We start from the raw sequence: 242,542 nt of genomic DNA, 5'->3' as shown, positions 1-242,542 counted from the left end.
TTGCTTTCAGTGACTTTCCCTTTTCTCAACTCTCCCCAAACTCGAATAGATCTTGGTTCAAGGTTTAATTCTAAAATAAAACGTGATGTGAAGTTCCTCGGATGAAGTTTTCAGGTATTTTAGACTTTATAAATCCTTATTCTTAACCCACTATCGCCTATTCTCTTAGTCAAGCAAGCAGTTGCTTTAGGCTGCTTTATTTTCCTCTCTAATCGGAACACAGCCTTTTGCTATTCATTAATAATACTGTAAGTAGGAAGTAAAAAAGAAAAGTTAATGTGTTTTTTCCCCCATTTCTTTTATAAGCCTGTTCTTGAGCGTTCCGTTTTTTACCACTAGATGGTATTTGTATACCTGAGAGACGAAATGCTGATTCGGTTTACCTTCTAGAAAACTAGTGAAAGTAACCAATCAAAGGATCCGGGCATCGAGAAGACACTACCAAACACGGACTTTAAGTGATGCTGGGTCTAACTCCATCCCTAAATATTAACCTGACAATATCCTTTCTCTTCAGAGCAATGTAACTTTAAGAAACTGAAAATCAAACCACCTTTAAATCCCTGCTTGCCTTGTGCCCACCTGGCCAGCACCTGTGCTTTACCTTCACTTCCTTTGTTTTGCCTTCTAGTAAGATCTGAACCCTTCTAAGATCCGAAGCTGGAAAATGAAGCCCACCCTCCCTGTTTGAGCCGGTCAGCATCCCAGTGCCTTGCCTAATACTTTCTCTTCTACTTGAAAGAGGCACTCCCTCTCCACAAATTTTCCCCTCATCTCTAAGGCACTCCAGTCCGTCAGGGTACACTTCAGTTAGCACAGCTAACCAGGAAGTGCCTCTTGTTATTTGACAATAGCCAGGAAAATGCCTCCTTCTGATTCCATTCTATTCTTCAAACAGTTTGGTAATTTGTTTAATAATAAATGGAACATGTTCTATTCTGAAGAGCTACCTTGCATCTCGGCAGCACTTAAGGACCTTCTGTGTCATGGATATTTATGGGTCTTTCTCAGTCTCTGCATAATGCTTGCCTCTTATGTGTACATAATATCTTAGACATCAATATATCTTTAAATATTAAACATAACAGTATTATTTATGGAACTGATTTTAATAATCTCCACAGCACTACCATCCAATCTTCTTCTTTAAATTGTTTTATTTTTTTTAAGTGTGTGGGGGGGGCAGGTGCTCATGCGCACATGAGTACAGGTACTTGCTTGCAAAGTCCAAAAGAGGGTATCAGCACCCCTGGAGCAGAAGTTGTAGATGGTTGTGAGGTACCTGACAAGGGTGCTGGGAACTGAACTCAGGTCCTCTGGAAGAACAGTACAACTTAACCACTGAGCCATCTCTTCAAACCCTACTACCCAAAATTCAAAGAATGAAAACCAAATGACGATCAATAGTATTTCAGGTGATCTGAATGACACGTGTTGATAAAAGTAGCAAAACCGAATTGTCTTTCTACGTAGTATAGTGACTTGAAGCATAAACGTTAACTCAGAATAGAAAGCTCACAGCCTCTAGAATTCTGTAACCCATCAAAGCCACTGTACTAAAGGTCAGGAGTTGAGCATCCAGAGTCATTTTGTAGAAGAAGAAGTGTCCCTGGGACCCAAGGAGCTAGAACTAACACCCTTGTGTAAAGTCGGCCGGAGCCTAGAAAGCTTTAACTTCCTGAAGCCTCAGGATCTGGCTGAGAAACTCATATTTAACCTGGTATTTAATGCCCTCTTTCTGGAATTTGCAAGCAAGTAGCTGCACTACACACATACACACAGTCACACTTAAAAATAAAACAATTTTAGTGATCTCATTAGGGTGGGGCTCAGGTGATGGTTCCTATAAAAAATTCAAACTATCAACCCCTAGTACTCCAAGTTTGCATTATTGTTTCAAAATCGAATCCCAAGCGGGACACCTACAAAAGCAAATAGGAAGGTCCTTGTTTGATAAAGACAGCTATGTAACCCAGGGCACAAATGAATCCCTCACAATGCACAAAAATAAATAATTGCATTTTGAATACTCACAAGGTAGACGAAGCAAACACAAGAAACAGAAATATCAGTGTTCCCTAAATCTGTGTTTTATTTAAGCACATAAAATAACTTGAAAGTGATGACCATAGAAAAATCCATGAAATGATAGAAAACATATAAGAAGTAAAATAAAACTTAAATAAAAGAAGAGATTAGAAATGCAAATACTTGAAAAAGAATAGGGATTTGTCATTTTATTTATACAAGTGACAGATATTTGTTGAACATTCACTAAATTCTACTATTCTATGTCCTAGGAGATTAAAAAGATATAAATTTTCTATTATCCTGGAGCATTTTATTGCAAATTAAAGAAAACTCAACTGATGGCTGGCAAATAGATCTGAAAAAATTACTCAAACGGTATTTTAAATAAAATAAATTTTGTTAATAAATTCATAGGAAGATCCAACATACATCTAATGGAGGCTTTAATATGCAGAAACATCCAACAAAAAATTAGTTTAAAATGTTTGGAAAATTATATAAATGTTAACATGTAAATGCCATATTATAACAAAAAAAATTAAGATACTGTAACATGAAAAATGTCAGTTGAAAATACAGGATTCTATATGGTGCTTACCTTTCAGAGGGAGGTGAATCTATGAATTTGAGACCAGCCTTGTCTACAGAGTGAGTTCCAGGACAACAAGGGCTACAAAGAGAAACACTATCTCAAGAAAACAGACAGATGCCAGAGCACCGGCAGAGTCAAACAGTTCCTAAGTGGGGAGTGAGGATTGAAATCATCAAAGCAAGTCACACTACACACGGGATCAGCTTGAGACGGCTGTCAGTAAGACTGTAGCCACGAATTTATTCCACAATTCCTTTCTCTAGACAAAGCAAAAAAGCAAGTCATATCAATACAAGAAGTTCATAGAACTGCCAAACCTGTTTTCTTAAACTACTTCCCTGTAGCAGATATGGTCCAAGGTCACACAAAAAAGTTTTAAGGAACTTGGCAAAACATTGTCTTATCTCTGTCTCAAGGTGAAGGCCAGGGTAAAAACAAGTTTTTTGCTGAATACTCAATAACAAAGCAGCTTGTAAACAAGCAGCTCTCCACAAATAGATAGGTAGGTAGGTAGACGATAGATGACAGATAGATAGATAGATAGATAGATGATAGATAGATAGATAGATGACAGATAGATGATATAGATAGATAGATGATAGAGATAGATAGATGATAGGGATAGATAGATAGATAGATAGATAGATAGATGACAGAGATAGATAAAATAAATAAGAGTTATATTTCTAAATTTTGTCTTTTGATGGATGCCTATGGTTATTAATTTTAAATATATTGTAAGACATGATATGTATGTTAAAAATTTCAAGAGTGATTGACCATTGGTGGTGGCACATGACTTTAAACTCAGCAGTCAGGAGACAGAGGCAAATGGATCTACATGAGCTCAAGGCCAGCCTATTGTATAAAGTGAGTTCCAGGCTAGCCAGAGGTGTTTCAAAAAAAAAAAAAGAGAGAGAGAGAGAGTGAGAGAGAAAAGGAAGGAAGAGAAAGGAGAAAGAAAATTTAAGACTGCTTATTTGTATATTGCTGTAGCATTTAAGAATATGCAAAGGCTGGAGAGATGGCACAAAGGCTAAGAGCACTGGCTGCTCTTCCAGAGGTCCTGAGTTCAATTCCCGGCAACCACATGGTGGCACACAACCATCTATAATGAGATCTGGTGGTGCCCTCTTCTGGCCAGCAGGCGTACATGCAGGCAGAACACTGTAGTAGTAATAATAATAATAGTAATGATAATAATAATAGAATATGCAATTCTGAGGCTGAGAACGTGTCACACACCTTTAATCCCAGCTCCTGGAAGGCAGACACAGGTTGATCTCTGTGAGTTCCAGGCCAGCCATAGATAGAGTCACAGTGAGGCCCTGTCTCAAAACAAAACAAAAATAGAAGATTTGATTCTGAGCTGAGGATGTGGCCTCCGTAGCGGAGCAATGCACAAAGTCCGCTGATCAGTGGAGGGACCAGTCCTGAGGTAGAGATGAAAGAAAGCAACGGTAACAAAAAGTGCTGTACAGGTAATAGATTTGCACTAGACAGAGCTCAGGCGTGTTGAATATATAGACAGGAAGGAATGAGAGAACCAGGTAAGCACTAAATATTCATGAGCCATATGGAACACTAAATATTTATCAGGACTCGTCTCAGCTTAATGTGTCCTCTTTTTCAAAGTAGGTAATAAGTGTGGTTGATCAGCAAAGCCTGAGTGTTGCCAGGCACACGAGCCCATTATGTCCTTCTGGTAGTGCAATTAAGTATTGGCTCTAGGCACTTTCTACCTACTGAGCTTTCTCAGCTCAGCTGGAACACTGGCCTTTATAACCACATGGTTAGCATGAAAAAGTGATGCAGAAAGATGGGAGAGAAGACGTATACGAACATTTCAGGATACGGAATTCCAGGAATTTTGATCCCTTCTGTAACAATTTCATACTTCCCAAATGCACCAGTAGCAAAACCTGTCTTTCCACAGCTTTCAGCTCTGTGCTTTCACTGCTTTTGTAAAGGGTGATTTCCACATCTTGCTTTGGTCAATAAGTCCCTCTTAGTCAGTTGCCTTCCCCAAGGTAACTTCCTACTGACCATCAATTAAAAGACAGATACAGTACTTGTAAATTCGTGAAAGGGGGAGGTGTGGAGGAGGAGTCGAATGGCAGGCAAGAGAAGACTAACATTAAGAAATGAGATTTTTAAAAATCAATTAAACTTGATTCCTTTTTCTTTTATTTCAAGGATTGGCAATCACTTTCTCATTGACATGCTTCTCTGTGTAATTAATTACTAATTGTGTAGAATATTGGATGATTAGGACTTCTAAAGCCAGATCCTGCTTTTGTGAAAAGAGCATCTTTTTCTATTAGCCAAGTCTGCTGACTAGAAACAAGAAGAAAGAACATTTAAAGTTTCCTAAACTTAAAAAAGTCATCAATTCTCAGCTTTCAAACACCATTCTAAGGGCTGGAGAGATAGGTCAGTGGTTTAGAGCACTTGCTACTCCTGCAGAAGTCCTGAGTTTGATTCCCATCACCCAGGAGATCTGAGGTCCTCTTTTGGTCACTGTGGGCTCCTGTACTTTTGTGGTACAGACACATACACTCAGACACAAACATATTAAATAAATAAATAGTTTTTAAAAGTTAAATACATATTCAAATATGAAATACATATTTCAATATATATTAATTTTGTGCTTTTATACCTAATCATTTTCACAGATGGGAGAAGAGTTATATGAAATTCCAATTGAAATAGGAAGTTTAAAAAGCCCTCCATGTAATTCTGATTCTTGTCCAACCTTGAGAGTAATCAATAAATACTGTTATTAATACTTAGAAGAATGTGGCTTATGTTCTCTTACCTAACTCTCAAGGAAAAGAGGTGTGCTGCAATCACATTTTGAGAAAGTAAATTTTTGGTTGTGATCTTAGCCTTTAACAGCCGAGCCATCTCTCCAGCCCAACTTACAAAATAGAATATTGCCTGGCATGCACTCAGGAGACAGAGGCAGGCAGATCTCTGTGAGTTGAAGGCCAGTCTGGTCTATATAGTGAGTTCCAGGACAGTCAGGACTACATAGATACTCTGTCTCAAAAACGGGGGGGGGGGGGCACAGGAGGAGTGTAAGGCTGCTTGCTCACATGGGGCGATCAGGACAAAGGAAACAGGGAGTCCCAGCACTCTTCTGGTTGTCTTCTTTTTCTCTCTTCATTTGTTGGAGATGCTAGCCCATTGGACTGTGCCACCCGAATTAGGGGTGGATCTTTCCTCTTATCCCTCTCTAGAAATGCCACCACACACACACACACACACACACACACACACACACGCCCAAAGGTGTGTCTCATTAATGCACAGCTAAAGCTTCTTGCTCCAATCAAGTTGACATTTAAAAAAAAAAACAAAAAAACTGAACCATTACACATGGGGAAAGCCCTGGCACACCAAAGAACTCTGTGAGAAGATCTGGTGCCAAGGCCAAGGGGGGAACGAAGGGACAGAGTTTTTTTTGGTTTTTTTTTACTCTTTTTTATTTTTTTATATTAAATACAATTTATTTACTTTATATCACAGCTGTAGCCTCCTCCCTCATTCCCTCCCAATTCCAGCCTCCCTCCATTATCTCCTCCCATGCCCCTCTCTAAGTCCACTGATAGGGAAGGTCCTTCTCCCCTTCCATCTAACCCTAGCTTATCAGGTCTCACCAGGACTGGCTGCGGTTATTTTCCTTTGTGGCCTAGCTAGGCTGCTCCTCCCACGGGGGTGGGGAGATCAAAGAGCTAGCCCCAGAGTTCATGTGAAGGGATGGACTGTATATTTTATGAGCAATAGCTCTGTGGCTCCACCTAGGTCTTAGTGAAGTGGGCTAGGCAGACATTTTGCAAAATGAAAAAGAAAAAAAACAAAACAATATTCAAATTAGAGATCAGGGACTGGAAATCTTCAGTAACCACCACGTTGTTTCTTGAAGACCTAAGAGATTCTACCTTTCCATATATCTTTGTATGTACTTTTCATATTTTAGACTTCTTGAGAGTAGATTGTGTGTATTATTCCCTTTTGCCCCTTGAATGCTGAAGGCCTATTTTCTAAGACCAAGAGCAGTCTTAACACTGAAGGAAAAAAAAACTGCCTGAGAAAATCAGGGTTGCAGCTGTGGATGAAACCTACCCTGTCACAAATTAATCCCATAATGTTGGTATTTTGCTTGAAGATTGGGGTTTGTTAACCTCGAATTAACCCAAGATTTTTCAAAATACACATCACTTTCGATAGTCTTGATGAGCCTAAGTTACCATCCTTATGTCATGGCTTTATATTTGATGTTTTCTTTTGATGGGGAAGCCCTAATGCATTTAATTCCCCTTAGCCTGGGTAGAGTATCATGACATGGAATTGCCACTGTTTGCCACTTATCAAAGAGGACACAGTTTAGCCACCGAAAGTAGAAGGAATGCCGTCGGCTGATCTTCTACAGGAATCAACATGTTTTCTAATTTAAAATTTTATTTCTTTGTATTTTGTGCGTACGGATGTCTGCCTACATGTATGTGTGTGCACCTCCTGTGTGTCCCTGGTGCCAGCAGAGGGCAGTAAAGAGCTTCAGATCCCCTGCTGAGAACTGAACCAGGGCCTGCTGCAAGAGCTGCAAGAGCTCTTTTAACCATGGAGCAATCTCTCCAGTCCCTGTTCTTTGATTTACTTGTGAGTCTTTATAAAAAGTCTACAATGAGCCAGGTGCTCACTCGTTTAATCCTAGCACTTGGGAGGCAGAGGCAGGCAGACCTCTGTGAGTTTGAGGCCAGTCTGGTCTACAAGAGCGAGATCCAGGACAGCTAAAAAGCTACATAGTGAAACCCTGTTACAGAAAAAAGACGTCTACAATGAAAATACCAACAATACCAACAATTCTGAACCCACATTCACTGTGTTACCTTCTAATACAGAGTCAAGTAATTTTCTACAGAACTGAAAGACGTCATTTTCCACACTACAATGAGTAGAGCAAAGTACTAAATGTGAAACTAATTTAATTCCAGCTAAATGACACACACACAATTGCATGGACTCTGTTCTATCTAAAGCACATTAGACATTAGGTAAATTAGGATTTGCATACCTGCAGTTCTAAATTGAATGAAGAAAAGAAGAAGCCCCATGGCTGCTCTCCGTGTCTCTCTGACTCTGTCTCTCTGTTCTCTCTCTATCTCTCTCTCTGAGACAAAGTTTCTCTGTGTAGCAACTCTGTCTTAAGAACCACAGAGGGTGAAATTGGCATTTTTATTTCCTATTCTCCCCACTCCTCATTGCCCAATTTTCTGTTCCAATTCCTCAACTAAGTTGCTAGTTGATTTTTTTCTATTTATATAGTACACAAAAAACAGCACACAGAGTATAAAAATAACATTAAGATGCAAACTCAAAGTCCATAGAAAAAAATTTCTGGGCTGAGAACATTCCTGCTTGAGGTTTCCATGAGAAAGGAACACTGAGACAGACTTTTAGAGGTTGGAGAGATGGCTCAGCAGCTAAGAGCACAGGTTGCTCTTTTAAAAACTTTATTATTTACTTATTTACCTATCTATCTATCTATCTATCTATCTATCTATCTATCTATCTATCTATCTACCTATCACAGTTTATTCACTTTGTATCCCAGCTGTAGATCCCTCCCTCCTCTCCTCCCAGGTTGCTCTTGCCTACTTTCCACTCCCCAAAACTACTTAGCTGCTCTCAGTCATCAGCAGTTACAGTTCAAGAGGAATCTAATGCCCTCTTCTGGCCTCAGTGAGCACTGCATGAAGGTGAGGCACAGATACATGCAAGCAAAGCACTAATACACAAGAAATAAAACAAAAATAAGTAAATTTTTCCTTTTTAATTGGCTTTTGAAGTACCCTTTGTTTTACATTGGTGTGGCCTTTTCGTCAGCTTTGGTCAGCACAGGTGGCTATAATTTTTGTCTAATTATCAATTCTGTAGGCATCCCTTCCCCAGAAACCCAAGCAGCTTTCAGAGGATGCAGTGGGAAAGAATGGCCCTTGAAATGCTAAAATGGGGAAAACAGCTTGAGAATGTTATGAGGCAAGAGGATTGACGTGGGAGATATTTTCATCTCCGAAGACTTGGTGCCAACTCAGGGCAAAGTTAGGAAAACAAAGCATGGTTCACAGGAAAGAAGTACTGGATGGAGAAGGTGAGAGAGAAACGGAGTCAGAATGGAAAAGTGACTCACACACTGACTCACACCATTGTCATTTGTCCTTCCCCCGATGACTGTCAACAGTCATTATTTGTTAAGTTCTGTCACTATTCAATAGTAAAGAATCCATGCTGGAAATAGTCACATTTTGTAGGGAATTCAGTACAATGTTACTCTAAACCCAGGTGGGAAAGTGCAATTTAGTCCTATAAGGGAATAAAACTTCAGAAAAAAAACTTAAGAATAAAAATATTAAGAATAAAACTTGAATAATTTGTATCCCAGTTGTTGGATTGAGGGTGTAAGGCAGTGAGCTCCCTTACGTGTTGGTGGAATGATGCTTGTTTGTTTATTTTAAAGATGTATTTTGTTTTTATTTGTGTGTGTGTGCATGCTCATGCATGTGTGTAAGTGTGTGTGGTCCCTGGGGAGGTCTGAAAAGGACATTGGATTTCTTTGAGCTAGAGTTATAGGCGACTGGGAACCCCACCAACATGGGTCTTGAGAAAAACAAAACAAAACAAACAAAAATCCAAACAACAGCAAAACAACCAACCAACAACAAAAACAAACAAATGAAAGAAAACCCCTCAGGTTCTCTAGAAGGTCTGTATGCCCTTTCAACTGCTCCATCTCTCCAGCTCCAACCATGGCTTGTACTGGAAGTAACTTCCTAAAACTGACATATCGATATATGTCACACATGTTCTTTAAAATGTTTGTATTAGTCTGCTGTTGCTCTTATAACAAAACAACATAGATTAGGTGCCTTCAGGGTACAAGATCGAATCCCTGGGTGGTTTCATATCTGGTGAGGACTCTTCCTACTTGTAGATGGCTATCTGGGAAGAAGTGAGGGGGAGAGCAAGAAATATATTCCTTTTATAATAAAAACAGTCCCCTTTTGGTTGGGGTCCAGTCAGAGACTAAGATAACTCACAGTAGCCCTGTTAACAGATATGGTCATTTGGAGGCTTGGGTCTCCAATATATGGGTTTAAGGGCAGCACAGTTCAATCCAGGGCAATGCCCATACACTCTGACCTAGTAATACAACTTACCGCTTTATCCCTTGCACCTGAAACAAGATGTGATGGAGACTAAAGGAAGATACCAGACTGAAGCCCTAAGCGGAAGCTTAGATGTATCCTCTGAGTCTTTCTTCACAGATTCAAGGTTCAATGGCTTTGTCAGGAGGTAGGGAAATCTCTCCGAGCTAGAGTCTAGTTGGAAGATGTAGGTCATCAGAGGTGAGTTTGGGAGACTCTGTCTTATCCAGGGCCCCTTCCTTCCTGTCTATATCTGCTTCCCAGCCGCCATGAGAGCTGCAGATCTGCCCAGACTGTGCCCTCTCTTGACACAGAGCCCTCTTTTACCAGTCCAGAGCCAACCATGCAACGGAACTTCTGAGATCATGACCTGAAATAAATCTCCCTCTGAACTGTTTCAGGTATTTGTCACAGTAGCCAAGAGTCTGGTTGACACATCTGTAGTTCAGGCTGTAGTGAGACAGGGGGCTGGAGGTGGAAGGGTTCAGATAGCCATCATTGGCAAGAGTTTAAGCCAGTCTCAAACCTCTGCCCTCCACCAGCATCTCCTGAGAGCTTTGTCACTTTCATTGATTTTGCACTATGCCTCTGCTGCTATCTGCTCAGACTGACTCGTCACACATCTATTATTTTTTAAGAGGTTTATTTTATCCTTGTAAACCTGTTACCCACATGTATGTATTCATACCATGTATGTGTCTGTTGCCTAGGGAGACCAGAAGTGGACATGGGACCAGAGTTAGAATGTTTGTGAGCCACTATATGGTTCTGGGAACCAAACCCAGGTCGTCTGCAAGAGAAACAAGTGCTCTTAGCCACTGAGCTTCTCTCCAGCCCCGCAAGTTTATCATGTTGATACTTCATGAAGTTCATTTTCATCACAAATAAGTCCAGGAACAGTCTTTCAACATTCTACGGATCATCTAAGGAGAGGATTGGTCTGGTTTCAAGTCTCTGGCCATGATGAAAGACCTTCACCAAAAAAGCAACTTGAGGGAGGTAGGCCTCATTTGGCTTACAATTCCAGGTCACAGTCCATCAGTGAGGGAAATCAAGGCAGAAACTTAAACACAAGCCTGTTCAGCATTCCACGCAGCATTACCTCTGACCAAAGAACTCACCTCACAGTAAAAAGAAGCACAGCAAAAACCTTAAAGGTGATGCTTGCCACATAGCTCTTCAGGGTCACCCGCTTAGGGAATGGTGTCGTCCATAAGCACACCCACAGGCCAGTGTGACCCAGACAACTCCTCGAATGAGACTCTCTTCCTGCATGACTCTAGGTTTTCTCAGCTTGACGGTTAAAGCTACTCAGATTATGACAGCATTACTCTTGAACACCATTACACTCTTCTGGGTGGGAAAAGTGCCTATAATTGATTTACTTCATCCTCAGGCTTCACCTGGGAGGTAGCACAGGAGTCCTTTCTGCTTTAGAGTTCCCAAACTCAGAACTGCATCATCCAGCAGCTTCTCAGGAAGAAATTACAGAGGACAGGGCAGAGGACCCTTCAAGGGCTCCCTTAAGTCCAGGTTCACCATCTTACAGTTTGGGATGAGGGTGGAAGACAAAGTACTTTGGCTCTTCATCTAGTCCCTCCTTGCTACTTGTTATTTACTCCATTTTAAATCCTGAAACTCCAGCTGTGATTATGTTTTGGAAAAGACCAGCTCTGAGAAATAAAATTTAGGTTTACAGTAATATTCTTTGCACTGGGAGTATGGATCCACAGTAGAGCATTGGCACGAGGTCCCGGGGTTTTACAAATCTCTAGAACTACACACACCAACAAGAATTTGTTATTTGGATGTTTCAGGAGCTTACGTTAGAGTTCACATGCTATGACTCTGTCTTTTATATTCCTATGCTCAGCCCACTGACTAGGTCAGATTTTATACTTACAGGGATGGAGATAACATTAGTGGAATAACTCAGGCTGTTAACTGTCTTCATACAAGACTTCTGTTCATTAAACAGCTACTATGCACCAGGCTCTATCCTATATACCATATTTAAACACCAAAATATAGAAATGTAACCATTTATAAAATATGTTATAAAATATGTGAACTCCCTGAAGTTTTGTGAAAGAATTACCGGTGATCTAGATGTACGTTGATTGAGTCATTGTGTGTGTGGCATTCTGCAGGTATAGCTAAGATATTTAGACATATCATCTGCATAAAACTGAAAACTAGTACCAAAAGCACGGTCCTATCCAGTAGATTTCTAGAGGATCACTAAGGTAAACCAGACAGCATTATTCACCCACGTCAGGAAAAAAATGAGATCAAGGCACTAAAAGAAATCCAAGCAAGTTAACACAAGATCTAACACATGAGAAAGTCTGAAACAGACGGAAGAAAAGTGAGACGGGCATCATTCTTTCAGCATGGTCCTGTGGACCCACCACAACATGTTTTAAAGTTATTTTTATTCGTGTGTGTGTGTGTGTGTGTGTGAGAGAGAGAGAGAGAGAGAGAGAGAGAGAGAGAGAGAGAGAGAGAAGCTTGTATTTTGTGCGTGTGTCTGTGCACACAAACATATAGGCCAGAGGATGATGGTGTCCTTCTCAAGAACATTGTCCGCTTTCTTTCAGGCAGGGTCAACTGGCCAGTGAGCCCTGCATTCCACCGCTCTCTCCCCACTGCTGAGATGATACAGGCGCAGCACTGCACAGAGCTTATGGAGGCTCTGGAGACTGATGGGCCCTTGAGTTTGCAAGCGTTTGACCCACACTGAGGTGTTTTTCCAGGCCTACCAAAACACTTCTTTACTGTGGCGGCGAAGTCCTACGTGAACTTGCTGCAGTGACGGCTTCTTTAGTCCTTAAGACTTTTTTTTAAAAAGGATTTTATTTATTTCATGACTATGAGTGCTCTATCTGCATGTACACCTGCATGCCAGAAGAAGGCACCAGATCACATTATAGATGGTTGTGAGCCACCGTGTGGTTGCTGGGAATTGAACTCAGAACCACTGGAAAAACTGACAATGCTCTTAACCACTGAGCCATCTCTTTAGCCCACTTCAAAACACCAATAAGCAGTGTTTTAGGAAGACATTTGATTTTAGGAACAAGTTAGTAATATCTGTGTGTCGTCAGGGTCACAATATAGGTTTGAAACACATTGATTTTGGTTTATGCTACCTTAATTATTTCATTTATTCACCTGGTCTGAATCATGTTCTCAGTAAAGACAGTTCACACGTCTGTAACGGTTGGTGCCCTGACACATCTTGCAAAGACTGCCTACACACCCCATGTGTTTTCAGCCCGCTTCCTTCCTGACGTTTTGCGTGCTGGTTTGTTTGCTTTGTGATGCTGGAGACTACCCAGAGCTTTTCATGAGCTAGGCAAGCAGCCTACCACTGAGAACCTCCAGAAAACCTCTCACTGTTTCAACATTGCAAACTCATTATGTCCCGTGCGTAAATTGTCACCTTCCCAGAAACTGTCTACCATCCAATGACAGGATGTCTCTTCAGAGTGTCATTTCTCCCCCCTGTGGTCACATTACCATAATTTAAAGCCACAGATACAGGCTGTGCTGGCTAGTCTTAGGTCAGCTTGACACACAGCCAGAGTCGTCTGAAAGGAGGGAACCTCAACTGGGAAAACGCCTCCATAAGACCCAGCTGTAAGGCATTTCCTTAATTAGTGATGGATGGGGGAGGGCCCAAGCTCATTGTGGCTAGTTCCATCCCTGGGCTGGTGGTCCTGGCTTCTATAAGAAAGCAGGCTGAAGAAGCCACGATGAGCAAGCCAGAGGGAACAAGCCAGTAAGCAGCACCCCTCCGTGGCCTTGGCATCAGCTCCCGCCTCCAGGTTCCTGCCCTGTTTGAGCACCTTTGATGATGAAGTGTAACACGGGCATTACATTGACATGAACGCTCTCCCACACATGCATATACGTAGTTGAAATTAAAAACAAATCTCTTTTTTTAAGCCAGCATAAGGGCTAGAAAGACGGCTCAACAGTTAGGAGTAGCGGTTACTCTTCCAGATGACCCCAGGTTCAATTCCCAGAACCCACATCGTGGCTCACAACGTAACTTCAGCCCCAGGGGATCTAATGCTCTCTTTTGGCCTCTGAGGGCACCAGGCACACATATCCATGCACAGATACACATGCAGGCAAAACACTCATACACATAATATAGAAATAATGGAAGAATTGAAATAAAGCATAATAGAATGACTAACTCAACCTATTTTTTAAAAAAGTAAATATGTATACACACTTTTGATTATAATATATTAGATCTATTTTAGTTTACTATGTTATCTATATGACATAGATATATGTGAGACTTCCATTAAATGAATATTAGCTTTCCCTTAGTACATACATACAATAATTTCTTATAACAAATAATTCAGAACTTCATATAAATGTTTACATAAGAAAACAGTTTACAAAGTCAGAAATTTGTTTTAACAATTAAAAAATATTTATTTAGGGAGGAGGGAGGGAACCACGGGGGGGATACAAGGTGAATAAAGTATAATTAATAAAGAAAAAATGAAAAAAAATTATTCTTATGTGTATGAGTTGTTTTTGCCTGTGTATGTGTAGCACATATATGCAATACCCACGGAGGCCAGAAGAGGGTGCCAGAGCTTCTAAAACTAGGGTTACAGGTACTTGTAAACCTTGTGGGTATTTAAAACCAAAGCCAGGTACTCTGCATGAGCAAAATTAACTGCTCTTAAATAAGGCTCTCTTCAGCCTTATTTTTTAAACAATTTTTATGGAGATGATATGTCATCCTTAGCTGTGCCACCCTCCGCTTTGGCAGCACCAGCAGATCTACGGCAATTCTATTGAGAATGAGGTCTCAGCAACCTCACCAGGGCTATCCTGGGTTAGCACAATGCTGCTGTCTTCAGGAAAATAGGTGTGGTCCCTCTGCCCACTAAGCCGATAAGCTTTCCTATGACAAGTCACCTGACCAAGTGTGGCTTCTGAGTCTGAGAACACATAAAAGTCTCCAGGCGTGTTGAGCACATGGAATTTTTCCCTATGAAAATAAGTGTTTGCAGGGCTGGGAGAGATGGCTCAGCAGTTAAGAGCACATGGTGGCTCACAGTCATCTATACTGGGATCTGATGCCTTCTTCTGGCATGCAGGTGTACATGCAGATAAAGAATTAATTAATTAATTAAAACATTTTATTAAATAAGTGTTTGCTGTTGTCTTCCACCCCATCAGATGCTAACAGATGCTTAGTCCCTATTGTGTTCATGCATCTATTCTGAAAATAGTGCTGTCCGGGCCTGCGGTGTTCCTGAAACATCACAATGTTCAGGGGCTGGCCACTACTGAGCATCTTCAGAAACATCCCCGTGATGGGGAGTGGATAAAAAGCTGGTGGTGATCCTGAGGTGACTGGGAACAGCTAAGCTCCAGAAAACCAACAGCAACACTGCTTACAAGCATCATGAAAGACCCATAAGGAAGACAAAACAAGACAAGAAAACCATCCTGCTTCTACCCAGGTCTTCCAAAGATGTAGCCTTCACAGCAGCTCTCAGAGTGGGGCCAAGGTAGCTACTTTCCAAACTTCTTAGTTATTAGACCTAGAACCCAGTAAATGTGAGACTCTTCTGTGTCTGAGCCAATATATCCCAGAGTATCGCGGCTTCAAATTGGGCTGTACTGTTTCCACCCTGCTATAACTGAGGTAGGGAATGTGAGGGATGCTGGAGGCATCTTTAGTCACTTCTCTTTAATTTGTTTCATTCGTTTATTCAACAAAATATTTACTTAGTACCCACTGCCTGCTAAGCCACCCAGTACGAGATGCTAGAGAGGTAGCAGAATAGCAGGCAGACACAATACTAATGATAAAGAGAGGAAATAAACAACATTAAAAATATAGGGGCAGGGGAGATGGTCCAACCTTGCAAAGGAGCAGAGGTTGATCCCTAAGATCCACATCTGGAATTTCATAAACATCTGTATGTAGCTCCAAGTCCAGAGGCTCTCATGCCCCCTTTTGGTCTCTCTGGTTACTTCACTTATGTACACATCATCATAATTATCATCATCATCATCATAAATAATAATAATTATTTTTTAGGGCTGGGGAAATGGTCCAGAGGCTAAGGGCACTGGCTGCTTTCCCGAAGGTACTGAGTTCAACTCCCAGCAACCACATGGTGGCTCACAACCATCTATAATGAGATGCAGTGCCCTCTGCTGGCAAGCAGGAATATACATGCAGGCAGAACATTGCATAAATAATAAATAACTCTTTAAAAAAATAATACTTTTTTGAAGAAGTAGGGGGTGGAGAGATAGCTCAGTAGTTAAAAGTATTTTCTGCTCTTGCAGAGGATCTGGGTTTGGTTCCCAGAACCTACATTTGGCAGTTCACAACTAGCTGTAAGTCTAGTTCCAGGGAAGCTGAAGACATAACTTCACTGGCACCCACACACGAGAGTACACATAAATACACTCAGACACACACATATACTCGTAAAGTGAAATAAAACTTCAGAATCGTGTTTCTGTCTTTACAAAAAGAAGTTGATGCTTGCAACTTCAGCCAACCAGCCTGTGGAATTTTGTTACGTAAGCATAAACAGATTAGGACTATGTAATAAAATTCCTAAGCTCGTTTAGCATTGTTTTATTGGGTGCTGTTTTAATGACAGATGACAGGCTACAGCTTGGACATGCGCAGGTGTAACTTCTTCAAGTAATCAATTCCTTGTCAAGAAAAGCCCCAAGAACTCATCAAGGACGGTTTGAAAGCAGCTTTTCAAAAACGGACATGTGCAGAAGATTCTCCCACAGGTTTCTTTTCTCCTCATGCAAGTCCTACCTGGAAAGACAATCACCTCAGGTTGGAAAAGTCTGTGCCCTTTTTAGCACAAAGGGGTGTTTCAAGCACAGATTATCCCAAAGACAGGCACAGCACTGTTCCAAACGCAGATTGCAACAGTCCTTTCCCCGTTTGTCAGGTGACCATGAGCCTGTGGGTCATGTCAGAGAGCCATCGCTTCTAGGCCTTTGGGTTAAGACCAAGTAGAAAATTAAGCGATCTTTCTCAGTACTGTAGTTGACTGATAAGTGACTCTATAATGAAATAAGAAATGCCTTCCCCAGATCAGACTGATGTTTCTAAAAGAGAGCAAGGGGCCTTGGTGGGATAACTTTGAACAAGAGCTACTTCAACTGTCTGGCCCGTGGTTCTCCATGCATTTTCCTCATTATATTAGTAACATAAAACTGAAAAAGCACATCAGTGAGTCTATAGGACCTTCCAACCTTTTAAAACATATTGCCTGATGTCCTGTATTTCAATTCAGCAGCTTAACTGAGAAAAAAAAAAAAATGACGTCCTTTAATACAAATTTGATACAGAGGAGTCAAATCTGGTCATGATGGCATTTGTTTGTTTGTTTGTTTGTTTGTTTGTTTGTTGAAACAGGGTTTCACCATGTGGACCTAGTTGCTTTGGAATTCACCATGTAACCAGGCTGACTTTGAACTCAAAGAGACCTGCTTGCCTCCGTTGTTTGAGTGTTGTGCTTAAAGAGGTGCAGCATGAGATCTGGCCCATGGTTGAACTTGTAATTGAAGTTTTACAGCACTCTGTTGGATTAAATGTCAGGCACACCCGTAATTTTACAAGGCCAGCTTTCACATCTATAATTGAACTTCCTTGATAATGTATCTTTAAGCCGGAAGAATATTTTGACTTAATTAAAAAGAGAATGCCAGTTGATGAATGTGTCTTCCCAGAATATGTCTCCCTGCATATATAGTAAATCAAATCACTAGCTCAGTGCAAACTTGCAATTGGAGAACATATTCATAATTTAAAATGATTATAATTGCATAATTAAGTAATGAGAATTCATGATATTTGGTGTGATGGAAGAAAACAGGCTCCCTGGTCCCAACAGTCTCTGATCTGGCTTTACATTAAGGCCTCAGGGATGTTCTCTAACTGAGGTTTGTTTCCATTTATTTTTGTCTTAGAAGGGTAATTCATTAAGGGTAATATGCTTAAAGGTAATTTTAATACATGGGTTTTGATTTTTTTTGTTTCCTTTGGCTTACTAATGCTTCAAGAGAACACCCTGATTTCCTTTGCTAATCTCTCAGGTCTGCTAGTAGCCAGCTTTCTGATTTGGGGCAATCTGCTTCCCCTTGGAATGTGCACTTTGGTCTGTAATGTCTGTCAATTTCCAGTATTTTATGGCTACTCACTTTATTTAAAAATCAGGTTTGGGGAAGCAGTTGTATAGTATGTACAAAACCCTCAGTGCGACCTTCAGCACTGACAAATATGTAAGTAGGAGATGGCAAGGTAGCTCAGTAAACAGAGATGTTTGCCAGCAAGCCCGACAACCTGAGTTCAATACCCACATAACCAAAGGAAAGAACCAACTCCCACGGTTTGTCCTGTGACTTCCACATTCATGCCAGGCCAGACTTGTGTCCCTTTCAGATAAATTTATAATGCAAAAAAAAAAAAAAAAAAGAAAAGAATTTACAGACACAGAAAGCCAGGAAATAAATGGTTTACTTAGAAGAGAACGGTGTTTGTTGTTTGTTTGTTCTTAAAGTGTACATGGTATAAAACAGTACAGGGACCTCATGGGGAGGACCACACTGGTGGCACTTGGTGTGTTGTTTTCACAAGTGGTGAGGAGAGTATTGAGTAGGAATCACTTGACCGGTTCCACCTTTCCTACCGTAAAGCTCTAAATATCCATCCTTTAGGCTGTTGAGGCTGTGGTACGTGGTACAGTGAGGTCAGTTTCTAATAACTGCACAAGCATCCTCAGTGCAAGGTTATACAGTCATCACCTTGAGGGGGAGTTAAGGAATTGCCAACTCTATAGTTAACAATGACTTTAAAGATGCAAGAGAGCAATTGGGGCAGCTGGCTTTCTTTTCCTTATGATGAAGACAGTATTAATAGATTTTCTCCGATGACAGAATATACTAATTCAAGTCAAATTAACCATATAAAAGCAGGTGGATTGGGGGCAGCTCTCAGGCAGGTTCACTGGTCCCAAGGAACAAGGCCGGGGAAGTTGCTCGGGTCGGGGGAGAGAAAGAAAGAACATGTGCGCATTCAGGGAGAGGGAGGAAGGGAAGAGGGAAGAGAGAGGAGAAAAGAGAAAGAAAGATGTCCAGAGCCTCCGGAGACAGAGAAGCCCAGACCCTGGGCTGAAAAGTTCAGGGCAAGGGGTGGAGTATGCCAGCCATGCCCTACACCAGGTAGGGACTGATGGATGCTGGGAGAAGAGGAAGGGCAGGTCTGCTGTGATATGTTAAATAGGAAACTCAGCTACCCGCCCCAAGCCTGAACCCCAAAAAGTATGCTCATTGCCTGGTATGTAAACTAAGGAGGGTATAGTGCAATGGGGGAGCTGGCAACGGGCCCTGACTGAACTTCCTGCCTAATAACCCTTTCTCAATAGGTCAAGAAGGAAAGAAAGTGGATAGGTGCCTGTGATCCTCAGCTCAAGGTTGTGTGCGATAGGTTAAAGTGGCTGAATGGAACTCCTCTGGATATATCACTTTTTGTTAGAAATCTCACAAATAGGACTTTTTCTGACCATCATTAACTTATGATGGTTTTTAATGAAATCGAAACAATAGGGAGCCAGGAGAGGTGGCACATCCCTATGATACCAGCACTCAGGGAGGCAGAGGGAGATGGATCTCTTGTGAGTTCAAGGCCAGCCTGGTCTACAAAGCCAAGGCCACACAGAGAAACCTATCAATAAAAACAAAAACAAACAACAACAACAACAACAACAAAAAGGTACTTTGTACTTTGAAGGTATGTATATTAAACTTTGCCCCTTGCTGCTATATTACCTTACTGTGCATTTGTAAATTCACTTCCAGCTGCACAGGAGGAGTTTATAAATTTTTCCTTTGAATAGATTAAAACAATTTATGGATTTTCTTATTGTATAGTAATATTAATTACACAGGTTAATGGTTAATGGAACAAGTCTTGTATAAGGAGCTTTATTTGTGCAAAGGGGAAAGGGAGAGGAGTTAGAGCCTGAGTGAGCCACGACGGGGGATAGGGAGAGACAGAGAAAGAGACAGAAAGAGAGACACACAGACAGAGACAAAGAAACAGAGACTGAGAGACAGAGAGAACAAGCTGGGGTGGCAACAGACCCTTTATCTCCCAAGTACCTGTTGCAGGTCATGATATAGGCCCCTGAAGGCCCCTGAGGGCAGGCCACTTGAATCACCTGTACAGTCATTACTATCTAATGAGTCAATAAGATTTGGACATGTGTTTATTTTATGCATGTAAAAGAGTCATCATTTCAGTCTTTTAAAATGTATTCCTGGACTGAAGATGGAGCTCAGTGATAGGACACCTGCTTAGCTTATGTGAAGCCATGAGTTCAACCCCCAGCAATGAAAATAAAGTTTTTTAGTTTGCCTAAATCACTAAGCTACTTTGAGGATAAGATAAGATGGTGTATATTAAACACTTGGCACAGTGTCTAAGACACAGTTACGATAATTGTCAATTGTAAGATGTGTTTTGACTTTAGACTAAGTAGTCCTGACATCCAAGAGAGAGTTAGCATCATTATAGCTTCTACCAAAAGTGCCTAGGATTCAGAGGTTCAAGGAAACTGTTTACAAAACTGGTCCTGGCATCTGGAGGACACTTTCCCCCCTTACAGAAATCACCTGCTTACTGAAAATTAATTCATACTAGTGGTTTTTGCATCATGGCAGAAGTTAACAAGAGAAACAAGTGAAAGAATGAAAAAAAAAAGTAAGAGAGTCAGGGACTGACCATCCAGCTCCTTGCTTAGCATGCACAAGGCCCTGGCTTTGATCCCCAGCACAAATATATATATATAAATCAACTTGCCCAAAATGGATCCCTAGCCTTTGTGGTTATTAAGGAAGTACTCTGCCACCCAGCTACAACCCCGGCCTTTAAATGTCTCAATTGTCTTAAATTGTTTTACTTCCTAGCCTAATTCACCATCAAAGCAATACAGGAAACTTAAAAATATGTTACTTATTCTTATATATTAGTGTATGTGTTTCTCTCTATATACATATATATGTGTGTATGTATGTGTTTCTATATTTCCCCCATGGAACAAAGCACTCTAAGCTGGCTGTGGTTAGAGATGTAGTTTGGGTTGAGTAGGAAGGTTCTTGACCACAATCTCATTATAGTCTTGAACAGGTTTTCTTATTTTTTATTTTTTATTTTTTTATATTAATTTTAATTTTTATTTTTTTGTAATTTTTTATTAATTACACTTTATTCATTTTGTATCCCCCCATAAGCCTCTCCCTCCTCCCCTGCCGATCCCACCCTCCCTCCCCTTTCTGCATGCATGCCCCTCCCCAAGTCCACTTATAGGGGAGGTTCTCCTCTCCTTTCTGATCTTAGTCTATCAGTTCTCATCAAAAGTGGCTGCTTTGTCCTCTTCTGTGGCCTGGTAAGGCTGCTCCCCGCTCAGGGGGAGGTGATCAAAGAGCAGGCCAATCAGATTATGTCAGAGGCAGTCCCTCTTCCCATCAGTATGTAACCCACTTGGACACTGAACTGCCATGGGCTACATGTGTGCAGGGGTTTTAGGTTATCTCCATGAATAGTCCTTGGTTGGAGTATGAGTCTCTGGGAAGTTCCCTGTGTTCAAATTTTCTTGTTCTGTTGCTCTCCTTGTGGAGACCCTGTCCTCTCCAGCTCTTACTATTTCCCACTTCTTACATAAAATTCCATTCACTCTGCCCAACAGTTGGCCATCAGGCTCAGCATCTGCTTTGATAGTCTGCAGGGCAGAGGCTTTCAGAGGCCCTCTGTGGTAGGTTCCTAGTTTGTTTCCTGTTTTCTTCTTCTGGCTTTCAGAAGCCCTCTGTAGAAGGTTCCTAGGTTGTTTCCTGTTTTCTTCTTCTTCTGATGTCCATCCTCTTTGCCTTTCAGGATGGGGATTGACCGTTTTAGGTAGGGTCCTCTCTCTTGCTTAATTTCTTTAGATGTACAGATTTTAGTGGGTTTGTCCTATGTTGTCTGTCTATATGAGTGAGTATATACCGTGTGTATCTTTTTGCTTCTGGGACAACTCACTCAGGATGATCCTTTCCAGGTCCCACCATTTACCTGCAAATTTCATGATTTCCTTATTTTTCATTGCTGAGTAATATTCCATTGTATAGATGTACCACAATTTCTGCATCCATTCTTCAGTTGAGGGGCATCTGGGTTGTTTTTTCAGCTTCTGGCTATTACAAATAAAGCTGCTACAAACATGGTTGAGCAAATGTCCTTTTTGTGTACTTGAGCCTCTTTTGGATATATGCCTAGGAGTGGTATGGCTGGATCTTGGGGAAGCGCTATTCCTAGTTGTCTGAGAAAGTGCCAGATTGATTTCCAGAGTGGTTGTACAAGTTTACATTCCTACCAGCAGTGGAGAAGGGTTCCCCTTTCTCCACAACCTCTCCAGCATGTGTTGTCACTTGAGTTTTTGATCTTGGCCATTCTCATAGGTGTAAGGTAAAATCTCAGGGTTGTTTTGATTTGCATTTCCCTAATGGATAATGAGGTTGAGCATTTCTTTAAGTGCTTCTCTGCCATTCGGTATTCCTCTACAGAGAATTCTCTGTTTATCTGTTCCCCATTTTTTAATTGGATTACTTGGTTTGCTGCTTTTCAGCTTCTTTAGTTCTTTATATATACTGGATATGAGTCCTCTGTCAGATAAAGGGTTGGTGAAGATTCTTTCCCAATCTGTAGGCAGTTGCTTTGTTTTGATGACAGTGTCCTTTGCTTTGCAGAAGCTTTTCAGTTTCATGAAGTCCCATTTATTGATTGTTGCTCTTAGAGCCTGTGCTGTTGGTGTTCTGTTCAGGAAGTTTTCTCCTGTACCAATGAGTTCTGGGGTATTCCCCACTTTTTTTTCTAGCCAATTTAATGTGTCTAGTTTTATGTTGAGGTCTTTGATCCACTTGGACTTCAGTTTTGTGCAGGGTGATAAGTATGGATCTATCAGGTTTTCTTGGTACAAAGCTGCGTTCATGTAGAGCATGGGTTGTAGAAAGGACTGAGAAGAACAAAGGTGACGGTAGAAACACCCACAGAGGTTTTCTATTTTCCATATCATGCGAAGCAAGAAAAGCAAACAAATTCAACTCACACTGATTAAGTACCACAAGACAGGTATTGTATGATAGACAGAAAAACAAGGCTCTCATGAGGTTCACCCAAGTCGGGAGTGGGGAGTAGAGCAGAAGAGGCTGATGGGAAATAAAAGGAGGCAGTAATGGTAAGATGCACTAGAAAAAGACAGGTGTTGTAGAGAAAAACAAAAACAATTAGCAGAGAAAGGGTGGCAGTCAGCAGGGGTCAGGGAAAGTGACGTTTGAGCCAAGGCCTTAAAGAGAAAAAGGAGATATCCCTGAGGCCATGGGTGGGAGGGAAAGTTCTGAGTGGAAGACCCTGGGGCAGGTAAACACCAGCACTTAAAGTCTAACAAGGAGAATGCAGCTGAAACCACCACCTTGGCTCCTTTCTTTCTTTAGTAAGGCCAGCTGTCCCTCAATCTTTTGAATTTTTTTTTGGTAGGGGTCCAGTTAAGGAGCTCTTCCTTCTATTCTTCCAATACCTGCATTTTGTTATGTGCATAATTAAATGAGAGTCAGGAAACCAGAAAGTGGCCCGTGACAGGGGGGGAAAAAAGAGGCTTGAAGGAAGGTGGGGAGAGTAGAACACAGGTGATATGAAAGTAGGGGGGAAAGGTATAAGAGGAGGTGGGGGTGGAGGCAGGCAGGGGGATGGACAGGAATGGGAGGAGAGCTGATCAACCCAAACCACCGAACTTTTATGAGAACACCGTAAGGAGATATGTTAGTTTGCAAATAAACAACAACAAAACAACAACAATAAAGAAGAGCCAGGGAGATGGCTCAGCTTGTGAAGTTGCAGGTAATTTGTGTGCACACTGAAATCCAAGCATCTGCAAGCACTAATGGGAAGATGCCAGAGTATTTTGTTGTATTTGCTATGACAGTCTGTTTGTAAGGTCATCTGCTCAAACATAAAAGTATTTAAGAAGTAGCAATTACGAACTGTTCTGAATGCTAGACAACAAGACTCACATGTCTCAAAGAAGAAAAGAATTTAGGAACAAAGAAACAAGAAGTGAAAGTACGGTGTTAACTTTGAGACTGCCTTGAACAGAGTGCAACACAGCCTTGAAGATTATAGTGAAAGAAAAGAAAGTGAACGTAACATAGAGGGTAACATTAGAAATACTCAAACTCAAAATTAGAAAATGGGAGGAAGAACATGTCAATCTTTCACAGAAGATACCCCATGGATAACAAGACTGGAGTACAGTGTATTTTAAAGCAGAATATCCTAACAAGCAAAAAGTCATTGATTTATCACCAGCACCACAAACAAGCTAAATAAAAAGCCAAAAATGGCAAAAAAAACAAACAAACAACAGCAGAATGATTCTGTTTCCTTTTATACCTGCCTTTTTTTTTAACCTTACAGTCATATTTTAGGAAACAAGTTCTTTTGTGGCAAAGAAACGTGTGAAGTTTACCAATTTCTTCAATTTCATTTCCCTTTTTAAAAAAAAATCTTATACAGAATTCAAGACAGCTTACTATTTTAATTACAGTAGCATTAATAATTATTTTTAAAAGGAGCATTTCATTTTTCTTATTATCAGTTGAGCACCCATCCTTTATCTGAATATATGCAAAAAAACTTGACTGTGCGTTATATTAGTAGTGCCTGCACTGGTGTTTAATGTTGAAGATGTATGTGTGTTCCTATTTTTCATATATCTCCCTTGGCTTGATTGCTTCAAATGACTGTATATAATTGAGGGGGAATGCATCAAACATAAGAAATCCCAGTGAAAGGGGGAAAGGGGGCATGAAAACCCCCACCTCTGTCTCAGGACGCATGGGCAATTGATAGGTTCTGGGAAAGGGAAAGTCAGCCATGCTCCGTAGTTGGCCCCCCACACAAGAGCATTCAGGTAGCAAGGTAGCACAAACTGTACTTCCTGGGTAGAAGTGGGGGGCATGTTTGGAAAATAGGGAAGTTGGTGGGGATGGGGGGTGTGATACAGGAGGAGGTAGGGAAGGGGGACTGAGTATGATTGAAACAATCACATTATGTTCTCAAAAAATTAACCATAATATTGTTTAAAAAATAAAAATGAAAAGCCACACATTTTCCAAAATGGAAAACAACTCCTCTAACTTAGCTGAGTTTTTGACCAAATATTTTCTTTTTGACCAAAATTATTTGCTTTTGTATATCATCTTCTAGTCTTTTTCTGTTTTCACCAATTTTTTTCAGTTGCAAGAAACCAAGATTAATGTTAAAAAGTAAGCAATAAAAATCATGCACAATTAAGGAATTCAGTTACAAGAAATCCAACTGCTTTGCATTTTCATATAAAATGGAATCCATCAGACCCAGGGGGATTTTCAAAGGATTGTCAGCTGCTTCTTGGAATTCGGGAATTGCTGATAGCAATCTTTCAACTATTCTGTTTTTACAAAAAGCACATTCTGCGATTAGATACCACGCCTGCTGTTCACCTGTCTAAGCCAACATGCTGAACACAAACTGTCACCAGCTGACTTACTGATTTCAGTGAGTTTAGAATACAATTAGAATAAAAATTGCCCAGACGAAACTCTCCAAATAATCATATTCTTGGTATACAGTTTGCCATCTATCTATATGTGTGTGTGTATATATATACATATATATATGTATGTATGTATATATATATATATATGTTTGGTGCAAAGTTTTTTTATTTTTATTTTTTTCAATTCAAAGACATGAGTCTTTGTGATGAAATTTTGGAGCTTAGTAGCACTCAGGCTGAAGTGCGCAGCATTTAAGAATGAGGGCCTGGAGAGCTGGCTCAGCGCTCAAGAGCACCAGCTGCTCTTGCAGAGGAGTCAGGTTTGATGCACAGTAGCCAGACAGCAGCTCAGAAACGGTTAACTTCCACCTGAGGGGCTCCAGTGCCCTCTCCTTATCTACACACATGCAAGCAAACACTCACACACTTTAAAAAAAAGAGCGAGAAAGAGTTTTGGCTTTGGAAAGAACTGGGTTTAGACCTTGAGTCTTCTCTGTGCAACAATCTGTCCTAAGCTCCAGCTTTTTTCTTTTTTTCTCTTCTCTTCTCTCTCTTTCTCTCTCTCTCTTTCTTTCTCTCTCCCTCTTTCTCTCTCCCTTCCTTCCTTTCTTTCTTTCTTTCTTTCTTTCTTTCTTTCTTTCTTTTTCTTTCTTTCCTTCTCTTTCTTTCTTTTTCTTTCTTTCTTCTTTCCTTCTCTCTCTTTATTTCTTTCTCCCTTCCTTCCTTCCTTCCTTCCTTCCTTCCTTCCTTCCTTCCTTTCTCTCTCTCTTTCTCTCTCTCTCTCTTCCTCTCTTCCTCTCTTTCTCCCTTCCTTCCTTCCTTCCTTCCTTCCTTCCTTCCTTCCTTTCTTTCTTTCTTTCTTTCTTTCTTTCTTTCTTTCTTTCTTTCTTTCTTTCTTTCTTTCTTTCTTCATAGCCATGGCTATCCTAAAACTCACTATATAGACCAGACTGGCTTGAAACTCACAGAGATCTGCCTTCCTCTGGTATTGGGATCAAAGATGTGTGTTACCATGCCCAGCTCATCTTTCTTTAGTGGAGAAAACAGAACTTATTTTATAGGATGTATGAATGGGTCATATGACTAGGACAATGCTTGAATCTTAGGCTTCCAATTACTGAATTGATCAATTAAATATTAATTTCAGTAGTCAACCTGATATTGAACTGTTCATTTGCTGGATAAATTTTTAAAAAATCATACAGAGATACGATTCTATAGCATATATTCAGGTCACTTGAATCTTGGTTATAACAATCATTCTTGTCTACTTGGTTGTGGTATCTACCTTTAAAAACACTTGAACAGGCCTGGAAAGATGGCTCACTAGTGGGTTAAGAACACTTATAGAATCCAGACTTAGTTCTTAGCACTTACATGGTGGTTCACAACCGTCTAAAGCTCCAATTCCAGGACACTCAAAGCTCTCTTCTGACCTCCCAGGTTATATACCTGTGTGTATGTATACACATGTGCAGGCAAAACATTCGCACACATATTAACAAATCTAAAATGCTTCAAAATACTTGAATGGACACATTTACCTCATATTACTACCAGTCTATTTGGAGGAAAAGGCTCTTTGCAGGAGAATGGCATGGGCAAGTATGGGTAGAAAGCTAGGGTTTGAGTCACCTACTTTATGATGTGGCAAAACGTGATTTCACCCTGCAGATGGAAGTGCACAGGATGAAGAGCCAAGGAAACAAGGCTTGACATCGCCACTTAGCCTACATTTGTATAGCAGAAGCCGTGCAGCTAACAGTAGTCAGGAGAGGCTCCTCAAGTAGCATCCTTCCCTCCCTCTCCCTCTCCCTCAGCACAGTGCCTTCCCTGGAACTTCACAAATCTCTTCATTTTTTTTTTAATGCCATACATCTCTGTCTGCTTGTCTTCATTTATTTATTTGTGTGTGTGTCTTGATTAGATCATAAGCTCTTTAAAGGAAGCTACCATATTGCATTCACTTCTTTCTTTCCAGCTTGTCTAGAACAAAGTGAGCATGCAGGAGAGATAATCAGTGAGTGGTTCAGAGCATTTTTTATTTGTTTTTGGTTTTGTTTTTTTCAAGACAGGGTTTCTCTGTGTAGCCTTGGCTGTCTTAGACTCACTTTGTAGACCAGGCTGGCCTACGACTCACATCGTTCTGCCTGCCTCTGCCTCCATCAGTGCTGGGATGAAAGGTGTGTGCCACCATGCTACCATGCCCTGTGCATGTACTGCTCTTGTGGAGGATCCAACTTCTGATCCCAGCACTCATATCAGTTAACTGCCTGTTAACTCCAGCTCCAGGGAATCTGACACCCTCTTCTCACCTTCAACAGTACCTGCATATTTGTTTTGTGGCATACATACAAGGATTCACACAAGTATAAATAAATAATTTTTAAAATCTACTCTCTCCTCCCTCTCCCTCCCCCCTCCTCTCTCTAGGGAGGGTTTGAGTGTGCCTTTAAACTGAATAGTCAAAGAAAGTCTCCCTGTGTCAATAGAATATGAGCTTGAACAATGAAGAAGCAAGCTCTATGGGTATCTGGGTAAGGGAGCGATTATAAACAGAAAAAATTGAAAGGAAAGCCTTGACAGATCAGTGCGCGTGGATTTCAAGGAATTTTAAGGAGCCTGGTGTGGCTGAAACAGTGAATCCCATGTTTTGGGGCCACTGAGAAGACTCTAGTTTTTACTGTAAGGTGTGATGGTCAGTGCTAACTGTCAACTTGATGAGCTCAAGAATCACCTATGACACAAGTCTCTGGATACACCACTGAGGGCTTATGTAGGTTAGGTTAACCGACAGGTTAAAGACCTGGCCACTGTGGGTGATGCCGGCCCATCAGTTGAGAGCCTGGCCTGAAGACAGAGAGACAGACAGACAGAGGCAGAGTCACAGAGACAGAGAGAGAGCAAAGCACTACACTCTGACTCCTGATGGCTGATTTGTAATACAGTACTGTTATTTATATGTGTCTTAGTTGCTTTTCTTTTGCCATGACAAAACACCATGTCCAAAGCAACTTATGAAAAAGAAAACATTTAATTTGGGGGCATCCCAATTCCAGGTGGTTAGAACCCATGGCCATAATGGCAGAGAGCAGGCAGCCATGGTGTTGCAAGCAGTAGCTGAGAGCTGATATCTCAGTGTGCAAGGATGAGACAGGGAAAGCTAACTGGGATTGGCATGTGCTTTTGAAACTGCCAAGCCAGCCCTCAGTAACATTCATCTTCCAAGGCCACACCTCTTAACCTTCCCAAGCAGTTCCACTAACTGGGACCAAGTACTGAAATATATGAGCCTGGTGTTGTTCTCCATCCAGTGGGAGCCTGGGACGGTCCTTGGAAGGAAGCTGTCTCCTGACATTGTCCCCCTCCTCCCCAGCTGCTGCCACTACCACATGTGGCACTGGGGTGGCTGGATCCTGCCAGGCAGAATGCTGAGCTGCAAGCCCAGGCTTCTGGATGGATGAGACCAAAGGTCCCAGATCTCAGGAACACTGATAGAGTACATTAGGACAAAGCCCATGTGTACTAAGCCAGGGTGTGGAGAAGATTTTCATCATGTGTATGATTTAGCTCTCTTTGAGAACGAGATCGCTGATGGCAATGGTAACTCAGTTGTTCCAGAGCCTCTGGCAATACTAAAGTGTTGCAGCTATTGGGTAAGCTGCTGTGCTGAGCACAGCATAGATTTATAAACCTTGGGCAGTGGGAGAGATTTGCTGGGGTCAGTAGGTCAGGGATATTTGATTTACATGTAGTGGTACAGTGCCTCACTTTCCATGCAGTAGCTCGGCCCTATCACAAGATTCCCAAGATTCCCATCCTAGAGATGGGAGAATCTCCAAGTACAATTGAAGGTCACTGTTGAAGACTAAGGTACTTAGCAGGGTGGGGTATTTCTAGGAATAGACAGCTAGCTGAACCAGTTTCCTTATCAGGAAAGGCTCTGGCTTGTAATCTGCCCTGAGGTCTATTTTGACACTCCTTACAAAATTTGGGGCCACTCAGATCAGAGGAGACTTTTAGAACCTTGCTGAGAAAAGGTAGTCCATCATCATAGATCGAGCACATGGCTCTCTGGAGGTGTCAGACTTCAACCTACTCCAGCAAAGCACCACAGCCTGAGGTTAAGAGTGCTGTACTGTTCCCATACCAACATCAGACTGATCACAACTGCGTGGATCTCCAGGTTCAGGGAGCCAGTACCCCTCTGACCTCATTGAACATATACACAGACACGCATATACACACACAAATAAATAATAAATGTTTAAAATACATATATGTATATAAATAGAAATATATGATCCTATGGGGGGTCATTCTCATTCAAACCTCCACAAGATGCATATTATTGTATATTGTTACTGATCTCTATAAAGTTTTCATCTTACGAAACTAAGACACTACACCAGTCAAACAAGTTCCCCCCTTTTATTAGCACTGGTTCATGAAAACCATTTTATTTTCTATTTCTATTTTACCATGGTAGCAACTGCATAGAAAATAAATACTGCAGTATTTTTGTAACCAGTTTATTCCACACAGCAAAATGTTCTCAAGATTTATACATGTGGTAGCTTACCTCAGAATTTTATTCTTGTAAAAGGCCAAATAATATCTTACTGTACAGGAACACCCTGTTCTCTCTGTCTGGTTCTCTTATAAATTAATGTTTAGGCTGCCCCCCCATCATTGTGAATATGATACACTACAGATAATACAAATATTCTTTACGCTCTCGCTTTCAGTTAAGTATCAGGTTAGAACTGGGCTTCCCACGGTACATCTCACCCATAGTATACAAAAGATCCCACGACTATATTTTTGCCAGATTTTGTTTTTCTCAGGTTTGTTTGTTTTGAAACTGGGTCATATTTTGTCAGCCAGGTTGGCCTTGAACTTAAGATCCTCCAGAGTGCTGAGATTACAGGAGTAGACCACCATGCTTGCTCTGTCCCCTGCCCCCCGCCCCCTTTTGGCTTTGTTTATGCTTGCTAATGGCTACCCTGAAGAGTGTGAGCGTATGTGTCATGTGTCATTGTGGGTTGTTTTTTTTTTTTCATTAGCTATCATTTTCTTTTCCGGAAGGCTACAGTGTTGGTGCTAAAAGCTTTTTAGATTCCTTCCTCCCTGTCTGCCTTCTGCCTTCCTCCCTCCTTTCTTCCCTCTCTTCCTAATTTGCTTTTTTTTTTTTTTTTTTTTTTAGTAGTTGTTGGTTTATTTGGAGACTAGAGTCTTACTATGTAGCCTAAGCTGCCCCTCAAACTCACGATCCTTCTGCCTCGCCATCTGATCTTTCTGACTCCTGGCACTGCAGGTATGTGTCACCGCACCAGGCTTCAAAGTTAAGTTTTGCATTCCCCTCTTCCTCCTAGCCTGTACCCAGGCATTTACGGCTGTTACATAACAAGGTCCTGGGCAAGGGCACGGTGTTCCCACATGTAGAACTCTGCCCTGGGTGTGGAATGTGACAGAAGCAAGTTTGGGCAGGACTGCTCCCCCAGCCGTGGGGAAACTTCCGGGGAAGTCTGTGCAGCAGACAAACCCAGTCTCCCGACTCCGCTCCTGCAGGTTTGTTTTCACAAAAAGGAAGGAAAGCAGCGCGGCAGCTGTGCTTCTAATATTCGGGTTAGCACGTCCGATTATTCAAGCAGTTACGAACTTTACCGTGAGGGACTCAGTTCTCCTGCAAGACACCATTGTATTGGAGCAATTAAAACCAGCGTCACCGTGTAAGCATCCCGGAGAAAAGGCAGAGGGAGCCAAGGCTTAAGGCTACTCTGAACTTTGGAATCTCCTACATTACTACTGTGTGTTTGTACAGCACGCGGAGAGCCTGGGTGGAGTCACGTGAGGGGTCCAAGTGGAAGGCAGTTCTACTCAAAGCTCTACGAATCTCTTCTAAGTAAAACAAAACAAGCAAATGGCTATCAGATGCCAAAGGGATTAATGTATTGTCCTTACGCGACCTTCTCACTTCCATTTGAAGAAAACAGGTGGCTGCTTGCAGTCGCACACAGATTCATGCTCCGATCCCAACGCCTAGACAGAGGAAGGTAAACAGATGAATAGAATACTTGCTTCCCGAGAACGCAAGCTACCGGTGTTCAGAGCTACTGCCCACCGTAGCAGCCCTCCCCCGTCTCCAACACTCACTGTTGATCACCGCTGTCAGTGCTGCCTGAGAACTCTGTGGATCTCCAAATAAAATCAATACACACCGTGGGCATGCGTCCCGAGGCTCATCCTGGGGACTCTTCATTATGTAAATGAGGCGACGACAACAGGAAAACAATTTTCTTCCTTTGTATTTGTAAAACTCGAGAGTGCTCATAACCTTCAGGGAAATTGGCCTTTGTTCTGGGAGTATTTCAAGTGCATCGCATAAATTGTCTGTTCCAGTGAATACAGAAATAGAACCAAGAGTGTGCACATACAGCAACTTGAAAAATGATTTTACGTTAGTTGTCATCTGCCTCCAAGGCAGTACATAATATGGATGGAAAAGGGAACTGGAAAACCACTCACCACTGAGGACATACTACTCTCCAGTTCTTCATTTCCCCAATGAATTATTATTTGTTTTAATTTTAACTTTATTTGTGTGTGTGTGTGTGTGTGTGTGTGTGTGTGTGTGCAGGTACCTGTGGAAGGCAAAAGAGGATGTCAGATCCCCGGGAGCTGAAGGCACAAGCAGTAGTGAGCTGCCTGACATGGGTGGTGGGAATTAAACTTAGGTCTTCTGCAAGAACAACTCTAACCACTGAACTGATTCACCAACCCACCCCTGACTCATTTTTAAGTACCATTTTCAAGAGACAAGGCTCAGTCCATTTTTTAAAGGTGTGTTGATGGATATAACCCTGCTGATATTTTGTCTTTGATGGAATTTCAGTCATCCTGAGAAAATGCAGTCTTAATTTTTTTTCACATGTGTTTTCAAACCCATTAATTCCTAAAAATAAGTTGATCAGACTAGTAAATTGTTATTTACTTATTTTCGCTGAAGTAAGAAACTCAGCTCTAGAAGTCATAGTAACTAGAGAAAATGGTAATGACGTTTCAGAGAAATGTGGTAACATGCATGTTTTATTTATAATAGTTTGAGATTTTGAATGTTTTGAAGACATAAAAACTTCAGTATAGTACTTTCTAAGCTTCTGGACCTTTGAAGATTTTTACAGAAGGTTGTTTACAACTTTACTTCTCTTAGTACAGAAAAGGGAAGGCTGTTCGGTTTCCTTCCATCCAGAGTCAGCAGGCAGGGTATTGCTATGTAGCCTCATACTTAAAACTGTTGTCTCAGCCACTGGAGTGATGCGATAACAGGGCACATGCCACCACACCCAACTTCCATAAAGGTTTTAAAAACCCTATGTACTGGAAAATAATGTATTTAGATAAAGGAAAAATCATCTGTTTTCCCCCCTTCAGCTTTCTTGTTTTTTTTTTTTTTTTTTTTTTTTTTTTTGCCTGTGTTTAATTCTAAACACACTGTGGATTACTTTGGACAGACATTAAACAATTACTTTAAATACAGAACCCAATTGATCTTTAATGAAAGGCTTTACATTATGATTAATAATGAAACATTCCTCTATTTATCCTTTAGATAAGGACGAAACTGGGGAAAACCCATCTTGAAGATCTTAAAACACGCTTAATATAAGTTTTTGTGCTGAGCTAATTAATTGACAGGTTAATTAGCAAAAAAGGTGGCAAAGACTATAAAGGAAGGGCAGATACAAATGCAATGGCCATAAGAAATATGCAGATAAGCGCCACCCTGCTGAAATGCTGGCTACTGAAAGGTCTGGGGAGAGGGAGAAACCACTGTTTCGGTTGTGTGCTAGCTATGTGCCCACCAGTGAATAGCTCTGAACCCTTCCTTAGGACAGATGGCCACAGTTCAGCTTGATAGGACACAACACAACACAAAAAGACATGAATATGGGCAAAGGGTTTGGGGCAGGGAGACTGATGGGGCGTGGAAGGGAACACTAGCTAGAATGCACTTTATAGATGCATAAAAATGTCAAAGGATGAATTTGATAAGAAAAAAAAGGAGAGAGAAACCTATAGATAACATAAGTAAGACAGAAGCACGTAAAGTTAAGGTCCTGAAATTCTCAGGTGATCGCAAAGAACCAAAATAAATGTTACTCATTTAGTAAGGAAACCACATCCTAAACACTGCTGATGGGCTCTGGGCAACTTTTCCCGCCTCTCATTAACCACCACCACGCCCCCTGCTGTTTGCTCTGTTCATCTGACACCCTAAGGCCTAAGGCCTATGTGATTCATTAGCCCTAGCTAGCCCCTGTGTTTTTAAAATCCATCCCACCCTGCGGAATGAAATTTTCTCCAGATGGCCTCCATTTCCTCTAAGCAAGCATCCAACAGTGTTTTGATTTGCTTCTTTTTCTTCCCATTTGTCTAAGAGTTTCTATTCATATTTCCTCATGTTGGTAGTTAGGTTCTAATTTCAGAGTTTTCTTTCCTGTGGCTTTAAAATAGAGGGTTCCCGCCCCCTCTTACTTGATAGGATACAGATTTGTGCATCCTATATCAAATGCAGTGTCTTCATTCTCAAGAAAAGGAGCCTGTGCTTGGAAACACCACCATAACAGTCACAATTAAAACCCTCAACAGCACGGCTGAAGAGCATGGCTTACTTGGTCTGTTGCGGAACACCTGGGTTTTGGTTCCCAGCACCCACATAGTGGCTTACGACTGCCTGTAACTCCAGTTCCAGGGGATCCAGTGTCCCCTCTGGCCCCTGAAGGTACACAGTGGTACACAGACATACATGTAGGCAAAGCACTCATGCAAATAAAACAAACAAAACAAAACAAAGCAAAGCAAAAACAAAACAAAACAACCTCTGTGTAGGGTTTTTGGTGCACAAAAGTACTAGGTACCTTTCTCAGTGCTTTGAAAGTACTGAGTGAAGTACTCTTGGGTAGGTCCAGGTAGTACTGTGTTTCCAAAGGTGATTTACTGAGCCTGAAGTCATAGCAACCAGAATTGAATGAAAATCCAGCACAAGCTTATACCTCATCTGTTAAATTCCCTTCGCATTTAAAACTGAATATTTGAAGGAGAGAGAAAAAATAAAAAAGTACCCAGAAGACATCAGAATAATCTTTAATGCAACACGTGTTGACTCCTCATTTTAAAAATGGACGTGAGGGGGCTGGAGAAAAGGCTGTATGCAGAGAGCCTCCACGCTGCTCTTGCGGAGGACCAGAGTTTGGTCCTCGGCATCCATGTCATGTGGCTCCTAACCGTCTGCAGTCTCAGAGCTAGGGAGACCCCGCTGCTGCCTCTGAAGTCTGAGGGCATGTGAATTCATATCCACACCTGTGCACCATCACTACCACATGCAGACATCGCTAAAACTAACTAAAAAAAAAAAAAAAAAAAAAAAGGGGGCCTGAAATATAACCCCCAAACATATTATATACACTCTCACATTCAGCCGATGAATTACATCTCCTAGAGTCACTGGTGCCATTTGAAAAATAAATCCTCTTTGGGGCTAGAGAGATGGCTCAGTAGTTGACTTTGAGCAGTGTTCCTGCAGAAGACCACAGGTAAATTTCCAGCACCCAGACTGTGCGGCTCACAACAGCCTATAGCTCAAGATCGAGGGGAATCTGATGCTCCCTTCAGGCCTCCTTGGGCAACTGTACTTGTGTGTGTATACGTGAGACACACAAACACACTCGGACACACACGTACACACACAGAGAGACAGAAAGACAGACAGAAATGCATAAACAACATTAAAAAGAAAATAAATCTACAAATATGAAGTCCGTGTCGTAGAAAAGCTTGGACCCGAAACAACTGAGCAAGGTTTGTGTCTGGACTAGGAAGTGTCTTCATATTTTGGTAACATCCAGTTTGATATTCTTTTAGTCCTATTTTTCAAAGCCTTTTTGTTTTTCTGAAAAAAAAAATTAAATAGAAAAGAGACTAGTCAGCAACGATTTTTTATTTTATTGTTATTGCTCAGCTTGAGGTTATTTAAAATTGTGACATGAAGCTGGGAGATGGTGGCACATGCCTTTAATCCCAGCACTGAAGAGGCAAAGGCAAGTGGAGCTCTGTGAATTCTAGAACAACCAGGAATACATACAGAGAAACCCTGCCTCAAAAAAAAAAAAAAAAGTAAAAGAAAACAAAATAAAATTGTGACATGAGACATTTTAGTCTGCAAACTTGAACAGCACCTTTACCTTACCAAGCTAAAATCAGAATAAAAAAAATTTTTTTTAAGATTTATTTATTTAGCATATAATGTTCTGTCTGCATGCCAGAAGAGGGCACCAGCTCTTATGATAGATGGTTGTAAGCTACCATGTGCTTGCTGGGAATTGAACTCAGGACCTCTGGAAGAACAGCCAGTACTCTTAACCTCTGAGCCATCTCTCCCACTTTGATTCCCCCAGTACTGGCCAAACAGTAGGCAGCTATGAATATAGTGATAAACAGAAAAATGTTCTTCTTCTTATTATTATTATTTTACCCTAACTTAGAAAGTCTTTGGAACACAAATTTGCAGCAGTATAATTTCTTTCTTGAATCTATAAGAAGAATAATGCAAGGGCCAGCAAAATAGCTCAGTAGGTAAAGGCACTTGCCATCAAGCCTGAAGACCTGAGTTCAATACCTGTGCCCAGCACAATAGAATAAGAGAACTGACTCACTCCCTCAAACTGTCTCTTGACTTCATGCCCATGTTGTGGCATATGCATGCACACACATACCAACCGACAGACAGCAAATAAAAAGGAACATGTATCGGCCATAATTCTGTTTCCGGAGCTCCACACTTTCATTTGCTACCCATTACAATGGCACAGAATAAAAATGAAATGTGTGTAACTCCTCCGAAGTTTTTATATGGCATTAAAAAAAAATAGGATTCCATTGTGTGGAGCAGGCTAGCCCTAGCCTCAATCTTGCTATGATGTCCAGGATGGCTTTAAACACCTGAGTGGCCTGCTCTACCTCCTTAGTGCTAGGGTTATAGGTTATGTGTCACCAGGTCTAGCATACATGACACATTTTAAATAACCACTACTAGATGTTCCTATACGAAACTAATTCAAAAGATTAGAAAAGCTACATACTGACAAATTACATAATGGGCTTCCTAAATTTATGGGGGTAAATTTAAGAACACTATAAAAAATATTCAATACTTTTCTTAGAAAAAGTTAAAAGCATTTCAAAACTTATGCACAGTATCAGATGGTATTCAGAACCTGTATAGTTTCTTTATATACAATAGCATACAATTTGGCAATATATTCCTGAAAGGTTAACAAATGCTTCTTCATATTTATTTATTTATTATTTTTTGTCTATTTATTTATAGTTTTTCTACACAGGATTTCTCTGTGTAGCCTTGGCTGTCCTGGGCTTTCTTTGTAGATCAGGCTGGTCTAGAACTCACAGAGATCCGCCTGCCTCTGCAGGGATCACAGGTGTGTGCCACCTCCTGGCCTATCTGTTTTTCATCTGCTTGTTTTGTTGTTGTTGTTAAAAAATAAAAACACAAACAAGGATTTATAACATGGAAATCTCTGGTTGCCTTTAGCAAGAACACACAGGCTCTGAGGTTCTCTTCAGGGCTCTTCTAAAGGCAGTAAGATCTTACTGGAAAGAGGCCTAAAGAATGCTAGTGGCCACAGAGCAGAATGGACTACAGCCTGATGCTTTGCTCCTTATCCTGTAGACAGAAAGTGGATGTACATGATATCTAGGACACACTGTTGACCTCAGTTGACCCTACGTTTTATGGATGGTATGAAGACCACTTTAATCAGATGGTTTATATCTACATAATACTTAGAAAATATTACTCAGTTATGTAATATATTATGTAAAATAAGTTGCATTCATTTTTTTTCCTGGTCTAGAAATAAAATCATTATTTGAAAAAATCTTAAAGAAGTGGGGAGGGTTGGGAGAGATGGCTCCGTGGTTAAGAGAACTGGTTGCTCTTCAGAGGTCCATGGTCTGGTTCCCAGCATCGAAGTCGGGCAATTCATAACTGCCTGTAACCTGAAGTTGTCTCTGCCTCTGAGGGCACGTGCACTAATGTGCATGTAACCATAACCACCACCACTACCACCCATAACTCCACTTCCTCTTCTGACTCGTGTGAGCACACATGTGGTCTGCATATGTACCTTCAGGCAAAACATTCACAAACATAAATACATCTTTAAAAAGGATAGTAAAATTAAAAAAAAAAACAGTATCATTTTTAGCTTTTCTGGCATAAACAGTGTATACTGTCAGTTATAAAATATATCCTTTGGATCTCAACCCAAAGAAAGTGATTTTATGAAAAAAATTTATTATGCTATTTCTGTACAACTGTACTTTACTCAGTTTAACTTTCTGTGGACATTTATACCTTTTTCTATATCTTTAATATGTCATCTACCTAAGAAATTTCCCAGAATACTTAATAGTTTTTTTTTTTTTCTTTTTACAAAGTGCAGCAGGTCAGCATGACCGGAATAGTTTGTGTCTATGAATGGAGCCCAGAACCATCTATTAATATCAACGTAAACAGACCAAGGAGGCTTGAAGGGCATGACACTATGTCCTATATCAGTATTTCTGACTCATCCTCAAAAACTACAGTATTCACTGAGTTGTCACGGTGTCTTGTCCAAGGTACAGAGTGTAAAGAAGATATACAGAACTTGTATGGACTTAACTTGGTCGTGAGATGAACTTGGGTCATTAAACTATAATAAAATGACCCAAAGTGCTGCCATATTCCTCATAGCTTAAAGAAGGTACATTTTAGAGCTCAGATCAAAAGCTACCAATGAGACTGGAGTAATGGCTCAGTAGCAAAGAGAAATGCATGTTCTTGCAGAGAACCCAGGTTCAGTTTCCAGCATCAACATGGTTCACAACCATCTGCTTTTGGGAAAGTAAAAAGCAACCACATGAAGGGATGATAAGCCAGGATGTGAGGGCAATCCATTTTAGTGTCTTTAGTACAGAAATGCGATGCACGTTAACCAGAAGACTTTATTTATGACTTTCTTACCAGGACTCAGGCGTCATTTACTTCCCTAATCCACATTCCACCTATTGAAAGTATAGACCTTAGTCAAAGTCCTATTACTTTTTAAAAAGTAGGATTTGGCACATTGATTATAATACATGGATTTATGTTTCCTTTGGTCCCTGAGATCAAAAGATGTCAGCTCTGTCATATGTGTGGTGTTTTTGTGTGTGATTTACATCCTATTTAAGCAGAGTGCAATTCCTTTTCAATTGTCCTATATAGAACAAGTTCATGACTAGTTAAATGTAGAGTTGATTTGGTATGTTTCAAAGGAGCACCAAATTTGTATTTAATAGGAACCCCAGATTCAGACATTACCTTTATTTATTTGTTTGTTTGTTTATTTTACACAAAGCTGTGGGTTCTTCACATTTTTCTGAAGTCAGACAGAGCAGGGCTTAGATTCTGGTAGGAAATTATTTTAAAAATGTATTTATTTTTAATTTATGTGCATTGGTGTTTTACCTGCATGTATGTCTGTGTGAGAGTGTCAGATCTTGGAGTTACAGACAGTTGTGGGCTGCCATGTGGATGCTGAGATTTGAACCCAGGTCCTCTGGAAGAGCAGTCAGTGCCCCTAATAGTTGAGCCATCTCTCCAGCCCCTCTTGTAGAAAATTAATAAGCGTTTGTTGTGTGACACTATTCCCTATAGAGAAGTAAACAAACATTGGACTCACTTAGATAAGGAGCTGACGAAAGACCAATGTAAGGATACCACCAGAGTCCAAGTTGGTGAACCAATGAGTTTTATTAGAGTTACTCACAGCAGTATGGCTGAGGTGTTATTTTCAAGAGTGGAAATGACTCAAAGACAGCTGTACCACCAAAAGCCCGACTCAACATGGAGCTTATTACATAACTTTGGAAGCTTGACAGATTGGACAGTATTTCTTTCAGGAAACTTGGATAGTCTGCGATTCTCCCATCGGTCCTTAAAAGCTAAAATTATGCTCAGGGAAGGAGGGTACTGGTGAATTTGATCAGTTTCAGGGACTTCCTGGAGCATTTGAGTTGTTTGTTTCCTGAACTTAAGGTGCTTCCCTGAAGATTGGAATGTTTCAATTCCCTTTAGGATATCTTAAGTCTTAAGACGCTTCTCTGAAAGATGACGTTTCACACACACCCCTCCACCCCTACCTTTCCTCACCCTACTTGTAGAACATCTTGCATCTTAACACACTTTTCTCCAAGATAGAATGTTTTATCTTGGAGGAAACTTCTACATGCCAATACTGTATGAGAGAGAAAAATATGCAGATATATACATGCATATAAACATGTATGTAATATACATGTACATGTGCATACATATTTCCATATGAAAAGAGAGATAGATCAGGCATTAAGTGAAGGAAAGAGAAAAAAACATATTGCAGAAGTTTTGACCCCAAGTTTGTTTCTTGTGCAGAATTAAAGATTTCTGTGGAGCCCCTGCTAATTTTTGATAATTTGTGGTATTTTTCTACTTGTCATTACCTTAACACTCCACACAAATGTCACCCTGAAACATTTTTAGGGTTTCATGGCAGAGTAGAATAATTTTCACTCTTACTTTCCTAGAAACTGTAACTGTTTGTCAGTCAGCTCATGATAACGTTTCTATCCAGGACTTTGATTTGGGGGCAAAGGTTAAAATCATATTATATTGGAGCTTTACATGACTTCTGAGTTGCTAGGGAACATCCAGTATTCATATTATATATATATATATATAAAATCAGTCAGATGGGAACTGAGTAGCCTCTCAGCACTTTTCAAGCGCTGAAAGTTATGAAGGAAAGTTCATTTCCAGTTATTTGAAATGGTAGAATCTTTATAGGGGTCTTAAATATTTTAATTATATAGCATAATTATTTTTCTTCTGACAAATCCCTAGGCATGCATTTCTTTAACTCTTAACGGCTGATCTAAGCTAATCGTCATCTATTATGTAGGCAATAAACACATGGAGACATGAAATGAACAAGTATAGGCTGACCACATGCTTCTCCATGGCAACCTAGAAAGTCTCAAAGAAACCATTCCCAACTAAGCTTACAGTTAAGGGTTAAAAAGAGTCAAGCAAGAGGGTCTTCCCAGAGGAGAGGGTTAGAAATGTGCAGGGAATTCACCAGCCAAAGAAAATGTAAGATTTGGGAGAAGTGGTTCAATGTTTAAGAGCACTTAACTGGTCTTGCAGAGAACATGGGTTTATTTCCCAGCATCTACACTGGGTGGTTCATGATACTCTGCAGCTTCAGTTCCAGAGGATTCAATGCCAAAAGGCTTCCCTGGGTCTCTGCACACATATGATAAACATAAAACACAGACACACACAGACAGACATGGATACACACATGCATGCATACACACATACACATATGTAAATAAAAAGTCAATCTTAAGATTTGTACGTAAGATTTCTGTGAGATACTAGTTAATATAAGTCTCATGTTATATAAGCCTTTTATATGAGCTAAAATGGAGTTTGAATTAAATGGGGAGGATTTTTTAAAAAATAAGATAGAGGGATGACATGGTCAAGGACATCTTTATAGGGGAGATGACTTTGAATTTTGCATGGAGAGTAGAACACAGAAAATAAAGACCAAAATGGAGACCAGGGTAAAACTGAGCCATTTTACCTCAGCTGAAATACATAAAACTATTGGCGTGTAAATTCATGTCCAACTGGAATAAGAATATTATGTTGATTAGACTGCTGGCAGGCAGATAAGGCTAAACAGGTATAATTATGCCAAACTAGAGAGGACACTGACAGCAATGCTGAACCAAGTTTTCTGCTGCCAATCGTCATTCTCTGGGATGCTCTAAGTTAAAAAAAAAAAAAGATATACATGTCACATATATGAAACTCATCATATATATATCAAATATACATATCATATATGTATATACATGTAGGAGAGGTACTTCAGTGGTTAAGAGGGCTTGCTGCTTTCCCAAAAGACCCAAGGTTCATTTCTGACATCCACACTGGTTGGTTCACAATGACCTGTAACTCTAGTTTCTGGGGATCAGTCACGCTCTTCCGGCCTCCAGAGGTACCCATATTCATGGACACATACCCACACGCAGACACAGACGTGCACAAAGAATAAAAACTTACGAAGTCTGTACAAAGACAATGGAAATGAGTACTGGCGGGCCCCTCCCGATTAGGCTTCACACTTGACCCTTCAGCTCGCAGCAGCTTCAGCATGGCCACCTTCCTTTGCCTTGCCCCTGATATCTAGCAGACACTTAGGGAAACCCCTCAGAAGTGTGCTGCTCAGATCTGTACCGCTCCCTTGAAGGTCACTTTGCAAAATGTCACAGGAATATTTCTTGTCATTCTAACTAATGATTAGAAAGACATTTAGCTGATTTTTTTTTTTTTAAAGTTTCTCTTAAATCATTAGTGGCTTCAGTGGACGTGTAAGCTGGCTCGGGAGCTGTGGAATGTTAGAACTGGCAGATCCTGAGGCTAACCCTCCTTGTTTTACTTTGGGACCAAAAGAATCACAAAAAGGAGAAATGGCTTGCTTCAGCAGACCCAGCTCAGGTCTTTAGCCAGGACGAGAACTTAAATTTCTCACATCCATATAATTACATCTTAACAAAGCTCATTAGCTTAAATTAACTTAGAGGAGGGATGCCATGAGATGCTGTGCAAAAGCATCTCATCCTCAACTCTGGCATTTGAACCAGGTAGTTCTTTGCTGAGGGTGGGACTTCCTGCGTCTTGCAGCATGCTAACTGCATTCCTTATTGCCAGTATCACCCCCTCTTTCTTTTACAATAAAGCAGGCATTGCCAAACAGCCCCCGGAGGCAAAATGACAGAAATCTATCACCACTAAGTTAGAGCAGGTGCCTTTCTTAGCCTGTGGATTATTCCTGATACTTATTGTTACCACCTCCCCCACCAACCGCAATCTCTGGAAGAACTGCTTCAGAAACCAGTAGGACCTAACCTAAGGGCCTTCTACCAAAAATTTCACACTTTCAACCTGCGGCATAGGTGTTTTCCCAGGTGTCCTGGGTTTGCCCCAGGTGTTACCTCTGCTGTTGGAATCTAGTTATTCCAGGCTACCCCAACCTACAAGTCCTTACCCTGTGACTGCAGCAGAATGTGCTAAATGGTGTCCGGGGGCACTAAGAATGAGAGACATCGGTACTCTCTGATCTCTAGTACTCTAGCCGCCTACGGAGACACGTAGAGAAAGGAACCCTTGTCAGCCCTGAGATGAGTCTTAGGTGAGATCCATGTGTGAGGTATTACAGAATTAGGGAGTGCACCCAATGAGGTGATGGTAGGGACAGGCTCCCTACAGAGAATATATTGAGAGTGGTCAAGGACAAATCAGAACCGTTAGGTAATGAAAGAGTCTTTCAGGGAGAGGGGTGGGCGAGTGCATTCGGTAGAGCCAGAAATCCTGCCCTCTCCTGGGTATGGTATCAGCCTTCGATGAGGGTTGAAACTGGGGAGTATGCTGGGCTCAGGCCTACACCAAGGGGTTTGGATGGAGGTTCTGATGACAAGAAGAATCTATCGTTTTTTGTCTGAAGTTGGATCTGAAGTTGGAAAATCCCAAGGCAAACACTCGATATGCCTATAAAGAAGCTGCTGGGATTCCCTCTTGCTTTCCGCACACCACTGCAATCTGGTAGAACACGGGGTTCAGCTTCTTGAGTGTGCAGGGGAGGGAGGAGGAAGACACCCCTTCACACCAAGGGAAGGGCCTCCTTTTAAAACCTGATTTTCAAAGAGGTTGAATTCCCTGTCATTCCAGGTACCCTCCCTGCCCCACCCTCCCTCCCCCAGGTTCAGAACTCTAAGAGAAGTGGCCCACTCTGCCGTTCTGTGACTCGGGGGCGGGGGTGGAGAGCGAGTGGCAGAGTGACCTGCAGCATGTGCTCCGTTTTTCCATCAGTGCCTCACGTGTGCTTCTTCAGACAAAGCACAGGCCAACCCACGCCAGCACGATGTACCGCACCAGCTGAGATCAGAACTCTTCTCCAGCCGGTGAGATGGTGGTGGTAAAGGCACTCGGCATCAAGTCTCGTGACTTGAGTTTGACACGTGGTGGAAAGAGAGAACTAATTCCTGCTAAGTTGTCCCATGACCTTTACACGTGCTGTGTGTTGGGCATGTGCACAAATGCGGGTGTGCAGACACACATATGCACAGTAATTGCAACACAAGCAGAGAACTCCCTTTGTAAATGAGACCAGGACCAGGCTCATTGAAGAGCAATGCAGCTGCTGACAATGGACAGCTCTGGGTTCAGATCTTGTGCCTAAAACCATCTACATGAAGCTATCCCAGAGGCCTGTAGGAAACATTGTTTCAGAAAGAAAATGGGGTGGTTGAAGTGGGTCTGTACCCGTGGATCTCCCGGTTCAATGAGACCTAGAAAACAGGCTCAGGAAGGAGGTGCTAAGCCTGCCTGTGTGCAGAAGGCAGGCAGGCCGGTATAAAGCACAGATTAGACATGGAAGACAGAGAAAGTAACGGACAGTCCCTACATCTGGGCACGTGGGACAGAAAGTTAGGCTCTTACAGGCAGACGCTGCCCCTCTGTATATGAAGTTGCCTTGACCAGTTGAAGTCGCCTGAATGTCAGTAAAGGAAGCCAGGAACTGTGGGCCATGCCTATAATCCCATCACCTTGTGGGGCACAGAGGCAGGAGAATTACTGCAAATGCTACACACTGAATTCCAAGCCAGTTAGACGAAGGACAATCTCAAAGGAAAAAAAAAAGTTCTAGCCTGTCCCCCACCTACCCAATTCAACGCGTATTTATTTTAAGAGCTGATTTTCTAACTTGTGTTGGGAGGGGGCAGAGGCAGGAGGAATACAGATTCAGACGCTGTGTGCGCTGCAGACCGGATGCAAAGGCCAACCTGGGTAACTCAGCTAGATCCTGCCTCAAGATGAAGAAAAGGGCCGAGGCTGTGGCTCGGTGGGAGCGTGCATGCCTGGAATGCCTGAAGCCCTAGATTCAATCTCCAGTACTGCAGGGAGGAAAAAAGAGAGAGAGAGGAGAGTTGATTTGCAGCTGACACATGGTGGGTGGCCTTCTCTCTGATTCGTGGATCACTCAGATGGTCCTGGCTTCCTAGAATTCTTAATACAATTCCAGACATTTTCATTAGCAGCCAGGGCCTATGAAACATCTTTCAAAAGGGCTCCTGGCGGCTTCTCACAACCAGCCTCTCCCAGTTCCAACCCCACCTGTATCACTGGGGGAGAATTTACATTCTTAAAACAGTGCTTGGATTAAGTTTCCCTGCCTCAAAATCTTCCACCTCTTCTGTGTTTTTGAGTAAATGCCCTCCCAGCAGGTAGATTCTGACTACCACCACTCTTGCCCACCGGGCAATAAGGCATTCTTAGCGTCCCAGGAATGGACAGGTGGCCCTATTCCCCCACAGTAGCTTCTAGGTCCTTCCCCATCTGCCTGGAATGGACATTCCTGAAGGCGGTCTGCAAGGAAGCCCTAGCTCCCTGCTCACTCCTCCCTAACCCTTCCCCCTTCTTTCAGGGAATGAATGCTTGTGCCTCGGACTTCCTAATAAAGGGGAGAGGTTTTTTTCCCCCCACCAAGATACTGCTCACCTCTAGCCTTGAGCGCTGCAGGAAAAGGGGAAAATCCCCAGGTCTGGGAAGACGCCCGGCACACTCTGGGCTCCCAGTAAACATCTCTTGATGGTATAAAAAACATCCAAGATATTCGACTTTATTCACTTAGAGTACTGTTCCGACCACCCACCCTTTCTTCTCCAGGCCAGGGACTTTTCCCTTCATTCTCTCTTGCCTCAGGCAAGAAATTTTGTTCTCAAACATCTTAATTTTGATTAAAATTTGCTTTGATATATAAGAAGCAAAATTTCCTTTCTAACCCTGCAAGAAATGAGAGCTTCCCAAATCTCTCTCTCCCAGTCCTACCCAGCACTGAAATTTCAGGTTAAAAAGAACTGACCCGGATCGCTCTTTACTAAATAAAACTTTGTATCTTCTCTGAAGCGCCAGACCACTACCAAAATCCCCATTCAAGAAGAATGTTTGTTGTGAAATGAGGTGTCACGGTGAACGGTCTACAGGCAGAACAGTACACAGACGCTGAGTTGGAAAAAAAAAAAGAAAAAAAAACAAAACGCGTTGAACCTCGAATTAGACCTTAGCCTAGTGGTGCCAAAAGCGCCTTAGCTAACCCTGTGTTCTCTAAGCTGTTGATTCGGGGGCTTTTCGAGAACAAAAAGCCTCCTTTCCTGGACCGTGCGGTTTGTCACCCTTCACTTACTAAAGAGTGTATGTCCGATGTTTATCTGAGTGATATCTCTGTCGCGCTCAGCCAGTCATCCAGTTCAGCCACCGACAGGAGCACGTTTCCTTAAATCAGAGACCCGTGGACTCTACCTGAGAACTACATTACCCAGCGGGCCTCGCGCCTTTCGCAGGAAGGACGTCTGCGCACTAAGATACTCTGTTCCAAGTTTGGAGCTTTTAGCTGCCAGCCCTGGCCCATCATGTAGCTGCAGCACAGCCTTCCCTAACGTTGCAACTGGGAGAAAAATCACTTTCCAGACTGTTTTGCAAGGTGTGCAATTACATCTTGACTCCCTGAAAGTCCATCTGCTGCATCGGTCAAGAGAAACTCCACTTGCATGAAGATTGCACGCCTGCAGCTTGCATCTTTGTTGCAAAACTAGCTACAGAAGAGAAGCAAGGCAAAGTCTTTTGTGCTCCCCTCCCCCATCAAAGGAAAGGGGAAAATGTCTCAGTCGAAAGGTAAGAGCCTATTTGCATTAGTTGCAAAAAATGCAAAGGCTTATGCATGCATTCATGAATGCATGGATGCAATTTTCGCCCGGCGATTGCATTTTTAAGTTTGAGGTTTTCCACAGCTCAGTTGCATTTCCTGTTTAGTGTGTGTCTTTTTTTTGCAGACACAGAGAGTTCCTGTAAGGCAGGGCTTGCAGTTCAGCTGTGCGTTGACATTATTTGCATTCTTCTGCTAGGATTACCGAGCCTTTTTGCCTTTTGCACAGTCAGGAGAGATATAGCAGGTTGGTAGCGTCTAAATGTGCAATGCTTTATATAATAGTACATTTCTCTAGTGTGCACGCATATTCAAAGTAATTTTGTGTGCAACAGGAATCCAAACTTTCGAAAAGTCGCGAGGTGAAGATGAAAGGTAAAACTCGACTTAAACTACTAGGAAATTTATGTGATCTTATATTCTTTGAGGGCATGAGCCACTGCGGTGCCAGTATTCAGCTTACATTTGTATTGATTTCGTTTTGGACATTAGGCAACTTTTGATTTTTAAGGGAAGTGAAGGTGAAATGTGGAAAGAAGTGTATTACTGGAAAAAAAAAAAGCAGACAGGTCTTGCTCTTACGAGATTTTACACTTTGCTTGCAATGATGAAGACCTAAATGTGTTTGGCCATTTGGAAGAAGGTTTTATGCCTGGGGGAGGATTTTAGGGGGTAATCGTATTTTTAAGCATTGCATCGACACGAGACGAGTGCACTGTCTCTCTGGCAAATATAGTGAACTCTTAAGTGTGTAACTGCGTAAATTTGGTCAGAAGTCCTATAACAGGTCAGAAGCTCAGGGCTCTGGTTGCCTTTTTTTTTTTTTCCTCAAATTTATTTAATTAAAATATTTTGTAGGGTTGTTTTTTTTTTTTTTTTTTTTTTGCAGACTTATTGATGTTCTGTAGAGGGAATTAAAAAAAAAAAAAAGGATCCTAGCATGGGATCAAAGATGAAGGTGTGCTTAGGTGCTTGTGAGACCTTCAGTGACTTTTTTTCTGTAGCAATCTTCCTTACCGTACAGAAATCAGGTGGCATCTGAGAAATGCCCCCAAATGAGGAGGTGTGCTAGGCTACCTGGGGGTACCGCTGGAGTAAGACCTGGTGACGTTAAAGTATCCAATAAGCTTTTTGCCACACTTTGTTGGGTACTTTCCCTCTACCTGATAGAGATGGTGCGTCTGGCCTCATGAAGAGAGGGGTTGCTCTTCAGAGTTTAAAGTAAGCTTGTTTATGGTTGTTATCGCTTGTTTTGTGTTTAATATCAGGAGAGGATGAAATATGTTAACTACTTCAGAAATGTGCAGATGAACCTAGAAGTTGGCATTTTTTTTCCTAAGGTGTGGATATTCCTTAGCTAGGGAAAATTCAGAATCTTGTAATTGAGCAGAGAAATAAGAGTTGACAAGAGCCAGGCCATGCTATAGCATACTAGAGAAATGACTTCTAGTTACTTTGCGTTTGGTAAACATTCACTCATTCATTCAATTCAGCTTAATATTCGTATGTATGATATGCATGCTTATGTCTGTATACATGCTTGTTTATGTATGTACATGCATATGTATATTTACATGTATGTGTAAGTGCATAGAATCTAGGGGTGCTCGAGAATATTTAAAATGAAGTCTTTGTCTTCAAGAATTGCCATCTGGTTTGTGAGGAAATTTTTTGCGACACGGATTACAGCGCAGTCTGGGCCAATGAGATGGCTCCGTGGGCAAAGGCGCCTGCAGCCAGGCCTGACCAGCTCCATTCCATCCCCCAGACCCACAGGGTGGAAGGAAACTCCTACAAGTTCTCCTCCGACCTCCACACGTACACCGTGCACACCCCATACACACAGAGGAAAGAAATGAAAACATAATATGAAAAATTTAAACAGCCCCCTATTGAAGAGGACCAGGACCTCCAGAGTTTAGAGGCAATATGGATCCCTTCATTTGCGGAGCTGTCAGGAAGTTGCACGAAGGTTGTGTGTGTTACAGCCTCCCTGCCACCCCCACCTCACTTTGGACTTTAGGCTCTAAACTCACTTTCTTCCTGCATAGTTTTTGGTCCTACTTGTGAGATAAATCTCTTTCTCAGCGGGTCCCTTTTTTTTTTTTTTACTCTGGAAGCTAACAGGGGTGTAATTGTGTGGCACTTTCCCACTCTTGATCATGGTCTTTCTAGTCAGTTTCCATTCGATGCAGATGAGCTTTCTCAACCAGATCTTGCTTGCAAACTATATCTGCTATGAACATGAGGTTTTTGTCCTGAAGGAAAATTGTTGGTGGAAAGACGTGGGCAATCATTTTAGAAATGGCTAGGGAGTCTTGGCCTGGACTTTTTATGTGGAGTTGGCCTAGCTCAGCAGGGCTCTCCTCAAATGGCCAAAAGCACTTTTTTTTTTTTAAATCTTCGTCTTTTTCTTCTTTTTGGTTCCAAACTTCTTTTTAATACTTTAGCCAAATGAAATGGGAGGAAAAGTGAGAGGTGGGTACAATCTCACAGTATTGAAGAATTTAACAACATGTTCAATTCACGAACCTTTATGAACTTTTTAGATCACTATAATTCGGTTTTACAGACCTCTAATTTCAGGCATAGCAGAGGCAAAGAATTACAGACTGCCCAGGAGCTGGAGGGACTGGGCTCCTTCTTCCCTAGCCTTACCAGCATTGGGATTCCGAGAAAGAATTTTCTTAAAAAGAGATTCTGTTTTCCACAGTTGTGAGTTGAGGTGGTATGTTTCTCAGCTTGTTTGTATTAGCTGTCTGGGGTTGAGCTGACATTTTTCAAATGTTAAAGCAGTAGTGTGCCTTTTGAGGAAACCTGAACTGTAAGTTAACAGGAAGGGTACCAGAGTGTGCAGGAATTCCTGCACATTACAGGAAGGCAAGCCACAGGAAAAATGTGTCATCTACACTACCCAGGAGAGAGAACTATTGTGATCAGCCAGAATGGTCTTCTGAGGGAGGCAGGGTGGTCTAGCATCTTCTGGTTTTCCTGAAAATATATACATTTGGCCCTTTTTAGAAGCCAGTCTTTCTCACGTCTTCTTCTGGTTACCTTGTGAAAACAATACGAGCTTATTTTAGTTGAATGTAGTCATAAGCAAGTCATGTAAGCAATGCTTACAAGGCATGCTTCGGAAGGGGATGGGGACATGGCTGGGAAGATCTCAGCCCCCCTCCCCCGAGTTAACCTCTGCTTTTGTAATTCACTCCATCCTGGGGAAGCAGATGTGTAGATTTCTCATTCAGTGCACATGTCTTGTTGGACTGTACCACACGGACTTGTCATGCTTAGCCTATAATCTGAGCCAGTGTGTTTTATAACTCTGTCGGTCTCAGGACACCCTGTCAGAACAGGCACCTTGGGCTTCCTGCTTGCTTTGATTTGGTGTTGCTTTCAGTTCTTTCTAATATGGTGTGTTAGCTAAACTGGATGTGTGTGTGTGTGTGTGTGTGTGTGTGTGTGTGTGTGTATTGCTGATGCAGCTCCTTCTGGACACAAAAGTTGGGATCCTTTCATTTTTCACAGATTAATACCATTTAAAAAAAAACAACAAAAAAACAAAAAACAAAAAACAAAAAAAAAAAACAATCCCCCATCTGCTAAAACCTAAAAAAATCTACAGGGAGTATTTTTAAAATTTTAAAATGTTTATGAACAGGACTTCTTTATTATAGGAATATTCACTAGAAAAGAAAAACAAAATGACTGATTGCTGCAGAATGCATTGTGGCATGCTCTCTTCAGGCTTTTGGTCTCTGTGCGTGTATTTGAAATGTGCAAGGTCTGTGTACCACTAGTGTCTGTTAGGCTACTTTTTATTCCACTTACCAGTATGTTGTGAAGTGTGTCTGAGTCAGTGTATTTCTACATTAGCAATCTCCAATTCCATTGCATTTGCTTAAATAGACTTTCAATAACCGTTTCCTCCAGGATTATACTTATTGCCACATATTTTCCACCATATGGTGGCAATAGACTGAATTCCAGGGAGTCAACTGCAGATTATGGGTGTCTATATTTCTTTCATCCCCCAATATTTTCTCTATATTTCAAACCTAGGCTTTTATTGTCATTATTCTATAAATGGTCCATGTTCGTTAAAAAATTTAAACCAAAGAAAAATTCATGTTAAGAATATACATCTTGAGCCAACTTTGGTGATGCACGTCTTTAATTCTGGAATGAGGGAGGCAGAAGCAGGTGGATCTCTGTGAGTTCAAGGACATCCTGGTCAACATAATGAGTTCTAGGGCAGCCTAGGCTGCATGATGAGACCCTGCCTCAAAAATTACATTCGTGCACACATACACACACACACACACACACACACACACACACTTCACCTCAAACTACTCAGAGAGATAATTGCTGTTGACTTTTGATAACTATCTTCATAAACACAGTCTTACATGTGTTATTTTACTGTATGGGATATTTCCCTTAAACTCCTCCATGAGTCTTGGCTGTCTTCCAATATTAGTACACATACAGTAGCCTCATTCTTTGTTACAGTCGCGTACTTTAACTTATAAGAACATAGCCACGTACTCAGCCTTCCATGGACGTCCATAGAGTTGCCGTTTTATTTGAAGTTATAAACAACATTGGAGGGAATTTCTTGGGCACAGATTATTGCACATTAGCCCAATTCTTTCTTTCTTTCTTTCTTTCTTTCTTTCTTTCTTTCTTTCTTTCTTTCTTCCTTCCTTCCTTCCTTCCTTCCTTCCTTCCTTCCTTCCTTCCTTCCTTTCTTTCTTTCTTTCTTTCTTTCTTTCTTTCTTCTGTACGGTTTGTATTAAAAATATTTTCAGGGGCTGGAGAGGTGGTTTAGCAGTTAAGAGTGCTGGCTGCTCTTCCAGAGGACCTGGGTTCAATTCCCAGTACCCACATGGCAGCTCACAACTGTCTGTAACTCCAGTTCCAGAGGATTCAGCTCCCTCACACAGACATACATGTAGGCCAAATGTCAAATGTACATAAGAATAATTAATTAATTAATTAATTAAAATATTTTCAGACAGCCAGGCATGGTGGCACATGCTGGTAATCCCAGCACTCTGGGAGGCAGAGGCAGGTGGATATCTGTGAGTTTGAGGTCAGCCTGGTATATAAAGTGAGACCAGGCCAAACAAGGCTACACAGAGAAACCCTGTCTTGAAAAAAAAACCTTTTTTTAGATGATATACTTTGATGGTATTCTTTTCTCTCCCCAACCTCTCCCAGATGTTCCCCACCTCCCTACCACACAACTTCGTGCTCTTTTTCTCTCTGAAAGAAACAAAACAAAGTCAAGAACAACAAACTACAAAAATATAAAAAACAAAACGAAAAATACCAGAACAAAAAGAAATACACCCCACACACATGCATGCATGCGTACACACACACACACACACACACACACACACACACCCTGTAGTATCCGTTTTGTGGTGGCCAACTTCTTCTGGGCTTGGGGACAGCCCTACCGTGTGGCTGATCTACCCATATGTCCAAGTATTTCCTTAGGAGTATTCCTAGAATTGGAAGCCCTGGGTTGGGAGCGTGTATGGATATGTGTCTCGACTGATTTCTAGAGAGTCGGAACTTTCCCATTTTCTCCAGGGATATTTGGGAGTCTCTTTCCTTTCAAGCATAATGGTGAATATTGCCAAATGTGTCACTCTCCTATTTTTCCTCCTCTCGAGTATAATTTGAAAGAGAACCTTTGCCAATTTGATAAAATGTATTTATATTTGATTCCGACTTACATTTTTTTGAAGTGATAAGTTGAAATTTTTCACTTATCTTGACATTCCTGTTTAATTTGGTTTCTTTTTTTTTTCATGTCACATAATGTATCTTTAAAATTTTCACTTAAAGATAAAATTAGTTTTAAAGTTAAGCTAGAAAACCCCAGGACTGTAGGGGTTAGATAATCATGCGTTGAAAGCTGGGCTCTATACAACTAAACAATTTCATTCCTTGGTAAGTTCTAATTCTGCTTTTGACCAAAATGTCTTGTGCATATATCACATTTTATAATGTAAACTCAGTATGGTTACACTTTCAGTAGCTGTCCAGACTCACATAAAAATAATGAGAAGATTATAATGATCTGCTTTGAATTCCAGACTGAGAAATAACCTATTTCTGGGCGTGTCTGGAGTTTTAATTACCTCTACAGCGAAAAGTCGCTTTTCTTTAGTTTTCTAAGTAATTTTTATGTAGTACCTGGTTGTTTTGTGGACCTTGATAGAAAATAATGAATTGTTTCGGTTTTAATTACAGGGCTAATTTCAAGGAACAGTTGATTTCAGTGTACCTCATTAAAACAATTAAGGCTACAGTTAATGTTGTTGACCTCACAAGGTCTGTGTGGGGCAGGTGTGATGTGTTATTGGCTTACCCACCATAAGCCTCCTGCTTATGCATTCTGGTACTACCTGTTGAGGTTTAAGAGTAGGAAAGGGCACTACTAGCCCAGGTTTGTCACTCGGCCTTAGAATCAGTGAGTTGTTTGCAGAACCTACAGCCACAGATAAGCGTGACTTTAGTGATTCTTCACCCAAAGTTCTCTTCACTGAGCTACACACCAACACTGATAATCCACATTTATGCTCCTCCCCACTACCTCAGAATTTAGTGTATTTTACAGTTTTCATTTTATGTGTTTTGTGGGGAACAAGCTGTTGATGGGGAGGGGAGAGTGATATAGTCATCTAAGTTTATTATTCTTTGCCCAAGAAATGGTGATCCATGAATCATGGTGGTAGGATTTTTTGCTAATTCTCTGCCAAAAGATATTTTGCAAATGCTCTCATTCTGATTGCCAGTTGCCTGCAGAGTACAGCTATGAGTTTTAAGGTCTATAATTACTGTTTGCCTTTTATGGACTATCTCTTTTGGAAGATCTTGCAGGGTAGGTAAACTTCACATATGTCCTTGCTTCTGTAACTCTTTCGGTGTTCTGTTGTGTTTATCGATAATCGATAATCTCTGTTCAGTAAACACATTCTGAAATTATTTTTCATCAGTAAGCATAGTTGTCATTTTTCCCCTAAAAGGTTTGGGGTAATTAAACTATAAACACAGTTGCTTTTACTGTTCCTTGTTTGCATTCAAGGTCTCATTATCTCTTTGCTTGATCATTATCTCTTTACAAAATAGCATAAAGATAGTGGCTGAAGAAGTGTCATTCTTTCTACGAAGCCCTCTAAATGGATTTAATGGTTGCATGGTACTTTCCTAACTTTTTGAGGTGTTGGGGCTATGGCTCAGTGGTTAAGGGTGCTTTTTCTGCAATCATGAGGACTTTGGATCCCTAGCAATCACATACAAAACTGGGCAGGACTATTAAGTGCCTGTATCCCTAAATTGTTGGGTGGAGATAGGTGAATTCCAGAGCTCCATGGCCAGCAAGCGAGCATAGCTGAAATGGCTGCCTTCTGGTCCAGTGAGAGATCTTGTCTCAAGGCAATAAGGTGAAGAGTAATGGAGAAACCTGCCCTCCTGCGTTGAGTACGTGCCTGTGTGTGGCTATCTGAACCCTTAGGGACATGCCTCACACTTGTATAGCACCACACATGCATGTGTGTGCACACACACACACAACACGGATGCACACACAAACATACACAAACAAAACAAAAGGGACAAATAATCTGCTGACGATGTTGCTCAGTTTAGAGAAGGTGTTTAGTATGAGGCCAAGGTGTATGGTCCAAAGGAGCACGGTTGGAAGGACAGAAATGAATGTCTCCATGTCCCTTGCTGCTTTCGGTTTCTAGGTCTACGGAGCCTTTGAAGGGTTATTAGTGGCAATTGAGAAAATGTTAATAGTGGGCCTTCCTCCACTAAAACAGATCTGCAAGCGTAACCAGTCAATACTGCGATTGCTCGCTTCCCGCTTGAATACCACTGCTGCCACTGGCCACCCCTGCCTGCCTGGATTTCGTTTCCTCAGATCACCTTTTCTCCTACACTTGTGTGTGCAGTTTGATGTGTAGGCGACAAGACCACTCGTTCTGTTTTGCAGAGGAGATTCAGGGACGTCGATCACAAGTTCTCGTTTCTTGGTTAGCTGTGCTCCGAGACAAGTCTTAAGTCGGCATTTGGAAGATGCCCTGTCATTTCTTTTGCTTTCCAGCACGTACCTCTTGCTTCCATGCGCTCCACGGGCTCAGTCTTAGATGCGGATCCTTCCATGCGCATCCTTCCACAACACCGCCAACCCCTCCCCCGCCCCCATCATCATTGTCATTATTTGCTAGAGTCACTTTTATGTGTAACTTTTAAAAATAGCACATAAATCCTAGAGCTAGATACAAATGAGTAAGTTAACTATAGTATACCTCTACCCCCATGGACTGATGGGAAGTGGAGGAGGCAGGAGGCAAACAAAACAAAACAAAACCAACCAACCAAACAAACAAACACAATTTCCCTTGCTATAACCAGCAGCCAGGAAAGTACAGCCTCTGTACCAAATCCTATGAGCTAAATCAGATTCCCTGCTCAGTTTTGATGATGCCAAGGATCTAACCCAGAGCCTGATGCACGCTACACCTTGCCCTGAGCTATATCCCAGCTCCAATTTATTTTTTTTAAATCGACTCCTGACATTTAGAATATAATATAGTAATTCAATAAATAAATACAATGAGTAGTGATCAAACTCAGGCAATTGTCATTTCTTTCTTACTCCTCTCCATTTCTGCGTACTGAGGACTTTTAAACTCTGCTTGTCTAGTTGTTTTGAAATATATAGTAAAAGTCGAGCTCAGTGTCACACACCTGTGACAGAGGCATATCTGTGACTTCGAGACAAGCATGGTCTACAAAACAAGTCTAGGACAGACAAGGCTATACAGAGAAACCGAGTCTCAAATATATATATTAAATGTCTTTCAATTATAAGTACTTTACCTTGGGTCAGAAGAATGCAAGTAATTCTTCCTGAGCTGGGAATTTAGCTCAGCTGGTAGAGTGCTTGCTTGGCATGCACAAAGCCCTGAGCTGATCAGGAGCAGTGCAGAAAGTGGTGCATACCTGTATTGCCATCGCTTAGTAGGTGGAGGCACGTGGATCAGAAGTTCAAGATCATCCTTGGCTACACAGCAAGTTGGAGACTAGCCTTGGCTATATGAAACCGTATTCTAAAAATAGACAGACAGACAGATGGACAGACAAAAAAGCAACATCCTGAAGGAAGAGAAGGGATAATTGCTTGTAGAACATTCAGACTCAGTGTCCACAAGTAGAGTTACATTGTAGCGCAGATTTAGTTGCTTAGTTTCTGTGGCTGGTGTTTCATCTGGGGTATTGGGATTGGGTTGTTCTAACAGGGATTCTGGGTCCCACCAAGAAGAAAATATGTACTGTTTGTTCTTTTCTGAAAACATTTGCTCTGACTTTGTTCAGGTGAGTGGAGTCAGGGGGTTGGGGGGGGCGGGTCTTGTTATGACAGGGCTCCCAGGTTGCATTCCTGTTTGATTTAATGGGACATGGTTAGCCTGCCCTGCAATCCTTTGGTCACCTATTGGGCCCACCCTACAGGAAGTGTCAGAGTGGCCTTTCTCCTAGCTATGTGAATTCAGGTCATTGCTCTTTCTGCCCAAAGCAGCCACTCTTCTCCTCTAGCCCATCAACGGATCCCTTTCCCTTCTCTGTGCGCTTCCTGTTGCCTTTACAGGTTTTTTTTTTCTTTCCTTTCCTTGAGGAGCTACCCATTCCTTTTCCTTCCCACATTCTCCCATCCTTTCCTTGATCCTAAGTTTTGTTTAGAAAGTATGTTGAAAGCCACCCTTATGCCGCCACCATTGTCTGGCATTGTTGATCTTCATCATGACTCCATAGATTCCTTTGTATGAAGATGAAAGTCTTCCATGGTAGAACATTCTCCATGCTCCACAGAAGGCTTTCTGGTTCTCTGAAAATACTGTACTGTCTTCTTAGATTTGTCCCTAATCCTGTTGTATTGTTTAATGGTGGTGTCTTGGTTGTGTTGTGAGTATCCCTTTGATTATAGATCTACTCAATTAAATATATACTGTGTATGTTTCAGAAAGATGGCTGTCGTGAAGGTTCTGAAAGCGAAGGAAAGTGAAAGGGACAGGAGGACAGAGACATTTTGGCAGGATGAGACCAGTTTTGTTTTTTGTTTTTTGTTTTTTTTTTTTTTTTTCTTAACCTAGATTGATTAAGTGACTCACAGTGAAGGTGTTAGGTTCCAGGAGTCCAGAAGGGGTTGCTGCTCTGTGTTCTCTGTTTCAGACACTGTGCTTCATAATGCCTTTAAACTATATCAGCTCTCCCTCTTACTCAGTGAGGTGACATCCAGTTTTGTAAATGAGCAAACTGAGGCCAGAGAGGTTACGAACTTAGGTGTCAGTTAGACTAACAGTGGCAGAGCAGAGGTTTTAGGCAAGGTCAGCCTCAGTCCAGAACCCTGGCTCACATCTGTTCCACTTTAGCTCCTCCTCCAAAATAAAATTTTGAAACCCTTTGCACAAAAGAAATGGTTGCAGATAGGAAATCTGATCAGAGTCCATAGAGGCTCAGTCAATTTGAGCATGCCTGGGCCCAGTGTGGTAGTTAAGAAGGGTGACCTGTGCCTAGCTTTTTCTAAGTTCCCTTTGGCATGTCCCTTGAAGTGTCTGGTAAGCAGAGGATGCCAAGTCTGATTCATTTCTGACTCCACAGGTTGAGTTCCAGGCATACATTTCCATTTATCTGAAGGAGGCTGATTATAGTTGATCTGCTGGCAGATATGGTTAAACGTCTCCTGGAAGTTTATGTTAAAACATTGGTGACACATGGTTCTGTTCGCAGGTCATAGGCTGTAGAAACCGAGTGGACTTAAACCTTGGGCATGTCCTTACATGCCTGTGTGACCCTGCCTCAAACCAGAACACAGCCAATCCTGGTTCTCTTTTGGCTTCGTTGTTTCCTGGCTTCCTGGTTATTTCTATGTAAATATATCAAGTGCATTTTCCTTGAAGTTATGAATGAACCACTGTTTTCTTTTTATACTGGACTGTGTGAAGGGACCTGAGTAGGTAAGCCGAAGGAGTTGGGAATGAATATATATATATATATTTACTTAATTATCTGAGACAAACTCTCCCTATATAGCTCAAGCTACTTTTGAGCTAGTTACATAGGTACAAACAAGCTACTTTTAAACTAGAACAGGCTGGCGTTGAACTCATATTGGTCCTGTTTCACCCACCCTCACGTGCTGGGATGACAGATGAGTTCCACCATGCCCAGCTAGGAATCTCCCAATGACTTCCTTCTTATCTTTTTTTCTATCCAAAGCAGTGCTGTCACACCCATCCTTCAAACTGGGAACAAAAGATCTAGACATTGAACAGCTGGTTCTTTGGTCTCTTCCTTTAATCTTTCTCCTCTAATCATACATGAGATGGGGTGACTTAGGCGTAAGAACAAGGCTAGACTCTGAAGGACTATTGGAAGCAATGAATTTACAGCTTTTCTGGAGGTATTTGAAAATGACACATTGTAGACTTCCTTTTTAATTTGTCCCTCTGTTCTCCATACCCACTTGGACATTTGATGAACAAAGCAAAACCTAGAACAATCCAACAGACTCTGGACATACCTACAGAGGAGTCTTGGGTAACCGATTTATTTGGAGTGATTGGACATACCAGCTTTTGAAGACATTGTGCTGGTAGGAGAGGTGTGTGGGTGGGTGAGGGTGGCACTGGAGAGATGGCCCGGCAGTTTCCTCAGAGCTCTCACTGCTCTTGCTGAGGCCCTGGGTTCAGTTCCCAGCACACACACCGCCGTGTATACACTCTCTCTAGCTCCATCTCCAGTGTATCTCATGTCCTCTTCTGGCTTCTATCAGCACCAGTCATGCAGGCAAAACACTACACATAACCTAAAAAGAAACAAATCTTTAAAAAAAAAATGCTGTGCAGGGCAGACACGGAGAAAATACACCCGATTTTATTATATGTATTATTCATCAGGAAGCCTTGCAAAAATCTACTTTAACCCCAAGCTGCAGAGTCTTCCTCCTCTCAGTGGAGAGACTGAGGTTAATTCATGGTGCTATTAGGAAGATTAAACAAGGCTGTGCATATAAAATGCTTTGTTCCGTGCCTGGCCCTCATTCGTTTGACAAGTGCTCATGGAGTGCACGTCTGAGCTCGGGGTACTTCACTGTAATCGTCTCTCCATAATCAAATTTGTTTCCCTCTTCTTTCCCCTTCAGTCCTTAAAGGCATTCTCATGTGGGAGGAGATAAAAATGTCCACAGTTAAGATTTTTCTAGAGCTGGGGAGCCTTGTGCATAACAAGACCAGGAGAGGCTTCATAATTGGTGTGGGAGCATTCGTGGCATCTTCAGAGTAGATGAGGATTTGAGTCTTACATCCAAAGTAGAGGTGGGAAGGAATCTTGACTTCTAACATCCAGTGGCAGTGGCTGAGTGCTGGGATAGGCAGGGCAGTTCTTCAGAGGGATTAAAAAGAAAAAAGAAAACAAAAACAAAATAAAAAGAAAAGAGATATGGCCAAGAAAATACCCGGGGAAAGACTGTCTTTTCAAAGCACTTCCTTTTCATAGCAAGGTAAACATGGGCCTGTTTGTAAGTGGAGTGAATCCTATACCCTGCTTTTAGGTATGCTTTTGGATTGTAGACACTCCAGGAAGTCTGGAGGTTAATAGTTAAGCAAGTATATCATATCAACTAGGTTTATAGGCACACTGTAATGATATAAGCAAGCTGCTGGTTCAATAGGCAGCGTCTAGCTGGGTCAGGGAATATTTTCCAGAGCATGATTGCAGTGTAATTTTCATTTTTTATAACCTACTCACATGCCAGCCTGCCCTTTTAATTTCTTTGTACCTTTCTCTTTTCTAGAACCCATCTGAAAGAGGAGCAAAACCATACCATATACCTCTGAATTCTTTAGAACAGAGTTCTAGAAGATTCTTTGTTTTGCTAAGCTTATTCTCCCAAGAGAGACATATACGCACATACATAACTAATCTCTTAAGCTATATTTTTTCTGTGAATTGTATATCTTCTGCAAATTATCTGTGTATGTGAGAATTGAACATATAAGTTGCAGGTAGATTATATAAAGCAACACAATTTCTAAAAAAGTATAACTTGAAAAATAAATTATATATATTTTTTGTAAATGATAGATTAAATTATTTTCTTTTGCTAGTTCAGTTTCAGAACTATAGTAGCCTTCTACTCTGAAGCTCACAATGGGCCTTTTCTCCCAAGAACCCTGTACGTAGGCACCGTCTTTTCCTTCCTTGCCTCTGCTCGATCAGCGATCAGCGTTAGAACAGTGGCCATGGGGTGGTGGTAGGGGAGGAGTTTGATGAACCACCCGTAGTCAGAGCTGTGCCAACCATGGGACTGATTTCTGCCACCTTGATGAGTTATGGACAGTGTAAAACCCAGCCATGTTCACAGGAATGTGTCAGCCATATTGCTTTTTTCAGGTGTCTTTCCCAGTGAGCCCCGGTGAGATTTTGTTGTTGGCTGCACTTTGATTTTTATAGGGAAAGTAAGAGAGGGTGGAGATTACATTTTGATGTGGTTTCAGAAAGAACTGAGATATTTTGATATGTTTGGTTAGAACATTTTCTCCACCCAGAATTTTAATTGTGTGTGTGTGTGAGTTCCTTTGTGTATATATGTGCGTATGCACATGTATGTTGTGTACACGCGTGTGTAGGTGTGTTCATGTTCATGTGTACACATGTGGAGGCTGGGGGTGCACTTCAGGTGTAGTTGTTTTTCAGGAGTCATCTACCTTGGGGCTGGAGAGAAGGACTAGTGTTTAAGAGCGCTTGCTGCCCTTGAAAAGGACCCCAGCTCAAGTGGCAGCACCCACGGTAGTTGGCTCACAGCCTCCAGCCTCAGGGGGTTTGAGGCCCCTGGCCTCCCTGAACACCTGCACTCACCATGTACGTGCATTCATGTACTCGCACACGTACACATATACACATAATTAAAAATCAAGTAATTCTTTAAAAAAAAAAAACTTTAATAAAAGAAAACTCTCCCGCCTTGTTTTTCAGGAGACAATGGCTCTTACTGTCCTGGGGCTCAGCGATCTGTCTTGGTTGGCTGGCCAACCAGCTCTGGGGATCAGTTTGTCTCTGCCTTCCCAGTGCCCGTATTACAAGTGTGGCCCACTCCAACTGCCTTCTTTATGTGGGTCTTGGGGCTCAAGCCTTATTCCTCGTGCTTGTATGATTAGCACTTTACCAACTGAGGCTTCTCAGGCCTTGCATTTCGGTCGTTCTAGTGTTTTGTCTCTAAGGACAAAGCATGTGGTCAGCATTGAGGAGTGTGAGAACTGGAGGACCACGTCTCTCTTGGTTGGATGCAGTAAGCATTGCTGACCAGCTGACCGGATCCCGTGCCCCTTGTATAGTTCTCTGTGGACACAAAGACAGAGTCCTGTTTCTGCCCTCTAGAAGCCTGTTGTCTAGTGGGATGCATTTGTATGGTAGAGCTCCTGGGACAAAGTGTCACACGTTGGGTGGCTTGAATACCAGATATTTAGTGTTTCTTAGATGTGGAGGTTAGAAGTCTGAAGTCGAGCAGGTAGTACGTTCTGCTTCCTCCGAAAGCCAGGAGGGCGATCTCTGTCTCTCCTACCTTCTGCCGGCCTATTGGCAGGCTTCCAAAGGCCCTTCCTAAGCAGACTTACCACCCAGATCTTTGCCCTCCAAGTCACATGGCACTCTCCCTTGTCTGTGTGTCCGTATTCAAAATATCCCTTTTTATAAGGAAGCTAGTCATACTGGAACAGGGGCCCACCCTATTCCAGGGTGACATCATCTCAAGTAATGACATGCAACCACCCTGTTTTCCAGTTAGGTCACATTCTGAGGTGTTGGTAGCTAGGATTTCAGCATATTAAATCTTGGGGGACATAGCTCAGCCTATAACTTGGGTAAACAAAGATGTCAACAAACCTATACTATGCCATGTGACGAGCAGGTAAGGCACAGAATGGAATGTTTCAGGATACTGATGAAATGAGGCTTGTGGGAGATAGGGAAGCCTGTCAGTAAGGGAGGGCATTAATTTGGCACAGTAGAACTTAGAGTGGGATATTGAGGAGAATAAGGAGCTAAACAAGAATCTTGCTCACTGGATGTTGGATGCTTCTAAACTGGGATGTGTTAAATTAGAAAACAAATGTGCACACCCGTGTGTGTGTGTGTGTGTGTGTGTGTGTGTGTGTGTGTGTATGTGTGTGTATGTGTCTGTCTGTCCATACACGCTCTTGTTACTGATTCCCCAAACTGAGTATTTATTAGTAGTGAGACTAGGGAATCATTTTCAGTGGTTGCCTCCGGCAACTGAGGTGTAGACAGAGGAGTGAGATCTTAAAGGTTGGGGGAGAGGGTGTCCTTCTCATTGTAGCAAGAGGCAATAGTCTCGATGGAACAAAGCTTGGGAAATGAGAGTAAGATCTGTAGCCAAGAGAAACTTATTTTTAGAAAATGCCTGTAAGCCTTAATATAAAAAGGACTACACACGTGTTACCAAGCTTTTGCAATATTGATTTTTGTTCGTTTTCTTTTTTTCTTTTTTTTCTTTTTTTTTGGTGCCTGGGATAGAAACTGTGACCTTGCAAATGTGAGGCAAGGATACCTCCACTGAGCTACATCTTCAGCCCTTGATTATTAATAAAAGGTCTTTTAAATTGTATGCACATGTATTTAACAAGCAGCTTCATCACTGTAATGTAATCTGGGTAATAGGGATAAAGGTTATACATTAGAATGCCAAGAGCCAGTTCATAAGGGGAGGCAATACAGAAAGGAATGGTTAGTTATGGTATGCAACATGTTGAAGGTTAAAGTCAGTGGGAAATAGCTGGTGTGTGTGTGTTAGAAAGAGTGTTCATGATTCATCTACTGTCCCAGTGGCCCGTGATGGTGAGTGTGGAGGCCAAATGGGCAGCCTAGGGAATGTCATAGGGGGGATGTGAAGATAAAGCCCAAAGCTCAAAAAAATCATCACCTGTACTGTTGTCCACTTAGGGGTGCTGTGGAATTCAGTCTTGGGGAAGAGGGCAGACACGGGTCAAACAAATGGACTGACATAGTAAGCAGGCAGGAAAGAAATGCATGAAAAAGGAAAGAAAGAAAGAAAGAAAGAAAGGAAGGAAGGAAGGAAGGAAGGAAGACAGGAAGAAAGAAAGGCAGGAAGGAAGGAAGACAGGAAGAAAGAAAGGCAGGAAGGAAGGAAGCAAGCAAAGAAAAAAAAAAACAAAGCAAAACAAGCAGGCAAGCAAGCAAGCAAGCAATATGCCTGGCTAGACTTACATTCAAATGAGTTGCAGTGTGGAGTGTGAGGTGGTCTTGGGATAGGTGAACCAAATAACCAAAGAAACCAGGCTGAATGTTAGGAAATGAGTGAGTTCCACACGCAAGAGGAAGGAAGAATGAATGGAGAAATCAATTACAAAGCACTGAGCAGGGAGTGAAAGAATCTGAGAAATCAGGCTGGGTATGTGATAGATGGGCTGGAGAGATGGCTCAGTGGTTACGAGCACAGTCTGCTCCTCCAGAAGACCTTGGATTGGTTTCTAGCCCCCACATGATCACTCAACTTCCTGGGGATCTAATGCCCTCTCCTGGCTGTCATCACCAGGCTGGCATTCAGTATGCAGTCTTACATACAGGCAAAGCACCCATACACATAAAATAATACTGAGAGAGAGAGAGAGAGAGAGAGAGAGAGAGAGAGAGAGAGAGAGAGAGAAGGAACCAGGCTGAAGAATTTAGCCAATCGTAAGTGTTTATTACATTTGACCCCTGCGTGTGAAGAGTGAGCATCTACTTCGCTGGTCTCCTCCATCCTCAGAAGCAGGTTGTTCACCGGGCTATTGTGTGAGGGTGTATTTGGAAGAAGCCTGGGGAGGCACATGTACACGGATACGCAGAAAAAAGAGCAACAGAGACCAGTTTGGGACTTGTTCCAGACGAGCCCAGACTTATCTTCCGTGCTGAGTATGAGCGCACAGCCCTCTAAGTGAGACCAGTGGAGTCGGAGGCAAGGGGGAAGGTTTAAACCGGCTTGCATTGTCAGGTTTTTGTGGTCTAAGAAGCAATGCAGTTTCTCTCTCTTAGGTTAGGGGGTGCGCACAGTGCAATTCACAAAGAAGCCCCAAATCCTGAAGGCCCAGCAAGTGCTAGTGGGAGGACCTGCTGGAGAATTCTATCAAAAACTATATCAGGGTCTTGTAAAGAGGCTTGTAAAGATCCCAAAGAGTTTTCAGCCCTTTCCAGACAGCATTTCTGTGGACAGCACCTATCTTGTAATACTGACTACCAAGTGTCTATTCTGTTCGAAGCTCTGCCTCAAGTACTTTATTTTTAACTAAGCATTTAGGGCTTTGAGGTAGCTCCAATGCTTATAAAAGCCTGGGAAGTATATGGTGTTCCCATCTCATAAAGAAGGAAACTGGAAATCAACCGAATAGCTCATCCATCATCATACAGTTAGCGGACACGGAGCTGGCATCCGATCCAGTTCATTTAATTCCCTCCCTGCCTGCCTCTTTTCTCATTTTGATTAAACCTCAGATACCTTTAGTATCCTAGGCAAGCATTCTACTACCAAGCTGTAGTCCCAGCCCAAATCCTCTTAAATTTTAAAGTTCATCTGTCTCTGTGTGCCACTAGTATGTTAAAACAGTGGGAAAATGGAGAACCGTTTTAAGGCAGAGAGGGCTTGTTTGGACACTTATGTGGTAACTATGTGATAACCTGATAGATACCTGTGTGACATCAGAGATTATGGAGGAAGGGGAATAGCATTAGTGGAATGGATACTGCTAACATAGAGTGGATATAAACCTTTCTGGAGGATGATAACAAGTACGTGCATTTGTGTATTTGTTTGTACTTTGTTTTAGCATCAAGTAAAAGAGGACTCAAAGAATTTCATTGAGTTCAATAGAAAGAGCCTAAGCTGAGCCTGGTAGTTACTAAGAGATATGTTCTCTAATTAGCTCCCTTCTACCTTGCCCTCCCTTCAGTTTGCTCTCCCTCTACCTTGCCCTCCTCCTCCTTGCTCTCCCTCCTCCTTGCTCTTCCTCCACCTTGCTCTCCTTCCTCTTAGCCCTCCTTTCACCTTGATCTCCCTTCATCTTTCTCTCCCTCCTCTTTGCTCTCCCTCTTCTTTGCCCTTTCCCCACTTTGCTCTCCCTCTACCTTGCCTTCCTTCCTCCTTGCTCGTCCTCTACCTTGTTCTCCCTCCTCCTTCCTCTCCCTCTACCTTGCTCTCCTTCCACCTTGCTCTTCCTCCACCTTGCTGTCCCTGCACAGAATCCTCATTATGCCTTTCTCTGGGATCCTCTCTACCCTCTGCCTTCTGCTGTGGATCAGGATTTTGCCCACTCATCAGTTGCTCATGGGCGAAAACAGCCACTATCCCTGAACTGATTTGACTTTGTAGTTTCTTTAAAACTGTTATTATAAACTTACTTACTTGGTGCCATGTTAAATATGGAAAACCCAGGGATTGAACTCAGGTCTTCAGGCTTGTCAGCAGATGTTGTTGCCTGCTGAGCCATCTCACTGGCCCAACTCTATAGTTTCCATATGTACTATTCCTGAGCTACTTAGAGTCTGTGGTCTGAAACAGAATTCTGCATGTTTCAAAATGAATCCTTTACTGAGTGACTATTTGATTGTCTAGGTCTAAAGCAAATATTCATCAGAGTGCTCACAGATTATCACAGGCATCACTGTCCACTTAGGGGTGCTGCAGAACCAGGTTATTTGGGTAGTCAGTGGTGATGGGACTAGCAAATGGGTTGACCCAGCAAGCAGGCCAGAAGGAAGTGCATGAAACAAAGTGAAAGCAACCAGGATGCCTGGTTAGACTTACACTTATTTATGTTACTTTAGTAACACTGTTTTTAGATTTCTTTATTTTATGTGTGTGTGTGCTTTGGGTGCATGTATGTATGTACTCCATGTGTGTGTCTGGTGCCCGAGGGTATCTGAAGAAGGCGTTGGATCCCCTGGAATTAGAGTTATAGAAGGCTGCGAGTCACCATGTGGCTGTTAAACCCAGGGCCCCCGGAAGAGCACAAAATGACTTAACCCCTGAGCCATCTCTCTAGCCCCAACTAGAATTATGCTAAGTGATGTGGCGACAGTGTTGTGAGCTCTGAGGTTTCATATCACTCTTTTGTAATGAGTAGAATGTATTTATGAAGTTGAAAGTGGCAGTAATAGGACTTGGCTACTGAAAAGATGTATTTCCTTAGATTGGCTCGTGTTCACTGTTTGTAGAACAGGCCACGGGTGCAGACAGTCATTTATTCTGCCACCAGTTGCCTTTGCAAGAAGGCCATTAAAGTCACAATATGAATATTAATAAGGCTGGGGAGAGATGACTTGACTTGAAAGCATGAGGTTCTGAGTCTGAGCTCGAGAACCTTGATAACAGAGTCATGCCTGGTGGAACATGCTTGTGACCCCAGTGATGGGGAGGTAGGACAGGACTATCTCTAGGGCTTGCTGGCCAGATGTCTTAGCCTACTTGGCAAATTCCAGGCCAGTAAGAGATACTGTTTGAAAAACCATTGATGGATGTCTGGCATGGTGGAGCATACCTTTAATCCCAGCACTCTGGAGGCAGAGGCAGAGGCAGGTGGATCTCTGTGAGTTCGAGGTCAGCCTGGTCTACAAAGAGAGTTTCAGTACAGCCAGGGCTGTTACATAGAGAAACCTTGTCTTGAAAAACCAAACCAATCAATCAACTAAACAAACAAAACCCCTTTGATGGTGGCACCTGAAGAATGACACCCAATGTTCATCAGTGGCTTCCACATGCATGAATATTCATGTGCACACACCCATATACATGTACACACACACACACATGTATATGCATGCACACACCAATAATGTAATCTAATTAGTCAACTGAGGTCATGCCCCTGACCAAAGAAAAAATAAAACAGACAATGTCATTGGTGCTTTCTGATGCCTAAGTGGCAAGTGCAGGGCTGTCCGATGATGAGACAACAGTCTAAATAGTCTGCCCCACTGATGCCAGTAAAGACAAGACATTGGAATCAGATGCTTACATCTTAGAAACCATGTGGGCTGGACACATCACTGTAGAGATGAAGTCATTCTAACCAAGAGACATTAAGTAGAAATGCCAAGGTATTGGTGAGGCCCCAGTGGAAGGAAGCTAGGTCTTCTAAAGCTCACACCCGGGTCACTGGTAGCATCTCAATAGCATTTTGATGCTGAACTGACTTTGGCTGTTGGAGCAACCCTTCTAGTCCTCCCGCAAAAGAAGAAGCTTTGGTACGTGGACAGAATGAAGCGGCGCTAGAGCCCAGAAAATCCTAAAGTTCCGTGTGGTTGGAAGGGAGGGGCCACCAGGCAGAGCAGAGATGAGGGAGGAGCAGCGGACCAAGGGAGACGGATACTCACTGCGAGGCTGAGCTGTGATAACAAGTACGGCTAACACGGTCTCTTCCAGCAGCCTCGCATAATTCAGTACTTTGGATTCAACTGTTCATCTGCCTCCCCTGGCAACAGGGCTTTGCTAATACGCTGAGTTCAGTATGGAGCAGAGAGCCAAACTGGCTTTGAGGAGTTTTCTGTTGACAAGTCCATGGCTACGTTTATCAAGAGATCAAGAAGGATACCAGCCTTTAGAGGGAAGGGAGTTCATTCGGGCTGCTGCGAATTGGATGTGACTTTCTTTAGCCAGCGTTTGATGATTCAACTCAATGACACTATGCTGGCATCTCCCCAATTTGCGCTTGCCCCTGTTCAAGAGGGCATGCCTTGAGGTCTGATTATACAGCTTTTCATTTATACGGGCACGTCTCCCTCCCCACTTTTTGTTTTTCTGTGAACTGACTTGACATCTCTGCCTGCCAAGAGCCAGGGAGTTTGCTGCCCCCCCCCCTTGTGCTTCCTCCGTGAGGTCACTTTGGTGTTGCCTCATTTGAATGTCTGCCATTCTGGAGGCTTCACGAAGCAGAAACTCAGTGTATGTGTTCTAGAGCTGGTGACCTTTTGGGGCCTTTTGAAATCACTTTTACTCTTGGGGAAAAGCCAGTTCTAGAGAGTCTTACAAAATGTAGGACGGATGCTAAGGATGATAACCAGATTCAAAACCAGTTGTAAGATGATCTCTTTTGGATTTCATGGTTCCTTGAAGATTACTTTTGTGTTACTCTTTTTTAGCTTGAAATTTCCAAAATTGGTATCCATAGCTTTGCCTTGTTCTTAGCAACAAACTTAACAATCTCCCAAACACCAAAATGGACTAGTTACCTGTATTTTGAAAGTTCATTTTTAGATCTATTTATTTCATGTGTCTGAGTATTGGCCTGTGTGCATGTGTTCATGTATGTGGCCTATATGTAGGTATACCACATGCCTGTCTTGGTGCCCACGTAACTCAGAAGAGGGTGTTGGAATTTTGTGGATGGTTGTGAACCACCATATAGGCACTGAGGATTGAAACTTGATCCTCTGCAAGAGTAAGTGTTCTCAGTAATGGATGGATGTAGAATCTTATCCTATGATTTCCCAAGGCTTTGGGATTTGGGGCCTTCCCCTGTAACTGGGATGTCTCTTTATTCTCTGGTTCTAAAAAAAAAATGCTTACTTTGGGAGGACATACAGGAGCTAAAATGTGTGAAGAACACACTGAAATTCCTCGAAAATGTAGACACACAGAATCAAGATGCTTTTGTGCCAGTGGGTGAGATATGGTACTCATTTCATCTCTCTTTCATTCTAGTTTGACTCAAGGAAATCATGTCTCCTCTTATTTGTTACTGAAGCTTGGAAAAATGAGCTACTTATATCATAGTCTACTGATAACCTGAATTTTTCATTAACTGAAGTTGGCTGATTTTTAAAACAGATTATATGTTATCTGTCTTCACTCTGATGAGATAAAGGATAAGCCTTGGATTTAACAGAAGAATGGTGCCTATAATATGATCAAAAAGTGTGTTTGTGTGCCTGTGTGTGTATATGTGAAGTCTTCAAAAAAAAGGGGGGGAGGGAGAGGCAGCATCCCTTCAGCACTTGTTTCTCTCTTTTCTTCCTAAAGGTTAAAGAATAATGATCTAAAATGTATTTCCAGTCTTTGGAATTGATTTAATGGGATTAAAAAGATAGGTGCACTGCCAACAGCCTTAGATCCTTAGCCAGCAAACAACTCTTTAAAAGAAGTGGACAGCTGTCACCCTCTCTGTCCTGTAAGAGACTGAGCTTTGGAGAGACAATCACAGATGAACAGATCTCATCTACATATCTAGATTCCACTTTTTTTTTTTTCCTGGAGCTTCTGTCCTCAACCCTCCCCTTCAAGAGTAGAGCTTTTCATTTCTCTTCCTCCAGAAGACTCTGTTTTGCTTTTGTTCTTTTTTTTTGGATAGGTTTTTTTTGGATAGGTTTAGGGTTAGGATTATGGTTAGGGTTAGTGGGTTGGGATTGGGATTAGGGTTAGAGGTTATAGTTAGGCTTAGGGATCAGGGTTAGGAGTTAGACTGAGTTAGAGTTGATGTTAGGATTAGTATTAGTGTTAGAGGGTTAAGATTAGGAGTTAGAGGTTATAGTTAGGGTTAGGGTTAGAAGTTAGCCTTAGGTGTTGGAGTTAGAGTGGGTTAGGGTTAGGATGAGGCTTATGGTTCTGTAAATCTTGGTGAGAATTAGTAAGAAAAATGCGACCATCTATTTATTAATGAATTTAATAATATTTATGATGTTTTGAATGTCTTATAATGAACTTAATATTTATTAATGATTCTTTATGTTTTATTTTTATCTGGTTTTCAATTTATTATCAATGTACAGTTTATCTGTCCATGATAGCTTATACCTGTAATCCCAGCACTCATGAGGATGAGTTAAGAGAATCACCAAGGATCTGAGGTGAGCCTGAGCTATATAGTGAGTACTATGTCAACCTAAGCCACAGTGAGACTGGGTCTTAACTCCTCCTTCCCACCCTTCAGCCGTACATCATAAAAACTTTTTTATCTCAAAAATTGGTATAAAGTAGTGGTCAGCAGATATCTTAATACTGCATTCCTCTCAGTATCTAGGGATAGCTGTATGTGAACTTGTAATGCTGACTAAAGTTGTTTTGGTAACTCTAGCCTCTTGTTTCTGGTCTTTTCAATCTCATAAGCGAACCCCTTGTCACATGTGTAGAATTCCATGTATACATATGCATTCTATATGTATACTTTATTGTCATATATTCATATATCATGAAATCCCTTTTAGTAATTCTGGAGCATAGAATCTGCTTGTTTTTAGTAATGCAGAAGATAATGTCATCAAGGTCAAAACATTTTTCACAAGAGACAAAGGAGTCCCTGTGCCCAGTAAACAGTCATTTTTATCCCTTCTCCTCAGTGTTCCTGATAATCATGAATCTGTTTCTCTCTCTATGGAATTGCCTCTTCTCAATATTTTTATGGATGAAAATCCTATGACATGTTTGCTCCCCTTGGTAAAGGGTTTTATAGGATTCCTATATATTCCAGCATGGATCAATGCTTTGTTTCTTTTGGAGGCTTCATAACCTTCTACTATACTGATAAACCACATTTCTTTTCTTTGTATTTTGATAATCACCTAGAACCTAAGGAATTTCAGCAGAGGCAATTCATGAATGCATGTAAGTATAGCTAATGCAACTGAGCCTATCTATAAGGATTTCTGCCATTTAAGTAGAAAGTAGCCTAAAAGAAAGCAGCACATTTTAAATCTCAGGATGAGCAAGGTGCATTGGTGTGCATCTTTAGTCCCAGCACTGCAGAGGCAGAAACAGGCATCTTTATGAGGTAGAGGCCAGCCTGGTCTGCATAGCAAGTTCCAGGCCAGCCAGGCTTATATAGGGAGACCTTGTCTCAAATATCATCATCATCATCATCATCATCATCATCATCATCATCATCAACAACAACATCTAAGAGATGGAGGGACATTTTCAGGTGGACTTCCTCATGGAATTAGATAGTCTTCTTTCAGCAGTTGTGGGGCAAGAGGAAGCCCAGAATCAGTAGACAAGCACACGGGTTCTGATTCGGTTTAGCTGGTTGCCAGCTGCGTGGCCTCATTCTCCTACTCCCCAAACTGCCGCTTGTTCTAGTGGCTCTGTCTCCAACCTTCTGTTGAGTTTGTTTTACATGAATTACCTCATTTCATTCCTACAACCTTCGCAGAGAAAAAATAAAATTGTATGTTTCGTGCTCCAACAACGAAGGTCAATTGAAACCTGAGCATTTTACATATTGTGTTATAAGACTGGTTCTTTTCTAAAAAAAAAAAAAAAAGAAAAGAAAAGATTTATTAGTTATTGTGTATATGTATGCAGGTGTATGGGGTATCCAAAGAGGTAGAAGAGGAGGGTTTCAGATCTCCTGGAGAGCTGGGTGTGGTGGCACACACCTTTAGTCCCAGCACTCAGGGAGCCTGAGGCAGGCAGATTGATGTGAGTTTGAGGTCAGCCTGGTCTACAAAGTAAGTCCAGAACAACCAAGGCGGCACAGAGAAACCCTGTCTTGAAAAATCAACCAACCAATCAAATAAAAAGAGCAGACCCCCTAGAGTTGGAGTTACGTGAGTTTTAGAGTTATCTTATGTGAGTACTGGAAACTGAACTCAGGTTCTCTGGAGAAAAAAATAGCCAAGTATTCTTAAGCACTGAGCCATCTCTCCAGCTCCAAGTGGTTCTTCTTTGAACATTGCATTTTAGATCTCCTCTGCTGTCTCTGTGGTGTAAGGGCTGGTTAATTTTTTTTCTCAGCTTGAGACAAGCTGGAGTCAGCTGGGAAGGGGCAGCTTCAACTGTCTCCTTCAGGTTGGCCTGAGGATACATCTGTGGGGTCTTGTACAAGGACTCGGCTCAATGTGCGTGATGACATCCCTGGTCAGGCCACCCTGGCTTGCATAGGAAAGCAAGCCAAGCAAGACATGAAGAATGAGCCAGCAAGCAGCAGTCCTCGGTAGCCTCTGCCTCAGTTTCTGCCTCCAGGTTCCTGCCTGACTTCCTGCCTTGCCTTCCTTCGGTGATGGACCTGCTACCTGGAAGTAGCGCATGAACTAAACTCTTTCCTCCATTGCTTTTGGTTAATGTTTTATTACAGGAACAGAGAAACAAACTAAGACAGTGGGTAGAAGAGGGTACTTCCTTGCTACTGCCAGATGAAGGTCTAGATATGGATTTCTGCCTTGCTTTCACTGATGCCCAGAATGACGGGTACCTCTTCCTGCTGAGTGGCATTGGTCCAGGCTGCCTAATAGGTTTTAACTGATACCTCCATGGTTTGGAGAGGTACCTGGTTACACATCCAGCATAGTATTTACTGGTGCTGTAGAGGGCATGGCCCTGTTGTCATTTTATGAAGACGCCTGGCATCCTATGACCTTGTCCAACACCTACCCTTCTTAGTGGAGAGAGGAAGCGACTTTTTGAAACTTGATAACTCCTTCTGATTGCGCCGACTACCTTAACTTATTGGAAATCTGCTTTGTTATTTTGTTGATAGAATGCTCTTATTTTTCTATCTGTTGGATTATTGACGTATTACTTCTTCATGGCTCTCCCATCTATTTCCCTAATGGACTTTTTAATATTTTCTCCCAGAAAGCGTTTTCTCTTGAGGCAGGACTTCCCCCATGAGTGTATCACTGCGTCCAGTCCTCTGGGTTTGTCTCTTACCATGTGACTGCTAGAGCTGTCGTCTGAGATCGTCCCTCTCTTTGAAGCTTCGGCCTCAGCAGTGCCACTCCTAGAATGACAATTGTGCCTCTACCTCTGCTACTGCTTTGCACTTCACATCTCCAACACAAAATGTGTTCTGTTTCCTTCCAGTAATGCTTTGTTATCTGCTTCCCAACCTGTGCCCATAATGATGTTCTTCTTCTAAGCCTGTGCACATTAAATCGTCCTGTGCCTTACCCTGTCTCATCCATTTGTCCTTACCCATGGTTGTATTTAGGACAAAAAGCACACATTAAATATGCTTCTCTGCTCCTTGTGAGCTGTGCAACCTTGAAAGCTTTATTAAATTCAGCTTCCCTGTGTATGAATTGGGGATGATGAGAATAGCAACTGCAGAGACTTGATTCGAGGATGGAATGAGATCATTTGTGTGCACTATCTGAACATTCTCTCTCTCTCTTGTTTTTTTGAGACAGGGTTTCTCTGTTTAGCCTTGGTTGTCTTGGATTCACTTTGTAGACCAGACTGGCCTTGAACTCACAGAGATCTACCTGCCTTCGCCTCCCTGAGTGCTGGGATTACAGGCATGTGCCACCATGCCCAACTATCCAAACATTCTTCAGACCTTGTAAAGACTCAGATGTTGCAGATCTGGGCATCTAGCCTGCATATATGCACATGTATCACAGGTGTGCAGCGCAATGCCCTCAGAGGCCAGAAGAGAATGTTGCATTCCCTGGAACTGGAGTTACCAACTGTTGCGAGCAGCCCAATGTGGGTGCCAGGAGCTGAACCCCAGGCCTTTGCCATAGCAGCCAGTGTTCTTTATTGCTGAGCCAGACCACTTCTTAAAAAAAAAAAAATTACCTATTTTATTTCACTTAAATACACTACTATATCCTCCTTGTATTTTTGCTTGTTCTTAGAATGACAGTTCTCTTTTTCATTCAAATTTTGTTCATTTATGTGGTCTTAGCGCAAGTGCCAGAGTAATCTGTAGCCTCTCCCTCCCCTTATGAATCTACTTAGAACTAGATTCACCAAACTGTACACTGTGGCAATGTAAGGTACCACTTCCTTCTCGCTCTTAGCCAGGTGAAGGGGTTTCTGTAGGTTCACCCAATGGATCAGCATTAGTGACAGACTCTGCTGCTGAATGGAATATTAATCTCTGAAATCTGTGTGCTCTTTTGCATTCTGCATTGCTCAGTTGACCAAAGTCTGAGGGCTTGACCCTGGGAGGCTCCAAGGTAGCATTTAAAGGAAGATGGGTAAGGACCAGTTTGTGAACTTGCTTTGGAGAATGAGTTGTCCCTAGACCCTCACTTGTCTTAACTTAACTTCAAGTAAGACCAGTGGTTCTTGTAGTTTATCAACTATTGTGAAGGGGCTGGGGAAGAGGGTGAAAAGACACTGCAAGAGCCACAGTTGTGACCCAGCAATACCAAGAAAGTAGTAATTGGGGGGAGGGATTATGAAAGTCTCACCAGGGGACTGTCAGGGTACATCCAGTAGGTAAAGGATCATGCTCCCAAGCCTGTCAGCATAAGTTGGACTACCAAGACCCTCCCACAAGGTGGAAAGGGAGAACTGACTCCTACAGTTGTCCTTTTGATGTCTCTCCCTGCCTCTCTCTCTCCCTTTTTCTCATACACATACACAAACACACACATGCACATACGAGAGAGAGAGAGAGAGAGAGAGAGAGAGAGAGAGAGAGAGCAAGAGAGCTTCATAAGAGCCTGGGAAAAGCAAATTAGGCAGAGATGTGTCCTATACCATTCATGAATTCCTTGGTGTACTTTGAGATGGATCTGCTGTGTACTTCCCTGAGTGCATTGAAGGAGGAAATATACAGGGGGAAATGACAAAGGCTCACATAGCTTTTGAGCTAGAAAGCCCATAGCATTCTTGTAACATCCAATCCTATGTCTGTATGCAAAGTCTTAGTAGAGTTGGCCCTAAACTATTCTTTAGTCTAATCTAGATTTGTCTTTCTGAGCTGTTAAGCTACAGTGTGTTTACTTTCAGTTTTTTTCCCTTCTCTCTCAGTGGTTTTCCGATATAAATTGTGAATGGAGAAGCTCAACAGTGCCACCGATTTTTTTGTGAGGCCTCATTTGGACATCTCTGCATCCAGCAGAGAGCTCGGCTGGTCCCAGTTGCATGTTGTGTGACCTTCGGAATGATTTCTGGGCCAGTGAAAGTCCCCATAAAAGGCTACAAAAACAAACCTTTCTGATTTGGGGGGGGGGAACCCACCCAGTGAGAGAGTATAGATAGCTCCTCCCAGAAGGTTTGAGAACTAGAGTGAGGGGCAATAGAGCTACGATGAATCCCCGAAACACGCGATCTTAAGGGGTCTGGTGTAGAGTCCACTGCTGTCACGGTGTGTGCACGTATCTGCCCAGGACCCTGCTAGTGGATGTGACATGTCACCATACCAGGGATGCCTCCAGGAAAGCTTCCCCCAAACAGAGGGGGGTACTGTCATCTTTGCCGGGTGCTTAGATGGATCTCACGCTGTACCTTCTAGTGTTCTACTGTTACAGGCTGGTTTTTGACTTTCCAATGATTGCCCTGGGTTCATGCTCTCCCTCAAAGGATGGCAGGAAAGTGTACGTTAGCCTCTGTAATAGGTAGCAGGCTGTCGGCCTCAGTTAGTTGGGGGGGGGAGGTTCCCAAATACAGAAACTGCCATGTCTAGTACAGCAGTCACAAAGCCTGTCCTGTGTCAGCCGCCAGCTATCTCTCACTGGAGTCTCTTGGGAAACACCAAAGTACCTGTGCATGAGGAAGAGATTTTACCAGCTCCCTGAGATAGAGGGTGGAAACTTGACTAAGGAAAGTCAGGCAGTGGGGAGAAAATCTCTTTGAGTCTTAGATTACTTACTGACCTCAAAAGCAAAAGGGCTGGCTCAGCCTTAGCTGGGTTTGTCAGTGAGCTAATTCTGGCTCACTAAGCAAAAGTGAAAATGGAATGTGGACACCATCTCCTCTGTCTGTGAGCACTGCTCGGAGAACATGGGTCAAAATCCTACTTGCCTCTTGTTTGCTCCGCATTACAGACCTGGTGAAACAGAGCAATGCTTGCCCCCTGCTCCCTCCTCCGCCTCATTTTTTTCTGCTGTACAGAGGGGGGAACTGTTACATGCTGGTAGCTTGTTTGGGAGTTACGTAACTCCCAGGTGGCAACCCAAGGTTAGGACCCTGCATTTCAGTTCTCTTTCAGCGTTGTTTCTCATTTTGTACCCTGAGCACTTCCCCATAAGCGTCTTCTCTCCTTTTATGTAATAAAATAAACTGCGCTTGAAGCCTGAACTGTAAGAACATCTAGAGGGCCTCTGCTTTTATGGGTGGTAATTATGGATGAACACATCGCTTCCTGCGGATGGCTATGTGGATTGAGTGAAATTTTGCATCTTTAGGAAAAAGTAGACTCGGTTAAGGCTTCTCTTCCGAATTCTGAAGAACCGATACTATCGGTTTCCCTTATAAATGTGCTGATCCTTTAGGTTTAGTTCCAGACTTGTTTCCCAGTATTGAGAGAACCATGTCACACTGTGTGGGAAATCACGCAGGTAGTAGCCACCTGAGGAGTTTAGACTCGAAGCCAGGAGAAAACATGTTTTTGTTTTCCCTACCCAGCAACCAAGGTATTTTGGGTAGAGAGCATGTTGCCTCGCCAGCTGCTCCTTCTTGGGTGTTATATTTACCTCTATTGCGTTCATCTCGTGTGGTGATTAACAGAAATCGAGGTGCAGGGGGGTGGGTCTGTCACTTTAAGAATATCCAGTTTATGTAAGCAGGCCAATAATTGGCAATTGGCTCTTAAGCAGCAGCATTCTCCCAAAGAATGAGGGTGCCAGTCTGAGGAGACCGCCTTGATTTACTTTAGTCAACAATTTTTTTTTTCGAGCGACACAGGAGAAACCTGAACTTAGGCTAAATTTGGAGAGGTTGAGTTGCTGAACTCACACTCCCGTACACGGGCTAAGTCAGTGGCAGCAGGGATGATGGGGCCGAGCCGTCTTCTGTACCTCAGTTTCTCCAGTAAGGTTTACACTGAGTTGTTATGTATCTGAGTCTTTGGCTGGGTTAGTTCACGATTCCTTCATGACGAAACCATTAGGAACTTGTCATTCCCCTCCTCCTTTTCTTTCTTTTTTTTTTTTTAACAGAGGTGAACACCAAAGTGCAGGAGGTTGAGGAATTTTCTTGCAGCTCGAGCTAGCTAATAGGTGCAAACTTAGGTCAGGGTGCTGTGGAGACATGTTGCCTTTGACTGTCCGATGCTCTTGCTCATCCTTTTAGTTTTACACTCTTTCCTGGCAGACACCAGCACACTTGTGAATCCTCCCCAGCCTGTCACAGTTTCAGCGTTTGGTGTTTAGTGGGGGAATGGGTGCTTCAAAATAAATTGGTGGACTTCCCAGCGACATTTTCCTTTGAGACTCTGAATTACGCAAACTTCTGAAGCGCTTGTTAATTTGATACTTGTAACAGGTGTGATGGTGTGGGCGATACATGTAATTTCTTATTTTTATTGTAAACTTTGTTTCCGACATAGAAAGGAGTCATGTGTAAAGGTGGGTTTGGGGAACTGGGATTTTAATCATGGAAGGCAGTCTAGTAAAGAGGTAGGTGCTAAAAGAGGGCGGAGATGAGTACAGGATGAATTAAAGCTGTGGGTTTTCTTGGGGGTCCCCCGAGAACCTTTCTGAGGGGTGAGCGTTGGTAGACTAATGGGGACAGCCATTAACACCAGCGCAGCCAGAGCAGGAGGGAGCTGGGGACACATTGCACAGGCTCCCAGGCAAAGGAGTTTTGCTGAAGCAGAGCCTGTGTCAAAGCCAGAAAATAAAGAATTACCAGATGGTTGAGGTCACTTGGCTGGCCAGCCCGTTTCAACCCCATATTGAGAGGCTGCATCTGGAGCACAGCGGACGGAGGACAGGTGACTCTTAGGAAAGGGACACAGAACGGAGTCTCCTCAAGCTGCCCTTAGTGCTGCAACACTGTAGTTCTGATTGATCTTGCTGTCTCCAACCCCAAACCCCAGGTCTCCATACCCTCCCCTTAAATCAAGCAATGACTGTTATCTCAGCCTATAGGGAAATACCCCTATGGAATTGTTTCTGTACTCAAATTTAGCTCTCTAAACTCCAGGGCTTTGTTTGACTAATTCCCTTTTTGTGGTACTCTTTCTAAAAGATATTCATTCTTCTTGTCAGGTAATTCAGCTTATTACTTCAGAAATAGCATTCTCTTCTAACCTCATGGGTATGTGATGTACATGTATGTATAGATGTGTGCTTGCATGTGTGTGCACACATCTGTGCATATGGGGGCATGAGGTTGATGTTAGGAATTAACCTTGATGGCTCCTTCACTTTGTTCATTGAGGCAAGGTCTCTCAACCAAACCCAGAATGTGCCTATACGGCTAGTCTTCTTAGCCACCTTTGCTCTCTCTCCCAAGCTGGAATTACAGGCAGATCACCAGGGCCACCTGACATTTATTGGGCTCTGGGGATCTGAACTAGAAACCTCACAGGCAGTGCTTTAACCCGTGAGCCATCTTTCTGGTCCAAGAAATCTTATTATTTTGCTGGTATACAGTGCCCAGAGACACTGCTGAAGGCTGATGAGGGGCAGGCCTTCTGTTCCCAGCCTGGGCTTGGGTGTGTGCAGTATCTCCTTGTCCCAGTCAGACAAGGAGACACTGGCCCTGCTCTCAATTACTCTTTGTCTTCCCTAGTATTTCCTTTCTCCACTTTTTGTCCCAGCTGGAGCTCCACTCTGGACTTCTCCCAGTGACATTTGTAGCCATCCCCAGGAAATGAGAGGCTTCCAGGGTGAGCTGATGGCATGCGGGGCCTGGTGGGCTCCGGGTGCTCACGCTCATCTGGGCTCTTCATTCTGTGCCACAGAGGGGTTGTTCACACTGCCAGGGGACAAGTCCTTCTTTCCCTCTGATCCCAGGCTTTTGGCTTTTCCTCACACCGGGGCTGCTAAAAGCAAGACTCCCTTGACAGCTGACAGCTAGAGGTGCTTGCGGGCTGGTAGGATGTAGATGTTACTGTTATCAGGCATGTTAGGTCAAGGTGATGGGCAGAGGCCAGGGTTCCCATGATGTAGTCTTTGAAAAGGACATTGATCCTTTGATGGCAGTGCCCAGAAGTTGTATAGAAAGCTGCCTTTCTCTTTCTGTTAGGGTTGTCAAGGGCGTGGAGTTTGGAGCCTGGCTACCCTTCATGCTTACTAGCTGTGTACCTTGATAGCTGCTTTTCAATCATCAAAGAGCTAATACTAGAATTCAGAAAATAAGGTTAATGGGAGCATTATGTTATATGATATGCGTTGTATAGTATATACTGTATGTTGAGATGGGGGTCTCTCTGTGTAGCCCTGGCCGTCCTGGAACTCGCTCTGTAGACAAAGCTGGCCTTGAAGTCACAGAAACCCACCCACTTCTACCTCCTGAGTGCTGGGATTAAAGGCATGTGCCACCACTGCCCACCTATCGATGAGCAGTCTTTAGGGACAAGCTGTTATTCAGCAGGCAGGTGCCACATAGGGAGTCACTGCGATTTTTCTTTATGAAGGCTTTTCTGGGGGCACATGTTAAATTTTATTAGTTTATATTCATTGTACATTGTGCTGGCTAGTTTTATGTCAACTTGATCGATACAAGCTAGAGTTATGTGAAAGGAGGGAACCTCAGTGGATCCAGCTGTAATGCATTTTCTTAATTAGTGATTGATGTGGGAAGGTCCGGACCATTGTGTGTGGTGCCATCCCTGGGATGGTGGTCCTGGGTTTTATAAGAAAGCAGGCTGAGCAAGCCATGATAAGGTGGCAATGAGCAGCACCCCTCCGTGGCTTCTGCATCAGCTCCTGCCTCCAGGTTTCATTCCTGCAGAGTTCCTGTCCTCACTGCTTTTGGTGATTAACAAGAAAATGGAACTGTGAGTGAGATAAACCTCCTCCTCCCTAAATTGCTTTTGGTCATGGTGTTTCATCACAGCGACAGGGACACTAACCCTGAGACATACATACTAGTAGGTGTATTCGTTTCCTTTCTGTTGCTGCGATAAACAGCAGAAGCAATTTTCAGAAGAAAGAACTTATTTTGGCTCATGGTCCCAGAACATAAGCGTTTGCCATCCTTAAGGGAGGCATACCAGCAAGAGGCAGGCACCTCGGCAGGAGCAGGAAGCTTAGAGATCATATTTTCAACAGCAAACAGAAAACAGAATAAACCGGAAACGGGGCAAAGCTATAAACTTCCAAAGCTCACTTTCCAGTGATGTGCTTCCTCCCGCAAGCTCGCACCTCCCCATAGCGAGAGTGAGCCAACTGGGGACCAAATGCTCAACTACATGGCATTTCTCATGCAACCTCCATCTCTAGGTACCACTGAGATGTTTTCATTGAAGTATATCATGACCATACTCGCCCCTCACGACTTTCTCTTTCCTTCTTGTCCTGGACATTTTTGTTTTTGAACGGAAAGCAAGTCTGGCTAGCATTTCCCAGATGCCTCTGAGTGGCACATGATGTATCTGAACTTATCTTAAAGATGCAGGAATTTACAAGTGGAAGGTACCCACTGTGATCTTTAAGTTGAGGCCTGTCGAGTTCCTGGCCAAACTTAGAGACAATAGAATGTAAGAAGGTTGCTTTCCGGAATGCCTAGGTGGGGGCTGAGAAGGGGTGAACCTGTGCCCACTCCCTCTACCGTTCTTGTAAGTGCTTCTTTCTCCATGAGGGGTCTTCTGGTGAGGTGAGGCCTTAGATGCCTGTTCTGCTTCAGCCATTATGCCTGCATTGTCTCTCTGCAACATTCTGAAAGTAGAGCACCTGGAGCCCAAGCCTATATGTATAAAGGATGTGTAAAAATTCTGTATTCCACGGCAAAAGTGGGGGAGTGAGGTCAGTCCTGAAAAACATATTGCAAGGTCACTGAACTCTCTCTCTCTGTTAGTGAACATGTGTACAGGTATGTGGCGTGTGTGTGTGTGCACATGTGCAAGGAGGCAGAAAGTTGATACTGAGTGTCTCCCCCCATCTCTATCCACTTCCCTGAGGCACAGAGCCTCGCTGAACCTGCAGCTTCCCAAATCAGTTAATCTAGCTAGCCAGTTTGCCCCAGGATTTCCCTAGCTCCACCTCCAAGTGCTGGAGTTACTGTTGGGCTGTTGTGTCCCCCAACTTTTATGGGGGTAATAGAGTTCCAAATGCCAGTCTTCACTCTAGTGAGGTAAGCCGCTTATCTGTTGAGTCATCTCTGTAGGTCTTTGACACATTTCTTTTTATCATTTGTTTTTTGGTTGCTGTTATGGATAAGTGGATAAGTGTATGGTGTGCATGTATGTTTAAGTATGTGGGGGAACATGTGTATATGTTGGTGCATATATTTGTACGTGCACAAAGAGGCCTGAAGTTGATGTCAGGAATCTTTTCCAGTTGCTCTTCCAGTGGATTCTTTAAGCCGAGGTCTCTGAATCAAACCCAGAGATCACAAATAGGGCCTAGTCTACTGAGCCAACTTGCTCCGGGAATCCTGTTTTCACTTTCAAAGACTAGAATTACAAGTGAATTACTGCCAAGCCCATGCAGCAGTTACGTAGATTCTGGGGACTTGAACTTTGCTCCTTTTGCTTGTGTGGCAAGCATTTTAATAGCTGAGTCATCTTTCCTGAGATTGGAGTTACAGATGATTGTGATCCGCCATATGGGTTCTGGGAACCTAAACCGGGTCCTCTGGAAGAGCAGCCAGTGCTCTTAAACAGTGAGCCATCTCTCCAGCCCTTCTCAGATATATTAAAAAAAAAAAAAAAAAAAAAAAAACAAACCAAAAAACAAAATGGCAGATGCGAAATATAGAAACAAAATATGGACAAGATGATAGAATTCCAACAAAATGCAGCAGGAATACAATGCTGGGAAATGCTTTTTGACACATGTGGGCATAGAAGGAAGAGGGCTTCATTTCACTTTTCAGGGAAATGGGATGGGTGGAGGTGAATCCTGAAATTCAGAGAGCTTCATTTGAACTGAATCCAAAGCATTGAGTAGGTCTGCATGAGTCAGACAAGGAATGGAAACCCATGGGAGACAATGAAACAAGCAACAAGGACAGAGAATCTCAAACCAGGCTGGCATCGGAGCGGCATGTCTGTCCTGGCAGAAGTGAGGAGAACAATGGCCAGTGGCATGCTGGTGCTGGCTCATGGCTGGTTCTTGGGAGGCAGCTATTAAATAGCCAGTGCTTTTGTAAGCTGGTAGTTAAGCCATTAACAGCTTGAATGTAGAACGGAGGAAATATTTACATCCTGGCAATCGTCAGATTGGACATTCAGGGCCTTCTCCCCTCCTCTCCGAAGAGGAGGCATGCATGGTCAGCATAGCATGACATGCTATCCCTAGGGCTCCTCCTGGAGGTATTGGGCAGTGATCACGGAATGGTTGGTAAGGGAGCAACGTGGTCAGGTTTGCAAATAAGAAAGCCACCTCTGGGTTCTGGGCACTGCTCTTCAGAAAACAGACCCCGGTGTGGGAGATCTGCTAGCAGGAGCTTTAGCTGAAAGGCTGCTGAGGAAGCGGTTTGGAGCAGGAGGAGGGGGTTGGATAATGATGCAGCTGTGACAAACCCCTCCAGAAAGCTCCACAGCCCATCAGACCCCCATCCAGAGATACACAAGGCTGCCCTTGTGGGGGAGGGGGTCATGGAATGATGGTGAAATCTCTCTCTCCTACCAGGGTTCCTGGAGGAGCCTCAAGTAGCCAGAGGAGAGAATGGTTAGTTTAAAGGGGTGGGCGTGGGGGAGTTATCCCCACATCTGCTGTGAGTCCGGGGAGATGTGAGTTTCCAGGATATGTGGGACCCTTGGGAGGCAGAGCTTGGCAGAGACTGGCTGAGAGTGGGTTAGTCTTATAATCTGTGAGGAAGCTGTGGGCCTGAGCCCAGAGACGGTGGTGGGAATTCAGAAGGGTGGGATGGTGTAACAGGGAGAAGGTAGAGTCAGAGTTTGGACTGTTTTCCATGTTGCAGTAGTTCTCCACTGGGAGTACGGGGTTGCCCCCAGGGCGTGTTAGGCAATGTCTGGAGACGTGACAGGGGAGTTTCGTTTCTGTTAGTTAAGTTATTGTTGGGAAGGGAAGTCATTTTCTTCAGTGGTCCTGCCATTGTAAGTTACCCAGACTCCCATGAATACCTCTCTATCCATGCCTATGCCAGCAACCCTAATGAAATTCAGGGGGTTACAAACAAGCAAAGCAAAGCAAAACAAAACAAAACAAAACAAAACAAGATATTTTCAAAAGTATGAGGGGGCGTTGTTGAGAAGGAGAAGGGGTTCCGTGGGAGTGAGAGAGGGTGATGGGGATGAAAATGACTGAAGTACATTAAAACCATGGATTGCCAAAGGACTTTTAAAAAGTTTCAATGCCCCCATTGAGTGCAGTAAAATAACTTTTTTTTTTTTTTTTTTTTTTTGCAAAATTAAGAAATGCTATTTTGGAAGGAGATGAAAGCAGACAAATAATAAGGGATGTGTGCTCCGAGCTCCCTCCCCGCTACTACAGGGCAGGGTTTTTTCAAGAAACAGAAGTAGAAGGGTAAATTTAAAAGACACTTATGCTGTGAGTGTGTGGCAGCGTACAGAAAGGCCCAGGTTCAATCTGCAGCCCCAAGTAAGTATACAAAGAAAAGGTTTAACAAGCATCAGCAGGGTAGGGAAGCAAAGGATGGCAAGGAAATGAAGTCTTGGAAATACTGAAAGGGGAAGGGAAAGCTGGAATATAGGTTCTGGGGAAGCACCCACCATGCAAAACGCTCATGTCGTCTGCTTCCTTATGCTGCCTTTCATCTCCCTGAAAGCTGGTTATTTCAGAGTGATAGGCTTTAGCCAGAGCCACTGAAATGCTGTGGGACTCCTTGAGACCCTGGGAATGATAAGTGAGGAGATCTTTGGCAGGGGCCAAGGTGGAGATGTCTGGATGGACACCAGTAGGAGGAGAGGAAAAGGGCAAGGCAGTAATTGCTTGACCAGAAACGACATCTCAGACTAGAGAAGTGTGATCTGAAAACCTTTTCTCTACATGACTGCGTAGGAAATGCTGCAGGGTTTGTAAGCCAGAGGGTCTGGGTTGCACTTCCTTTGCAGTAATGGGAAAGCACACAGATGACTCGAGAATGAAGTTGAGTGTTTTGTTCCAATAAATATTTACTTTGCAAGAGAAGCGGTGGGCTGGATTTGTCTGTCGGTGGTACTTGGCTAACCCGGGAACAAAGTCCTAAGAAGCGTGGTTTGCTTTCAAAGCTGATGGGTGCTGCTGTCTGTGGGAGGTGTGCAGACAGGGGTGGAAATCCAGGAGTAAGGTTAATAGTTAAGAAGGTCAGGCACATTGCTTCCTTGTGTCTTTCTTCTGTCCATGTCTTACCTTTCTTAACTGATAGGAAATGCCTGTATTTGTGTGCTAGTTAGTTTTATGTCAACTTGACACAAGGTAGAGTCATTGGAGAGCAGGGAGCCTCTACTGAGAAAATGCCTCCATAAGATCTGGCTGTAGGCAAGCCTGGAGAGCATTTTCTTAGTGATTAGTGTGGGTCGGGCTCCCCCTGGGCTGGGGGTCCAGAGTTCTTCTCATAAGAAAGCAGGTTGAACAAGTCAGGAGGAGCAAGCCAGTAAGCACCGTTCCTCCATGGCCTCTGCATCAGCTCCTGCCTCCAGGTTCCTGCCCTGACTTCCTTTGATGCTGAACTGTGATGTGGAAGCAGGAACCAAACAAACCCTTTCCTCCCCAAGTTGATTTGGTCATGGTGTTTCATCACAGCAATAGTGATAGTAAGACAATATGTACATTAAAATGAATTTTTAAAACGTATATGGTCATTTTGCCTGCATGTACGCATGTTGCACCATGTGCATTCCTGGTGCTCACACAGGCCAGAAGAGAATGATGGATTACCTGAAACTGGAGTTATGGATGGTTGTGAACTGCCCTGGAGGTGCTGGGAATTGAACCTGGGTCCTTTGCAAGAGCAGCCAGTTCACTTAACCACTGAGCCATTACTCCAGCCTTGATAGGTACCTTTCTGTATAAGCAGTTATACATTTGAATTGCTTATTGGTTGATGATAATTGATTTCCTATTATTTTGGGAGTGTTAGGCAGTAGGAAGAACTTTTTCTAATCCTCTGTCTTATCTCTTTTAAATACAGTTAGCTATTTTTCTCTTGGGTGTAGCTCTTAGTCACATTTTCTTCTGTTTGCCTTTGACCTTGGGTCAATTCTCAACCTTGACTGTGCATTAGAATTGCCCAGGGGAAATTTTAGACCTCAGAATGCCCAGACCCCTGTGTGAAACTATTAATCAGAGCTCTAGGGACTAGCCCAGGCATTGCTATGTTTTAAAGCTCCCTGGAAGCTGTGGGGGTGGGGGGGTGGGGGGTGTTGTCTTAGCCAAGGTTGACAGACACTCCCTGGTATTTTAGGAAGACAAAAAGACATTAAAAAAAAAACCTTTCATTTAGCTGTTGAAGAAGGAAATTCTGTGCTTGTGAGGGCCCCACAGTTATAGAAATGAAAACAGGACACTTTCACTTTTAAGGGCTGTTTTCAGGCGTTCTTATTTCCTAGAGACAAAATTGAAACTTTTTTTTTTTTGGTCCAGTAGGAGCAATAAAAGAACTACCGGGAAGCTTTTGTGACATGGCTGATGCTTCTATCCAGAAGCACTGTTTCCATCACTGAGTATGACCGCCTTTGAGGCTGGCGGAAGCATCCAGGTTCCTTTGATTAACCTCTTACTCACAGGAGCCATCTCTGTCAGGGCAAATGATGGGGACAGATGTTCCAGCCTGAAGAGAGGAGGCTTACACTGTCATGGTGCTTGCCTGTCTGATGAGCTTTCTTAAGAAGCGCTGAGCCGACAAGCTCATGGGGGAATTTCTGTTCATGGCGAAACGTAAATTCAAGGGAGCATTTACAAAAATTAAATTGAATTGATTTATAAAATAAATCGAGGTTTATCTGGAAATATGGAGAAAAGCGCTGTGTCTTGTGAGTGGGATATTTTTACATGGCTCCTCGCTGGCGTGTTGCGGAGAACAGTATCCTTTCCATGTTATATGCAAAGGCTGAATATAGCTCAGTTAGTGTAATGCTTACTTATACCTAGAACATATTGAAAACACAACCACCGTCTCCAGAATTCCCAGAACAGAAAGCCTCTACCCTGGTGTGGTGGCACATGCCTGTATCCCTGGCAGTTGGGGAATGGGAGACAGGAGACTCAGAAGTTCAAGGTCACCTGCGTTGACCTGGGAGTCTAAGGTCACCCTGAGCAACAAGAGACTGCCTGAAACACCAGCCAAAGAAATGTGAGGTTTCAACATGATCAGGTCCCATTTCAAACATCTAGTGCTTTTTCTTCCTAGGTGAGGTTGAATCGTGAGTGTTACTTATTGTGTGCGAAGCGGTCTTTCTCTCTCTCTCCCCCCTCTCTCTCTCTCCGATCTCTCCCCTCTCCCTCTCTCCCCTCTCTCTCTCTCTCCGATCTCTCTCTAGTGTGTGGGGGAGGCAGCAATGGTATAAAGAACTTTCCAGTTGGGCTGAAACCATCCTGTCTCCTCAGCTTCCATCATGCTAGAGCTATGAAGAGCAAGGACTATGGGTACACTTTCGACGCATTCGTTCTTTTTAAAAGATGTAAGTTCTGTTTTATTTTGTGCATACGACTGTTTGCCTGCATTGTAGTGCCCGTGGAGGCCAGAAGAGGGCGTCAGGTTCCCTGGAGTGGGAGATGCAGATGGTTTTGAGCTGCCATGTTGGTTCTGGGGATGGAACTTGAGTCCTCTGCAAGGGCAGCAAAGCTCTCAGCCACTGACTCATCTCTCCAGCCCCCTCCCTTAGGCTTCTTTTGAGTGCCTACAGCTGTATATGGACAGAAACAGTCATGCTGATAATTTTTTAGTACTTTTCCTGTGAAGACAACCGGACCATTACAATTCCAGGGTCGGCCTGGTTCTGTAAGGTGTCCCTGGGTTTCTTGATAACCACAGGATGCTGCTGTAGCCCTGTGTATCATGACATCAGTGGTAACAACACAAAGCAGGAAGAAAAGCCAGGCTCTTCTCTTTTGTTTCTCATTGTTATTTCTTTAAACCAGGGAGGAATGTCTTTCCCAGGAGTTCCGAGTGAACCCTTTCCTCAGATTTCAAACTGGAAGCCAAAAGGTTTTGGCTCTTGTTCCGGCTGTTCAACCCTTTGCTTGCAGTGGGGTGTCATTGTGTGTGGCATAGGGATTAGTGAGCTTTTCCTGCACAGTATCACACTATAAATGCTTTAGACCTTGTAGGTCATGTTTGGTTTCTGTTGCACAGTGTGCTGGTTAGTTTGTGTCCACTTGACACAAAGCAGAGGCGCTGGAGTAGAGGGAACCTGGATTGAGGACATGCCTCCATCCGATTGGCTGGTGGGCAAGCACCGAGCATTTTCTTGATCAATGTGGGGAATGGCCCAGCCCACTATGGGTGGTGCCACTCGCAGGTGAATGGTTCCAGATCTTTTAAGAAAGGTGGCTGAGCAAGCCACTGAGAGCAAGCTGGTGGTCAGCAAGCAGCATTCTTCTGTGGTCTCTGCCTCCAGGGACTTGATTTGTGCTCCTGTCCTGGCTTTTCCTACATGATGTAACCTACAGGCCAGACAATTTCTTTCTCCTCTCAATTGCTTTGGTTGAGTGGTTTTTCACAGCAACAAAAAGCAAACTAGGACACATGCCCTTGACCCTGAGAAGACACAAAAGCCATGATCAGCACAAAGCCTCAATATGGCTCTAGCATAAACTAACCACATTTCATCTCCTGAATCTGGGAAGGGGAGATGTTAACCAACATCCCTTCTCGTGACTGAAATTGTGGGGTTTTGTTGTTGTTTTGTTTTCGAGACAGGGTCTTACTATATAACTCTGACTGGCTTGGAACTCACGATATCAACCTGGCTGGCCTTGAACTCACAGAGATCCACTTGTCTCTACTTCCTGAGTTGTGGGGTTAAAGATATGTACTATCATGCATCATGGCTCCAAACTGTGATTAAAAATAGTTGTTTTTTTTTTTAAAAATTATGTGTGTGTGTGTGTGTGTGTGTGTGTGTGTAAAACTTTATACATGAGTGTGTATGTGCCCAAACAGTACAGAAGAGGCATTCTATCTCTTGGAGCTAAGTTTCAAGCAGCTGTGAGCTGCCCCTTGTGGGTGCTGGGAACCAAACTAGGGTTCTCCATAAGAATAGTGTATGCACCTAATCACTGAATCTCCAGCCCAAACCTGACTTTGTTAACAAATTGCATGCCAACAGTTTTTGATTGAGAATCTAATTTGTAAACAAGGTAACTGAATGTGATGTTTGATGTTGATGTCAGTTTAATGGGATTTAGAGTCAACCCAAGAGACATACCTCTGGTTGAGTCTAAGAGCCATTTTCTGAAAGGCTTAAATGCAGAGGGAAGACCCACTCTGAATGTGGGCTGGAGTCCCCAACCTAATAAAACTTCTTCCTGACTACAAATGCAATGGGACCTGCTGCCTCATGCTCCTGCCATTGTAATTTCCCTACCATGACAGCCTGTGCCCTCAGCCTATGAGACAAAATAAACACTTCCTTCTTTAAGCTTTTGGTTAGACATTTTGTCACAGCAAGGAGAAAAATGACTAACAAATTGAATAAAGTAAATTAGTTAGCTGTGAGGGAAAGAAAGCTGGTTTAAGAGTGATAGTTTAAGCAGTGTTTTCAAAGCAAAGACTCATGACCAAACCTTTGGCAGAGTACAGGGAATCATAAGAAAGAAGGGGAGTTAGTCTGATGGGGAAAGGATAGGAGCTCCACAAGGACCAAATATATCTGGGCACAGGGTCTTTTCTGAGACTGACATTCAACCAAGGACCATGTATGGATATAACCTAGAACCTCCACTCAGATGTAGCCTGTGGTAGCTCAGTAACCAATTGGTTTCCCAAAGTGAGGGGAACAGGGACTATTTCTAACAGGAACTCAATGACTGGCTCTTTGGTCTCCCCACCCCCGAAGGGAGGAGCAGTCCTGTTAGGCCACAGAGGAGGGCTTTGCAGCCAGTCCTGAAGATACCTGATAAAACAGGATCAGATGAATGGGGAGGAGGTCCCCCCTATCAGTGGACTTGGAAAGGGGCACGGTGGAGATGAGGGAGGGAGGGAGGGACTGGGAGGGAATGAGGGATCGGGACACGGCTGGGATACAGAGTTAATAAAATGTAACTGATAAAAAAAAATAAAAAAAAAAGAGTGATAGTTTAGATGCAAACTGCTTAAAATTCATCACGGCTACTGAGCCTGTGATTATTGGGTCTAATTTTTCTATCAGAGAGAAATGACCCACATTTATATAAATATTAATTTAGTTAATATGTAACTTTGTGGAGTCTCACTTTAATCAATAGCCAGCCAGGCAAGCGGTGCCTTACTCAGTGCTTCTGTCACCGAGCCACTCAGAGTCACCAAGGACTTCTTGAATACACAAGTCTGGCCAAAGCCCAGTTTCTCATTCAGGAGTGTGCTGTCCCCATGATCAAATACCTGATCAGAAACCTATAGGAGGAAGGGTTTGTTTTGGCTCATGGTTGGAGGAGACCCACCGTGATAGAGAAGGCTTAACTGAGGAAGTGGGAGGCAGCTGGCCATGCCGTGTCCCCACCCAGGGAGCAGAGAGTTGAACGTTGTCTCTTAGCTGGCTTTCTCTTTTTCTCCTCTTTATTCAGTTTCAGATCCATAGTCTACGGGATGATCCTGTTCACATTCCGAGTGTCTCTTTCCCCTTAGTTAATTCTTTTTAGAATGTTCCCTGTAGACGTATCCAAGTTGTGCCTCATTTATCCTCTAGATATCTTCTTGCTCTGCTCTCCTCTCTTCTCCAGTGCTATCATCCCTTCCCCTTCCTTCTCCCCTCTCCTCCCACCCCACCCTTCTCTCATCTTCCCTTCCCCTCTTTTTTCTTTTCTCTTTTGACCGTGAACTTTTGATTCTCTTGCCTCCCCATCCAGGGTGCTGAAATTGCAGTCACATATACTATCATATCCAGTTTTGCTCTGTGCATCTTTGTTTCTTTGTTTCTTTGTTCCTTTCTTTCTTTCTTTCTTTCTTTCTTTCTTTCTTTCTTTCTTTCTTTCTTTCTTTCTTTCTTTCTTTCTTTCCTTCCTCCCTCCCTCCCTCCCTCCCTCCCTCCCTCCCTCCTTTCTTTCTTTCTTTCTTTCTTTCTTTCTTTCTTTCTTTCTTTCTTTCTTTCTTTCTTTCTTTCTTTTGCTTTTCCCTCCCACCTCCCTTCACATACACAAGTACATGAATAAGTGTAATAAAAATATATAAATAAAATTTACATCCACAGAAATACACTAGACCTGTTAAACTAAAGCATAACTGGAGAGAGGGAGAGAGAAAAAAAGGGAGCGAGAAAGAGAGAGAAAGAGATAGAAACAGAGAGAGGAGAGTGGGGAACAAGCTTTTGCATTTAAAACAAATACTCCTGTAGACCAGTAGGACCCTGAGGCTATCTATCTATCTATCTATCTATCTATCTATCTAACTTTCAGACAGGTTCTCACTCTGTAGCCCTGACGGGTCTGGAGCTCACCATGTAGACCCGGCTGGCCTGGAACACAGAGATCTACCTACCTTTGCCTCCCAAGTGCTGGGACCAAAGGCATGTGCTATCATGTCTGGCCTTACCTTGAGCTTTCAGGGCAGATCTTAACTCTTGACTTGTCTGTGATTTCCTTTAAAGCTTCAAAATAAAGAAACCAAGTTCAAAATTAGTGTTGACTTTGTTGAGGTCGACAATCGTTCTCCTCAGCTGGCTCCCTGTTGCTGTTAGTTGTACCCTTGTTCTCCTGCTTGCCCCTGATTTTCACCTGACTTTCATTCCCACTTGCAATTCCTCCTTGCCAATTGCTTGTTAGGAAATAAAGCAGCTCTGAGGTTTGCATCTGTGTCTGTTACTAGAAACATCTATTTTTGTGTGTGCTCCCTTTGGGTCAAGTTCATCACGCATCTTTGCTGGTTTTGATTTTCTTTTTGTCTACTTATTTCTTAGTGTATGGAGCCAGGCTTCTCTGCACTTCTCTAAATACTTCTTGCGAGGGCTGGACAGATAACTCAGTGGTTAGGAGCTGCTCTTCCAGAGGGTCTTTCGGAGCTCAGTTCCCATCAGTAAGGACGTGGTTCACTATTGCATGGAACTCCAGCGGCAGGGGGTCTGACATCTTTGTCTCTTCTGCAAAGATACACACACACACACACACACACACACACACACACACACACACACACACACGCTGTCCACGTAGGAAAAACACAGATAAGCCTGGAAACAAGAAATAAAACAAAATAAAAACTATATATATATATTTCTTCAGAAGTCACCAGGGAAGTAGGACCTTGCAGAGGCTGGCAAACTTGTTTTAAAAACTCTGTATTTGGTTCTGAACTCCTTTGCTGGCGTGTAACACTGGGGGTGAATGTTTGTGTCCAGGCCAGGGGGAAGTTGGACTTTATTCTGCCTTTGTTTGCCAACCTTCAGGCAGCCAGTCCCTGAACATTTTTACATTGAAAACATGTCTTACAAATTTGGATTTACTGCCATTTTACTTTCCTTTTTATCTTTAATTTATTTTACTTTTAATCATTAAGCAAGCTCTTTTAATTCCTTTACTTGCAGAATCCCTTCAGATGAATTCATAATTTTTCTTATGATGTTTAATATTCTGTAGTTGATTCAGACTGGCATCTTCCTTTGTTTTTTTTTTTTTTTTAAGGCACCCCTAGCTAAGTGTCTTTTCCTCTTGCTGTGATAAAATGTCTTGACAAAAGCAACGTAAGGAAGAAAGAGTTTATTTTGGCGCCTGTCCATCACGGCAGGGAAGTCAAGGCAGCTGTCGATCATGGCAGGGAAATCAGAGCAACTGTCCTTTTATGACAGGGAAGTCAAGGCAACCGTCCATCACTGCAGGGAAAGTCAGAGCAGTAAGAACTTGAGGCAAATGGTTAAATTTCACGCACAGTTAAAAACAGAGCAACGAGTGCAAATCTGCCTGTGTTCAGCTCACTCTCCTCATTCCACACAGCTCAGGACACCCTGCTATAGGAATGTTCATACCCACAATTTACGTGAGTCTCCCAATGCCAATTAATTGAAGGCAGTCCCTTGCAGATAAGTCTGGTAGTTCTAGGTTTTGTCAAGTTCAAAGTACCAACCATCACAGTACCTTTATCCAGCGTCCCTGAGTAAGTAATTACCCCTTTAAGAACCTGTAAAGAAAGGGCTGGACAGGTGACAGAGCAGTTAAGAGCTGCTTTTCGAGAGGACCTGGGTTTGATTCCCAGCACCCACATAGTGGCTCACAACTGTCTATAACTCCAGTGTCAGGGAATTAGCTTCTTCGGCCCTGTGTGTCTGTGGTGCTCACATTCACATAGGCCAGACACCCAAACACAAAAAAATACAATTTAAAAAAGAATCTGTACAGTAAATCACTAAAATTTAAGGAAGGGAAAAGTAGTTAGATCAAAAGGAAGTAGAAAAAAAGGGCAAATTTAGAACATCTGAGAACTCTCTTCACTCACTCCCTCTCCCATTTCTCCTCTCCCCTTTTCCCTTCACTACTTCCTCTTTCCATCCCCATTTTTCCTTCTTTCTTTCAATCTTTTTTACATATGAAGCAAACACATTTCCTTTGTACATTAGGCACTGGCGATTGTACAACAAAGCAAGCTGGGTTTTTACCTCCCAGGGGCTTCCAGCTTAGCTCTGGGCAGCCATAAATTTTCAAAAAAATATGATGGATTGCTAGACACAGGAAAATTCAGAGCCCAGTGGTAGAGGGAAGGGAGTGCTGAAGATGAGGTGAAAGGTGTCAGGTCCAAAGGAAATTCCAGTTTCCCAAGCTCCAAAGGGGAGTCCAAATATCCAGAAATGAGCTCAACCTGGACCCTAGGAGGCTTGATAGCAGTTAGAGAGAAGATAGCTTTCCTCAGGAACTTGTGAAGGAAGTTCCATTTTACCAAGGGGATTCACTTCCCCTACTTCTGTCAGAAGTGACCTGTGGTGCCTATCAGCATATGGAAGCTCATTTTGGTCTCTAGGCCCCTCAGTATCACAAGTGCCTGTTATACCTTTCAAAGTCCAAGCTAGCTAGGCCTTCTCACTTCCTCCCTTACCCTAACCTCCCTCCCGCTCACAGCCTTCTCTCCCCTCAGCTACTCATCCTTCTTACAACCCTGCTATTTCTCTAGGCTCCTGCTGTTTTCACAATGCTTTCTCTATATTCTCTATCCCTTGCTATTCTCCCCTCTCTCACAGATCGTCCAGCCACGTCTAGTCTGCTGGCCGTTTTCACGAAGTCTACTTCTTTCTGCCCTTTCTTCTTTCTCTCTCTGCTCTGGACTCTCCCAGATGCATCTGGCTGTTCTCTCTCTCTCTCTCTCTCTCTCTCTCTCTCTCTCTCTCTTATATCTACAATAAAATCCTCCTATGCCGTGGAGCAGTCATACTGTCAGTTTATACAGTGGGGAGTGAGTGGGGTCGCATAAGAGAAGAGGTACTGTTTGAGTAGATGTTGAAAGGTGCCGTGGCGCAGGCTTGAAGGCAGAGCTCCTGCAATGCAGAAGGGAGATGAATGAATACGGCTGAGGAGCATCGGAGATGAGGCTGGGCAAAGGGAAGCCCCAGTTTGGATGGACGTAGGGTAACAGCATCTGTGTGACAACAAAGATGACATTGGTTTGGACAAGTGCTATCCTGAAAGGCGAGCGAGCTGTTGTAAAGAAGCCCTGTGCAAAAGTTTGGTGAAGACCCCAGAGACTTAGATTCAGCTGAGAGGAGGCACCTGAAGCCAGACCCTTCTGGACTAGGATGGGTTGGAGGGGGCACAGGGAGAGAGCAGAGGCTCCACAGAGGAGTGAGGGAAGAGCCACTTAGAGAAGCAGGAGGAAGGCTTGATGGGGTTGTGAAGTAAGTCCCATTAACTGACTGGTCGTCTGCTTGACTGACTGAGCCTTAAAGTGTTCCAGGCTTGCTTCAAGTAGTTGAGGATGAACTTGAATTTCCAGTCCCCCTGCCTCTGTCGCTCTAGTTCTTTGGTTGCAGCTGTGTGTGATATTATGCCTGGATCTAACCCAGGGTTCGTGCATGCTCTACCAATGCCTGGCTTGGAAAGTCTGTTTTCTTTTCTTTCTTTCTTTCTTTCTTTCTTTCTTTCTTTCTTTCTTTCTTTCTTTCTTTCTTTCTTTCTTTCTTTCTTTTTTTAAGTTCCTTTGATATACATATATTTTTCCACAACAGGTCACATTCCTGACTCTGCAGCCCTGGCTGGTCTGGAACTAGCTAGTTTGACCAGGCTGGTTTGTATCTCATAGAGATCCACTTGCCTCTGTTTCTTGAGTGCTGGGGGTTAAAGGTGTCCGTTACCCTGCCTACTTTGCGTGCCCTGGCTTTAAATGCCTTCCCTGCTATGCTGGTATACCCAGCCACAAATGGTCCAGACCGAGAGAGAAGAATGATACTTGGGGCTTGCTCTTGTCTTCACCCCCTTTTCCTTCTGCAGGCATTTCTTCCTGCCAATTTTTACAACAGATTCTCTGAGTTGTTGGGTCAATGATCCTGAGGGGTGGGGGAGAGCGGGCTGGGACCACTGAATGGCCGAGCTTTGTCTGGCCGCATGTTTTCCTGACTGTTTATGGTTTCTGACAGGGTTGTTTTTGTTCTGGGGAGAGCTGGCTTGAGAAAGCCAGCTGCTGAGAAAGCCATGGGGCTCCACTTCCCTCTGGGGTGATCTCCAAGGCTCCCCCACAGAGCTGTGATTTAGCATCCCAAAGCCATTCCTTATCCACAGAGGTCATCTGAGGCCTCTGAATCTTGACTCAAGTCTGATTCTTTTTTTGTTTGTTTTGTTTTCATTTTTTAAGATCAATTAATTCAATTTACATCTCGGTCATAGGCCCCTCCCTCTTCTCCTCCCAATCCCACCCTCCTGTATCCTTTCTTCCCTATTCCTCAGAATAAGGGAGCCCTCTACCCAGACACCCCAGCTCATCTATTCACATAAGGACTGAGTTCCTCTTCCTCTCCTGTGGCCTAGTAGGGAAGTCCCATCAGGGGGAAGTGATCAAAAAGCAGGCAAGCTAGTCCATGTCAGAGGTCTCTCCCATTCCCCTAACTAATGGGTCCCCATGAAGCCTAAGATGCCCATTGGACTAATCTTCTTGGGGTCTGTGCACTGTAGTATGTCTATCCTGTACTATATGACTAAAATCCACTTATAAGTGAGTGTATACCATGTGTGTCTTTCTGGGTCTGATTCTGATAAAGGAGACTTTGATGACTTTGGGAGCCTGACAGAATGCAGGGTTCCATTTCAACCACCTGCCACGCCTGAAACCCTTGAGTGGAGGACGGGAGATAATGAGGAAATTCCACTTTCCTAACTTTCCCTTTCTTGTTTCTAGTCACAATGCCGTCTTTCTCAGGGCATACAATGTCGATTTTAGCCAGAATTTATGTCTAGAAATTTAACAGAAGGCAGTTTGGAGAAAAGGGTGGAATGAGTGAGAGTTTCAGTTCATGTCTGGGATGAATCACGCACACCAGGGAATTATAACCCGCAAACATGAAGCTTCGGTCCGCAGCTCAGGCCTTGCTACCTCATGACCACCGGCAAGCTGCTGAAACCGTCCACGGGCAGACTTCGCATATAGCCAGACCAGCGCTGGCAAGGGAGTCTGGGAAACCATCTTCCTTAGTCAGCAGGGAGCTGACTGAGTTAGCATCTCCTCTCACCCAGAGATAGGACTCCGGTCAGCTGATCTGTGTGGCCAGGGTGTTCTGGCGGCGAGGAGATGCTTGGCCCCAGTCTCTGTGGGCTCCAGCACATCCAGTTCTCCTGCAGAGGGACAGCAACACAGCGTGCTCTTCACATCCGTGCTGCAGCAATTGTACAGGGCCATCTTTCTTGCCTGTAAGGCCTTTGCAGAGGTGGCTTCTTCAGGTGAACCACAGACCATCGTCTGAAGAACTTTAGACTGCAGCTTCAGTTCCTGTCTGGATTTGTTTTCTTGTTTCGTTTTCTCCATGTCTGTGACCCTGTGTGTTAAGCCTCAGCCTCCTTTCTGGGCCAGTCTTGCACCGTCTTTCTTCACACATTCCAGGCTTCACACAGGCTTTCCTCATGCCCTTCCCACCTTTCCGCCTCATGCTTGCCACATTCCTTTCCCTAAGAAGTCATAGGCTTGAGAGCACATATGTAGCTTTCTCAAAGATTTCTTACCAGTTAGGAATGCGTGTTGGAACATGTGCAGATGAAATCATGCTATGTCTGGGATTTGCTTCAAAGGGCTCTAGTACAAGTGTGGGGTGCGCATGAAGCAAGAACAAGTTAGGATTGATAATTATTTAATGGAAATCTTAGGTGCAGAAGGGCTCATTACATGGTTCTCCTGTGTGTTGGAGATGTCTTATAGTAAATGGCCGAGCAACAAAAACGTTCTCCTCATCACCAAGCCAGAGGGGATTTCTCCCACACGTGTTGGAAGCTTCCTTGTGGTAGGTTTTTTCTTTTCTTTTTTTTTTGGACATATGCTTCCTGTTACGGTTGTCGACAGGCAAGTCTAGTCCAGTCATCAGATGGCCATGCATCCTGGTCTGCCGAGGACAGTGCTGGAACGCTCCTGTGTCCACGTCCTGCGTTCTGTCTGGGTTAGCATTTACCCTAGATTTTTAAAACTCTCCCTCTCCCTCTCTCTCTCTCTCTCTCTCTCTCCCTCTCTCTCTCTCTCTTTCTGTAAGTGTGTGTGTGAGAGAGAGAGAGAAAGAGAGAGAGAGAAACAGAAAGAGACACACACGGAAAGAGAGTCCTGTTCTGCCATTTTCTACCTTAGTCTCCTGAGACAGTTTCTCCGATAGCCACCAAGGCCACAGCGATCCTCCCGTCTCCACCCTAGCATATAACGCTGGGGTCATATGCCTGATCATGATCACACCTGATTTTTTTTTTTTTTTTGGTCGTTCTAGACAAGGTTTCTCCGTGTAGCCTTGGCTGCCCTGGAACTCACTCTGTAGATCAGGATGTCCTCCAAGTCCCAGAGATCCGCCTGCCTTTGCCTGGGAGTGCTGGGATCTCAGGCGTGCGCTTACACGCTTTAATGTGGATGCTAGAGATCTGAACTGAGGTCCTCATGCTGGCTGTGCAAGGGCTCTTATCCACTGAGCCGCTTGCACTAAGAGCAGCAGGGTTCTTAGGGACTCAGCTGTTGACGGCCAGCATCCGGCGTTGTCTGTCTCTCAGTGTGTAAGACGCAAAGTACAAGGAACAGGATCTCTTTTCAGTGTGTGGGCACATCCAAACAGAAGCAGCAAAAACACGACTGACTTTTTTTTTTTTTCTTTTTTCTTCTCAGCAGCAGAGTACAGGGTGCCTGCTGGCTGATTAAATCTGTGTGGTCAAGGTTGGCTGAGCCATTCATGTCTTAGGAGAAGTATTTGACACCACCGCCCCTGCTGACTGCCAGTTGCACCAGCTGTTTCGGCTGAGTTCCAAGCTGAGCTCTGTGAGGCTCAGTGTTTAGAAGCTTTACAGTGACTTAAAGGATGTGAATGGGTGCCAAAAAAATTATTCAGCTTGTGTTATTTTATAGTGTCTTGATAGCCGAGAGGAAGTTTCCCCTACATTTTTACTTCTAAGTACACAGAGCTGTATATTCCACACGAGGTATATCTTAATGTGGCTGTTAGAATTTCATTTTTTAGAATAACTTTGAAAATATTAGAACTGTATAGGTTTATACAACAGAACCATTTTGTCGAACCACCCAATATTTAAATGCTGTGCAACCATTACGGTTTTTCATATCATCTTTCCTTTACAGAAGTGTGTTTTGGCGATTAAGCGTGTACTCACCTTACATAGTAGTAAAATAGAGAGACTAGAGTTGTGCTTTTCACCTATTCCCTGGTTCTAAAACATCTCCCTCTCAGAGACGTTCCTGGGGTCTCCCTTTCCTCCTCCATAGCCGGCGGTGGTTGGTTCAGTAATTTTCACAAAGCTCAAATGAATTATTGCTTGTGCGTTTGGCATAGCGTTTTCCCACCGTAAGCCCTTAATCGCTGCTTATTATTACTTTACCTGTTTTCATATTTTCTGTGAGATTACGTCTGTACTTCAAGAGACAGGAAATGTCTCGCCTAGTTTTTCAGACTTCTACAGAGCCCGGGGCACAGCAGCTCCAACAGTACTTGTGGAGTGGTTGAATGAGTGAGTGATAGACAGACATTCCAGAGGTTAGGCATGTGGGAAGGTTCAGGTTGTGATCTGTGTCTGTGAGATTGGCAGGATCTCGCTCATGCAGGGAGGCTGCTCCACCCTGTCTTCCTTAGCATCCCAGCTGAGCTAAAGGAAATACTCACCTCAGACGCAGGGGTGTGTGTGCGTGCGTACGTGTATGCGCACGCGTGTGTCTTAAACTCTCCTATCAGCAAGTGGACTGTGACGCACCATCTGCTTATTAAGGTGGACAGCAGGGACAGTCATGGTGGCACTTCCTGACAACTCAAACTGCCAGACCATTCCACCTTTCTGGCTCTCTGCTTTACTTGGAGTTAGTTATTTCTTCCTGTCACCATACTAGACAAGAAAAAAATGGGTGGCTCTATAGGGAGGAAATACGAGATCTTTCCATCTATGGAACATATTCCCAGGAAGGGGTTTGGCAGTGTAGGTGTGTGTTTTGATGTTTTTTGAGGAGAAATCCTGAATGGGTATCCCGTCTAGTGCTAAGACGAGATGGGTTGGCTTTGTGAGGCTCCCAGCCATGTGGAGCTCGTGGGCTGGTGTTTGTTAGGAAGTGGGCCATCTGTATCCAGGAAGGCTTGAGATAAGCTGGAGGGAAAGCGGGAGGACTGTGACTACCACCACGGAGCTTGCTATGCCATTGTGGTCCACTTCCTTCCATTGTGTATCGATCTGCGCTTGGACAGGCGGGTAAGGCTGCTGCTTTGACTATTGAACAATGGACGGAGAGTCAGGCATTTTGACCGGGCCATCTGAGGATCCTGGAAGCTCTCTACTATAAAAATGTTAATATGTGTATATTAATATCATAATTAATAATAATACATTCTGAAGTTTTGTTCATGTGTCAAACCCTTTTGCTGAAGCTTAAGGCTAGAATAGAGTTGCTTGTCAGGTTTCACCCTACTTTGGCCTGAATCAGCATCTTCCATCTTGCCAGGTTTGCTTCTCCTGTGATGTTGTGTTCAGTTTTTTTCTTAGAAAGACCTTTTCTGTATAATTGATGTTCCCTTTCCCAGTCTCTGCTGGTACTGATTAAGTTCAGGCTCCTTACTTCTCTCATTTCAGTCCCTGACAGAATCTCTCAATCTCTTTACCACTGTCCAATATTGCCCTCCATTTTGACCCATTATCCTGCCAACTAAAGGAATTTGGCATCCATCCACGGGCCAATCATTCTCTTTCAGAACTCAGAATAAAACACTGTTTTGTAAAGCACTGTTTGTGCTTCCACGGAACCTATTTCTCAGTGCTGATGACCATCAAAGCATCTACATAGACAAATAACTAACATGCTTATAAACTGTTGTGTAACAGAATAACTAACATGCTTACAAACCGTTGTATAACAAAGAAAACAAGGCTCTGGCGTGGAGAAAAGAAGGACAGACACACTGTGCACAGGGCTGATGAATAAGATTCTTGCTGATTCTGACATTTCAGCTGAAGGCTAAAGGATGAGGAGGGATTAGGAAGGAAAGATGGGAAGGAATGAGTGTTTTAGGTAAACAGTTTGCAGAGAGTCCTAGAGACATGTCAGCCTGTTGGATTAGAGGAGCTGAAACTAAGAGAATAACACACAGGGCAATTAAGAGAGTCTTGAATCGAATCAGAGAAACAGGCAAGAATAATATTACAAAGGTCTTGATAGCCTGATGTGAGGAGGGGCATTTCACTTCAGCTTCGGTGGGAAACCAACACAGGAAGGGCTTTAAACAGTTTACACTTATTATTACTCTTGCATGCTGATGCACAGGGCAGAAGAAGATGAAAGAGAAGGCTCAGAGACCAATTAAAAGGATGGTATAGAAGTCCAGGAAAAAGATGGTGATGATGATGTTGAGTAGAGCATTAGCAAGAGAGATGGAGAAAAGTGGGCAAGGTCAGGCTGTCTTGTAGAGATAAATTAGTAGATCTCCCGTTGCATTAGACATAAAGAAGACAGGCTATTGAGGGTAGCTTGTTTGAATGAGTATGTAGGAAGAACACAGGAACAAAAGTATCACGGGGCCAGAAAGATAACTCAATCAGTGAAATGCTTGCTGTGTAATCATGGGTTTCTGAGTTCAGACCCTAGGTCTCTGCTGAGAGCCAGGTGTGGCGGTACACACTTGTAACTCCTGTGAGGCAGGCGTGTGAGGATCTTGGGGACTTGCTGTCCAGTCAGTCCAGCCAGAATAGATAGACTCTAAGGGTGGGAAAGAATCTATTCTTTCTGATACTACCTGATGTCTATTCTAATCTATTCTTTCTGATACTACCTGATGTCTATTCTAATCTATTCTTTCTGATACTACCTGATGTCTTTTGGCCTCCAAATACACAGATGTGGGCCAGCCCACCCGCGATCACGGTGCACTGATGCGTATGCCACATACATATGCACACACACACACACGTGTGTGCACACACATCCACACTCACAGGGAAATAGAAGTTGCATTTGAATTCATAGATCTCTGAGAGCAATTGCTGTGATTTGATTTGTGTGGGATCAAAGCGTGGTCTGGGTAGTAGGTTTAACATGGGGCCACCCTCTGAAGTTAGAATTATAGCTATGGCAGTTTGTAATGAAGTAGGAAAAGAAGGGGGGCTAAGGAAATCGGGTATGAAGTGGAGCATGCTTCATCCCAAGAGCCCGGGAAGGAGTGGTCCGTAAGCTGGGAACAGAACGAGGTGCTAGCGGAACGTGTTTTAAAGAGCATGGCTGCGTGTGGCACAGCCTTTGGAGCATTTCTTGTTTTCTTCTGTGTCCTTTGCTATTACCCTGTCATTCAACTGACACAGCTGTACAGGTCTAGATAATATCCACCTATCGTTTTGGGGCTCTGTAGACTTTCATATGAGTCTCCCCAGGCTAAAACAAAGGTTCTGTCCCACTGTGTCCTATAATTGCAGCTTCTTGGGGAAACAGGCTCTTATTTCTTTCTGATTGTAATACTTTGATACCTATTTGCAGGGTTTACGTGTGTGTAGAGAAGAAGAAATGGAGCTTCTTTTTGGTGTTGATAGTTTGTTCATTTTGTTTGTTTGTTTGTTTTTAAATATAGGAACTTGCTATGGGCACAAGCTGGCCTTGAAGTTAGGGTTCCTCCTGCTTCAGCCTCCCTAGGGCTGGGATTACAGTTATGTGCCATTAGGCTTGGCTGGTGAAGGTTGTTTTAATGGAAAATACAAGAGCACAGTTGTTTACTGGTAGAGGTACATCAGGCAGGAGGAACTTGGTGGTACTAGAGAAGGTTCAAAGTTCTCAGATCTTTCCTCCAGGCAGTATAGATGCTTCAGCCATGAGGGAAGGGAAAATGTTCGCGCATGCTTCCTACGAGAGGGGTGGATAAATCCGGAGCCTGGTAGAAAGGCTAGCTTTCGACCAGGAGAATGTGATCACCTTTGTGTAGAGGATGTAGCATCTTGGAATATTTTGCAACTAATGAAACATTATAGGAAGACAATGAATGTCTACAGAAATTACTGATGATAAAATGCAGAGGGTTCAGAGCACACATGAACAATTGTATATGGTTGTGCGTCTACAAGATTCTATATTTGTGTAAGCATTCATGGTTATAGGTTTGTGTGTGAAAATTTTGGCTATGCCACAAATTTTTACTGTGCCAAAATTGTCATATCAGTTCTACCTGAGTTGTGAAATTTGGGTAACTTTAATTTTCCTCTTTATGCTTTTATTGTCTTATCTTTTATTCATCATCATCATCATCATCATCATCATCATCTCTGGGATTTGAACTTAGGGCTTTGAACATGATAGGCAAGTGCTCTACCACTAAGCTATTCTCTAGCCTGATTTTATTCTCTAGCCTAAACTTTAAATACATGTCTTTCCTTTAAGAGTTGTTTTTTTGTTGTTGTTGTTGTCAGTTTTTTTTTTTTTTCCTTTGAGAGAATGTCTTGCAAGCTAGGCTGATCTAGGCTGACATCAACGCTCAAGGTCTTCCTGCTTCAATAGCCCAATCACTGGGATTATAAGCATGTATTATTAAACCTGCATCATATTTTTTACTTGTTGATCTACGTTGATTTTTTTTTTAATGGTAACATTTTATTTTTTAAGCATTAGTGGTATAATAACTCTTTTTTTCCTTTTCTTGGGTTAATGAGTATAATAAATCTGGAGTTCTAGACATGAGATGATTTTAGCCAAGAGGACTAGAGAATGATAGAGAATGTTTATAAGTGAATATTGGTCAGAAAAGAGTTGAAGATGCTTTAAGATACAAAATATGATCATGGCTTTAGATATTAATCAATTACTTCCTCTCTCTCTTTGTGTGTGTGTGTGTGTGTGTGTGTGTGTGTGTGTGATATGTGCCACAGTGTAAGTGTAAATTTCAGAAGACAACTTGTGGGAGTTTTTTCTCTTCTTCCAACACTTGCGTTCAGGGGAAGAAACTAGGGTTGTCAAGCTTGGCAGTAAGCATCTCTATACACTGAGCCATCTTGTCAGCCCCAACTCAAGATATTCAGAAGATGTATCCTCCCCCCTCAATCATTTATCTGTCTAACTCTCCATCTCTGGCATATGTTCCAGTGGTTTATAAGTCAGGTGTCCCTCAATTCTCCATTGTGTGATGGCAGAAAGACTTTCTCAATGTAGCTTAATTCAAGAATGAAATAGATGAGTCTGAATCAGATTTAAAAAAAAAAATCAAAGCTTGCAAATAAGTGCTCCTAATGCCTTGACTCAGAGGAGACATGGAAAATTTGAATTTACTGGAATCAGAATGGATGTTGCTGAATGACAAGCCAGAGTGACATTAGAAGTAAGATGGGGCAAGGAATGCATGGTGTGGAGTGATATGGTAGGTCATCATTGAGATGCTGTTATGGTAGGTCATTGTTGAGATGCTGTTATGGTAGGTCATCGTTGAGATGAAGTTATGGTAGGTTATCGTTGAGATGCAGTGTGCCATTTCATTTTAAATTACTTCTCATGTTCTCTGTGATCTTTAATAATGTTGAGCACATACAAATCATTTCACAGATGAAAAAGATTAGAGCAGGACATAGTATTATAAAATCTGCCCTAAGTGGGGTGCTGAGTCTTGGGTTGACTGGGACTGCTTTGTCTTTCTTTTATTGTAGTGGTTTAGTTCTTTTCTGCTCCCCTACATTTTTTCTTTTCTAATTTTTATTTTTCTAATGGTGCTGAGGAGCCCTAGGCTTCCCGACGCCAGGCATTGGACCCACGCTATAGGACCATGCTCTTCCCTGGTCTCAAAAGTGTCCTCAAACGTGAGCTCTTTTGGCTGACCATAGAGTGACCCTTTGAGGTTATGAGGGAGATCTGGAGTCATGATTTCATGTCTGTCTGCACAGCAGTTGTCTGCCTGGCAAAGCTGTAAGAGCCACACCCAAGGGCACATGCTTTAGACTGCCCCGGCACCCATGATTGCTCTGGCATCATGGCTGCAGGCAATGGCTTTGTGTCTAAAACGGTGGTTCTCAACCTTCCTAATGCTAATGCTGTGACCCTTTAATACAATTCCTCATGCTGTGGTGATTCCCAACCATAAAATTAATTTTGGTGCATACTTCATAATTTTGCTGTTATGAATCATAATGTAAATATCTGATATGCAGGATATCCAATATTCGACCCCTGTGAAAGGGCTGTTAAATCCCAAAAGGGTTGTGGCCCAGAGGCTGAGAATCACTGTGCTAAGCCTTTTAAGACAGATAAATAGAACTGTTGAAGGAACCCTCATGGATTAAAGTACTGGGCAGGTCAATCTCTTTCTATTGCCACAGCTGTTCCAGATGGTGGTAAAACTCTTTGGGCTCTGAACACTGCTGTGTTTGGTCTAGTGGGTATAAGGTCTCAAGAGCACGTTGAAATGACAGGTTGCCTTGATATTTGTCTTCTAAGCCACAGACTTATTTCTTCTTCATGGCAGCTGGTGTGTCTGTTTCCTTTATTCCTGCAGGGACTCTTACTTAGTACCCCTTTTTCTTTGGAAGAATGAGAGCTGAAAAGGCAGCATGTCTAATTCAGAATTTAGTGCCCCTTAATTGCCTTAGAAGCTTGAAAAGTCTGTGTCTAGGAGCCAGCACAAGGAGGACTCAAGCTGAGATAAATATTTGTGTTTGGGCCAAGGTCTTAGAAGCAAAAGTGCAATAAATGAGATTGGGAGAACACTTGCGTTTTCTGAATTAGGGCTTTAGTTCCTGGAAATCTCTTGTGCTTTATAAACTGAAGATAGAAGACTGTGTTAAATTGAAATGAGGGAACTTCTAAACTTTCCTTGGGTCACAGCATGCTCTGAGGCAACTGTGATGATGGAGGATGGAGGGAAAGGGTTAGCATCTAACTTCAGAAGACTTACGTTGCGCTGCCTACTCTGGACTGTAAGTTAATTTAGTAGCTAGTGGTGGAGCTTCCTTGTTGGTGAAACTCTCAGACTCCCTTCCTTCCTTTCCATTAAAAACCCCACTGTTTCTGACCTTACCCCTGAAGTAGTGCTGGTGAGGGTTAAGGGCATGGAGTAAGCATGGTGGACCATGCTCTTGTCTCCACAGGTTGGTCAAGATATGAGTGTGCAGGTGATCCTCCCAGGAGAGTTGAAGTAAAGCGTTGTCACTCTTAAAAAGAAGTGCATGTAGCATCATGGATGTGGTGACCTTGAGAGAAGGCTTACCAGAAATAAAAACACAAAACCACACACCATGAGGTGAACTGGGATTGCATTAGTGTGAACTCACGGGTTCTAAAATGTGTGTGGTTGTCTGTATGTTTGTGGAACTGGTAGCCATAGGTATATTTATAACTGTGTGTATTTGTGTATCAGTTACTCTATTCACTGCTGTGAGCTGACCAAAGAGCTTCCTAGGGAAGCTGGGTTTTATTTTGGCTCACATCTCCGGTGACACAGCCCTTTGTAACTTGATGACAAGCGGCAGGAGAGGATCACAGCCTCTGTAGCTGTGGTAGCAGAAACTTCCCTATGTCTGAGTGGATCAGGAAGCAGAAAGAGAAGGAATGGTGGCACTTAGGTTTCTCCTTCCTTTTATTCGGTCTGGGAGCCCAGCCTGTGGGGTTGTGCTCCCCACATTCAAGCTGAGCCTCCCTTAAATTTCTCTGGAGACACCTTGAAAGACAATCCCAATGGTGCATCTCTCAGATGACCTCAAATTGTATCAAGTTGACAATTAAGAAGAAATATCATGATATGTCTATGCAGCCATGTGTTTCTAAGCCCTGATCCGTGAGAGGAGGAAGACGAAATGACTCCCCAAGAACAGTGAGAAGGCCTGGCATCTGGGTCTTGACATCTTTTCTCTCTCCAAAGAAGTCAGCCTTCCTGTGGAAATGCCAGAGTGGAAGTGCTCTGACCCTGGAATGGTAGGCTGCTTTCCTAAGCCAGCTCTTGGACTGAGCCTTGACATGAGTATTTCATTCTTTGATTCAGCTGGGTGCTTTTGAGCGACGAGGCACATATAAAATTACAGACAGCCCTGGGCATACAGTGGCATGACTAGTGGTTTCTTGACACTCAGTTAATGATGGTGTGAAAAACTCATAGGCATTCACTAGAAACAGTACGTTGAGTTTGGAGTTTTCATCTTTTCCACTGTATGGTACTCTTTCTCTCTGATTCTGAGGGTCTGTATGTGTAAGCATACACACACGTATGACACGTATGTGTACATGTTTGCCTGTCTGTACACCTATGTTTGGGTGTATATGTGGGAAGAGGGTAGAGGCTGACATCGACCCTCAGTTGCTCTCCACCTCATATTTGAGACAGGCTCTTTCATTGAACTTGTGGCTTGTTGCTTCAGCTAGACTGGCTGGCCAGCCAGCTCCAGGGTTCCTCCTGTCTCTTTCTCCCCAGTGCTGGATTATAGGCACACATCAATAGGCCTATTTTTTTTTTTTTTTAATATGGGCTCTGGTGACTGAACTAAGGCCCTTACACTTGTGTAACAAGCACTCTACTGCTTGAGCCGCGCCCCTAGCCTCGCCAGATGACTTTCTCATGATATGGAGCTGCAGCCGCCAATACTCGGCAGCCAATGCTCTGACCATATAGCATGCTAGTAAGCAGCAACGTTTGTAGGTTAGCCGTATTAATGGTGTTTTGTAATTTATGATGGTTTCAATGAGTTGTCTGACTCCTAGTCATAGCATCCACAAGTGGACTCATCGGTGTCCCTCCTTTGACACATCAATCTCCTGTCTGAAGGAAAGTTATAAAGCACCATGAAGCAGATCAGGCATTCTTATGTTCTCAAATAGTGGTGCTTACAGAGGTACCACGGGCACACTTGTATTTGAAGTAGGTGTCAGTCCTAGTAGTCGATCCCTCCTCTCCTGGGTGGAGAGGTCTTCTGTGAACAACCTTCCACAAAGGGCTGACTCATCTCCTTGCTGTACGAGTCTGTGTACCTGTTTTTGTTTGGTTGGGGGCTAAGCATCGACAGTGGCCAGGTCACTGATAAGAGGGTCTTGTAGCGACATACTCATGACCAGCCTCTATCCCTGAACCTACTCTTGTGGGAGCTTCGGGAGACTGAGGCAAGGAAGCTAGCTGACACCAACAAGTGGGTTCCCACCCCCCATTAATCACCATCAAATCTACTGAGCTATATAGCATGAGTGATGAGGCAGACTGCACCAAGGCCCAGATTGCTGCTCCGTTCACACTTGCTTCCCATCACATTTCTCTTATCTACTCACTCTAGAGACAGAACTCTAAAGAGATTTGTGTGTAGGAGGTTTACGTGTCACAGAACTCCTAAGAAGTGAGAGGGATAAGGAGGTTGAAGGGGAAGGAGGGAAAGCCAGTGCAATGTCAGATATTAGAACCTTTGGAACAGATCTTAGATCTGTGTGTCCAGAAGACTGACAGGACTCTTCATCAGCCCCTGTCTGTCATTATTCAAGGATCGCAAGTGGCCTTGCATACTTTAGCAGTCAGGCTAGGCATGCCAGCAGGCCCCACAGCTGCTTTCAGGTGTTCAGGGAACTTTTGGAACAGGGATGCAGAGACAAAATAGGTCCTCACTGTAGCCAGAGTGAGGACTTCTCAAGTTGCATTTATTTGGAAGCTGATCAATACCCATGCTTGCCCGGGAAGTTCCACTGCTTCTGTGTACTGGAGCAGAAGGTGAGCAGGAAGAGATTGGGGAAGTTGCATAGATTATATCCATGCGCATGTCATACTTTACATAGCCCAGTGAGGAAAATGCTGGTTGGGGGCCTGGCACACCTGGCTCCACCCTTATCTCGTCATAACACTGTAGTCTACTTACCTGCCCATTCTAAAGTTCAGTTTCTCATCTGCCCAGTGGGAATAACAACTCATGCAAGTGAGAGGTTAGCACAGGCAGCATCTGCCCAGTCCTTGCTTTGGGCCTTCTGTTACTGGCACTAACCAGTTTCCTGCCTGTGCACAGCAGCAAATACTCAGATAACTCTGTCGTCTTGTTGGAGGGAGGGAGAGCAGAGGAGAGAAGGGATAAGGGACTAGTATGTGAGAAGATGATAGCGCTAAAATGCCAGAAGACTCTCTCTCTCTCTCTCAATCTCTCTCTCTCTCTCTCTCTCTCTCTCTCTCTCTCTCTCTCTCTCTCTCTCTCTCTGTGTGTGTGTGTGTGTCACAGAGGAAACAACTAAAGATATTCCAGGACATTCAAGGTGGTAGGTGCAGCCTGGCCTGGCCCAAAGGAATACAGCCCAGACTGAAGTTAGGTGTTCTGGTTGGTTGATGCTAGTTGCCAGCTTGACATGAAGTAGAATCCCTCAGGAAGAGTCTCAAGAAGGAATTGTCTAGGTCAGGTTGGCGTAGGGGCACGCCTGTGTGGGACTGACTGTCTCGAGTGCCTTAATCGCTGTGGGAAGACCCAGACTGAAAGTAGGCAGCCACATCCCCCGCGGTGTGGCACTCCAGACTTTGAGAGTAGAGAGAGCTCCCTGAGCACCAAGCATCTCTGACTGTGGCCGAGTCGTGATTGGCTGTCTCCTGCTGCTCCTGCTGTGGTTTCGCCACAGTGGTGAAATTTAACGTGGGGATTGGGGACTGGCATCAACTCATTCTCCTCTGAGTTCTTTCTTGTCGAGATATTCTGTCACAGTGCTAGAAATGAAACCGGAACAAGTGCGTTTGGGAAATGGAGCTTTCATCTACCCGTCTCTTGGTTATTCCTTGGGGATCTGTATTAGTTACTCTTCTCATTGCCATAACCCTGAGGAAGGCAGCTCTAGGGAGGGAAGGTTTTGCTCCAGCTCATAGGCTCACGGTAGGAAAGGCATGTCACTGGACTCTATACCCGAGGAGGTGAGTGAGCGGAGCGCTTGGGCCGGAAGTGGGGCTAGCCTAGAATCCTCAAGTGCCACCCTTGTGTTGCCACCTCAGCCAGATCTTCCTTGTTTCCCAAGGTTCTACGGTGTTCCACAGCAGTGCCAGTAGATGGGTTCTAGGTACTGAATCCAGATCCTCCACAAAAACAAGTGCTCTCAGCCACTGATTCATGTCTCACTCTATGACTGTAAGCTGCTGAATGTGTGTGCGGAGTGTAAATTATAGGTGGTGGGCAGGTTGAAGGGAAGTGTAGGCATAATTTTTTTTTAGAGACTGAGAAGTCAGTCTTTCAATCTCAAGGTTTTACTCTCCCTTATGGTTCATTTAGGCCAGGAAGGAAGTGGCTACTTCATTTGTCCTCCCAGAAGTCTCTGGCAGCACTACCTGAACATTTTGGGAGAGGTATCTGGGGGCTGCGGTAAGGAGGTGGAGTGCTATGTAATGCTCTGTATTTCAGAACCTCTCTTACCGCTATCGCAGAGTAGGTGTCAAGAAGAAACTTAGCTGCAGATAAGATTATTTCTTCCAGTTTCCCTTGGTGGCACGGTTAGCATATGGTCCCTTCACTCAGCTGGTCTGTTTTCTAGCTTCCCCCAGGTGAGCCCTCCCTCTTAAATCCTGGCAGGTTTGGAACGTACGCCTATGCTGAATGCAAGTGCCTCCATTTTCCTTCCTTGCTCAGACTGAGCTATGGTTCAGCCTGCATTTGAACAGTTATTCAGCAATCTGAAAAATAATTTGGCTGAATAACTGTGCAGAAGGAAGCATGGTATGGCCAGTGAGAGCTCTGCCAGTGTACCATACCACAGGAAGTGCTTTGCAGCAAGAGAGACTGTTTCTGTGACTCTTTGTTTCATCTGAGAAATGCCCCAGCCTCAGTGAATGCTTATTCTAAGCATCATGAAGCTGAGTGGGGTTTTCAGGACTACAGAACCTCAGCAGTTTCTTGGAGGACTTACCCTGAGACTATTTGGGGACCTAAGCCCATCCTGTCTCTGACTGCACTGTTCGAATTTCTCCAATCAGAGGTGTTTGGAGAATTAAAATAAGGTCCCTGTGGAAGGAACGTTTTTCTTATTCGTTTATAAGACTTAAGGCATAAAGGTATATATTTCCAATCATTTAGCTATCTGAGGGCTTTTTATTAAAGGACCCAGAGTCATTCTGGGATGTTGTATCTCTCTCCTAGCTCCTTCACATGCATTTGCTCTTATTCCAAGCTTGAGAAACTCCATGGTCACAGCACCTAATGCCCTCTGTGCTCCTACTTTTTATCAAGGGACATTGTGTTCTTACCAGCCCCAACCTGTTTGCTGCTTGGCACATGTGGCGAATAGGGCCCTTTTCAGTCTCACCCTCTGGGATGGTATTGGTTTCAGTTTTTGTTTAGCAAAGCCTCTGGTTCAAGATCTTTGGGACTTAGATACAACATGGTAAGAGACTAATGTATGCAACTTTAGAGAATGTGATCTTTGGTATGGAAGAAGGAAGCTATCTAGGCAATCCTCACCAGAGGTGCTGGGTCTCTCTTCTCTTCTCTTCTCTTCTCTTCTCTTCTCTTCTCTTCTCTTCTCTTCTCTTCTCTTCTCTTCTCTTCTCTTCTCTTCTCTTCTCTTCTCTTCTCTTCTCTTCTCTTTTCCTCACCTCCTCTCTTGACAAGATTTCTCTACATCACCCTGGCAATACCATAACTCACTATGTAGACCATGTTGGCCTGTAAATTACAGAGATCAGTCAGCCTCTGCCTCCCAAGTTCTAGGATTAAAGGTGTACCTACCATACCTGACTTGAAACTTTTTATTTTACTCTTCTTTCTTTTGGAGCCTGCAATGAGAAGCCATAGGAAGAGCTGGGGGTGTAGAGATTGGCAGGTGAGAGAAATCTTTAACCCAGTGAGTAAAAGTGCTTATTGAAAACCATCTGAACTGGGAGGTTATAGGAAAAAGAAAATAATAGTTAAAAAATAATGTTCATTTTTGAGCTCTGTCATTGCAGTACTTGCCTGGTAAGCATGAGAATCCAAGCTTGAGCTCTGAAACTCATATTAAAAAAAAAAAAAAAAGATGGCGTGATAGTGTGTTTGTGATCCAAGTGATGAGGAGGCAGGGCATGTGGACCCCTGGAACTTGCTGGCCATTGAATCTAGCCCAGCTGATGAACACCAGGCTAGGTGGATAGAGCCTGAAGAATGATGGCTGGGATTGTCTTCTTGCCTCTAAACTCTCACATACATACATGTGTACCTGCACACCAGTCAGCGTGCCTACACATATCTACACACACACACACACATGAATACACACACACACTTGACCATGTTTTAGATCTAGGGGTTTACAGCTTAGATGAAGACTTACTAAATGTGTCACCTGTCCCCTCGGGCTGGGAACCCCTTCTGAGTCACTTGTGTCCGAGTGTCACAGTGCTCAGGTTTGGACTAGAGGAGACCCTGGAAGTGTGGAAGTTTCAGGGCACAGCTGTTCTGCTCTCTGTCCTTGCTGCACGGCTGCCTGTTTGACTTTTCGCTTTGGCTTCTCATGTAACACCGCTTGCTCCCTTGTAGGAGGACTGGGTATAGTTTCACTTGAAACTCTTCTGCTGGCCCATCTGCCCATTTCGGACCTGTTGTTGTATCATGTTTTCTAGGACCTCAGTGGAAATCTTGGCAGAACATGCTGTTACATGTCCACATTCAGTGGCTCTCTCAGCCTCTCCTCACGTGGGATTTTTTATTGTCACCGTTTTTAGACGCTTTTCCTTTTTGTATAAAAATCACTATCCCGAGCCTACCCCTCTATTGAATACTTACTTGGTCACAGCATGTTCATTGTCATATAACCACACCACTTTTTTGAAAGGCAAGGGAGGGTGCTAGGATTGGGATGTGAAATAAATAAACTAATAAAGAAAGAAAAGAAAACCCCCACAAATCTACAGCAACGGTTTTCCTTTGTTTGCCAGTCATTCGTGTAGAGCAGCCTGCATTGCTTTCATTGTTATTTGCATAGAATGTGTTTTTCTAATATTTTCACTTTCAACTTGTAGCTTTGGATGTGCAGTGTGACCTCTGTTCACATTATGAATTTTTAAGAATTCATCAAACTCTGCCTTTCACTTGGAATGCTTAGTAAAAAATCTCACTTAATATTTGTCCTCACAGGATTTTGCAATTTGTTTTCTGTTCTCCATCTCTTTAGAATCTTTCTTTTTTTGGTTACTGCTTTCTTTTGTAGTAATATAAATATTCTTGAATTAAATAGAAGAAAAAGTGTGTGTGTTTGTGTGTATGTTGTACAAGTAGGCACTGGTGCTCATGAAGTCAAGTCACTTTGACTTTTTTTTTTAAATACAGCCTTTTACTGGACCTGGAGCTCACTGATCTTTCTAGCCCAGCTCACCGGGAAGTCCCAGGCATACCCCTGTCTCTGCTTTCTGAGTGCTGGGATTACAGGTGCATGTCACCCTTCAGCTGCACCTGGCTTTTATGCAGTTTCAGGAACTTGAACTTATTTGTGTCACAAGTGCCTTACCAACTAGGTGATATTCCTGACTCTACCTTTTTTTTTTAATCTCTAATTTTTTAAACTTAATTTTACATCCTGTTTTTAATTGTACTTAATAGTGTTATTATAACGTTTCGCTCATGTGTTTAATATACTTTGACCACACGCTCCTTCTCATTCGCTGCTTTTATCCTTTTCTCCTCTTCTGCTGGTGGTCTCCTTCTACTTCAGGTCATTTTTGAACATCTGAATTATGCAAGTGACAGGAAATGTGGTATTTGTCTGAGTCTGGCCTGTTCTGTGTAACATGCTCTCCAGGTCCATTCATTTTCCTGAAAATGACATCATTTCATTCTCTACGATTGAGTAATTCTCTATTGTGCATATTTGCCATGTTTTCACTATTCATTATCTTTTGATGGGCTCCTAGGTTGTTTCTTTAATTTGCCTACTGTGAACAATGTATCAGGCCTCTTTTGACTCTTACTCAAATTTCAAATATATATATATATATATACACATATATATGATATATCATGATATATAAAATATATAATCATATGATGACATATATCATAAATATGACGCTTCTATAATATATCTGATGCATATAATGGGATGCATATATATATGTGTGTGTATATATATATATATATCAGTAACACATGTACAAACAAAGGTCAAACATCTAAACTCTCTGTAGTTCTCTATTTTCTTCTTCATCTACTATGTTCCGTTATTTCTTGTATTTAATGTTTCTGGGAGGTCTGCAGATTTTTTTCCCCATTTTTATTTATGTGAAGTCTTAGTGAAGATGCGGACAAAGAGCCTTGTGTTAAAATTAAGTCTGGAATGTGTCTCACCTGTAAGCATTTGACATACAGATGAGAGGTAAGGGGACAACCCTGAAAAGAGTAGATTTTTGGTTGTTTTTGTAGGAATTAACCTGGAACCCCAAAACCATAGTGGATGCTAGGAACAGTGAGGGTGATAGTTGATAAAAGGCTGTGGGTTTTTTTTTTTGTTTTTTTGTTTGTTTATTTTTAGGAACTAGAGAATGGAGAAAGTTCTTGGGGGAGAAATCAGTACTTGATATGAAGCACTAAGAAAGCCGCTTGCTTAGAAAGCTCAGCAAGAAGCGGTGTGGTGGTGCATGCCTTTCGTCCCAGAGGGGAGGCAGAAGCAGGAGGCAGGTGGATCTCTGTGAGTTCGAGGCCAGCCTGGTCTACGAAGAGAGTCCAGGACAGCCAAGGTGACACAGAGAAACCCTGAACAAAACAAAAGCAACCAACCAAACAGAAAACAAAAAAATAGAAAAAGGAAAAAGAAAATATAGCAGGAAAGTGAAAGGATCACTGAAATCTACTTTGTTTTGTCTGTTTATTTTATTCTAAATGTCCACCATGAAGCCAGATGTGAGTCACAGTGACTCTTGCTGTTTAGTCTCTTCTGGGAGAGTTGACTCTACTGACAGGAATCCAGAAAGTCTAGGTAATAGAGAATGCTGAAGAATAAGGCAGTCATTGTATCCATTAAGAGACCAGAACGCCTTTCTTTGGTATTGAAACAGGCTGTTGCCACCCAGCACACACAGGACACACACATGCCCAAGATATAGCAACTTGCAAGCAATGATTATGGACACAGCTTTCAAATATTCACCTGACCCCCACTTTCCTGCTAAAGCATTTTATGTCAGACAAGGTAGTAGGCTTATCAACATTATCAGAATACCCCAAGTTGGGGGGGGGGCAGGGAGGTGTATGAAGTCCAATAGGGATGCCACCGGGCTGTTCAAGAGCAGACATCCTTATGACCCTGTCTGTGAAGCTGATAAAAGTGCTTCTCTTAAATACCAGAGCGTCACTTACTGAGATTACCTGTTTGATTGACTGACCAAACGTTTTCCATTCTTGCCAGGGGGAACTAAAGTCCAGAGGGTTAAAATATTTTGAGCACAGCCCACAGCAGTAGACGGAGGGTTTTTTTTTTTTTTTTTTAATTGCGTCTAGAGCCTGTTGGCAGACCTTGGTCATGCCCCCACAGCTCCTGGCAAACAGCTTTATGACTTGCATGTGGTGTCTGGAAGACAGGTCAGAGGAGCAGAGAGCCTGCACCGTGGACCTCCTCCAGGACAGTCCTCTGTGGATCCTGGAATTTATATATCACCGGGACACAGCTCAGTAACAGTCGTCCCACAAGAACACACATGACCAAGAAAGATTTCAGTTGAAACGTGGAATGCAATTGTATTATATGCTAAAGCCAACCGCCCCTATGTGTTCTACATATCTGGACAGAGTCCTTGAAATAAAAATAACCCCTGACAGAGTTGCTATGATCATTAAATAAGTCACGGGGACTACTGAACACACAGTGTTACATGGAATAAATCCTAAGAGATGCAAGTTTTTAATTATTTTTTTCTCAAGAACAACCATTTCCCCCTAACACAGTGCCAACCTCGGAACAGCAATGCAGCTAGCTTGGTGATTTAGCTTTTGTTTTTGTGGCGTCTATTTACCGAGTATCAGTGCCAGTGTTGCCTAGCTGTCCTCGACCTACTGCAGTGGGGATGCTATTCCCATTTTAAGGATGAAGCTCTCGAGTTCTCACAGCTAATGAGTTTTTTTTCCCACTGCTGCTGCTCCTTCTTCTTCCCTTTCTTCTTCCTCATGTTCTTGTTCTTCTTCTTTAAGAAAAACAGGGTCTTGTTAAGTTGTATTCCAATTTTTTTGCATATGACAACTTTTTGAAGATTTAAAAATCATCAGACTATATATTATATATGTGTATTCACACACATACACACACACACACACACACACACACAATAAAATCTGGGGTACTTCCCCCAACCCTTCTTCATCGTACTCTCCAAAAATAAAAATGACAAGTTTTCTATTAGTGGCATCGGTGAAAATCAGTACATTAAAAATGTACCGTGAAGGGCTAGGAGACAACTCAGTGGTTAAGAGCACTAGCTGCTCTTCTGGAGAACCAGAACCTGTGCTCCGTTCCCAGACCCCACACAGTGGCTCACAATTACCTTTGCAGGAACCAGGCATTCAGGTGAAACTCTCATGCACCTAAGATAAAAATAAATCATTTAGAGAAAAACCCACAATGTAGAGGAAATCTTATAAGATTATTATATCCAGGCATAAGTACAAACTGTCTCCATATATATTTTTTGTGTGTGCACATATATATTCAAAACTTAAAACATAAAATTTGTATGTATTGTTATTTTGTGTCTGTGTATGTCTGTGCACTGTGAATGCAGTGCCCTAGGATGTCAGAAGCAGGCATTATGACCCCTGGATCTGGAGTTACAGATGGTTCTGAGATGCCAAGTGGCTGCTGGGAGCCAAACATGGAGTGATCTTTACCAAGGAGCCTTCTCTCCAGCCCCCCCATTTTTGATTAGACTTTGTAACCGTACTGGGAATAATCTTTAGGGAACAGTATATATGAGAAACTGCGGAGCATAGAGACCCTCTCTATTCCTATCTACCCTCAGCCCTGTGATCACGTAGGGAGTAGATCACTGTTCTTACAGCAGAGAATTTGTATGTTTTCTGCTTGGGTTCAGTCTTGGAGGTGAACTGATTTACATGTCTGAAGGTGACTACCCAAAACAATTTCTAGACTTATTACCCAAGACTAGAGAAAGCCACTTCTTTCGACACATTGAGCTATGGCCTTGCCTGAAGTGAGATTTGTTAATTACCGTGATGATGATTCATTCGGAGTACAGACTGAGGGATTTTTCCATTAAAGTACATGAGGGTCTGAAATATTAGTTTACTGGTACAAACCAAACCACACTGAAAATAAGTAATTTACTTTTATAGATTAGCTTTCTCTTTTCAGAAAATCTCATATTTCAGTTCTATGGCTTTCTAGGAGCCATTTCTTAAGTCTTTGCTGTGAAATTGTACGTCATGGGCCCCCTAAATAAAAGTGTCATCCATTAAAAGATGCATGAAGCCAGAAAACATATAGCAGAAGGTAGCAGACACAGACAAGCCAGGGTGGTCTGTTGCCAGGATATACTTTGAAAATCAGACTGTTACCAGGGTCTGGCCTTTCTACACAGAAAGTTGACTAGATAGTATACAAACCATGACAGAACAAAAGGATTAGATTGAGTTTGTTTGTTTGTTTTAGCTGGAGAGTTTGAGTTACAGGACAAAGATGCTGCCATATTTTCTGGCTACAGTTTCTTTACCTTCTTATTTTTCGTTGCCAGGGAGCATGAGGTAGTCCAGAGTGTACCAAAGACCCAGAGAAAAGGGATATATGTCTTATGGGTTTTCTGCCCATTTAGGATTGAATTAGAAAGACCTGAAAGGAGGCCAGCGTCTCCCCCTTTGCCCAGCACAGACTCACAGGTGACATTGAGATACCCATCTAGTCACGGAGGACAAGGGCAGGTGGCTCCTGCCTTAGAGAAATGTGGAGGACACAAAGGGGTGTCATTTCATTGTTATTTACATTTTGATAAGATTCAGATGTATTCAAAATAAAACAATCTAATGAGCCACCATCTCCAAACTTTAACAATCACCAGCTCCTGGCTACTCCCCCTTACTTCACTTCAGTCTCCAGTTCGCAGTTCTCTGCCGCCATCCATGTTCTTTTGAAGCAAATCCCAGAAGTGTGTCATTGTAAACATTTCCGTATTTATGTCTCAAAATGAACACTTTTAAAACTCTATTGAAACCTGGTGTGCATTTTGAAAAGACAGCCACATCTCTGTATTTCTTCGCAATCTGTTTCTGTATTTTTATTTCAGAGTGCTGTTTTTAACACCTTTGTGACTACACTTCCTTTTGATAAAGGCTCATGAATGGAGCAGCCCATAAATAAAGATGAGTGTAGCCAGACGCTGGGGATTCCCCGCGGAGCCACTGCCTGCCTCCTCCCTTCACACTGGGTCTAGACCGCAAGTAGAGGGCCTCACCGTGATTTACATTTGGGCTGTTTCAAGAGCATGGAGTCAGCACCAAGTCGCTAACAGGACAGAACATACTTTAAATCCACAGAAGTCTAAAAAAAGCGCTTCAGTCACATGGAGCCATAGGAGAACCGTTCTGGGTACTCACATTCTTGGCTTAGTCTCTGACAGGACCAGTGAGTCCCTGTCCGCCAACGACTCTTCTCTCTCTTTCCAAGTGTTGTTGCCTGGCTGCCTTCTTTTCTCTCAGTTTTCTTGTTCCTTTTTCTGTCTTGTTCATCTTGTCTACTTTCAGACCTCCACATTTTCCTGTAGCACACTGTCAAGCCTCATTTGCCCACTTGAAATCTGTCCTATGTTTTTCTTTAGTACTTTCCTTTAGTACTCATAGTAATTTAATTTTTTTTTTTTTTGGTTTATGGGACAGAATATAGTGATGGTGGTGATGGTGGTGGTGATGATGACTTTAGTGATGGCGAATACCTACCACGCTGAAGCAACTTAAGGAGGGAAGGGTTTATTCCAAACCACAATTCAGAAGCTCTATTCCATCAGGGCAGGGAAAGCACGGTGGCAGCGGCAGCTCATGGCTGTGGAAACTTGTTTGTGTTTGGATGATCTTGAAGCAGAAGGAATAGATCAGGAGGCAGGAAAGAGCCAGCTATACTAGATAACACGACCCCCTTCAGTGGCCTATTTTCTCCAGCAAGGCTCATGTCCCAAGGTTTCTACAGTTTCCCAAAACAGCATCACCAGATGGGAACCACGTGTTAAAGCTCACAAGCCTCAGGGGGACATTTTATATTCAAATTGTAACACTCACTATCTGCCTTCTTTCTTTTCCCTGTCTATCCTCTTTTGCTCTCCCCCCCCCCTTTTTTTTCTTTATTGAGTTTTCTTATTTCTGTGGAATAGCCAGATGATGATTGTGTAAGTGGTAGTGATGGTGATGATGATAATGGTGGTGATGATGTTAATGATGATGATGGTGGCAGTGATGGTGGTGGTGATGCTGGTCATGATGGTAGGATTGGTAATGGTGGTGATGGAGATGGTGGTGGGGGCAGTGATGATGATGATGGTGACGCATATTAGTCAGGTTTCTCTAGAGGAACAGAACTGACATACTAAATATATCTCACAAGGGAGATTATTAGATTGGCTTACGCGGTATAGGCTGAACTGAGTAAGTTCAGCTGTCTTCATGATGGAAAGGCTCAGAATAGGGTAACTGCTCCATCCTTTGGGACAGGTTCCTCAGTAGTACCAGGCGTGTGCTGAAGGTCTGGAGGTCTCCTGGAGAGCTCCTTCCTTCACTTCACCCAGGAAGCTGGGTTCTGACATCAGCCAAAAATGGCAGCAACAGTGGCAATAGCAGAGCTGACATACCCACCATCAATCAAGGAGTGAAGAAAAAGCAGTGCTGCTTTTCCTTTGAATTCCTTCATACTTGACTATCCTGGGTGAAGTGAAGGTTTCCTCCAGTTTGTTGATCCCCCAGGAAATGCTCCCACAGACCCACCATAAGGTGTGTTTTTCAGTTGGTTATAGATCAGGAGAAGTGGACAACTGAGATTCACTGCCACAACAGTGAACGCTCATATACTCTCAAATCAATGACTACCCATAATACCTTTGTGAGGCATTTTATTCTCCTTGTCCGACTTCCTCCTGTCTGTCCTCAGATTGCAATGCTGGTATCATCCACCACATATGCTCACTGCTATTGTAGTAATTGGACTTTCATATCTGCTGACCCCTTAAAAGCAGAATTTGCACAGTAAGGAATTTTACACCTTATAAAGTCTACTTTGCTGAATTATTGATCGTTTCGGTCCAGTGATTCAGTTAGCACAGTGAGGAGCTTAACTTTGAATTTAATTACTTGAAAAAGATTTATTTTTATCATTTTTGGTTATAGTTAATGTGCCTGTGTGTAAGTATGTGCATAGGAGTGAAGTGCCCAGGGAGTCCAGAAGAGGGTGTTTGTTGTATATCCTGGAGATGGAGTTATAGGGGGTTGTGAGCTGGGTGATGTAGGTGCTGGCAACTGAACTCTCTAGCCTTGTTTTTTTTCCTCCCTTTCTCCCTCCCTCCCTTTCTCCCTTCCTTTCTTTCTTTTTTTCCCAGACAGGGTTTCTTTGTGTAGGCCTGGTTTTCCTGGAACTCACTCTGTAGTCCAGCCTGGCCTCCAGCCTCCTAAAAGCTGGGATTAAAGGCATGCACTACCACTGCCTGGCCATGAATTTTGGTCTTATTAAAAGCAGTGTGTGCTCTTAACCACTGAGTCATCTCTCCAGCCCCCCTGGAATTTAATTCTTATGAGGCAGTTATAACTGTCTTGGTTGTAGGGGAAGTATCAGGAGCCTAGGAGGAAAGGAATTTTAGTATTATGAGGTGGGAAATGGTGAGAAATAAAAAACTTTATATAGACATACTCTATGTTAGATGTGGTTCTTGACCCTGGTGGAGCTTAAAGTGTGTGTGTGTGTGTGTGTATGTGTGTGTATGTGTGTGTGTGTGAGAGAGAGAGAAAAGTTGTGAGGTCACACTCTCAGAAATCCTGAGTCTGTAGACCTGGAATAGTCCCCATAGTTAGTGGGCACACTGGCTATTTGGTTCAAGATGTGTAAGCTGTTGAGAAATGTAATTTTAGCCCAAGTAACACAAGGGAAGAAGGTCAGAGGATGTCACTGGAAGTCACAAGATGCCTATGACAGGGCATTCTGCTTACTGTATCCTTTAAAAAATATAAGCACAAATGTAGGAGGGAAAAAGGGAGGAAAGGAGAGAGGGAGGGAAATATGATAAAACCCAAATGAAGTGGAATCATCATTAAGACTGTGTTTCGGATCCCACTTGTGATGGTTAGTGATAACTGTCAACTTAATCTAGAGTCACCTGGGAAGTGGATCTCTGGGTGTTCTATTCAGGGACTGTCTTGATTACATCATATGGCTGTGGGAAGAACCATTCTCATTGTGGGTGGGACTAGTGGGGGCAGAGCACTAGGAGGTATGTCTCCGTGGTTGTCTTCCACCTGTGGGTGTAATGTGGCCAACTGCTTCAGGCTCCTGCAGTCCTGATTTCCCGGGCACGGGAGACTGTACTTTGAACTGTGAGCTAACATAAGTCCTTGCTCTTAATTTCCTTGTATCTGGTTATCACAGCAACAGAAAAAGAAACCAAGACACCAGCCGTGCTATTCATTTAGGGCGTGCTCTGAAAGAGAATTCTTCACCACATGAGAGTTCTGAACCTGCAAACTAGAGCTGACAGCCAGCCACAGCACGCCATGCACAGATTCAAGGACACAGTGTGCAGACAGAACTGTAACAGTGCCTTTATAGACTGGGTTATACTTTTCCTCACCCCTGTTACCTCTTCCTTATCATTTTCATCTTCCTCTACTCCTTTTCCTTCCTTCCTTCCTTCCTTCCTTCCTTCCTTCCTTCCTTCCTTCCTTCCTCCCCCATCTCTCTGAGGTTAACTCTGTTCAAAACAGCCAAGAAAAGGACAACGAATGTTCAGTAAAATAGATATTTATGATGAGACACTCAGGTCAAAATTTTTGCTGTCATAGAGCTTACATTCTTGTGGGGAAGACAGACAATAAATCAGGAATGAGTAAATGTGAAATTAGAAGTAACAAAGATAATACTGTGAGGAAAATAAATGGATGTTGGTCCGGGAAGCTATTTTAGGAGAGTGGGGGAAGGTCTTGGGCGGGGTCTGCAGGTTTTCCATGAGCGGGCTGAATTCAGAGGGTTGACTCTGCTAGCAGCTGGAACTCTCCCTGGAGAGGGGACCAGGGCTGCTGAGAGATTCATGCTGCCTTCTTGATTAATAAGGTCAACGCGATTAGAAGTTTTCAAGTGAGCTTTCCAATTTTTCTTTTCTAAACTTTGTGCAATCCCCCCGAGGTTTTCCACTCTGTGTGGAGTCTTGGTGAGCAGTGTCTGGTGTTTGGTGGGGTTGTCGTGGTAGAGGCTCCTTGTCTTCTTCCTAGCGGCTTTTGTAAAGGCGGCTTTATTTCTCTGCACCCCTTGCCTCCTCTGTGCTTTGCTAGTGGCTTTGCATATGATCCTTGTAGCTTAATGGCATATAATGACACTTTTCTGTGAGCTTTGCTGCCAGCTACACTTGGAACCCAAGGCCAGATGCAGGTTGTTAGGGAGAGGGCAGCTGCGGCCTCCGGGTCGCTAGTGACTTGGCTGGAAGCTTCATTCACGCCGGGGGAAGAACACTAGGAAAATAAACTTGGAGTTGGCGACCCACAGTTCTTCCTTCTGGGAAGCCATGTCGGTAGTTGAAGACCTTCAAGAGTACAGCTCAGCAGCCTTCTGGGAGCTGATAAATGCTTAGACACCGGCTTATCTCACGGTGGCACCTTCTGCCAGCCTTGCGGGCCTGTGTGCTGTTTGGGTTGGCGCCGGAGCACAACCCCCTATTTTATGTAATAAGACACATCAGAAAAGGCCTTTGTGCTCACCCTCGGGAGCGGGCGCTGGGCGAGACCTCATTTGTACCCCATCATTTTATGTACGCTTAAAGCTAGGGTGTTTCTGCATGGCCTGGTGAGGTTTTTTTTTTTTTTCTCCCTAAAAATTTAGAAAAATTTAACGTTTCTCCCTCCCCTCCACACTATTTCTATTTATTTATTTATTTATTTTCTCAGCCTAGTGCTGTTTTACCTCGGGTTTGAATTCTCGTGAGGTGGCTTTGGTTTAAGGTGAATGTACCGAGTCTCAGAGTGTGCCGGGATGATATTGTTTACAGAGAAACTGTTTTGCTTTGTTGTTGTTGTTGTTGTTGTTGTTGTTTTTAATTCTACACACAGGCACACAAACACAGGCTGTGTGTACTCAGCCAGGCAGGCTCCCCTTTTCAAGTCTGTACCAAGAAAAAGGCACACAAGAAGCACAACATTCTCTCTGAGAAGCCCTGTTTCCTGTCCTCACCTAAGGTAAAGCCCATTTTCTGACGTTAGACAGTTTCTGGTTTGGATTATCAAGGGAAAGGTCCGTTAACGTTCTTGTCCGCTTAACTTTGTTGTTCCCAGCTCTCCTTCCCATTAAGTACCCGCCCCCCAGCAGTGTTAAATGTTAGCACGAGGTGTTGGCAGCCTCCTTGAGGGGAACAGATTGCCCTGAAATAAACACAGCTGGAAGCCGACCACCTATTGTTTTTCTTTCTGTTAGGAAAGAAAGAGCCATTTATCAAAAGGGCAGGGATCTGGGCTCCCAGAGTTACTTCAAGGATTGATAAGTACGGGGCTGGTTAATGATCAATGCCTCCCCTGGACGTCTGAATGGGCCCGCTGGCCGCCTTCCTCCCCTGGTGGCTTCCATTGCCTGGGGAACAATGAACTGTTCGCTGTTCGCTACCACACGAAGGCAGGAGGTGGCGTCTGCTCTGATCTCTGCCTCCAGCTGGAGCGAGTGGGGCTGGGGAGCTTTTGGAGGACTTCGGCCGGGGTTCCTCCTGCGGACCCCGTTTGCGGCTTTGCAAACCTCACGGGAGGCGATGAAGCTTCTGGAGATGCATGAGTAAGTTCTGGAAGGTTGGGACACGTGGGCAGTTTTCGCGTTACTTGCTTTACATCCTTCAAGAAGAGAGTTCATTCTTTCTAAGGGATGTCAGCTGGGTTCCGCCCGAGGTTTATTCTTGTTGCCGTCCGGAGTTGACTGTTTTAGAATTTTGCATCTGTGAAAACTTTGAACATCGTGAAGATCTCTAACCTGTGGTTAGTAAGATGTTAGAGGAGGTTAGGGGCCGGCCGCTTCAGCCAGAGGCTGCCAATGCAGGGTCGGAGTGGTGTGATGTGGGGTGCAGTAGCTGGGTGTTCAGGAGAAGTGGGGGAGCGCCAGAGGAAGGCTGTGTTGTTGTTTTGGTCATTTATTCTGTTGATTTCTGTCCTCAAAGATCTGTCTCTACCCACGTCTCCTCCTCCATCCCTCACTTGGCTTCCTCCCTATCTTTCTCTGTCTTTGGATAGATGCTTTGATAATGTATTGTGTTACGGCATCATTTAGTTGCTGTTAAAAATTGCTCCTGTTGTGTTAAGCTTTTTAAAAAAATACTTATTTTTGTTTCATGTGCATTGGTGTTTTGCCTGCATTTATGTCTCTGTGAGGGTGTCGGATCCCCTGGAAACTAGAGTTATGGACACTTGTGTGCTGCCTCGTGGGTGGGTGCTGGGAATTGAACCTGGGTCCTCCGGAAGAGCAGCCAATGAATGCTCTTGACCATTGAGCCATCTCTCCAGCCTCGGGTTAAGCTTTTTAAACGGTGACTTTCCTCTAAATTTAAACAGCGTTCTGTCCTCACGCTTGTCACCTAGGAATCAAGTTAGAAGCCAGGAAAGAGTAACTTCTGTCCCAGGTCTGACCGAATGACGACCGGGAGCCCTTAATACAGGCAGAATAGATTTACTTTGTTTCGCTTGAGGGAACACTAAGGCGGTATTTGTTGGGATTTCCTGATCACCTCTTTGCTTGTGGGGCAGGCCATTTGTCGTGATTTAAAGTGGCGCGTCTTGCATCTCCCTGGAGTGACTCCTTTCAACTGCATCTTCTTGCCTGTGTGGCTGCTCAGAGTTAAACTATCCATGTGCTTGGGACTCAAGGTCAGGCCCAGCACCGGGCAGCACAGTGAAAAGTTCTGTGCATAGTCAGTCCACATTGTATAGAGATGATTAACTTCAAAAAAATATGTGCTAAGTGGCCTCTGAGACTCAGGAGAAGGGAGTAATGCTGTACACTCATTGAGTCTTCTAGAACACCAGAAAGAAGTGAAGAGGGAGTTGAGAGAAGCTATTTACTAAAAATCTTCCCCAAAGGCATTCTCTGTGTTGATTGTTGACTAGCATTGCCTTTATGTTGCTTGCTGAATTGATATAGCTATGGAATTTCTAAAGAATAGAGAGAAAAGCTCAACTTATACACTATTCTAGGGTTCTAATAATATAGCCAGTTTTATGCATGGATTTCTTACTATTTTATGAAATGAGACATATAGATTACTTCTCTATATGATTGTAATGAAAAGGTTCTTTCTATAGCTCCATGTTTTTTCATATGTCTTGTCTGGTTTGATTCTTCCATTTGGTGTAGAGAGGTAAATATTGATGTTATTTGTGGATTTTCAACCAAGAAGACTGAGAACTGAAAGCCAATCCAGGGGGCTGGGGAGATGTCTCTGTGGTCAAGAGCACTGTCTGCTCTTCTAGAGGACCTGGGTTCTATTCCGAATACCCACGAGGTAGCTCACAACAGTCTATAACTCCAGTTCCAGGGGGTACTATGCCTTTTGGCCTCCTCAGACACTACATGAGTGTAGTACACAGACATACATGTGGGCAAAACATCCATACACATAAAAATTTAAAAATATCTTTTGAAAATAGTCTGTAGGCCATTTGGTAAGAGAAATAACCCCGTGATTTTTGAATTCAAAACTCCATCTTCCACCAACCAACTCCCCAACCATTTCTAAGCTTCTGCCCTGATAGAATAGTGGAAAGAATTCCACATCAGGTATGAGGAGACCCTAATATAGATGCTGACAAGGCTATTGCTGACTCTGTGATGTTGAACAAGGCACTAAGCGCTTTGGATGCATTTTTCCATACAGAGACCACTTTGATTTCTTAAGTTATATTGTGCCTTAGGGTCTACTGGGATCTCATCCAGGGCTTGTATCAGCACCGACATGCCCACTTGCAATACAGAGAAGAGATGAGAAAAGGAGCAAGACCGTAGGCATCAAATCCATTTCTCTGCTTTGACTTCTGCCAAGTGCAAATACCTGAGATCAACACAGAAAGAAACTCCCAGGCCCCTGACGAAACTCGTTTTCCCAATCTGCTTCTCCAGCTGACATTTCTTAGTCTGCTCTTTCTGACACATCAGCAGAAGTGCTTGAGTCAAACTCTCTTGTAGTTTCAGCCCAGGGATGAACAATGGCAGCCTGGGTTCCCATCTGGATCCCAGAGAAGTGATAACCTCCAGGCATGAGCCCATCAGTTATCCTTTTCTGAGCAGAGTAAATGTATGACTGCATGCTTCTGGTCCTAAGTCAGATGCGCTCTCTTCAGTGTTTCAGCCTCTCGTAGGTAGCTGAGGAATGAGTAGAGACAGAACAGACAAGAAGTGTTTCCTTATTCATTTCCATCATTAGTTGTAACAACTGCTCTCACACTGATTTAGAAAACTGTAGGATATTGAGATCATTTTATGGCAGTTAAAACAAAAACAAATGAACAACAACCAAAACATCCCACCTTGATCTGGAAAAGATCATCCTGAGTGAGCTATCCCAGAAGCAGAAAGATGCACACGGTATATACTCACTCATATAGACATATAATATAGGATAAACCTACTAAAATCTGTACACCTAAAGAAACTAATCAAGAGGGAGGACTCTGGCTAAAATGCTCAATTCCTATCCAGAAAGGCAAAGAGGCTGGACATCAGAAGAAGGAGAAAAGAGGGAACAAGTCAAGAGCCTGACACAGAGGACCTCTGAAAATCTTTGCCGTGCAGACTATCATTGTAGATACTGAGACTTATGGGCAACCTCTGGGCAGAGTGCAGGGAATCTTAGGAAAGAAGTGGGAAACAGTAAGATCTGGAGAGGACAGAAACTCCATAAGGAGAGCAACAGAACAAAAAAAAAAAAAAATCTGAGCACAGGGGTCTTTCCTGAGACTGCTATTCTAACCAAGGACTATGCATGGAGATAACCTAAGACCCCTGCACAGATGTAGCCCATGGCAGTTCAGTATCCAAGTGGGCTCCATTGTAATAGGAACAGGGACTGTCTCTGACATGAACTGATTGTCCTGTTCTTTAATTACGTCCCCCTGAAGGGGAAGCAGCATTACCAGGTCACAGAAGAAGACAATGCAGCCACTCCTGATGAAACCTAATTGACTAGGATCAGAAGGAAGGAAAAGAAGTCCTCCCCTATCAGTAGACTTGGGGAGGGGCATGCAGGCAGAGGGTGGAGGAAGGGAGGGATTGGGACGGGAGGAGGGAGGGAACCATGGGCGGGATACAAAGTGAGTAAAGTGTAACTAATAAAGAAAAATAAAAATTAAAAAAAAAAAGAAAAAGAAATCCCACCTTGTAACCTGTGTTGACTGTGATTACTGTATAAAAGAACAACCGAAGAAGTTAATGTAACAATTTCTCAGTTGGTAGGCAGGCACTGCCTCCTTAGCAAAATAGTTGACAGTTCTGTGGATTAAGCCACAATCTTGCACATTGTACACAATGCTTTGCCACTGAGGCACACTGCCAGCAAGAATTCACATTTCCACCATGATATGCTCACCTTGGGCTTATGGAAATGCCATTTTTGATCCCAGCCTGCATTTGAGAAGCTTTCTGGTATCCTCACCCCTGTCACTAACAGGCTGCTCCTGTAGCAAGTTATGTTCTGAGCTGAGAGGTGAGATCAGGTGCCTTTTCCCCTTTGCTTGGGAGTCTCTGTCCTTGCTCTTTTGTGGCAGAACAGACTCTAACTCTTTCTGTATGTCCTTCCCCATAGGCAAGAAGCGAAACCCTGGCCTTAAGATTCCAAAAGAAGCGTTTGAACAGCCTCAGACCAGCTCCACGTAAGTTAACCAGATGATGGTTCATTTCAAATACTTATGTTTTACACACTTGCTGTGGGGGCTCAATTTTGGACTAGTGAGCAAGGTCTTGACTTGGTATGTGGTCCCCCTCCCAGTCCTATCCTCCCGCCTGACCACGAGGAGAGTCATTTGCTCACTCTTCTGAGGTCTGAAGCAGTGATCCACAGGTTTGAGATCAATGTCTGGAATCACTGGCTGAGTGAGAGCTGTGTGCCACATGGTAGTTGCGATCCCATGTAAACCCTGCAGGTTCTCCAGGTGTGGACCGTCTCAACATTTCCCTGTAGACATCAGTGAACAGAGAAATAGGCCCATGTGTGCATGTGGACCACTACTCTGAAATTTGAGTCGAAGTGGAAGGTATTTGATGAGCGCCAGCATCCTGACACACCTAATCTTGTCTATAGAAACGATGCAAAATCGGCTAAAGGAATGCCTGTGTATTAGCTGAAGCGAGGCAAGCTCAAACCCTCCTCTGTGTCTGTGAGGTCGGCTGGGTATCTCCCACCCAGCCGGAGGTCCGAGAACCACTGCATCTGCCTGCAAGGAGCGGGGAATCCAAGACAGCAAACTCCATCCGAGGCCCTAGAGTGGCAGAGCAAGTACAGAGAGTTTTTACAGCTTCAAGTCACTGGTCTCCTCGTAAAGGAAATTTCACCTTAGCTGTGACACAATCTTATCACAAAGAGCACCCCCTAGTGTTGGGATGTGCTCATGAACATGACCAAGAGACCGCCCAGGACAGAGGCCCTTGCATTCCACGCAGCTACAGAAAGAGACTTTCCAGGGTAGCTGAGAGACGGAATTCACTTGGAATATTCCTTTCATGAAGATCCGTAGGAGGAAATTCTTCCCCTACCTACGTAAATATTGGGTTTTATTGAAGGGCATTCTTTTGTCTGCATAGTTTGGGGTTCTCTCCAACTGTAAACATAAAAAAATGTATAATTCTACTTTAAAAAAAAGACTTTTTTTCTCTTATTTTTAGAAAGCTTTCAGTCAGCTATGAGGTGTCCTAGTGCTGTATGTTCAGAACTTTATGGGATACACTTTGACATAATTACAGGGGTTGCAAAGGAGCGTGTCTGCAAGTCCTGTGTGCTCTTGTCCCAGGCTACACACCTGTTTGTGAACAGCTTATGCAACTATGGAGTGTTCTTATACTCAAGGAATCCACTTTGTAGTGGACCAGGGAACTTGTTTGATTTCACTCGCCATACAAGCACTTGTGTGTGTGTGTGTGTGTGTGTGTGTGTTTTCTTGAGTGACTATGGGACTGTTTCATATACTGAACAATTGTATACAGAGGACATACAGAGTTTCTCTGCAGCTTTGCCAGCATTTGAATTACCATCACTAAAAAGTATGTTTTAAGTCCTTCCGCAAAGTAATGGACGACTGTAGCTTTAACTTGAATGCCTCTCATAGTTAATTATGTAGAAATATGTTAGATGTTCATTTTCCATCACATGTTTTCCTCCAGTGGTTTTATTTATGCGTTGTTGTGGCTATTTGCTGACATGAGTATCATGCCTGTAGAATCTAGAAGGGAATATAGGATTACGTGGATCTGGAGTTACAGGGGGTTGTGAGCCCGCTTTTTTAGGGTCCCTGAACCCCTAAGAGCAATATACTTTCTTAACTGCTGAATCTTCTCTCTTGCCCCTGTGTCTATCTTTTGCCTACATCTCATTAGATGATTGCTTTCATTTTAAAATTAATTTTTGGTTAGCATTTCAAAGAAATGGGTTTCTCTGTGAAATTTTAATATATACATGTATATACACATATGTGTATATGTATATGCATATATATATAATTTCACGAGAAACCCATATATATGTATATTTATCATTATATGCTGTTCTTTCTCAGCACCCCACTGCCTTCTGTGATTGACCTTTTTTCTCCTTTTTATTACTCCTCCCTCTGTGTGTGTGTGTGTGTGTGTGTGTGTGTGTGTGTGTGTACCTGCATCACAGGCAGATGCAGTGGTTCTCGGGCCTCTCAGTTCTCTCTTTTTACCATGTGGGTCCCAGATATTGAACTCAGGACCCCAGGCTTGGCAAAGCAAAGACCTTTCTCCACCGAGCTATCCTGCTGGCCCCCTGATTGGCTATTGAGTTATGTATCCTAGGTACAAGAACTTTTCTAGTTACCTTATCTGAAAATAATTCTTTCAGTGTGTAATTCATTCTTTTCATTCTTTCTTTCATCAGGACTTCTTTGCAGGGCAGAAAAATTTGATTTTGACGGAGCACTATTTACTAGTTACTGTTCTTCATACAGGTTACGCCTCTACCACATCTAAGACCTTGTTGCCTTAGGTCCTGGACAGTCTCAGTGCTCCTGTTTAGAAGCCCAAGATCCATGTGGAGCTAAGTTTTTGTACAGCTTACTTTGCACTGAGGTTTTTTTTTTTTCTGTTGTTGTTGACACTTTTTGATATAGTTCACTTTGCTGTAACTTGTCCTTCCCTTGTTGAATTGCCATTTTCCTTTGTCTAATACTAAATGTGCACATTCACTCTGAGCTATTTCTGGATTTTCTGTTCTGTTCTATTGATTTATGGACCCGCTCTCCCTCCAGGCTCACACTACCTTGAATAATGCTGTGGGGAATGTGGCTTCTCTCATTTTGTTCTTTTTATTTTATTTCATTTTTAAAGGTTTATTCATTTATTATTTACACAGCATTCTGCCTGCCTTTTTCACCTGATCTCACTATAGATGGCTGTGAGCCACCATGTGGTTGCTGGGAATTGAACTCAGGTCCTTTGGAAGAACAGCCAGTGTTCTTACCCTCTGAGCCATTTCTCCAGCCCCTCATTTTGTTCTTTTTAAAAATTAATTTTGTTATTTTTAAAGCTTTTGTGTACACACACACACACACACACACACATACACACACACAAGAGTCTTTGCTTTTCTCGTTAGTTTTAGAATAAACTTATACTTGTTTGCAAAGACGCTGGCTGACATTTTGTTGGTTGAGCTTAATTGGGAAGTCAGCCGAGGGAGAGGTGCTATTTCTTTTACACTGGGGCTGATAGAGCAGGCTTTGAACTAATGAAGATTCAACTGTCTTTAACCATGTAGTGCTATTATTAAAGGCATGCACCACCATGCCCAGCACCTAGACTTACTGAGTTTAGCATGTAATCGGTGTTAAGGCACTTGTCTCGCATGTGAGGCTAGCTCTTTAGATCTATATTTGAACTTCAGATTTACCTATATCAACCACTCAGTTGCCTTACAATCCTTTTTTATTTTAAGATTTTTATTATTAGCTGGGTGTGGTGCCACACGCCTTTAATACCAGCACTCAGGGAGGCAGAGGCAGACTGTTCAGCTGTGAGTTCGAGGCAAGCTTGGTCTACAAAGTGATTCCAGGACAGCCATGGCTACACAGAGAAACCCTGTCTCACAGAAAACAAAACAAAACAAAACACCAACAGCAAAAAAAGATTTTTATTATTTACCTTTTCCTAATACTTACCAATTTTCTGAATTTTGAAATCATTCTTTGATATAAACAAATGAGCTGGAACCCAAAGCAAGGACAGAAATAGTTTCTAGTCTGTCTCTTCTTGGGGTAGAGCATACTTTTAATATATGGTTTTAATACACGGTTTTGTGCGACTCAAGAGCATCATTTTTAAGGACTTTAGCATCTTTGCTCATAGAACCTTTTTAATACTGAGGCTTAGATTTACCTCTAAAGATAGAACTTTCCACATTTTGTAACTTTTTTAGGCAAGGAGACTCTTACCATTCACACCTCTCCCATCCCTGGCGTGCTGGAGTGGAGCAGAGAGCCCAGGATGGGGCTCAGCTCAGCTCAGCTTGTGTGGATTCGTCACCTGCTCATCCTTGAGTCCCTGATGCCAGGCTGTCTTTGCCTCAGGTTTCTGAGTTGTCGCCTCCCTTGATTGGCAGTAACTTGTTCAAAACAAACTCCATGCTAAGAATTATCAGTTCTTGTAACCTTGACAAGAGACCTGGCATGTGTGGTGGGAGTTGTTCTTATTCACTTGAGAAGTGAAACAGTTGGGCTTCTCAAGGGGCAAGTGTGTGAAGTCTTAATTTTGGACTCTAAACTTCTGCAGTTGAATACCTTAGTTTGGGCAGGATTCCTCGTTGCACCAAGCTTCAGTTTCTTCTTCAAAACATTAGGGCTAAGTGACACGGTCTCTATTGAGATTAGGTGTCCTCACCTGTAACCCGGATCTTGGGTTACAGATCTGTTCTAATAACAGTTGCCAGTGAAACGTAGCTTCAGGTTGTTTAGTTTCGTGGCCTCGCTTTCAAGCATACAAGATAGCGTATAAACCTAGGGATATTGGAGGATCAGTTATCTTCTTAGCTATATGTGAGATCAGAACTAACAGTTCGTGGTTGGTAAACAAGAATTCTTGATCTCTGTAGTGAGAAGCTATCAGGGTGTAGCTCTGAGTTCCCATGTCATTATCTTATTAAAGAATATGAAATCATTTTATGTCTTTTGCTGTCCATTCTTTCCACTGATGTAGAGATACAGCACCTTTGAGTATCACAAAAGTTAAAGAAGCTGTTTTAATATAAATGATCCAGTAATGTTTCTGGCCCACCTGGGTGCTTGATAAAATAAGCAAATCACGCATGTAATAGTAACCAATGAGCTGATTACTTACACAGCAGGTGGGTGTGTAATAAAGTAAATGAATAAAACTTGTAATAGTAATGAATGAACTGGTTCCTTGCATAGAGTTGTAGATAACTAAATAATTATCAAACTAGGCCATCACTAATTGGTCACATAAAATACCAGTCAGAGGCGACCTTTGAAATACCTTTGGTCTTCCAGGGAAAGAATTTTCTACTAAGTTTGCTTCTTTCCCCAAAAGAATAGAAAGCTGAATAATTGACAAGAATATCCACCCACGGGTTTAGCCTTCTGTTGAGTCTCATCACCTCAGGCAAACTTATAGGTCCAAGCCTGGACAGAGGGAGCACAGTGTCAGCTAATCCAGCTTGAGCTGTCGCTCTTGGCCCCATCCTTTGATGCTTTTGGCAGACTTGGTGAACCCAGAGGCCCGAGGCTTGGGTGGATTAGTCATTTTCATTAGAGGCCTGAGTGTTAGGAACCCATCCCTTGATTCAGTCTGATCTGCATGGGAATCACGGGGCGGGTAAAGTACTTAATCCAGCTCTCTTCCTTTTTCCCTCTCCCTAGGTCAAGGCTGAGGATCAGGTGACAGGAGCTTTATACTCGGTGTAGTTGACAGCTATGTTTCTTCATAAAATCACCACACTTTTTGGTTTTCATTTGGAAAATGGCACCATGCCCTGTTAGGTTGAAGTGAAGTGTAAACAGAGTTCAGAGTCAGGGTTAGCAACCACTTGGGAAAGCTAGAGAGTGAAATATTTTGGGCTACAATGGGCGATGCTGGCATCAGTTATATATCCTTTGTTGATTATACTTAAAGAATATTGTAGAATTACTAAGTTTATGAAAGTCCTTTATGGCTGGACAGAAGGTATTAGATCTGGAAGAGGTCCTATCCTGTGATCTCACTGGTTGGCAAGAAAATAGATGTAGCCATAAATACTTAGTGACCTTTCTTTTTGTTCCATAGTTTTACCAAGGAAGGGTGTTAAACAGTTGCAAAAGATTTTATTGTTAGATTTCGAGTTACAGCTGTCTTCCTTTTAAAGTGCTATTATAATTAGTGCAAACAGATCATAACAACCAAAGAAAAAAACAGCTTTGACTGTTTTAAGAATAAGAAATTAGGGGCTAGAGAGATGATGCAGAAGGTATGAGTGCTTGCTTCTCTTGCAGAGAACTCGAATTCAGTTAGTTCCCAGCATACACACTGGGTGTCTCACAACCACCTGTAATTCCTGTTCCAGGGGATCTGACGCCCTCTTCTGGCCTCTGCAGGCACCTACAGTCATGTGTACACACCCACACACAGATATACATGCACATACACATAAATTTAAAAAATGCAATTAAATCTTAAAAATTGCCTGCTTGGAAACAGTACACACACATGACACAGGCCTCATGTGCCTCATGACACAGGCACAATACTTAAGTTTTGTTCACTTTCCTTCCCAGTCTCATGTTTACAGTTAGCCTAGAAAAGCTTTCAATGTCCTGCCAAACTGAAATGTTATTTGAAGTAAGGGAAGGCTTGCCATGAAGTCTTAGATTGACAGTCATTTTTGTGTTTGTATTCCTACTTTGTCCTTCATTATTTTATTTGTATATTTGGTTTCAGCAGAAAAGATAAAATCCTAGTACACAGGAGTTGGGGAAAATGCGCGTTCTGCAAGCGTTCTGGTTTCTTTTCTGTTCTGTTCAGTCTGACCAAAGGCAATTCATGGGAGGAAAGGATTTATACAGACTACACTTCCAGGTCATGCTCTATCATTGAGGGAAGTCAGGGTAAGAACCAAACCAGGAGCTTGAAAGCAGAAATCATAGCTGAACTCTGTTTTCTGTCTCAGCCACAGGCTCGGCCACAAGCTCATGCTTAGCTAACTCTCTTATGTAACCCAGGCCCACATGTGTAGGAATAGCACCCCCCACAGTGGTCTGGACCCTCCTATGTCAATTAATAATCAAGGCAATTCTCCACAGACATGCCCACAGGCCAGTCTGATCTAAGCAATTCCTAAATCAAGGCTTTCCTCTCAGATAAACTGTCAAGTTGACGGTTTGTTCAATCTAACTAGGGTGGCAAGTGATTCTGATCTCTCTGCCTTTCATCTTCTCTTCTCCTGCCTTTCCCTCTATTTTCCTTTACTTTGTTCTGCAGACAGTTCAGGCATGAATGTGCATCCTAGGAGACTTGAGTTCCCAGGCAGTTTTCTGGGAAGGGTAGTGCTGATACTCTCTGATGTCATCTGCTGTGTTCTGTTTGTTTGATCATGTTAACCACGTGTGTCTTACTTTTGGTGCATTTATTTTGAAAAGGTACTCTTCTCTGTCCCTGGGTAGGTACACAGCCAGACCCCACCCACCCCCCAAAAAAATAATAAACCTTTCTCTTCAGTTGATTTCTACCAACCCAAAGCATAGGTAATAAAAATTAATTCCCAGAAGGAGACTATGGAGTACAAAGTCAGCAAATCCCTGGGTCCTGAGACAACCCCAGAATGGAGTGTTCCCTGTGTTTAGGAGACATGTCTCTGTACTCGGCCCTGGAGATATGAAAGTGTGCTGAGATAGGAGAGCTGTGTTCTTCGTGGTCAGGAACAAGTCACCTCGCTCCTTAGAACTTTCAGTGAAGCAGGATGAATATTTTGGAGTTCTTGCATTCTATGAGTTTTGTGACTTAACAGGACTGCATTCCAGTTCAAGAAAAAGAATTATGGAAACAAATGGTGAACATAACTGAACACATTTGTACTCTTGAATGAAAGGAAGGGTCTAAAGCATATCACTGTAGCATTATTGTCTATACCAGGGCTTCTTACGCTTTTTCCACTCATGACTCCCTTTTGGTCAACAAATGTGTATGGGTAGTTCAGAGGAATACAAATTAGACATCTACTGATAATAAATTATAAATAAATAACTATTTCAAGATAATTCCATGGCGCATGTATATAACGTAACCATTCATGAATGATTAAAGCACATTTGCATACTAGTGGGACAGATGTGCTGCTTACTTTTACTAAACAATTTAATCATGGCTGAATATTCGATACTGCAGTGTGTAGAGGGTCTTCAGAGTTGATCGGTATTTTTATCTTACTAACTGCCAATACCCAGCGTGCCACTTGACATAACTAGGTATTGCAAAGCAGCAAGACTGTATTTAGGGCCATTTCAGAAATTGTTGGAAACTCTGTCCCAATCCCAAGTCGAAATACACGTATGAGTTGTTTTGTGAAACTCAAGTCAGCAGCTCAAACAGCATATTTCAAAATTCAGCATCACAACCCAAAACACACCACTTGGTTAAACACTGAGGAATAGCAGTAGGGAAGTGCGAAAGCCTTCTCATCATGAAGCCATTACATTTGCGTGAAAGAAGAACGGCCTGCGTGTCTAGTGAATACAGTAGCATAAAACTGCATCTGAGGTACGTCAGGCAGTTTTCATTGGTGTTTCGTGGTATATGACAGCACATGGGGTGACGACCCATGATTTTGAAGCTTTTTTTTTTTTAATGTGTGATACACACAGATCTTATTTATTGAGTATTTACTGTAGGATTTTTCCTGGGCGATCTCAATTAATACTTATTTCTACCCCACTAAGTGTACGTATTAGCAACCATATGTTAAACAAGAAGTAGATACTCAAAGAGATGCTGTGAGTAAAACCAAATGCATTTTATTTCAAGCCCCGCACTCTTCCCATTGGTCCTCTGTTTGCTTGGCTGTCAACCTGCACCAGTTTCCTTAGAGCAAATCCATCGGCTCCCCTATTTGGGAAGGATGTGGTTAACCAAATATCTCATGATGCTTCTTTTATCTCTAGGCCACCTCGAGATTTAGACTCCAAGGCTTGCATTTCTATTGGAAATCAGGTGAGAAAAGCCATGTGCTACTGATGGATACTTAGACCTCCTCATTTGTATGCTTCCACACTGAACACTGAAGAATTTGTTTCCTGTGGCCAACTGTCAGGGAATGGGCCAAAACAGGTTATGAATTAAAAGGGAATTGACTCAGGGTTCTTTTACTATTTTCAATTGTGAATTGCAGTCAAGTGATTGTGATCCTGCATGGAAGGCATTTGAAGGCGACAGATGGCTCTTTTGGGAGGGTGTTTCTCAAGGCCACACAGGTCTAGTTGCCATTAGCCAGTCACAGACTATAAGGAGCTATAGACAGATTCAGAAGCACAGTTTGAAATCCAGTTTCGGTGGAATTGCATTAGTTGCTGGGGGCAGGCAGGTAGTCTACCAGAAGAGCCTAAATGTTTCCTGGTCCTTCTTGATTTGAGTGGCACCTTCACATGTTAAAAACCTTATGGCCCGTTGGCTGGAGAGATGGCTCAGTGGTTAAGATCACTGGATGCTCTTCCAAATGGACCCGGGTTCAAATTCCAGCATGCACATGGCAGTTCACAACTGTCTGTAACTCCAGTTCCAGGGGATCTGACACCTTCACACAGAGATGCCTGGGGACAAAAATGGAGGCAAAATACAAATGTAAGTAAAATAACGCAATTAAACAAACAAATAAACAAAACGTATGGCCTAGGGATCACACCAAGGACACCAGAAGAAGGCAGGTACAGGGCAGCATACTCAGCGCACTGTTTAGTTTTTGATTTTCTCTTTGGTGACTGCTCTTCCTCCTTGCAGAACTTTGAGGTGAAGGCAGATGACCTGGAGCCCATAGTGGAGCTGGGACGAGGTGCGTACGGGGTGGTGGAGAAGATGCGGCATGTACCCAGCGGGCAGATCATGGCAGTGAAGGTAGAGTTGACGTTCTGCAAAATGCTTTAATTCCTCAGTGTATGCGCGTGCCCGTCTTGACTGTGAGCTGGCCATTTTTACAGAAGCAAAACAACCCACGATAGAACAAAACAAGAAGTACTCTTTTTATGGATCAGTATTTCACTTGAACTTTGAGCAAGGTTCTCCGTCAACCTCTGTCATATCTACTTTCTATTTATTTCTATTCACTTTCTATTTATCTTCCCTGTCTCCCACTTTTTAATTTTTAAAGAATTTTTGAGACAATGCGTATGTGTGTGTGTGTGTGTGTGTGTGTGTGTGAGTGAGAGTCTATGCACATGGATGCAATACCCTTGGAGGCTAGTAGAGGGCATCAGATATCCTGGAGCTGTAATGGTAGGCAGTTGTGATCTGGAGTCTAGGAACTGAACTCTGGTCTTCTGCAAGTACAGTATGTGCCCTTAACCCTCTCTCTAGTCATGTAACCAATTACACTTAAAGTAACTAGTAATATTTTAAATACCTCATTTGAAAGCAATCCAAATTAAAATTTCCTTGATTATCTCAAAGCATTGTTATTCTGTTGTTGTTTTAGGAAACCAGATTGTAAACAAAAGCCAAACCACTATAGCCACATACTGTGTTGTTTTAAAATAACTGACCTTGAAAATCAAGAAGTAAAAACTGAGAAACAAGATTGTCTGTATTTGTGGAAGAAAAAAAAAAAAGGATAAAGTGTGTCTAGTGTTGACTGGGTAGAGCTATGGGTAGAAGTTTGGAGCCAGCCTACTTCCCAAAGGTAGATTCTGAGTAGTCTAGAGGTGACCTTGGAATATGGGAAACTGTGACCTTAGAATGTCCAAATGATAACATTTTATGTTAGAGATACAGTTATCTGTGGCATTTGTGTCCAGTTTTATTCCAGAATGAATTCCCTAAGGATATCTATGGTTGACTATAGCTTTGGTAGCTATGGTATTCAACATTCTCCCAAAGTGGGGATTTTCACCTTTTCTGCTATTTTATTTTTGTTTTAAAGATTTATTTATTTTTACTGTATGTGTATGTATATGTGTGTGCCTGACTGCATGTATGTATACCATGTGTGTGCAGTGCCTACAGAGGCCAGAAGAGGGCATCAGTTTTTCTGGAACTACAGTTACAGACAGTTGTGATCTTCCACGTTGGTGCCGGGTACCAAATCTGATTCCTCTGCAAGACCGCAAAGACTCTTAACTGCTAAGCTGTCACTCCAACCCTGGGTGCTTTTCTTTTAAAACCTTGGAACCCTAGAGAAGCAGGAAGCAATCAGTGGTGTCACATTTTGCATTGAGCGGACATAAACCTTAAACCAGATTGATTTTGCAGCTTTGAAGTGCTTTCCCATATTCATGCCCACTCTCTGAAATACACTATGTGTTTGCTTCTAAGCATGGGCTTCTCAGGAAAGCAAGGGGTCAACCATATTCATTATTTTTCACTTATTCAAATAGCGAGTACTCAGGGGTGCTATAGGAGAGATTTCTGCTAACAGTGTGAAGTCTGATTCTGGCATTGGGATGGGGTTCTGGCGGGCCCCTGCCTTTTTGGGCGATTCTTCCTCAGAGCAGTAACCGAACATCTCCTGTTTGTTTCCACTCAGAGGATCCGGGCCACAGTAAATAGTCAGGAGCAGAAACGGCTACTGATGGATCTGGATGTTTCCATGAGGACAGTGGACTGTCCGTTTACCGTCACCTTCTACGGTGCGCTCTTCCGGGAGGTAGGTGACCCTTCTGTCCAAGGAGAACAACAGCCTGTGAGTCTCTGATCTCATAGTCTTACTGCTCTCTGCTGGGCTGCTTCTTGGAGATAATTTTCTTTGCTTTTAAATGATGTTATAATCATGAGGAGAGGGTAGTGGAGAGATGGCTCAGAGGTTAAGAGCACTGGCTGCTCTTCCAGAGGTCCTGAGTTCAATTCCCAGCAACCACATGGTGGCTCACAACCATCTATAATGAGATCTGGTACCCTCTTCTGGTGTGTAGGCATACACGTAGGCAGAACACCATATAAATAATAAATGTAATAATAATAATAAATCTTTTAAAAAATAATAATAAATAAATAAAGTAATAATAAATATTTTAAAAAAATCATGAGAAGAAAACATTTCTTTCTTCCAGAAGCTCAGTAAGAAATAGCCATTCGGGAAAATTGTTGGTTGTTTTTTCTCGTTTCCCCACCTCCTAATTGATAATCCCTGAACTTATTGGTGTCCAGGGCGATGTGTGGATCTGCATGGAGCTCATGGATACGTCACTAGATAAATTCTACAAACAAGTCATTGATAAAGGCCAAACAATTCCAGAGGATATCTTAGGGAAGATAGCAGTTTCTGTGAGTACATCCTGAACCCTGCATACTCAAGGAGAATGGGAGAAGTCTAGGCTTTGTGTCTTTGCCTGATAACCACCATCTAACACATATCAGTTGGGTACTGTGGCAGTGGGAGGCTAATGCTTTACTTAACAGTCTCTGTGTAGTACATTCAGCCATTGACCTGGTAAACCGCACCAAATGCCTTTATCTTAGTTTTGTTTCTTTGCCTGTGAAAAAAGCAAAGCAAAGCAAAGCAAAGCAAAGCAAAGCAAAACAAACAAACAAAAAACCCAACAGAAGCAACCTAAGGGCGAAAGGGTTTAATTAGCTCACAATTCCGGGTTACAGATCATCATTATAGAGAAATCTAGGTGTTAAGAACTTAAAGTGGCAAGTCATATTACGTCCGTAGTCAACGGGCAGAGAGCAATGAGTTAATGCACACATTTTGCTTTCTTTATTTTTATGCCATCCAGAATCTTCCACCCAGAGAATGGTGCCACCCACAGTGGGCAGGGCCTTTCCACTTGAATGAACATAATCAAGAGAATCTTCCACAGACAAGCCCAGAGGCCAACTTGATCTAGCCAATCTCTCCTTAGACTGTCCTTCAAGATGATTCCAGATTGTGCCAAGCTGACAATTTAAATTCACCTTCATGGCCTCCAAACCTGTATTCATAGTCTGTGACTGCCATTCCTCCATCTGCACTCAGACATACTTTAGTTCAACTTTCATTTGTAGTTTTTAATGTTTTCCTAACACTAAGGTGTAAAAGGAATCAGAAGACAAGGCAACCTTAAGGGCTGCCAAGGTTCAGGAAGGTGGAGTTAAAATGATGCTTAAGAGAGATGAAGGAGGTATCTCTGCAATCCTCCTTGGTGGGAGGAGTCCAATTTACATAACTTCCTGTTGTTTTTCTGATTAGGGCTACTACTCTTTGAGATAATCACTCATTCAGCAACCTTAAGGAAGGAGCATTAAGAGAGTTGAACACCCTTAACATTCAGCTTCTTTCCAGTGATGGGGTCAATAAATCTACCCTGTTTCTCTTGCAGATTGTAAAAGCATTAGAACATTTACACAGTAAGCTCTCTGTTATCCATCGAGGTAAGCATGTATAGAGCTGTCTTGGCAGCTGCAATTGCTAAGTTCATTTCTTTTTCCTGGTGTCTCCTCTCCCTCTCTTCCCTGTATGTATAGGGGTGGGGTTGAGTTAGGCAAGAGGGCTAAAGGGTTTTCCCATGGGACTTCAAAAAAAAAATGTCAGGAGTTGTGTTAATCTTCCGTTACCGTAACAAAACACTTGATGATATCAACTGTTAAAGAGGAAAGTTAAGTATGGATCACAGATTTGAAGGTTTCAATCTGTGGTTTACTACTCTTGCTGCTTTTTGGCCAGTGGTGAGGTAGCGCAAGATGGTGGGACCATGTTGTAGAGGAAGCTCGTTCACCTTATGGCTAGGAAGAAAGGGAGATGATGAGCCGGGCATCCCATAATCCCCTTCAAGGGCAGGCCTCCCTCAGTAGGACTAAGCTGAGGACTAAGCCTGTAGTACATGGGCTTTTGGAAGACATTTCAGATTCAGGCTGTAAGCCATGGATGTGAGGGAAAACATCAGCTTGAACTGGGCCTGCTGTGGGAGGAGGGGCTTAGATGAATCAGAACCTGTGTCTTAAACAAGATCCCCGGATGTGTCTGCGATAGTGCAGTGTGGAAATCTCCAGAACAAAGGAGAGCCTTTCCAGGGTGAGGGAAGTGCGAAAAAAATGATGTTGTCTCTTTCTTCTCATCCTTCTTCCTATCCCTCCTCTTTTCCTGTTATCTCTTAATTTTCATTTATCTTTATTTGTGCATGTGTGCAGGTATATTTGTGTGGGGGCTTATGTACAGACGTTTGTGTGTGTGTGTACACTTGTGGCTTATGTACAAATGTGGGTGTGTGCATGTGCGGCTTATTACGAATGCGTGTGTATGTGTGTGTGTGTGTGCTCATGATGCATGTATGTTGAGGAAGTCAGGATCTTGCTCTGTCATTCTGTCTCATTTCTTTGAGACGGGATCTCTTACTGAAGGAGCTGGCAAACCTAAGCCGCAAGCCGCAGTGATCCTCCCACCTTCTCCCAGAGCTGGGTCACTGGCATGCATCACCACGACCAGCTTTAATGTGGGTTTCTTGGGACTTGAACTCAGGTCCCTCAGCTTGGGTTGTACAGTGTTTGCTTTTATATGCTGAGCCATCTTCCCAGCTGTGCTGTTATGTTTTCATCTAGTCTAATCACCTATCCTTTTCTATCCATCTGTCTCATAAAATCATTCCTTAGGCTTGTTTTTTACTTACGTGTATATGCCATGTTAGTGCAGAGTCCACAGGGGCCAGAAGAGGGCATTGGGTCCCTTGGAGCTAGAGTAGCAGGCTGTTGTGAACTGCCTGATGTGGGTGCTGGGATCTGGACGTAGGCTTACTAGCAGAGCAGCAAGGCATCTGGCTGGTAAGGCATCTCTGTAGGCTCTAAAGCCACTTTTAGTATAGACGGTTTTAGTAATGTTAAGAAGAGCCATCTCGGAAAATATATCCCTTAAAAATTCCATATACCTCAGAAGCCTAACACAGAGGGCCTCTGAAAGGCTTTACCCAGCAGTGTATCAAAGCAGATGCTGAGACTCAGAGCCAAAGTTTGGGCAGAGTGCAGGGAATCTTATGAAAGAAGGGGGAGATAGAAAAACCTGGAGGGGACAGGAGCTCCAAAGGGAGAGCAACAGAACCAAAAAAGCTGGGCCCAGGGGTCTTTTCTGACACTGATACTCCAACCAACTACCATGCATGGAGATGAGCTAGAACCGCTGCACAGATGTAGCCCATGGCAGCTCAGTGTCCAAGTGGTTTTACTAGTAAGGGGAACAGGGGCTATCTCTAATATGAACTCAGTGACTGGCTCTTTGATCGCATCCCCCTGATCGGGGAAACAGCCTTACCAGTCCACAGAGGAAGACAATGCTGCCAGTCTTGATGAGACCTGATAGGCTAAGGTCATTTGGAAGGGGAGGAGGACCTCCCCTATCAGTGGACCTATCATTTTGCATGGGCGAAAATGAGGGAGGGAAGGTGGGATTGAGAGGGGATGAGGGAGGGGGCTACAGCTGGGATATAAAATGAATAAGCTATAATTAATTAAAAATTAATTAATTAAAAAACAAAAAATTCTATATAGGTATTCTCAATAAAGAGATAACTAGAAAAACTTCATTAAACATCCTGGAAATAGGAAAGTACCATATATGGAAGAAGTGTAAAGGACAACCAGGAGCTGACTATTGCTGGAAGGTTCTAGTCAGGGCAGCTTGCACTTTATAGAGTAAGTGGTTTTTGTGAAACTTAGCAGAGGTACTCATGGGTGCTAAGGCCTGAGCTTGGGGCCGTTCTTAATCTCTGTGAACTTGGATATGATGTAAAACCCTGCACAGTATACCTGCTATTGCTAGCATCAATTGGCAGCAGTAAATCTAGGAAAATGGGAGAGTGGAACATAGGAAGGACAATAGATGAGAACAATTATCTGAATGTGTGCAAGTTCTTTGAACTTCTTTTTCTAGAGCATACACAAAGCTATGGACGTAATAAAGTGATATTTGGTGTGTCATACAGTTTAACAGAAAAATAATAAGGGAATAGCTTAATTTTTCCTTTCTTTTCTTTTATGAGACGAGTTCTCCTGTAGCCCAGGATGGTCTCAGACTTACTATGTAGCCAAGGGAATATTCCTGCCTCTGTCTCGGAAGTTCTGGGCTTAGAGGCCTGCGCCATCACACCCAGCTGAAGGACTAACTTTAAAACAAAGCTATTCTTTTTATTTTATGTCATTTGTGGAAAGTGTCCCAGACAGCAGAAGTTTAGCTGACCTTTCTAATTCCGCCACCTAGAGAGAGTAAAAGTGCGTCTTCTCGGGCAGGCCAATGGGTGGGTTGTTTTCCTAGTGATGTTCACTTGTTACCCCTTCTTCAGCGACCTGCCGATGTCTGAGCATGCCTGGGTCTATAACATTTTGCACCTTGGCGACCTTTGATGAATCTCTTGTAGAGGTTTCAATCAAAATGTCTTGCCGCGGCCATACTTGGCATAGTGCTTGTTACTTTCTTCCTCTTCATTCTTCAGCCTCTTACTTTCACACTAACTCTTCAGTAGAGCGCTTTATGTGTGTGTGTGTGTGTGTGTGTGTGTGTGTGTGTGTGTGTGTAATGTGTGCGTTGTACGTGTGTGTGAGTGTGGGTGCTTGCGTGCCACCGCTTGCTTGTAGAGGTCAAGGGGTGACCTCAGGTGTTGGTCCTTGCTTTCCACCTCATTTGAGGCGGTGTCTCGTTCATTGCTGTGTTCATCGGGTTAGCTGTCCCATGGGCTGCTGGGAAGTCTCCTGTCCGTGTCTCCCTTCTCCCTGCAAAAATGCTGGGATTTAATGCACACGGCACACCAGGCTTTCTACACCGGCGCCAAGTATTTACACTCAGGTTACCGTGCCTGGATGACAAATGCGTTCACCCAGTGAGCCGGCCCTGATGGATCCCTTTGGTGTGTTTTTTTAAGCTCTTACTACACACATGGAAGCAATGAAATGAGAAGATGAGCAGAGGAGACAGGTTTTCCCACCTGGAGTTTCATAATCCTGAAAGACACAGACAGACAAAATGTGAAGAATTAAAAAGCAAGGGGAAAGGAGAGAGCTGTGTGCAGCTGTGAGTCAGGGCTGGTGTGAAGTTCGCGTCGGCCTGCTTGGCAAACCCAGGTGTGCAAGACGAGCGGAGAGTCTAGCGCCCTCTAGTGGCGAAGAAGCAACTCTCCGTTCTCTCTTTCAGATGTCAAACCTTCTAATGTGCTCATCAACACGCTGGGTCAAGTGAAGATGTGTGATTTTGGAATCAGCGGCTACTTGGTGGACTCCGTTGCCAAAACAATTGACGCAGGTTGCAAACCATACATGGCTGTAAGTACAACACCCAGAGGGTGTGTGGTCTGAGAAATACACCTGCCTGCAAAAACCAGGCCAGAATATGAGAAATGGATGGCTGAGGGAAAACTGGAATGAACCTCAGATTCAAAAAATGTTCTGCATGTGTCCTTTTTCTTAAAGGTCTTAGGTCAGAATTCATTACCAGTTGCTCATGTATTGTCTCCATCCTTTGAGGTTGCTGTAACAAAATAACATAAACTTGATACCTTACCGAACACAGGGTTTTTTTGTTTTATTTATTTATTTATTTATCTATTTATTTATTTATTTTATTATTATTATTTTTTTTAATGAGTTTCGTGCCCTGGGAAGTCCAAGATCAAGATTTTGGAAGATTCAGGGTGTGGTGAGGGGCCTGCTTCTCTGGCTCCTTTGAGGCTCCTTGCTGTGTCCTCAAGTGGTGGAAGGAGCAGGGGATCTGCCCGAGGCTTCTTTTATGAGGGTCCTAACCTCATTCATGAGGAATCTACCCCAAGCACAAAGTCATTTTTTTTACAGACACAACTTCCTTTTTGGTCACGGGTGGGTTAGGCTTTTACCACCTGGGTGACACAAACATGCAAACCAAAGCATACGTTTCAGAATTAAGCCAAAGCAACGTAGTATTTGGAAATGCACGAAAGCCATGCGCACTGCCGCAGTTTTACACACTTGGTTCCTGAGGATGGGAGACTGTGGGGGACTTCAGCTCCCCACACAAGGCAGCTGTGGGCATCACAGACCCCTCAGGATGTGTGCGCATTCACTGTCAACGAGCGAGAATGTGAGATCCTCTCAAATGCAGCCACACATCCGTCTTGGGATGGAGGACACGTGTTTTGGGGTGGAAAGCTGCTAGTCAAAGCCCCCAGGGTCTCTTAAATCGGGCGGTAGCTAGGAACTTCCGCAGGTTCTTTCTTAGTGGGTTCCGAGCTGTTGATGTTTGCAGCCGGCGATGATTTCAATGGCTAGAGAATTTTTTGAACCCTGGTTCTTCTTAAGGCAATTAAAATTTGTTACGAGGGATCTGAATTCAATTGTAACCACTAAGAAAGGACCAACGTAGAGAGGGAAGGCCCCATGAAGACATTTCATGGCTTGAGATTACCTAGTCTTTTGGCCCGGGAGGCACGTTAACAGAGTCAAATAACTCATATGGCAGACGGTGCTGTCTCCACCCCAGGCCCTATTGATTGGCACGTGGCGTCTCAATTGTCTTTCTATTTCTTTGCTGTCTGTCTCCTTTCCAGCCTGAACGAATAAACCCGGAGCTCAATCAGAAGGGCTACAGTGTGAAGTCTGACATTTGGAGTCTGGGCATCACAATGGTAATCTATGATCCTCCTTGTGGGCTGTGAGGTTTTGTGCATGAAACTGTGGGGTAGGCTTTGGGGACCCAGAAGCAAATGCCCTGGATATCACACTTGGGCACCCTTTCCCGTCTGAGGTGGCAGGTCGTTTTCCAGGGCTGACTGTTTCCAGTGGGGTATGGTAGAACCCCTACAGTGCGCTCTGGCAGTCCAATTTCTTCTTTCTGTCTTTGACTAGTCATATGACTTTTAATAATGCAGGTATCTTCACAGACTATCTTTCTGATAGAAAGGGGATTAACATTTCTTATAGTTTAAGACAAGAAGTTTAAGTTGCAAAAAAGAATGCTCTTGTGTGTAGACCCTGATAGGCCACACTCACTAAGCTATGTATTTTATTTTAATTTTTGAGACCAGATCCCGTGTAGCCTAGGCTGGCTTTAAAATCTGTATGTAGCCCAGGGTGACCTTGAACTTCTGATCCTCCTCTCTCCATGGGATTAGAGGCATGCACCACCATGCTTAATTTGACACCACGATGGGAACCGACCCCTGGATTCATGGATGGTTTCATTTCAAGCACTCTGCCAACTGGGCGCCGTCCCTAGCTCTGCAGGGAACATTTTCATGGAGGAAGTTTTGGGTATTGAAGTTAGCTCTCTCTTGAGAACACATTAATGGATGATGTACTTTCCCAAGCATGGTCCTAGGGCTACACACTCAGCACCTTATCTGTAACCTCTGGGATTATACATTTTCAGTGTATCTCTGAGGTCTGGAATTATCTACTGTGGTCCCGGCTCCTGCCCAGGGCCAGCAGCTGATTCTATCCAGTGAGTTAGCCCATGTCCTCGCCCAGAAAACATGTGATTCTGTAACAGCAGAGTGGCCTTTATTCAAGTCCAAAAAAAGATCAGTCGTTTGGTCCTGGGTAACTTTTTTTTTTTTTTTTAATTTTCCATTTTACCAAGAGAGACCTGTAGGTGGCAGCAGAGGCCCAGTGCTGACAAAGTCTTAATCATTCCTTTTCTGGCAGGAGACTTGAAAAACTGGTTGCTTCCTGTCTTGAACTTTAATGCCCTTGGCTGATAAGTTTTTATGAAATTGCTCTGGGTGCTATCTGGGTGTTATTAGGTAGGTTTTAAAGATCTGTTGCTGGTGAGATAATATTTAAGAAAAGCCAGCACTAAGATTTTGTGAGAACGGGTCGTTAGCTTTTTTTTTTTTTTTTTCCTTCCCCAATTACACTTGGCCTTCATCTCTAGTCGGCCAAAAAAGAAACACAGCTGCTTCCTAACAAGCCCTTCTTACATGGTTGCCTCCCCCTGTTTCCCTCCTTTCAGATTGAGCTGGCCATCCTTCGGTTTCCCTACGACTCTTGGGGAACCCCCTTCCAGCAGCTAAAGCAGGTGGTAGAAGAGCCATCCCCCCAGCTCCCCGCAGACAAGTTCTCCGCAGAGTTGGTTGACTTTACCTCACAGTGGTAAGAGAACCCTGCCCCCACCAACAGACCTAGGCCAAAGAAGACGGGTCGGTCACGTGACTCTCCTCCACGGGGGTCCGATCCATCACGTACGTTCGCCGATCCATCACGTACGTTCGCTCCAGGAGCGTCCACGGAGTCCGTCCTCCAGGCTGCAGGGCACAGCCTTTGCCCCTGCCCCGCAGCCCCACTGAAACTAGCAGTAGGAAACTCACCGAAGCCAATATTTATTCGACAGCGTTACGGTTGGGAAGACGAGGGCTGGAGAGATGGAGAGCGTATTTGGAGGGTAGAAATTCAGATGGGTTCTTTTTGTCGGAGGACGGTAGGGTCCTGAGCTGAGACCGTTAGACGCAGTTCCCCAACTCAGGTGAGTGAGGAAGGAGAGGCATCCCATAGAAGGACCGTGCTGTACGCCCAAGCAATAAAGACTTCTCCAAGACCCCGTGACGGCCAGTTAATTTTAACTGTCACTTTCACACAATCCACACGCTCTGAGGGATTGTTTAGATCAGGCTGTTCCGTGGGCAATCTGATTGGGGGATTACTTTTGATGATATTAATTGATGTGGGAAGATGCAGCCTGAAAGGAGATTGTGCTTTTCCCTGGGTTTGGGTCACGAACTGTGTGAGGGAGAGAGCTATGTAGCAGAAGCACGCATGCATTCATTTCTCTCTGCTCTTGACTGTGAATGTGATGTCGCAAGTTGTTTTAAATTCCCGCTGCTCTTACTTCCTGCTGTGGCTGACTATGACCTGGGACTGTGAGCTGAAGTAAACCCTTTCTCTTTCAACAGTCCCCTCTCCCGACTCCTCCAAAAACAAACAAATAAACAAACAAACAAAATGAAACTGGGATAGAGCTGTAAGCAATTTGGTATTAAGGTAGCAAGGCCTAGTGGAAGGCTGGGGGGGAGGGGCAGGTGTGAGATTTATTATGGGGATTGGGCAACACCAAACCACTCAGGAATGTTTACAAGTCCTGCAGAGCTTTGCCTTCTGCAGAACCCGTGTTGACTGTGGATGGACTTGCCCGTGCAGGCATTGTAGGGACTGTTGAGGCTTGGAGGCGCGTCCACAGAAAGATGGAGCACAGAGACGGGACTTAGTAGTGCGGTAAAGAGGGAAAGAAGACAGCATTTTCCAGGTATTCGCGTGATGCTTAGCATAACCTGATTGATGGTGCCGGTAGCAGCCGGAAGAGGTCAGGAGTACGGCATAGAGCAGAACTGAGTTAGTTTAGACGGCCATCCTGGGTAGGCAGATGGGGACCGAGAGGGAGTGGGTGGGTCCGAGGGTCTGGCCGTGGTTCAAACCATGTCTCTTGGAGCAAGCCGTCCCAAACCCACTTGCCACTGTGCGCTGACCAAGGCCTGGGAAGGCTCCCTGCAGTACAGAGGGTGCTGAAGCCACACGCCTTGGCCTCCTTGCTCCTTTGGATTTGCTCCAAAAGGCAGCCTTTAATGGGAAACATGATGAGACAGGGCATCTCTCGCTGCTTACGGCCCCCTGGACCGTTCCGTGGTGCTCGCCCCCTTCTTGCCCCTGGAGCTTTCCTTAATGTTTTACAAGGCTACCGTGGTGGTTTATTCTGCGTTTTCATTTTGGCTGAAAGGCCAGAGCGAGCTGCAGTCCTGGGCCCTAGGACAGTGCTGTTGGGTGTCTCTAATAAAAACGAACCCTCCCTCCTCTCGTCTCCTGAACTGTGTCCTGCTTTCCTTGAGTGACTGTGTGGGCGAGGTGGTGCATCTGCCAGGTTCAAACTGGGTCATGACTTCGCCTTTTAGATTCGAAAACTTGACAGTTCTTGTTGTTATTTTGTTTCACTTTTCCCCCCTTATCCTCAAGTGTTTAAAGGTCACATAGGAAAAGGCGTGAGTCACGGTGCATAGTTGACTTCAACAGCTCTCAGGAGAGGATCCCGTGTAAGGAAGTATCTCAGGCTTCCCTTTCTATTGCTCCTTTCCTACCTGGGCCTCCTCTCCAAGGATTCTGGGTATTTTATGATGCTTTGGGAAGAGCACGGCAGGTTCTAGGAGGCTGAGTCTCCCATTGGTAATCTGTGGTTTAACGTCACGGTTCTCTACTTTTCTGTCTCATTCATCGGTCAGTCTCTGTCAAGTCAGTGCCGATCCCTGACCCCTACCTTAGCATCAACACTTTTCAAGTGTTTGCACCCGTCTAGCATACATTTACTGCAATCTCCCTGCACGTGGTGAGAACCCCGGATTAGATGTCAGGGCTGTGAACCCGCCCTCAGCTACTGTACCTTCCTAAGTGCTTCTCATATGCAGCCGATGACACCATTCAATGACAGTTCTCTATCAAACTGTTTTTTTCCCTCCTGTTATTCAAATTATTTCCCTCCTCCCAAACAAAGAACCAAAGCATTGAAACTTTTTACAAATATTTATGAAAAATGGTGTTGGGGCTGAGGTGAGTAGAATGATTGCCTAGCAGGTGTAAGGTCCTGGGTTCTACCCCCGCACTGAGCAGAAGAAAAGACCTTTAGAGAGGAATGTATTCTAATGTTAATATGTGTGTGTATGCGTGGAGAGTCCAGGCACTTGTGTTATTGCTTTTTCCGCCGCCTCCTCCCACGATGCTCAGAGTCCTCACCGCTGAGAACTACTTTTCTGTCTCCTCTTCTCTGGATGTGAGCCCTGGAAACCGTAGTTTATTCAGCTAAGTATTTGGGGCTGTTGACATGTTGTGGCTTTCCTGTAAGTGTCAGAAGCTGGGAAACCCTGTTGACACTGCGCGACAATAGCGACAGCAGTCATAGTGAGTCAAAAGGCAGAGCCTCTTCTTTAAAATTACGGCAGGCCTGTTGATTTGCTTATTTATTGATTTTACAGATGTGCACGTGTGCCTGAGTCTATGTTTGTAGGCATGGGAGTTTGCATATATGTGTGTGCATGGGAGTCCATGGGAGCCAGAAGAGGGCATGAAATCCTCTAGAATCAGACCTAGAGGCTGTTGTGAGCTACCATGTGGGGGTACTGGGAACTGAATCTGGGTCCTCTGTGGGAGCAGCCAGAGCTCTTAAGCACTGAGTTTTCTCTCCAGCCCCACAGACCTCCTCAAAGTGGTCGGTATTGCAGTTGTTTTGGAATCGAATCCTTGGGAATCAACCACATAGAGGAGCGATTTTCTTTGCCATTATGGGGGTTGGGCAACACCAAAAGGGGGCCTGCCTGGCTGTTGTGAGCATCTTACGTGTCCTTGGCTGGACGTCAGGACAGTAGGATGGTCTATAGCTCCCTGGACAGTAATGCTTTCACCCACCATAGACCATCAAAGAGTTTACTGCGATACTAAGAATGAACATAAAATTAGGCTGAAACTATCCGAGTTGAAAGTTTCAACTGGTCCCCTTTCCCCCACCTTTTAGATGTTATGAGTGTCTTGGGCCTTTATAAATGAGATTTATATTATATACATTTATATGAATGTATGAGTTCATCGTGCTCAGGAAAAGTGTAATTTCATTTGCTTTACCATTGACAGTTTAGAACTGAGCCTAACGGAGTGGGAAGAACCCTCCACAAAGTGGCTATCCCTGAAGAAAGCCTTACTCTTAGCGCCCAGCTCCTATCAGTTCTACCTCTTCATCACATAGCTGTAGTACTGGTGCATTTTCAAGAGAAGACCTTTTTCTTCCAAGTGCTACCATTAAACTTGTCAGTCAGCCTATGGGTTTCGAGACCTTTCTTAGTGGCCCCAGATCTTTGTGGTGAGTAGAGAGAGGGGACTGTGGATTTCAGAAGTGATCCGGCCTAGAAATGATACTGTCTGGGGGTGGTGATTGTCAGTTCAAGAACTAAAAGGCAGGAAACAAATCTGAAGTGCAATGGTAGCAGCCAAGAAATCTCATGCGCTACGGATGGATCAGCAGTTAAGAACACACACAGGCAACAGGCAACAAAGAAAAAGAAAAAGCAGTGAGCATCTTCAGGAAAGGCATCGTCACGATAGCAGTTAACTCCTGAGCCCAGAGTGCTAGGTACTTAGTGTTTATTTTTATTTTTCCATCAGCAGCATCAGAGCAAATAGCACCTTGGATGAACAAAGGGAAGTGAAGGCTTTTATTCCTCATGAATGCCAAGATGAAAAGAAACGTTGATCTGTTCCTTCCCTTTCTACAATTGGTCTTTTGTTTAGGCGAACATACAAATAATTGGTTTGGTTGTGTCATTTTCACACACACTTTGCTCTTATTGTTTCCTTCCCTGTTTCTCTTCTGCATTCTCTTACCCCCTGTTGGTCTGTGTGCTCCCCCACTGTAGCTTCTCCTCTATTTTCATGTCACATGCGTTCCCTCCCCCATGAAGGTTGCTTCTCCTCTCATGATCCCTTTTCATAGTCACGACACCCCCAACATACCTACACAACACCCCTACATACACCCGACTGTATTAGTCATCACACTCTAGAGATCTGGATTAAAAGTGGGTCTTCAAACTTTAAATGATTTAATTAAGAACAAAGGAAAGAAAATCCCGTCTGAAGGTAACTGCTCCCCCCCCCCCCGGGTTTTAGTTAATTCCAGATGTGGTCAAGTTGACAACCTTGAAAAGCCACCACACCTGCACACATACACATACCCATACATACACAACAGACCCCTACACACCCATATAAACACATACATCTAACACACACTCACCAACACACATACATACACATGTATACATACATACACAAACTTTTGCCATCCATCCATATGGATAATAGACCTCATCTTAGCTATTGTGCCTTTTAGTTAGAAATATGCTGAGTTGTGAAACATCTGTGGTATTTGTGATGGGGCATAGGGTTCTTTCGGTGTATGTCTTGGAAGAGGGTGGCAGTAGCAGTGAAAGGGCTGGGTCCTATGGCAATACTAGTTTTAGTGTTGAGGAAAACCTCCATATTGATTTCCAAAGTAGCCGTACAGGTTTACATTTCTAGAAGCAGTGAGTAAAGCTTCCTTTCCCCCGACACCCTCACCAGCATTTGTTTTTTTTAAACATTATTTTAGTGTTTGCAATTTTCATACCTATCTACAGTGCATCTTAATCCTTTCTGTTCACCGCGTAGTGCGTCCACATTTTTTCCCTCCCTACTTTGTGTCCTTTAAAAATGATTATTCATAATCCCTTAAGTTCGGTTAGTGCTGCAAGTCCTGAGAGTGACTCTCCCTCATCCAGCACAGATCCTCCACCAAAGGTGGGGTCTCCAGGGACCCCTTCCCCATCCGCACTGGAACTTTGATGGACTGTTTCTTCTGCAGCCTTCATGTTGCTGTAAGTTGGTGTGTGTGGTAGCCGAATCATGTGTGGACATCAGCACCTCCCAGCACTCCTCCCTGTCCTCTGTTTTGTGCATTCTTTCTGCCCCCTCTCTTAGGGACCAACACGGCTAAGATGGTGTCGGCCATCTTAGCTAAGATGAGGTGGGAGCTCAGAGTCCTGTTCACTCGGAATTCTGGGATTGCTGAGGATGTGGAAAACTTTTCTAAACATCTATTGGCCATTTGTGTTTCCCCTTTTGAGAATTACATATTTAGTCCATGAGCCCATTTATTGATTGGAACATTTATTTATTTGGGCATCTAAAACTTGTCGTTATGCAGTACAGACAGAAATTCCTTGCCTGAGGTGTAGATGGCAAAGATTTTTTTCTCCTATTCAGTTAGCTGTCTTTTCACTCTGAAAATTGTTTCTTTTGCTGCGCAGAAATTTTTTAATTTCATGTAATCCCACTAGTCAGTTCTTGGGGTTATTTTTTATGATAGGGGAGTTTTTTTTGTCTATGTCAAGTATCTTGAAGTTCTTCACAGGAAAACAAAGAAATAATGATTCTTAGAAATACTTTCTTTATGTACTTTTTTTAAAATGGTGCAACTGAAGATGACTTCTTTTCCACAGTATATATTTTTATCAGTGAGATTTTTTTATTTTCAATAAGTTTATTGTTTATTTTAAAAATTGTTTATCTGTAAAATTTGTTTATTCACGTTGTATTCCAACTGTAGCTCCCTTCCTTGTCCCCTCCCAATCTCACCCTCCTTCTCTCTCTTCCTCCTATGCCCCTCCCCCAGGAATTTCTAAGGTGGGTGGTACTGACCTGTATTAGTTACTTTTTTATTGCTGTGTTAAAAATTCAAGGCCACTTAGGGAAGAAACTTGGGGTGTCAGTGGGATAGGTCCATCATAACAGAGAGGCGTGGGCAAGTGGCAGGCAGCAGGCTTGGTGGCTGGAGCAAAAGCCAGGCCTCACATCTTGGACCTCAAGCAGGGAGCCGAGAGAGGGAACAGTGAGTAAAGGGAGGTCCTACGTTCTTGAAGCCAGCCCCCAGTGCCTGGGACAACAGGAGGAGGGACATTGCTCATTCAGCCCAACACATGTCCAAATAGACTGTGGTTTTGGATGCCTAGTAATAAATTCTAATAGAAAATCCTTATAGTCTAGTGTGTAGAAGGTTTAATAAAAGAGTTTATTTGAAAAAATGGGCTTTTAACAGATGGATCATATATGTACATGTATATACACACACATATGCACATACATTACAAAAGTGTTTGTGTGTATGTTGACGGCTTGTATGCACATGAGGAGGGCAGAGGTCAACCTCAGGTGTCATTTCTTTGGTCTGACCACCATTCAACTAGGCTGGCTGGCCATGAAGCCCAAGGATCTCCTTGTCTACCTCCCCACTGCAAAGATTAGAAATGTGTGCTGCAGCTCTTGGCTGCAGCTCTGTGTGGGTTTTGAGGCTCAAACTCAGGTCTTCATGGTCACGGAGTGAGTACTGCTCACTGGCCCAGCAGCCTCTCAGTTGTCACTCCAACCTTTTCGTGTGTGTTCACACAAGAAAGTCACTAGGAAGAAGCCACCTGCTGCTAAAATAGTTAGACTTCTGTTTGCACTGCCTCCAGCCGTACTTTGGAGCCTCCATGCCAGGCTGAGCAGCATGCTGCCCTACCCAAGAGTGTGGAGGCCTGTCCAGATGTCAATACCGTCTGACTCAGAGTAACTAAAATCAAGCAGTGGATTAAGCACAGTCTGTTTGTTCAGAACAGGACGGTAAAGGGGGCGGTAGATATTTGTTTATCTTTTGACAAACGTATGGCTTCAGAGGCCCACTATGTTTTCATTCTGTGGACGCACCAAATAGCCCTTCTTGGAAATGATCAGGGGGAGCTCAAACAGGCAGAAAAGCTCTGGTCAGCATAAACTTCTAAGCTAGCATTTCTCAAGACAGCACGGATCTGTTTTCTAGTGTCGGCCATGGTCAGGAGCCTGTGTTGTGGCATTTGGAAGAGGAATTAGGGAAGTTAGCTAATTGTACACTTGCAAACGACAAAGCCACTTGAACACGCAAAAGTCAGACATTGATCCAAGAAGAAAGTGGTGTCCCTTTGAACTCCAAGGTGGTTATTTTATACTGAATTTCAAGTTTTTCCTAATAAACATGGAAAATTTTTCTTCCACCCCAACTTTATCTTGGGTATTTTACTATTCTTGATGCCTCCTTTGAAGTGTTTTTGATTGGAAAGATGGAGAGACTAGGTTATGTTCACTATACTAACTCAATGAATAGTCTTACTTTGATATTTTCCTTTCTCTCCCTTCCCTCTCCCTCTTTCCTTCCTTTCCTCACCCCTTTTCCCTCCCTCCCTCTCTTCCCCCTTCTCTCTCTCCCTTTCATTCATTTTTCCCCTCCTCCCTTTCATCCCCTCTTTCCTCCTTCCCTCCCTCTCACCATTATTCCTTTTTTTATTTTTTATTTCTTTTTCCTCTTTCTTTTTATATAGAGTTTTACTGTGTGCAGTAGGCTGTCCTAAAAGTCCCTCCGTAGCCCAGGCTGGCCTTAACTGTAATCCTCCTTCTTCAGCCTTCTGAGTACTGGAATTCAGGCATCATTACCATGGCTGGCTGCTGTGGAAGTCCTTTTCATTACAGCCCTGTAGGTGGCCGGCAAGTTTTCCATCCTGATCCAGGGTTGTAAGTCAAGAAGTAGCCTCCTGGAAAGTTGGGCAGCAGCCTCTGAGGTTTGAAGAATCCTGAGCACTTTCTCACCAATCAACTAGTGTGACTTTCCCCACTTTAAAAAAGTATAGATTAAAATAAGTGAGAAAGTTCTGCAAACCATTCTGGAAGAAAAAAATGTCCTGTTTCAAGGTTGCTTTTAGTTAAAGCTTCGAAGCCTAGGGTTGAGGATGTAGCCTGTAGGGAGAGTGCTTGCCTAGTCTCTGCAAGCTCCTGGATTCTCTCTTCCATGTCACAATGAGGACAACAAAAAAGAGGAACTTTTAAAGCCTTTGGGCCAACTGAGAAGAGGAAATTATTCTATTACACAGTAATTAGGGGCCCAAACACCAGAGCTGCCACAGAAATCATTGGTTGTTACAAGAATGCATTATTTCAACATTTCAAGAGCAATATATTTTTCTTGGCTAATCATTTCCTTAGTTCCGCTACTGAGTAAAAAGTTAGTCATGGGAAGGTGGGCCATAAGAGTATTTTAGATTTGATATATTTTAAACATTTTTATTCCTTCCCTCCCTCCCTCTCCTCCCTTCTTTCCTCCCTCCTTCCCTGTCTCTCTCTCCCCCTCCCTCTCTTTCTTTTGTGTGCTGTCATGGGGCATATATGGAAGTCAGAGGGTAACTTGTGGGAGTCTTTTCTCTCCTGTTCTGTGGGCACCAAGAGTCAAACTCAGAATTTCCAGTTTTGGCAGCAAGTATCCTTCCCAGTTGAACCATCTTCCTAAGTTTAAGTGTTTAACCATTGGTGAAGAATGTCTAGGTTTCGATTGGCTTTGAACACTAGCTGGATATTTAGAACTTCTGTGTAATTAAAAAAAAATCGGATCTATGAACAAGGAAGGCAACAATGTCCTCAGAGAATATTTCTTCTGTGCTTATTTCCTAGATGAACTAATACTTGGAAGTAAGACAACCTTTTGTTTCTAGGAAGACAGAAGAGAGAGGTAGGAGGTAGTCATGATGAGAACATAATCAAATATCCTATGAACCACCTGGACATGATTCTTACACTGGAACTCCATTTTAGAGAATGGTATAGGAAATTTAATAGAAAAAGGTCCACCCAGTAACACACAATAACTCTGAGGTCTGTACCAATGGCATTTTAAACTGGATTCTCTTTGTTGTGGAAATCAGTCAGGCTTGCACATTGAAGGATGCTTAGCAACAGCCTTGGCACTTCCAGGCTGAAACGTCTGTCCTCACCTCTACCTGTAGCCTGTCTCAGGTTCCCTGGCTTCTACCCACAGCATTGCCTGGAATAAACTGGTTGGCTGCTTTTAAGTTGTTTTGGTTCAAAGGCTTTCTCTCCTTTTAATTTTTAAAGAAAATTTCATTTTGCTTAAAACTGTTGTTCGAAGTCTCCCAATGACATCACTCTCCCACAGTTTTGGGTTTTGCACTTTGCATCATGTATGATGATTAGCTTCTGTGGGTGTGGCGGAACTCCTGTCACATGTGCAAGATCTCATTTGCTCAAAGGCCAGGAAGCTAATAGCCTGTCACCTTATCGGTCTTTAGCTTTATTGACAACTTTCTTTTCATTCACGAATGATTTCATGGCCTGGTGGCCTCAGGAAGCTGTAGATTGTTTTGCACATTACAGTTTTCAAGGCCATCCTTTTCTCCTTTCTATAACCTGGAACGCCAACACCAAGTAAACTCTTTCTTTTCTTTTTCCATTTTAGACCCAGGGGTGGAAAGAGAATAGGGGTGGGTTGAGGACAAGGGTGCCGGGTGGGTCTCTTTCATGTTGCAGTTTTATGAGGATTGCCTGTGGTATCAACTGTTATTAACTGTCTGGGTATTCAGAGAACCGAGTGACCACTAGGCAGTAGTGCATGACCACAAAATTATTTCTAAGAATAATTGCTAATTTGCTGACTGAATGTGCTTTCCTTTTTTATCCACTAAGACACAGTGAATGAGTAGCAGGGCCTTAGCAAAACATAGGTTTGTGGGTTCTGTCTCAGGCAGGTTTGGGTAGGGACATATAAAAGCAAATTATATATGAAAGGGAACCACAAACAGGGGAGGCCGTGCAGCTGAAGGCAGTGAAGAGTACTAGCTGTCCTGCAAGGAACATTTGCTCATTTCTTTTCCAGGAGGTGGGATGAAAAGCTATCCCGAAGGAAAGTACATACAGGTTTTGAAATGGCTATAGGTGTGAAAATTAGAGTGAATGTTATCCGTGACATAGTGAAGGAATCTCTCTGTGTGTCTCTCTGTCTCTCTCTCCTCTCTCTTCTCTGTCTCTCTCCACACCACATGCTACACACACACACACACACACACACACACACACACACATGTTAAAACAAGTCCAATGTGGTTTAAAACACAATCTGTAAGAGTTTATAATTTACACTAGAAGTCAAGAGAGGAGACCTGTTTTCTTTGCATTAAAGTTAGTTATGATCAGTTTTACACTGGTTCTAAAATCCTAACAGTGAAAAATGGTGTATAGATTTCTAATGCAGTTATTTTTTTTTCCCTTTAAGCTTGAAGAAAAATTCCAAAGAACGGCCCACGTATCCAGAGCTTATGGTGAGTGTGAACACTTTGGTGTATGTTACCAAACTTGCAGCTTCTGAAGCTGCCACAACTATGATGAATGAGCAACCATTTAGGAAGAGTTGATCCATTGTGATATAGTTGATTTCCAGGAATTGGACACAAGACAGAGTCAAGGCCTCCTCCTCACTGTTATTCATTCTTTAAAATATTTTATCTATTTTACGTGCATGTGTTTGTATATTTGTGGTTATACAGGTGTTGAAGGGCACTTGTAGAGAGGAGAGGACAAGAGTCAGTTCTTCCCTTCCACTGTATGGCTCCTGGGGATTGATCTCAGGTCATCAGCATTGGCAGCAACCGCTTTTGTTCACTGATAATTTCACATGAAATGTGTAGGATCCTGTGGGACTTGGAATCCGAACTCTCTTTTTTATCACTAATTTCTAATACAAGAACATTTTCTCTGTAGTTCAGCTATTTACAATGCAGAACCCCCCCCCTTAAAAAAAAAACAAACCTAAGTAGCTTCTTATCAAAAATTTCATCAGAAAACATTTGAGGAAAAGAAAAACAAGTTTCCTATACTTTGGCATCTGGTGTTGACATGTGCCTTCCCGCTACAATCTAGCTAACACTGAAGGGGGGTTTTGGCATGTCTATTAATGTTGAAAGATTGTGTGGGCAGCCCTCCCCCCTTTAAGGCATTAGTCTTTGTGGTCCTGGAAATGGACATGCCTTTTAAGACTGTAACTATTCCCTGCTTTCCTGTGGAATTGAGGTTTTTAAATGGAAACTCTGAGTCGGAACTCCGACTTCAGCACTGGGCAACACGTGCTCGTAGGCTATTGTTTTAATTTTAGGAATTTGTGAAGAGGTAGGAAGAGAAAAAAAAAAGACCATTTTTTTTTCCAAATAAAGGAATATTGTTATCAAGGCTCCAACCCAAACATATACTTCTTACAGAATCCCCAATACTTTTCACCCTAACTCAGATTGAGAGCTATACATTCCTCCAGCCTATCTGATTTGCATATTTTCTCAAGCTTCTGCTTTGTAGTGTTCATCATCCTCCTCCTCCTCTTCCTCCTTCTCTTTTTGTTTTTTTGAGACAAGGTTTCTCTGTGTAGCCTTGGCTGTCTTCAACTGTCTCTGTAGACCAGGCTGGCCTTGAACTCACAGAGATCTGCCTGCCTCTGCCTCCTGAGTGCTGGGATCAAAGGTGTGTGCCATTACCACCCAGCTAGCAGTTTTCTTCTACAGCAGATATTAACCAACTTTTTTTTTTTTTTTTTTTGATAAAGGTCTAGATAGTATTTTCGGTTAATGAGGTATGTAATTGCTATTAAATGAACTAAGCTGAAAATAGCCATATTATATATAGGAAAACAACAACAACAAAAAAGCACATGGCTGTGTTCCAATAAAACTTTATTTAAGAGTCAGACAACTATATTAGTAACTTTTTTATTTCTGTGGTAAAACACTATGACCAAGTCAACCTAGAGAAAGAAGGATTTATTTGGCCGTATAGTTCCAGAAGCTTAGAGCCCTTGCTTAGAGCCCTTGTGGAGCACAGGCGTGGTGGCAGGAGTGGTACCCTGAAGGCTCCCATCTTGAACTTCACGAAGGAAGCAGAGACAACCAACTGCTAAGGGCATGAGTCTTTCAAACCTCCAAGGTGTTCCCACTGACACACTTCCTCTAGCAAGGTCATACCTCCCAAACATATCCAAACAGCGCCACCATCTTGGGACCAATTATTCAAACATCTGAGCCTATGAGAGGTATTTCTCATTTCTCATTCAAACCACCACAGACAAGGGTTAGTTTTGAACTGTGAATTCTAGTTTGATGACTCCTGCCTTTAGATATTTACCATAAGAAATAGTAACCAGGTTGTTTAGGTGATTTCCCAGTGAAGGGATTTTCAGACATTCTTCAAATCTTCAAATATCCAAGAAAGTTCTAGATTTGAATTGCAGTGTGAGACAAGGGTAGCTGAATCCACAGTCTTGGAGGCTGAGGTGTATATGTGGGATGTTTTGGAGGCCTATTAGTGATTGTGACTTGCCTCTCTGCTTCCTGGTAGCATGTCCGTGAATCTCCATGCTTCTTTTTTTGACACCGTAGGAATCTTAAGTGGTACAGAGTCCTCCCTCTTCAGGCTTAGCACTTTTTGGGGGGGAGAAACTTGAACTGGAGCTGTACCCTGATTATTTGTGGGACCCCATTTGCCTACCTCCACACTGCTATTCTTTCTATTTTTTTTACTCCATTAATTGCTTGATGGAATTGAGTTCTCAACACCCTCAACCTCAATACCCCACACAAGGCTAGTGACACCTTCCATGTTGATTGGCTTGACTGCTTGCTTTCTCGTCCCTTGCCCTTTGACCCTCACAGTATTTTCTTAATCTGGGATAAACCGAAAGATACCTAAAGAATTGGTTTTTAATTAAAGATTTCAGATCATATTATTTAACTCATTCATGGGCTAGAACTCCATGTGCTGAGCTAGTAACAGCAGAATAAGAGTCAAGGTGGGCCTGGTAGGCATTGGACTTTTTCATCCAGACAATCTGAGCTCAGGCATGTCCTGTTTTGATAGTAAAAAAGCTTTTTAAGCACATTGAAAGATCCCCAAATGTCAAGAGGATGTGGGGAAGTTAGTAAGTATGATGGTTAAAATAAAACAACAAAAACAAAACCTTGGTAAGTGTGCCGTGTAAGCGGTCAGTAATGGAAACGGGTATCACTGTTTGGCAGATGGAGGAATTGAGAATGAAGGGCCCTGAATCAAACTTCACTTCGGGTATAAGGTTCAGAGCCAGCACTCAACCAATATCCTCTAATGGGCAAAAACAGAAGATCTTTCCATGGTCTGAGTCACAGTGCTCAACAGTGACCACCCACTTTCTTTGGGGTTTTTATTTCTTTGTTCCTTCCCCTTTGCATTGTTTCCTAAAACTTGCATGGGTGGGCATTCAGTTCCCCACAAAGCTGACTCATCCAGCCCTCTACTGTCAGGTTTCAAACAAGTATAATTAGAAAGCCTACTGGTAGGTTGCAAACTGAACCCCTCATCAGGGAAACAGTGAGTCATCTCATGTCTGCATGAGAAACACTCACGTGGAGCCATTCGAACTAGCCACTGAGAGTAGTGCCACCAGGCAGCCAGAGACCTGGGCGTGGTAGGTGAGGTAGAGAGGTGTGTGGTGCGGGGACCTGAAGGAGTTGTCCTTCTGAGGTTTTGTTTGGTTTCTGTTCCCACTGGAAGAGCCGAGGAACATGGGCTAATGTCTCTCTCTCTAACTGGAGACTGAAGGCTCTGTAGTCTAACACTTAGAACCCATGTTGTGTTACTCAGAAAGATGGCTTGGTCATTTGACTGCCATTAAAATATGTGGGCTCTTGCATCACGCCTCACCTTTTCTCCACAAAGCGTAAGACTTGACCTTGTACTTTTCTCTGTTTAAGCTGACTTAATACAACCTATACACAAAGTTTATTTTCTTCTTTTCAGTCTTTAATCTCTGAGTTGAATTTTCTTTGAACACACCAGTAGTCTGACAGTCTGTGTTATTCTGTGAATAGATCAAACTCTTTAGGACAGATGTAGTGTAACTCTAGCTGTGGTTGTGGCCTTAGAAAATGGCCTTAGCCGTTTTAGTTCAAACCAGTTTTCCAATGTCAAGGGCACGGAATGCCACCTTTGCTCATTTACTGTTCAGCAACATTGGTATCTTGTTCTCTCACCCTGCTCCTAGTCCCATGAAGTGGAAGAACCTGTATCTATGAAGTTTTAATTATTTTACTATTGCATATGTGTAAAATTATTTTGTAGAGATGGTCTTAGATTCCAATCTTTGTGTTTCTGTATAGATGGTGTTATGTAGCATACTTGGCATATGTTATTTAAACTAATAGACTCTTTGTATTGAAAACTTAGAGTACCAAAATGGGAGGCAACAAAGAGATATGAAATATGCCCATCGACAGATGTGTGCTTGATTGTCACAAAAGATTTGAAAAATCCAGTTTGCCTCGATAGAGATATTAACCCATTTATTAAACAAATAGATCAATTTGCTAATTTTGTACATTATCAATATCAAGTATTAATGTCATGTATTTTTCTTTTCTTTCCCAGCAACATCCATTTTTCACCCTACATGAATCCAAAGCAACAGACGTGGCATCTTTTGTAAAACTGATACTTGGGGACTAAAAAATCATGGACTTAACTGGTTGACTCTACTGTGGATTGGTGGGTTTACAGGGTTAAGTGAGTTCACTACAGCGCCAACAGAAAGTCATCTTGAGATCATTGAACCCTGCCTTTTTGAGAGTTTTCTCTTTCTATTTTTTTTTTCTTTTCCCTTTCCAAAGGGGGCCTTGGAATCTCTAGTATAGAATGAACTTTCTAGATGGATTAAATATGATAAAGGCTTAGGACTTGAAAAGGTGATTAAATATTTAATCAGACAAGTCCTCAAGCTTCTCAGATTTCTCGTGTTCTTCACAAAATGAATGCATTGGCCCTGGTAACAAGGTGCTACAGTAGTGATGAAATTGTAAAGTAGATTTGTAGTGTATCCCATTTATTATTTTAATATTTATGTTTCAGTGCTTGGTTGGAAATATTCCATTTTATGCAAGAAGGGAGATACAGAGACAAGGCTCACTTGGCAGTATTTATAGGGCTTTTATTTTTTAAGTTCAATCATGTCTGTGGTCCAGAGAAAGTTATTTAATATGCATTGTAAGAATATTATAAAAATCTCAGTGGAAGGGGCTCTTCCCGGGGGCATGGCCTGCAGCTCTCCCAGCTGCTGCTCCTGACCTTCAACTCGATCTTGGGTAATCACTAGCATCTTCCGAATGAAATGTCAAAGTATCTTGATCCTACCGCCCCCCCCCACCTTCCAACTTTGGAAAACATGAAAGTCACTTGTATTATGACTCAAAGAGTTAAAAAACAACAACAACAATGGTTCTCTTCAAATTTGTGGAATAGTTTTAGTGGAAAATGAAAACAATGAAAAGTGATGTGCTTTTTATATTTACTTACGCTTTTCTCTGTGTATGTGTTTGTATATGTGTGTGTGTGTGTGTGTGTGTGTGTGTACGCCTGTTAAACCAAGTCCTACCAAGTGGCTTCCAGGAACACTTATGTTAGTTAGAAGGACACCTGTCAGTCATGACAGGATACAGGAACTCACAGAGAGAAGAGAAATGGCGCTTTCAGCCCTCGTGCCTCCTCAATGGATCTGCCCCGAGGCCCGCCTTCGTAGTTCATGAACTGTCCTGCTTTGCTTGTCTGTTCTCATGCTCGAGGAAGAAGACTTATTATGAGAAGGGTTGAGATAGGAGAAGATAAAAGGCAGCAGTCTTTCGATGAAGTGAAATTTTAACGTGGAATCCTGCCTCGGAAAAGACTACCAAGTTGTCACAGGCTCAGGCCACGCCACATATTTCTACAGCGTCATGGAAGTAGCTAGCTCCACTGTCAAGTTTCTTGCCTGTTGTGATGAAGGGCCTGTTGTGTGAAGAATCTTTAATTCTTGTGATTAAAGATGCCATGAGTTCTCCAGTTTAAGCTTATGTGGTTCTCTAGAATTGAGACATTTTATGAGTGTCGGGGAAACGATAGACTTTTGCTAAATAGTGAGGAACAGTTGCTTTGGTGCAGGATTAATACAAGGCAGTTACTATTAGAATACCGAGATCAGGAACAGTTGCTTTGGGACAGTTTTAAAACAAGGCAGTTACTATGGGGATACCGGCACTGCGTGTTGATAAAAAATGGAAGAATGAAAAATACTCACGTCTTTTCTAACCCCTTCCCTGACCTCTTGGAATTGTTCTTTCTATCCCCTCTAGATTTTGAAGCACAAACATTTCAGTTTTTACTGCGTTATTTGCATCCTCAGGACTCTCTTGCACAGGACGCTGGCTTAGACTGTGTCTGACACTTCAACATCTCCTTCATTTTCTGTTTGAAGGGATACCCATTGGCAGGGCTGAGGAGGGCTGTCAGCAAAGCACTTGCCTCTCAAGTGTGAGGCTGTGCATTCAGCCCCCTGGAACCCACACCCAAAGTGCCCAAAGGCAATGTGGCACAGGCCTGTGATCTCAAGGATGGTGAGATAACAGGCTGAGGCAGGACAGTCTGGGGAAGCCTACGAATCACTTAGCCTGGCCGACTGACGTGCTGGAATCCCAGGCCAGTGAGAGACTGTCTCCAGAAACAATTTAAATGCACCCAAGGACAGATAACTGAGGCCGTCCTCTGACCTTCACAAGTGTGCTCCGCGTGGCACACTCTCCATACCCCCAAATGCTCACCCCATTCCTGCTTGATTAAGCATGGCTTCATCTCCTCTAAAGACACATCTGTTTTATTCATTTCTCACCAGAAAAGTGGTATTATCCTCGTGATCGTGTCCGTTCAATTTCCCACCCACCGTTCTGCATCTAAAAGTTTCCCTCTTTGACATAGAGAGAACTCACATATGCCTTCCTGCTCTGTTTACTCATCTTATAAGAATGGGAAGGAATGTGGGGAAAGCCTGGGGGGCCATCTTGGAGCCGTCTTGCAACGTCTAGCGAAACTCCTGAGGTAAATCATCTCTTTGCTCTGGATCTGATTGTTCGTCCTCAGTTGCCTGCTTTGAAACACGTCTAACAAAGAACACGTTTTGTACTATGTGCCTCTGTGGTCTGGCCTGTGAGCCCTGAGCAGGAACCTGTAAAACACCACAGTGCAAAGAACAGCTGGTTCAAACCTGATGCGCTTTGGAACCATTAAGGAGCCTGCGTGAGTGCCAAAGTCCTGGCCCTAGAAACTTGGAAATAATTGATATAGGTAGAGCCTTGGATTTAGTACATTAAAGAAGAAGGGGGGGGAGGGTCATGTGTTCCCAGTACACAGCAGAGTTGAGGGTGCTGATCAATGCTCCCCTGAAATGGAGGAGAGTATGTACGGTAGTCAAAATAGATTGTTTCTAGTCCTTGCCCATCTTCTAAAGCTAACAAGAATTTGCACATGCCATTCCAAAGCTTCCTTATATTTGCGGTGCAGTGGTGGATTGTCTCAGTAACTCCTTTTTCTTCCATTTGATGCTATACTCCAAGGCATTGAATACTTCAGCATATCAAACATTTAGGCCCAAGCTGCTTCACAGTACTCTTCTGAATATCACTCAGATGTCAGTATTTCTCCTGGAAATTCATAATATATTGCCATGCCTGGGTTATTTCACACAAGGCTTGTGGACACTGGGCACATGCAATGCTGAAATTTGCTCAGTCTTTGGCCAGTTGAGTTGTAAAGCTGAGTTCTTGGTCACAGTATGAGGCCCCTGTACTGTTTCATGATCTATGTTGTTGGTAGTTTGGTTTTGCCTGAATTAAAGGTTGAAACCATTCTTTGATGTTTGTCGGTTGTGTGCTGCCAGATGCCATGGTGTAGGAATGAAACAGATGGAGCTGGGGAGGTGGCTCAGTAGGTGAAATGTCTGCTGAGCCAGCATGGGGCCTTGAGTTCAGATCCCAGGTATTCACGTAAAAGCCAGATGTGGTAGCTTGTGCCTGTTACCCCGGTGCGGGGGCAGGGTGAAGAAGAGGCGGGCACCCAGGCAGATCCCTGAAACTCGTTGGTCAGCCAGTCTAGCCAAATCTGTTAGCTTCAGGTTCAGAGAAGGATCTTGCTGAAAAAAAAAAACAAAAAACAAAAAAACAAAAAACAAAAACAAAAAAACCCCCCAAAACAAACCAAAGTTGGGGAGAGGTTGAAGCGAGGCCCCTCACACCGACCTTTAATCTCTGCATCCTCACGAACATGTGCACCCCCCCTTCACATTTGCACGCACCCACAGCACGTATGTGCAATACACAGCACATATACATATCATGAACACATAAGATCTAGTCTCTTATCTAACCACAAAGGAGGTAGAGACTGGCTAAGATGCCCTGGTTTAACCCCCAAATGTTTTAACTAACCACGAGGTTTCGCTACCTCTGCTCAGAGGAATCTTTTCCAAGACTGTTAAGGAAGAACATGATTTTTGTCCTAAAAGTGCAACAGATATCTAGTTCTTAATTCCTATTAATGTTTTTTTTTGGGGGGAGTGGGGAGAGTTGTTACTTTCTCTGACCTTGAAAATAATAAGATTTGTGTATTCACACAGTTCATCAGAGTTGATGTTCTTGCTAGTGAAGTGAAGAGAATTGCTATCACACCATGCTGGGATTTTGTCAGAAATGACACTTGGATAAATGTCATCTTCATGGACTTTTTTTTTTTTTTTAATTTTAACTTTTTAAAAGGAAGGACCACTTTTCAATCAGGTCATTGGGGCAAAAAAAAAAAAAAAAAATGCCAGAATGAATCTCTGAAGAAACAGTTACCAAACAAGGTGATTGGACACGACATTTCATTCTGTTTCATTCTGGGGATGTCATGGTCCTCTTTCCTGGGACCTCTATAGATAGTCTTTGGTTTTCTTTCCTTTTCCTTTTCCTTCCTTCCTTCCTTCCTTCCTTCCTTCCTTCCTTCCTTCCTTCCTTCCTTCTTCCTTCCTTTCTTCTTTTTCTTTTGTTTGAGACAGGGTTTCTATGTGTAGCCCTGGCTGTCCTGAAACTCACTCTGTAGATCAGGCTGGCTTTGCTCCCATAGAGATCCACCTGCTTCTGTCTCCTGAGTGCTGGAATTAAAGATGTTTGCTGTCATTGCCTGGCAGTTTTGTTTTTTTTTTTTTTTTTAATGGCCTTAATTGGTTAAATTATAACTCTCTTGGAAATATGTTGAAAACTAGACCCTTTTCTCTAGGGCAATGTATGTCATGAATGAACCATCATTTTGCAAGCCTTTCTTTGTTGGGCAGGGATGGAAGTTTATGGGCCTCATGGATCAATAGACTGCTGTAGAATTGAGACCAGTCAACAATGTAGAATGTGGACCCTATCATTCTTGATGAAGTTGGAAAAATGTCTATAAAGGGCCAGGTAGTACATATTTTTTAGTTTTCTGTTTCATGGGATTTTTGCGGTTGCTGTACTATCTTCTTAGCTCTTCTGTTGAAATCTGAAAATGCCACAAAACAATGCCTAAGTGAATGAACCTTGCGCCTGTGTTATAATTAAACCTTATAAAACCAACCCATGGGTTGTATTTAGCTCACAGGGCACAGTTCGCCAATGCCCGTCTTAGACCATTGAACACAAAATTCTAATTAATTATATGCATGGAGATTTCAACTTCGTATTTGGCTTAGCTAATGAGGCCCATTAGGAAGATGGATATAGAAAAATAAAATCAGAAAAAGTGGAGAGATTTTAGAACTGTGTTTTCCGTTCATTTCTCTAGTAAGTATTTATTGTTCCAGAAGCTGATGGAACAATTCTCTGCAGGTTAAATGATTCCCTTTTCATTATTCTGCAATTGACATCATGACTTAGTTTAATTTGGAAGAAGTACACTCTTAGATATTAACTGTATCCTTGGCTCTTAGCTTCTTTGCATTTGCTTTTGCTCTGCAGTAGAATGTCCATGCAAGGAAAGTCACAAACTCAGACACTAACTGTTTTGTTTCTGTGTTCCCAGAACTGTAGCGGACTTGTGAGACCAAAGTTTTCATTACAAGTAGAAGGCAGATATGATTCTTTTATTTTACTTTAAATTTGTGTCTCTGTGTGTATGCATACATGTGGGTTGGATCCCCTGGGTCTGGAGTTACAGGAATATATGAGTTGTTTAATGTGGGTGCTGGGAACCAAACTCAGGCCCTCTGGGAGATCAGTAAGTGCTCTTAACCACTAAGCCATTTCTCTATCCTATTTTATTTTTTTTTGGTGTTTTTTGAGACAGGATCTTATGTATCCCACTCTGACCTCAAACTTGCTATGTAGTTGAGGATGACCTTGAACTTACAAACCTATTGCCTCCATCTCCCAAGTGCTGGGATTATAGGTGTCCACCATCACACCTGAGGTGCTGAGGATTGAACCAGGGCTATATGCATCTTAGACAATCACTCTACCCGTTGGGCTACACCTCCAGTCCTACATTTTCAGAAATGTGTCCACCTCATTCATTTACTTCTTTGCTTGTTTGTTTCTCCCCAAAGTAATCTGGGGTAGTGTAGGTTTGAAAGTCCTGTTCTCTGGCGGGCTTAGAGGACGCTGACCTTTTTGAGATTTGCCTCGGAATTTGGGCAGGGCACTCCTCTTTATTTACCCATTAGTATGTTGCTGATTCAAGAGACCTGTGCAAAATGCCACCTTTCTGCTGTGATTTCTCTCAGGTTTCCACCCCTGGTGAATTTCTGAACCCCCAGAGCCTGTTGGGTTCCTGTGTACGCAGAAATTGTCTGCTGTTGTGAGTTCTTTGCTCTAAGATAACTGTCACCCAGAGACCTCTGCTGTTTCCTTTATCTGCTTCTGGAACAGAACACGTTTTCAAGCTATAGTATCTTTACTACATACAGAATATCTACATTACCTACATCTCAAATCACACCGAGAATGACATATAGAGACTCCTTAAGAGGGCCTATTGAAATGTTTGATCAGGTAGTCTACCTAAAAGAATGTTTTTATTTCACCTGGGAAAACAAAACCTGAATTGCAGAATCTGCGGAACATGGTGATCTTCCCCGGGGGAAGTATCCCACCACCAAATCCAGAGGCGACCTTTTCCTGAGGCTTTGCTGTTGACAGCTATGCAAATATCATCCTCCCAAGGCAGGTTCTCTGGAGACAGAGCGTTAGATGGGGTTTATCTTTGCAGTTCATGACCCAAACTGTACTTTTCAGACAAAATTCCCATGGAAACATCTTCCTATTAAAAATGAGGAGGATCTAGTTTACTAAGAGGCAGAAATCAAGCTCAAGGACTTTCTTGTAGAGATTTTGTTTCACTTGTATCTTAATGTGAATGTGCTGGTAGAATTTACATATTTCAGGGTCTGGAGAGATGGCTCAGTGGTAAGAGTGCTTCAGGTTCCTAGCACCCACAGGGCAAAGCACACAACTGCTTCTAACCCCAGTTCCAGGGAATCTGATTCTCTCTTCGGGTTTCCTCAGGCACCTGCATGCAATTGGTGCATGTAACTCATGCAACTACACATTACATTATACATACACATCACATACACATTTAAAAAAAAAAGCCAGTCTTTAAAATAATTTACATATCTGTAGCCTGCTCTTGGGACTCTCAGAAATTTGTGACCATGGACATTTTCATATGAACTTGGCAAGTGGGTCCTTTTTTCTTGGGAGTTTGTAGTTAGGACTTTGGAGATTGCACCAACTTTCTTTCTTAGAGTTGTGAGTGTGAGTAGAGGTTTGCTTTTGTGGACAGTAATCTTGACAGACTCCATGGTTTCCTGTAGTCTGTACTTGTCTGCTTCTGAGGTTGAGGGTTTTACATCGCAAGGAAACCTCTGTGGGATGGTGAGCAAGGACATGTCACTAACTTGTTCTTGAATGTGTGAAACAACTATCTATGTCACCCGTAGACCGAGGCTTTCACAGGGACACCAACCATTTGTATATGTGTGTGTGTGTGTGTGTGTGTGTGGGTGTGTGTGTGTGTATTAATGCAATTCTTGTTAATCTCCCTTGGAATGTCATAGATGGCCTAGTCTGGTTTAATACCAGACTAAGCGTGGGTGGTTTTACATATCAAAAGTCAGTAACTGTAAAGCTGTAAAATAATGAGCCCCAACATTTTAAGTCCTTTTGTTTTTTAAATTAATTACTTTAAGCTTGATCTCAGCCCCTCTTGTCCCAGTCCTACCCTTCCCCCACCCTTCCTCTTCTCCTCAGAGAAGAAGGGTACCAACTACCCTGGCATATCAAGACACAACAGGGCAAAGCTCATCCTCTCCCACTGAGGCCAGACAAGGCAGCCCAGCTAGGGGAAAGGGATCCAAAGGCAGGCAACAGAGACAGCCCCTACTCTGATTGCTAGGGGACCCACCAAGTTGCACATCTGCTACATATGTGTAGGAGGCCTACGTCTAGCCCATGCGTGCTCTTTGGTCAGCAGTTCAGTCTCTGTGAGCTTCCATGGGTCAGGTTAGTTTCCTCCATAGGTCTTCTTGTGGTGTCCTTGACCCTTCCAGCTTCCTCACTCTTTCCTCCCACTCTTCTGTAAGACTCCCAGAATCCTCCCTATTGTTTGGCTGTGGGTCTCTGTGTCCGTTTCCATCAGCTCCTGGAAGAGGCCTCTTAAAAGACCGTTATGCCCGGCTTCTGTCTGCAAGCATAACTGAGGATCATTAATAGTGTCAGGGGTTCACTCTCTCCCATGGGGTGGGCTTCAAGTTGGGCCAGTCACTGGTTGGCCATTCCCTGAATCTCTGCTCCATCTTTATCACTACACTTCTTGTAGGCAGGACAAATTTTGGGTCGAAGGTTTTATGGGTGGGTTGCTGTCCCTCTCCCTTCACTGGAATTCCCATCTCGTTACAGGAGGTGGCGACTTCAGGCTCCATATCCTCTGCCCCTAGGAGTCTTAGCTAGAGTCACACCCACAGACTCCTGGGAGCCTCCCCTGTCCCAGAGATACCTCCTACCAATTTCCGTTCTCTTTCCCAATCCTCTCCCACCCTGTTCTCCCACCCCTGTGCCCTTCCTCACCCCATCTCCCACCAAATTCCCTCCCTCCATCTACTTCAGATGTCTATTTATTTCTAAGTGAGATTCAAGCCTCCTCCCTTGGGCCCTCCTCATTTCTTAGCTTCTTTGGGTCTGTGGATTATGGTATGATTATCCTATACTTTACAGCTAACATCCACTTATAACAGTACATACCATACCATGCATGTCTTTTTGGATCTGGGTTACCTCGCTCAGGATGATCATTTCTAGTTCCATCCATTTGCCTGCAAATTTCATGATGTCCTTGTTTTTAATAGCTGAGTAGTATTCCATTGTGTAAATGAACCATGTTTTCTGTATCTATTCGTCAGGTGAGGGACATCTTGGTTGTTTTCAGCTTCTGGCTACTACAAATAAAGCTGCTGTGAACATAGTTGAGCAAGTGTCCTTGTGGTACGGTAGAGCATCTTTTGGCTATATGCCCAAGAGTGGTATAGCTGGGTCTTGAGGTAGAACAGTTGTGAAGCAATGAGCCCACCATTCTAAGCTCTTACCAAAAAACAAGAAAGCAAGCAAACAAACCCGGAGAACTTTTAGCTAGCTCATAGAGTAGCTTGTGGCATTTTGAAAGGTGCTGTATTTTTGTTGAACCTCACTTATGTTCCCTCCTCTTCTCCTATCTTGGTGTTCCCCATCCTTACTTAAACACTTCTCCCCCAGTATCTTCCTTTCTACTTTCTTATTACTTTTTTTCTCTCACCCTATCCTCCACTGCTCTTCCTCAAAGCCTCTTTTTTTTTTTTTTGGTCTTCTCATGTGCCCATTTCTAGTCAGAGGACATGAGATAGTTGTCTTTCTGTGCCTAGGTTGTCTCACTTAATACATGTGAGTTCCATCTATCCTTCTATAAATTTTATTTTTCATTGTGGCTGACCCAAATTCCATTTGTATGTATACTGCATCTCGTTATCTGTTCATTTGTTGATGGAGATATGGAATGATTCCATATCCTTACTATTGTGATTACAGCAACAACAAGCATGGGTGTGCAAGTACCTCTGTAGAGAGATAAAGAGTCCTTTTCTAACCTTTATTCTTCTGGAACTTCCATTTGGACTTTTAAAAACGAGCATCTGGTTTGGGCAATCAATTCTCTTAAGTAACATTTACCAATACCATTGTTTACCTCCTAGGAGTTTTATGAGAGACACATTTTATGTGTAAATATGATTGTTTCTTTTCCGATGTTACACACCAGTTTCATTTGCAAACCAAGTGTATTCTAGAGGAAGCTCTTGGGCCAAAGCATAGAGGACTTGATACAACAATACAGTTCACGTGGATGGCTGTTTCTTTGTTCCCAAGATATTATGGAAGGAGATAATAGAAACATGCCCATCCATACTTCAAAACCCCTAATTCCAGGCCTCAAATTTAGTGTGTGGAGAGTTTTAGACTAGAAGAATGAGGCTGTGTTGTGGATCCCCTTAGAGACGCCTTCTTCTTTTCCTGCCATATGAACTGTGCTGCTGACCATCCTGGGTTAGAATCATCTTTCTCTTTCTGGGCTCCAGGATCTCTTTCTTTACAAATGAGGCAGGCTGCACTGCAGAATGTAAAATTCATTAAGAATTTTTTTGCAGGAAGGACCTCATGGAATGTTTCCATGCCTTTGAGGTAAGTGGAAAAGTTAAGTTCTGACCCCAGGATCTCACTTGTGATCTACAAAAGCAAAGGAGCTGTGGGCATAGACTTCACCTTGGGTTTTCCTATATGGAAACAGGTGGAGCTGACCTTTTTCCACACCAGAAACATTCCTCATCACTGCATGGTAAAAGGAAAGTTAGGAATATCAAGTAATAACCTCTATCAAGCCTGGGGATTGTATTCTCCAAACACCCATTTTGTCGGACAGCCCACTATTCTTTTCCCTCTTGTCTGAGGAGGCCTAACATACTTTTATGTTAGTTTAGCTTTCTTATTGTCGAAGTTGTACATGTGGGTTGTTTTTTTTTTTTGTTTGTTTTGCTTCTTTGTTTTAATGTAACAGCTTGATATAAGTGGCAATATTATCTCAGAAATCCTAAGATCAAGGCAATAAATAGCTCATGTGCAGGAATTGAAGTAGAAATAAACATGGATGTTGGTGTATAATAGATGTTAATGAAAGCCCCAGGAATATACCCAGTTGAAGGGTGATGTAGCCTTAAATACGCAATGTGTGTTTGTGACATTTGGAATAGCCAAATAGCCTTGGTTCCATTCTGAAGAAATCCATCTTTCACTGCAGCTATCGGTGACGAGGGTTGTGTAATAGCCTAGTGACTGGCTTCTGTCAGCCATGAAGCCGAGAATAACAATGACTTGCCAAAGGTGAGGTGGTTTTGTCTTAGTCTTATGTGTAGGTCATACGTATGGTGGAATTCCTACCACCAGATCTTGTGAAATGTGTAACCTCGTTTTCCTCTTTATCTCTGATCTAAGAACATATCAAGAGTATGTTTTTGATATGCTCTGAGTGATTTTTTTGAATCCATGCATTTGACCAGGAGAAAGGCAGAGAAGCTAGGCCAATTGTCATTAGGTGTCTCTCTCGGCTCCTCTGTTCTCTCCTCAAAAGGAAAATGAAACCGAGAGGGTTAGTCAAACTTGAATTCCTGTGCTAAGGAGGAGCGTCCACTCTAATTTCCCACCTCAGGATGTTCTTCAGTTCCACACTGGTGCCAAGGAAGAAGGTCTGAACTGCCGACACTGTAACTATCCTCTGCGTGTGTGTGAGTGTGTGTGTGTGTGTGTGTGTGTGTGTGTGTGTGTGTGTGTGTAAAACTTCACGCCGTGTGTGTTGTGTTCAGTGTCTTGTCAATCTGCGAACTGACTCGAATGATGGAGAAGACAGTGATAAAGGCAAAAAACAAAAAACAAAAACAAAAACCAAACAACCAGGCCACTTCTATCAATGTGCTAACCATGCTTCCATAGCTGGGACAAATAATGTCGGCATTCAGGAGTGATGTCCTTGAACGAAATGGTGTGTTATCTCATAAGAAAATGTACAATTAATAAAAGACATTTAAAAAAGTGCAGTGGGTCAGTATATTGCTTGAGTTGTTCATGAGGTGTGTTCTAGGAATTTAGAGGAAGATCTGGTGGACTGCAGACATAGCTCAGGGTTAGAGCTAGCCTGAGCAAGGCTTTGAAGATGAGCCACCACAGCAGAAAAGCAAAACCAAGTAAAACCTGATGCAAAAGCATTGCCTGCATGGTTTAATTACCTCCACATTCTTCTTCTGTTCCTATCAGACCATTGTAGTTTAATTTTTGTTTCTCTGATGATCAGCATGGCCAAAAGCAATGTAGGGAACGAAAAGCTTCATTTGTGACTTCCAGGTCACAGTCCCTCGCTGAAGGAAATCAGGGTTGGTATCCAAGGCAGACACCCATGGAGAAATTCTGTTTATAGGCTTTGCTCACTGGCTCCTGCTCAAGTTGCTTTCTTCTACAGCCCACGACCACCTGCCTAGGAAATGGCGCCGCTCACAGTGAGCCAGGCTCTCCTACATTGATCATAAATCAAGATGATTTCTCACAGGTATGGCCACTGACCAGTCTGATCTGTGAAGTTCAGCAGTTAATGGTCCTCTTTCCAGGTGTCACTAGGTTGCGTCAGGTTGATACAAAATTAGTCAGGACATGGCCCACTCCCCAAGCAGAACAGAACAGAGCAGACACATCTACACAACAGGTCTGCGTACTTACCACTTGGAGGGGGAGGGAAGCATTCCATTCACAATGTACTTTAGACTCAATATTCCTGTAGGCAGCCTTGGTTAGAAGGGAGGGCCAAGATCTCATGATTGAAATCAGATGGTTTAAAGGAAAAGACCAAGACCTACTTGCTTTTCTTTTCCGTGTGTTCCTGACACTGAACTATGCAGCCAACTAGTCATTCAAGTTTTCCTTGATACTTTTGGTGTCATATTAGGACATCTGCACTGTGAGATGTGGCGACACCATGAGTCAGATGGTCGGAGAGACAGAGAAGAAGAGGTTTGTTTAAGTAAGTACGTTTGGATCTGCAAAGTTTTCTCATTGGTCTTATAGTCTAGACCCTATTTGATTTATATTCACCTTAACGTGGTTTGGAGAAGAATTCCTAGACTCCATTGTGAACAGTTGGAATGAGCCGCTCATTGTATCAGCAAGTATGCATCCTCTTCTGTCTTGCCTCTTGGTTAAACATGCCACTGTTGAGTCAGGAGTGGACAAACTCAAGTGGACGTCAAATTGAACCTTGGATTTACATCATTTCAGAAATTAGACTCCAAAGTTGGGGGCTCTCTATGCTCACACACATCACCCAGATGACTTCCTGATGACCCATGTAGACTTCACTGTCTTTCTCCCACGGGACTGCTTGAGGTAGATAGAATCCTTTATTGTTATCAGAGAGACCTTGCTAAAAATAGAGGGAGTTGTGGATAGGGAGGGGGTGTTGTTTACTTCTCTCATTGTGATGACTACCTGTTAAGGAGAAACTTAAGGGAGGAAGGGTTTATTTGGGGGCGCAGTCCCAAGGCACAGACCATCACAAAGTGGAAAACACAATGGCAAGAGTTCGAGTCATCTGTGTCTCCCTGTAGATAAATGCCAATAAACGACCCTCAGATGCTTCTGGTATTCACCCAGCTGCCTTTCTATAGTCAGAAGGCAGAATGAGACGGATGATTGTGCTCAGATCCCTTTTATTCACTCTTGACTCAGGCCATGGAAAGATGCTACCTACATAACAGTTATGTTTCCCCATCTCAGGCAATCTAACCTAGACAATCACTCACAGACAGGCCCTGGGCCTTTTTCCTAGGAGACTTTTAGATCCAGTCAAGTTGACAATCATTGTTGAGCATCACTGAGGGTAAAATCAGACTTAAGATTCTCAGGCATCATAGTCATAGGCTCTTATTTTTTCTTTTTCATCATAGCCACTGTCACCCTCATACGAAGAAACCCTCAGATCTGAAACTACTTATCTTTTGAAGAGTGTAACACCTTTCTTTCTTTGTATACCTCTCATTGACTGGTGTTAGTTTGCCCCGTCAGAAAAATTTCCTCCTCACTCAATATGGAAAAAGGCAGCTTCTAGAAGCACCTTGGGTTTGTTTATTGGTTCTGTTTATCTACAGACATATCGAAAATCCCACAGAAGTTTATCGCTTTGTCTGGCATTCCTGTGCATCTGCTGGACTCAGCTGTGTGGCCTGCTGTGGTGTCTCTTATGCAGTTGCTATCTGATGGTTGGAGTAAGTCATGGAGGACTTTATTGCTGAGTATCTAGACTTGGATGACAGGGGTATTAGGGAGCTAATTTAGCGCTTCTCTTTCTCCTTACGGTGGCCAGCCTGGACTTTTCACAGGCCCTCTCTCTCGGGAGAGTCAGAATTCTTCCATGACTATTAGACTTTCTTCAAAATTAGTGATCTTCGAGGTCCATGTAGAATCATCAAATAAGTTATAAAGCATGGTCTCCAGTGCGAATATTAGAAATATATTTTGGAGGAGTGGGTCTTTGAAAACTAACTACCATGCTTGACGAATGCAACACAGTGAAAATAAACCAGTAAACTTAAAGAAAGATCTCATCTTATTCTCTTGTGTGTGTGAGCATGTGCACACAGGTATGTGAAAGCCAGATGATAACCTTGACCTTGAGTGTCATAAGACAGTACCTTCTATTGACCTGGAACTCATCAGTAGTTAGGCTGACTGGTCAGTAAACCCCAGGGAGCAATTAACTTTTAGCTCCCTGGAGCATGTGCCCCTAATCATGACATCTTCCTGCTGAGCCATCTGATACTCCTACCTTGCCCTTTCTTTAGGTGAGTTCTGGGGTGAGGGTGGAGACACTCAGGGCCTCAACACCTCTCTGACTGACTGCTCAGCAGTCAAAAGGCACCGAGAAGAGCTCATCAAAATGCATGATGAAATTAGTTCCTATTTAATCATAATCCACGATTTCACCAAAGGAAGCTATTTGATCAAAACAATGCTATCTGATTTGAGGGTGAGTTAGCCACCTCCGTGTGAAGTCAAGCCATAACTCGAGTTAAAGTGACACAGCAGAGAACAAAACATTGACAGGAGTGACTCACAGAACTGTCTGTGTTTCCCCACCACCCCAGATGGCCGGGGCTCATAAATACTTGCTGAGTAGGTGTTTTCTCCTCAAATGGAAATAGCTTTTTTTTTTTTTTAAAAAAATTAAAAATAATAAACTTTGTGAAGAGTTAGAGAACACATACGGAAAGATAAATATTCTGAGTTAATTGTTCATGAAATTTAAAAATAGATTGTTCCTTAATTTCCCCCGACACGTGTGAACGCTCAGAACAGACATGCACATTACAGACCTTGGTGGATACTGTTGCTTGCTGTAGTAGTTACCTTTGCCACTGCTGTGACAAGAAAACTGATAAGAGGGGCTTAAGGATGGGAGGGTTTACTTTGGCTCACGTTCTGAAGCTTCAGTCCATGGTGTCAGGGAAGGAAGACATGGCGGTGGGTTACATGGTATCCTCCATTCGGAAGGGTGGGGGCGGGATGCAGGTACTCAGCTTGCTTTCCGCTTTTCATTCAGTTTGGGAATCCACCCTGAATGTAGGTGACTCTTCCCTCCTTGCTAAATCTTTTAGGAAACACCCCAATTAGCACACCCAGAGGTTTGCTTCAATAATGACTTCAAATCCTGCCAAGCTGACTATAAAGATTAGTTACCACACTACCACACCTGCTTTAATTTTCAAATTACGTTATATGCATTCTGTCAGGTCATTTTTAGTGGCTGAGTAATATTCGAATATACACATGTATACATACATGTATGTTTAGCTGTTCCTGTATTGGTGAAATTTTTGGCTATTCTATTTTGATGACTGTTCATATCATACATATGATATAATATATATTATATCATATATATTTATAATGTATATATGGGCTACACTGCTTTAGAGATGCTTGAAAGACCCAGGTGAACCCCCAGTTTCCTTCAGGGCTGAACATAAACACAGCTTTACTTATTTATCTCATAACGGCCCTCTTTCATTCTTGTCTTTCTCCTCATCCACCTCAACCTCAGTTCCAGCTCCAGGCCAAGAGATCAGATTTGCCAAAAGGAGGGATTTGTACCCCTTGGAACCCACTTACATGATAGTGTCTTGACAGTCCCAAGGGTATATCTCCAGAGAAAAATGGAACAATGGGATGAATTTCAGGAAAAAATAATGTTCACCACAGAGGGAAAAAATTAATGGAAAAAAAAAAAGCCCCTTTAAAAAGCACAGGGTGTAGAAACATGAAAGTGAATTTTGCTTCTAAGAGGCAAAAAGTTTTTGTAATTAATGTCACTTTGATACTGTTAGCTTCATGTGCTATAAATCTGTATTAGTCGGGGTTCTCTAGAGTAACGGAATTTATAGGCTTCATCTCTCCAAATATAGATCTACGTATATATACATATAGGCATCTATCTGATTGCTATCCATCTATCTGTCTATCTATCTGGGATTTATTGGGATGACTTGCAGGCTGTGATCCAGCTAATTCAGCAATGGGCTGAAGATCCAAGAATCCAGCAGTTGTCTAATCCACGAGGCTGCATGGCTCAGCTGGTCTTCAGTATATGCCAGAATCCTGAAGAAGGAGGCTCTTGCTAGTGCAGGAAATGACTTGCTTGCAAAAGCTGAGCGCAAGCAGGCAAAAGCAAAAACCTTTTTCCGTGTCTTTATATAGGCTTCCAGCAGAAGGCATGGCCTGGGTTAGAGGTGGGTTTGCCCACCTCAGAGATCTGGATTAAAGATGTGTCTTCTCTGCCTCAGATCGAGCAAAAGTCCCTCACAGCTGTGCCCCTCCATGTTTGGGTTTTAGGTAATTCCAGATGTAGCCAAGCTGATAACCAAGAATAGCCATCACAGCATCACAATTTGCCAAATAAAAACACGTGCGTCGAAGACTTTGAAACAGACAAGCCTGGAATTTCCACATGGTTTGGTGTACATGTGAGATCACCTAAGTCTTTCTCTTCCCCACACCCTGTACGTGTGTGTGTGTGTGTGTGTGTGTGTGTGTGTGTGTGTGCGTGTGTGTGTGCGTTTTTCTTTGTGTGAGTATAGACTTGCATGGGCCTTGAAGTGTATGTGGTGGTCGGAGAACAACCTCGGTTGTCATTCCTCACTCTCCACCTTGTTTGAGAAAGGGTTTGTTTATCGGTTAGAAGCTGCGGATGCCAGGCTTCCTGTCCCCACCAGCCTCTGGCGATTCTCCTGCCTCTCCCCCGCCCCCCATCTCACCATAGGAGAATGGGATTACAATGTGTGTTATTGTGCTGGCTTTTATGTGGGTCCTGGGAATATGAATACAGATCTTCATGCTTGCGCAGCAAGCACCTCACCCATTGAACCGTCTGCCCAGCCCCAAGTCCCCAGGGGTCTTAATAAGGCTACAGGTAAAACTCCAGAATTATAATAACACAAACATACGAAATAAATGAATGGTCAGTGGTCATTGATGTTATCTGCCTTGACTGTTTCAGTGGAGACTGATTTCAGGTGCCTCACAGCTGTGCCCTTGTGTGAGGCTGGGCACAGACCTGGAGTTTGTCCTCTGTGTGCTGGCTCATCAATTAATTGCCGTCACCCGTCACCGGGGAGCCTGTTAGCAATTCACAGAAGGACATGGTATTCAGCACTGTCCTCCAGGAATTCATATTCAAATCTTTGTTTAAGAAGCATTGATCTGTTTAACAGACCCAGTTTTGAAAGTGCAACGGTCCGATACCAAACGTTATTGTAATGCTTTTGATATCTACAGAGAGAAGCTTCATCTAGAATAATCATGAGATTTATAAAATGTAGTAACTATATTGGACTGATTGATGTAAAATATGTTTGACAGATGAATAAGTATTTTTAAAGAGGGTTTAAATCTATTGGTACTCTGAGATCTGGTTAGATGCAGTTTCTTCCTTCCCATTCTTCTTCTTCATTGGATTTTTGTTGTTGTTGTGTGTGTGTTATGATAATAATTAAAGAAGACATGTCATGCTTGAGGAGTCATCCTCATTATGTTTTGAGTATGAGTCTCTCTTGCCGGGACTGCGGAGTGCTGGTTTGGCCGGGCTGACTGGCCAGTGAGCCCCAGCGTTCCTTCTCCAGCTCTGGGATTACAAGCATGGACCGCTCCACCTGGCGTTTTTAGATGTGAGTCCTGGGAATTGAACATATGTGCTCATGTTTGCAAGGCAAGCATTTTTCCCAACTGAGCTATTTCTCCAGTCCATATTGTATAAATTTTGAAATATTGGGAAGCAAGGGAAGCAAGACCCTTCTTAAAAACCCACTTATACCAGTCGTCGATAAAATTGTTCCGTAGATTCCAAATGGAAAGTTACTTAAAAATCCAGAACATGGTTCTGGCTTCAAAAGAAAGGAGGTCTAAGCAAGGATGACTACGTGGCTTGGAGCGAGACCTCAAAGGACGTTGCCTTGGCCGGAAACCTCCTTGGCAAGTGCTGTCTCCCTGTCATCCAAGAAGGGACAAGAGGTTGACTCGGAGCCCAACACTATCTGCCTGAGAGTAGTCGAGCCATCTTACAGCACTCAATTTTTCTATGATCGGGAACAACAGCCATGTGGGAGGCAAAGAATTCTTATTAGACAAACACTTGCTAAAGCATTTGACCTTTTCAACAGCTGCAGAGCTGTTTAGTGGGAGTGTGCCATCTCTTTGGCCCCTCCAGTTGGCAGCCGGGGATGTCAAGCTGGTGACATCGTGTGCCTTAGTAAAACGTCTTGCCAGTTCACAGCTTCCACCATAAAGTAACTAAATCAGTCTCACTGGGCAGATAGGGGCCTTCGGATGTTCATCTCTCCTGGAGCTGACTGGCTTTTAGGATTCCTTCGCTGACATCCAGTGAGCCGCTTGCCAGAGATGAACATAAATAGTGACTTGCCAGGACCTAGAGCTCCCTAAACCAGCTCAGAAAGCAGCATAGATTAGGTCTGATCCCAGCCAAACCTTTGGGCAAATGGCGATGTCATTTTGCTACTGAAAAAAGAACACAGAGCTCCTCCATTTATGTGATTTTTTTTTTTTTTTTGAGACTAAAGAAGGTGGTTGATAATCTTAAGGAAAAAGTGTTTTCTGGGCACGATGGACTCACAGTTTTGACAGCACACACAAGACCTTTGCACCTTCCAGCCAAAGTGCTGATGTGGAGCAGAGAAGGTGGACAGTCACTCCACCACTAACGAGGAGCTATCGGCATTTGACAGCTACTGGGAGAAGCTTCCCCTACTAGCTGACCTCACGTTACAGCAGACCTTATTCCCTGCCATCTCTGTCCCTACTTCCTCACCTGCCGGAGCACCCTTGATTATAACCAGGTGGATCCTAGGAGGGGGAGCAAGGCAGGAACAGCTGGGGTAAGCACGAGAGAAAGAGACTCCTTGGAGACAGCTTCAGTGAGATGTCTGGTTTTATTGAGGGCAACGAAAGCTATTCAAACCTTTGGAGGGTGAGTAGCGGACATCTGTGAATGTAGTTTATTGGTTGGGGCCAGGTTGCTGAGGATGCCTCATTTTCATAAAGAGGAATTCCAGGTGCTGCTGGATGTTACCTCATAGGGGGAAAGGAAGTTTAACCTGGCTGACAGTGACTTCCTCTACAGGGGAAGGGTGGGGACACATGGCTACATGCACTGGAGCATGCAGATCCAGTGAAGGGAGGCATTGGTCCCACTCCTGCACATCTCAGGATGAGATTTCTGGGCTTTGGACTTGTCTTGACCCCACTCTTGCTCAGGACCAGCTCACTCAGGTCTCATGGTTATCTGGCCCCACGAGTCCCCAAACTAGCCAGACAACAAAACCTGTACCTGCTGGAGAAAGAAGAAAAAGATAGTAATATCAAAGTTGGAATGAGAAGGAATGGGAAGGTCTAGAGAAGAAGAAATTGGGGGCATGCTCAAAATAAATTGTACACAATTTTCAAAGAATTAATACAAAATTTGGATAAAAAAATAAAAGACCCTATGAGTTTTATTTTACTTTATCTGAGTTTGCACAAAAAAAAAAATCCATGATTCATTGCATACCATTGTAGGATACTGTCAGCTAAAATATGACTTGATAATGTTCACAAAATGGGTGAGTAATTATTTCAAAACAGTGAGAGCAGATGAAGTAAGTTGAGTGAGCATATGTCATCACTGACACCAGAAGAAGGCTGTACTCTGGAGCCAGGGAGGCTGGGTACAGCTCTGTCTCTAGTAGCTACTAGCCTTGTGATCTTGGACACGCTCTGTATTAGTCAGAGTTCTCTAGGGGAACAGAACACATAGCATGAGAATACACCAAGAGGAAATTTGTTGCATTGGCTTACATGACACCGTTGGGTAGTTCAGCAGTAACTGTCTTTATTCTTGAGAGTCTCCAAGGCTGGATACCTTCTCACCGGTCCCAACCTGACACGGAAAGCCTGGAGGACTCCTGCGACACTGTCAGTCGTCAGCCCAGGTTGGAAGGCCAAAGAAGTTGGGTTTCAGTGTCCATGGAGCACGACAGCAGTCCAGTGTACCAACAGTGCAGATGCCCAAGCCAACGAGACACAAAGGCAAACTGGCGGAAAGCAAACACCTTTCCAGTTACCTCGTTTTGCCTTGGCTGCCACTTGAAGATGCTATTCACATTTAAGGTGGATCTTCCCACTTCAAATAACGTGATCAAGAAAATGCCTCACAGGTGTGTCCCACATCTGATCTCTAATTGCATTCCAGATCTAGTTAAGCTGACATTGGAGGTTAACCATCACATATACCTAACTCATCCTGCCTTGATTTACCCGTCCTTAAGTGTCAGGATAATAATAATAATAGCTATTTAGAGGGCTTGTGGGAATTAGATTACATGTCGTCTATAAGTATAAATAATACCATAATGTATTTGTCTCAGTATTGCCTTTTGATCACTTGCTTTTCTCAGCAGATATTATTAGATACAAATGCATATAAAGGAAATACAGTTAACAGCTTCAAATATGAAGATATTTCAGTTTCAAACCACCCAGCCCACTGTATCAACGCTTGTTTTGTTGGCTGAATGTGTAGGAGTGTACAGTTGAACCAAATCTTAGTGTCACAAACAAATGTTACTATTCTTTCAGTTGGATATTAGGTCACAAATCTTCTTCTCTTATTCACGGGAATGGTAAAGCCAGCCTTTGACTTGTAGGTGGCCCGTTTTGTGAGTTGATGACACGGTCAGCACAAGCCAGCAGAGTCACTGCGCACATGCAGGCGCTCTTACTGTGTGTGTTGAGGTTGGTGTGGGTGCTGGGAACCAGACGTGGCTCATCTGCAAGAACAAGCACTCTTAACCACAGAGCCACCTCTCTAGCTCCCGCGAAGATAATTTTAAGTGAAAAATCCTGATTTATCAAATGCTACAGACGTTAAGCTGTGTGGATACGAGGCTTAAAAAGCTGCATTCACGTTGTTATCCTACTTTATTTTCAGAGACTACTCTGCAGAATATGTCCAAGAGAAGCAGAGGCTGTTTGGCGTCTTCAGACTTAAGTTCACACCTCAGCTCGACTCCCTATTTATCTCTGGAGTCATCGATCAATTTCTTATACCTTCTGAGTCTCAGCCTATTTTAACCTGAACAAGTAGAGCCCAGAAATGTGCTGGGGAAGGGGAAATGGAAATTGTAAAGATAGGCAAGAATTGAGGGTCTGAGAAAACAGCTCAGTTTACAAAGCACTTGTGGTATAAGCATGACGGCCTGGGTCTGAGCTCCAGAACCCATGTAAAAAAGTTGGATGTGGTGCGAAGTACTATTATATGTGTAATTCCAGAAGTAGGAGGTAGAGAGAGCAGGTCTTGGAGGCTTATTGGCCAGCTACTTGGTGGGCCCTGGACCAATGAGAGTTGCCCCATCACCAAACCAGCAAAGATGTCCGGCTCCCAAGGAATGAGCCTGAGGTTGATTTCTGACCTTCACTTGCACCTACCCACCCCCCCCCCCCACACACACACGTAAGGCACACACACGGACGTGAGTTCATGTACACGAAGGGTCTAACACTGTCTGGTTCTCAGACTTCTCATCTCCTGCTGTTATAAAGCCATGCAGCGCAGTTTCCACCTATCACTCCTGCTTCGTAGAATTTTGATGTATGGAGAGCGCTACTGAGAAAATAACATTTCCCTTCAGAAGGAAATACCAGGAATGACATTATTATTACTAATGACTGAAGAACAACTCACGTAATCCTCCTAAATGCCATTGAGGCAGACGCCCCTGCTGATAGTCTCACTGTTGGTCAGGGGAATCTCACAGTTCCACGCCCCAGGTTTACACAGCCAAGAAAATGGAGGACGCAGACCGCAGGGGCTGGCCTTCCTTTTGTATTTAACTAAAGTCTCCTTTGACCCTGAGCATATTTTTTTTTTTCAGGGAAACCAATGTTTTAAATGGCCCAGCTAATGGCCCTGAGACACTGGTACTTTGGGTGATCCAGTGTCGCAGAGCATATCGTTGGGCAGCAACTTCCAGGATGGTCTGTCCTGCAAAAACTGTATAGGCGTGGGGTTACACATGTCAGGTGATGAGCAGGTGACACTCTAGGGGGCCATGGACAGATAACCAAGACCCCAGCGCTGCTTTAGAGTAGCAGAGCTTTAGAATAGAGCCTCATTTCACTCAGTGGAGTCAGAGAGAACAGAGGCTTGGTCTTGACCAAAGCCGAGTAAAAGGAGTATGAATAGAAACCTGGACGGTGGATCAACCAACCCAAGGGGGTGGGGAAAGGAAGTTCAGATGACCCTTCTGTACCCATGCATGCCTGATACTATGCCAGAGTTGTGGTCAAGGAAAGTATGGGTGTCTTAGTTACTGTTTTATTACTGTGAAGAAATACCGTGGCCTTGGCAGTTTAGAAAATAAAGCATTTAACTGGGGTCTTGCTCACAGTTCCAGAGGGTGAGTGTATGGTCATCGAGGTAGGAAGCATGGGAACAGGCTTATAGACTTGCAGGTATCCAGGAATGGCACGGATCCACAAGTAGGAAGCAGAAAGAGAGAGAGAGAGAGAGAGAGAGAGAGAGAGAGAGAGAGAGAGCCAATATTGGGGCTGGCTTGGGCTTTTGAAACACTGACGGCCATTCCCCCTCCCCCGACTGACACACTTCCTCCAATAAGGCAAACTGTTCTACCAACTGTGGACCAGGTACTCAAGTATATGAGCCGATTAAAATGTATGAGTTCATTCAAAGCACCACAGCGGAGGGAGAGATCAGGACCAGAGAGAGGCATTCCAGAAATCCAGTAGTCACTGTGGAAGGGCCACTCGGTCTGAACACGGAAGCATAAAGTAGTAACTCACCAACGTGCATGGGTGGAGCGAAGCCAGTTAGAGTAATGGAGGAGGTCAGGTTGGGACCAGCCAGCAGGCTGAAGGGGGAATGGGCTATTTGGTAAGAAATGGACCCTCCCCATTCCAGGAGTCCATTATTTTTATCTTATTGCAGTGGCAAGGAGGGGAAGGGAGACACACAGAGAGACACAGGGAGAGACAGAGGGACAGAGACAGAAAGAGAGGCACAGCAAGAGAAAGACATACACAGACAGAAAGAGAAAAAGGGAAAGACAGAGACATACAGAGAAACAGAGAGAAACAGACAAGCAGCGATGGAGAGACAGACAGACACACACAGGGAGACACAAGGGTTGGTTTTATTGCTCAGCTGGAGAGACAGAGTCAGACAGAGTCCACCTGTGAAGTGAAGATCTGAGAAGCTTGGGAAGGAAACACCTCTGGTCACGTGTTTATCACCTTCAGGAGCCCCTTAAGAAACGTGATGGGGGCCACAGTGGCTTCGTCCTTTGGAACTTAAGGTTGGTAGAAGGGAGCTGTGCCATTGCAGCAGCATGTAAGACAATCAGGCTGGTGGCTTCAGAGCCCAGGGCATGGTTATTTTTCCCACTCAAAACGAGAGGGGCTTATTCCTTAAGGACTACGAACTCACTGTCATTCAGAGATGCAAGCACGCCCTATATCAGAACAGAATACGGCAGTCCCCCGGATCTGTGGTCTCTGTTTGGCAGTTCCGGTGGCTCACGGTAGCCCGAGAACATTATCCCTCAGAAGCTTGCAGAAGTAGAAAGAACACAGTCACGCTGCAAGCTATTCTTCAAAGCGGCGTTACAAAGCTCCGGTTTTCCATCCCGCCAGATCCGCAAGGCGTCAGCTCATTCACTGTGGCTGGGCGGCGTGGACCCGCTGGGGTACAGTCTCAGAGTCCTCAGCTCAGCTCAGCTCAGCACCTGTGCTGTCGGAAGTGACGTCACACGTGATCCAGCCCAGTCTCCCTCCCCACACAGGACTCATCACAAGGAAAGAGTTAGTGTAGAGATTAGAGGGCATTGAAGAGAAGGTGACTATTCACTTAACCTTTATTACAGTATGCTATCTGTGTTATATTTTAGTACCAGCTGATAATGACTAGTTAATATTTTAGTGAGTTTAACACACACTTTAAGGTTGCCGTCGGTATACAGTTATAGGAAGAAACATGGTGCACAGGGCTTGATCTATTCTACTACAGTAACAGGCATTCGCTGCAATTTACCCTACATATAAGCGTGTGTGTGTGTGTGTGTGTGTGTGTGTGTGTGTGTCACACATTCTCAGCTCCTTTAACGTGTTTCAGTGACTGGCCCGAGATAATTACATTGTCTAGCATGGACTGGAAAATCTGGGGCCCGAGGCAGCGGTGTGTGTGTGTGGGGGGGGGGGCTCAGTCTGCGAAGGACCCGGGCTTGTACTGGGGAACAACAGGGAAACAGCTCCGAAGTCTCAGATGGTCTGGCGTTTAGTTAACAAATGTCTCTCGTGGTCAGAGGAAGTTATAGGAAATGTAAAGTTAATATCTTTTGCATGTGTGCAGTAAGCTCATTCAGAGTTAAACGATGCCAAATGTTCATAGGTGTGTGTCTGTGTGCGTGTGCGCATGCGTGTGCGAGTGTCAGGGGGGTGGAAGGCAGGGAGAGATGTGGATGGGCGAAGCCCCATCCCCACTCTCCATTTACTCCATCCTATTCCATAAAAGAGATTTGGGCAGTCTGCTATGGAAAGTTCGGGAGCAGATGGAAATATTTTATGATGTATAATATGGGCGCCTGTAACATGAATTTCCATTTTCCTCACAGGGGCAAACATGCAGGGTTCTGCATTAAACTTTCATATGTCAGCAAAAATTCCAAGGTGGAATGGCATTTTATGTGACATTTTCTAGACGCTCCAGGAACAGCTGCCTGGCTTGCCGGGCTGCGACGCTTCCCTTTATATTTCCGGGCTTCTGGTCTAGTGCCCATCGGGAGGTTGATCATCGCACCCTTTGTGAGTAATTCAGCCCCTTTGGTGAAGTTTCCCCGCCCCCGGCCCCCAGCCCCTCAAGGATTATGTGTTTTGAGGAAAGAAATGACTGAATTCATTGGAGATGGAGGCGGTTCTCTATATTGCCACCTTCACGCCACATTGTAAAATCGTCAGCTGTCCTTTTACTGAAATCTCTTAATCTCTTAGTGAGAGTGTAGCACGTCCTTAAGAAACATTTCCAGCAACCATAAACACAGTGGGATAGTTGTATACACCTTTTTCCTGGCTCTATGAACGGGGAGTAAGACTGTCTTCACACCAAACAATGATGGATATACAAATGTATCACCTTGCAGTGCCTCAGGCCTGCGCATGCTCTGCTCTGCAGCCTTCACAGGGACCTGTGGTGTCCTCAGCGCCGGGGTCCCTGTGCTCACTCCCTCAGCGTCCTAGCTGGTGTTGAGGACACAGCTCCGGGGATCATTCGACCCGCTGCTATCTCATAACCCATCCCTGGCTTCAGAGGAGCCAAAGTTAAGTGAAAACTGTGCGGTCTGAATATATGGCTGCTTTCTTAGAGAACCCGTGCGGGTAGGATCTTGCAATTCATTTAAAGGGCTCAAATCTGCGGCTTGTACTGCTTGGACATTTTATTAATACGTTCTGTCATGTTTCCAGATCTCAGAACTAAATATTTACCCCCTATTAATACATAGACATCCACACCAACTTTTTCACCCCATACTATTTCATGTTGTACTTTTATGTGGTATACTAACACATAATAAATTTATTACGTCACATACACACTTAATATGTTTAATATATAATTCATATTATAACAGAAACTGTTCTATAAAATAATTTCATTATACAGTGCAATAAATAATTATATGCTCTAATTATTCATAATGTATAATTCACATTATGTAAGACTATATCTTATAATAAATATGTTAATATGGCTCACACAGGTTTCATATGGTAAGTGATGAATATCCCTATTTGCTTAATATGTAATAATATATAATTTGTTATAGATAATACTCATGTACTTTATAATGGTTCTGCTATACCAAAGGCAATTTAGCATGCTGACATAAGTGAGGGTAAAGAAGAGTAAGAACTTTAAAAATATTTGTTTATTTTTATTTTGTGTGTATGCATGTTTTTGTTGCATGTCTATTTGTGCACCATGTGTGTGCACTTTCCAAAGAGGCCAGAAGAGGGCTTCAGCTCCCCGAATTGGAGACACAGTTGTGAGCTGCCATCTGGATGCTGGGAACCAAAGCCAGGTGGCCGGGAAGATCAGCCAGTGCTCATAACCACTTAGCCATCCAATTCTCCAACCCCACCAAGAGTAAACTGTGACAAAAGACAGAAAAATCAAGAAGCAGGACATATTTTCAAATGTTTGTTATTATTTCATATTACATATTTATATATTAAAATGTTTGTTTATAATTTTTTAATATTTCTAGAAAAAATCTATTAATGCTGTATATAGTTGAGGAATGGTTTGGATGAGAGTAAGCCCCAAATGGTTGCAGAGTAGAGGCTGAGAAAGCATTTAAATTCATTAACTTTGTGTTAAACTCCCTACTTAAAAAATGTCTCTTGGAAATTTCCAGGTGTATTTGGACCAACTCACATAATTAGTGGGTGTTTTTATTGCTTTTTGGTTCTGTTGTTCTTTTTTCGAGATCAGACTCTCAGTTACAGTTGGAAAATCTAACACTGCCTCAGTGCTGATGAATGAACTGTTTCAAAGTGACTCATGGATTCTCGTAGGATGCCTCTCCTTAAAAGTAAGATAACTAAATTGCTTATTTAAAATGTGTATCCATCTGCATCCTTTAAAATAGCAGGTAACACAATGAAATGCTTACATTTCTCTGTTTTCCAAATAAGGCAATACTTATGTTGACAACATGATAATCCCATTATTCTCTGGTAATAATTGCATATAATGGTTGCTACCTTTGGGAGAAATGAAGTGCCCTTTTATTCTGGAAGTTTCCATCAGAATAAATCTTTCAAAGGCAGTTAAGAAGTTAACCTTAAGAAAGTATTTGAGCACCATAGTACTCAGTGTGATACTGTGATAGTGTACACACACATTTTGCATCGATGGTAAGGTTGAGCAAAATGCAAACTTGGATCCTCAAATTTGAAGGCGTTTCGGTTGGAAATTTTCAGTCCGTGCTCCGGATCATCCGCGGAACAATTTAAAGTGGCCACACGGGGGCAGCAAAACACACCGGATTTTCTTTATGCGTCGTGGCAAGACCTTTCAGGCTGAGGCTGAAAGAACAGAAGTGCCTGGGTCTAGAGCCAGCCTTAAACACCGGCATTTCTAGCCAAACACAGTGAGTCTGGGTGGTGTGTGTGGCGGGGCTTTGCACCCTAAGATAGCTGGGTCTAGGAGACACCAGCTTTTCAAGTGTCTTTAGAAGGAACACCGGGGGCAGGAGATAATGGCCAGTGGTTAATTGCACTAGCGAGCCTTTCAGATTGTTTTCCCAGCGTTCACAAGGTGGTTCCCGAACATTAAGAGCTCCAGTCTGGGATGTTCTGATACCCTCCTCTGGCCTCCTCTGGCACCAGGCATGCTTGAAAACCAGTCATGTACGTAAAATAAAAATAAACGAATTCTTGAAAGAAGGACCACTGGAGATTTATGCCCAAGGAGGGCTCAAACTTTATATTTCTCATTCTATTTTTTTCTAGTGGGTCAAATTTTAAGTCCCTCTTCCCCCTCCTCTGGTTAGAATTTCAGTGTATCGCTGGAAAATAGTAACAGGGTCAAGTCGATCAGATTTAACTTTCAGAAAACAGGAAACAGACTTGAGTAAGACGTCGCAGTCACTCACGAATCACAGTTATCGGGCATGTTTTAAGAGGAAGTATTACAAAAATGCTGCTAGCGTCCAGGGTACTGGGCAACTTGGATTTTATTCTCAGACTTTCTGGCTGTGAGTTTGCACAGCCCTGGGCAGCTCTCTTAACCTCTTAGGCGTCTTCACTGCTCACAGGGAAAGTAGGAAGGATACAACAGGTTGTTTTGAAGATTAACTGAGGCAATTAGCTCATTAGCAACTTAGAAGGCTGGTCGCTTGGTTAACAGACATTAATCAAGAGCTGTGATTTGAACCTGTGGGTGTCTGCCCGTGAGCTATCGTATTTTAAACCACATTTGTGTATGTGGGTATTTAGTCTACTGTACCCCTCCCTCCCCCAACATATACTTCTGGTAACTTGTAAAGTCATTTGAATCTGTGCTGACTCTTAAGAAATGACTCTGCAGTTTGGTAAGGATGTCAGTGGACACAATCAAATGGCTTTTCCTACACGCCTACCACTCTCAATAGAGGATGTGAGGAGGAAAGAGGGGGCTTTCTGTCCATTGGGAGGAAGCAGGAACTAGTCAAGGATTCCAAGCCTAAACCATCTTCAGCTGGAAGACCAGCCTGGGCAGATACTTTATGTGTGGATAAGCCTCTTCACCTAGATGTCTCCTCCACCCCCCTCTGCCCTACCCCACACCATCCTTGCCTACAGGGACTAGAGACTGTAAGCATGACCTGACTTATCCACAGTGGAGACATTAAATAGATGTCTGGAATCAGCTGTCTTCTTGAGGTCTTTGTGCCTACACAGTAGATGCATAGATCTTGTTTCGCCCAGTCTCTCTCAATGTAGTGTGACGAAAACCTCTTTTTGTTAAAGGAGGCAAAAGCTAGCTGGACCCTGAGCTCCTGAAATCTGCCTGTCCCCACTCCTGAGATCACAGACATGTGTGGATGTGCCTGGGTTTTGTTTTTTAATGCATTTATTTATTTTTTGCATCCTGATCACAGCCCCCTCCCTCTTCTCCTCCTGGTCCACCCTCCTACCCATTTCCCCCTGTTCTCCTTCCCTTTTTATAAGAAAAGGGGACCTCCCCCTTACAAACCTACCCCAGCACAAGTCACATCAGGACTAAGGACATCCTCTTTCACTGAGGCCAGACAAGGCAGCCTAGCTAAGGGAACGTGATCCAAAAGCAGGCAACAGAGTCCAGGTCAGATACGACCCCCACTCTCCTTGCGAGGGGATCCACATGAAGACCACGCTGCCCATCAGTTACATATGTGCCGTGGGCTTAGGTCCAGGCAAGCATGTTTTGTGGTTGGTGCTATAGTCTCTGTGAGTCCCCATGGGCCTAGGTTAGTTGACTCTGTTGGTCTTCTTTTGGAGTTCATATCCTCTCCAGGACCGTCTATCCCACTTTTCCATAAGACTCCAGGAGCTCCACCTACTGTTGGCTGTGGGTCTCAGCATCTGTTTTGATCCACTGCTGGGTGGAGCCTCTCAGAGGGCAGTCGTGCTAGGCTCCTGTCAGCAGGCATAGCAGAGTTAATAGTGTCATATGGTGGCTTTCCCTTGTGGGGTGGGTCTCAGGTTGGGCTAATCGCTGGTTGGACATTCCCTCAAATCTTTGCTCCATCATTATCCCTGCACATTTTGTAGGCAGTGTACATTTTAGGTCAATGGTTTGGTGGGTGGGTTGGTGTCCCCCTCCTTCCACTGGGAGTCCCATCTGGCTGGGAGGTACCCACGTCAATCTCTATGTCTCTTGCAGCTCAGCTAGGAGTCTCAGATAGAGTCACCCCCATAACTTCCCAGGAGCCTACTCTGTCACAGGCCTACAGCTTTTATCAGAGATAGCCTCTCCTCAGTTTCCCTTCTCTCTCCAAGACCTCTCACCTCCTAGCCCCTGTGCCTGGCTTTTCGATGGGAGTGCTGGGGATTCAAACTCAGGTCCTCATGCTTGCATAGCAAGTGCTTTTACTCACTGAGCCATCTCTCCAGTCTGTTTGATATTTTATTTCTTTCAGACTTGTTTTATTGATTTATGCATATGTGTACATGTGTAAATGTGTGCTCTTTCTGTGTATATGTGTGTGTGCAGAGGAGGCCAGAAGAGTGTGCCAGATCCCCCTGGAGTTAGAATCACAGAAGGCTGTGAGCTGCCTGATATGGGTGCTAGGAACCAAACTTGGGTCCTCCAAAAGATCAACAAGCACTTTTTAACCACTAAGTCATGTTACCAGCTCCCTGCTTCTTCCATTTTTTGTAAGTGAGCTCCTTAGGTGAAGTTTCCATATAAGAACCTGTTCATGTAGAGTTCGTACATCCAGAAAGATATTTAATCAGAAACTTGCCCGAGTAATTCCTCCCTAAATTATCAGAACTACGTACCAGCCTGCTTCACATGGTGAAGTTCCCCTGTGAGATAAAACACCAGTAGACAGAGAAGTAGCAAGTAGGCACGGATGCATCTTCCTACCCTCCCTTCCCCTCTTCTGCTTCTTCTTCACCTTCCTTCCCTTTTGTTCTTTCCCACCATTCTTCTACCTGCCCCATCTCCTTTCTGCTTTTAGAAATGATTTCATTTAAGGCCATGCCACAGGAGACTCAAAACATATATTTACCCCCTCCTTAGGAGATGGCTTCAAAAGGAAGAACAGTGTAAAACAAGAAAACAAAAAGGTTAGAATAGATCACTCATGTCTTTGTGGGAACTATTATTTTGAATAGTGACACTGGGATTCACAGCTATAGTGTGAAGTTTACCAGAGGTTATGAGCTCATTATTGGGGGACAGTATCTGTTTGCCTGGAAAAGAGCTAAGGTGATTCAAGTGTGTGTGCATGTGTGTGAAGGTGTGTGTGTGTATGTGCGTGTAATTGGATTATGGCCATGACACCATGACAGTGGGTAAGTATGGACTTAAGGAACAGCATAAGAAAGTACAATTTTGGAACCAGGGGGCTTTGTGGTGACTGTCCAGCAGCCTGGAACTTCAGCTGTGTTTGTCAGGGCCTTCTCGCTGTAGAGCTAGCTGTGTCTCTCCTCTGATGCTTTCTGTACTCAGTGCAGGGGAGAATTGCTTCAGCAGGCTGCCAGAGAAATCTGAAACAGGATAATGTGGGAATCTTCTCGGAGGACCTCTCTTTGCTCCAAAAGTTGGACATATCCTGATCTGTGAACATCAGACAGATGTAAATAACAAAGAAAAAAAGCATCAATAATGATGGCAGTCAAACCAACCCGAATTCCAAGCCAGCCACTGTCTCTGAAATGAAGATGCAGCACAAGTTTAAAAAGTACACAGAATAAGATATTTTTATATAAAAAAAATGCAGAGGAGCAAAGAGAAGAAAATTATATCCACTCTCAATCCTACCATTCAGGGTTACCTTTGAACATTTTAGGGTTTAGATGTGCAATGGGTGTGTCTGTGTATATCTGTACACAATTGCAGATATATGTACACAATGTATATCTGTCTGTATGTCTGTGCTGTTATCAACACACATTCGATGTAATTCACTAAAAATTTCACAATAGAAACAGTTTAATTGGCATGGTCTTATTATTCATTTAAAATTATTACTGCTACTGTTATTATTATTGTGTGGGTGTGTGCGTGTGTATGTGTGTATCTAAGTCAGAGGATAATGTTTAGAAGTTAATACCCTCCATTCACTGTGGTTTTTTTTTTTTAACCTGTTGAGCCATTTGGTGGCCCAGCCTCTTCCCCTCCCACAGTGTTCCTCTGTGTCACTCCTGCTGACCTGAAACTCACTCTGTACAGTGGATCAGGTTAGCTTTGAATTCAGAGATCACCTTGCCTCTTCTGCCAGAGAAACAAACAAAAACAAGACGGAAGTAAAACCAAAAAAGTCTATCATTAATGTGTTAATTGATTGTTGTTGGATATAAGGTGTTTTGTAATTTTTTTTTGCTTCATACATGGATATTTATCACAATAATAAAGAAAAAGAGACTACCAACTTGACGGGGTGGGACTGACATGGGAGATGTTGGAGGGAAGGCACATGGGATGGGATGGAAGAAGAAAAGGCAGAGGGAGATTATGTAATCATATTTCAATGAAAAAACAAACAAATAAAGAAATAACATTAAAATGTGAAGTTCTAGGACATGTCTATTTGAGTTTCAGGGAGAAAGCCCAGGCCTGGGAAGCTGTTAAATCTCAGCACCTGCCCAGGGGAGGACGGAGGAGAAGACAGAGAGAGGGGGAGTGGAACTGTTTGAGTCAGGCCTAGAAGTGAGAGGGCCACTGGGAAGCAGCTGCACGGGTTCAAAGGGAGCATTAGAGATAAGGTGAGAGAGCCAAAGTACCAGAGAAAGCACACTCAGGCTCGGGCCAGCATCTACAAGACGAAGACAGGAGAGAAGAAAAGTGACCCAACAGAACCTCACGGTGAATCTGGGGCAACTTGTCTGTGGCTTGGTGTCCCTTCTCTCCACTGGAAGTCTCACCTGGCTACAGGGGGTTGGCTCTTGAGTGAGGTAACCCAGACCTGGAAAGACACACATGGCATGTACTCACTTATAAGTGGATATTAGCCATAAAGGACGGGATCACCAAGCTATGGTCCACAGGCCCAAAGATGCCAAGCAACAAGGAATGCCCAAGGGAGGATGTTTGAATCTCACTCAAAAGGGGAAATAAAATAGACATCTGAAATGGAGTGCGGGAACTGGATAGGAAAGAGATAGGTAGGAGAACAGGGATGGGGATCAGGAATGGGGAGGGAGAAAGGATGGGAGAGAGAATAGAAATCAGCTGGGGGTGTCTCTGGGATGGGGGAGGTTTTCTGAAGTTTATAGGGTGTCACTAGCACACACTTCTACCAGAAAGCTTTTTTTTTTAGTATGTCCAGATATCAAAAGGTCTTCACCACACATTTTTATAACCAGCAAAGTATAACAGCTCAGCTCCTCACTTTTTCTGAATACTATAATCATGAGCATTAAAGGAAACATCTAAATGTGGAATTTAAAAACAAAAATGATGAGGCAGTCTGATCCAGCTATTCTGAATTAGCAGGTTTCTCCTTAGCTTCAGATGTCAACTTGGTACAGCCTAGAATCTCACCTGGAAAAGGGAACCTCAACTCAGGACCTGCCTGGATCAGGGCTTGTCTGTCTGGAATTTTGAGCTCCCACAACAGAAAGCAAAGGAGAGTAAGGCTTTACTGCTGAATTTCTCGTTACCAGATGACTTAAAGCCAGACACAAGGCAGAGGCCCACAGAAGCAGCTATGCCAATGGTATTGTTCATCCAGTTAAAAGAAAGGTCACGTCTTTCTTGCATTATTCAAAGGGGCGGAAGCTGGCTTCCTTCCAGGTGGGATATCCTGATTGGAAGTTAACTCTGACACTGGGCTCTGCTTTTTCCTAGGGAGCATTCTGATACAAGTTCCTTCAAGAGTGTGATGTCTACACGTGCGGGTTTGCACACACACAATACACTGGACAAATGACCCATGTTAGTCATCCACTGTGACTTCAGAGTTCCAGGGCAGGGGGAGTGGAAAGAGTCTGAGAAACTTGGAAGTTCTTCCTGGTAAGTCTATATCAAAGATCTCATGAGCAGCTGCTGCATTAGTTATTCCTGATAATAACAATGAGCAATACATTTTCACAGACTCTTTAGTGCCTGCCAGCAGCACACTGAGCGCTATACAACATGCTTAGGTCAAAGTCCCTGACAGACCTTTGACGAAGCCTTTCTAACCGTATCTTAACATTCCCAAAAGTCTTTACAGTGGATCAGATGAGATCATGCATGGTGGGTGATCAGACTGGAGGGTCCCTCAGGATGTCTACCTTCATTTGACTAGCACTCACCTTCCTTCTGTTTCACTGATTTTGTTGTTGTTGTTTGAGACAAAGCCTCTCTGTGTGGTCCTAGGTCTAGGGTGGCCTAGACCTCGCAGTAACTTTCCTCTCTTGGAGTCTTGACGGCTGTGGTTACTGTTTTACTGTTTATTTACTTTAAGATTTTTATTCTTATTTTTAATTGTGAGTCTTACATGTGAATCCGTTTGAGAGTTTATGCACAAGAATGTGAGTGCCCTCAGAAGCCGGAAGATGACATCAGGTCCCCCAGAACTGAAGTTACACGTAATTTCAGGTAACTGTCACAGCATGTAACTGGCTGATGAGGTGGGTTGTAGGAAGGGAACCCATGTCCTGTGAAGAGCAGTGTATGCGCTTAAGTATGGAGCTATCTTCCCAGCCCAGTTTATGTTTATAATTTAAATCCTTATCTTTTTTTTTTTAAAAAAAAGAAAGTCAAACCTTTTATGACTTCCAAGATTCAATAAAGTAAAATATGTAAGTAGTGATTATGACACGTTTAAATAAGGGTAAGATATAAATGGCTAAACTCATAGCAAAACCCATGTTCACTTACTGCCTATGCCCTGTCCATCTTGGGTTAGAAAATCCCCAACTGTCTTTCACGCATGACTGGAAATGTAAGATGCAGCGTCCTGGCTCCAATCCAGTGCAAAGGGGAATTTGAAGAGTGGCTCACATATTTGTAATTTTCCAGTCTCAGGCACATACACTTCCTATCCCGAACCATTTGGGCTCCTCCCTCAGAGTAGCTAGTAGCACAAAGAAAGTTGTTTTTTTTTTTTTTTCGATATCTTAAAACCACGCAGCGCTTCGGGATGTTTTTGGATGAAAAGTTCAAGGAGACTATTAATTCTGTAACCATGTATCGTCATGAAGCCTAGCAAACTGGAGTGACTACAATTGGCAGAGGGCTGTGCAATGTTCTGTTTGCGTTTCACCTTCCTTTATGAGTAGCAGTGTTCTCTTGAAGTAGTACAGTGAGATCGGACAGTCCCCTCAAAGAGGTGCTGGTGCACAGGACCAATGCAGGAAACTTTAGAGAGTTAAGTGGCATTGAGGAGGTCTTTGAACAACAACAAAAAAATGGTTTGTAAGAACAGCAACAAACCATCTCGACCAACTGAAGTGGATGAAGTGGGGGGGATAATTGGTTAAAATAAAAAAAAAATTACCCCATTTGGTTCTACAGCTTGAAAGTAATTGTTAACATCTAGAGGTGCAACTCAGTACAGGATGATTTGCTCATCTCCTGACACTCAAATGGAACAATGCACCACAATCCTGAGCATGACAGCCCATGCCTGCAATCTTAAAGCACAAATGGCTGAGGCAGGAGGATCATGAGGTCCAGGACAGCCTGGGCTGCAGAGTGAGACTTTGCCATAAACAGCAGAAGAGTCTCATAGTTCAATGCTAAAGAGCACTCTCTCAAGAAAAAGGCACACGTGGGATGCCTTACACAAGTCCCACACCCACCAATGGGTGCCTCGTCAGTCGGTCATTGTGAAAGGCCGCCTTGCTCAGAACTAAAAGTTTCAGCAATGGCTGCCCAGCAGCTATTCAGAGGCGCTTTGGAAGCACTTATTCAAGCAGGGTGTCTGGAGTTGTCATCGTCCTTACGGCCTCACAAATGATCTCCAGGCTCCTGATGGCTACACACAACACCAGCATTTTCGCCACATCTGTTTAGCTTTGTCGAAGGCCCATGCTCCTTGGACATTTGAGTTTTCTGTTCATGGTCTCATGCTTTAAACGTGTAAACCAGAAATTGCTGGTGAGACAGCATCTGAAGCTCTTTCCATGTCTGTATCTCTGGGACCACCTTGTATTTTTAGATTGCTGTGCCATGTCCTATCTGATGGATACAATCATTGTATGTATCCACTTTTCTGTAAGAGGATGCTTCTGACGCTCCTTGTCTGATAATACTGCTGCAGACTTTAGCTGTTTGCTGTAATGGAACAGAAATGTTACCCTTAAAAATGTTTGAGATCAGTTGTCTCGTCAGGAAGACAAAGACTGCCAAATGCATCATGCAACCTGTGCTTACACGTGAGAAATCAACATCAGGCTTGCTATGGAGAAGCCAGTGGCTCTTGTGCTGCACTGAGGGATGTGTGTGCTACTGAGCATTTATACTCATTCCACAGATAGACTGTGTCAAATGATTTTCCTCTCCTTTTGGTAAAATTGAGGTTAAAAATAAATTTCATCATATATTGTAGGCATTATGAGGTCATTCTATAACATAAACACTCTTACTAATGTCTCAGTTTTTGTAAACTAGTGAAATGTCACAATATTCTTATAGACCACATGTTATTTATATTTTTTATTTAAAAAATTTATACAATATGCTTTGATCATGTTTTCCCCCTCCCTCAGTTTCTCCTAGATTCTCCCCATCTTCCTAGGCACTCAACTTTGTTTTCTCCCTCTCTCTCTTTAAAGCAAATAAACAAAAACCAAAATGAAACAAACACAAAATCAAAAAGGAAACAACCCCCTACACACAAACACAAATACAGAAATAAAAATAAACAAGCAAAAGACCAAGAATGCAAAAAAAAAAAGCCTTAAACAAAGCAAAACAAAACAAAAAGTCTACACAAATATGAAGTCTACAAAAATACCACTGAGCTCATATTTTAAATTGACTTTTTGCTGTTGGACATGGGGACTGCCCTTCAGTATGGCTTGTATTCCCACTGAGAAAGCTAATTTTTCTTTTGCAAGCAGGTGGCAACTGCAGGTAGCTTCTTGGTTAGGGACAGAGGCCTAAGTCCACTATCCTTCTCAGCCCTGGGACTCCATCCAGACTGACCCTGTGAATAGCAGGCCCTGTGCAGCTGCCAGTCCCTGTGAGTTCTTATGGACGTCCGTCCCGTTGTATCTGGGGTGAGGCACCCTTTCCTTGCAGTCCTCCAGCACCTCTGGCTCTGACAGTCTTTCTGCCTTCTCTTCTGCATAGCTCTCTAAGCCCTGAGGGGAGGAGTTTGATGAAAGACTATTGACGAACTTCAAAATTTCATCTACTTTTTTTCTTGCTTAGCAGAAAGGGAGAATTTAATATAAGACCAAGCAAGATTATTAAGGGTGGTCTCATTCTAGAATGACCTGTCTAGGGAAACATCTCATCTAGGGCATGAAGCTTTTTTTTCTCTATTACAGATATTAAGTGTTTCACAAGAAATGGAAAATATTTGTTTTATTGTCATGAGACTGGTTACTGATTCTTTTTGAAGAAAGAATAAAGGATTAGGTACAGGGTATGTGAGAGAAAACAATACAGGGGATGGGCTGCAGATAAATTCTGGATATCTCAAAGGGCGGAGTTCATCTGGTTTGCCTGCTCGAATTCACTTGGGAATGTCAGACATCTGAGAAGGTCCCCAGGGGAACTTCTGGGTAATTGACTTTAAATTTTGACACTCATCATAGAGATAACAGGTTGTTTTGGAAAACTAGTAATGGTATGTGGTGTATGTGCTTATCTGGGAAAGAAGATATGTGTTTGAAGGAAGCCGTGGAGTAACTCCTGATGGCATGGCTTAGACCGCACTCTGTGCCTTTCCTGAGTGCTGCTAGAAATCTTAACATCTCGGGAAACCTGCGTAGATCCCCTTGAGTTAGAGAACTGGCTTTGTCCCCAGCAGAGAGGTAAGGGATTTCCAGTCACTCAGGCTTAGGAAATAGAATGTTCTTGCTCCAGCAAGGGACAGGAGAGACTACATGTGACTTACTTTGTGTTTACAAAAGGGCAAAGATTCAACCTTGTCATCTCACAGGTGGTCAGCCAGTATTTACAGAGTGCTTATGGTGCCTTTTAAATTGCGTATATCCTTCTTGGGATATGAAAATGGATGATCAAATTTCTTTTTCTTTTTAAAGTTTCTTAGGTAAGATTAAAAGAATAATAATTAAAATAATTTAAAAAAAAGAAATCTTCTCAGTTACTCCACCCCCATCCTTCTCTCTCAACTAGACTTTCCTTTTATCTGTACCTAAAATCCCCAAGCCAGATAACAGTCATGCTCATGTCCTGTCTTCCCAGAACCCTCTGCTAATCTGGCGTTCTGGCCTTGGTTGCTCAGACTTGCTCAGACTTGACCCTGTGCCCATTCCTCTTGCCTTAAGCTTTTTTTTTTTTTTTTCCTTACATTTGCTTTTGGCCTCTCTAGACCTTGTGCCTGTCCCTCCAAAAGCCCCTTGACATTCAAATAGTGCATCCTAGGCTCCCTGTCTGTTGACTTCAATTCCTGTCTCCTATGGGGCTGTGCCTCTGTCTTGTCCTCCTTTTGGTGACCACTATTCTCAGCTCATTGTGTCTTCACTGAGTGGCCTAGCATAGCAAACTGTGAGCTAGAACAAACTCTCCCTTCTTTAAAAACATTTTTAGGTTTGTTTTATTTTATGGGTATGTGTGATTTTCCAGCATGTATGTATGCATGCCTAGTACCTGCAGACTGCATGTATGTATGTGTACCACATGCATGCCTAATGCCTGCAGAGGCCAGAAGAGGGTACTGAAGTCTCTGGAACTGGAGTTATGATGGCTGTGAGCTCCACGTGGTGCTGGAAACAGAACCCAGATCCTCTTCAAGAGCCACAGATGCCCTTAACCCCTGAGCCACCTTGATCGCTCCACACCTGCTTTGTCTTTAAGTTGCTTTTGCCCAGTATTTTATCTCAGCCCCAAGAAATACAAGCTTTCCTACTCGGAGGTCTGCTCTTAGTACAATGAGAGGAAAAACGGGGCAGGGCAGAGAGTGATGGCAAGAGGGGCTGAGATTATAAATCAGTGTATAAGAGCACATGCAATCCAATTCTTTAACTTATTTGACCTCAGGTTCTTAACTTGTAAAATATGACTAATACTAACTTACCTGCCTGATCTGTGCCCTAGGTTGGTTGCGTGCCCAATTAGAATGCTGCTAAGAACATGATTTAGGTTCTATTTGAATAAAAAGGATCACTGCTATACTAATTACCAGATCCATAGAGGGTGTGCTTCGTGTGAGACTTAAATCCACCTCCCCCAGCTTTACTTTCTATAAAATAGGAAATCACCAAATGAAGACTCCTGTATTTTTAGGGCTCTGGTGTGTGAATCACAGATTTGTCTCCACTAATGAGACAAAGGAAAGAGAAAGAAACCGTGGCTGCATCAACACACCCATTTCTATTTTAAACTCAATGCCAATCACCCCAAACCTCAAAATCCCGAATCAAATTTATGTCCTTCCGATCCCATGCTTGGGCCCTGGCCACGGGCTCTCCTAGAATTGACCTGCTGGGAAAGCGTCTGGGCTCCTGGCCCAGGCCTGTTCCAGTGGCTTTTTCCTCTCCCGCCCCACGCCTTCCCCCCAGCACACCTGTTTGCAGAAGTCCTTCCTCTCTGCCCAGGCCTTCTTGACCGTGGTCTTGACCACCTGTTAAGGATGACGCAGATGTCGCCCTACGCACATCCTTGCCTTGTTGCTGTCTTCAGGATCCCCAACTGGGCTGATTCACCCCCCAGGTGGTTATTTTTAGCCTTTATCTCCCAGTGATTCTGTTTTCTTTCCGCCACCTTTTGACCTGGTAGCTGGAAATAAAGTTCCCCTTCCATGAAGACGAGAAAGTTGTCAGCCATTTCCTTCCTGGCTTGCATGAAAGGCCAGGCCAGCAAAGGCTGGGAAGTGGCTGGAAGGCCTGATCCCGCAGTTCTGAAAACACGCGCACCTCAGGAACGCTGTTCAGTCATCTGTGTACACTGCCCAGAGCCGTTGCTCAGAGCAGGCAGCTGGCCTTTCAAAGGGTCCTGAGGATGTTCAAGGGAATGAGTAAGATTTTTTTCATCTCCTTTTGATCACAGTTACTAAGCTCAAATATCTGAGTAGTTTGACTTCTGACTTTTTTTTTTTTTTTTAATGGAGTACCCAACAGACAACTGATTGGATTTAAGGCCCACTCCATGAGAGGGAATACACCCCCAATATTGCTTGGGGGGGCTGAGAATCTGAGAATAGACAGGCCAGGGACCTAGGAGGAAAACTAAATGCTACTGTTCTGCTAAAGAAACATGGCAATAAAATGACTCTTCGGTCTATTCTGCTGTACTCATGGATCAGTGCCTTGCTCAGCCATCATCACAGAAGCGTCCTCCTGCAGTAGATGAGAACACACACACAGCTGAACAAAGTGCAAAGAGTGAGACCTGAAGCACGAGTCCTAAATGAGATGTCCCCATCAAACCCCTCCCCTCAGGGCTCAGGGAACGCTGTGGAAGATGAGCCAGAAAGGTTCCAGGAGACAGAGGTGATGGAGGGTACCAAGGAAAGAAGGTCTTCTAAGCACAACGGGACTGTCATACATATATGGACTCACAGAGACTGTAGCAGCATGGGCAGGGCTTTCACAGGTCAATCAGATGGGGTCCCAGAGCTGAAAGAAGTGGCCATATACCCTTATTCCTAACCCAGCAGCTATTTCCAATAACCATTTGCCAATGAGAAATCAGTTTTCTTCAGTCAAGCCTTACTAAGTAGACAAACCATTCTTAAGGCCGAAACCCATGTCCAGCAATAAATGGCCAATGCAAAATGAACTCAATTGCATGTTTGGAAGTTGCTTGTCTCATAATGTCTTGTCAGGGTATTTTATGGAACCATTGTGTGTAAACTATGGTTTCCGGTTTTCTGTTTTTATGGGATTTCTGTTTGTGTGAAAGTGTGTGCCTCTATATATGTATCCTGTGCTTTTTCTTTGGCTTTTTTTTTCTGCTTGTTTATTTTATTCTATTCCAGTTTGTTTTATCTTAATTTTCCTATTTTATTTTATTATTATTTTTTTAGATGCCTGTTTTCCAATAAGAGAAAGAACGAAAAGGTGTGGATTCACATGGATAAGGATGTGGGGAGGATCTGGAAAGAGTTAAGGGAGAAGAGACCATAATCAAAATATCTTGTATGAAAACAATCTATTTTCAATAGAAGACAAATAGAAAAAGAGTTTGCAGGTGGGACTTAGCCTAGATATTTTTATAGAATGTGTGAGGCCCTGGGTTCTATCTCTAACACCATCTAAATCAACCACTCAACCAACCAACCATCAACCAGCTACCACCAACCAACTAACCAACCAACCAACCAATCAACTAGCTGACCAATCAATCAGTTAATAGACCAAACAAATGTTATTCACAAGAAAAGAGAGTCATTCTTTCTTTCTCATATGAAGCCATATAAGAATGCAGCTTATTGGGTAAGGCATTTTGTCTCCTAAATGTCTTTCTACAGTTAGCTAACGAAGGAAAGATTCAGTCCGAACATTTCTTTAGCAGGTGCAGATCTTGAGTTGCTTGTTGGGGATCTGAAGGACACGGACAAAGATGGTCCACCAAGAACATTCTGTCACTCCAGCATCTTCCACCATCACATACCCATGCTCTCCAGTAATGACATTCTCACCTTCATCTCTTTACAAAAAAAAAAAAAAAAAAAAGGTCAATTTCTAAGGAAGCTATTTTCTCTCTGTAAATTCCACCTCACTCCTCAGTGGTGTCTGCATGCAGAAAGCGACAAGAATACAGTTCAGTGAACCAGGTAATCCACAGAAGAGGTGTTCACTCTCGAGTTCCTCCTCAGAAAACCCCAAATCTACCCGAATTATACAGGCATGATAACTGAAACACGTTTAAGTCATTTTGATGTGTACACACCGTGGCTATTACGGGACTCTTCTCTGTTGGCGTAATCTGACAAAATAACCTGTTAGTATCAAGCTGTGTAAAAATAAGTCTATTTCCAATTTCTTCATAATTGCTTATTTATTATGTAACACAATTAAATTTCATAAAGTTGGTAATACATTTGTTAGGAATATTAGCATTTATCTAAGTTCAGCAACCCTCTTGTCCAAGACTTTCAAACAAACAAGAGAAAATGTGAACATCTTTATGAGCCGGTTTGCAACTTTGGGATACAGGATACAATTTAAAATAGCATTTTGATTTTATTTATTTTGGAGTTCTGATAATGTTCTTGATGACCTCGGCATGTAGGAGCAGCCAGGGCCAAGAAACTGTTTTTTTTCCGGCTTTCAGACGTCAGATTGCTTCCTTTCACACCTTGGAATGTCAAAAATTTATTAACTTCTTTCTTGAGATGTTTTTCTCTTCAAGCGTGATGACTGTGATAGGGGCATTCTGTTTACTTGTTGTTGAGTACTTTTCCAAACTCACTTATGATTAAGCATCAAAAGCAGGGCTGGCCATTGTTGTGGTGTGTGGGCTTTATAGCTCATTAGGATTATTGGCTGCCTTTCTCCTGTGGCAGCTGGCATGATGCTGGGAGAGCTGTCCTCAAGGAGGAACTAGGTCAATTTCAGCTTGACTCCTGTAGGTCCTGTGTCTGAAGAGTGTGGTATATTCAGCACCACAGTCTTACCTTCAAGTTCTGGAAGGCAACCAATGGCAATGACCAAAGCCTGTATTCTTTGAGGAAGCTCTTGGAGTACCTTGACCAACCACTTAAAGAGAGGTTTCCCACACCTGGCACTGGGGTCTCTGTCAGACAGTCTTTGTGACTCTTTAGGGGGTAATATCAAGTGTTCTTTACACACACACACATACACACACACAATCTATGTATTTTTAAAGTAAACATAAAATACTGTTTCTCTATGGTCTTTTCAAACATTCTTAGTATTATTAATTCCTGATCCCTTCTACTTCCCCTGTATTACCCTTTCTCCCTGCCCCGTAGTTAAAGTTTCCCATCCATTTCTTCCTACATAATTTCTGTGCTCTATCTCTCCCCTTTCTGCCTTTCGTTTTTTCTGCAGTTACTCCAGGTTGTATACTTAATTCTAAAGCCAGTCTGATAAGATATCACCAGTGACGAAGCAGTGCTACTTATATCTTGGGGTAACCAATACTTATCTTATTGGACTTAAGGTTCACTCAATAGTTAACAATTCATGCCTAGAATTGTATATATAGCCAACTAACCATGGGTAGTAAGGTCACAGATACTACAGGAAAACCTATGGCTACCACTTTCTTAAAACAATATAAATTTTAACTGTATCTTAAATACTTATAGTGTCTCTCATCCATCACCAAATAGTCCTCACTCTACAGCAGATGGAGACTGTTACAGAAATCCAGAACTGGGAAAATGCAGAGAGCAACAGACTGAGACAGGGTTCACAATGTGAACTGACACAGCTAGAGCACAGCCCTTATACTTTAGGCTCAGGGAAGTGGAGGTATTTTAAGAGCTAGAGGACCACGGCACTTCCTGTGAGATCGTGACTTCCGTATATGGCAGGGAAGCTGCAGCCATGAAATCTCAACAATATGGCTGCCTGACGAAGACAACACAGTGACCACACCAGTTGACATGCTAACATGGATGGAGGAAATCTCACCCCTTGGAGAAGCGCTACAGGCAACCAATGGCTGCTGAGACAGGGTCTCTGATAGGTTATCTAATGGATGACTGCTGAGAGGGCCTCTGGTAGGTCATCCAGTCTCAAGCGGCGAGCCCTAAATGCAAATACAAACAAGCAACCCTAAACAGACTCCAAAAGATATAGATGTGTGTATGTATGCATGTATATTATACGTTTACTTGAAGAAGTATATAAATGTATTTACTTGGAATATGTATATATTTGAATAAGTGAGCTGATGAATTGGAGTAGGAATATTGGAATAGGAGATAGAGAGAGTCGAGAGAAGGGTGGAAATAATGTAAATATAGTTCCCAAGTATGAAATTCTCAGAAAACTTAAACATTTAAATAAAAGAATAAACAAATGCCCTTGCTTCCTCCATCCCCTCTGCAAATAAACAAAAACAATACAGTCAACTTTTGCCATCATTTCTGCCACCAAAAAAAAAAAAAAAAAAAAAGGTTGTGAAGCTTTTTAAGGACTAGGAGATTTACTAGCAAAGTTATTAAGGTATTAATAGGAACTGCATAGGTGAGTGGATGCCTGAAATAATTAGTTGATTCATGCTATGTCATGCAGCCGCCTGATTGCTTACCCAATTCTTCCCCCATTATAGTAATTTCGATAGAGACTGCAGGGTTTTTACTAAGCCAAATCTCGAAGAGTGTTCGTGACAACAGATTTTTTTCTCCCTTAGGAAATATGAGCACTTCCTTACCTTAGTTTCCCAGTCTTGCTTACATTTATGTGGACCCACTGGCTAGTTCTGAGAAGTGGAATGTAATTGGAGGTGAGGCTTGTTGATTTCATGTCTGTCTGGAAATGACCCAGGAAGACCACTCAGCTCTTTCTGGAATCCTGTGCTGTAGAAACTGGGGCAGGGCCAGGGGCTGAGGCGGCAGAATAAACTAAGTTTGTAGAGTCCTTGCTCAGTGTACTGTAAGCTCTGGGTGTAACACACCTGTAACCCCAACACTCGGGAGCTGGATACAGGAGAGTCATGGTCAATGATGAGGCCATCTTGGGATACATAAGAAAAAGGAAAAGAAGAAGCACTGGCAACCAAGACAGTGAAAGTGAAGGGGCTCTGGAGAGATTTCTCCTACAGAAAACTCTGCACTGTGCTTGTCATGAGTTAGATGTTAACCTGGACTATGTGCATTCATTCCTGCGTTCATTCATTCCTTGGGCTATCTTACCCAAGTGTAGGCTAAGTCATTATTTGTTGTTAACTTTTATTTAGGTACCAAGATCATTATTCAAATTTTGACCATGATTCCAAGCACTCTGGAAACCATCTTAGAGAGAAAACTTTTATTTTCATAAAACCTTTTTCCCCCAGCTCTCTCTGTCTCTCTCTCTCCAGCTATCTATCTACCTAGAAAAGCTTTGGTTTCAATGATTAATGACTCTGTGTTTCTCTGTATGTATTTTGAAAGGCCTAGACACCCTCAAGGCCATGAGTGAAAAGGAGAAACTGTGGAAGCAATGTGCATTTTTCCCATAATTCGTGGTGGGAAGCATATGAAAATTGTGCTTCTAGGGCATTATTTGAAATGTTTGCCTGTGAAAAAGTAGAAATCAGCCCTGCATAAGTTGTTCTGTGCAAGGTAGCTCACCCGGAGGAGATCGCATGGTTCTCCTCCTCAGCTGTTGTTTTTTTGTCTTGTTACTTCAGTCAGTCCTACTTCTCACACACTCCTCCTTATGAACAAGGTGAGTGAGTTTCTTCCACAACTCATTTCCTAAGCTTTTAATAATGTGATTATTCCGGGCGTCACACCTTTGGTAAACACCTGATAAACGCATTGCCGGGTGCACAGTTTTGCTTACCAGACTTTTGCTGACCTGCTGGATCTGTGGTGGTAATGCTAACAGTGGGTGCGTCTCAGGCAATTACCACAATTCATGTGTGTGTGTTTCCTTTTACTTGTAAAGCAAAGTCTTTTGGGGGGTTATCTTTTTTTCAGAACTGTAGACAAACAGGGATATCAGAATTTTTACACATATTTATCTTTTTACATTTGTCTTCTGTAGACTTAAGGTTCTTAAATGCCTTTACTCTCCTTCCAGTCTTCCAACCTTAGGTAGGAGATTAGTAGGGAAAGGGGCTGTGGACCTTTTTATCTAGTTCCTGCTGATTAGGGCCCATGGGTCTCTAGGGGATTACCAAACTCAGACATTCAGGATATCAGCAGTCTGGTCAAACAAGAAAGCAGCATCTGAAACACGAGTCGGCAGCAGTGGAACCATTCAGTAGGAAAGGCTAGACTCTGCCCAAATGGTGTAAGTCTGCCGAATTTGAAGAATTCCAAATCTCCAAATCTCCAAAGCAGCAAGAGTTCTCTCTGTGAAATCCAGCAAAGGATGGAACCATTGCAGAGCACAGTAATGCAAAACCGTAGCGATGTAGAAAGCATCGTCTCACTGTCCGTGGGCTTCTATTATCCCTTCGCAGAGTCCACACAAGGATGTTCTGCAGCTCACAAAAACTATGCCCCTCCAATGAGGGCGGTTTCAGCTGACCAATATCACACTCCTTTTCACAGGGGATGGGGCTGTTTTCTGCAGGGAAAAAATTCCCACATCCCACACTTGGGACTCAAACAAACAAACAAACAAACAAACAAACATAATCACATGACACAACTGAGTTTTTAAAGAAACCAGAAACTTCCACTTTAGTCTTCTTTTTCCCTGAAATCTTTGGATGTCACAGATAGAACATCTTTTGTCTCTAAATGCTTTTGTACATGTTTTCTAAAACGTTGAAGTACAGTTAGCGAATTTGGAAATTAACATTCATGTAATACTAGCATTTAGTCCAGTGGTTGCCAAATATATGTGACTTATCATCTGGTTTGTAAATAAAGATTTGTTGGACCACAACTATGCTGTTTGTGACTGCCTATGACTGCTTCTCACCTGTTTGCAAATAAAGTTTTATTTGTACACAGCCATGTGCATTTGTTTACAGGTTGTCTATGACCGTCTTTTCGTAAAATAACAGAATTAAATGGCTTTGACAAAGACTTTTTGGCCTGCAGTGCTGGAAAGACTTACTATCTGATCTAGAGAAAAAAGTTCCTGGTCCCTGATCTAATCAAGAGAGCTTATAATATCATTTATTGAAAAAGAGAAAAGTAAATTCTCTGTTGGCATCCTACACATTATATTTGTTATGTCTCTTTATTACACTACAAAATAATACCTCTGCCATTTTTATTGCTCATTTCCTTCACGCTGGACACATGCAGGTAATTTATTTTACACACTATACCTCAGTTTAGGTTGTATGATGGTTGGATTTATACATACATTTTAGGCGTACAAGTATATATTCTACAAAACAACAACAACAAAAAAACAGAACAACAACAAAAAACCAACACACCTCTGTTTCATTATCAGCTAGATATGTTTGTTTTTACCTGTCTGGTTAGGATGGCATACAATGTGCTTTCTCTCACATTAAAATTTCTCTCACAGTAAAATTGCTGTATTTCACCTTTTCTAATAAGTGTATGGAGAAAAAAATCAGTCTGAGTTTGTGATTATTCTTTCGTTTATCGTCAAATTTTTCACAGCAGTTTTAGCATTGATCTTTGTAACTATTGCTATTGTGGTGGCTGAAACGTGAATTTTAAGACTTTTATTCAGTGCATTTGTCAGTTCCAATTAATGTGTGTGTGTGAGTGAGAGAGAGAGCATGTTCATGTGTGTGCTGGTTTGTGTATGTTTCTATATGTGGAGGCCAGAGGTCAAAGTCTGCTTTTCTCTCAGTATTCTCCACTTAATATTGTGAGACAGGGTCTCTCTCACTGAACTGGGAGTTGCTGATTTAGCTGGACTGGCTGGCCAGAAAATTCCAAAGTTCCTTCTAAATCTACTTCTACAGGGCTGAAATTGCTATATTACTGGTTTGTACTGCTGTGCCTCATTTTTCTGTGTGGGTTTTATTAGATCACACTCAGACCCTCAAGCTTGTCTGATAAGCATTTTATTAACTGGGCCATCTTCTCAGTATTATTTACAATATTTTTTTGTGTGAAGATCTCTCTCCCTCCCCATTCCTTCTTCTACTTCATGGATTTTTTATTTTACTTTGTGTTTACACAGTGCTATTTTGATGTTTCAAAAGCTTCTGGATAACATTTGCATGTATTTTGTGTGTGTATGTGTGTGTGTGTGTGTATATTTGCATATGTAAGGCTTGTGTGTATATCTGCTCATTAACACTATGCCTATAGATTTTTAGGTACTCAAATAGATTTTGAATGCAGTCCCAAATCTGTAAATGTGGATTAGTAGGCCTTGCTTGTATTTTAACAAACTAATTTTTCTCAGCTACTTTTGGGATTCTGAAATGTCTTTATTTGAAGCATCAGTCTCTTCAGACCTATTTCTGCTCCAGCTTAACAGGAAGGGGTCCAAACTCCATTTTAATCTAGAAACTTCTTATTTTTTCCTAGTACTGGAAAGTAATCATGCTTAGGGATTTTGGAAAGGTTTTAACATGAATCCAGGAAATCCAATTCAGTTTAAAAATCAATTATTTGTGTTTTACGAAAATCTATTTTTTGAAATCTATGAAAGTTACTTCTAAAAATGATTCTAGGAAATTGCATCTCTTCATTGAACACCTGCCCGCCTGGTTTCCCCTTCTCGTTTGTCAAAAAGGGAAGGACTACGGACCACACTGCATGCTATGATGACTGAGATTCGCTCTCACACACAGGGAACTTTCTGGGGTGGAATGGGTCTGCTTGGGAACTTCAGTGCCGTTGCTGCAGACCGTCTTTGGCAGGAAGGAAGTCATGAGTAGTGAAGAGGAAGCCTGGCTCAGAGGAAGTGTAACTGGTGATATTTTCCCAATTTCTAAGTCAAGTCTTGGCTTTACCGACAATAACTAATAGCTCAGAGGATACAACCTTGGTAATGAATTTCCTTAGGTACTTGGCTGAGGAGGCAGGCTGCTGTGTGTGTGTCTGTCTGTGTTAATAAGCATCAAAGCATGTAACGCGGATTCAGTAGGACTTCCAGCTTGCCTCCACTCCTACTGTGGTGAGCTCCGGCCACCTGCTTACCTACCTCCAGTGTGGGAGTGAACTGGGCAGAAATGCATTGTCCTCTAGGCTGCTTGTCACGACAGCGCTGAGCCAGGGGGTGTTGAGGTGTATAATCAAGGGCTGTCATGGTCTGATTACTTAGTAAGTTGTCATTGAATCTTGGAGCAAAATTGGTCCCCTGTGTCTGTCTGGGGGATTGAAGAAGTATTGGAGGAGGTGACAATAGTTTCCTTTGGAATAGGAATCAAAAGTATTTTACTCTGTGTATCCAAGTGTGTTATTCTGGGGAGCAGCATGACCATCAGATAAGCACAACGCAATTTAGAAGTCACTGTATGGAGTGCCATTTGTTTACGGCTTTCAGAAAAAGTCACTTTAACTGGTTTCGGCAACCTATGCCTGGAAATCCCTTTTTCCGTCTCGGGTACCTACCTCATGCTTCCCCCCACCCCACCCCATTTGTCCTTCAGCAACAGCTCTGTTCCTGCTCTGTGTGCTGTGGCCCATCACTCACATGGCCTCAGCAGGCAGGATCAACCCTGGAAACTGTGACCTCCTGGAAGATAGCGCTTGGCAGGCGCTCTCGGGCTCTTCAGCACCCAGTTGCACGTGGAGGCTGCAGGAAGCCACTTCCCGCAGGCTGAGCCTGGAGGAGAAGCTGATAGCGCGAGGAGAGCCACCTGGCAGCGGCAGCGGCACTTCATCCAGGATGAAAACAGGATCTAGCATATAAACAACATCCTCCCTCCCGAAGCCAGAGCTCCGCTCCTCCCGACCGGGTTTCACTCTAGTCTCCCAAGAGTCTCACGAGAACCCTGACTGAGGCAGGAAGGTAGGTCAAGACGAGGAACAGGGTTTCAAGATTTCCGGTGGAAATCATCAAAAAGCACTTTTGTTGTTGTTGTTAAATTGTTATTGTTGTTGATGATGTTTTAAGTTCACAAGTATGACCAATACTTGCAGTTACAGTGCTGAACTTGTTTTTAGAGGAATGAAAATTTAGACACCTCAAGCCTGACACCGTTTCAAGGAAGTGATGTAAATGGGATCAAAGCGAAAAAGAAGAAAGGCTTCTGCAGATCTCGGCTTTCCCAGAGCGTCTCTTCTGAAATGGATGTTATTTGGTAACAGTAAAATAGGACATTCATTGTGTTCACTGTTGTGGGCAGCGTGGCCAGTGTGTTTCTGCTCATCCAGCAGGGGGAAACTGACATAGAGAGAGGCAAGGACTCTCCCAGTGTCTCCTGAGAGAATGCAGTGGGACTCTAACCAACCAGGCATGCTGGGAGCTACAGCACCTGCTCAGACACTCAGCCTGTCTCCGTCATTCTTACTTTTAAAAGTTTATTTCTTATCTATGTGTAAGCATGTGTGTGTGTGGCTGCTCTCAGAGCGCAGAGAAGGTTGTCACATCCCCTGGAGCTGGAGTTATCAACCACTGTGAGCCGTCTGTCTCGGGTCCTGAGAACTGAACCTGTGTTCCCTGGAAGAGCAGCAAGTGCTCTTAACCACTCACTTCTTTTTTTCCCCCAGCTTCCTGTCTTGCTTTTAGCTAGATATTGGATTATGCCCACTCTCTTCTTTCACGATCTTGTGGTTGGAAAATGAAAAGTCATGATCCATATGTATCAAGATTATTAAACTCTCTTCATTTGAAGAATCACAAAGAAAACAATTTCTTGCCCAAAGCCCCCAGGGTTCTACTGCGTACATCATTCAGTCATGCAGCAAGAGACAACTATGCTATGTTGAAAATACGCCTGCCTACTGGAACTAACCTAAGGAGTTTCCATCTCAACATATTTCTCATTTTGTAAGGCAGAAAAAGAGAGGGGTGGTGTTAGTTATCTCACGGTATTAATTTATCCATTCATACAGCAAATATTTATTTACTGTGCGTTATGAATAGGCTTCATTCAAGGAACAAATGCAAGGGGGAAAGATTGGAAAAAAAAACACTCCTACGGGATCATACTATCTAGGGTGTTATCAAGTAATCCATATGTTCTGTTGTTAATACTTACATATTGAAAAAATGATAAGATTATAATAAAAATATGATCAGTTAAATTTTAACAGGTGGCATGCCAAGGTGATTTACAAGCATTGACTCCTTAATGCACTAGGACAAAAAATAAAAATAAAAATAAAAACAAAAACACCTTACGTAAGTTTTAGGCTACAAAAATGTATCATGGTCACTGTTGGGACCGTTGGCCTGCAAGACCTCATAGATCTATCCAGACATCATAGACTATTGCCGTAGTTATTGGTAACCCTGCAAGATGCAGCAAAATACAATTATTCTCCCCATTTTAATGAGGAAGGAATAGAGAAACCCAAAGCATAGAGTGATTTCATGAACAGTAACAGGGTAGGCGCTGGGATTTCAAGCCAGGGCCTCTTTATACCAAGACTGTTGACCCACTGTGGTCCGCTCTCACTGGCTTAATCATGTTTTCAACATTACCTCTAGATCACAGTGGCCTGTAGCCCAGGGAATGCTTTCCCAGTCAAGGGAAAGCAGAGAGGAAGAGTTTCCTTTTGTAATTAATTCCCACGACAATGGAACATGCCTCTTTCTTATGAGCCAGAGCAACCTTAAGTACTAACTTCCAGTGAGTGCCACAGAGATCAATGTTGATGTTTGGTGTCACCGCAGTTTCATTAACTTGCTAAGTGTGACCCCCCCCCCCCCGCCCCGAGCCCCACCAGTGTGTTGATTCTGTTTACAAAAGGCCTCCTGTGACTTTCCTGTGGACTGTGATTGATCCGTGCAAAGAGTTAAGGAACCTTAGCTGCCTGCAGGAAATCTGTGGCTGAATCCAGGACCTGGCAGCGGAAACGTTAAGTGTATCGTGGGAGAGAAGGAAAGCAAAGTGCTAAAGTTGTTACTCTGAACAGAGGATATTGGAGCATCCTGCAAAAAACTTCCTGTTTAGCTAGCAGACCAGAAAACAAGATGAAAAAAACACCCCACTTCAATGACTATTGTGTCAATATATTTTTATACCGTCATTATCTTGGGCAGGACTTACACACAAGAACGAGATTCCCAGGGTGAGAAGTTCGTAGGTGAATCACAGCTTCCCGCCTTCCTTGTCTTGGCTGCTGCATCATATCCTGGTATCCCTTGGGTCAGGCTATCCCTGGGATTGCACTATAATCTCGATCTGCCCCTCCCCCCACCTCTATACCGCTCTTCCCTCGACTCATATTCAAAACCTCAGATGGAGCCAGAGAGTGCATCTTCGAGATTTTGGGTTGGCTCTTCTGCCCCTTCCAGGGTCAGGTCAGAGGACACAGTCATGCAGCAGAGAGCACAAAACACTGTTGGGCAGATGACATCCACAAGTTGCCTGTGTGTTTCTTTGCCATATATACATCCAAGTGGTACAGTCAGACGAAATGTGAGGAGAAAAACAAGAAGCTAAAAAGGCCTTTGATAAGAATTTAGGCTTTAAAAAGAACTTCACATATTTTGTCAAGCATATTTCAGATAGTGTTGTGATATGATGTCCATAATAACAACACAGGAATTACTCTTGATTAAAAAAAAATAAGTTAAAAAAACCTCACGAATCCTTATTCAATAATACCAGCTGTGTGTGATAAAATCGAAATATTTTCAGTGGCCTTTCTTCTTCACTGTTAGGTGCCTACAGAGAGTGTATCAGACACGGTGAATGACTGGCTTTTGTGAAAGGCTTTCACTCCATAGCCCTGGCTGGCTGTGAACTCACAGAGATCTGTCTGCCTTGCCTTCCAAATCCTGGGATTAAAGGTGTGTGCACTAGCTAGACTAGCTGATTCACTATAGGGCTAGCTTCGTAGGCATGAATTCTTTTAGCCTGTTTGTATCATGGAATGTTTTCCTTCCTCTGCCCACCATGGCACAACTGAGGATAGTGTCTAGGCTGACATCTGTGGTCTTTTAGAAATTGAAACACATTGAGCCAGGCCCTTCGAAGTTTCCATTGAAAAATCAGATGCTACTCTCCTGAGTTTTCCTTCATTTGTGACTTGTGGGTTTTCTCTCGCAGTTTTCATCTTTGTTCCGTGTTTTAGGTCTAAGATGCTACAGAAGAGTTTCTTTTCTAGTCCTTTGGTCTACTCGGTGTTCAGTGTGCTTCTTGTATCTAAGAGGTTTTTTTCTTTCCTTTTTTTTTTGGGGGGGGGTGTTTTGTGATCCTGTTAAAGATCTGGTCTATGTCAATGCCCTGAGGTTCTCTTCTTTTTTGCCTATGATATGAAGATTTGTTCTTTTCATGATGACCCACAGTTCCTGCATGCTCCTTTTGTGTGTTTTTCATATGTTTGCTAATCTGAGTTGTCTAATTTTACTTTACCCTTAGCCCGAATAGTCCATGTTGTACTTAATCTCTTCTACTTCAAAGGCCTTCCATTGAGTTTTTTTTAGTTGGGTTCTTGAGTTTTTCAGTTTTAGATTCACTTCCGTTTAAGTCTCTTCAATATTTTAACTGAATCCCATTTGAAAAATTTCAAATCCTGAATCATTTTCATCATTGAATTTAGCCCCATGTCTTCTTAGGCCCCCCTCCGGCATGTGTCACTGTTCTCTTCAGGTTTAACAAATTGCGTTAATGCATTCTTTAAACTCCTTGAATTCTTTGACAAGTTTTATGGAGGCTTTTAAATTTCATTTTCTGGTGTTCAAATATGTAACTTCCTCTGAAAAACCCTTCTATAGCATTGCTGGATTTGGGAGAAGGTGAACTCTGTAGGCTTTTCATATTATTTGTGTTTTTTTTGTGTGTGATGTGACCTGTGCGTGTAAACTTCTTTATTGCTTGTGTACGTGATGTGAGGTTCCAAGGCTGCCTCTGCTGAGTGGAAGTTTGGTTTTGTTTTTGTTGTTGCCCAAGCTTGATTGATTTCAGATCAGGTGTGATGGCCTGGTATGTCAGTCCTTCAGACAATCAGTGTTGATTTTTCATTGGAGGAACAGGGATGATTCTGGTTCAGTGGCAAGTATAAGAACATACAAATGAGACAAATAATATCTTGATCTGCTTGGGCTAGTGTGCAAGCTGTGCTAACCCGGCTATGCCTGAGAGTGTAAAGATGGCCTGGGTGGGTCAGGACCTTGAGTACTACCCAGACCAGACCGGGCCAGTGTACAAGCTGTGTGAGGAGGTTAGGCCAGAGGGCTGGAATAGTGAAAATGGACAAGGCTTAGGGACTTACTGGGCTTGGCTGGTATATAAATGTGTAACCTGGACTATGCCCAGAGGTGGGATATGGTACAGTAGGCCGGGTTCTAGCAGGACTCAGCAGACCATACAGGACACAATGTGTATGACCTAGACAGGTGGTTAGATATGGTTTGGACAGGTTCTGATCGGGTGGGCTCACCAGACTGAAGCCAAGACTGGAGGTTGTGATGGCATGGGTTGGTTAGAGTTAGGCTGAGTCATCCGACTAGCCTGGAGAATAGGATGTGCTGCTGGGGCCAGCCTTGGGGATGTGCAGGGCACTGGAGGGCTACAGTTTTCAAAATGCACAGGAAAAGGAGTTATATCCTCATTTTCTTGACTTAAATGAAAAGATATTCCAGGAAATATACGTTTTCTATTTTCTGTCTCTTTTATTATGTGTTGATTTTTACTTGCATCTTTCAAATGCCCATTGACTTTCGAATGTATGAAATCATGGTCTCGCTCAGTGGTTCCTGATGAGGAGTGAGCCTGTGCCTGTGACTTTCTTACTTGCTGTGGCAGTGCACACCACAGAAACAACACAAAGGAGATGCTTATTTTGGATTGCAGACTACAGAATGTTAGATCAGGTTACACGCTACTTCAGGTTACTCCATGTCGTATAAAAACATTGTTTTCTCTGTGCACTGCCCTGGGAGCCTCTGTTTCACAGGCAGTTTTTGACCAAATTTGGAGGTAGAAGAGCAACTGTGGCCTCCCAGTAAACTTAGAAACTATCCCATCTGTCGAGTACCACGTGACTTCTTCCTGAGAGCAGAAGAGAGTGACCCTATAAATTTACTGGGGGTGAACTGAGACTTTAGGAGCGCACGGGTGTATTAAAATTATATCAGTGACACAGTGCCTAGAGAGTTGTAACTATGGGACACAACAGATGAAGGAAAGGGTATAACTCATTCGGTTGGACACTGGGAACTGATTGACTTCTCACCCTGGAAGCATGGCCCCATAGCAACCTGTCACCTGATTCTGGTGTACATCTCGAGGATTGAAAAGTAGACGATGCCTTATTTTTCCTGGAGTCCCTTGCTGCTACTGTGGTCTGCTTATCACCTGTCCATATATCACCCTGAATACCTGTTTGCCTGTCTGGACGTGTATTATCACCCACTAATCTTAGACTCCGGTTTGGTCTTTCACCTCACAGCTGGGCTCACATTTTGTGGCCAAACTTTAAATTAAACTGGCAAAAGATAGACTAACAGAGGAAAATCGTACAAGTTTTATTTGATGTTAAAGTTTTCTGCATGCACCGGGGGCTCACAGAAAAGAAGTGAAGAATGTAGAGTAGTTAGACTTTGGGGCTTATGTACCATTTTAACAGAGGTCTATAAATTATGGGGAAGTGACTGGATAAGTGGAAGGGAGTTTGGGATTTTAGGGTGGAAAGTTGTGGGAAGGCACGCGTATGAGGAGAATTTGTGGCAAATCAAGATCTGTATGGGAGTTCTTCTTTACCGAGTATGGAGTCCAGTATTCCCAGTGAATGCCAGATTCCGGGAGCATTACTGAATGCCATATATGCTATTTATTCTACACATTCCTGCCAACAATAAATAAATTCAAGTTATAAATTAGGTACAGAAAAAAGTTACTGAAAACAGTTAATAGTCAGTTGGAAAAAATTATAACATATATGGTTAGAGAATGTCAGCACCATTATTCCTGTGCTTTGTGGCCAATATTACATGAAATAAATATTTACGTACAAACATTTCAGCACTGTGACAGTTGATTGTAGGTAGTGTGCACAGTGTGGGTATTTTGAACAAGGGGAGAGTCATGTCTTCTGCTCAACAGGTAGATGATGTGGAGTCTATCCATGTCAATCACGTCTATATCCAAATAGCATGGGCTGTGTTGTGCATATGAAATGTCTCCTGAACACTCAAGGACTGAAAGCTTGATTTCCTGTTTGGCCATGCTTAGAGGTGGGGTATTAATAGCTGATCAGCTCACAAGAGCTGTATGGATCAGCTCATTAAGGAGATCATAATTTAGCGGCCTGCCTATTCAGCGCTGGGGCCTTGGGAGAGTGTTTTTGGAGAGTCTACGCCATATCCTTGGTCCACCTCCACCCGCTTTGTAGCTGCTGTGAGTAACTTTGCTCCCTGCCTTGATGCTGTCTGATCTCAGGCCTAGGAACAGTGAAACAGCTATAGGCCCAAACCTCTGAGGTCACCAGCCAATATTAGCTAACCTTCCAAGTTATCACAGTGACAGAGGGCCAACACGGACAAAGCTTAAAGTTATGACGTAGTAATTTCTGAATGCTTCCATTTAATGTTTTGAACTGTGGCCGACTGTGAGTAACTGCAAGTAGAGAGAACAAAGCTATGGAGTAGGGGAGTACTACGTCGTTATCAAGGGTGTCTCCAGTGCCCATGGTAGGCTTGCGTTCTTCCCAGTGTATGCAAGAGAGACATATTAATAAAGGGAAATTTATGTTCTGCAATTGGGATGATGGGGAGATTCTCAATTGCTTCTAGCTCAAAATAGTCCCATGACAAGTGGCACCTTAAGGATGACACATTTTGATCTCCCTCACAGGAGAAGTAGTCTTGTATTCTGAGCCTTAAAAAGAGTCTCCTGGCACTCATCGCTGTTTAGAACCTAGCAGCTAAAATTCAGAAGCCACTTCTCTGCATATTACCCAACTGCACTGAATGAGAAGATTTGTCAGATACAGGCAGGGAGTGCTTTGGCACACACTGTCAATCCTACCTACTTCCACAGAATCGGAGAACATGCCTTTCCCTCAGACAGATGTCTGGAGCAGTTTGGCTGTTCTGACTCTCTCCTAGCCTCCATCATTCAACACCTGTGAGGTGGGTGCTGAACTCTGAGGAGGTCTCATCTTGCGTTTTCTAAAATGGTTGAATTGAGGAACTGTAGAAGCTAGGTGGCGCTGGCAGCCATAGGCTGCTCAAGAGCAGCCTCTACATGTCTGAACATGTTCTGTGTCCAAAGGCTACAGATGTGAAATCTTCCTGAGGGGTCTGGTCATAGACACAGGGAGGCTGATTCAAAACAAAGGAAAAAGTACAAAAATTCAAATCTATCACTTCTAGACTGTCCAACGTCACTCATGTCTTCTGACTTTAAAAGTGAAAACCCACAAAGGACACTGTAGGTTTACCTATTTGCTAAGTAGACAACTCCTGATCCTTTGCAATTCTAATATGCTGTTTGGTCCTTTTGGTTTTGCAATCACTACTGATTCGGAATTCCACAGGAAAACCAGAAGCTCCGAAATAGCACTCGGAAGAGACTTTGGTTTTAGTCCCTTTTCCATTAATGCCTATTTTCCACCAACCGCATAACCTGTGCATTTGGAATATTTTCCCAATAGCAGCGGCTTTCATAAACTGTAGTGCCTGTCAGGAAGTAAAACTGCCTGGGTGGAAAGACCAAAATTATAGCCGAGAACACAGAAATGTCAAACTAGCCCCTGACAACCTGCAGTACAGGGGACAGTGGTGTGGGCCACATCCGTCAGGCAGGTTTGATAGAAGGAACAATTTCCAGCTATTTCTTCTGCTCAAGTCATCACCCACAAAGTAAGCCTCAGTCTGGGAGAGAGTTTTAATCCTATTAACAGAAGATGAACACGCTTAAGTCAGGATATCATTAAAATAAAGATTTTGTTTAATGAATGTGTGTGAAGGCATATCAAGCCACAACTATGTGTACATTTAATAAATGCCAAATATTTAAAATAATACTGAGGCAGAATAGGGAACAGGATGGAGGTGGGGATTCTATATAAAAGGCACCAATAGAGGAAAAGACCAGAATCCTTTAGCCCACTGGGCTTCATTTAATCAAGGGAACGTTCTTTTGAAACAGCCTATGTCTTCTGTGAACTTAGAAAAGGCAGATACTATGTAAAAGACCCATAAAAAGTTGATGAAGTTACTTAGCCTGCCTGGTTATGTCAATCCCAAAGGTGAGAGGAGAAAGACCCCTGACCCAGATCATCATGGGTAAGTTAATTAAAGCAAGCGATTAATTAGAGCACACTTTATTCATGTACCATGGCTGCCTTCCCCTAAGGCAGGGTTCAAGAAGTCAGCCTTAGTCCCAGGCAGATAAGAGTTTTTATAACTCAGGGGTATGGAGTTTCCAAATGGGGATTTGGGAGGTAAATATGGTTGCAGGATTATTATAACAGGGTAGTCATAACAAGGTAGTCGCAACAGCGTAGAAATAACAACCTTTTGAAATGAAGGTAAAGTGGTCATACCAACTTTCTGAATCTTTGAGAAACAGACTTAATCACAAACAGGAATGAATCTAGTTTGTCTTTGCTATAAGACGGCTTTCAAGTCTTAAGATGTGACTAGGCTGGTTCATCATTTACTCAAAAAAAAAATCTGAACTTTTTCTTTTCATTAGCAGTGTAAAATCATTATTATTTTTTGTCTATATTGCCTATAATATATTTTGATCAAATCTACCCCACAACTTCCTGCCTTTCAAAATGTCTGATACCCTTCCTATCTCTTTTTCCTTTTCACTTCATGTCATTGTTTTTAGATCTATGGGGCCCTCCTAGTTCTGTCAGTGTGTGCATGGGTGCAGGGCCATGGGCAGGAACTGGAAAGCCTAGCAGGGACCACATCCTAGGTAAGTGGACTGTAATCTCTTCTAGCGGCCATCAACTGCCAACAGCTGTTCAACAAGGGGTGGGACTTTTTGATCCCTCCCTTGTCCCTGCTGGAATTTTGGCCGGCTTGATCCTGTGCCGGCAGCCACAGCTGCTGTGACTTCATGTGTGCAATGTCCCCGTCGTGCCAAGAGGACAATTCTGCTGCAGTGATCTGGCTACCACTGGATCTTATAGTCTTTTTACCCTTCTTTAACATTTTATTTTATTTATTTTTTTCTGCTTTCCTTTTCAAAACATGAATATGCTTTCCCTGACATTCTGGGCTTTCTCACTTTTTTTTTTTCCTCCTGAAGCTCTCTGCTTTCCCTCTGCAACCCCCCCCCCCCGCCATGTGCTGAACATGCTGGACACATCTCTAAGGACACTTCACCCCTCCCCCCTTTCTCTCTCATCTTCCTATTCTGGAAAGCTGCTGAGATTCAAAGCTTTCCTTTGTGTATTCCTTTTTATTTTTTCTCTTAAATTTTAATAAAATTGTTGTCGAGTTTTCTTTCGAGTCTGTTTGTTTCCAAATTCTTTCATTGAATGAGACTAACCCCCACAAAGGGAACCCCAGTAACAGTCACACCACCTCAAAATGAAAAAGATCAGCATGCTACTTTCCAAAGATATGTTACTGTCCTCAAAGATTATGGAGCACAATTGTAGCAGAGTTCTTTCCTTCTGGGTGGACTTGGTGATTGCTGTCTTGAATCAGACATGATTCGTCACCCCTACCAGACCCTTATGAGACTGGGTCCGTTAACATTCCCTGTGGAAGCAGGGTTGAAGGTTAGTGAAGCTGGAGAGTCTCATCAGACTTCCCCTTTCCCTAGCTAACATTTGTTGAAGGAGAGATGTGCCCGTTGGTTATCTATGCTGCTCTAAGTAACCTCTTATGCTCCTGTAAGTAACTCCCAACCCTCATTGGCCCAATGCATTAGTCAGGATTCTTTCAGGGAACAGAACTAATAGGTTAACATAAAGGGTATTTACTTGGTTTTCTTATACCAGCCTGTCTGGGTAGTTCAGATGGTGTCTCATACCAGAAAGTCCAAGAATCCAGTAGCTGCTCAGTCCACAAAGCTGTGTGTCTCAGCCATCCCAATCTGGTGCTGAAGGCCTGGGCAATTCCTTGAGAGCTGCTGGTCTTCTGTCTAGGTTGAAAGGCTGAAGAAGCTGGTTCTAAAAGCAGCAAAGAAATAGGCCAGGGACAGGACAGATGAACTTGCCAGCAGTAGTGACAGCAAGCAAGAAGCGAAGTTTCCTTCTTGAATGTCCTTTGATCAGGGCTGCCGCCAGAAGATTGCACCCACATTTAGGGTGGGGTTTCCTGCGTCACGCAATCAGATCAAGAAAGTGCCTCATAGGAGTGGCCCTTTGATTTGCATTTCATTTGATTACAGACCCTGTCAAGTTGACAACCAAGATTAGCCATCACATCCAACAGTCTAGATTTGGCTGGAGTAATTTTTTTCTGTTCTGTTCTGTCATTACCCCCATGTATCTGGGTCAAGTAGAAATATATAACAGAATTACAGCCAGGAAACAATGGCATACAGCAAAAATTCCATAATTATAAGCTTTTGTGTGTATGGTCTTCAGCATTCTAAAGATGGGAGAATCTCTGTCAATTCAGCTGGATGATGAGGTAGTTTATCAAATGTTAAGCCAACGTTACAGTGCCAATGTCCAGTGGCTCACAATTGCCCATAACTCTGGCTCCAGGAGGATCCGAAGCTTCTGACTTCCAGAAGGCACTGGCTCTCAAGTGCACAAGCCCAAACACATATATGTAATTAAAAATAATAAAATATATTTGAAGAAAAGAATAACTTACCTGTGTGCTTGGAGTTGAAGTGCAGCTACAGGATGGTGGCAGAGATGCCAGACTCTCCTGTTTTTTGCTATTTTGTAGCCCCAAGGGAGGACTTTGCTTTTGAAGGTAAAAGCAGCTTGTCAACGGCTGTTTTGCTTTGAGTGCTGATCAAAGACTTTATCACATTTATAACATTTTTATTGAGTCTCTGGAAAATGACTGCTCTGAGGACTACTGAGATTTGATTCATGATTAAAGACTACATGAAGTCTGGATACTTATTCTCTTTTAAATATTCTAGTATTGAGCCTGGAAACCATAGCAAGGACTATTCTACGCATTATTGGTTATTTCCTCGTATCCTAGCTTCTTGTTGGCGGTATCGAGTGACACAGACTTGCCCTAACCAAAAAGTTGTCTCTAATTGTTCAATATTGGAGGGAGAGATTGCCACCTAAGACCCACTGCTTTACACATTTGTGATTTCTCTTCAGAAAGTCATTAAATGACATTAACAGCCACTCCTATTTAAGAAGCAACCTGCTTTTTTTTCTTTTAAAGATTTATTTGTGTTTATGTGTGTGGGTGTTTTTCCTGCATGTGAGTCTATGCACCATGAGTGTACAATACTAAGCAGTGGAGGCCAGAGGAGGGTGTCAGCTCCGTTAGAAATGAAGTTACAGGTCAGTGTGAGCTACCATGTGGGTGCTGGGAATTGAACCAGGGTCCTCTGGAAGAGCAGCTGGTGCTCTTCACCACCAAGCCTCCTCTCCAGCCCCAAGAAGAGTCTTTCTTTAAAGCACCTTCTTAAATGATAACAAAGATCAGGCTGGGGGGGTAGGCAGCAGGAACGCTTGCTGCTCAAGCACCAGAGTATGATTTCAGATCCCCGGCACCCATGTAAGATGTGGGTGTGCACCTGTGATCACAGCACAGGGACACAGGGAGGGGACCATAACTGTGGGTTGTCCTCAGACAAACTGGATGAAAAATGGCAAGTTTCAGGTCTAGTCAGAAACATATTCTTTTTAAATATATTTTCTTTATTATTTATACAGTATTCTGCCTACATGTATGCCTGCAGGCCAGAAGAGGGTGCCAAATCTCATTATAGATGGTTATGAGCCACCATGTGGTTGCTGGGAATTGAACTCAGGACCTTTGGATGTATAGCCACTGCTCTTAACCTCTGAGCCTTCTCTTCAGCCCCAGAAACATATTCTTAAGGGGACAAGGTGGAGAGTAACAGAATCGGACACCCACTGTCCTCTTCTGGCTTTTGCAAATGCATATGGCTGCAGGCACCACCACATTTATATGTACATATACCTACAGACAACAGACACACATACATGACACACACACACACACACACACACACATACACAGAGATCTCACCTTAAGCATTGTGCTCTGATTCTGTAATCACTTATGTTATAATATTGTAACTGAGAACATAGAGTCACAGGCCTGAAGTGACATTCCTCTACCTGTGACTTGCTTGTGAGGCTATTTATCATTATATGGATCTATCTATCGATCTACCTCTCTATCTATAAGCTACTTCGTATATTATTATAAACAAAATTTCCACTAGCATTTACTGCTCTGAATTGGTAAGAAAACAATATTGCAGACTGAAGAGAGGAAGGCCAAGATAAGAGCTGATGGCTCTTACATATACATATATGTATACATATATATGTATACATACATACTTATATATGTATACATACACACACTTATATATGTATACACACACACACACACACTCTCTCTCTCTCTCTCTCTCTCTCCTTGGCAAAGGAGAGAAAGAGCTATATCACTGGCCCTCTAAGTAGACCAAACCATTCTTTAGAAGTGAAAATTCAAGTATTTTATAGGTCATTTCTGATGCTTGTCTGAAATCATAGGAGCAATATATAGAATTGTGTTTGCCAGCCCAGGGAAGGGGGAATGGAGAGCTGGGTATGAAATTCAGTTATAAAAGGTGAATACTATCATAGGAAATTAATTCTGGGTATTTTCTGTTCTGGCTAGTGCCCAAATAATTGAGACAGAGACCTATTGATTTATTCAACAAGCTTTAAGCATAATAACTCTGCAGGTATGACTTATACTAATTTTCTAAGCTAGTCTGGCTATGTCTCAAGTTCCTTGTCAATATTGGTCCTGTCTTTTTTTTTTGGGGGGGGGGTCATTCTCAGTGCTTCTTCACACTGCTACATCCTTTCCTTTATCTTCTTTTTCAATTCTCCCCTCCACCTCACGTTTCCTACCTGAGACCCTAAGCTGAGGAGGTAAACTCCAGCTACCTCTCTTCTGCCCAGTTACAGGCTGTCCATCCTTCTTTATAACAGATATAATCAGATATAATTGGGAAGCAAAGTTTACACAACATTGTTCAGTGAGAATGCACTCGTCTGGGCTGCAACAACATCTTGGGACCCCAAATGCAGCATCTGAATTCACAGAGCACTGGACTAATACCCAACAGAATGCATTTTAAGGACCACTGAAAATTGTGCCAATAAGTGACAGAACCTTAATACTGATATGGACATCTGTTTAAGTGGGTAGATCTAATTTTAAGTGATCTCACAAATCAAAATATATGAAAAGCCATGAACTTTTAGAAAAAGAATTCAGTTAAAGGAGTTGTCTTCTGCCCTCCAGGATTTTCCGATAAGATGAATGAAAGGTAACTGGCGGCTGGGCTGCCTCTTTTGATCTCTGCTGGTCTGCTTCCGTGGTGCTCCGTGAAGCATGGAGATGGACAGGAAGCACCCTACTAAAGCTGGCTTTTGTTGACCAAATGCCAGTTGACGCTACTTCATATTTTTCCTAGAATAAACTTTCATATCTGTCCTATATATAGGTGAGCATATAGAAACGATAAAAGGTAACCAATATGCTTGGGATTGTCAGACTCTGTCAAGTAGCAGAGTTGACATTCAAAGCTGCTGTGAATCACTAAACCCTCTTATTTTTTTAATGTTTTTTTTAAATAAAACATTTTAAGCTTGCGAATTTCATACATGAGTAGGTACTTCATTCCATCCCTTCTTCCCTCTCCAGCTCCTCCCATTCCCTCCCCCTTCCCTAATTCATGACTTCTACAGTTACTGTTATGTGTAAGCAAGACCTCCTTCCCAGGGAACACTGTTTCTTCCCCTCTCAGCAGGCATTAGTTGCCTGAAGCTCTATGGGGTGGGGCCTTGTGAAGTTTCCTTAATCCATGCTAATCTGTTAACTGGCATTGTCATCGTTCTGGTCTTGCTTAGGTGACCTGTTTCATAGCTTCACTGTCATACAGAAAAGACTAGCTTGCAGCGGACTTCCTGGTGCTTTTGCTCTTACAGTCTTCCCACTCCTTCTTCCATGAGGTTTCCTGAGCTTTAAGTGTGTGGGCTGTACTTCAGATGTATTGGTTTGACTGGGTACCCTGAGGTCCATTGTTCTCTGCCTTTTGGCCAGTTGTGGATACCTGTAATAGTCTTCATTCATTTGCTGGGAAAAAAAAAAAAGATAGAAGGAAAAGATAAGAAAAAAGTTTCTCTGTTACTCTCCTTGTGGAGCTCCTGTCCTCTCCAGGTCTTTTTATCTCCCCCTTCTTTCATAAGATTCCCTGCACTCTGCCCAAAGTTTGGCTATAAATCTCAGCATCTGCTTTGATATCCTTCAGGGTAGAGCCCTTCAGAGGCCCTCTATGGTATGCTTCTGTTCTGTTCCCTGTTTTCTCCCTCTGATGTCCATCCTCTTTGCCTTTCTGAATGGGGATTGAGCATTTTAGCCAGAGTACTTCTTCTTGATTAGTTTATTTAGGTGTACAGATTTCAGTATGTTTATCCTATTATATATCTAATATCCACTTATGAGTGAGTATATACCCTGTGTGTCTTTGTGCTTCTGATACATCACTCAGGATGATCTTTTCTAGTTCCCACCATTTGCCTGAAAATTTCATGATTTCCTTGTTTTTATTGCTGAGTAATGTTCCATTGTGTAGATATACCAAAATTTCTGTGTCCATTCCTCAACTGAGGGGCATCTGGATTGTTTCCAGGTTCTGGTTTTTACAAATAAAGCTGCTACAAACATGGTTAAGCAAATGTCCTTGTTGTATACTTGAGCATCTTTTGGATATATGCTTAGGAGTGGTGTAGCTGGATCTTGAGGAAGCATTATTCACAAAACCAAAAAATCTGGGCACAGGGGTCTTTTCTGAGACTGACACTCCAGCTAAGCACCATGCATGGAGATAAACTAGAACCCCTGTACAGATATAGCTTATGGCAGTTCAGTGTCCAGGTGGTAACAGGGAACAGGGACTGTCTCTGATATGAACTGATTGGCCTGTTCTTTGATCACCTCCCCCTGAGTGGGGAGCAGCCTTACCAGGCCACAGAGGAAGAAAATACAGCCACTCCTGATGAGACCTGATAGACTAGGGTCAGAAAGAAGGAGAGGAAGACCTCCCCTATCAGTGGATTTGGGAAGAGGCATGGGTGGAGAAGGGGGAAGGAGGGTGGGATTGGATGGGGAAGAGGGAGGGAGCTACAGGGGGGATACAAATAAACTATAATTAATAAAAATAAAAATATATTAAATTAAAAAATAAAAACATAAAAATAAAACAAAAAAAAGAAAAACGTTTCTTTGCAGAAGGGTAAGAGCTACACTTATTTGCAGTTAGAAATTATATTGTAAACCCTATTCTGGTCCCACAAAGCCATAGACCTATAGATTAGACCCATTCTAGTTCCGTGATGCCACTGTACACATGACTGGATAAAGAGTTTGTCATCTGGGAATTTGTGTTGATGAAAACATTGGAAGCAGTCATCCACGTTGCTGAGATACAAATATCAAGCCAATAAATCAGGATTATATATACATAACTGTCAAAGCATTTGTAGATATTGATTATACTGTAGTTATAGGAAAAAAAACCATGCCATGAGTTTTTGTTGCTTGCCGCTTAAACAGATGCCTAACCAAGGCTGATAAAAGACATGTTATATGACATACTTCTAACTGAATGAGGCATTTTAAATTTGTATATATAAGCCAGAGTTTTGCTCTGCAAGCATTTATGACTTTCATAAGGGCTTCAGAATAAATTCTGAAAACTTTAATGGAATAACCTGAGTGATGATTAACTTGAGAATTGGTAAAATACAGGATTTTTGTCACTCTGTTTCTTTTTCTTAAATTTAAATTTTTATGTTAATTACAGTTTATTCACTTTGTATCTCAGCTGTAGCCTCCTCCCTCATTTTCTTCCAATCCCACCCTCTCTCCCTTATTTCCTCCCATGCCCCTCTCCAAGTCCACCGATAAGGGAGGTCCTCCTCTTCTTCCCCCTGACCCTAACCTATCAGGTCTCATCAGGAGTGGCTGCATTTTCTTCTTCTGTGGCCTGGTAAGGCCGCTCCCCACTCAGGAGGAGGTGATCAAAGAATCAGGCACTGAGTTCATGTCAGAGACAGTCCCTGTTCCCCTTACCAGGAAACCCATTTGGACACTGAGCTGCCATGGGCTACATCTGTGCAGGGATTCCAGGTTATCTCCATGCATGGTCCTTGGTTGGAGTATCAGTCTCAGAAAAGTCCCCTGTTCCCAGATTTTTTGGTTCTGCTGCTCTCCTTGTAGAACTCCTGTCTCCTTCAGGTCTTTCCATCTCCCCCTTCTTTTATAAGATTTGCTGCAGTCTGTCCGAAGTTTGGCTATGAGTCTCAGCATCTGCTTTGATACACTGCTGGGTAGAGTCTTTCAGAGGCCCTCTGTGGTCAGCTCTTGTCTTGAACCCTATTTTCTCTCTCTTCCAATGTCCATTCCATTTGCTTTCTGAGTGAGAATTCATCATCTTACCCTGGGTCCCCCTTTTGATTAGCTTCTTTATATGTACAGATTTTAGTATGTTTATCCTATATTATATGTCTAATATTCACTTATAAGTGAGTATATACCATGTGTGTCTTTTTGCTCCTGGGATACCTCACCCAGGATGATCTTTTCTAGAACCCACCATTTGCCTGAAAATTTCATGATTTCCTTATTTTTAATTGCTGAGTAGTATTCCATTGTGTAAATTTCCCACGATTTCTGTATCCATTCCTCACTTGAGGGGCATCTGGGTCACTTCTAGCTTCTGGCTATTAAGAATAAAGCTGCTACAAACATGGTTGAGCAAATGTCCTTATTGTGTACTTGAGCATATTTTGGATATATGCCTAGGAGTGGTATAACTGGATCTTGAGGAAGCATTATTTCTAATTGTCTGAGAAAACGCCAGATTGATTTCCAAAGTGGTTGTACAAGGTTACATTCCCACCAGCAATGGAGGAGGTTTCCCCTTGTTTCTCATTGGATTGGTTGAACTTAGGTTCAAGAAATCTCTGCAACTGTGGACCAAAGGCTCAGTCTTATGGAACATGTTTACATAGTTGTGTACACAGTCCCACCTTCCTGTGGACACCATGTGGATCAAAGACTCAGTCTCCTGGACCATGTTGACATGGTCATGTATACAGCCTCATCTTCCTGAGGACATCACCAAGCCACATTTTATGATACCCCACTTCCCATTATCCCTAGTCTACATACCTCCTAGTGATGCCTGTTGATCTTCTATCCCTAACTCTTCCCATTCCTCACCCCTTAGGTTTCTCTTAAATTTGTTCTCAAGCTTGGGGCACTCCTGATGGCTTAGAGGGATGATGTCTAATCATTTGAGCTTTTCCTGGAATTTGGATTGCCTGGATGTAAAAATTTATCCTTCGAATCATGCCCACATGGGTTTGAGTCTTTATCTTCCTCTGCCTCCTCCCAGGGAGACTCACACCATTATACAAGTCTGGAACTTCATCCTTGTATATTCTAGGCTTCTAATGTTCATATAGCTGTACTCATACCCCTTTTGTTCCATCAGTCCCTTGCTGGGGTGATACATCCCACTAAATAAAATACCCCTAATTAAAAAAATGTTACTTATCCAGTCTTATATTCCAGCTACTTTGATCAAACACCCTCAGATTTACATGCCTAGGAGAACATCCTTGGCTCCTTCCAGCTAGTTCTTCCAGATATAATTATTTATGCCCTCGCTGGCACGTCCTTGGCTGGGTCATGTTAGTAAACCTGGTTAGTAGTGTGTAAATAGTGTTGAATGAAGAAAAGCCAGGCACTTTTGTATGTAGACTCTCAACAGATTTCCAGCAATCCTGAGGTAAGTATTATTTACATTTAAGAAATTAATATAGTGAGGCTTTGAGGACTTAGATAATTGGTCAAAGATCCTGTCACTAGAAAAATGGCATTCACACAGAGCAGGATGCTGGCGGGGAGGGGGATGAGAGCAGGAGTTTCTTCCATTCAATAGGACATTGATGTGGTTTGAAACACTCTGGCTTTGGTTAACACCAGGAAATTGGAGGAGTTTTGTGAATGACAAGGTGCAATTTAGTGGTAAGACACCAAACTTCCAGATGAGGCACTGGAAATGAAACCAACGAGTGTTGAGTAGGACTGGACCAGGCCACAATTGAACAGCAATGAGGACATGGAAAGATACAGCTGCAAGGAAGGATTTGAAAACCCAGAGTTAGGTGATATTTTTGTTTGCTTCTGACATTATTTTCCATGTATTGATGAACTGTAGCATAGAGTAAAGAACAATAGAAAAGCAGGGTATGGGGGCACACACCTGCAGTCCCAGCACTCATGGAGGCAGACACAGGTGGATCACTGTGAGTTTGAGGCCAGCCTGGCCTACAAAGTGAGTCCAGGACAGCCAAGGCTCTACAGAGAAAACTTGTCTTAAAAAATATTTTTTTCCCTAACTGATGGCACTGTGTACACAGTGAGAAGAAAATTGGATTCCTGTCCTATGGCACATGTGAAAATTAACTCAAAATGGGTAAATACAGAAATTTGAGATATAAAATTATTCAATACTATTTATATTTTTGTGTCTATGTGTTTGTGTCTATGTGTTTACATTACTTGTGAATATGCATTATTTGTGCATGTGTGTGTGTAGGCCACAGAAGATAGACTCAAGTGTTGACTTACAGGCAATTTTTCACTTTTTTTTTTTTGAGACAGGATCTCTCACTGGCCTTGAACTCAGCAAGGAGGCTGAGATTGTTGGTTAGTGATCTCTAGAGATTCACCTGTCTTTTCCTCTCCAGAGCTTGAATTTCTAGAGTGTGTCACCTACCTGGCTTTTAACAACATGGTTTTTAGAATAGACCTCAAGTCTTTGTCATTGTAAGACAAATGCTTTGCTCAACAAGCCATCTCCCGAGTGCTCAACTCTTCTTAATTACAAAAAAGGATTTCTTACGTCAGATCAGGATGCAGTTTCTCAGTCATCGTTCCCCAAACAGAAGTAACAAAATTAATTAATCAATTAATAGTTTGGCTTTTTTTAAAACTAAGAACTTCTCTGGTTCATGGGACACCAGTCAAAAGACAATTCACCGACAGAAAGAAAACACTCACAACTCATATAACGGAGCTGTATCCAAAATATTCAGGAGCTCTTTTAAGTCAATCAAAAGGACAACTCCGTTGGAAATCAGCTGACAGTCTGCATAGACCTCACTTGGTCTGTAGAAGGTCCTCTGTGTATGCTGTGGCTGATAGTTAGTTAGTTGGTTATTTTTGTGGGGCTCCTAACAGTGAGAACAGGTGTGTCTCAGACTATTTTGTCTGCTCTTGGGACTCTATTCCTCCCATTGGGTTGCCTTGTCCAGCCTCAGTGTAAGGGATTTTTCCCTTGTTTTGCTGTATCTTGTTTTGTTGTGCTTGGTGTTTATCTCTTGGAGGCCCACTCTTTTCTGAAGGGAAGAGGAGAGAGAGTGGATCTGGGAATGAGGGGAGGTAGGGGGGAGGGTAAACTGAAGTTGGGATGTATCACTATGAGAGAAGAATCTATTTTCAATAAAAAGACTCACAAATGATCAATGCATGCAAGGTTTTCAACTTCATTTGCCATTAGAGGGAATGAGAATCAAAAGAAAACGGACTGCCAGTTTACATATATTAGAAGAAATACAATGAAAACTACAGCCAATAAAAGGAGTTAGTATGACTGTGGAGAAATTGGATACTCATATCTATGTGAAGAGAATATAAAATGGAACCATTCCTTTGGCAAAAAACTTGCCACAAATAGTTAAACATTTAGTTACCTTATAATCTAGTAACTCTACTTCCAAGTAGATGAAAAGTGTCCATAAAAATACATGTTTGTTAGTATTCATAGTAGCACTATAATAAAAATCTTGCAAGAATCCAATGATCTACTGGCAGATGAATGGAGAGATAAATTTATTCTGTATTTAAACACAAGGATATTATTTGACCATAAAATAATGAAGCATGCCAGGAGAATGAAGCCTGTCACAGCATCAAGAATTGAAAACACTATGTGATGTGAGAGGGTCCATATACTCTGTAATTCAATTCATATGAAATCTTCGAAGTAGACAAATATACATAGACCGTTCATTCATGGTGGATGGAGTTGAGGCAAGAAGGCCAAAGAAGACTTGAGTGTCAATATCTGTCGCTTACTTTTTGAGATAAAGGAAATGCCTGTAATTAGATGATGTTCATTGGACAAACCTGTATATATGCTAAAATCCACTGAAAAATGCGCATGGGAAGACTGATTTCATGGCTTGAGAACTAACGTTTCAGTGCAGGCGCTAGATATGTAGGAAACCTCACCTTCTTGTTTCACTTCTTTTGTTTTCACTTCTTTTCTTAAAATACAGACATGTAAACAGTAGCCTGGCTTGTGGTAAAGTTCATTTACCAGCATTTCTGCCTGAAACATACAGCTATTGGCATTCTGCTCCATGTTCTTAGTTGCCATATTGTATGAGGTTTGGTAAGCTGGCCTCAGCCTGGCCATCAGCTCATCACAGCAGTTTAACTCTCTTCCTTATAGAGGAGCTGAGTTCACTTCAGCATAGAATATATGTCAGGCAGGAAAAGATAATTTTGTTTGCTTTCTGTTTTGATCTTCCACGAATCTTTTGGTCCCAAAGAGAACTAACTTGACAAATAAAACTAGGTAAGATACTAACACTTGTTACATAAAATTAAGCAAATTTGAAATTCTTAAGCAAATTGAAATTCTAACACTCAAACCCTGCATTTTCAATTCTGTCACTAAAAGCGGAAACAATTGTTTCCTGGGCACAGAATCAGATGCATTTAATATATTTTGAAATGTAAGAAATATAATGACAAAATTAAAAAAAAAAGGCCTCAAAGAGGAAATTACAGCACATAACAGCTTATTTTTTTTTTTGAGTTGGAAAATTTCTGCTAAGTTCAGAGCAGCTGGGGAGAATAGCAAGTAACAAAACTAGGCAGATTTATGGGGCCCACACATGGCAATATTTTTGTGTAAAATTAGTCAAAATCATTATACTTGTAGATGAAGAAATAGATTCCAACAAGCTTGCATTTTTTTTTAAAGAACGATGATATTTGGTCTAAGGGAACTGGAAGAACTGAGCAGTTATTGGATTAGCTGATCACCAGCACTGTAACTCATATTAAAGTTTGGGGAAACCTGCCAACCACCTACTCTCAGAAGATTAGGATAATAATACATTGATTTCCAATAAGTAGAATTCAACCCACATTGCACTTTGTCTTCCTATCCAAAGAACGAAGGGAAAATGGGCCATTAGAAGAATTTTTCCACTGAAATGTCTTTGTTTTGTCTTTAGGCATTATACTAAAATATTTTGATAATGGATCAAGTGGATGTAAATGTGTCCCATTTTAAGAAACCCAAGGCATAGCTCTTCAGTTTAAAAATGTTATCGAAAGAAATGATTGATTTCAGGGTTTCAGGCTGTGCGAAATCCGGCAGGGCTGCAGGGACAGCTCTGAGCTAGTCAGGTGGTGAAGAAAAGACAAACACAGACCTATAGACAGAAAGCTCAGATGAGAGGCTCTGGGATTTTGGCTGTAGAAGCCATCAGACCCTAGAGTTGAACAGAGAACTGGGGTTATTGCATAAGGATAAACGAGGAGGCAGGGTTCATGGCTCCATCTGGATCAAGGAGGTAGGTTAAGCTCAGTACAGTCAGTACAGTCTCAGTGGGTAGCAGTCTTCAGATCATGAACTTCCAGGCCAGGGATCTTGAAAGCAATGCTGCACACACTGTCAGCATTTGGTCCCCCAAGGAAGGCTTTACCATGCCTCTGAGCCTCACCCCAGGGGGAAGGCTTTGCTATTCCTCCACAGGTCTGAGGCTCTGGGGTTTTTGGCTTAGTTGGCGCCTGTTAGCTACACACTTCGGTGTCTTCATTCATTCGTCAGTTCACTCATGGCTCTCCTGACTCCGTACAAGGATGGGCACAGAGACTGTTTTTGTTGTTGTTGGGCATAATGTAAGAACCTCCTCTCCCCAACACACTGAGTGTTTACATGCATAAATGTACCTATGTTTGTAATTTCTTGTAATGAGGGATCAAGTTCTCACTTGAGCAGGCAGGCAATCATTAGCCAAATCTCAAGGCATCTGAGCATGAAAATAATTAACCCCAATAATAAACAGGAAAACATCAGATAAAGAAAACTCATTAACTCATATCCTAAATGAATAAATAGAAGAGCAAGGAAGGTTCTTAGTAGTAAGAACACCAAAAGTGGGGGCTGGAGAGACAGTTAGCAGTTAGGAACACTTGTTTTCAGAAGATCTAGTTTGGTTCCCAGGACCCACAGGGCAGCTTTCAGCCATCTTTAACCCTCATTACAGGGGATCTGACAGCTTCTTCTTGCCTCTGTGGGCAACAGGCCCACATATGTTGCAAAGACATACAAACCAGCAAAATATTCATATACATAAAATAAGTAAATTACAAAAATCACCAAAAGCTGACTAGCTAATTTTGGGGCTGTCTTAGAGTTGGGAACTTATCATTTTACAATGTCAAGGCACAGTTTGAATCAGATGGATTCTAAGTACGAAGATATTTTGATGATGGGGAAGATTTTTGTATTATTTAAAGTATCTGGCCACACTTTTATTTCAGTCATAGAATTTGAAAAAAAAAAATGAAGCTGATACTCATCTGGAAGTACCATCTTCACTGGCTAACCTTTGTAGACCTGGTAGGTGGTGGGCATACTACCAGGAGAAAAAAAAATCACCAATATTACCTAGATGTTAATTCTATTATCTATAAAAAAATATCTTGCTACAATCTGGCAAGCTATGTCCATTGGTGCAACAGTGGCACAAATGTTATGGGAGAAACCAACCACTTTTGACTGGATGTACACCCTTCTCCACAAGGCACAACTCATACCTGGACAAGAACTTGATAGGACATTGGCCCTATGGGAGAATGTATTGCTATTATTTTGATAAATTAGTATAATACTAAAGAAACTCCTAATGATTATACTCATAGGTTAGTTTATGTCCAAATTGTCATCATAGAAACTTCTTTCTTTTTTTTTTTTGGTGGCTAACATAGAGACCCACAACTGGTCAATGTGAAAAGAATAATAGATTATGGCGTGTTCAGTTTTAAATGGAACGTTGGCATCGTGCCACCCCTTCCAGGATTTAGAGAGTGAAAGAGTGAGTAAATGAATCTTAATAACAGCGAAACAGTGTTTTCTGAACATAAAATGGCAGTTTTATACATAAGCTCATAGCTGGGGTTACATGCACAAAATCCCCACAAGCCAGACGAAATTTCATCATGGAGAGGGAAGAGGAGAGTGAAATACTGGGCTGAGGAGTTATTGGCAATTGATGGGTGCCAGGAGAGTAAGGGTTAGTTTATCTCCAAGGGTGGGAACCCCTAAGAGGCTACCCATGGTTCCTAAATAGACCTAAACTAGTGTACACATCTGTACCATGAATGGGCTCAGTGGGTAAAAGAAACAAAGTATACACTGCAGTTGGGAGGAAATAGTGGCAAAAGTGGAATAGGTGTGGGGTTGATCAAAACGCATTGTTTACATGTGAGGTTAAAAGCCGTCTTGTGCAGAAGGTAATCCGCTCTCTGTCCCACACCGTTGACTGGTAATCAGAGTTGTCATCAACCACGGGAAAGAGATAAAGATTACGGGTCTCCAGGTGCAACAGTGGGGACAGGCGGGCAGTTTGCCTACCTAGGGTAACAGTAAAGGATAGATGGGCATTGTGGGTCTCCAGGTGTGGCATGGCCGTGTGTACTGAGTCATTTACACAGTGTTCCACCTATAGACGCACACCCTTGCTATTATCAAGAGGAAATATCCAGCAGGGATTAATATTTCAGACTAAACGAAGCTAAATGAAGAAAAGTGAACCCTTGCATACTCGTGGTGGGAATTTAAATGAGTGCAGCTATTACAGAGAACAGGATGAACACTCTTCAAAAACTTGGAACAGAAAACTGGAGACAGGGTTAAATGATTCAACACTCTGGGGCTTATTATAAAGAACATGAAATGGATATGAAGAAATAGCTGTATCCTGTGTTTACTGCAGCATTATTCACAATGGCTGAAATACAAAACCAAGTGGATGGATAGGTAAATAATATATCAATACCACATTATATAAATATATATACTGTACATGTGATGAGTGCATTTGTATGATGGAATACTATGCAGCTCTGAGGAAGGAGGAAGAAGCCAGGCATAGTGGCTCATGCCTTTAATCCCAGAAATTGGGGAAGCAGAAGCAGATGGATGTTTGTGAGTTTGAGACCAGTCTCCTCTACAAAGTCCATGACAGCCAAGGCTACACAGAGAAACCCTGTCTCAAAAAACCCAAGAAAAAAAAAAAAGAAAGAAAAAAAAGGAGGAAAAGTTGTTAGTAACATCATGGATAAATTTCTCTGGATGTAGATATATTAAATGAAATAAGGAAAACATATGAATCAAAATATTACATAATATTATTTATATGTGGAATTTTAAAATACTGAACTCATAGAAATGGAGAGAACAGTTATTATTAAGGGCTGGTGGGGGAAGAGTTGGATGATATTGGCCAAAGAATATACAACGTCAGTTATGCAGGATAAGTAATTTCAAGAGATCTATTGGACAATATAGTGAGCATAGTTAATAAAAATAAAACATCTTAAAAGGTCAAAACTCAATACAACATCCGACTTTAACATGGATCCTTTATTGGAGTGTGGGAGGGAAATGTGATACACTATTTGGTAAAGTGATAAAACTAGAATACAAAGTAGAAGTTAAAGGAAAAACAATTGCTGGCATTAAATTTGTCATGGTTGGTGATTATTTGGTCACAGAACAGAAAATTCCTCTTCTTAGGAATTACCCCATGAAATAGTCCCAGGCTAAAGGCCTTGATATAATTAATTTATGATCATATATTTCAGAAAAACAGATAACTAAGTAGTTATTTGTAGTTAAACAATATGAATGACAGAATAAACATGGAAAAATGGAAAGAATCTGAATAAATATATATGAATATTCTTGTATTATTTTTATTTCCATAATTTATCTGTAAATGTGAAGTTATTATCAAGTAAAGTGTTAAAAATATATCATTGACCTGGGGAAATTTTGTTTTGTTTGGCAAGAGACAGCTTGCTTGTAAAGAACTCAGCAAAATGAATCCCTGGTGTGGGAAATCCACCAGTGTTTTTCACATGTGATGACTATACAAATTGATTTTGAATGTGAATTTTAAATTATATGGAGAAGGAAAGGCAAAAGGTGAAATTTTTATTTTTGTTGAGGCTTATCTGGTTCTAAGAAAAACAAACCCAGGTTAGCCAAAGGGATTTTTTTTTCCTAAGAACAAAGTGAATTACAGTTGTGGGAATTTCTCTCATCTCTTCTTCACGCCCCAGCCCCATTACGCCTCCCTTTCCTCTGTGTGGTCAATTCTGGTAAGAACTGTAGGGTCACCACGAAGAAAAATAAAGGAACACTTAGCAAAATCCAGGAAGAATTCCGAATAAGAAGATACGTTCTATGTAGGTACTACAAACATTTCATTTTTTTTTTTTTAATAGGAAAATTACAGAACAACTGACCATTGCTCTTTGGTGAAAACTTAATTGAAGTTGACTTAGGCGATGACCAAGACTTGATTGTCACGTGACCACACTGTCACAGACGGTGGGAACACTGTAGAGAAATAGAAATGGCTGTGGGTTATAGGTTAGATGCCATTGTCAAACTCCAAACAAAACTTGGATTGGCGCAGCCCTATCAATGAGGATGGAGAGAAGGGATAGATGAGGAACATTTGTGTGCTTGTATGACAGGTCTCACTGGATAGCTCAGGCTGGCTCTGAACTTAGGATCCACCTGCCTCAACCTTCCTTTTAAGAGTTAGAATTAATAGTTATGATAGGAAACTTTTTCTAATGAGACATGGCACACATATCTTGGGAACCCATTGCAGACCAAAATACAACTTTCTGATCGAACAAATTTACTGGGGTTACTTAGAGGGATATGGATGAGCGGTTATTTACAGTAGTGGGGATGGCTCAAAAGTAGCTGTGCCACTGAAAATTCTACCCTAATAGGGGTAATGACTTATGAAAATTGCAGTCCTGGAGATCCATGTAGAGCTTGAAAATATCTCAGCAAGTAAAAAAAAAATAAAAAAAATCTCCTTCAGGCAATTTGGCTGGTCAGAACCTTTTCTTTCAGTGCTTGTTTGCTGCTTCCATAACTTGGGGAGGGACCCTCCTGTTTTCAGCAGGCATGAAGAGGAGAACTGTTTATGGAACTTGAAAACATTAGAGGAAGACATTGTTTGGGTTGGGGAAGAAACACTGTAAATTCAATGTGGGTTTATTTCTGGTTTGATAAACTCATAAGGTAGAGACTGATGGATGCTGGGGACTCACTGGCTAGCCAATCTAAATGATGATCACTAGGTCCAGTAAGAGACTGTCCTAGTTCCAATTCTATTGCTGTAATAAAACACCCTGACAAAAGCCACCCTACCAGAGAAAGGCATTTATTTCAGCTCATAATCTCAGGTTATAGTCTGTCATAGGGGAAGTCAAGGGGGGAACTTCAAACAGATGGTTTTTTACACAGTCAAGAACAGAGAGAAAAATAATCCATGCATGCTTACGTACTTGCTTGTTTGTAATCAGCTGAAATTTTTTTTTTTCATTTTAAAGCCATTCAGGAACTCTTGCCTAGGGAATGGTGCTGCCCACTACAGGCTAGGTCTTCTCAGAGCTATTAACTTAATTGAGGTAATCCCCAGCAAACACATTTATTGTGCATCCCAGTGTAGCCAATGCTTCATTGTGACTCTCTTTCCAGGTGATTCCAGGTGTGCCTTGTTGACAAAATTAATTATCATAAAATAATCCTGTTTCAAAATATAAGACAAAGAGTGCAGAGGAAGACTCCAGACTTCTATTCGTGGCTTCATTGATGGATGCACAGGGAAGAGCACCTATACATACATGTATATACACGCAAACACTACGTACATACTAAACACACACACACACACACACACACAAGATAATACTCTCTGCTTTTGAAAGGCTCACAGCATTAATTTAAACCTGACTGACTAATGAAATGATCTTCTTACCACATAACTTCTCATGTGCACGTGTTCATGTGAATCAAACTCAGGAGACTGCATTTCACAAAGTCAAGAACCATTGAGGGTCGGTTTTTGAATTCTGCCTCCACGCACGCAGGCAGAGAGTTCCTGCTGCTTCCGTCTCCTCACACTCCCTGTCATCCCATTTAACAGTGTCCTCCCCAGAGAGGGAAGAGGGTGTCTGGAAGGACGGCGCGGTGACTCGCCAGGAACATGTGAGAAAGAAACAGCTTTCTCAGAAAAGAGCCTCCACGCGTTCAAAGTGGAAAAATCTGAGAGGATTGTGCAGCATGCCTTCTGGAGACAGCACAGATGGGCAGCGCAGCTGCCTTTCTGGGAAGAGCGACTGCTCTGGTCTACATGGAAGGCCACCCAGGGTAGAGTACTTCCACGTGGGAATCCCAGGAAAAAACGCAACACCATGAACGTGGCACTGGATTTTACCACAGCTGCTCTCTGCGTCTCCCAGAGAGATCAAGATGGACTGCCGTCCAGAGAGCAAGAGACTCTGAGGCCAGGGTGCTGGTCATTAAGGGAGAAATGACACTCTGAGGATGAGCAACGTGAGGGAATTGCTGCCCAGTGTCCCAGTGAGCTTTCAGCTCATTGTCCTTTTGAGTTGTACTGTGAAGTCCTTCCTTTGCAGGAAGCAAAGGGACAGACAGCAACACGAGGGGTGTAATTAAGAGGACAGGCAGCTTCTGAGAGTCCGAGGTCTGGACTCTTTGGCTTTCAGTCCTTTGCAAAGCCTCTAACAGGCCAGGAAGCACCAGGCACAATGAATGGAAGGCCTCTGAAGAGTATGCTATGAGCTGCGAAATTGCAAACAGACTTGGCATGCTTCCCCAGGAGCCCGGCAGAATTTGCACATTGCTCAGTGTTAAGACTCAGGGGACAGCAGACAGTTGTTTCTCTGGAATGGGCTTTGGCATCCAGAAACTCACCATCTGCCTCTTTTTGGCTATTTCTGATCCCCAGGGAGGGACTTTGTTGTTGTGTCTGTGTCCTGCGCCTCTTTTGTAGTAGAGAGGAATCAGGCACGCGGCATTGAGGGCTGGCTTGAAGTCTTGAAGAATAGAGAGAGAGAGGCAGATCTCCACATGCAGGGTGTCTACATCCAAAGGCTTTGATACAGTCAGGCCTGAGCTCAAACTCGGACTTTGTCAGCTGCGATCTGGGCGATCTTAAACATGTTGCTTTTTTCTCTGTGAGCCTCAATTAGCTCACAGAGTTTCTCATCTGCTAAAGGGGTATGTGGGTTGGGAGTGAGGTCTATAAGCTGTGAAAAAGGAATGGACTGAAAATGAGGGTTTAATAATAGAAGAATGTACCATGCCGGTGGTGCCTCATCCTTCAATCAGGAAACCTGTTGGCTGCCGAGCCAAACATTTCCTCCTCTTTCCTCATGCTTGGCAGAATGTGTCACCTGTTATGTACAATGAAAGGCCGAAGGACCTGTTTTCCTTCTTACCTCAAGATTTGGGGGCAAGACCTGGACTTCGTTTGTATCTGCCACTTGGGGGCCTTTAAGGAGGCATAGGAGAAAGGCGGCTAACGAGGAAGAGGCCCGAACACAGAAGGTCCGTTCTTTAAGATGCCTATAGTCTGTAGAAGAAGGAGAAATGGAAATAAGGAAAGCCCAGTGGTTCATGACCTTACTGAGTAAGTCCATGAACACTGTCTTAGTTTGAGATATACCAAGGGAACATGCTATCTCAGAATATCGGTAGGCTTTAGAAACAGTTTAATAGTTTTGTTCATATTGGATAAACGGTGTGGATTTGATTCATGATCCATGATCTCTTGATGTAAGAAAGTTTGATTCATGTTTCTTTGCCCTAGAATCCAGGCCTATGGAACAATACCCTAAGTGTGGGGGGTTTAGGGAGTCACGTATTATTGAGCTCTAGCTTGTGTCCAGGGGCAATTTTTTTTTTCCTGGAGAATCTATACCAGTAGTTCACCTTTTGGTTTTAACCCCTTTGCTGTTTGAATAACCCATTCACAGAGGTCACCTAAAGCCATCCTGCATATCATATATTTACGTTATTATTCGTCACAGTAGCAAAACTACAGTTATGATGGAGCAACAAAAATAATTTCATGGTTTTGGATCACCACAACTTCAGGAACTGTGTTAAAGGACAACAGCATTAGGAAAGTGAAGAACCACTGATCTGGATGAAACTCCAAATTCTCTTCTTTTTCAGGTTACTTGTAATTTAATCTATTGGGGGATTGACTTCTCTAAACTTCTCTTTGCTTTTCTGACATAATGTAAAAAACACTCCCAAACCTCAGTGGCTATGGAAATAGAAAAGAGTTCCTTACTCACAGGTCTGAGAGATAATACCCGTTCTGCATGGTTTCGAAAGCACTGTCTATGCATGACTTCACAAATGCAATGGATTCATCTTCTTCATGTAGCATTGTTTTGCATCATGTGTTACCAGATACATGTCCTCTCCTGTCTAAGGAAAGAATTGCAAGCAAAACAATGCAATGTAAGCATGCTAACAGGGTGCTGATGTTAATGGGGTCAATGGGCCCTTAATCATGTCACATAATCCAAGTAAAGGGTTTAGGCATGAGTATGATGTCTTCTCTCCTGAGAGACACTCTGAAGTAATATGGGGAGTGATGTGGACATCTTAATGCAAAGAGGAAGCAATAATTAGAAGCAAACCTCCATACCATACATACACTGGCCAATTAAACACAGCCATAAATGGCTTTTGGTCATAGAATGAAGGTTAAGGTCCAAGGCTGGCCATCTGATAGACCTATAGTTAGGCTGAGTTTATCTTAGCCATCATTTTCCCTCTGCATCCTTATTCATTCTAGGAACACCTGACAATTCATGCATGCATGCTCATGCCATTTATGGCTGTTGTAGATTGTAATTTAATCAAGAGAAGTGGTAATCCTCTTTCCATACCCCATTTGAAGTCCAAGCTGACCTTCCAGTATCAAGCTAACAATGCCTATTTGGAACTTAGTAATCAAAACCTTGAATAGGTGGCTCATTTTCCACTGTCTATTATCTGTCTATCTATCTGTTTATTTTTGTGTGTATGTGTGTGTGGGGGGTACATGTTCATGTGGTTTCATGCCTGTGTGGGAGTGTGCAAAGACCAGAGGTCAATGTGGGGTGTTATTTCTCATTATCCATCCACATTCTTTTTTTTTTCTTCTTTGAGACAGAGTCTTTCGCTGTCTTGGAGCTAACTGAGTGGGCTAGGCTGCAAGTGTTTGGGGGTACTGCTGTCTCTCCAGCACTAGGATTACAAGTGTATGCCACTATACTTGAGTATTTTAAATGTGTGCTTTGGGCATCAAACTCAAATCCTGGTGTTTGCAATGAAAGCCACTTTACAAACAGCCACCCCCACGCCAGCCCTCAGGTGACTCCTTTTATTTTTCCTAGAAACAAGAACTTTGACGTACATGGGAGAAAATGAGCACTAGAAATTAAATTTCTTGGTTTTCTGATAGGAAGAGGTGGACATGTATGTGGTAGCTGAGAAAAAAAGAGTCAGCATTGAGAGGTGGAGACACTTGAATACCATAACGCTCCGTCCCTATGTGCACAGGCCAGTCAACTGATCCCAGCTTCCAGTGCATCTATTTCTTTGGGGAAAAAAAAAACAACCCAGAGGTCCTAATATGTAAGATATTTGATGAATCTGCATTTTTACCCTCTTGAATGATTAACTTTTACTGAGAGGGATTCCCCTTTCATCAGCCTTGGCCACTGGGAGGCATGGAGTAACTGAGATAGAATCAAGTGCACATCTGCTCACATCACCTATGGAAATTTGATCATTTGCATGACATTGTTTTGATTGGGTGCCTCTTTCAAAAACTGTAAAACGGAGGAACAAGATTTCTATCAGGAAGAGAGAAAACAGAACAAAACCCTCCCACTGTCTTTCAGCTTCAAACCCGGGGAGAAAAAGGTGTGGTTTGGAAAACGTCACTCAGCCTCTACAGTCTTTCCCCTTGACATGGAATCTTTGCCATGGAGGCATCCTCCCAGAGTCTTCTGTGACTTTCCAGTGTCTGGAAACACTGAGCTTCTCAGTGGGGCTGTGAGATACCTTGCCTCTGACTCGTACCAGTAGGTCAGCCCTCAGATACTTACAGTGATGTAGGCACAGCCACTTTTGGCAAGAGGTACAGCGTATGACAAAGGGAATGGAAGATGTCCCAAGGCAGCTGTCTTCGATAAGGAAGGGAATGTTGTCAAATGCTACAGTGTTGCTTAACCCTGAAGCAGTTTGTATTAGTCAGGGTTCTCTGGAGAATGAGAGCAACGGGATGTGTGCATGCGAGCAGCCTCCAGCCGTCCCTCGGTATTCATGGGGAATTTGTTCCAGATCCCTTATGGATACCAAACTCTGTGGATCTTCAGGATTTTTATATAAAATGACAAAGTATTTGCATATGCCCTATGAACATCTTTCTGTATGTGCAAAATACTCTTTAGAGTACTTGTAGTACCTGAGATAAAGCAAAGTGTGTGTAGAGAGCAATCACAATGTACCACCTAGGGCAGTGGTTCTCAACCCATGGGTCATGACCCCTTGGGGAGATTGAATGGCCCTTTCACAGGGGTCACCTAAGACTATTGGAAAACACAGATATCAACATTATAATGCATAACAGTAGCAAAATTACAGTTATGATGTAGCAACAAAAATAATTTTAGGGTTGGTTACTGAATTAAAGGGTTGCAACATTAGGAAGGTTGAGAACCACTGATTAGGAGAATTTTTTTTTCATTTGAGTGCTTTTTTAAAATTTAAGTTTATTTATATATTTATTTAATACCATTTATTCACTTTGTATCCCCACTGCAGCCCCCTCCCTCATCTCTCACTCCCAACCACCCTCTCTCTTCTCCCCCTATGCCCTTTCCCTAGTCCCTGATAGGGGAGGACCTCCTCCCCTTCTATCTGACCTTATATTATCAGAACTCATCAAGGCTGGCTGCATTGTCTTCCTCTGTGGCCTGGCAAGGCTGTACCCCCAGGGGGAGGTGATCAAAGAGCAGGCCACTGAGTTCATGTCAGAGACAGCCCCTGTACCCCTTACTAGGGAACCCACTTGGAAACTGAGCCAGAGGCCTTATCGGGGACAGAAATATCCACACATGTTCAGCACTGATACTTTCAAGTTATATTTTTAGTCTATGATAGATTGATTCATTCTCCTGATTAAGATTCTGTGGCTATAAAGACGCAACCACATATATTTGCATATTCTTTATCTTTCATTTCTTAATAAACTTTTCACTGGCCGTCATATACTCTGCTATGCCTGACCCCCATCTCCAGACCTCGCCATGGGGTTGTGTTACACTTGACTACCATTCACTTGGTGGCTTTCTCTAGTGAACAGGGCATTTTGAGAGTGCTTGGGGCTCAATCTCAGCACAACTAACTCTCATTAATGAATGATGGAAAGAAGTACATAATTAATGCACAGGATTAGGATAAATCCAAGGCACATATTTTGCCCTGGCCCCCCATAGCTCTGTAGGACAGTTATGCTTCATTGACCCTGAGCTGTTTCGTAGTTGGTGACTTTCAGCATATCACTGCATTTTCCTGCAGAACAACTTGTACTTGAGTCTTGCCTCATGATCTGATTCTCAGGAATCTCAGCTAAGACAGAAGTGCAGACTTATGTGCAACTCAGTTAGACGGCATGGAGTTGGGAAGAGAAGAGGCACATCAGAGCTTTCCTCCTATAACTGTTTTCTGCCAGGATCATGCTCACATAGACTCTCGGTGCCCTTTCTTGGTAGGGCATTATGGGAATCACTTATGTAGTGTGATTTATTTTGTGTGCCTGGCACTTTAAAGGA

At 42.9% G+C, this 242,542-nt stretch overlaps 1 protein-coding gene and 1 long non-coding RNA gene across 5 annotated transcripts; one reads left to right on the top strand and one right to left on the bottom strand.

Annotated features, from left to right (window-relative positions):
* Positions 1–44,374: 44,374 nt before the first annotated feature.
* On the bottom strand, positions 44,375–46,000 carry LOC132655376 (uncharacterized). The gene is made up of 3 exons (XR_009593190.1): positions 45,890–46,000; positions 45,205–45,290; positions 44,375–44,600 (listed from the first exon to the last, which is right to left on the bottom strand). It is a non-coding gene; the product is annotated as an uncharacterized LOC132655376 (long non-coding RNA).
* Positions 46,001–46,053: 53 nt separating this feature from the next.
* On the top strand, positions 46,054–163,853 carry Map2k6 (mitogen-activated protein kinase kinase 6). Of its 4 annotated transcripts, none has more exons than XM_060386470.1 (12): positions 46,054–46,377; positions 125,875–125,941; positions 134,447–134,495; positions 135,279–135,392; positions 137,017–137,136; positions 137,637–137,753; positions 138,794–138,845; positions 142,585–142,712; positions 143,969–144,046; positions 145,372–145,511; positions 156,049–156,094; positions 160,215–163,853. In XM_060386470.1, exons 1-12 carry the CDS (start codon positions 46,362–46,364, stop codon positions 160,290–160,292), a joined length of 1,005 nt encoding a protein of 334 aa, XP_060242453.1. In that variant the 5' UTR covers positions 46,054–46,361; the 3' UTR covers positions 160,293–163,853. The 4 variants fall into 4 exon arrangements, with proteins under 4 accessions (XP_060242453.1, XP_060242452.1, XP_060242455.1 ...); XM_060386469.1 differs by lacking the exon at positions 46,054–46,377 and adding an exon at positions 46,473–46,655; XM_060386472.1 differs by lacking the exon at positions 46,054–46,377 and adding an exon at positions 121,166–121,282.
* The last annotated feature ends 78,689 nt before the right edge of the window (positions 163,854–242,542 follow it).

This window comes from Meriones unguiculatus, chromosome 7, assembly GCF_030254825.1.
Source record: "Meriones unguiculatus strain TT.TT164.6M chromosome 7, Bangor_MerUng_6.1, whole genome shotgun sequence".
NCBI lineage: Eukaryota > Metazoa > Chordata > Mammalia > Rodentia > Muridae > Meriones > Meriones unguiculatus.
Note: the sequence above shows the minus strand (reverse complement) of the source record. Positions and strands in the feature narration are given on the sequence as shown.

Bases quoted from the DNA above. Each gene is read 5' to 3' on its own strand.
- Map2k6 (XM_060386470.1), top strand. The intron at 142,713-143,968 runs GTAAGTACAACA...TCTCCTTTCCAG, and splicing joins GTTGCAAACCATACATGGCT to CCTGAACGAATAAACCCGGA. The intron at 156,095-160,214 runs GTGAGTGTGAAC...TTTCTTTCCCAG, and splicing joins CCACGTATCCAGAGCTTATG to CAACATCCATTTTTCACCCT.